The 288,358-nt window shown below is 36.5% G+C and overlaps 14 protein-coding genes and 1 long non-coding RNA gene across 40 annotated transcripts in view; 5 read left to right on the plus strand and 10 right to left on the minus strand.

The window, feature by feature from the left end:
- Window positions 1-41,350, minus strand: part of ankrd44 (ankyrin repeat domain 44) — a 52,601-nt gene extending 11,251 nt beyond the window's left edge. For 3 of the 11 annotated variants that reach the window (XR_015499640.1, XM_087268094.1, XM_087268090.1), the window contains exons 1-20: window positions 40,856-41,350; window positions 24,822-24,905; window positions 22,651-22,729; window positions 22,281-22,351; window positions 20,977-21,177; window positions 19,908-19,995; window positions 18,717-18,859; window positions 18,436-18,648; window positions 18,284-18,362; window positions 17,447-17,561; window positions 17,283-17,365; window positions 15,596-15,659; window positions 13,523-13,591; window positions 13,071-13,211; window positions 7,556-7,621; window positions 5,724-5,835; window positions 3,249-3,320; window positions 2,204-2,405; window positions 330-417; window positions 1-82 (exon numbers count right to left, since the gene is read on the minus strand). The exon at window positions 1-82 is cut by the window's left edge and continues 36 nt beyond it. Coding sequence is in view for 9 of the 11 variants with exons in the window: in XM_087268094.1 (XP_087124220.1) it covers window positions 1-82; window positions 330-417; window positions 2,204-2,405; window positions 3,249-3,320; window positions 5,724-5,835; window positions 7,556-7,621; window positions 13,071-13,211; window positions 13,523-13,591; window positions 15,596-15,659; window positions 17,283-17,365; window positions 17,447-17,561; window positions 18,284-18,362; window positions 18,436-18,648; window positions 18,717-18,859; window positions 19,908-19,995; window positions 20,977-21,177; window positions 22,281-22,351; window positions 22,651-22,729; window positions 24,822-24,905; window positions 40,856-40,882 (2,079 nt within the window). In the remaining 2 variants the exon portion in view is untranslated. Of the gene's footprint in view, window positions 83-329; window positions 418-2,203; window positions 2,406-3,248; window positions 3,321-5,723; window positions 5,836-7,418; window positions 7,622-13,070; window positions 13,212-13,522; window positions 13,592-15,595; window positions 15,714-17,282; window positions 17,366-17,446; window positions 17,562-18,283; window positions 18,363-18,435; window positions 18,649-18,716; window positions 18,860-19,907; window positions 19,996-20,976; window positions 21,178-22,280; window positions 22,352-22,650; window positions 22,730-24,821; window positions 24,906-40,855 lie in introns of those variants that run through there. The other 8 variants (XR_015499639.1, XM_087268093.1, XM_087268089.1 and 5 more) reach the window with 5 other exon arrangements.
- Window positions 41,351-44,437: 3,087 nt separating this feature from the next.
- sf3b1 (splicing factor 3b, subunit 1) lies at window positions 44,438-59,678 on the minus strand. Of its 3 annotated transcripts, XM_087268088.1 has the most exons (27): window positions 59,625-59,678; window positions 57,679-57,854; window positions 57,469-57,570; window positions 57,226-57,340; window positions 55,608-55,665; window positions 55,005-55,059; window positions 54,627-54,706; window positions 54,345-54,530; window positions 53,608-53,857; window positions 53,311-53,523; window positions 53,094-53,215; window positions 52,791-52,988; window positions 52,551-52,652; window positions 52,298-52,477; window positions 52,121-52,207; window positions 51,745-52,015; window positions 51,477-51,622; window positions 51,246-51,392; window positions 51,034-51,159; window positions 50,740-50,961; window positions 50,478-50,660; window positions 50,267-50,378; window positions 48,869-48,989; window positions 48,644-48,775; window positions 48,268-48,540; window positions 45,124-45,340; window positions 44,438-45,014 (listed from the first exon to the last, which is right to left on the minus strand). In XM_087268088.1, the coding sequence occupies exons 7-27, from the start codon at window positions 54,663-54,665 to the stop codon at window positions 44,856-44,858; spliced, it is 3,486 nt and encodes a 1,161-aa protein (XP_087124214.1). In that variant the 5' UTR covers window positions 54,666-54,706; window positions 55,005-55,059; window positions 55,608-55,665; window positions 57,226-57,340; window positions 57,469-57,570; window positions 57,679-57,854; window positions 59,625-59,678; the 3' UTR covers window positions 44,438-44,855. The 3 variants fall into 3 exon arrangements, with proteins under 3 accessions (XP_087124214.1, XP_087124213.1, XP_087124212.1); XM_087268087.1 differs by lacking the exon at window positions 55,608-55,665; XM_087268086.1 differs by lacking the exons at window positions 55,005-55,059; window positions 55,608-55,665.
- A 1,506-nt stretch (window positions 59,679-61,184) lies between these two features.
- Window positions 61,185-71,032, plus strand: coq10b (coenzyme Q10B). 3 transcript variants are annotated; one of them, XR_015498830.1, is made up of 6 exons: window positions 61,192-61,304; window positions 64,397-64,549; window positions 66,606-66,798; window positions 66,939-67,202; window positions 67,323-67,485; window positions 69,507-71,032. XR_015498830.1 is itself a non-coding variant. In NM_001017747.1 (5 exon segments), coding segments are annotated over 5 exon segments (717 nt in total). In that variant the 5' UTR covers window positions 61,185-61,203; the 3' UTR covers window positions 69,675-69,859.
- A 7,681-nt stretch (window positions 71,033-78,713) lies between these two features.
- On the minus strand, window positions 78,714-92,565 carry LOC101884351 (rho-associated protein kinase 2). 3 transcript variants are annotated; one of them, XR_015499641.1, is made up of 7 exons: window positions 92,095-92,565; window positions 87,882-88,130; window positions 86,045-86,190; window positions 85,819-85,957; window positions 83,237-83,328; window positions 82,291-82,370; window positions 78,714-80,357 (listed from the first exon to the last, which is right to left on the minus strand). XR_015499641.1 is itself a non-coding variant. In XM_087268101.1 (6 exons), the coding sequence occupies exons 3-5, from the start codon at window positions 86,124-86,126 to the stop codon at window positions 83,241-83,243; spliced, it is 309 nt and encodes a 102-aa protein (XP_087124227.1). In that variant the 5' UTR covers window positions 86,127-86,190; window positions 87,882-88,130; window positions 92,095-92,565; the 3' UTR covers window positions 78,714-80,357; window positions 83,237-83,240. The 3 variants fall into 3 exon arrangements, 2 of the variants coding, with proteins under 2 accessions (XP_087124227.1, XP_087124228.1); XM_087268101.1 differs by lacking the exon at window positions 82,291-82,370; XM_087268102.1 differs by lacking the exons at window positions 82,291-82,370; window positions 86,045-86,190.
- Window positions 92,566-94,527: 1,962 nt separating this feature from the next.
- LOC103911669 (rho-associated protein kinase 1-like) lies at window positions 94,528-104,594 on the minus strand. The gene is made up of 5 exons (XM_087268103.1): window positions 104,124-104,594; window positions 100,358-100,447; window positions 100,132-100,270; window positions 97,743-97,834; window positions 94,528-96,171 (listed from the first exon to the last, which is right to left on the minus strand). The coding sequence occupies exons 2-4, from the start codon at window positions 100,437-100,439 to the stop codon at window positions 97,747-97,749; spliced, it is 309 nt and encodes a 102-aa protein (XP_087124229.1). The 5' UTR covers window positions 100,440-100,447; window positions 104,124-104,594; the 3' UTR covers window positions 94,528-96,171; window positions 97,743-97,746.
- A 1,978-nt stretch (window positions 104,595-106,572) lies between these two features.
- wu:fj66e11 lies at window positions 106,573-114,006 on the minus strand. The gene is made up of 4 exons (XR_015499642.1): window positions 113,912-114,006; window positions 113,686-113,824; window positions 111,143-111,234; window positions 106,573-108,216 (listed from the first exon to the last, which is right to left on the minus strand). It is a non-coding gene; the product is annotated as a wu:fj66e11 (long non-coding RNA).
- Window positions 114,007-120,116: 6,110 nt separating this feature from the next.
- Window positions 120,117-133,853, minus strand: LOC101884425 (rho-associated protein kinase 2-like). 6 transcript variants are annotated; one of them, XR_015499644.1, is made up of 7 exons: window positions 133,386-133,853; window positions 129,149-129,416; window positions 127,335-127,480; window positions 127,109-127,247; window positions 124,682-124,773; window positions 123,690-123,769; window positions 120,117-121,754 (listed from the first exon to the last, which is right to left on the minus strand). XR_015499644.1 is itself a non-coding variant. In XM_087268105.1 (6 exons), exons 3-5 carry the CDS (start codon window positions 127,414-127,416, stop codon window positions 124,686-124,688), a joined length of 309 nt encoding a protein of 102 aa, XP_087124231.1. In that variant the 5' UTR covers window positions 127,417-127,480; window positions 129,149-129,416; window positions 133,386-133,853; the 3' UTR covers window positions 120,117-121,754; window positions 124,682-124,685. The 6 variants fall into 6 exon arrangements, 3 of the variants coding, with proteins under 3 accessions (XP_087124231.1, XP_087124233.1, XP_087124232.1); XR_015499643.1 differs by having other exon boundaries at window positions 123,690-123,928; XR_015499645.1 differs by lacking the exon at window positions 127,335-127,480.
- Window positions 133,854-134,682: 829 nt separating this feature from the next.
- Window positions 134,683-138,383, plus strand: LOC147844633 (uncharacterized). Its single transcript, XM_088651109.1, has 2 exons — window positions 134,683-136,167; window positions 136,289-138,383. Coding segments are annotated over exons 1-2 (1,236 nt in total). The 5' UTR covers window positions 134,683-136,166; the 3' UTR covers window positions 137,524-138,383.
- A 1,184-nt stretch (window positions 138,384-139,567) lies between these two features.
- On the minus strand, window positions 139,568-151,676 carry LOC101882911 (rho-associated protein kinase 2-like). Its single transcript, XM_087268099.1, has 5 exons — window positions 151,209-151,676; window positions 146,971-147,238; window positions 144,947-145,085; window positions 142,398-142,489; window positions 139,568-140,823 (listed from the first exon to the last, which is right to left on the minus strand). The coding sequence occupies exons 1-4, from the start codon at window positions 151,230-151,232 to the stop codon at window positions 142,402-142,404; spliced, it is 519 nt and encodes a 172-aa protein (XP_087124225.1). The 5' UTR covers window positions 151,233-151,676; the 3' UTR covers window positions 139,568-140,823; window positions 142,398-142,401.
- A 1,972-nt stretch (window positions 151,677-153,648) lies between these two features.
- Window positions 153,649-161,659, minus strand: LOC147842403 (rho-associated protein kinase 2-like). The gene is made up of 5 exons (XM_087268108.1): window positions 161,498-161,659; window positions 159,652-159,797; window positions 159,426-159,564; window positions 156,887-156,978; window positions 153,649-155,297 (listed from the first exon to the last, which is right to left on the minus strand). The coding sequence occupies exons 2-4, from the start codon at window positions 159,731-159,733 to the stop codon at window positions 156,891-156,893; spliced, it is 309 nt and encodes a 102-aa protein (XP_087124234.1). The 5' UTR covers window positions 159,734-159,797; window positions 161,498-161,659; the 3' UTR covers window positions 153,649-155,297; window positions 156,887-156,890.
- Window positions 161,660-169,180: 7,521 nt separating this feature from the next.
- Window positions 169,181-183,340, minus strand: hspd1 (heat shock 60 protein 1). Its single transcript, NM_181330.3, is given in 11 exon segments — window positions 169,181-170,290; window positions 171,535-171,713; window positions 171,797-171,971; window positions 173,299-173,544; window positions 174,051-174,150; window positions 177,051-177,219; window positions 177,301-177,394; window positions 177,487-177,582; window positions 179,860-180,195; window positions 180,309-180,484; window positions 183,293-183,340. Coding segments are annotated over 10 exon segments (1,728 nt in total). The 5' UTR covers window positions 180,483-180,484; window positions 183,293-183,340; the 3' UTR covers window positions 169,181-170,131.
- A 300-nt stretch (window positions 183,341-183,640) lies between these two features.
- hspe1 (heat shock 10 protein 1) lies at window positions 183,641-187,630 on the plus strand. 3 transcript variants are annotated; one of them, NM_131526.2, is made up of 5 exons: window positions 183,641-183,693; window positions 184,080-184,262; window positions 185,967-186,125; window positions 186,209-186,298; window positions 187,003-187,630. In NM_131526.2, the coding sequence occupies exons 2-5, from the start codon at window positions 184,260-184,262 to the stop codon at window positions 187,051-187,053; spliced, it is 303 nt and encodes a 100-aa protein (NP_571601.1). In that variant the 5' UTR covers window positions 183,641-183,693; window positions 184,080-184,259; the 3' UTR covers window positions 187,054-187,630. The 3 variants fall into 3 exon arrangements, with proteins under 3 accessions (NP_571601.1, NP_001315319.1, NP_001315320.1); NM_001328390.1 differs by lacking the exon at window positions 183,641-183,693 and adding an exon at window positions 183,749-183,877; NM_001328391.1 differs by lacking the exon at window positions 183,641-183,693 and having other exon boundaries at window positions 185,970-186,125.
- Window positions 187,631-189,493: 1,863 nt separating this feature from the next.
- On the plus strand, window positions 189,494-195,480 carry mob4 (MOB family member 4, phocein). Of its 2 annotated transcripts, none has more exons than NM_001003439.1 (8): window positions 189,494-189,582; window positions 190,292-190,354; window positions 191,081-191,181; window positions 191,704-191,746; window positions 192,442-192,528; window positions 192,801-192,880; window positions 194,249-194,360; window positions 194,959-195,480. In NM_001003439.1, the coding sequence occupies exons 1-8, from the start codon at window positions 189,523-189,525 to the stop codon at window positions 195,088-195,090; spliced, it is 678 nt and encodes a 225-aa protein (NP_001003439.1). In that variant the 5' UTR covers window positions 189,494-189,522; the 3' UTR covers window positions 195,091-195,480. The 2 variants fall into 2 exon arrangements, 1 of the variants encoding a protein (NP_001003439.1); XR_015498808.1 differs by having other exon boundaries at window positions 189,511-189,582; window positions 194,249-194,525; window positions 194,698-195,480.
- A 57-nt stretch (window positions 195,481-195,537) lies between these two features.
- rftn2 (raftlin family member 2) lies at window positions 195,538-226,369 on the minus strand. Of its 2 annotated transcripts, none has more exons than XR_015498804.1 (9): window positions 225,889-226,369; window positions 211,155-211,335; window positions 208,812-208,920; window positions 206,589-206,766; window positions 202,119-203,057; window positions 199,092-201,992; window positions 198,903-199,006; window positions 198,733-198,811; window positions 195,538-196,863 (listed from the first exon to the last, which is right to left on the minus strand). XR_015498804.1 is itself a non-coding variant. In NM_213420.1 (9 exon segments), coding segments are annotated over 9 exon segments (1,314 nt in total). In that variant the 5' UTR covers window positions 226,028-226,294; the 3' UTR covers window positions 195,543-196,665.
- A 14,304-nt stretch (window positions 226,370-240,673) lies between these two features.
- The window catches only part of plcl1 (phospholipase C like 1), a 100,379-nt gene continuing 52,694 nt past the window's right edge, over window positions 240,674-288,358 (plus strand). Inside the window, exon 1 of the mRNA XM_087268109.1 lies at window positions 240,674-241,390. Within this exon, the coding sequence (XP_087124235.1) occupies window positions 241,217-241,390 (174 nt within the window). The 5' untranslated portion in view covers window positions 240,674-241,216. The remainder of the gene's footprint in view (window positions 241,391-288,358) is intronic.

A 288,358-nucleotide genomic window follows, 5' to 3' on the forward strand; every position in this document is an offset into this window, starting at 1 on the left:
CATGTCCACACTGGCGTCACGCTCCAACAGAAGAGACACAGCGTCCACATGACCCCCCATTACTGCCAGCATTAGAGGGGTCCTGCAAACACACACACACACACAATTAATGCACTCTCAAGTGAAAGAATCTCTTTCTGAACTTTGTTTAGATGTCTGCTTTCAAAAAAAAAAATTTATATATCTTTAGTCACCATGTTTAATGCTTTTGTATTCATTGATAGTGCAGAAATTAGGGAGACGATTTGTATAGTTGTTTCTTTTTTTATTAGCATGTAATGTTAGTACTAGTAGTAACTAAGTACTTAAATTCTTAATCTATAACTCACTGTCCCTGAGAGTCGGCTGTGTCCACCAGATCTGCATTATCAGAGTCTTCCAACAGGAGGCGCACACATGATGTATGACCATTCATGACTGGAAAGAAAAAAAATGTATTTACTATTACTAAGGGAGACATGTTCATTACAAAATTATTAATGGTATTAATTAAGGCTGCTTGATCAACCAATTAATATTTTATGGCAGCACTGAGCTTTTAAAAATCGTAATATTTTATTGTAACAATCAAGTAAAATGCATATTTGCATACAAAAAAAATCTTCAAGTAGCACAAAAGGCATTCTCAGCAAACAATCAATTATTGTTATCAACAAATCCCAGATAATTCCTATTAACAGTAATATAACATTTTTGCAAATATCACTATTACGTTTCACGTATGTTTTGTGGTGTTTTGTTTTCTCTTCTGTTGTGTACTCTGTCCTGTCCTAGGTGCGCAACCATTGATCGAGAAGGCTGACAATCACCATCATGATGCATTCGGCGCACCAATCAGGAGCTAGTCCGCCACGTATAAAAGACGTTCCCTTGCGCCGTTCAGCAGGAGCGATTGGCTCGCCACCAAACTCCTCACTTGTGTCGGCCAGCCTGTTCATTTGTTTATATTATTTTTGTTGCTGTTGTTGTTTAGTTTGTCTCTCATTTAAGTGATTTATTTATTAGATTGTGCAGCACAATTTAGTATTTATTATTGGAAATTCGAATTGGATTATCAGATAAGCTCTTGTTTTGCTTATGGCAAAGTCCCTTTAAGGCAAGTCATTTTTACATGGCGGCCATCTTTGAAACGCCTCTCGGGCAGTATGCTCGGGCATTCTGTCCGACTGGGGAAACATCAAATTCTCCCAAATTGCTTGCAAAGCTTATGACTGAATTTCATATTAGGAATCACCAATAAAATTGAACGACATCTGTCCCGTTAGTTTTATTTCTAAACATTTAAATTACACAAAATCAACAGAAACTCATGTCTGGTCCAAGCCCCTCCCCCAGAGTATTGTCAGTCTATAGCAGGGATCACCAAACTTGTTCCTGGAGGACTGGTGTCCAGTAGATTTAGCTCCAACCCTAATCAAACACACCTGAACAAGCTAATCAAGGTGTTACTTGGTATACCTGAAACACCCAGGCAGGTGTGTTGAGGCAAAATGGAGCTTAACCCTGCAAGGCACCGGACCTCCAGGAACGAAATTGGTTGACCCCTGGTCTATAGCGATCTATGATTGGCTCCTGTTCAAAAAGGCAGGCTTTTTTCACCGTATGGGGATCGTTGATTGCCTCTTGTACCAGTAGGCAGGGCTTTATTCACCATATTGACAGAAACGAGTGACATGTCTTGTGAATTAGTTGTGTATACTTGTGTATAGTCTTTGCTAATAGTGTGTACTTTATGAGAACTCTAGTAATTTTGTGCAGCATAGTTTTTTTGTGCTAGTGTTATTTTATGGAGGAGTTGCCACATTCGTAATTATCTTTTGGAATAGATAAGAAGTTTAGTTAAGCATCGCATACGCGGAAGATTACGGGTTTGTTTCTGCATTTTTCTTTGGTAAGTTTAGTGGATTGGAGTTTAGTTAGATTGTTTTGTTATATATTTATTACTTTGTTTTGGCAACAGTCCTGTTTTTGATTAAATTACAAAAAAAGTACAAATCTAAATTTCTATATTCATTGTTTGATATTCTCAGTTTAATAAATTGATAATTTTTGTTTCACTTATCCATCTTCTCGCTCAACATTTTCTCATTTTCACCCAGCACCATTAGAGACTGAATGTTACATCTCATCCAACATAAATTAAACACGTAACAATCACAAACAATAATGCATTAAAAAAAGTGCAGAATAGTTTCCACCACACCTGCAAGGTGGATGGGCGTACGTCCTCTGACAGTATCTCTGCTTCTCGGGGAAGCCCCGTGGTTCAGAAGTGTGAGAGCACAGTCAGTGTGGCCCCTGAGAGCAGCAAGGGCCAGTGGAGTCCGATCAACTTCATCCCCCTGATCCACCTCACAGTGACCCTCCAAGAGCACTTCTAGAGCCTGCGCGTGCCCGTGATATGCCTAGACACACATACACACATTGAAAGGTGTACAAATTCTAAACGTGTTCTCAAATATTACTCCTATTTAAGCAAGTAATCTGTGGTGATCAAACCTATTAAGCTCTGTTTTTCTGTGAAAAATGTGGCATTAGGTAGTAGATAACAGTGCTCAGCCGTTTCTAAAGGTACTATGATTGATTTTAGCGTGTTTAAAAGAATGATATGACAGTTAAAGTGTAAAAACATTTCTTAATATACAGTTTTAATGCATTTCCATCAAATAAATGTACTCTTAGTTAGAATAAAAGACGTTTTTCAAAAATGTGCTACTACTATGTGTGTGTGTGTGTGTACATTTAAAAGGCTCACTATGTAATTTTGCCATTAGAGGGAACATATTCACAACAAACAAAGGCAAAGTTTGATGATAGTGTAAGTGTGGAATCATAGGTGTTGTCTTAATTACATCTTAAGAGAATCATGCATAAATTATGTTTATGGGTGAGCTAAAGTATTCAAGCAATGGAGTTATGTCACAGTCGACCACTTCTAGTTCTTTCTGTCATGAACATGCTCTGTGCAGTCTGATAAAATGCACAACATTTTAAAGCATCTTTGGCATTTCCCTGCTTTTATAAAACCAAACCGGGAATTGAGGGTGTATGACGTCATTAGAAAGGTCATGACCTTTGTCACTACTTAAAATTGCTTATTTTTCTGGATTTTAACATTATTTGAAATCTTTGGGGTAATGTAAACATGAGTCAGCCAAATGTATATTACTATTCTAGTGGTTTTTGGAAATTTTTTATGAAAAAAAATCATACATGTTGTGCTTTTAAAGATGTAAATTTGGACTCACAGCCAGATGTAAAGGGCTTCTGGTTTGGTTGTTCTCCATGTCATCTTGATGGTTTTCATCTCTGTCCAAAAGCTGAAATCAAATATGATCTGAATTACAGCTATTCTCGTTGGACTCCAGAAAAAACATTTTTGAGTGCGCCTCGCACAGGTAAGTGGACTTGACAAACCACCTGTAGAAGCACTTTTCCCTCTATATGCACCAGACACTTTACCTAAACTACAACTTACAAGGACTCAATAAGGAAAACAAGGTTTACTTGTTTACCACAAATCATGTTACACAAATTCTTTTCAATACCTCATTTGTACAATATGTAGAACAATACTGTTCTGTCTTGTGTAAAAATACTTGTACAGTCTGTCTTAGGTTATGTGTTGTTCACATTTATAAATTACAAACATAGCACTGTGGTCCTGCAAGACATGACAGTTAGTTCCACTGTTTGCCCACACATGTAGCAAAATGACAATAAGCTCAGCTTGACTTGTCTTGAATTAAACTGCCCTACACTTATTTATTTATTTTTTTATTTAGCTTTTATTGCAGTTTCCAAATTTACATACAGATGTATTGTATATAGGGTTTTCCACATTGGGTACACAAAACAATCAAACATCCGAATCCAGAAACTGTAAAAATAAATGAAATTATAAAATACAAAAAAAATGTCCATAAATAAGTAAATAAGGAAGTTACATTAATGCTTTAAGGATAAAAACATCATAAAAACAATCAAAACATTACACTCGTAACTGTTTTGCATATCGTCAAAAAGAAAACAGATTAAACGGATTTGTTGCTTTTCAGTTACAATTATGTACTTTTTTAACCCTTATTGTGGCACCCAGTCTAGCCTTTTCTTTATTTTTATTACGTAAACTATATACATATGAAACTGTGAGGATGGTGCTTTTGGGATGTTAAATGTAAATTTTTATTTATTAGTTTATTTTTTAAATGGGTATTGTTCTTCTCGCTGTCTTTATTTAATATTTTCTCTCATTGCAAAAAATAATAAACAAAATTAAACAAAATAACATTCACATCTTTCAGACTTCATTCTATAGTAAATCTGGTCTTAATGGAAGAATACATTCTACATGTTTTCTCAATGTCTCATTAAACTTCTCAGACTGTAAACGACAGTTCATTATTAGCCTCTCCATCTAATAGATTTAATAAATTATGTCAAAACAGTCACTAATTTGAGGTATTTAGAGCTGTAACCATTTTGTGTTTATGGCTTTTTTACAGGCTATCAGCAAAATTTTCAGCAGTTATTTTGTCAAATTCTTCTTCTAACATAGGATTTTTTAGGCCTAAGTATAGCGTTGAGAAGGAAAAAAAAATCGATCGGGATATGGAATATATTATCTAAACATTTATTAATTTCTTGCCAAAATGCCTAAATTTTTAAACATTTCCAGAATAAAAGAACACTTATTTTTGAATAATAAACATATTCACTTCACCAGCAGGTGTCGCACAATAGGTTGAAGACTTCTGTCATGAGTTACTCATCATCTACTCATGCAAACCTGTTTGAGTTTCCTTGATCTGTTGACCAAAACATGATACTTGAGATGGATAAAGAATGTCAGAAACATAGTACTTCCATAGGAATTATTTTTTTACTACGATGTTAATGGTTCAAAGTTTTTCAGTATAACTTATTTTGTGTTCAACAGGAAAAAGAAACACTTGTATGGTTTGAGCCTGAGTACATTTTCATTTTTTGGTAAACAATCGTTTTAATATATACAGATGAAGTCAGAATTATTAGCCACCTGAATTATTAGCCCCCCTGTTTATTTTATCCCCAATTTCTGTTTGACAGAGAAGATTGTTTCAACACATTTCTAAGGATAATAGTTTTAATAACTTATCTGTAATCACTGATTTCTTTTATCTTTGCCATGATGACAATAAATAATATCTTACTAGATATTTTTCAAGACATTTCTATACAGCTTAAAGTGACTTTTAAAGGCTTAACTAGGTAAATTAGGTTAACTAGACAGGTTAGGGTAATTAGGCAAGTTATTGTATAACGATAGTTTGTTCTGCAGACTATCGAAAAAAAATATAGCCTAAAGAGGCTCATAATTTTAACCTTAAAATGTTTTTTTTTAATTAAAAACTGCCAAAATAAAACAAATAAAACTTTTAAGAAAGACAAATAAGAAGACAAATAAGAAGACAAATAAGAAAAAATATTATCAGACATACTGTGAACATGTCCTTACTCTGTTAAACATCATATGGTAAATATTTAAAAAAGAAACAAATTTCTAGAGGGGGGCTAATAATTCTGACTTCAAATGTATATCATTTTAGAACCCAAGAAGGAAACCAAACATTGGACAAAACCCATTTGCATGTTAGGTCACATATTTAAATGTAATGTTGTAGTGACCGTTGATAACAGAGGAAGTGCCCTGAAGCTCACACAGGACATAATTGTATTCTCACCAGTTTTAAGCAATGTCTGTGGCCGTACGCTGCAGCATAGTGAACCGCACTGTAGCCTTGTTTATCTTTAAGCGATGGGCCAGCGCCATGCTGCAACAGGAACTCCAGACACCTGCAAACACACGCATAGAAATAAATAACATTTATATAAACACATACTTACTTAAAAAGAAAAACAAAACTGTTGCATTGAAGTATAAGACACATGTTACATTTCCATACAGAAATGTAAAAACAGATTACATTTAACTGCTTTAATCAAGAACAACATAATTAAAAATATATATTTCTAAACAAATAGAATATTTAAACAAAGTACTCAAACAGAAGTGTTTTCTTTTCATTTAACTTTTTTGTGCATGTCAATCAATCTCTTTTCAAAAGGACAATAAAATGCTTTATTTTGCATGTTAGAAAATGGGGATGTCATGTTGTAAAAGAATAAAATAAAACATATATATGAGCAATATCACACGAGTAGCAGTGCAATACGGCTATGAATTGACACTGGTGGGAGGCCTGCGCAGTGATAATATACAGCCATATCGCAGAAATTATGATACACCGGTGTTTTGGAATATGGAAAAACTGTCGTTATGCTGTTTTCATCTGTCTTTATATTATTTGTTTCTATTTTATTTATGCTTTAATTCCAGTTTATGTAAAGCACTTTAAATTACAACTGTGTATAAAATGTGCTATTTAAATAAACTTGCCTTGCCTTATACAGCATTTTGACAGCATGATCGTGTATATCAAAAAGAAAAATGAAACATTTTTTTAGACAAGAGTCTAAAAACCATTCTGTATGAGGAACTACTTTCTTCTGCCATTCATTCACATCTGCAGCTGACGTCAGAACAGCAGAAGCCATTACTAATTCACCACCGTCACTTTAGAGCTAGTGTTTGAATGATTCTCTAGCGTAATGTCTAAACTGATGACGAAACAGGTGATGACAAAACATATTTGTCAAACTGTAGTGAGTTTATTGATCTGCTGTCACTATATGTGGGCAGAGTAATACACAAGAGTGAAGAGGCTGTAAGAGTTCTGATATTGCAGAATACCGCAGGCTATCATATTCGAGAACCAGACTGTATATATAATATATACTGTAGTCCTGTGGTCAGGTATTTATTTATTGTTGGCGTTGTCAAGTACTTGCTCCCATGCTGAAAAAAAACAGCTTAAACCAGCTTAAGCTGGTTGGCTCATTTAAGCTGGTTAACAAGCCTGGTTTTAGAGGGGTTTTGGCCACTTCCAGGCTGGTTTCCAGTCATTTCTAGCCTGGTCTTAGCTGGTCAGGCTGGAAAATGACCAGCTAAAACCAGCTTAACCAGCCTGGCTTAAACTGGACACAGCTGGTTTTGGCTGGGAGCTCCCAGCCTGGCTAAGCTGATCAAGCAGGCTGTAAATGGCTGGAAACCAACCTGGAAATGGCCAAAACCCCTCTAAAACCAGCCTGGTTGACCAGCTAAAACCAGCCAACCAGCCTAGGCTGGTTTAAGCTGTTTTTTTCAGCAGGGAAATAACATAGACTGAACATGTAATATACACACGCATATATAAACATATAGATTATGTGCAATAATACATTGAAATAACAGAAAACAATGCATATAAAGAGAGGGAAGAGAAGGAAAATACATTTAGTTTGTCCCAGACATGAAAATGATGAGGTTAAAGACGCACACAGACATAAGCATCCAGTGTTTTGGCATCAGAACAGCACACACGTAAACAGTAGGAGTGAACGGTGGGACATGTGGACACAGAGGGGGGACAGAGAGATGAGGCTGAGCAGATGTGGACCGTTCCAGGGAACTCACAGAGCGGCCTCCTTCTCCCTCTCAGCTTGAACTCCGTCACTCTCCGGCTCCAGGACCACACGCCGCCTTCAGAGAGAATCACACACAGACACTTCTCACTCAATAATTAATCAAGTCACTCATTTGAAGAAAAAAAAAGGCTGTGAATAATATGAATGGCTACACACACACACTGGAAAGTTTTAAGAGTGACCATTTAAATGAGAGCAAACCCTCCTAAATTAATGTTCAGCCTTGCGTTTTGTTGATACTTGGAAGGTTGCCATGTCCACCTAATATAAGCGTGTGAATTTGTTGTTTAGGCTTGGCTCATAAATTGAATTATTAGAATGAACTTATCCAGCTAGAAATTGCTTTATTATTATTATTATTATTTGTGATAAGTGAATGTTGATTTATTATGATTTTGTTCTTGTTTGTTACGTTTTTACAAAGATGAGAACATGAATAAACTAATTATATTGTAACTGTGGTACCATGTCAGAAAGGTTATGTCATAACTGTCATGGGTCTGGCTGCACGGTGGCGCAGTGGGTAGCACGTTTGCCTCACAGCCGTTTCTGTGTGGAGTTTGCATGTTCTCCCCGTGTTTGCATGTTCTCCTCATGTTCGCATGGGTTTCCTCCAGGTGCTTTGGTTTCCCCCACAAGTCCAAAAATATGTGCTATAGGTGAATGCTATAGGTGAATTGGGTAAATTGTCTGTAGTGTATGAATGTGTATGGATGTTTCTCAGTGATGAGTTGCTGCCTAAAACATTTGCTTGTTAAGTGTTGGCGGTTTATTCCGCTGTGGCGACCCCAGATTATTAAAGGGACTAAGCCGAAAAGAAAATGAATGAATGAATGTCATGGGTCAATGCTAGATGTTGTGTCTGTGTTGTCCTTGTTCAACGTGTCTGTTTATGTTGTGTCTGAGCACATGGCTCAACCTGTGTTTGTGTTCACCATGTGCTCCTCTGTTCCTCCCTCATTGTTTCCAACTGCCACACCCCATTATTCAGCCCTCATCTAGTACTCGTAAGTCTCAATGTTTACACCTGGTCCTCATGTTCTTTCCTCCTTTTATATTGTGCTCTCTTCCCTCATGTCTTTGTCAGTTTATTGTTGCATCTTGTATTTCATGTTACTTATTGTTGCTTGTGACTTGACCGTGCGTGTTTCTCTCTATGCTGCTATTGGTTAGTTTGAGTTGTCTTTGTCTAATGTTTGTTTATGTTTGTGGTTTTTCAGTAGGCCTTCGGTGTCATCCCAGTCTAGTTCACCTTTTTAAAATTTTCTTAAGTTATTCTATTTATCTTTATTTTATTAGTAGTTTTAAGTGTTTAGTTCCTTTTTACTGGATATATTTCCCGTTTTATTTCAGTAAGTTGAATACAATTTAATTTCTCTTTGGTTTTATTTTTAACAGCTTTAGTTTTCCATTTGTTTTATTATTTTGTTTCTTAGTTTAGTTGCCCTGTCTTTGTGGCTGTTTCTAAATTCCAAGAATGCTGAGAACAGACTTGCGTTCTTGCCAAGTTACTTTGGAAGAACGAACTCAGAAGGCCACGAGAACAGAGAACACGTCCTCTGAGAAATGAGATGCTGCGTTCTTCCGTGCTTCTTCCTGTTGGTCATGTGACCTTCACACGTTTTTAATGGGAAATTTAAATACTAAAGCATTCATACAATGACTTATTGTTTTTCCCCTTTTCAAAATATATACTATGCATAAATACCTTACAAATATACTTTACACAATACAAATAAAACAGATTTAAATACAAATTTCAGCAAATAAACACCCTTAATGCGCTTATGCCTCTATTCAAATTTTCATGGTAATGTTTACTTTCATCATTTCATTTGCGGAAACTTCTGAGATAAGTTAGATCTCTGAACTTTAATACTAAATCTATATAGAATGCTGCACTTCCCACCCCCTTTATTCAGCCGCAAGGACTTCTGGGACTTTGCGAGCAAGTTTTCTGCTCAAGTCTGCATCGATGTGTCCTCGATTACAAAAACACATCTGGGAACTTTCACACGTCCTCCATACTTGTGGTCCTGAGTTTTTGGAACTAAACTTGACGTTGACATTACACGAGAACATGAGGATGCATGGTCGCTGAAGAACACATATTGCAAAACAGCCTGTGTCTGTGTTTGTCTCGTCTCTCTCTGTCTTTGTCCAGCCCTGCCCACAGTGAGACCACAACTCTCCAGAATCACTGATCAGCAGTGTCTCATCCAAGGCCTTCACCACCTCCTGCCTGGCCTGAGCATCCCGGCTCAGTCTGCTGTTCTCCTAGCATTTTGTGGCCGCTGATTACTTCAACAGGACTCTCCAACACAACTTCCTTTGTCTGTCTGCTCCATTCAGGACTCAGCAGCACTACCCTGTCCATTACACCATTGAACTGTGCTTCACTTAACCCCTTTTTCACATATTATTGTCAATAAACACTCCCTGCACTCATTCTGCATTTGGGTCCTCCTTCCTCTAACTGTGACAATAAAATTCTTCATCGGTTATTATTTTATATAAATATATATATATATATATATATATATATATATATATATATATATATATATATATATATATATATATATATATATATATATATATATATATATATATATATATATAATTAATATCACAAAATGTGTCTATTTAATAATCACACACATCATAACTAACTCACACACATAAATGAATGAATGACACTATAGTATGACACATCTCTTTACTTATTCACAAAATTCCTTGTAAATTATAGCAGCTAATTAAATTAGACAAAATTAAAGGTGTTTCCGTATGTCGTATCAACTTGACGTCAACCCCCGTCTCTGCACATAAACTACCCCAATGACAAGAGACTTAAAAATAGCCCGTGGTTGCCATGGTAACAGATATATGTGTTACTGTAGCTGCTAGCAGTCTCTGGAGAAGAGGACTGGTGCTGCACTCCATTTCACCTGATGCCTGTGTCGAACCCACTTCATTGGGTTAAAAATGCACCTAGAACTGTAAGTTACATTTAGTTTGGCCAAAGTGTGGTCTATTTGTGTGCTGTAAAATATTCAGCTAGAGGGTGTTTTACCCTTAGTCAATAAATAAATTAAAATAAAATAAAATAAAATAAAATCCTGTGAAATTTAAATTAAGATTTTAAGATTTAACAATCAGTATGTTCATTTTAAGAATGTCTATAAGCTAATGTGCTCCAAAACAATGACAAAATTTCCGTTAATGAGCTATAAACCTTCCATGAACACCCAAAGCTGGCAGTTTGTCACTTCCGCCTAAATGGATCAACAATTTTTTTTCATGTCACATCATACTTCAGTTTATTATCAAATCTTAACCAATCAAATGCTCTCTAGTATCTGACATGCCCCGCCCCCCTAAGGCTTCTCATTTGCTTTTTATTTAATGCACTTGAGCTCAACCACTCTTACTGGTAGAGCTGTGAGGAAAATACTACTGACTGTTTTTTTAAAGGGGAGGAGTTACTCCAGGTCCCGCCCTGCCTTCATGTTTCTGTTGAGATTAGGTCAAATTTTGAATGAAAACTGCACATTTCAAAGCACTTCACAGCACCTTTAACTCCACCATCCCATTGCTTCAAATACAAACTAGCATTAAAAATCAACAACACAGTGCGTGCTGCAAAATCTGTCAGCAGAAAGTGCTTAACACAAACCAACATTTTTGATAACTGATCAAAAGTGCACACAAACACACGAATGTGAATATTTTTGTAACATTAATTATGCCCATGCGATATCCAAAAAAGGTTGGAGGGCATTAAAGATGTAATCAAATTTTTTTATGAACCACTATGAAAACCTTGCTCATAGACATTAGATGAGGCTACATCTTTTTAGAGCACATATGTTGAGTTTGTACAGCATCATCAAAAACAATCCAATAACCAAACGGAAAAAAATTAAAGGCAGTGGATTGGACAGTGCACATACTCTAAAGTAAGCATATTAAAACCAAGTAGGCTTTTCTTTTTCAACCTTTAAAGTCTGCATAAACCGGAAGCTGTTTTATTGTGTCACAGTTCCTAGAGAAACAAAATATAACATGACAAAACAGTGGGCGTGGCTTGTATTTTATACTGCAAGCTAATTGCATGTAAAAAAAAAACAGGCATGTCATTCATAAAGATCGGGAAAAGGGATTCAAGAGAGTTGTTACAAGCTAAACGCCCGTTCACACCAGGACGATTTTTGCTCGCGTTTCCCGACGACGTTTAACACCTCATGACTACATAAAGAGCGCCAATGTGATCGTGCAAACCAATGCGCAAAATGGCAGGCGTAAGTGTCATTTTTTAAAGAAACGCCTCAAGCTAGTTTTTTTTTTTTTTTTTGCTTTTGTTTTGACTCGCCACATCAAAACCTTCTCCACCAATCAACTTGCCACTTTTGTTCACATGCATAGAGCTGCTGAAGTTACAATAAACAGCACTTAAAGGCGCTCAAGCGCAAAACGGTCAATGCGAGCGCACATTGAAAAACGAGGAGCTGCTTATTGCTCTAGGGAACAATAATCATTTCTTCATCGCTACAACTGGAGCTGCTACTTGAACCATCCATGCTTGCTGGAATCGCCAGTAATTTTAATAACAAGCTTGTGAACTTTCTGTATTCTTCCTCAATGTTACAAGCGGTTGTCAGAAGCTTAAAGTTGTGTAGCACCATCTAACGTCAAGGAGTGATTTTGCTTACTCTTCTGCTCGACATCAGTGAAAATTACTTGGGTTTGAAAGTGAAAAACGCCTCGAAAAACGCTGACGATAAACGCAAATGAAAAGTGTCCCAGTGTGTACAAGCCTTAACAGACAGTTGGAGTGGAGTTGGTGTGGTTAAGTATGGTAACCAAGCCAAATACCTCAGACAGACATAATCTGAAAATCTAACTAAAAACAAACAGGAAGTGCATTTTTAGATTTAATTTTTAGATTATAAAGGCAAAACATTGGCTGCGTCTGAAACCACATGTTTCTATACTATACAGTAAGCTAAAATCAGTGCGTGAGCCAAGTAGTACATTCGAATTCATAGAATTCAAAAATCAGATTGCGAGAAGTACCTGAATGACTTACTCGTTCCGGCGAGATTCTGAAGTGCGCATCCCATGCATGCTGCGCTATCCCATGATGCTCTGCGAGAGAATTTATGAATGGGAATGAAGCGACGCAACTAACGCATGGCGGATGTAGTATGCCCGAATTTCATTCATACTTCTCACAATTAAACTGTATGGAATGTACTTTTCTAACGGCCGAGTAGTACATGTAAATTCAAATGCAGTACCTACTGAGTAGTAGGCGGTTTTTGAACGCAGCCATTTTTTTCTAAAATAAAAATAAAATCAGTATGGTTAGTTTTGATTTCATGTGTACTTTAAATCCGTCATAATATTTAGTCTAAAAAGCTTAAAGCGCAATATTTTTTTTATATGTATCTTTATTTTTACCAATTATGAGAGTAATCCTTGTTTAATGATGCACGTACCTTCTGTCCAGGTCGGAAGCAGCAGCGTAGTGAACAGCAGTGCGCCCCCACTGGTCAGTGGCGTTAATGCAGGTACCGCAGGACACCAAAGTCTCCAGGCACTGAAAGTGACGACTAGCTGCCGCATAATGAAGAGGGGTCCTGTCGACATCCATAACAAAAGACAGGAAATAATATGACAAATATAAGCATGATAGAACAAACTACTACAGAAGGGATGATTTCATTTAATGTATGCAGTAATAAGTGCTGATCGGTGGTTCTATAAACAGCTGTGAAAACATCTGAAAAAAGCTGCCATTTGCATTACATTTCATAGCACTGACCAAGAATAGCACAAAACTGCACACAATTGCACAGATATGTATACTGTCTGTGATGAACTGGACAACTCAGCAATTAGTTGGATAAATGCCTTGACATAAATGTTTACCAGGAACTCAAGAACTCACCTTCCATGTTTGTCCCTGCGGTTATGATCGGCTCCACTGCTGAGCAATAGCTTCACACATTCCACATTTCTAGAGACAGAGAGAGAGAGAGAGAGAGAGAGTGAGATTAGCTTGGACTTCAGGCCTTGACCTGATATGTGGGCACACAGCAGGTCTCACAAAGGGTTAGTCATTAGTTTAATCACTTCTAAATTTTCCTACCAGTTTCGCATAATATTGCAGTATCAAAAAGTCAGATCAGAAACAGAGAGATCAAATGCACAAGACAGTGAAACTGCAAATGCAAATAGTAAAACTGCTATCCTCTACATCTCAGCTAAAGGAAAGGAAGTGCCTTTTTACAGTTAAATTGCCCAATCATTTTAATTAAAGGTTTAATCATTTTGTTGCTCTACAATGCATATGCACACTTGAAATATCCTATTCATGCACTAGTTATTTCGGCTATTTAAAAGAAATGTATTATATATGATTTCTCTGATTAGATTTGAGAATTGTTTTTGCTTTAGCAATTTTGAAAGATGTTTTTGAAACACAAACTTGGTCATCATCACCACAACCATAGATGTGTATATACAGATGTCACATTTGACAACCTGTTGACAAATCTGTCATCTTCCAATGATCAAAATATAAATTACTAGGGAGAGCCAGATCTGAGCCCATGATTGGACATCGGGTTTGTTCACATGGCTTTCAACTCGATCGAAATAGGACGTTACCTCCCAATTAAAACTCAAATATATATGTATATATGTATATGTTCTCATTATTTTTTAACACATCTTTAATTATGCGGTGACACAGAGTTTGATCTCTTTTTTGAGCTTGATGCAGAAAGTGCGAGTATGCCTGTGATCTGATGGTATTATTATAAAGTTGATGGCGGCAACATTCCCATAGCAAACTGTGAGATATGTAAACTTGCGATTGCCTGTAGGGTTTTTTAAGTTGAGGTGCTATTTGTTTTTATATTTTTTATATTAACTGTTGCACTAAAGTCCAAAAGTGAAGAAATTATTTAGTTTATTGCTTGATTATCCAAGCTACCTTACAGAAGTGCTCTGTTTATTAACAGAGTTGTTGAATGTTAAATTAAGGTGAAGTAAATAAAAAATAAGGAACACCCTGGATCTGTTTCTTTTTTCTTTATTTCTTTCAAGTGTTCACACTTAGTTGATGATTGATAATAAAAGCTTGTTTGGCATGCTGTCCCAGGAGAGAGGCCCGAGCTTATGAGATCCTCGAGCCCTGGGCTTCCCTCTCGCCCTGCAAACGGGAGGGAGTTTGAGCTCAGGTAGATCTCGATGAACTCCCCCCGGCTTATTTCTAACTAAATTACGGATATGGATGACTGAGGAGAGGTGTACTTACTAAGAGCTTGGCTACGGTATAAATTTTGTGTGTTCAATTTACTTAGGTTGAGTGTTTTTGGACTGTGGTAGGCAACCGGAAAGCCTAGGGGAAACCCATGCAAGCATGGGGAGAAAGAGCAAACTCCATACAGAAATGTCATCTGGTTTAGTAGGGACTTTAACCATAGACATTCTTGCTGTGAGGCAACAGAGCTAATCACTGGGCCGCGGTGTCGCCCAACTGGAATGAAGGGGGAGTGGGAGGGGGGTTTCTTCCAGGTGAAGATAATAAGATAAGAAAAACTCTGGTTATTTATAGTGAGCTAGGAATCATCTGATTGCACAATCAATCGCGAGCTGATGCGGGAACAGCTGAGAACAATCATGGCCATGTGATCCTCTCGAAATAAGTTTATAAATAAACCTAACTTATGTACTCTAGAAGTATCGGATCGGGTTTCGGTAGATACTCAAAATCAACTGAGTCAGACTCTAGGGCCAAAAAACAGATCTTGACATTCCTATAAATTACCCACAGCCACAATGAAAAAACAAAAAGTTTTATAACTCTAGTTATAAAAACATATATTTAAATTGAGTAATCAAGTGTTCACAGACCAGCTTTAGTTGTTCTAATATAGCACACATCTTATATACAATCCCATCTGACTCTGCAGCTCAACAAGTAAAAATCAGATCTGCAGATTGACAGACTCACCCTCCTGCGGCTGCAGCGTGCAGACATGTCCTCCCCAGGTCATCAGGCGTATCGATTTGGAAGCCTGCAGACAGGACCGAGTCATTACTGAGAGGGCACATTATGCTATACCTCCGTCCTGTAGAGGAATGGAAGGATGAGGAGGAAGGATACAGTGCACAGAAGAGGAAAGTGTCCCCACAACCAGACGCAGACAGCCACAGTGTCAGACCGCAGTAGGGGGAAAGTGTGAAATGGAGGAAAAAGAAGTCCAAGAAAGAGACGGTGTGAGAGAAAGAGAGACACAGAGAGAGAAAGGATGTTAGTGCAGGAAAAACAAAGACAGTGCACACAGGAAAGACAAGACAAACACCCATCACTTACAGAGGTGAGAACAAAAATGTGTGCAACTAAGCAGAACAACTTAAAAAGAACAGATCTACAGTCTATGATTTCATACAGCAGCAAACCCACAATCAAGAGTCAGAGTTAAAATAGCAGATAAGGGCATGCCAGACCTAAACAGGGAACGTCGAAGGCTAAATGCTCAAGCAAATATGCTGGTGAGAAAGTTTTATTTGTGTTAAGAGCAGGTTACGGTAAAACTCTTTAGAACTTGCAGTTCTTTATACACAGTTCCTCTGTGGTATAATTTAAAAAAAAAAAAAGAGTCTCCATAAAGCTGCAAGTTACATACAATGATTGTATGAAGATTCTTCTTAAAACAAATGGTGTTGTACAAGTGAGCTATTCTGTAAGGTAAGAGTTCGATCATTTTTTGCTTTGATGAGATATTTGATCTATAAGTTTATCTGTCACTTGGAGAAATCTCAGAATGCCATTTATTGTTGTTGATAAATGCTTACTGAGGAGCATTATCAGTGACCTTTGATGAAATTGTAGCATAACTGTCTTTTTTAATGTATATTGTGTGGTTTGAATTGTTTTGTCTGTCCTTTGTACTATATATATATATATATATATATATATATATATATATATATATATATATATATATATATATATATATATATATACATACATACATATATATATATATATATACATACATATACATATATATATATATATATATATATATATATATATATATATATATATATATATATATATATATATATATATACATACATACATACATACATACATACATACATACATACATACATACATACATACATACATACACACATATATATATAAACTAAACTAAAATTCAACCTTTGGGGTCAGAATTTTTTTAAATTTAATTAGAATTAAGTGCTATTGTATTTTATGTGCTTTTTATGTTTATTTGTTTATTTAATTACAACTTAACTTATTATCTGTATTATAGTTTTCATGAAAGGATCAGAATTCAAATGATATGAATGATGTACTCAATATAAATGTCTCATATTTTTTTGCATCAAAAACATTCAATAAAAATATATTTGGAAAAAAATTAAGTGCCTCATTTAGCAAGAATAACTAATTTTATTGAGTGGATTGCTTCATTATTATTGTTTTTATAAATGATTATGGAAATCGCAGAGAGAACGAACATTTGCTGATCCCATTCCTTTTCAGAGCAATATTCAAATATTTTATGTGTGGCCTCATGCGCATTTATGCCAAAAATCTAGGTTTACAGTGATAAATCAAGGTAGTCCAATGGCAGTTTCTGATTTGGTGGTGTAGTCTGTACCTGAAGAGAGGAGTTTCCGGCAGCAGTCAGCATGAGCATTCAGAGCTGCCAAATGCAAAGGGAACATGCCGTGTACGCCTCTTCTGCAAGGAGAACAGTATATCAGAGACGTGCAGTGATTATTTAACAAGATTTTAAATCAAAATCCAAAGGTAGACTCAAACCTTGTGCAGTCGGCTCCACTCGTTATTAGAGTGTTAATCAAAAGTTCATGACCATATCGAGCAGCAACGTGCAGTGGAGTGTTTCCATCCTTATCAACACAATCAATCTCTCCTCCTGCATAAAAATCATTGCAAATTAACATCAGAATCTAAATGTGAATGCAACTATCCCCATACAGAAATCTGATACTTAGAAAAGCATGCAAAATACATATGACATTTATATTCAGTTTATATTTGAATTTGACATATAAACTATATGTATTATATGTCATATGCAACATATATTTCGAAATACTGCAAAAATAGGTGCTTGCATATATGTATTTTTCCCTGCCATTGAAATGACAAATGTATGTGTGTATATATGCAGCCGTATGAATATATGTATATGAAAATGTAGCCTAAAAATATACAGTGCTCAGCATAAATGAGTACACCCTATTTGGAAATGAATATTTTTATCCATTTCTCAGAGAATATTGGTGATATATTTTGGTGCATTTGACTAAAACAGATTAAGCAAATAGATATATTTATTAAAATATTTTAATCAGCCAACATCTTTAGAAAAAGGAAAACAATACATTTACATTTATGCAAAATATTACACAAAACATTAACAAATTTTAAAAAATTTATATATTTTAGTGTTTTTCTTGATTTTTGCTGCTTTTAAAAAATATTTAATATTTTCCCTTAACAAACAAATTTGGGCAACTAATTTTTTTACCATAAGTTACATAAGCATTCCCTGGGCTCCAGTAAGAGTGAACTGTTCTTTATTTGCCCTTAGATTTCTATGTGGGTCGTAGATGCTTAAAAAAAACATTTTACCGTTTTGAATGAGCGTCTGGGACCGTGTAAACCGCCCATGAACAGCCGTCAGATGAAGAGGGCTTTTCCCATCGCGACTCTGAGAAGACAACATTAGCATAAAGCACACATGATTTGGACTGTCTGTCTATATTTAGTCCAAGTAGACATACCTGGACATTGACATCTGCTCCGCTGTTGACCAGGAACTCTAGACAGAGGGCACCATGAGTGGACGCAGCAGCAAAGTGGAGAGGAGTGAAGCCTTTGTTATTAGGCTGACTGACATTAGCACCGTAATCTATCAGCTCACTGACCACTGCGTCCTGTCCATTAAAACACGCAACATGCAGGGCCGTATTCCCAAAGGCATTGGCTTCATCTATCTGTCAAACAAACAACATAAAGGTCAGCTAAAGCTAGACTCTCCTTCCTATATGTAACGTTTGAGTACCTCTACGGCCAGGCTGAGCAGGTGTTTGACGACAGCGATCTGACCGTTAGAAGCGGCGGCATGTAGAGGTGTGTATCCTCTCTTGTCTTTGCAGCTGATCTCGGCCCCTTGGCTCACCAGTAAACACACTACATCTAAGTGACCTACAAGAGTGTAAAGCAGAGATAAAGAATAGATTAGACATTAAATGTGATATATGTCATTATTATAATAAAAAATTATTTAAAAATTAAATTAAATTAAAAAAGCAATTAATTAAATTAAATTCCAAATGCAATCTAATTAAATTAAATTAAAAAAATAATTATATTATAAATCGATTTTAATTTAAATAAAATCCAAATTCAATTCCATTCAATTAAAAATTTTACATTTTACAATTTTCAAAAATTACATTTAAATTGAATTAAGTTCCAAATACAACCCAATTAAATTAAATATTTTTTATTATATTAAAAATTTAATTAAATTATATTAACTTAAATTCCAAAACCAATTCAATTTAATTTGATTTAAATGTATATAAATTTAATTAAATTGAAAATATTTAAAAAAAAATTTAAAAAAACTTTATTTAATTAAATTCCAAAACCAATATAATTAAATTTAATTAAAATCTACATTAAATTCAAATAAAAATAAATTAAATCAAATGAGAACAAATTTAATTAAGTCTGCCTTTTTAGTTCAATCTTAATACAGGCAATTCTTTTAATATATATAATTACTAATATATTAATATTATATATTAATATAATATTACGCAATATATTGTATATCACGTAACATCTTTACATTTCACCAATATATGCAATTACAACAACGATGCACTATAGATATTTACCAATCAAATGAAATCAGCATCAACAAAATCTATTTTTGTATTGCATAAATGTAGAACTGTGAAGTCGAAATTAGATGTCATTAAATCATTCCTTTAAACAATTTATTCAAAAGCAAAACAAGTCTTTATCAAGGGTTTATTCCTTCAAAAACTAAATAAAATATATACAATATTATTGTAAAACACAGTGCATGATGTCACCCACCCTATTTGAATACAGACTGCATAAGCTGTGATTTTATTGACAGCCCCGTGGTAACTAATATTTTGCGTCTTAATTCAAAATTGAAGCGTAAACATTGCATGTGTGTGCAGAGTGTCACAAGTTTTATTGGACATCCCCTCACCCATATATGCTGCCCAGTGTAGTGCACGGCAGTCTTTTTTATCAAAAGCGTTGATGTTAGCACCCTTTGCCAGAAGGAGACTCACCATCTGAAGAAAAAGAGAGAGGAAAGTGAATAACATTAAGAAACTGAGTGTGCGTGTGTCAGTCTCAACAGGCAATAAGGCATGAGTGTGTCAGTAATTACAGGTCTCCTGAAGCCTTATTGTGTTCTATGTGTTTGTGTCATAGTTTATATAATGACTTTCAAACCCATTCTGCATTGTTGAGATTTTTCACAACATGTGGGAAATTGTGTATGTAGCAGAGCGAATGTGACTTCCTATCTAAAAATTGCCATAGTGGAGCTGCCACAATGGATTTCCAACAATTAGTGTCAAACAACAGGGACTGTGTGCTCAGGAAGTTTTCTCAGAAAGACTTTAAAATGTCGGCTGCTAGCTCACTGCTTCAACTGGTCAACATCTGGGATGGGAGACCACATTAGAAAATTAGGTTACTGCTGGAAAATATATAAGAGAGGCCAGCAGGGGAGGCTCAATCTGTGGTCTGTGTGGGACCTAATGCCCTAATATAGTGATGGGGACTCTATACTGTTCATTAAACCACTTTGAGTGTCCAGAAAAGTGAGATAAATCTTGAAAGATGGTGACTTATGGATAATTATTCAAATACATGTAAATGTTCAGTGTGCTGTTTTCAAAATAACTGAAGTAGGCATGGGGAATCAACTTCAGAAGAGTCAATTCCTGGACTCTCTAGTGTCAAGACAGGAATCAACTCCCAGTGTCAAGTCTATTTTAGGGGGAGGGGCTATTGCATCATCATCACACCAGACTACTTGATCATGGGTGTCTTCAGTGTGTCTATTCTTGTATAAAAGAGGCAGTTTTAAAGAGTTATTAAACATTATTTGTGTGGTATTTTGAGCTGAAACTTTACATACACACTCTAGGGACATCAGAGACTTATTTAACATTTCGTTAAAACAGGCATAGCAGGTCCGCTTTAAAATGAAATTAGTGCACCTTTGAAAAGGACTTCACAATTTTGTTTTCAACTAGCAGTACCTCTGTGTGCCCATTGAGGGCAGCGTGGTGCAGGGCGGTGCGTCCTCCACGATCTGATACGTTAACGCTGCTCAGTAGTGGGATGATGACCTCAGCACAGCGCAGGGCCTTGTTGGCGGCAGCGACATGCAGAGGTGTCTGCCAGTTTTTATCCCGAGCATTAACATCAGCAGAATGACGAATTAGCACACGAACAGCTTCCTGAAAATAGTTCAAGAAAATCATGTCATTATATTGGGACAGTAGGAAAATATGTGACCAATCAGAATTAAGGGTTAAAAAAATACATTTATAATAGGGTTGGGTCGACAGACGATGCCATCGTCTATCCCTGATGTGTGATAGACATCACGATGCTGAGCCGACATCTCGATCCTCCACCCCGCCCCCATCGCAGCAGCAACCCGCTCATAAACACACACTTAGATCCTGTTTACACTAATACGTCTTAGTTTTAAAATGGAATTGTAGAACAAAAACGAATCACGTCCACACGGGCATTTCAATTAGCATTTCTGAACAGCCCTCCTTCCACACTATAACGTTGAAAAGGCACATCACGTGACCACACACACACACACGCTGTCATGCTCTCTAGCATACGTGCACATCTGAGCTCCAGGCAGTCAGTGGGTGCTTTGAGCACAAAACCCCAGAGAGCAGTGCACATCTGACAGTTTATTAAAGATGTACCGCTAAATTGTGTCTCACTATAGTTGCTAAACATGATATTTAATTAATCTTGTCTCTATCTAACGGCTCTTCAGTCTTTTGAAACGATCAGGTAATGTGTCACAACATCAGTACACTGCTTCAATCTTTTGCTTTCACGCTTGTACTTACTAATTTTAGCAAAAACCTCAGATAATGTTGGTTGTGCACTTTGTTTTATCAACCAAGTTTGTGGAAGCCATTATAACGACACAGACCACTCTGCCTATTCATGCGGAAAAAGTGATTGTCAAGTGGTAATTTGTGTGTAACTTATCTTTATTTATGTATGATTTGGTTATGGGTAAAACAAAGACCAAGCTGGTCAGGTAGTTGAAACAGTAGGCTACAATTTATTATTTTGTTATGAATTAATTTATTATTCATAAGTAATTCATCCCTACGACGACGATGCCATCGTCCATCTCGATGTTTCACATTAGACATCATCTGATGCCAACTTGGTCAACATCGCCCAACCCTAATTTATAATCACACAGAAGCTGCTGCATATGATTAGCATTGTTGTAAAGGCATCCTGCTGTGTGACATTATTACACATCTGGTTCTCACTGAAACATGTTTGTCCCCACCTCGCTACGTGATGCCACTGCCCTGTGGAGTGGAGTCAACCACATATTGTCTTTGGCATTGACCCGTGCACCTAAAATGAGGTAGTAAAAGAGAAAAATAAAACTATTAATATCTAAAAAATGAGGAATGTTTAATTGAACAGTAAAGGGATAGTTCACCCAAAAGAAATAGTCTGTCATTCACCCTCATGTTGATACAATTCCAAATAGATAAACACAGAATTTAAAACAATGTGATTGTAAATAGATAATGGCATAATTTTCAGCTTGAGTAATCATAATCTTTTAAAGGACTGCATTTTTTATAAGAGTTGTCTATAAAGCTACTATAGAATTGAGGTAATGAAGAAATGGAGGGAGAGAGAAACACCTGACACAATGAGGAGCTCTGTGATCTCAGCATCTCCGAGGAAGGCTGCTGCATGCAGGGGAGCACGTTTCTCAGCATCCTGAAAAAGAGACAGGTGACAGAGATGGTGGAAAGAAGATGTTGAATCAAATCAAGGTTTTGTGGCTTTTACTCCACGTGAGTTCGCTTAGGACCCCAACTACAAGCAAAGCAAACAAGCACAGAATGAAACGCATTTTAAATGACACAAGAAAAACGCATGACTGCCATTCAAATCTTTAGGGCCTATTTGTTTTTTAAATGCTTGTGAAATAATGCATTGCTCTGCTTTTGCTCACCAAAGCTTAAAATACAGTCAATTATGTAAACATTTACTAATATTTTTACAAGGATTTTTGCTAACCCTTTACAATTGTAGTAAATTTGTAAATAGCTCTTTAAATTGTGGTATATTTTCTACCAGTAAGTTTGCACCTATAATAACTTTTGTCTGGAAAAATTGCAGACATTTTTCAATACCATCTACAACTACCTATAGCAAAAAACAACTACCACAACTAGCACATGTAAATCGGGCAGCACAATTAATCGAAAAAAGATTGCGATCATGATTCAACGCCCCCACAAGATCTCAATTCAGCATTTGTACCATTCAGCCAAATATATTTCAAGTTCGGGCGAAGCATAAAGGTGCCGCACAAATCTTTACGTTGTTTTATATATATTGCTCAGCAACACAAACACCTCCGAATGGTGTTAAAAGTGTCACACACTTTATTCATAAGGTATAATTAACCCGAAAATGTCATTTCTGTCTTAATGTTATGAGGTATTTGCAGCTGCGAAATCACAAATTTTGTTTGTTTACTACTGAGAGGACACACGCGTGCTGGTGAATGATGTCAACTTTTAGTGAACAAACATATTAACTGTAATTCACATAGGCTGTGAATAACAGGTAATATAGATGTAAGTAACGTTCAGTTAAAGTGATCTTTTGGGAGCCGCATGGGAAATATGATTTCCATGTATGCTTTATTTTTTCCAAAGTGACAGCAGCCGTGACATGAGCCGCACTGACCAGTGAAAGTGAAACCAAAACCACGCACATCATTTAAATAATCCTATCGCATTGTGCAGTTATGATTATAACAAGCATCTGATATGTTTTTTTTTTCATAGCGAATACAAAGTGTTGTGCATGAGAATAAATGTGCAACACTGTCAATATTACAACTACTTTAGCCTATATAATGTTGAATATAATGCAAGAGGGAATCTGATAATGACAAATTTTTCGTTTTACCAGTGGAATAAAAAGGTCTAATAATGTTGTCAGAGACAAATGTCTCAAACATAATAATTCAACTTCATAATTATAAATAGTTGTATTCTGGTGTCATCACTATACTGTGAATTAACAACCAGGACAAATTTAAAGTCTAGTCAAGTCCACCAATGCAAGTCTATACAAACTTTAGCATTTTAACCAACAGTAGACCTACACGTAGATTAGTTTTGTTTTACAGTGTATTTAAGAAATAAGAATAGGCTACTCATATTAACCTTTATTTTACATCTACAGAATGTTGAGAAAATCCTGAAGATCCTTATGTTTTACTCTAAAATCCTGTTTCTACTGGAAATATGCTGCATGAATTCGACAAAGAAATAGTTTGAAAAAGCATTTAATGTGAATTGTAGAGCAGATAAAAATTTGTCAAAACGTTTTAACAGAGAATTGGGCCTTTTTAAGACTTTTTAACTTCTTAATAGAATATGCTGATTGTCTGTCATTGCAAAGCGGTGCACAACAAAGGAGTCTTTACAAATCCCTGTAGCACTAATGTGCACACACACTGGCAGTGGTGACATCTCAGCGTGTCCATTGTCTGAACCTGTTTGCACATCCAGCCTGAAATCGTGACCGGCGGCTCTTCATAAAACATTCGGACAGCAAGCTAATTCTTGCTGGAGCCATTAGGGCGGACACAGACAGGCAAGCCGAATAAATAAATATCCTGGAAGAAGAATAACCCTGAAAACTATTTTGTGTCCTGTTGCTTTTACTGAAACCAACGTATATAAATCTCTGGCAGCTTTCCATGGGATTCCTCGACTGTTGTGCTGCAAGTAACAAAGGGATGAGATATAGTCATGTGAGGAGAAGAGCAGAAGAAACTGACTCATACCAGTGCATTGACGTCTTCTGATTTACATAGGAGCACACGAATCTCATCTGGGTCTCCGTTAAAGATGGCTTGGACTAGCGGTGGCTGTGAACAACAGAGGTTAGTTAGAAAGCATAAGTGTTAATATTACTCAAACTTAGAGAATTTGCTTCCTCCAACATGGGCTCTACGCTAAGAAATTTTAAGGAGTAAATGTGCTGCTAATTAGGATAATAGAAGAAAAGTTTTGTTTAAATAATTGTGTACAGCACACATAAGGAAGATATTGGCCATCAGCAATAAAGTCAGTCTAGTCACTATGAACGAACTACAAACCTTAGAAAAGGAAAATGACATTTAGGATAGTTTTAGTTTTCCCCAAAAAACATAATCAAGTAGGTATTGCTGCAGACCGGAGACCTTCAAGTGGGAGGAATTCAACAACAAGTAGGCTGGGTGACCGACATTAATACAATAATACATTAATAAAACACAACAGTATACTGTGAGGTTGGGTTTAGGGTTGAGGTAGGTGTTGACATTATTAAAACACAACAGGTTACTATGAGCTTGGGGTAAGTGTTGACGTTTACAAGACACAACAGGTTACTGTGAGGTTGGGTTTAGTGTTGGGTAGGTGAAGATGTTCATAAAACACAACAGGTTACTGTGAGGTTGAGTTTGGGTTGACGTTAAAATAATACAACAGGTTACTATGAGGTTGGGCTAGGTGTTGATGTTAATAAGACAGAACAGGTTACTCTGAGGTTTGGTTTAGGGTTGGTGTAGGCGTATTAGACATAAATAGAACAAAACAGGATACTGTGAGTTTGGGTTTAGGGTTGGTGTAGGTGTAACACAACAGGTTACTGTGAGGTTAGGTTTAGGGTTGGGGTAAGTGTAAAGGACATTATTAAAACAATGGGTTACTGTGAGGTTGCATTTAAGGTAGGTTTAGGTGTAGATGTTCAAAATACACAACAGGTTACTGTGAGATTGGGTTTAATATTTGGGATAGATGTAGACATTCATAAAAGACAACAGGATACTGCGAGGTTGGGTCTAAGGTTGGTTTAAAAGAAATACAGTAATAAAACCAAACAGGATACTGTTAGGTTGGGTTTAGGGTTGGGGTAGGTGTTGACATTAATAAAACACTACAGATTACTGTGAGGTTGGGTCTAGGGTTGGTTTAACACATTAATAAAACACAACAGGATACTGTGAAGTTGTGTTTAGGGCTGGTTTAACTGTAATATACAGTAATAAAACACAACATGACACTGTGAGGTTGGGTCTAGGGTTGGTTTAACTGTAATACGCATTCATAAAACACAACAGGATACTGTGAGGTTGAGTTTTGGGTTGGGGTACGTGTAATCGAGTTTAATAAAACACAACAGGTTACTGTGAGATTGGGATTTGGGTAGGGGTAGATGTAGATTTTCATAAAACACAATAGGTTGAACTCTGTGTCATGTTCAGGAAATTAAACAAACTAAAAATCCAGGAGATTTGTACAGCTCACTTGGAGCTCAAGTCTGACCCATTTAAAGTTGGCTCCGACATCTGTTTATACCCTTTGTAAAGTAATTGTGCACTGTATTCATTTCAAGGGTTAAACATCATTATTGGTGAAATAACATCTGTAAGCCAGACTAATAACTTACCAATCTATTAAATGTTTCGGGGGACAAAGATTACTTAAAGTTTTTAGTTTAAAAAAGTAGTGTGTGTATGAATCAAGTTACTAGAAAAAGTTCATAGTCCATAAGTCAGTATATGACCACTAGGCATTTAGATCTACTCTTTTTAAAATCATTTATATCTCTTATTTTTCTGCATTGAGAATGTAATTTACAATTACAAATATCCAGCAACTATTAAGCCTAAATCAACGTTAATGTATTGTGCATCATATTTACTATTGTTTAGCTTATTTTCTCTGACAAATTCCCGTCATCTAAAAAGGTGAAAGATTTTCCTATTTGAATAAAGCATGTAAAATTGGTCATGTAAATTTCCTAGAACAAAAGAAAATGTATTCGTCTGCTGCTCTTACATTTGTACACTACTTGTAAATCCCAAAAGCTAGCAACAACCCAACAACTCAAGCAAGAGACACTTATAGGAATACACAACAAACCACTCAAAATGTATTAGCTATCATACAGCAACTCCCTGACAATCACACTAGCACTGTGCATAAACAGACTTTATGCAGGGCACCATATTTTCTTTAGAAAATCGTTTGGAATAACTTTGTCATTCAGTTCAAATGATCAGTTCTTTGCATCTGTTTCTCAGCACAAATTTCTAACACTACCAGACAACTAGGCTACGAAACCACACAGCCTTCACCATTTCCATGAAATGGCGTCATTACAGGGAGGCCAAATCGAGCCCTGGGAGCCCCAAGGAAGCTTTTGCACCACACATTGAGTGAAAGTCATATTTCCTCTACATAATTATCATCTTCGGTCCTTCTTTATGAAACAACTAAAGACTAAAGTCATCCCAAATATATTTATAAATGTAGTTTTGCCCTCTGTTTTCTTTAAGTGCTAAGTTTCATACATTAAAATGGCAACACATTTAAAGGCCATGATAATTTGACACATGCGTGGGATAACGAAGGCACAGCAAAGTGTTTTAAGCCAAAATTGGCTGCATCTAAACCTCCATCGTCTCAGTTTGTATTAACCCCCACGTCTCACTTCCTGATTCTTTTTTTTCACATTCGCAGAAGCAACACAGAGGAAGCGTGGAAAGCATTTTCACTTCCGCTATACAGCAGAACGCATGCAGTCAAGCCAACATGCAAATGAACACACTGGGTTCTTCAGAGCTCAGCGCTAAAAAAAGATTGCCAGAACAGGGGTGTTTTAATGTTTGCAGTATATTAGTATACAAACCCTAGATTAATTCATAGCTGTATATCATGGAATTCTAGCAGTTATATCATAGCTTTTTGAGTCGAAAAGTTAAATGAACAGTTTACCCAAAAATAAAAGATTTGTGTAGTGTTATGCTATTTATACTTATATAGGCAGATAATTACCTTCTGTCATCATTTACTCATCCTCTGATTGTTTTAGACGTATTTGAGTTTAATTGAAAATCCAGTAGGGGCGAGGCATATGGCTCGCTGGTTCGAACCTCGGCTCAGTTGGCGTTTCTGTGTGGAGCTTGCATGTTCTCCCTGCCTTCGCGTGGGTTTCCTCCGGGTGCTCCGGTTTCCCCCACAGTCCAAAGACATGCGGTACAGGTGAATTGGGTAAGCTAAATTGTCCGTAGTGAATGAGTGTGTGTGTGAATATGTTTGTGGATGTTTCCCAGAGATGGATTGTGTCTGGAAGGGCATCCGCTGTGTAAAAACTTGCTGGATAAGTTGGCGGTTCATTCCTCTGTGGCAACCCTGGATTAATAGAGGGACTAAGCCGACAAGAAAATGAATGAATGAATGAAAATCCAGTAAAAAAAAACAGCTAATGGCTTCTAGTACATTTTTTAAAAATGAGTTTTAATGGTTCAAACTCTTTATTTAAAATTAGCTGAATCAACACAATTTTGGCTTGTTGTGGGGAACAACTTAATTGTTCCACGTTCAATCCACTTACAATGGTAAAAACTATTAATTAAACTTAAAGGGTACCTATTTTACTCCTTTTATAAGATTTAAGATAAGCCTTTGGCGTCTCCAGAATGTGTCTGTAAAGTTCCAGCTTAAAATTCCCATCAGTTTTTTTATTATACAATGCAGAATTTGTTCTTTTTGGTGCCTGGGGACATTGTAGCTGTTTTTGTAGCCTGTGGCTTTAAATGCAAATCTTCTACTTCTCCCCGCCCACAGTTGCCACGTGTGTGTCTGCTTCTCATGCCTAACATCAGATGAACAGCAGTCAGAAATAGGGACAGACAAGGATGAAGCCAAACTACAGCTCATTAGTCAAAAATACAGAGTAAGTTGATTTAATGTATTTGTGGTGGAGTGTATTCAAGCCTTTCTGAAATGATGAGTCACACGCACACATGCATTTGCTGACACCATGTGGTTGTGATTATAGCGGTTAAGAGTTGGATAGCGATTTTATTGTTTTTATTACTAACATGCTCTTATTTGAAAACATTTTAAACACTTTAAACTAATTCTTGAGAAGCAACTGATCACAGAGTTTAAATAGATATTTTAATCACAGTTTCTTTGCAAAGAATGTTCTATGGACATGTTTAGACATGTTATTACAGAAACATGGTGCCTGTCAATCAATTCGGTGGGCTGGGAGAACCGCATTCCTACGTCACATTGCGGTGGGCCTCAAAATCCCTGGGATTTGGATCCTATTTTATTGTCAGGAAATTGTAAAAGAGACTTCTTGTGTTTCTATCACTCCAATATGACTATGGACACACTATACATACACACACTTCTGTCCAAACAGCTTACAAAAGATGATTTTTATCATAGGTGCCCTTTTAATCCCTTTGTTTTGAGACAACATGAGGGAATTGTTTGGAACTCAGCATTTTTACAGTGTATTTTAGATCCTACTATGGATGTTGATATATTTTACCCAACATTCTTCAGAATATCTTTCTTGTTTCACGTTCAAATTGAAAATAAACATTCAGAACCACTTGAGAGTGAGTAAATGTTGAGGAACTCTGTTAATTTTAAATAAAAATAAAGAATATAAAATTTTCTAAGAATAGCTTCTTTCACGATCTGACTTTCTCTTAAATAGGCTCGTATGCAAACAACCTCTCTGTGTACAGACAACAGGAGATGTGTTGTTGAGATCGGCTCTATTTTCAGCTCCAGAAACAGGCCATCTTACACCCACTCACTTCAAACTCATTTCATCTTCCATAAGAAAAATGATCTCTGCTATGCCAATTCGCCACAAGCCATCAGTCATTTTTGTTAGTCATTTCAAGCATCTCAGGTCTATAAAAACACGAAAAATGTTGAACAATTTTATGTATTTTTATTTTCATGCATCTGATCCTACCACATCATATCATGAACTCTACTAATTGTTTCTTCTGCACAGCCTTCAAAATAAATGGAGATCAAATACCAGCTCAATTCTCCAATTCCTCCTATTTTTTTTCTTCTGATTATCATGTGCATCCTTCATAATGTCGCAAACTCCTCAAATCGGTCAGGATACATAAACATGTCTAAAGTTTTAATATTGAATTGCAGTTGACCAAGCACCACAGTTTAGAGTGTAATGATTTCTAAATTAATTAAGGTTTAACCACAAAACAGTGAATGTTTGTCACTTGCATCTGTTTTTAAAGCCTGTTACTGTGTAAACATTCCAAGCATAAAACCATGAGCTTTATCAAAGATTGCTTTGCACCTGAATACCGTTGCACTCCTCAAAAAAAAGCTATCTAATTTTCATCTTAGTCATTTTGTATTTATCTATTGCTTATAATTAGTTTATTTACATTTTATGCAGATGCACTTGCCCACAGTCACAACAGATGCTCTAAAATAATTAATAATTTCCAAACACTGCTATTCAGGCTATCTGTTTTTATTTTGCAAGATATATCAAAGAAAAACAATTGCAATGTCAGTATTTTCTAATATAGTGCAGCCCTATTTCATAATGTAATGTAGCCTATAACCATGTTTCTGAAGACACACCAGCAGTACACATTTTCAACCTCTTCCTAATCAAACACACCTGAATCAACTCAGAAGATAAGAAGAGACTCCAAAACCTGCAATGAATGGGTCAGATAAGGGACAGATCCAAAATATATACTGTTGGTGTAACTCCAGGAACAGGATTGGGAAACACTGCCCTTTAATAGAGTTCTGAAAGTCAAATAAACATAGTATAAATAGAATCAAACTCACAGACTGTAAAAAAGAATCTGACTAATTTCCATAAGTACTCTATGCATTATTCTATTACATTTTAGGAAATAAATATAAATAATGCAAGTAGAGTCAGTGTTCATATTTAAACTTTTAACAAGGAAAAGAAGTGTACTGTAAGTAGCTGAATGTACTTATTTAAACGAGGAAAAAATTAGGTTGAACATAGGGCTGGGCGGTAAAATCAGTATCGATATTTATTGACCAAACAAAAAAGTATTATCTATATTGACAAAATATCAATATTTTTGTTTTTGAGTTTTAAAACTATTTGCCTTAGTAATGTCGGTAAATTATAATAAGGAATATTAAAAAATCCTAATATTCCTAAATGTATTGTTAAAAAATGTTCAATAATTTTCGATGTCAAATAATATGAAACATGATATCATGATTATTTTTTTTTGCAATATCGCTCAGCCAAAGTTGAACACTTTATGCACTTAACTGCCCTGGGGTGCGTTTCCCAAACAACGACATAACTCGCAGTTGCACAATCATAGTAAGATGCATCGTTTGGGAAAAGAACGAAGTGTGACGAGGGTTTCCCCAAAACAATAGTTTCTCTGTTGCAGATCAATCGTTACAACTTAAAACGCCTATAATGATCCTCTAAATGGGGTAAAGTAACAACTTCTTTAGAGCAGAATTCCATAATTTCTTTGTGAAAATTATATTGTTTTACATGCACACGCATATAAAAAAAATCCAATATCAGTTTTGATTAACACATGCACTCGTTTATTATTTTTTTGTTTTTGAAAAATCACTGTAAAAATGGCCGTGATTTCAACGGTAAAAAACTGTAAAAATGCTACAGTACAAATTCGTAACCTGGTTAACGGTATGTTTTCTTTCCCAGAAATTTACTTTCCCAGAATTCCCTGCATGGCACATCACTTTTTATGCATTTCGTTGACATTAATATAAATCTTTTTAGTTGTTTATTAGTTATGTACATTAGAGATTTACGTTACATCTAATGTTGATAAATAATGTATATTTCATGACTTTATTTTTTTGCGAGTTACCACACTGGTGTTTAGTAGCTGTGTGAATGACACTGAGCACCTTCTTTATGCTGATACTCTTTTCTGCTTATGGGAAAAGTTGATTGTGATGAGCATTGGCTCATTATGTAACTTCCTCATCACCTCCTGCATGTGGATGTGCTAACGTGTCTAACTGTGTAACAAAAGATGTGTAGATGTTGGTCATTCAAAATAAAGACATATTACCTCTATAAACTAATAAAATACGTTAGTTTACCTTAAAAATGAGAAATTACTTTTACGGTTTGTACCGTGTTTTTTATGGTAAAGTACTGGCAACCACAGCTGCCGTTTTTTTACCGTAAATTTTGCGGATTTATTTTTTACAGTGTACTTTTACAATTTGACTAATGCAAACCACTGCAGAAATGTTCTAACCAACAGGTCCATGTCATATACACTCCAGATACTTAATAAACAACCTACCATAAACTAAAAGTATTGACGTATGCTGTGTTTTTTGTTTTTACAAGCTCTGGAGACTTAACATAAATTTGAAATTTGAAATAATAGGTCACCTATAGATTTCGTCATGAGCCACAGCTGTGTTCAAAATGACATCAATATTTTCAAAGTGTACTACGAAGACTACACAATTGTCAGTATGAAGATCACTAAAAATAAACTGTAAAAATACTCTGAAAGCAAATTACACCTAAGAGAGATGACTTTAATGCTTTAAAAAAAAATCATTCCAAGTTTAAATGTTAGAATGTTCTAAACGGAGGAAACAGGGGGGATAAGTGCCAATAGAACACGGCCAGCAATATAACTACAGCTCCAGAGGTGTAGTTACAAGTGTACAAGTTTGCGACGCAGTTTGCTAATGTTCGTTGGAACGACGGATTTGGGAAACGCAAAATCAACAAACTTTGTTTGTAACGACGAAACTTGAAACCTTAGTTTTAGCTAACAATGGCTTTCGGAAATGCACCCTAGCTTTATTTATGTAGTGGAGGAGGCTTACACACTTGTGTAAATTGCAGTGTAAATAGCAACTGTCTATAAGAAAACATAAAAACATCTAATTGCTGTTCACAAAAGTATTTACAGTGTTCAGCATATACATGTAGACCCTCACAAATCTATCTTTTAAATTATAATATTTTTAAATAATTTTTAAAGTCCGGCTATCCTTGTACATAAACTGCCGAGTTGATTTTAACTAACTATATTCTCGTTAAGGGCGACACAGTGGTTAACACGATCGCCTCACAGCAAGAAGGTTGCTGGTTCGAGCCTCAGCTGGGTCAGTTGGCATTTCTGTGTGGAGTTTGCATGTTCTCTCCGTGTTCGCGTGGGTTTCCTCCGGGTGCTCCGGTTTCCTCCACAAGTCCAAAGACATGCGTCATGCACTATAGGATAGCGTAAAACATGCTGGATAAGTCGGCAGTTCATTCCTTTTAACCAGCATCGGAAAATTTGACCACATCACACTAGTACTGCGCTCTCTGCACTGCTTGCCTGTGCACTATCATGTCACTTTTAAATTTTTTCTCCTGGTTTTTAAATCTCTAAATGGCTTAGCTCCTTCCTACCTGTTGACTGAACATCAGCCTGGTCGGTCTCTTCGGTCATCAAACCAGAGACTTTTATACATTCCAAAGTCGAGGCTGAAATGCAGGGGTGACCGGGCTTTCGCAGAAGCTGGTCCTACTTTGTGGAATGCTCTGCCCCTCTGTATTAGGTCTATATCATCGCTGTCTGTTTTTAAATCTAGGTTGAAAACTTACCTTTTTGATTTGGCATTTTATTAGTGAGAATTGTTTGGTTTTAGCTATAATAACTATTAGTGAGATTTGGTTGTTTTTACCTATATTAACTATTTGTGAGAATTGTTTGTTTTAGCTATAATTTTATACCTGTTCTTTGTGATTTATTGTTCAGAACATTGGTCAACCTTTGGTTGTGTTTAATAGTGCTATATAAATAAAATTGACATTGACATTCCTCTGTGGCGACCCCAGATTAATAAGGGGACTAAGCTGAAAAGAAAATGAATGAATGAATGAATGAATGAATGAATGAATATTCTTGCTTGAAAGTCTCTTAAAACTTAATTTTGCCTATATTCAATGAGAAATGGAGAAAAATATTCACTTTCAAAATGGGGTATACTAAAATATGCTGAGAACTGTATGGCTATTTTATTTAAAAAGATATATTCCCTATTAAAATATCCTGTATCTAAAGGGATAGTAGTAAGTTTTCATTTTTTGGGTGAACCATCCCTTTAACGACCCCCGTTAAATTCAGCAGAATTCACAAAAATATTTAATAAATCGAAGGAAACCACAGTTTGGAAGACATAAAAACACAAGCCCAAGATCAACAAACCTAAGATTTACAACAGAGCACTGGCCTGAAATTCTTTTTTACTGGCCCCAGGCCATCAGGCCATCCTTACTGTGCTCTTTTATGTGAGAGCACTGAATTTATGAGAACACAATGTTAAATTCTCCTCACTATGAGATGTTGCCTCTGTCTTGATGGCATACAAAACCACACAGCTCTTCTCTTTCTAGAAAGAGAACACAACAGCTGGTGACAACAGTGCTGTCTGTGTTGTGGCACCACAAAGCTTGGGGACGAGATTGTGGAGTGCTGGCACAAGCAGGGATCTGGACGGTCTCGTCACAAATGAGGACATTCCCCGACCTCCCAGCGCCGCTCCATGCCAAAGCCAAACGCTCAAACACTGAAGCCATTGTTGACATGCATTAGGCTACGCGGCCTCCCCCAACTCCCCATTCTCTCGTCTATCTCTACAGCCAATAGGAGAGAGCCAAAGTTCCATCTTAGCCAATGAGAGCGGAGGTTCAGCCACTTTTGACAACTGCAGCACTGCAGGCTCTTCTTCAAAACAACAGATTGACTCCCTGAGAATCAGGAGTCTAAAGTGAGGAACTGCTGATAGCTCACAACAAAACAAATGCAAAACTTAAATCCAGTTTCTTGTGGCAGCATTCTTCACAAATGTGCAAATGCAGCATAAAATGGAATAAAATTCACCCAAGTTATTATCTAAAAGCATGTTATTGATCTAAAACAAATATATCCATGCATAGTTTTCCCTAGCGAAACATCAGCCTTTTCTTTCTACACAAAAAATCCAGAAATTAGAAGTTTTCCATATTTTTTGATCATGTTTTTTATTTTTTTCCTCATGTATGTATGCGTTTATATTGAATTATGGAACCATGGTCTTCCTTCCAACAATGTTTAACCTTGAAAAGTTTGACTTCTTTTTTTATTATTATAGTTTAAAATGATTTATTGTCTGGGTTTGTGTTCCAAAATACAGTACAAAAACCTAATATTAAACTGCCAGTACATTTTTTGTAGTTTCTCTATTTATTATTTCTTGTACATTATATTATTTCATTATCATTATCATGACTAAATTTCAATAAAAGTCACTTTGTTAAACTGTAGAGTTGAATTTATTTAAATTTGAAGTTGAGTTGTAAATAAATGGAACAAAATTTTCTAGACTTTTCTAATAATTTATTACATCTAAACTTAAATTCTCACAAACATCTGCGAACTCGCATTCTGGGGTCCATTCTTCGTAACTCACTTTAATGATCTAATAATTTCCCAGATCCTGGATCTTTTAATCTTGATAACTGATTTCTGGCTAATTTTGGTTCTTCAAACAAGTTCGCGAATCAGATTAAAATGTCTGGAATCCTGGATGAACTGATCTGAGATCACTGCGTGTGTTGTGAAGGACAGATCTATCGATCCTCGAAATCATGATCAGCAATGCAACGATTGGCTGACGGCACAGCAGCGTAATGACATCATTTGATTAATATTGAATCATCCATGCGAGCTAAATTACATTAAATTCATAGTAAACGGTTTGTTAAATATGTTGACCATTGTTGTGGGCTGCATGCATTACACTTTTATGTGTCAAGAGCATTTAGCAATTTATTTCGTTTTTGCATTTTCATTATTATAGTAGTCTATTCAAGTTTCTTAGTACACGTTTGAATCTAAAAGTCCATATTAATAAATGTTCTCTTTTAACTCCTTAGGGAGAACCACCCTGTGACTGTTTTGTACTTTTATTTCGGAGTGCAGATTGCATAAGTTTAATTTATATCTTTTTTTAGACTTAAACTGAATAAAATATATATTTTTAACTATTTTTCCAAGTGTATATAATTATTAATGTAAGAAGATATCAGCATTCGGTACACACTTTCAGTATTACCTTTGCTTGAAAAGACCCGATCTAATCCTGTTTATATAAAATAAACCTGCTCCTGAGCAGGTTTGAGCAACAGAGCTGTTGCTACGACAACTCAATTCTTGGATCAGTTTTGAAGAACTGAATGATCCTGGATCATGTCAAATCATCATAACCAAATCCAGCTAATTGAGTAATCCACGTACGAAGAACAGACCCCAGATCCAACACCATCCAATCAATATGCCATTTATACAACTAAAAGTAGACTTTTCTTGTATTTTCAATAGCTCCTCTCTCTCAGATGTACACAAGAGGGAAGAAACTAGGGCTCTGTCATTAATTCTGTTACATCATGACTTTTAGAAGATTTGCATTCTGCAAGCCATCTAATTTGTGGTACTGTGGTACAGTTTTGCTTTGAAATTCTGTCTTCAACAAAACAACATCTAAAACACTATTTGGGATACTTTAAAACATTTTATTATTTTTATTTTATTTTATTATTTAACCAGGAACGTCCTATTGAGATACAACATCTCTTCTACTAGGAAGTCCTCATCAAGACAGGCAGCATAGGACAAAGTAACAAAAAATACATATCACAACAAATAGACACACACAAAAATAGTATGAACCATAATCAATTATTAAAACATGTGCACTGTAATAACTGACAAAAATTTTTAGATATAGCGATAGATGGTACATATTTCATGTAGTATATCTTGAAGCTCATTCGGTACATATGAAGCATACTCAGAGAATGCAGATCAACCTAACCTTGGGTGAAAAAAATGGCATCTTAAGTAAAAGTATATCTGCTGTTCTGGTATTATAAGTATTTGAACAGTACTCCGACAAACTAGTTATGTGCTCTAGTAATTTACCAACTAAAGCATTAAAAATAAAATCTAAGATGTGTTGTTTTCTCCTTGACTGAAATGTCATTTTAAATTACAGTGATATGCACTTGAACTAAATCGTAAGGCACTATGATGAACAATATCTAATATTTAAAAGTCATGATCTTTAAAAGCAATTTAAAAAGCTGCCACAAACACTGTCCTCTATTTCCTCCCTCTAAGGCTCTCTGAACTTGTGTCATGTAACCCTCTGAGACTACGAAAAAGCATGAGAGGGGAATGCTGAAATTCAACAACTTCCTGTTGCTTTCCTCTTTGGGGCAAAGTATGGAAATCAAACTGTACACAAGGGCCAAATGAGCGTAAACATTACTGACGCTCCGAACACTTAGTGTCACATATTAACTTTCTTAATAAATGTTCTGGCTTTAACACAAGTTGAACTGTCTGGGATATAGTGTCAACCACCACACAAAATAATTTCAACTTGTGTCCAAACAAGACATTGGTTCACATTAATGCAATTTTAATGGAAGTCTTAAAGAGCAAGGCGCGGTGCCAGAATAAACATACACTTTTTCCCGATTTAAGACTTAAACAACTTTATATGCTTGTGATTTTCTTCATTTGTATGCTGCTTTTGGTTTAAGTTTCTGCTAAATACATTAAATGAATGCATCATGCATGTAGGCATGAGCCAGTATAAGATTCTGACGATATGATAATCTTGGATAAAAATATCACAGGTTCATGGTATTGTGATTACTGCTCTAAATATATATATTTTTAAATGTCTGGGTAAAAAAACTAAAACTTTTTCCCAACTGAAAACAATATATTTAGTTTGAGAAACATTCAAATATTAATTCAAATAAATTATTGACTTGTGCTGTCTTCATTACATCCAAAAACATGAATTTCTTTACATTTTAAGATGGCATCTTTGGATTTATTTTCTGCTGGAGATACTGTTGTCCTACAAAAGTACATAAAAAAACGTACACATACTCTAGGAACGATATAGCACGAAATTTGGGCGGTTTTAAAACCTTGACTTTTCCAAACTGCAGTATATTTTCACAACGGTTATCGTCCCATGCCTACGTGCATGTATATGCAAGTATAATCCAATCTGAGAAAAAAATAATTATTAACTAAACATTTATTTTGACCAAGGGTTCATATATTTTTAGATAAAGATCCCAAGATAAAATAATCTCCTTGTGAAAGACCCTAATGATTATCAATTAATTTATAAATGAAAATTGATTTGCCACTGAGGAAAATAATAAAGGTTATAATAATAGGACAATATTAATAATATAAATATGTTTAATAACTGACCTTTACATCGTCATTATACTAAAACTTATAGTAAACTACATAATCTTGGCATATGGTAATATTTATGGCACAAAATAAGGCATGGCTTGGAGAACAAAATCCAGTATTATTAAATGTAAAGAAATAAATGGACGAATACTATCTGAATTGTATTTAGCAATAATGGTTTATTTTGATTAAGAGTTTTATATTTTTTATACTAAGAATTTAAGGAAAAATTATGAATAATAATCAGTTTACAAGTGAATAAAATATTAAGGTTATGTTATTAAAATAACAAAAATTATATTTGCTTATAAATATAATACCTGATCTTTACATAGTCATTATAGTAAAACTGATACTAAACTACTTTACATAATCTTGCATATAATAATAATTATAGCATAAATTCCATGAATTAGAGAATAAAATAAAATATTTTTAAATGTAAAGAAATAAATGAATGCACAAATAATATCTTAAATTTATTTAGCATTAATGGTTTATTTTGGTCGAGGGTTTTATATTTTTGATACTAAGGATCACAAAATAACAACTTGCCTTGTGAAGAACCTTGTTTATAAATAATAGTCAACAATATAAATTATTAATAATCATCAGTTTACAAGTGAGCAAAATATGAAAGATTATACGATTATTCATTCATTTTCTTTTCAGCTTAGCTCTTTTAATAATCAGGGGCCACCACAGGGGAGTGAGCGCCAACTTATTCAGCAAATGTTTTTACGCAGCAGATGCCCTTCCAGCCAAAACCCAACACTGGGAAACACCCACACACACACTCCTTTACATGCATACACTACAGCCAATTTAGTTTATTCAATTCACCTATAGTGCATGTCTTTGGACTGTGGATGAAACCGGAGCACCGAGAGGACACCCACACGAACATGGGAAGAACATGCAAACTCCACACAGAAATGCCAACTGACCCAGCCGGGGCTCGAACCAGCGACCTACTTGCCAAGAGGCGATCATGCTACCCACGGCACCACTGACGCCCAGATTACATTACTAAAATAACAAAAATAGTATTTGTTTCTAAATGCAATGCATTAACATTGGCATTATACTAAAACTGATACTAAACTACTTTACACAATCTAAGCATATGATAATATTATAGCATTAATAACACCATGGATTAGAGAACAAAATCAAATATTATTAAAATGCACAAACAAACAAATAATTGCAATAAATAATATATTAAGCGCATTTAGCAAAGCATACATTTGCTCATTTTTAGGGGGGAAAAAATTGCAAGCTTTTGTACAGACCCCCGCTGCCCCCTGGGGGTTCCAGTGACCCCATTTAAAGACCCATGATTAGATGACATTTGCAACTCAAAGAACACAATTAGTTTATACAAATTAACAAAAGATAACCAATCGAAATAGAAGCAGCACATTTCTAAATTTTAACCCCTCTGGAATCTCACACACAATTTTTCATTTGTTTGTTATTACAAAACAAGGAATGACTTGCCCTATTTTCTGTAGCAACTAACAACATTAAACAGGTTTTAGCTGAACTCATTTATTCTCAAATATTTCTCCAACTACCTAGTTAGCAAAATACAAGCACAGGCTAGGATCTTGCAGAACAAAAATCCTCTCAACCTTGAAAAGTTGTCCATGGGGCCCTTGACAGACATTGAGTTACTTTTTGCAAGGACAGCTTCCTAGAACCTTTGCAATAGTGTCTAGATATGAGAGAATCACATGACCATTAGGGAAATAGATCTACTCTGCACACACACACACAAAACAAAAGCACTCTCACTTTTTACTCATTTGAAAAGCCAACATTTAGCAGCATTAACTAGTCTCAAAAGACATATCACATTATTTCAGATTTGTATATATAAAATATACATTAAAAACAAATTTGCTGCTATTGTCATAAAATTCACTGAACACTCAAGATGAGGAACTTGACTTAAACAGGGTGGAGCTCAACCACATGTTGGTATGCAACTATACTAGTTTAAAACCTAAATCTGATTGCTGATAATTAAATGATTAGTTCATCTTAAAACTTGGATGAGGAGCAGATAAGTTTAATGAGTCATATCAACATCAGCATCACAGCACACTACAGCGCACAGCAGGAAGTTTCTCTAGATGAAATCAGATGAATACACAAGTTATGTAAAAAGTCAACAACATTCACTTTCTTGCTAAGTGTACATTTATCTTACCCTAAACACAACAGTGTGGGTAAATCACATTATTAATCATAGACTTACTATCATTAATGGTACACTATCACACATAACTATTTGACTTGTAAATTCAAGCACATTTAAGTATTTGATTCACTACTCTGTACATCAGTAATAGCAGTTTGCTGCTCTTTGGTTTTCAGGAAGACCAATGTCTCCCAACAAGGACTATTATGTCGTTGCTAAAAAATTATTATTTTTTTTTATGTCGTTGCTAAATGCAAGACACCAGAAACAGACTTATGCAAATTAAACTTGTATGTGGTCTCATGCATTTTTAACATGTAACGCATATGCTGCAAATATAGCTAGTTTCTGCAGTTGCATACTGCATATGGAGCATCACAATAATCATTAGCATATTAACAGAAAATTACATTTAATTTCACGTAACTCCTCAGTTTCATCTTCACACAAGTCAACTTCATTTTTATAAACATTTTAAAAAATCTTAGTAAATTACCTGGTCGACTAGTTTGAGAACAGCCATATCATGTGAAACTGGACATCCAAACTCCTGAAAAGACCTGAAGGTGTAGATTAATCAAATCCAGAAGGAGCCGTGCGCTTTTTTTACGGAAGGATGATGCTGCACAATGATGTGGCGTCAAAAGCTTGCTTCCTGCTTTGCTGTGGTTCGCCCTCTCCAAGGGCCCGGGGTGATGTGACGGCCGTGGCCGGTTCTGCAGGCGCTATCTTCGGTCAGCGGGAGCAGCTGCAGCCGCTGCCTCACCACCAGCGCTCCGGCGCTCCGGGAAAGAGGAAAAGGGGAGGGAGGAAAGGATGCGAGGGGTGCTGTAAACAATCCGCATTTACAGCAGTGGCATCCAAAACGATAACGATTTTTAGATTTGAAACCCCACTGCTTTACGCTCTGCGTAATGTATTCATTCGTTATAATAAAATACAGGAAGTCAGCGTTTTTGTACGCTTCCCCCCTCGCTAATTTCGGAATCCTACTACGGCGAAGGCCTGGTTCATAAATATTAACGACGTACACAGTTTTCCCAACTGGTTGGCTGAAAGCTCGACGCGGTCAAAGTGGGCGCTGTTGGTGTGACCAATCAACGAATCCTTCTGCGAATTTAGGAACTAACTATTGTTTGTTATTATTAACAATGGCCCCTGACTGGATGTTCACAGGAGGATATGCAGTGACGAAAACAAGTCCTAATTAATATTCATGAGCTATTCCGTTACCATAGTAGGACAAGTAATTTGGTATCCGATGCACAGGATTGTCAGTTCTTCCGAGTAGCCATCATCACCGCCTCACTGATGCCCTCGCTAGACTGATGCACGAATCAATCATTGTAATGAATCTGCTCTATTTAAAGAAATAGTTCCACACATAAATTAGTATTTTGTATTTATATTCACACTCTGACCATCTAATATCTTCATCTGCAGAACATTATAGAAGCAGTCGGTTAAACTATACAAATCATAAGTCTAATTTTTCTGTTTTTTTAGGCTACATGCATATATAAACACATATTTTACAAGAAGCGTGTTTTGTGAATACTTACGATCTCTATCGGTACTGCCAGTTTCAGTTGAAGTTTATTTTTCCTGGCATTGATTAGCACGATTATGCATTATCAATCGTACGAACTATTATTGGGGGAGGGGGGGGGGGGGGGGGGTCAAAAGTATATTTCTATTATACATTTTTAATTATTGATATTTAAGATATAAATAATACAATACAATAAGATTTAAAATGTAATCCTTACTCCATTCAATTAAACAGTTGAAAATTATAAACTGATAAAACGTGGTGGGAAAGTAGTGGCCAACTTTCAAGATAATTGTACATTGCCTAATTGTCTTGTCTGGTCAAAGTTCTTCAATTACAATTCGATGAAATATTAAATAATAATATTGTATTCATTGTACATCCATCTCTCCCCCTCTGTTTATTTGCTGCTGTTCTATATTAGTCACATTGTGCAGTTAATAAATGACAGCTCTACATTCCTTTAGGAATGAAAAACAGGAACTTGCCTACAATGTCCCTGGAAGCAAATATCAGTTTGTTTGTGCTTTGCAGCATGACATCACCTAACAATTCCTGTGTATCAGACTGATAGAGATGCTATATTTAAAGAGGCATGAGAGTTTGGGCTAACATTCAAATAGGGCCCACGAGAAGAAGCTTTGTGTGTGTGTGTGTGTGTGTGTGTGTGTGTGTGTGTGTGTGTGTATGTATATATATATATATATATATATATATATATATATATATATATATATATATATATATATATTGCGCATATACACCAAAACAAACATTTATAAAAAAAGATTTAAAGACGTGTAATAGACGTTTAAACATAGACGGCTTCATTAAAACAAGGCTACATTTGAGCTGTCAGTGAACATCAAATGGACATATAAGAAAAGCCCAAAACTAGACTAGTCACCAAATAAAAGAATGAATGACTATAGATGTGAAGTCTGTCTAATCTGTATTTGATGACTAGTCCAGTTTTGGTCTTTTCTTAGATGTCTAGATTTTCACTGACCACCCAAATTTAGCCTTGCTTTAGCCAAGCCATCAACATTTAGACATCCAAACACAAAATTGCTCTGTGGGCAGGAAATAAAATATTGAACAAAATAAATAAATCTCAGTCTTTATCTAATGTTTTTATATTTTAGGTTCAAGCACATTTCAATACTACATTCGGAATGAAAATGCAGCCTTACCGTACGTTCACACCGAAAGCGGCGAGAGCGTCCAAGGTCGCTCTGGCCGCCCTGGCGACAACGCTCACTGCCTTCAGCTCCTGCGGCGAGAGCGTCAAAACTCGCTACATTGATCTCTCATATTTAAAGGAGCCGTTGCAGCATATCAGTTACATTCCTGCATAAAACATGTTTCTAGCGTGAAAATGTTGCGCACTTCTTATCAAATTCATACAACAATGGAAGATCAAGTTGCGTGTGGCTTTGCTCTATTTATCCAATATGTGTCCATATGTCTGAAATATCCTGAAGCAGCAGTACTGTTTTGTACTGTCACATCGCGTGAGATTCCCGCTTTTTTAAGATAAATATATAACATTAATGAACATCAGTAAGTCGCCAGTAACTTATTTAATGTATGTTCCTGTAGAAAAAAAATTGTAAATAATTGGAAATCCGGCGACCGCAATAATCAAACCCTTGGGAACAACTGTGGTCGGAACCAAAGTTCACAGGTCTGTGTTCTCTGAACTGCTATCAATCGATGGACGTCTTCATTCTGATTGCTTGCCGCCGAACCGCGTCATAGCTCATTACCATAAAGTTGACTTCATTTCAACTCTCCTCGACGCTCACGCCGGCGAAGACGCGCCGCGCTGCTCCTCGCCGCTTAACGCTGCGTATCGCCGCCGGCTCTCATTGAAAATGAATGACTTCCGGCTACTTTGACGCTCTCGCCGCTTTCGGTGTGAACGTACGGTTACAACAAAACAAGGGCTCTTTATAATTAAATGTAATGACCACGGGCCACCGATCAAGGATGTTTCACAGAATATTTTCAGTCAGAAACATAGTGAATTCCTTGATAAAACATGCTATTGTTGACGGTTTCATAGAAAAGATGTAATCACTACACGTAGATGTAAAGATTATAAACTGTCTGAAATTTTCTGCTGAAGTATGGTTTCACATAGTTTGAGACCGAGAGAATCCAGGACCCTCATGTTTGTGCAAAATCCTAAATGAGAATCATACCTCCACATCTGCGCTGTTATGTCTAAACAGAATGCAGGAAACAAGCTAACAAAAGCTCATAATAGGAGTCTTCAAGTCAGATAATGAACACAAATATAAAACAAAATAGGACCGGCTTTAATAGTACATGAAACTAAAATAACTTCCAATAAAGCACAAAATACACAGGAAATGATTTTCAAAATTAATGTTAGGACAATCCTTACACTGTCCGTTTGTTGGTGATAAAACTTGGATTGTTCAAACTAAATTTTCAAAGTTTTTTTTTTTTTTTAAATTCAGACTTTAGTAGTGCACGAATCATCAAACAAAAGATCAATGACTTTTAATACACAAACGTTTATTCAGCCGAACTAAGCAACATTATAGTAAGAACAGATGTGTGACTGAGCAAAAGAGCGAACTTGACAGACCAGGACACGTCGAGTTAAAAGATGTACTGAAGATAAATCACACTCCTCAGAGTCTCTGCTACTACCTTTACCGTCACTGTGCATAGAGCCACACCGTAAAAACAGAAAACTCTAATCCAAAGATCTAAAAGCGTCATGTTTGACATACTCCTTTTTTTCTGTATTTTCCTGTTCTTTAATTAGAAATGAATTTTAACCCACAAAATCTGTGGTGCTGGTTACAATCTACCAGTAAACATAAAAAAATGGACCGAGTCCTATAAACCATGAAATACACACAGATATAGGAGGGAAGAGAGAGTGCACATGTAAGGATAGATATATTCACAGAAAGTACTCCAGCTCATAACGAACATACGAGTTCTTCTCATCGTTGAAGATTAGAGGATAATGTGCGATTAGAGCATCCTGGGAACCAATATAAATGGAGTTGTAGATCTTCCAGTAAACATCACGCACTTTCCGAGCAGGATGAAACAAACCCTTTTGAGTAAGAAAAAGGGGATGTAAGATAAGCATCCAAGTGAAAGAATTATTACATGAAAACAAAGAAACATTATAGCCCAGATACTATGTTTGAAATGTAACGCACCTGTAAGCAATACTGCAGCATTCGGCAGGGTCCAATTGCCACTCGCAGACCCTCAAGAGCCCCCATTACAGCTTGGATGACATGAGGAGACGTTTCAAAGACATTTGGCCAAACATAGTTGAGTAAATGATTAAGAGAATCTTCACAGCCGAAGCCATAAACCCCTAAAGACATGTGCTGCACCACAGCACTAGCAGTCTGTCTGTGTACCAGATCTCTGCAATGGAGACAAAGTACAGAAGTTAGAGATGGCTACAGAGTAAAACAATTAAGATCTAAATCAGACAGTCAGATAAAAATAATAGTAATCTGTTAAAAGACATGTTGTGCGCTCCCAGGTCATTTAAGTGGGCCTATTATGGCTCTTTTTAAAAGATGTGAAATAAGTCTCTGATGTCCCTAGAGTATATGTGAAGTTTCAGATCAAAATACTGCACAAACTATGTTTCATAACTCTTTGCAACTGCCCCTTTCAGGCTATGATCCTAATTGTGCCATTTGGGTGACTGTCGCTTTAAATTCAAATGAGATTGAGCTCCCAGCCCTCTTTACAGAATGCCTGTGTCAGTATAATGGCAGATACAAAAACAAGACTAAGGTCCTATTCTAATGAGGGAGAGTGTCCCTAATGGGCGGGGCTTCCCTCTCTGATGACATATACAAAGGGAGAACGCAGTTTAAAGTATTTATGAAGTGTGATTATAAACATTAAAATTAATAAAGTCTTACCATTAGAAGCTGATTATATGGTTATACAAGTAATGTTTGCACAATAGGTTCCCTTTAACAGATTATTTACACATTGCAGAACATATCTGTTGACAATTACTTATCTTTTAAACAATTGTGCTTAATAATTTAACTTGTTTTGGAAAAACTACATCAATCTATAATAGTGAATAAAAAATTGCACCAATCTTAAGTCTCATGCAAAGCTCCCCAACTCTTATGAACCACAGTGTTGACCAATGAGCAGGTCATCCAACACTCTCAAAACAACTATAATACTTCTTCAATATGGATATTCTGCAATAAACTTGACATTGCTTCTATAGATACTAACAATAGCTTCAAATGAACAGTCTTATATTGCTTAAAGGTGCAGTAGGTGATTGTCTTCAGGAACATTTTTTGTTGTGCTGGTTAAAAGTCACATTCCAACAGTTTTGATTAAAGTAAAGATCTTAATTTGTTTTTATGTATTTTTATACTCTGGGTAAAGCATAAGACAAAAAAATTTTCATCCTAGGGTTGGGCCAATAAACAATGCCATCGTCGACGGCCAATAGACAACACAATGCTGAGCCAGCACTGCTGATACTTCGCCCCGCCCTTGTCGCAAACCCGCTCGCGAAAAATACACACTTAGGCCCCGTTTACACCAATACGTCTTACTACTAAAATGCCATTTTAGAACGAAAATGATCCATATCCACACCATGTTTTACCTAGCATTTCTGAACAGCCCTCCACCTTTATCAAGGATGTACAGCTGGATCGTGTCTCACTTTAGTTGTTTAACATGATATTTATTTAATCTTGTCGCTATCTAATGACTCTTTGGTCTTTTGAATCTATCAGGTAACGTGTCACAGAGTCAGTACACTGCTTCAATCTTTCACTTTCACAGTTGTACTTGGTAATTTTAGTGAAAACCTCAGATAATGTTGGTTGTTTTTTAACCAACCAACCTCCTGCATAAAGTTCATCCAATTAAATATTGTCAGGTGGACAGTTCCCATAATGCTGATAAGTAGCCCAAGCTGTCTGTCAATGAATGTAGATTTAAACAACTGCACAGCCATTCAAGTAGATCCGCTGATGCGCATTCATGCAGGCCAGGGTGGAAACGAGAGACAGCACTAAAAACAAATGCTTAATTAAAACTTTTTAAAATCCTGAATCAATATTGGAGTTACTTTTGCACGCTAGAGTAAGGACTACACCATGGCTGAAGTATTTCTTTTAGACGGGTAATGTTCCGTTTTAAAACTTTTAGTCACACAGAGCTGATGTAGATTGTGTTGTTTTCCAAATGTTATATGGACATTCATCAACACCTGTCTCAGAAAGATTCTGCACATTCGCTGGCCTGACACGATCAGTAACACGACCTATGGAGAAGGACCTGTCAACCTCTGATAGAAACAGAAATCTGGAAGCGAAGATGGGGTTGGATAGGGCACACCCTACGCAAACCACCAACTAGCATCACCAGACAGGCTCTCAGATGAAACCCCCAAGGGAAGCGGGAGAGAGGCCGTCCAAGAAACACCTGGCGACGCAACCTCGACATCACAAGGATGGGTTACAGCTGGGGACAAGTAGAAAGAATGGCCCAGGACAGGAACCTCTGGAGATCTCCCTTTGGCGGCCCATACCCCGGAAGGGGTGGAGGGCATAAGTAAGTATAGGGACAGAAGTGTTGTTCAGCAACTGAAATCTTCCGGCGAAGTATTGATGTGACTATTTTCAGTTTCGTACGGTCTTTTTACAGCATCAATAATGTAGATTTTTATTTAGTTTAACAACAAAACACCAGCAAATAAGCACTTTTGCGCCTAGCCTGCTTTACTGAGGTTAAGTTGGTTTTATATTTACATTGGTTCATTTTTTAACAATGACAACCTGTGACGCGCTTCCTATAGTGTTTACTATGCTACTCTGAATATTCAGTCTTAAACAGCATGCAAGTATGGCTTAGTAATAAGTGTAATTCCTGCACGACACTGGCCAACCACTAAGCTTACAGTAGCTGCTTTAGGACAAAGCCTGTAAGAGAGTGATGACAAGTTTTGCCTGCTAACTACATTACTGAAACCATGCTGGATATAATGCTGTTTTTAGTTCAGAATTGTAGTATTATAAAGTACTATAAAGTTTTCTAACTGGCGAATGACAAAATCTAGTGGGTCACTGTCATCTGCGTGTTCATGATATAAGGCAGGGCTTTGGACGACGGGAGGGATTGTATTTGAATGATATTATGCTGACTGGTTAGCCAGCCATTTAGGCAGATCACCTACTGCAACTTTAAACATTTAATATAGACAGTCATTCAACCAAAATCTTTTTTTATCCTGATGGGATGCACCATTGCAAATAATCTGCAAATCTAAACTTGCAATTTATTTCCCAACTCACCTGTCCATCAGAGCATCTTCCAACAAAGGCGTGACAGCATATATATAATCTTTGCCCATTTCACCAATATATTCAAACAGGAAGGATAGAGACTTTAGGACACCATTCTGCACATTAAGCTCAGGAACACGATACTCGTTCATCAGCGCTGGAAGCACGGTGAATGGCGAACAGGTCTCAGCCACAATAGCAATGGCTACTGTTGTGCACACACGGTTCTGACGCTCCTGCACCTTAAGATTATTGAGCAGTGTGGCCAGCACATCATGCGGACTAGGAAAAAACAAAACAAAAAAAATTTTTTAAACTCATTTCCAACCTGCTAATGACAGATTATGCGTTAACAGTAAGATTCTTTTTCTTCTTTTTTTTTTACCCAATGGCCTTGGCGATATAGCCGAAAGTGTTGACAGTAGCTCTGCGGATGGCCTTCTTGTGGGCTTTCAACAACTCCAACAATTCAAAACAGATGCGCATCCATTCCCTGGCAGACACGTACTCCGCACCCCTGAAAAGGGACACATTGATACGTTTAGAAGGCATTATCAAAATATTTTCAAGACTAAATAGCTAGGATTCTGCACAGAGACGTGACACTGACCTGTCAGCAATTCTGCCCACAAGATCAATGCAGTTCTCCTGCACCTTCTCATGTCTGTTCTTCAAGATGGGAGTCAAACGTGGAAGCAAGTCTTTGATAGGAGGCGTCATCTTGTGCATACCTGCAAACAGGACATTTAAACATTTAAACCCTGGTTTCCCTTAAACACAGCCTATTAAGGTGATATATACTTCTACATCAAGTGATCACCGTGACCCACGATGCCTGCATTGCCCATAACTGAGCATTTAGACTTCTGCATGCTTTTTGTGTTGCTCTGCAATTACACTTCAGAAACGCTAGCTGCCATTGGGATTTTATGTTCCGCTGTGTCTAGTTTCTTAACGGGTGTTTTGTTTTTCTTAAAGCTACCTTAATGTAAAAGTAGCTCAAACTCACTCATTCAGAAGCAGCAACCTGCAGACATGCAACAACTTTAATCATAAGGTAATCACAAACAAAAGTTTCCAACTGGAGCTTCTCCATGGGACTCCACACTTGAATACACTCGCTCCAATGGGCTCACTGCTCTTTTAGCCCCGCCTACACTACAAAGTCTACCAATCACAGATGTAGTTACATTTTTGAGAGGTGCGTGTCAATGTCAGCCAATGCCAGAGGTCGGCAACCACATAAAAGCCGACCAAGACTTTAATCTTACGCTTAACGCAGAAGTATAAATCGGCCTTAATCATGCGTTTAGTTAGATTTTTTGTAGTTGTTCAAACACATTCAACATGAAACTTTACACCACAAAAAGCAATCCAATCAAATGTGCGTTTGACTAACCCAGAAAAAAGTTCAAAGCAGATAAGCACAAAACCTTTGGATGGATAAACATGCATATTTAACTTAGTGGTGAATGAATCCTAGTCAAAACAGAGTAAAGTGGTAAAAGAATATTATAATTTGTCAAGTATTTATTAAAACAATATTTGATGCTCCAAAAACAAAACAAACCAAAATAAATAAATAAATATTCAAAATCAAAATTCATTCATAAGCTTGATAGATTTACCAACTTTTTTTGGCAGTATATTTTTCTTTTGGCAGTATATTTTTCACAAACAAATGTGTGAACAAAAAATACAATACAAGAGAACATTTAATATTACATCTATATAGACCATTTCAATGTGGTCATGTCATTGGGCCATGAACATTTTCTTCTTGTTACCAAATTATTTCATAACTGTAACAAGAGGCAATTCAATCATAAATTATTAATAAAACAGCTATCATAACAATATCAATATGTGGCTCTTTTTGGATTCTGGAAAGCTATAGAAAATTAAAAATGTAAAACAGGAAATATGTTAGGACCATTGTTTTTGTTTATATCCCTTATAATGGTTTATATTAGCAAGCTCCACTTTTAGTAAATTAGCAAACACCCACCAATGACATTGACGATGGCTTTCAGGGCTCCAAGAATGCTACCCAGCACTTCAGGATATTCTTCTCCCAGGTACTCATACAACACCACACCCAAATGGCCCATAAGCTTTTCCTAGAGTGAAATATAAGAGCAAGAAATTTATCAGTAAGCAACTTACTATTTAACCCATAAAATTTTCCAGTTCACAAAATCTCAAATGGTCATCCCTACCTCTTGGCATGTCTTCATAACCACCGCTGTGCGAGAGATCAGGTCAGCAGCCTGTTGACGGACTTTGGCAGATTTGTTGTTGAGACGCCACAGAACTGTACCGCAGATCTGAGGCAAGTACGGTTTAACTCTCTTACCCAGAGCATTTACCACCGTACCAAAACCATTCAGCATCACAGAGTCCTGGAGATTGAGAAGAGATTATGGCATTAAGGAAAAAGAGAAAAGCAATCATTTAAATTCAGGCAAGTCTGTTACTCACCTCAGTGGTTTGTTCCTGGAAGGCGTACAGGATACCATCAATAAGCTGCTCCTCCAGTTTGTGATCAATGTCAGCGGCACCAAGGTTACCCATGATTTTCTCAATGGTCTCCATCACCATTTTTCTGTACTGCTCAGCTTCATCCTTCAAGTCATCCACGATACGGGAGATAATCTCAGCTGCCCCTACTTTATTGGCCAGCTCCACTGTAGTGTCTACCAACTGTTAAGGCAGTAAAACATCAAGTTAAATGTGCATTAGTCACAGTTACTCAAACCTGCGTGATAAACTTACCTGTCTGTAGTTGCGCCTATCCAATGCCATTCTGTGCTGCCAGAAATGTTTAAAGAAGGGGGGCAGGATCTCTGTTTTAATGTAATTGGCTTCCACACCATCTGTGGCACAGCACTGCTTCACCACCTAAAAAAGAATAGGAATAAAATGCATAAGACCAAAATATTCTGAAAGACCACATCTTAATGCTTTGATTTTCCCCCTCAAAGCACCTTAAGGACAATCTTCTTCATTTCTTCATCAGGTGACTGGAACTCTCGAATGAGGATAAGCATCACTTCTCTGGTGTAGTAGTTGGCGTATTCAGCATCCATAAGAGGAATCAAGTATCCAATAGCTTTCAAGAAGGCAGCAAGACCCTGAGCAGACATGAATAATGCTGTTAAACTGACGCTTCTTAGGTTGCAACCCACATCTGAAAGCACTGATCAAACCACTCTTACCTTGCCTCTGTGTTGCCTGATACCCTTCCAAAGAGGTTTCAGGACAGAATCAAAGGACTCGATACCGTATGGTGTAGCAGCTTCAGCCAAGGCAGCAATAGCCAAAGCACTGATGGTTCGTACTTTCTGCTGCTCATCAACGAGACCTAAAGGGGGAAAAAATAAATCAATCAATAGCTTTAGACTGGTCTGCACAACATATGAGACAATTGTGATACAATCAAATACACAGATGAAAAGGAATAGATCCCCACAATGCAATACTAACCATGCTCGATAATCTCCACCAAGCTGCGAAGATGTGGCAGGATAGCACAGCCCATGAGAATAGCGATTTGCTGGACGATCTTAATACCCGTGTGGCGAGCCTGCCAGGATTTCTTGCTTTTGCAAACAGCCTTGAGGAAAGGCAGGAGAGATGGAATGCCCAGGGCAGACGCCACAACTGCAAAAGCACGAGCTGTTGTGTTTCTCACATACTCGTCCATGTTGTCAATGTCAGGCCTCATGGTGGAGATCATAGTGGCCAGACCAGCAGCCTGGGAAAGAATGCAGATTTGATTAAGCGTAAATAATTATAAAACTAGACAGTTAGCATACTGTTAACATTCAAGATATTTGTTGTTTTCAACTAATAATCTTACCTTTGCCAAATTAGAGATGATTTCTCTTCCCTCTACTCTAGCATAGTAATCTTCATCGATCAGCAAGGGCTCAATCACCACAAGAATCTGCAAGAATGAAGCGCATTAGAAACCCCCCTAAAATAGAAATCAATTAATTTTTTGATAAAACTGATGGTTATAGGCACTGCAACTTACCTTGTGCACATATGGCCGAACCAAATCATCAAGTTTGTAGAGGATACGATCGATGACTTTCACCAAGAGATGGCGCTCCTGGTCCTCCAGTGTAGGAGACATTAGCAGTGGCAAGATCTGGTTGAAGAGGGGTCCTGCACCAAACTCCCTGGCCTTATCTGTGATTTGACGAAGAGCAGCCTGAAAGGAGACAGATTGGTTAGAGATACTTTAAGCAAAATTTTTACACTCGAGTGTTAGGGATGATGCTAACCTTTCTCATGGGAGGTGTTCCATTTTTTATCTTCAGGAGCAGCTTCATGATCTTGCGCTCCTTCTGTTCTTCTGGACTAAGCGTGGACTCATCAACTTCGACCTGCAAACAGAGATATTATAAAATTATATACCTTCCAATTACAAAACTATTACTATTAATAATACATTTGAAAAATAAAAATTTCAATGAATATATTTTTTCCATAACCCTGAGATCCCGTATGAACATGGCACTCACCAGCAGTTTGTCAAAGTACTGAATGTCATCTGGCTTGAGGAAGGGCAGGTTTCCGGATGGCTGGTCGTTAACTTGTTTCATCGATCGGTCTTCTGTTTGCATATGGAAGCCAGTCATGCCTCCAATAGGGGTTGGAGTAGCAGCTAATTTACGTGCAGGGGTACGGATGGGCACATAGCCTGCTGGAGGGGGCAGAACCTAGCGGAGCACACAAAATAAATCCAGTCAGACACACAATTTCAGTACATCCAGTTCAAATGTGCTCTGTAGATTTTCATAATATGATACTTTTATAACACATACTTTGTATCCCTCTGGAAACATTGCATCAAGTTCCTCATCAGTCAATGGACGGTTCCTTTCATCAATCTCCCGCTCCCACCGCCAAGCCTGCAGCTGTTCTGGAGTCATGCTCATCAGGTGACCTGCAAACATTTAAACCTTTAAAGCAACTTCCACAAAACAACAATTATTTAAATTACAAACTAAACTAAGCTAAACAACAGCACTGGTCATGTACCTGGAGTGGGCGTGGCCATATTCATAGCAGGTGTACCCAGAGGGGTTTTTCCAGGGGTGAGCAGGGGAGTTGAAGAGCCCATTTGGCTGGCTGGTGTTTCATCCCATCTTGACTTCCTCTTGCTTGCACCTGGAGTGGGCGTCTCACCCACCGACTCGTCTCCTCTGTCTGTACGTGGGGTTTCAGCCCAGCCACTGCCATGACCAGGTGTTTCTGAAACGGACAAAACAAAGGGTTTAAAAACCACTCTATTTGCAGATTACACATCAAACTAGACAAAAAAAAACTATTAAAGACCTCTCTCTGTCTTTGGTGTCTCATCCCAGCGGTTCTTGCGCACACTGGAAGTGGCCCCTCCATGGCCTGGCGTAGCATGTCCAGGTGTGTCTCGGCCTGGTGTGGCAGCTCCTGCTGGGGTGTGGCTAGGTGTGGGTTCCCACATACGAGTGCTAGGAGTGGCTCCTGGGGTTTCACTACCTTTGGGACGGCCAGGGGTCTCATCCCAACGACTGTTGGAGGGTGTGTGCCCTGGTGTGTGTCCTGGTGTCTAAGTAACAAAATAAAAATCTCACAGCATTATAAAAATTCTTAAGTGGCATTGTAATGCTTTATTTCTAATCCATGGCTCTTAATCAGGAGGACACAGACAAATTAGGGGGATTCTACAAACATCCAAAGGGGCCTGATCATTACTTTACTAGAGAAATTCACCCCTAAACAATAGTTTTCCTCACTGGAGAACATGGGTCCCGTAGGGTCCTCAAGACTTTTCCTAAACAACTTTTTGAATTATACTATAATTTCGAATTATACTACACAAATAAAAAGCAATAGTTTTTTTTTTGTATTATAGGATATTTACACATTTACTTTTTTGTATATCAGCATCTACTTAAATATTGACTTTTTCATAGTCTTCCAAGCAGATCAGATACATAAAATCTGTCTTTGTATGAATTTGTAATTATTTTTCATGAAAATCTGAACAATCAAAATATCCATTTGCTGCAGACCAAATGTTGTTATCGACTCACTTCAGAACCTCCGTCTGCTTGGTCCCAACTGGACACTTTTTTGGGTGTTGAGTTGCTGGGGGTTTGATCAGCAGTCTGGTCCCAGCGACGTTTACGTTTGGCCGCGGCCTGAGATGCAGCGGAGCCATTCACTGCTTTCAGCTCTCCAGCTTTTGCTTTCTCTACCATCTGTAGTCTGATCTCTCTCTGTAAACCAAGAGAAACAGTGACAGTTTAAGACACTTGTGACTTTTTTTTTTCAGTAGCATCTTACAGACATTTCACCAAAGTGCTAGAACTTACCTCTTCTTTGGAAAGTTGCTGCTCCTTCATAACATCCATGTACGTCCTGACCTGCACCTTGGGATCCGGTGTTTTACCCCCTAGGCGAAAGAGCACCAACAAGATGCGAAACGGTCAGCCAAGTGCATCTCAAAACCAGCATTTTCACACACAAAGCACTACAGTCAAGTGTCCCTGAATAGATGGCCTTTAATGTTTAAATTACTGTCCTCTCATAACACAAAAGAACCCTATGCAATAAAAGCTAAGCACTCATTACAGTCAAACATTAAGAACAGGCAGGTACAAAGAGGTTTCTGTTGCTTTTAAGAGGAGATAAGGAGAGGATATAGCCATCACTGATGCAGGGTCCTGGGCTGTGCTCTCCAGAATACGTACACTTTCAGTGCCAAGGGTCCCTCTGCAGTCAGACTTCAACCGGCAGAAAAGAAGCCTAGAAAATTTCTCTTTACCATTAGTAACACTTTGGAAAAGGGTTTGTACTCACACACAAAATAGCATACCACCTATTCTGCTCGTCACTCATTTACAAACAAGAAAAGGGGAAAACCATGTAGTATTCAAAAACCGACTTAAAAATCATATACATTTAATAAACTATAGGTGTTACAGTCAAAGACACTGAACACATTGGGGAGTTCTAATCAAATCAGAAAAGAAACAAAATATCAGAAACTAATCAATGACTTAAAGCACACTTGTGTGCATCTGGTTAGATTAAATAAAATTTAAACTAAGATGAATTTGTCTAAAAGTAAGTTGAAATGAAAAAAGTGAATATGGAATTTAAAAAAAGTCCCCGATGAGGCTTTAAAAATAATGTGAAACATAACAAAAGTAAAACTAAATCAATAAAATAGCTTGATGAAATCATGGTGCATTCCCCCGAAAGGCTCTCTGGCCTCACATCAGAGCAAAAACTACTAACTATGGTCTTGATTTATCTGATAAACACGCTTCTTTTTGTTGACCATAACCTACACAGGACGAGTTGCTGCACCCTTAAGAGAGTGCAGACAGGACTGGCATAGCAGTACTGCTGTAGGAGAGAAATTAAGGACAGTTAGTATGGGCCTGTGGAATCTTGGTACACAGATTCTTCAATAGATATATCTCTATTTTATCATTATAAAATAGAAATATATTTACACAACAGTTTTTGTAAAGCTTCCTCTGTCTGGGACTACATGCAAGATGATTTGCCTGATCCAGAATTATTGCCCTCCCATAATTTGGTCCCAAGTGAGTCAGTTTTGTGAGTGTGCAGCCTGTTTAAACATGATCTAAACTTCTTGTAAAATTGTACTGGTATGAGCACCCACAGGCCATCGGTTTTAAGATACTAAATTATCTGGACAACATAAATGGAGTTAAATTTGGCTTCACAGGGCTTTAAAGCTCCACTCTTATTGGGAATCATTACTGACATTGACACATCAGGGGTGTCTAACCATTGAAAAATATGCAGGCAATAGTATGGGGGGAAAAATAAATCTGACAGTATGCTGTCTCTGGCAATTAGAAACTTTTCATATACTACACAGTGTCTGTGTTTAAGTTGCCTGACTACTGTATCATCTGTTTCACACATTAAAAACATTAACCCTTCGAACAACACACCTACCTGCAACCTATGCCATGATGGGACCAATGACACCACCCAACCGTCTCCCAAAATCTTTGCTGCCCAACTTAAACAAGTACACATATAAATCCATCATCAATATTTTTCAGTACATTTCATTTATCCACTTATGCCTTACTGAGACAGTCTTAAAAGGGATATTTCACCCAAAAATTATGTTTTGAATGACTTGTTTCAAACCTTTATTTTGAAAAACATTAGAAACCTGCAACCCTTGACTTACATAGTGTTTGTTTTTCCAACTATGGAAGTCAATGGTTACAGATTCTCAGCTTTCTTCAAAATATCATCTTGTGTGTTCTAGAGAAAAAAAATCTTTGAAACCTCTTGAGGGTGAGTAAATAGTAAGAAAGTTTTCATTTTGGCGTGAACTATCCCTTTAAGGCCCTGATATTGCTTAAATGAAATTGAAGAACAAAGAACTCAAAACTACTTTCGAATAAAATCTTAAGTTCGTTTGAAGTTGCAACACTGGCACTGTTGTTTGTCACGTTTAATACTGTAAAGCCGCTTCCTTTAAAATGATTTAATGTATAAACAGATATACAGTAAATCTTTTGATTGAACTGTAAATCCCATATAAATATCCTCATTATTAGATGCTGTATTCTTAATTCTATAATTTATATTTATTTTGTTAAACGTGCAGTACACCATATATTATTATAAAGAGTGGCCTGAGTGGTTTAGAATTTACTAACAGAACAGAACTGTTCAAGTATTTTACACTTATTTTATCCTTAAATGAAAGTTTTAAGAAAAATTCAAAGACTTCGCTGAGCACATATCAGGGCCTTTACAGATCAGTCCAGGGAGCAAGCAGTTGGGTGGTGTTCGAAGGGTTAAGCAGCAAAAAAGGCCGGTCTGCACCGGATCGTCATGGGCAGAGAACATAAATACTGATTGGCATGGGCAAATAAAATAAGCAGAGGAGAATGGTAGTGTGAAATTTACCATCAGCAAACGGGTCATGACGCTCTGGGGAGATGATCATCTTTTGTCTGCGCTTCTTGTATTCATCCTCCCTGTCTGAAATTTTCTGCGGTCTGTGTTCGGCAAAGGGATCATACTGCAAAATGGGTACAAACAATTGTATGATCAATTCGAAATTGACATTTCAAAAACACATACAAAAACTTCACAAGAAAACACACACACACACACTGCAACTTGAAGGTGGAAAGTCTGTTAAATTACCTGCTCATCTGACTGAGGAATTGAGTTGAGTATTGCAACCGGAGCATGATATCCTGGTTTCTTCTGTACAAGGAGACTTGTAGATGAATCCTCGTCATCATCCTAAAATAAAAATAGTTGGGGTTAGGTTCAAGAAACTAAACAGAATTCTTATACACAATGGAGTTGTATTTTTTGTTTTACTTTTAAGAGCGTTATGCTATAACTTACATCCTCCTGCTCATTGGCAGCAATTGAAGTCAAATACCCATCAAAGCGGCTGTCACTGCCCCCGTAGATCTCCTGGTCATAATACCCAGTGGAATCAAGGCCAACTCCTTGGTCACCGCCCTCCACCACCAGAGCGGCTTTCTTCCCCTGGATTTCCAGGATCTGAGCCTCAATGTCTACAACAAAAACAAAAAACAACAACCAGAGATTAGTCCTCTAAAAATAACAAAAAACATTTTAACTAATATTATAATAGGTGAGGTGACCTGGAAGTCATTTTCCACCATCACTAACGTCACTTTTATACATGTTAGGCATGGGACAATAACCTTTTTCAAGGTATACCGTGGTTTGGAAATGTCAAGGTTTAAAAAAAAACACCAAATTTTTCTGTAACGTAGGATTTTTTTTACGTTTCGTTTTTTTAGGACAACAGTATCTCTAGCAGAAAAAAAATCTCCAAAGATGCCAAATTTAAATTTTAAAGAAATCTGTTTTTTTTTTTAACTAATGAAGTCTGTACCTATATATATATATATATATATATATATATATATATATATATATATATATATATATATATATATATATATATATATATATATTGTGTTCAAAGTGAAATGTTTTTGTTTTTTAACAGATATTTAAAAAGAACTTATTTTAGAGCAGTAATTGCAAACTTTTATCCAAGGTTATCATACAGTCGGAACCTTTAATACACACTGACATTAAACTGCATATTCTATTAATAGAACAAACTAAGGTAAATCTGGTTTTATATTTTTATATTTATATTATGGCCTGTATATTGTTTACTGTGCTATGAATATTCAGTCTAAACTAACACAAGAGATTTAATCTAACCCTAAAGAATAATAAAAAAAACAGTAGCACTATTTAATTGACAGTCATATGCCTTCCCTACTAAGAATTTGCAAAAATTCTTTTTCTGAAACTATATTATTAAAATCAACAATCGATGAGTTTTATATGCAAAAAATCTCTACATGCCGCTTGATATTCTTCTTCAATTAGCATTTTTCTCTAACTCCTGTGTGTAGGCTCAGTAATGTTACTGTTATAGTAATGAATAAGTTATTTTCATTGACTTTAAAGTGAAATAACAAGGAGGCTGAAACAAAATTCTCATTTTAGGAGACAAGTTGGCATTTAGAGATTTTTGAATCCTAACTCTTCAATTTAAGACAATGATTTGTAAACCATACATGCACAATATTAAGACAAAAAGAAGTCCCTACATACATATAAAATCCTTACAAATATTTATAACTAATACGTGAAGGGAGATGTAACTTATATTTTATTATTACTTAGGTATTGTCATAAAAACATTGCATAATGTATTAATATAACAAAAGTGCGTAAGCCCGCTTAACATAATGACTGTTGCAGGACAATCACCCACGGCCATGTGTTATACATAAACATGGAAAATGCCAAACGTTAAACAATGAATACAAGTTACATCTCTACAAAAATAAAATAAATAACCACACTATCACAAGTAAACGTCTATGAACATACCTACATAATGGAAAAGCTCTGTTTGTGTTTGCAACGCCATTTTGGTTTCAATACATCACTGATTAACCAGTACATCTTCACATTACGTAGTCTACATAGACAAAACAGACACATGCTAATGCTATTTTCTAGCACTGTATATTACAATTAGCTCTGCTATAATCCACAAAAAAACTCTTAATGCGGAAAAAGCGCTGATATTTTATATGTGCGCCACGGCCAGGTTTTATTCAACGACCAGACGCCATATTCTATTCACGGGCTTAGCCAGTTCTAATCCTGCTCATTTCTCGCTTAATGCACTTCTTTTAAATAAAAAGTGGCATTAAGCACAAAATGCAATATATAAAAAACTACAAAACGAGACATGCTTCTTGCAAATATTTGAAACCTAAACTCACCATCATGTGTTTTGGCGATCTGCGCCATTTTCGTGCTGTTGTGTAAGCCTCACTACCGGAAGGCCTTTCACGACAGCGTCTCGTTTACAAGAACGCGCATGCGCATTCTCTGCGGCAGAAAATAACGCACATGCGCAGAGCACAAGCACTAGGCGTCAACACAGCTGGCAAGTGACAGCATTCTCTTGTTAAGTTTACCCCCCGCTCTGCTTGAGGAAAGAGCCACAACGGAGTGGAGGATTTTCCAAATGTTTGCTTGTTGTTTTTAGTTAGAGACTCTAAGGTATAGATTAACAAGATAAAATGGAATAAGGCTATTTATGAACCAAACAACTTAATTAATAGCATATTTATGTGGCAAAGACCAAACTTTTTTCAGGAGGAATGAGAACAGGACAAGTTTACTTGTGTCTCTTTCGAAACATTAATTCATTTTCTTTTTTGGGGGGGGTTAGTCCCTTTATTAATCAGGGGTCTCCACAGAGGAATGAACCGCCAACTTATCCATCATATATTTTATGCAGCGGATGCCCTTCCAGCAACACAACACTAGGAAGCCCTCTTGCATTCAAACACATGCACTACGGTCATTTTAGCTTAAATATTTTAAATAGTATTACATAAAAACCGTGCTCTCTGTTGTTTTGAATGCTTATGTTACAGGCGCATGTAAGACAGATTTGACTGCAGTTTTAAAAAGCAGTATGGTTACATAATCAGGGGGTTTTAAATTTGAGTTAAGGAAGTTTTAGCTAGGGGTTCTATGGAAATGTTTGGGGGAAGGAATGGAGAAACTAGTACATATAGTAGTAATAATTAATAATTTAAATAATAAAAAATAAGTAAATATTTAATAATGTAACATAATAGAAACATAAGCATATTCCAAATACTATTTTAGATCTATTTATAGTATGTTCAACATGTTCAATGTATAAATTTGGTATTTATTCCAGAAACTATGTGGTCTGGGTGTCTTACATTTTAGGATGGGGTCTTTTGCACAAAAATGATTATATTTTGTCTTTATTATCATGAAGTTTAAAATGTATACATGTGTAATTACTTTACATTGTGAAAAACTGCTCCATATTATATTTAATTGACTTAGGACTAACTTATATTACTATCAAATTCTGTGACGATAACAGTAATGGCAACAGTAGTTTAGTAGCAATTTCATTGTAACTTAACTGGACAGATATGCATAAATATTATTTAATTTACATATTTGTTAATTATAATACTTTATAGTAAGCAAAACTTATTAATTCGTTTACACTGACTGTGTCCTCAAACAAATTTAGCAGTAACCTTTACTAACTATGCACTGTAGGTCGCGCAGTCTGGGCAACCCTATCCTGCATCCCGTGACAATTCTGCGCACGCAAACCCTCTGCACAATTAAAACACTTACGTCAGTGAGTGTCATCGATGACGGACGGACGACTCAACGAATCAGAGGCCGTGAAAAACAGCCTCGGCCAATGACATTGTAGGACGGGTCTTCGAGAGGGCTGGTCTTCGAGACGGGAAAAGAGTTCTCGACGGGAGGAGGCGAAAGAGAGGTGAAGTGAAGATGGCGAGAGGCTCCCGGTGTTTGAGGAGAGCGGTAGCGGAGTGTATCAGAAACTTACCGTCCACAGCCGGTCGAGAAACACCAGGGAAGAGTGGAGTGAGGTAATTAAAGACGGTTTAATGTTTCGCACTGTCTCTGTGCGGTTATCTGAAGACTAAACTGAGTAACGCAGTGAAGTAAGTCGCGAGCTTCTGACGATATTTGGACGGTTAGTTTCGCTCTTACAAGTGGATCCTGTTTAAGGCCAACTTGACAAGTTTATGTAAATGAAGACCTTATTAATAGTTCAACAATGGTTTAAACATTCTGACGTGCTCTAATAAGTGTTTAAAAAACTTTAGAGGGAGGGTTGGGTGGGTGGGAGTCACATATCTGGTTGCCAGATAAAGTGTCAGTAGCAAGGTTAAGATATTATGTAATTGTCCAGGTGTATCTAGCAAGCGCTTTTCTCATTTTTGCAATGACCGTTAATGAGCTGTATACAGCTAGTGTTTATTTAATACAGCTCTGAAATCACATACAACTAAAGGGAAATTGCAGAAAAGTGGGAGTTTGTAATTTTTGAAAAAGCTGCTCCCAAACAGTATTTAGCTGCTTTTTTTGTAAACTAGCTACATATCAGACACAGTCAGTAGTTTTTATTAGGGAAACAGTAAACTTTTAGAAGTGGCACCCTTCATGTGCATATAATCCAAAGGTGAGTCCTTTATTAAATTTTCTCCTGACACCTTTGCAGGTATGAGTTCAAAGAAGACTGCTGCATATCTGACGTCACTAGCTAAGCTGTGACGTTTATTACCTGTGGTCAGGGACGTAGTGTACCCATACCGAGTGCTTGGCTCTGCCAAGTGCTTAAACCAGTTGCATAAGGCAGGCCGTCTCAAGTGTCTGATGGTGACTGTTCCATCACCATTGGCTGACACCGTTACGCCATGCTTAACAGCTCTTGGCAACAGTTGTGCTAACATGAATGAATTTGGCTGCCTCTCTTTCCATTGAGTAGATATTGTGCCATTTATAGAGCAAAGCCCCATCCCATTGCATTTCAGTGATTGATCTGAAACACGTTGGACACATTTTATGGGATGGGGTGTTACTACTGCCCTTGACTTGATTGGACTGGTCAGCGAATCAGCAATCATGCTCTCCTTGTGATTTGTGTCTTGACAAATGGAGGGCAGGTGAACATGTCATGAAGTGCTATATTTTCTCCGCATGAAAGAACACTCAGCAACATATGATTTTGTAGTTAATGATGAACTATGTGAACCAAGAACTACACTAATACACAACCGCTTACGTCTGGACTGCTTTTGTGGTCTGATTTGCATGGCCGGTTGCTTCACAGTTGGCTTTTTTTTAGCTCCCCATTTGCATTTCAAAAGCTGGTTAGTCAGAGCCTTTCTAAATTTAATTAGCCAGAGCATGACAATTAGGACAATACAGAAGACCCTAAATGCTACATTTTCTCTACACCATTTCACACCTGCAAACATGTTTGAAAATTTTTTATATAGCATTGTATATTATTTCAGCTGTTCTTAAATGCAATCATTTGCTACCGTTGACTAATGTTTACAAAATAATAACTGTCTAATAATAGTTGTAATATCCTCTATTAACAATTATTCAGTTGCATGTTAGGGCACATGTAAGTTAATAGTGCATGTGCCAGTGTTTCTTACACTTTTCAGTTTATATACATTTTGATTGAGTTTTAAAAGTCTCTAAAATATAATTCATCACATATGAACAACCATTCTTTTCCCATTTAAGTACAGAAAGTTTGCTACATATTGATTTGATTGTGTTCAACTCTTTGAAGCAAAATTGTGTTGTAAAAAATGTTCCATAAAAATAAACTATGTACATACGTTGCATTTACATTAGGACTGCACAATATATCGTTTCAGCATCGATATTGCAATGTGATCATTCAAAATGGTCACAAGTATATGCAATGTTAAATCTGGATTATAATTGATCATTTCGCAAGTGTTTTTAAGGCCTGTGACTGTGTGAGGGTTTCAAAAGCATTTAGGCCTAAGAAATTGTATCGTTTGTAATTTTAACAAATAAACAGCGATTAAATTGTTAATAAAACGAAGACTATGCAGTATTATTTTACATTTGATTATTCAATTACTGTACTCCTGAATACAGTTTCACTCATTGAAAAAAACATCGTGTTTATTTAATAAGTATCTTTTTTTATTGAATTTATCTATGCTTGTAAATAGTTTCATATGTTTGATGCATACAGTATGTATCTCCTACAGAATCATCACAATCTATTTAAAATGAATTCTTTTTACATAGTTTTTCAACTAATTTAGTGAAATTGTATGTATATCACAATACATATCGCAGAATAAAAAATATATAGCAGTGTTAGATTTTTCCAATATCATGCAGTCCTAATCTACAAACATGCATGCATATTGAGACAAGGGACACTGAAGGTCAGTAAAAAAAAATTGTGATTCACCAAAGAATATTTCAGACCTAAACCCAATATATACTTTGCTTTTATATGTACCTATTGATCTGTTTTTAGTAAATAAGAGTCAATTTTTTTCTCAAGAGAAGGATACGCAAAGCCCTATTCTAATCTATAGATTACAGTTTTTGAAGGCAGAAAGTGCACAGATGCCGTAAACAACATCATATGGAGTGTACTTTCAAATGCTGTGCCTTTGATTAAAAACATATGCTATTGTGCTGTGAAAATGACGTATGGGAATGTTATTGCTCTAGTAACTTCTAAATTGGTGAGACTTTGTGAGTTAATATTGTGTGTTTAGCCTGAAAAGACGACAGTATAAACATGTCAATTTTCCAGTCATCTAGTCTAGATTTATGTTTGTTTTTTCAGGTCAGAAAACATTTTTTTGGGATTTAGATTAAGGTCAGAAAGTAATTGTTTTCACTAATTCTCAGGAGAAAGGGCTCTGTATTGATTAAGAGTTGTAATCTTGTTAATTGCACACAGCCATCTTTGTGGTTGATAGGTTTTCTCAACTCTTATCTGACTCAGGAGACGTCTGCTATGTTAAGGCATTCAACAAGCAAACAGGGCCTAAATCATCATACTTATCATTGCATGTACACAAAGTCTTGTACAATGCCGCTACGTGTCTTTATTGAGTATGCTGTGTCTGAATGACAGACTTTCACCCTGTTTTGTCAACAGATATCTGTCTTCATGTGGGATCTTGATGACCAGGGCGCCGCCCCTCTTCAGGGCTGTATCAAGTCGTGCAGTGGTGGCTCCAGCCAGGAGCTTCTTCAACTTTGCAGAGTCATTCAACAAGAGGAAGGAGTACTCTGAAAGACGCATTATTGGGTATGTTCCCAACCATGTTGGACGTGATGCATGATCTAATGCTAATTTTAGTTTTTATTGAGGTCTGTCATTACTCTGACCCTTATGTAACAGGGCATGGGAATATTTATGGTGTCAGCTTTTTAGGTATCTGCCTGGAACATTTATCTCCAGCAATAATGCAGAAAATGTACGGCTAAAGCAGTGGTCACCAAACTTGTTCCTGGAGGGCCGGTGTCCTGCAGATTTTAGCTCCAACCCTAATCAAACACACCTAACCAAGCTAATCAAGGTGTTACTAGGTATACTTGAAACATCCAGGCAGGTGTGTTAAGGCAAGTTGGAGCTAAACCCTGCAGGGACACCGGCCCTCCAGGGCCGAGATTGGCCTAAAGAATATGAGAAAGATCTTGTCTGCGGTCTATGAATTTATGTTCTATAGCTATGCAGATGTATAAAAACATTCCAGAACACGGCCCATCCGATATGTTGTTGAGATTCTTCATTCTTCATGTATGCTCTTTAATGCATTACATAATGACAACAGAATTGCACTTGGCCACCTAACTCCACACTTTTTAAATTCAGTAAACTAAAATTAATTTAAAAAGTATTTAGATTATTTTATTTGTTTGTCACTTGAAATAAATACATTTTTTATTCACATTAACATGTTTGCAGAGCAAATGTTGTCAGTGCTAATAGCGGCATTTCCACTGTCGGGCCAGTGCAAGCCAGGGCTTTTATCGGGCCGGGCCAGGCCAATCGCCCAGGATGTTTAGCAGTGAGGTCGAAATCATATTGCGTTTCCACTGTCAGGCTAGTAGTCATGCAAATGCCGCCCCCAGAACGTCCCCCGAATCAAACGTCACAAAACCCTTCCAGTTCAGTGGGAATCAGGCAGGCAGATAAAGCACACAATCGCATCATCACAATGTGATTAAAATGAAAACAAATGATACAAACAAATTACATCTTACTGTACAGCATTACATTATGTCTATACGCACAGGCCTATGTATTTTCTTTCATTATATTTGTTTAGGCTAATCGCCAACTGACTGTTAGCATCGGTCATCAAATGGTCTTGCTACTAACGAAGGGACCCAGTGCATAATTCATAATATAAAACCACAAAGTCTCCGGTAATAACTCTGGATAAAATGTATTTTATAACATCCTCGTTTTGATAGACATCATCAAACATTCAGCCCAAATGCTCTGGAGGGACCTAAAACATAAGTTTTTCCCTAGGCTATACGACACTTAATGGGTAATTCCCTTTTATTTTAGAGAATAATTTAAGGATGTTGCATATTATTCGGTTATCTTTAGTAAAGTGTTTCAGGACATAAGAGAAAGTCATAAAATATAGCCTGTATATTTTGTTGCGCTCGGCAGCTATCCACTTATAAAGCTCTACACCTAAAAATTCTTTTTTTAAATTTACCACGTCATATAAAAACAAACACTTGTTTAAGGTCACATTTTGAGTCACATTTTACTTGCAGTTTTTAAAGCAGAACTGCATAGGACTGGATGACAGAAAAGAAAGTAGTTTCTGGTTTTGCTTTATTTGCACAATTTGATTAATATAGTCATATATAAATACTTTGTAAATAATATTTCAAAACTCTTCCATCGTTTATTGTTTTTAAGAAAATATCTAAAATCTTTGTGAAATGAAAGTTTAAAATGGCTTAAGGGTTTAATTTATGTATTGTATTTACCTACATTGTTATAGCATTTGTTTGTTTTATATTGGTTTATTAATTTAATGTAATTTTATTATAACGGATATTTGTAATTCTTTAAATGATTTCAACTTGGGCGATTTTTATCTTGATTTGACACTATTGTGTTGAGCCTACAAAAGTAAAACACATAATTTGTAAAGTTTTATGTCTTTCTGCTGTATTCATATTTTGTATTATCTCCAAAATAAAGAAAGAAAGAAACCCTGCTGCTCGCAGCATCAACAGAGCTGTCAAGCAAGCGCTCTTTTGCCCTGTCTCTCACACACATACAGGCATCTATTCTTTCATCAATTCATCAATCTATTCTTTGTGACACGCAGGTACTCAATGCAGGAAATGTATGAGGTTGTGGCCAAAGTTGAAGACTACCTGCTATTCGTGCCCTGGTGTAAGAAATCAGATGTTATTTTCCGCCGCTCAGGCTTTTGCAAAGCTAAACTGACTGTAGGCTTCCCTCCTGTGGTAGAAAACTACACCTCTCTCGTTTCTACAGTTCGCCCTCATTTGGTCAAGGTATGTGCAGCGTTTCATTGCATAATAAAGATCTGATATGTTTAATACATGGCAGTGGTTAAGTGGCAAACACAATATTAAACAATATGTTGTTAATCCAGTGTATGTGCTACAGTTCATTTGTAACTTCTGTTCTTAAGGCGTCTTGCTCTGATGGAAAACTCTTCAATCACCTGGAGACAGTGTGGCGCTTCAGTCCTGGCCTTCCTGGCTACCCACGTACATGCACACTCGACTTCGCTGTGAGTTTTACAAACACAATCCAGTTTCTAACCTACTGAGACTGCTTTTGATTATTAAATACACTCACTGACCACTTTAAAAGGTACACCATACTAGTACCGGGTTGGACACCCTTTTGCCTTCAGAACTGCCTTAATCCTTTGTGGCATAGATTCAACAAGGTACTGGAAATATTTCTCAGAGATTTTGGTTCATATTGGCATGATAGCATCACACAGTTGCTGCAAATTTGCCGGCTGCACATCCATGATGTGAATCTTCCGTTCCACCACATCCCAAAGGTGCTCTATTGGATTGAGATCCTGTGACTGTGGAGGCCATTTGAGTACAGTGAACTCATTGTCATGTTCAAGAAACCAGTCTGAGATGATTTGCGCTTTATGACATGGAAGATGGGTACACTGTGGTCATAAAGGGATGGATATGTTCAGCAACAATACTCAGGTAGGCTTTGGTATTGACACGATGCTCAAATTGATAGTAATGGGCCTAAAGTGTGCCAAGAAATTATCCCCCACACCATTACACCACCAACACCAGCCTGAACTGTTGCTAAAAGGCAGGATGGATCCATACTATCATGTTGTTGACGCCAAATTCTGACCCTACCATCCGAATGTCGCAGCAGAAATAGAGACTCATCAGAGCAGGCACAGTTTTTCCAATCTTCTATTGTCCAATTTTGGGGAGCCTGTGCGAATTGTAGCCTCAGTTTCCTATTCGTAGCTGACAGGAGTGGCACCCAGTGTGGTCTTCTGCTGCTGTGGCCTATCAGCCTCAAAGTTGGATGTGATGTGCATTCAGAGATTCTCTTTTGCATACCTTGGTTGTAATGAGTGGATATTTGAGTTATGGTTGCCTTTCTATCAGCTCGAACCAGTCTGGCCATTCTCCTCAGACCTCTGGCATCAACATGCTATTTGCGCCCACAGAACTGCCGCTCACTGGATATTCTAATCAGCTATGGCTGATTAGAAATTTGTGTTAACAAGCAGCTGGAAAAGTGTACCTAATAAAGTGACTGGTGAAGGCTGATTTATACCTCTGCATGAAGCACACGCGTATGCTACGGTGCAGCCTATGCGTGACGCATAGCCCTACGCCGTGGCTGTCGGCGTCGCTGACGAGCACCTCTCAAAAAATGTAACTACAAGTCGCAAGCTCTGTGATTGCTTGGCTTGGTAGCAGTGACGAGTCAGGGTAGGACCGAGAGCTGTGCAAGCCCGAAGGAGCGATTGTTTACAAGTTTGGAGTCTCGTGAAGGAGCTCCGGATGGAAAGTTTTGTTTTTTTGTTTACCTTATGGTTAAAGTTGTTGCACGTCCGCTGGTTCCTGCCTCAAAGTGAGTGAGTTTGAGCCACTTGTACATTAAGGAAGCGTTCAGAAAAAACAAAACACCAGCGAAGAAACTTGACACAGAGGAACATAAACACCTCACTGCCAACTAGCGTTTCGGAAGTGTTATTGCAGAGCAACAGAAACAGCATGCAGAAGTATAAATGCACAGCTACGTGCATTGTATGCGCTGTAGGTCACGCTGATCACTTGACGCAGAAGTAAAAACCAGGCCTTAGTGTACCAATAGAAGGGAAATAATAGTGGAGCAGAATTATTTTAGAAGTTCTGTGAATATTTCGTTTTACTGGATGATATGGTCACAAAAAATAAACAATACAAACATAATAAATAATAATTGTTTGTATTGATGTCGATATTTAGATCAATACATGTAAAAAAATTCTTTAATTTTAAAGGTGAAATGAGTGAAAGGTATAGAAACCATACAGTTAATAATAGTTCAATAATATTTTAGATTCTCATGAAGTTAAGATGGACTAACAATGAAAAACTGTTTTTAATAACCAACATTAACAAAAATGCATTAATACTGTAATAAATGTGTTGCTCATTGTTTGTTTATGTTTGTAAATACATGAACAACATGCCCATATTGTAAAGTATTACCGAACATTCTTATAGTCAAAATTTAAACCACAGATCTCAGATGAGTAAAATCGTTCATGAATTTTAACATCTGATTGTCAAGTTTATTTTTTATAGTGCTTTATAGAATATTGTTTCAGAACAGCTTGGCTTCCCAGTATTCAAAACAGGACAGTAACTGAATCGATTATTCAAAGTTTCTAAAAAAAAAAAAAATCCTGCCTTACAAAACATACTGCTTTGGAGATTTTTATAGTAACTGCATTGGTCCTGTTCTGAAACACAACCCAACAAATTATTTCAATGCTTCCGGAGTTTGAAACTGAAATATTTTTGTGGTCATGTTGTTTATAAGATGCGCTGACTTTTACACAAGCTTGTACTTTCACTTAACAACCTTAGAGCTCACATTAGGCATGTCTTGAAAGGTTTATAGGTTTTACTGTACTTGTGAGCTCTTGTTAATGTTAGTTACATAAACGTCTGCCAAATGCTGATGGCTTGCTTCTGTCTGTTCCCAGATTTCCTTTGAGTTCCGCTCACTCCTGCATTCTCAGTTGGCCACCGTTTTCTTCGATGAGGTCGTGAAGCAAATGGTATCTGCCTTCGAGCGACGGGCATCCAAGCTGTACGGCCCAGAGACGCAGATCCCACGTGAACTGATGTTCCATGAGATCCACCACACGTAGTTCATTCCACAGCTTCAGATGGAAGAGAAGAGGGGGTGTTTAGGGAACGGGAGGGTTATTGAAAACATACATATAGAGTATTATAAGGACAATCAGGAGAGCGGGAGCTGTGTGCCTGAATATCGTCAGTGCCTGGTCCAAATAAAACCGTTTCACTTTTTTTATGCTAAAAAAAAAAAAAAAAACATGTGGCTGGATCTATTCACGTGGGCCTTGCCCTGCTGAGCCCTGCCCCACTACCTCCATGTTAACTTTTTTTAAAACTTGCTGCCCGTATGGCACCTGGAGTCGTATTTTATAATTGAGGACCTTGAGATAGTTTTAAAAAAAGCTGCCAAAAACCATAATGACTTCATCAACGGCACAAAAGGCAAAGGTCATGGCTTTCTTCGAAAGGACATTACTGTGAGATTTGTTTTTTATAAAGTGCATTATTGGAAGGTTGTTGTTTGACGCAGATTGTGACAGGTGAGTGATGTATTTATTAAGAAAGCTTTTAGGTGATCCTTTAAGATTTCAAGAAAGGGACGAGAAGCTTGAGTGCAGAAGACTGACTGTTACTGCAGCCAAATGCACATCAAGTGCTATCAGGGTATCAAGGATAAACTTCAGACTCGGGTCTGATATATTCTTGCATACCAGCACAAATAAGGGCTTAAAAAACAAAAACTACGAGGCTGTAAAACAACATGTCCCTTTCACCAAATTGCCTTGCGCAAGTTATGTAAATTTGCGCAGTGTAGTTCTAGCTGTGGCGCTTCAGTTCACTCCTCAAATAAGAGTGAGATCTGAATATTATTTTAAGAGTCCAGATTAAAGACTGCTTTTCTGTTTTATAGGTGTGCAATATATGTCTATGTTGTTTTTAACAGTGCTTACACATCTCGATATCCACTGCTTTTAAAAGGGCCCAAACTCTGGGAACGGAGGTCGTATTGAGCCTTTTCCCAGAGCTCTCATTAGATCGTAGTGAGGTGTCCGTCGCCACAGACCTTTAAAGATTCCAATCCACACCCTTCCTTTTTGTGCTTACTGCCTTTTTACAGAGAGTTACATTATTTATCCTTATCTTAAAAACATGTATGCGTGCATCCTGTATTTATTTTGGTTATGGGTTAACCACGTGTACATATCTGATGTAAGACCACAGACTAAACGTTAGTGCATCGATGAGCTGCAAACAAATTAATAATCCTTTTTTTTTCTTGCATATATATTTTTTTTTTGGGGGGGGGGGGAGATCTCTTTTTCTTGTTGTTTGTTTGGTTTAATTGAGGTGTTTAATGAGTGTGTTGTGGGTGAATATATATAAATCCTGCCTGCATGGTTTATAAACTATTTTTGTATATAACGCCTAATCTTGTGTCTGGTGTATTTTGTTTACCAACATCTGGCTCTGAATATTTTTCCACACTTAAAATAGGTTGATCATGTGAGGGATAATATTAGACGGCTTCCAAGTAACCCATTATGGGACCTCTAGTGGCCAGTGTTAGAGATGGCTCTGAGATCTATTTACATCTTTGTGATGCAATGGAAAAGCATTATGAAAAATGTGCAGGATAAGCATGTCCTCTACTGTTGTGGTTTTCAAGTGATATGTAAAGTAGATATATGCAATTTCTAAACTTGAATGTAATATATTGGTTGCAAAATAGTCTTGGTGAATATTACTTTGCATTGCTACTTACTTTACACTCAAAAAATAATTTTGTTGATGACCTGATTTGTGTTGCGACAATATGAAAGAATTGAGTGGAACCCAGCTTTTATTTGCAGCGTGACCACATAGAAATGCTACTGTTAATAGTATTAGTATTGGTGTGATGTTTTTCCAAGGAAGACACTAAATCACTGAAGCAGGTATAATAAGCAGGTATAATAAGGATACAGGCTTTTGAAAAGAAGTTAATATAAATTATTTTTAGGATTGATCCGTATTTTTTGTTATTCATTGGTACCTTTCACAGCAGCTTGCACATCAAATATAACCTATCTGGTGAAGGCTCATTACTATTAAAAAACTGCCTAGAGTGGTCTTAAGAGCTAGTTTTTGATTTTCAGAATTTTTAAAAGCTCTTGGTTACTGAACTTATGCAATTACTCAATTTAAATCTAAAAACAAAGACTGATTAAACTTTTGGCAAACTACTAGTTGATAAAACTAGTTCTTCTAACAGTCCTAATACAGTGACAGTGTGAATGCAAGATGTCCCAAGTGTCTCTTGAATGGAAGGCCATTGGGGTCAAATTATCCAGCGTCATAATTTCCATAACCTTGTCGGTCTGCAGCTCAGGACCGGAATTTAATCCTTATAAGTGGCCATTTACTTCTTATTTACCTGCACAGCACTTCACTAGCTGGACTCCGTTACACTCACTCCCATCCGGGTCATGGCACCAACCCTGCCTGCCTGTTCATTTAATTTATTATATAGCTGTTATATTTGCATTGATTTGTCATTATTTAGTATTAGTGTTGCGATAAGTTCTGGTTAGTTATAATGTATGGATGCCCATCATCATTTTAATCTGAATGTCAACCTGTATGTCCTGGCGAGTGACGCTAGGGGGCGATTAGTGAGCAATACATGAGCCGCAGGAGGTTTCACGCATTCTTAAGAAGTCACACAGCCAGTACTGATACACTAATAATATATAACTAAAATATAACTCATGTAAGTAAATGAAATAAGTGATCTGTAACAAGTCTATGGATTAAGGAGTTCAGTGTGCAGTGGGGAGGAGCTGAACACGCAGCGTCAACTGTACAGTAGGTGGCGATATGCACAAAGAATCCAATTCGCCAAAGCTAAGTACTTCTCACAGCATCTCTCTCTCTCTGCGTGTGTTTGGTAATATAACAGGTAAGATGTATGATGTGGCATGAAAGGTTATGTTTAAGTATGTGTTTAACAGTGTAAATAATGTGTTTGAGGATCGTGTATGTATGTTTATATGTATAAAATAACCGCATTAGCGTAATCGCGGCACAAATGCGGCCGAGTCGGCCACGCGCGCACGCACTTAAGGCCGCCGACGTCTCTAAATGGAGATCGCGGTGAGAGAGGCCGCGTGTTATTATATAAATATAATATACATATAAACATGATATACATATAGATTAACAAAGTTTAATTAGTGGAAGTTTACCTTTTGAAACAGTATGGGTTAATACAGTTTTATAATATTTTTAAATGTTAGAGAGTATAAAAAAATAGATATGATAAAGTAATTTAAAATAGTTACTGTGTTTATTGTTTATGTAGTAAGAGTTTAATAACTGCTATTGATCTGATATTGGTAATGTATATAATTTTGTGGAGAAATGCAGTGAGTGTGTTTATTTATTGTCTTTTTATAGTGGTAAATTGTATAATTGAGTGTTTATTTGAGTATTCCTCTGTTCATTGTTCACGCATTCATGAAGAAGTCACACTGCCAGCACTGAAACACTTGTCACATCATCTTATTGTGTGTGTGTTTTGTTATATTTCAGATTTTGCAATGTGACAAACAATAAATACAATATTATGATGCTACCAGAAATCTCTGCCTCTTCTGTGTGTGCAACACATTCGCCGATGGGAAATCTCCATGAAGCATTGTGAACAGAAGAACCCCAAGAGAATAGACTGTCGCTGGTATAGCTCGGTAACATCCTCTTTCATAAAACTCTGGCGGGATGTATGCTTCTGTGCCTGGAGGAGAGACGTTTAGTTTAATCTCTGTGACAGCACCATGTTGGTTATATATACCAGATGGGTTTCAGGTGTGCTTATTAACCAGCTTTCAAATTGTATATTATGTACATTCATAACTAGTGTTGTCAAAAGTATCGACTTTGGTACCAATTGATACTGACACTCATCACAGTCATATTTGCTGAGCATGTGAACACCAATGGCCAATCAGTGGTGTTTAACAGCGCTCAAATGGACCTTTTTTAAGGTCACAACACTACTTAAAACACCTACAAGTAAAGTGACTGTATGCTGATTCCATCGTGAAATCTCCACACCCGAAGTCGATCAGCTTGACCTCCAGCGTGTCTGGGTTCACAAGCAGGTTTTGCAGCTTTATGTCCCGGTGGAATACCCCACGGTAACAGCAAACATTGGCAGCATAAACGGCTTGCCACAGGATGGTTTGTGCCGTTTTCTCGCTGAGGACGCCTCTGCCGAGTTGAAGGAGTGCCTCCAGATCCATGCTTGGCGTAGGCCGCTCCATGACCATGACGTAATGGTTTGTAAAGACCTGCCAATCGAGGAGCTGAATGATATTCGGACACCTGGACCCACTGCTGGCCATATTTGCCAAGGTTATTTCAAGAGGAAGTGGCTGGTCAAAAGACTAAAAACAAAATAATGTTGGTTTTCAAACAAGGGGTTTAGACCACAGCATGTCGATAATAAATATAAGACATTATAAATTGAACACAGCGACTGAGAAGGGAAAGAACAGAAAGTGTACTTTACTTACAGAGCGGAGACCTTGACTATTTGGTGTCTTCTGGACAAATTTAACAGCCACCTGTTTAAAGGAATAAGCGAACAATTAACATGTGCTTGGAGATCATTTCATTCCAGTCATAAATCCTGAACAGAGGTTTCGTCAATTTGAAGTTGTCAGCAGAAATGTCTAAACAATAAAAGCTCTGATGATGCTCTGTACATAGTGAACTTCATCAAAGGTTTTGAGTCTACAAAAATGAATACCTGCGCCTCCATCGCCGTGTGCGCGTTTTAAAGGCTATTTACGGGTGCACCAGACCTGACGCGGGGACCGGATCTCTGGACTAGGACTAGCTTTAATCTCACCAATTTTCATAATTCAATTGCTATGTCAAATATTTTAAAATATTTAGATGTGTGTTCTGACGGTTGGAACGACGGGAGTGTTAATAGTTAATGACAGAAAGAATTTTCAGTTTGAGTAAACAATCCCTTATGAAAATTGGGATTGTTGGCACATTGGGGCACAAACTCTTTCTGAGGGGGCAATGCCTCCCTTTGCCCCCCCCCGTAGCGCCGGGCCTGACTTCCTGCCTCTCCAGCTACAGTCCTGATCACATCACCACCAGGGGCGATTTTCATACTACTGTTGTAAAGAAACACTTGGACATGTGATTATGACATTTCAGGAACGTCTGGGACTGGGAAGTAAAAAACATAAATTTTTTTCCTGTGTTTGTAATTTTCCCTCTCTGTTATTTTAATGATGTATTTTTAGTTTGTTAATCAGATTTGTCACATCACACTATTTTTTGTTTATTTTATTCGTTTTGTGGCTTTGCCATTCAATTTTAAATACAAATCTGTAAACTACAGTTCAAACATTGATATGATCCTGGAGTCAGTTTTTATTATAAAAAGTTTATTTCATATTCATTTAATGTTGAAGATATGCACAGCTTTTTAAATAAACTTGAAATATTGCATCCTAATTTCCTCTATACACAGTATATATGTGTATAAATGAGCCTTACCACAGTCAATAAGACGAGCTCTGTACAACAATATCTTTTGGTCTAGATTATAGACTTTTATGTTTTCAAATACATTTTTTACTATTTAGTTTCTGTTTCCCTTTCTGTTTATTTGTTGGAGAGCACATTGGTCAATGAAAGTGGTTAATATTTTGTGATAGCCTAAAAGTAAACCATTAAATAAAATGTAAATAAATAAAATTGCCATAGTCAAATAAACCAATATGTTTTAGGGCACGCATATTTACATATTTTTTATTTGGCATGGTTGTTTTAAGTTTCTTAAAGCTATTTTAATAATAATAAATAAAAACCTTCACTCAGAATGAATGATTAGCACTTCCCTGACCTAATAAGCTAATAGCTAATCAAAATAAACTGTTGTATATTTAGCTTTTTTAATCTTATTAATGCTGGTTGTCGTTGTATCTGATACTGGTTTATATTTTTGATTTTTATTTTTTTTTGGAATGTATTTTGGTTTATTGTATTGCTTATAGCATTATTATGATTAATAATTTTAATAATACTATAAAAATATTAAATCACCCAGTCAGTGCAGGAAAATTGTGAAAATTTAAGTATACAAAGCATCAAAAGAACAATGTCATTGCTAAAGTCCCGGTTGGTCTGATATAGGCCTAGTTAATTATGAAGTAAATATAGAAACGAGAACATTAGTTCAGTGTTTTTTTTTTAATGAAACGCAAACCATCCCAAAAGCAAACAAAAATCAATGGTAATATTCACTAACATGACCAGATTTCTGAAACCTGTGACGATTTTCAGTGGTCAACATTCGTCCTATAAAAAATGCCCATTTATGCTTATTTTTTATTTTTTATTAATATAAGACCAGCATTTTATTGAATAATCATAGTTTAGATATTTAGCTTCTGCATTTAATAAAAACTCAATTATAAAAGCACAGAGTTCGTGCTGATTTCATTAATTCACTGCTGATATTAAATATTGTTTACATTTAAATGAGGCTCGTCATTCTGTCACTACAGCAACTTGAGTTGATCTTTAATATACACAGCTGGTTCTGACCCGATCGTCTCGCAACAAACTCTCGACAACTTTTGAAAAGTTTGATCAGTTTCTCTACTTTGGAAAGTTGTTCTTGGGTCATCTTGATGGAGCAGCGTCGCTCAAGAAGAACCAGGGCTCTCCCCGCACACACGAGTCACTTCTGGCTACAGGGCGTCTCTACCGTTGAGCAGCTCGCAGCGGCGGTCAGGTCAGATCACACCTACAGCTGCATCTCTGACCCAGCGCTGAAGAAGCGACACCTGATGAACGCGGCGGCCCTCCCTGTCCTCCGTCCCGCAGCAGCAGCAGCAGCAGCATCAGTGTCTTCCTCAGTGAACGAGTGTCAGCAGGAGCAGCAGCTCTCCATCCACGGCAGAAGCGTGCAGGACTATCAGCACATCTTTCGCTCCGTCGTGGAGACCGGCTGCAGCCGCTACCGCTTCAAGCGAGGCCTGGGGATCAAGCAACGGTTGTGGGAGAAGCTCCACCGGCCTACGCTGCTGGAGACCGAGCTGCCTGATGGACGAGTCTTGATCACGGAGAGCAGGTCCAGCGGAAGCAGCAGCGCTCCTCAAATCCACGTGGACATCAGTGGAGAGCCACTACCCGAGGAGGAACCCTGAAGAAAGAAGCCCAGACACTGAGCCATCATAGTGTCCCATGAAAGATCAAGGGCACGTATGTACATACTGTATATAGTTATAGAGTAAGTCTTTACATTAAGTTTTCTTTTCATTCAAAGTTTTTATCACTCTGCTGAATGTTTTGATGGTTGCTGATGTGGCTCTTGGGTTCTGGCTGTCAGGTTGTTTTGGAAAGTTTTCTGTGTTTTTGACATGCGCTTTGCAGGGTTTTCTGAGCGGTCTCTTAGTGTTGCTGGTCAGTTGCTGGACTCCTCTGAGTGTTGGTCGGTCAGTGATAGGTTAGTATAGGGTAGGTTAGGTTAGGGTCCCTCACATGGTTTGCAGCTTGACGTGCTGTGAGGGCTTCTGTGCATCAGTGATACTGAGAGCTTCACCACTGGTACTTCACAAGTACTGGCAGGGTCACCCATAGTGGACAGGTCTCAGCTGAGATGCCAGACCAAGACAAACCACCTGATTGTGGACACCTGATTGTGGCCTGATGTTGCAGGGAATAGATCACAGTCTTAGCACAATTGCCTGCATGGGAGAACTTCAAAAAGGTTTTGTATGTGTAAGGAACAAATGCACCAGTGGGACCATGTTAATAACTTAGAGGAATAAATTACCTAAAAGATTTTCTCGGTCCGGCTTATTTTAATAATAATAATAATAATTCCTTACATTTATATAGCGCTATTCTGGGCACTCAAAGCGCTTTACACAATGGGGGGGATGTCCTCATCCACCACCAGTGTGCAGCATCCACCTGGATGACGCGACGGCAGCCATTTTGCACCAGACCGCACACCAGCTGATTGGTGGAGAGGAGACAGTGATGAAGCCAATTGAATATGGAGATGGTTAGGAGGCCATGATTGACAGAGGCCAGTGGGCAGATTTGGCCAGGATGCCGGGCTTGAACCCCTACTCTTTTCGAAGGACATCCTGGAATTTTTAACGACCACAGAGAGTCGGGACCTCGGTTTAACGTCTCATCCGAAAGATGAAATTTTAGCTCCTATCCTACGTTAACACACTTAAACCGACTAATTAAAGCGTTATTAGGCTTACCAGAGCGTTATTAGGGTTTAAGGTGTCCACTCTAGACAGGTGTAGGCTTACATAGGTGGTCCTCTTGGACTGGGTTTGTTTGGACACCTCATGCCCTAAAGGGTTGTTGTTGCTAGATTGGATATGGCTGAAAGTTAACAAGAATTATTTGTATTATTTATTAAATTTCCCATTTATTGTATTTTATTAACATCTACACCCACCTCAACCCTAAACCCAACCGTCACAGCACTGTAGTTGTACCGAGTATTATTTATGCTATCTATTAAATTACCCAATACATTGCATTTTGTAATGCCTACCCCCACCCCAATCCTAACCATCACAGTAGTTAAAATATTAATTGTTGTTAAATTTGGAAGAAATCGGCACTAGGGGGCGCTTTAATACCTCATATGATGTTCAATGTATAAATAAAATAATTAATACATAATTTTTATTATATATTAGATGTCCTCTTTCAAACAACACTACATCCGAACTGCTTTAATTATTTGTCATTAAAAAAAATTCTGTGCTGTACAAATCTCTAACAATCACAGATATTGCTTATTATTAATTAAAGATTGCTAAATATTAATTGACATTTATTTTTGTTTAAATGTCTGAAAGTGTTTTAAACATGAACCCCAATGTGAAGTAAACCCTGTGAATTGCTGTTTGCAACTTGCATTTAGTTTGGTGTGGTTATGGCTTGTGTTTTCAGAGGTAAATATTACTTCACGCGGGTGGAGGTGAACAATGCTGTTGTCTCATAAATGACAGTAGTCTGTGGTTTAGATCTAGGCTATTGAAAAAGTCACAGAAACCAAAGCCACGTTTCATTCATAGCAGAACAGCACAGCTTTATTTAAAATTGACAGAGGTGTTAACGAGATCAGATCTTATTCCACAAAAAAGGTGGACCTGAAGACACATGACAAATGACTTCTAGCTGTGTGACACCTTATCATGATACCTAATTCATTCCCTAAATGACCATATAAATGTATTGGTAACCCATTAAATTACTGACTAAAATCAATCTGAAATAAAATTCTTTTTAATACACATCAACAAACAGCATTCATAAAACAAAACTGAAACGACTCCTCTGTTTACTAGCACGCTCCGCAAGTTATTCTCACAGCTTATTGCCCGTATACCTCGGGATCGTCTCAAAACCGCTACTTTTAAGATGGTCAGCCGACCTCAATCAAGCCCAAAACAAAGAACACGGAAAAAACGGAGTAGGCACTTCTGTTTTTTTCCACTTTTTCAGGGGCTTTGTGGGCAAAAATCTGCATTCCCACAATATTTGCCATCCCAGTGCTCAATCATTCACTTTGTTGATTAGTGGGTGCTTGAATATTTTTTGTTGCTTTTTAATAACACATATTGAGACTGGTGTTGTGTGACTTCCGCATCCAGACAACTAAATGTGTAATGATATTTTGCAATTAATCGTGAAGCAAAATGATTTTGGATCAGTCTGATTGGTGCAAATATATGTAATAATTTGTTGACTCTCAAACAGTAGTTTACACAAAGCTAAAAGAAGATTAAGAAGGCATCGTAGAGCTCGCTGTTGTTTTGTGAACATCAACACTGAACTTTGAGGTCAATGCTGTGGGGAGAAGTAAATGGGATAGGGAAGACAACATTGACTTTCTTCAATACTTTTTGGGTCATAGATGAATGACGAGCTGCGCAAAGGGAGACCAGTTCAAACAAAGGTAATAAATAAAGCTGAAATAAAACATATGAAGTTCTGCTTCGGTGTTCCTTTGTGTTAGAAATTTAGTAGATGTGGCTCATAGATGAATAACTGAAGGGTTAGTTTAAGTTTAAGGTGCTGACTTTCTTCCAGTGTTAGAGTTGAGATTAAATGGGAGAGCCCAGACCATATGGATACTCAGTGTAGATTTCGCTTGAAGACTTCTGAATGTTAAAAGGGGCATTACGGACCCTTCCAGGGGCTGAGAATGGGAAGGTTTGTTGGTTAATAATAACTCTTCAGTCCATTCTGTGTTCCTTTATCTCTTTTCCAATCCTTTATCTCTACATGGTGCTTGCATAATGAGGATGAACTGAGGTGGAAATTCTTGTTGACTTGAAAGTAATACAGAATCCATATTTACTGCCAGACATGACAGAATCCATCGTCCGTTCGCTTTCAGCCCCGTCCACCAGAAGTCTTCCTTGAAAAATCTCTTTGTGGCATGAGTGAGGCGTTTTCCTCGAGCTCTTCCTGGTATTCCTTTCTCTTTCTTTCTCTTTCCTTATCCGTCTTGGGAGGTGAAAGGGTGAAGGGTGGGATTTTAGGGAGGAGAAGGTGTCGTGGTCTCCCATGATGGAGTGTTGACAGGCCTTTAGTTCCCACAGCAGCTTCGAGTGGACTGTGCGTCTGGGTCCTGCAGGTTCACGCCCCTGTGTCGCGCAGCATGCGTAGGGTTTTGGGTGTCTGTTTTTGGCATTTTTTTGCTATTGAGAAATAAACAAGAGTTGAAAAGTCAAGAGGCTGAGTTACATTCATTTATGCCATGAAAATGAAAGTCATCTCTCTGGCTGTCTTTAATAATTCAGTTTATTTTATCTAAAATGGACTGGAAATTTGCTTTCAAGCTTTGCCGCCACTAAGTAACAACCGAAAGGAATAAAAAAGCACCTGTCCTACATTTGTTTGTTACTTTCTGATAGTTTTACTTTTAATTCAGAAGAAACATTTAACACTACTTTCATTTCATTGCAGTTATAAAGGGTTATGTTACAAGCATAATAAAAATATTAGCTGCCCCAAAATGTGTGTGTCATTTCAGCTTAAAACACCCCACTCATCATTTAATTATTTGTGCTGGGGATGTCCAGGAAGCAAACAAAAACCTTTGCAAATGAGAATCTTTCCAGATCAGAAAAGTAAATATTACAGCTTGTGCCCAAACAACGGCAACCTCCCGCTCTCCGTCATGAAGCAAATACAGAAGTAACTGAAAATGCAGTTCAATGAAATTCTGGCAGTCCTGGCTCCATATGGAGCAAATTTCTATTGAGCCCACTGTTAAAATGGCCAACTTTACAGCAGAAAAGAAGGTGTTTACAGCCTGGTACAAAGAACGATTTTGGTTCATAAAGGTGGTCCCGCTCCCCATCTCCACCAGAGACGCGCGGCGACCAGAAGAGACCACGTCGCTGAGAGATCTTCATCCAAGAGACCTGGAGCCAACGTGTAAATATTGTACATAGTTTCTTAGTAAAAGATAATAAAGATTATAGCTGCATGAACTGTGTGGACTGGTTAACCTTCACTCCAGCAGTGCAACACACACTAATTAATTCATTAACACAATATTATGAAGTTTTGATTTAATTTAGGAAAAGAAAACCTCTTCTGTGCTAAAATCGGATGTTTTTTCAGCGTTCTTACTTCAGTCTTTAATGTCAGGTGATCCTTCAAATGTCAGTGTAAAGTGTTGAGTATACTATAAGTGCTCAGTCGTGTTTTTCATAGTTACCAGTGCTGATGGAGTTTTTTTTTAAAGCATCATATTCTGCTGGAAACGTTTCATTTTAATGGTAATGTCCCATAAGCTGAGGTCTTGTGAGTGACTTCCCAAGTTGGTCAAAGTCTACACCGGTGACATGCTCATCTACTCCCAGAACCTGCTACTCTCTACCTACACGTTGTCAGGTGATGTTTCAAAACCTCAACACTCGCATACAGAACAGCCTCAGCGTCTGCACCTCTTACCGGCACTAGCTGCAAGTCTACACCCCCTCTGTCCAGAAGTGAGCACAGCCTCGTGGTACCATCCCAGCAAGCATTTTTTTTGGGGCGTTTAAAGGTACCAACTGACGATCAAAAGTAAAAATGACTAGTTTTATCTCATCCCAGCAGGGAAACCACCAACAATAAAGAATGAGTTACTATCTGGTGTCATGGCTTTGCAATTAAAACAAGTTTAGCTATAATGGAGGTCGTTGGGGGCAAAAACAGCCACTTGAACAATACATAAGGGTTAAAAGTCTAACAGACGGCTTGGTTAAAACGAGGCTAAAATCTAGGCTGTCAGTGAGTGTGCACCCCTAACCCCGCCTCTCACAGAGACCTCACTAGCTCCATTGAGTGCATTGTGTCTCAGGTTGCATGCAAGTCTGCAGCCAGATACTACTGGAAGCTAGTCATCAAATACACAAGAACGAATGACTACACGTGTCAATCTGTCTATTGATCCATCTAATCTGTCTAGTCAGTCTTTTATTATCTTTTATATGCGAAAATATTCATTCATAAAAATATGTATATATGAACACTGGGTCAAATAGGGTCCACGTGTTTTAAATCTAATAACAAAAATAACCCAATGTTGGTTTTGTCCATATTTAAATGAATGTGTGTAAATGCACGCTTTGATCAAACCTTTTATTCCCCTTGATGATATGGTGCTTTTTTTCCTAGACGTCCTCCAAAGTTTCGATGTTTGGCCGTGTCTGCCATATCTGTTTTGTTTAAAGAAATAAAAAGAAAAAAAAGAATGCATCGGTTCCTGCATGTAGAATTCAGAAATCTCATGGCATTGAAAGAAAACTAGCAGCAGTTTAGTGCCGAGGTCAAAGGTCAGATGAGCAGGCATCACACCTGATCCAAACCTGGGAAACCTCTAATTTGGGAGAAAAAAAAACTCTTCCGTGTTAAAATTTGATGTTCCTCCAGCGTTCTTACTTCAGTCTTTAACGTCAGGTGATCCTTCGAATGTCAGTGTAAAGTGTTGAGTATACTATTAGTGTTCAGTCGTGTTTTTCATAGTTACCAGTGCTGATGGAGTTTTTTTAGAGCGTCATATTCTGCTGGAAACGTTTCATTTGAATGGTAATATGCCATAAGCTGAGGTGTATGAGTAACTTCACAAGTTGACCATAGTCTAGACCGATGACATGCTCATCTTCTCCCAGAACCTGGGAGAACGAAATGTTGCAGCTCGTCCGGTCTTCAATGATGAGCCCAAAAGAGGCCACTTCACAGAGCCGGCCCAAGGCTTAAGAGAACTGAGAGGCAGGACAAGATGGCGGGCTGGACTTGGTTAACTTTAGATTTTACACAAATCTCATTATTTTGCTTTTCACCTAAAATAGTAATTAAAACATCCAAGATGTGTTTTGCCTCATCAAAATGTGGAATTTGATCAGCAAACTACTCGTTCTAAGACAACTATGCCTTCGGCTAAATGACTTGGCTTCAAGTACGATGCCAGACGATTCAGAAATAAAAGGTACTGACTGCACAAACAGATAAACGACATGATGCATCTCATTTCACCACAACTAAAGGCAGCGACAAAAAAAAAGTCAAGCTCTCACTGACTTACTGTCTCATATGGTGTCGAAGGTCCACTGATCGTTCTTGAAGAAGGGGTGACATTTTATTTCATCCACTCCAGTCCGGCCAAGCCTCACCTCCCTGAACATAGCACAACACTGGTCAGCAAAACAAACAGAGAAGCGCTAATCCGTTAAATGACCATAAACCAAGAACATCCAACAGCACAGCATGGAGGAGTGGAGCAGTCAGAGAGACATCCAAAAATAAGGACCGTTCACTCCCCCTTCCTTTTACTTCATCTGCATTGAGGCGGTGCAGCAGTTTGGACTACCACGTGTGGGACATTCCAACAGCCTGAATGCAAAGGGAGGAGTGTGTGTGTGTGTGTGTGTGTTTACATGAAAACATTGAGAGAAATCATTAAGCCCCTCTCTGTATGTTTGATCAGAAATGCTTGTATGTGGGCATGTGAGAGAGGAGAAAGAGGGAAGGAGAAAAGAGGAATTCAGATGGAAGTTGTCAGGCTGGAGGGTGAACGTCCATGAAGCTGATATAGTAAAAGCAGTAGGAGATGAAATGTATGTTTTATTAGGGACTTTATTTATAAAGAGCTTTTAAAGGCATAACATAAATAAAGATCATCTTGTATGTTGTCTTTACATTTTATCTAATTTAATTCAATTAAAATGTTGATATGTCTTAGTAAGTTTTTTGGCGATTTGGTGCTTAAGAAATATTTCTTGTGATTATTATTATTATTTTTACTATTCAGAATTATATGTATATTTTTAGAATTTTTCTAAAACCATTAATGAAAAAAAAAATCTTATTGACCCTAAACCTTTAAAAAAAATAGGGAACATTTCATAAACACTGATAAAACTTTTTTTTTTCACTGATAAAACTATTTATTTATATTTTAGGTATGTGTAGTAATCAGGCTTAGATTATATTAACATTGTTGTATTTTGTCAAATATACACATAATTTACTAATTCAATCAATCAGAACACTACAAAGTGTCAACAACAACACTGGGTTGTGCAAAACTGTGTGTCAATTATACAGGGCTGCAAAATTATGAGAAAAAAAAATCTTTGAATATCTTGAACGGTTTAATAAAGATTATTCATTTTTTTATAGCCAACATTTGTGTTTGGGGAAATGGATCATCATATTCTGGCTACAGAGACAAAATATGTTTTTCCATCACATTAGCTGAGAATAAACTAAGCAAAAACTGCTACTTTTTCTCACTGAAGCTGCTAAATTAATCTCCTTTTTTTCTGTGCCTGGTAATTTATGGCAAGAAAACTTTACTGTTTTCAGTAATAACAAATCTTAGGTACTCTGTGTTTACATTATATATGTTATAAACTACAGAAGAAATCTGATCAAAATGTGTAAAAAATTGTCAAGAAAATTTACTTTTTTTTTTTTTACAGTGAAGCTAATTTCAAATAGAAAAAATAATAAATTAATTTCACTACCAGCCGACCTCTAAAAACAAACAAGTAAGGTTTTATTAAGCTAGTGTGTCTAGTAAAAGCAGTAGGACATTAAAGTTTTATGAAAGACTTATTGTATGAAGAGCTTTTAAAAGCATCAAATTAATATAGACTTGTATGTTCTCCTTTAATTAAATTAAAAAATATATGATTTGGTGTTTATGAAATATTCCCTGAGATTGTCATTTTGGAAAAAAGTACATCGATAGGGAAAAATAGGGAAAATTTCATATGATAACAACGATAACAAATCTAAGCTACCCTGTGATTATATTAAATACGTTATAAACAGGGCTTGACATTAACACATTAACAAATGCGGGTAGATTTCAGCTGTGGCGGGTTAGACAGCCACTCCCACTAGCCACTTTGAGAATACATGAGAATATTGTTTTTAAGTGTCAACTGTGTATAAAAAGTGTATGTATAGCTATATTTTGTTTGCTTTACACATTATTTAAAATTAATAATTAGTAATATTAATTACTAATAACTAGTAATTAGTAATAATTAAAAAAGTAATAATTAGTTCGGTGCAGCCAGAGAAAAACTTTGCAAATCCTTAGTGTCGAGCCCTGGAAACTCATGTGAAATAAACTATTTATAAAAAAAAAACTAAATTAATTGCATAGTGACACTATAAAAATCACATCCCCTGTACTCATGCTCATTGAGCAAGGTCATAAACAACACACAAAAATATTAAATGAACAAGGAGGCATGTGGACACAAAGTATAAATTAAGTAAAGTTAGCATGTCAAATTCAAATTTATCAATATAAAATATATTTTTCCAACATTAAAATTGTGGCTAGTGAAAATGGCGAGTGGCTAGTAATGTTGGAAAACTCCTAGCCACTGTGGCTGGTGATCAAAAAAGGTAATGTCAAACCCAGGTTATAAACTCCAAACTACAAAAGAAATCTCATCATGTGTGTAATAAATTGTCCTGAAAATTAGCTCTTTTTTACAGTAAAGTTAAATTCAAATTAATAAAAAAATTAATGTTACCAGCCAACCTCTAAAAACAAACAAGTAAGGGGATATTAAGCGAGTAAGAGTCTGAATTTTACAAGAAAAAAAAAAAACTCAAATCAAACTTTCATTTTCTCAGTCTCACTTGCTACTCAGAAAGGCACAGATGAGGTCTTTGCCATCCTTTGACATTTCAATATCATCTGGGAAAGTTAAGATGTTTTTGTGATCCATGATCTTTCCATATGTGCCCACCAGAGACTCGGAATGAAATGGAGTGTCGCCTGCCCAGATCGACAGAAGAAAACATTTGATTATGAGAACACTGAAATAAAATTTCAAGAGATGCATATGAAGCTGACACTTCTCACCCACTAGAAGCTCATAAATGAAAACACCAACAGGCCACCAGTCACACTCACGACCGTAATAACCAGTCCCTCCTTGAGACATTAAAACCTCTGGAGAAATGTAATCAGGTGTCCCAACAGCAGTGTTCACAGCGTACCATACCAGTCTAAACACACATGTAGACACATGGATATAAACATTACTGGCTGAGTTAATGTAGCTGAAATACAAGTATGTTTAAAATTTAAATTATTTACACAATTTATATTCATTCAATTTAAGGACTGCATTGTATAATCTAGCCACAAGATGGCAGCACTAACATCTGTCATAACCGAATGGAGGCTTTCTGTAACGTACGTTAATGATGCTGCAATGTGTGAGGTGATAATTGTAAATCTCTACACTACAAAATCTTAAAGAAACTCTCTCATTCTCGGTCATGTATAGTACATCTAAACACACCAACTACTAGTGTATGATATTTATCGTTTTCAATAAAATTGTAATTGTATTGTGGGCTGGCATTACAGAGAGCTTCATTCAATTGAGAAAAACAAACAAAATCACGTCCAAAAGCATTTAAAACTATTGGAAAGCAGTCCCAATGACAAATAGGTGGGTTAAAATATCCCTTTATGGGGTTTTGTTTATAAAATGTGTAAGGTTTTGTGAAATAATACAAGCAAGTTAACACAAGCAGGCTTTCCTGAACATCCATTAAAACACAATAATGCGAGTTCTGTTCAACAGATCAACAGAAAATACCAAACAAAGCTGAAGCAGAAAATGTGCATCTTAGGAGAAGAGTTTGTGTGTGTGTGTGTGTGTGTGTGTGTGTGTGTGTGTGTGTGTGTGTGTGTGTGTGTGTGTGTGTGTGTGTTTTGAACTTCAATCTGTTTTAAATAAATCATCAACAAAGACAGTCACTAATTGCTTCGTTTCTAAATGAATCAGCCATTTTGAATAAATTGTTTGAATAAATGTTCATTGAATCACTTATAAAAACAGAATAAATTCTAAACTCCACACTTCTCTAATATTAAGTTTGTGAAAAACAGCATGTGACCTTTTACATCCGAATTAGTAGTAGAAATTAGGATGCAGGGGCAACACTGTGGCTCAGTGGTTAGCACTGTCGCCAGGAACAAGGTAGCTGGTTCGAGCCCCGGCTGGGCCAGTTGGAATTTCTCTGTGGAGTTTGCTTGTTCCCCCCATGTCCAAAGACATGCATTACAGGTGAATTGAATAAACCAAATTGGCCATAGTGTATGTTTGAAGGAGTGTGTATAGGTGTTTCCCAGTACTGGGTTGCAGCTGGAAGGGCATCCGCTGTGTAAAACATATGCTGGCTAAGTTGGCAGTTCATTCCGCTGTGGCGACCCCTGATGAATAAAGGGACTAAGCTAAAGGAAAATGATTGAATGAATCAGGAGGCAAAAAGTACCAGAATTATCAATTACTGAAGTGTGGAATTAATTCATTTACTATCCTATGAGGCGTGATGACGAAAGGTTAACATGACAGTGACAACAACGTCAATGCAGTAGCCTGAATTTCATTCTCACTTCCACTATTCCATTTTATTACTGTCAAGACACAACTTAGAATTCAAACGAAGTACCGATTTAGATAGTAGCCTAGTATTTTTGAAAAGGAGAAAGAGACTTGCTGTCACCTGCAGTAGTGGTGTCACCTAGTGGTCATATCTATTAATCCATGTCAGGCCTAAACTAGCCAAGGTATCAGCACAAAAGCACACTAAGCAAAATATTGTTCAATGAGATTATCAAAAAAAGGAGAGAAACATTTTTGTTAGTATCACACCCCCTTAAAAGACACTTCAAATGCACTTACCACACACCGAGTCCATCTTCATGCATGTGCCAAAGTCTGCAAGTTTGAGGTGTCCATTGCGGTCCAGCAGCATGTTGTCTGGTTTGATGTCTCTGTGGATGAAGCCCAGAGAATGGATGGCGTCAAGTGTCAGCACCACTTCTGCCGTATAGAATTGAGCCCATTCCTGGTCAGATTCACCAGATCTCCACCTGGCATGAACTCCATCCCCAAATAAAGGTACTTTTCATGTTGGAAAGCACAGCACAGCTATGTGGACAGAGAGATAGAGTGGTGAACAGAGAAGTCACAATATATTTCAGTAATCAATAGCAGTGAAATTTAACAATACTTCATTTCAATTGCAGCAACCCAGCTAAATTAAATAATAAGTAATGTGATATTAAACACAGACTTTATTTAATCGTTTAAATATTTATTTCATAATTTAAATACTGTTATTAAAGAACTTTTAATGCGATCAATTACAGAATGTAAATAATAAAGTTAAAATATTAAAAAATTATAAATGGAATATTAAATGACATTTTAAGTATGAACATATACATACACAAAAACAGTTGTGTCAAGCAATTAATCATAATTAATCAAACCCAAAATTAAAATTTGCATCTTCATAACATGTACATCATTTTTATATTTATTTATTTATAATTTGATGTAGATATAAATATTTCATATGAAGAAATAAATGAATAGTTTCTCAAATATATACACTCCACGAAAATATATTATTTAAATACAAACTTAATTTTCATGTGATTAAGCATTTGACAGCACTAATAAAAATACAGCTAGCAACAAGTTATTTAAATGATGTTATACTTAAAATCAAGTTTAACTTTCTTTATTTTGGTTAGTTAACATCAACATTACAGCAGCAGAAATATTAGGCTTCAAGGTCTAATGAACAGGTCTGTAGTTTTTGTCGTCCTTATTTACATGAGTACATAACTAACTGACTACAATATGGGCTGGTGCATCCTGTGAAATTCAAGTGTTCAAAAACAGCCAGTCAAGACTATTTTCTCAGTCAGGTTTACATTTGACTATTTATACTATTTTATGCTATTTAAGTGAATTACTAGTAGTTTTAGTAATTTAACATTATTATTTTTAATCTTTTACCGGCCCATGCCTAATCCCAAACCAGGGTTTTTTTAAAAGTACAAATTATTGTATCAAGGCTGCGTTTAATGGGTAATACTGAATATATTATGCCAAATTAAATGTCAAAGTAGAATTTCACATTAAGCTCTATTTTAGGATCACAGTGGAACCCCAAAAATAAATTAATTTTGTTCAAAAATAGGTCATGGGTTTCAAATAATTAAATTTTTCAACAGGGTGTGTCTTAACAGTAAATGACATTGACCAGAGTTTAGTGCCCTCTGCTGACCAAAATCAGACATTCTTTAAATTAATTTTCATTTACAACGTTAATACTTTGTCACCATCCTCCAAACTTGATTTGATCACTTATTTCACATTTAATTACTTAAACTAGCATTTTATAATACTATAGCTTATACAATACCCATAATGAGTACAACCTGAATATTTCTCAGAAAATATCTTGCTTTTAAATGATTTAGTTTCCTATAGAATGCAATATTTGTGGAAATCTGGCTTACTCCAATGATGCAGCGGTCAGTACAACATGCTAATTGAAACTATTCTAACAAAATGATTTTGCTGAATTTGTTGTAAACATACACAATAGATAGCAGTACAGCCTAAATTACATATTTTCAAAAGATTATCATTCTGCCTACCTGCAGCGCACGAGGTTTCTCGGTTGATCCGCGGTAAATCCACTTAAGCACTATACCTATTCCATTTATAACACTGCAAACTTGACTTCGCAGGCCGATCATCTTTAAACCCAAAAGGCATTTATTATGTGTTATACCTTGACTGCTGCTGCATAATGGAACGTTTCTCTACACAACTGTAAAAGTGCGCTTTTTAGCTAAATGAAAGCAAACTTTCAAAGGGTTCTGCGTTTTGTCAATTTTAGCTTAATCGCAATAATATTAATAATAATATTAATAAATACATTTAAAATATTATTTATAGTGTAGCCTACTGTGGGACTGTGCAGTAAACTATTTATTTTTATTAAAACATTTTTATTAGGCTACATCTTCCCGAATAACTAATAAATGACTGGCAGTTGCGTCTCTGCTAAAATTAATTTAACAGCAAATTTCTTATGTGTTTTTTTCCCTTTTAGAGCTCAAGAGAGTTGTGTTTAAATAATTAGTTAACCAAAACATGTAATGAATTAAGCTGCTCCTATCATGTCACCCATTTTCTCCCTTGTGAGTTGAGTGCGCCTCCATCGCCGTGTGCGCGTTTTAAAGGCTATTTACGGGCGCACCAGACCTGACGCGGGGACCGGATCTCTGGACTATAGGACTAGCTTTAATCTCACCAATTTTCATAATTCAATTGCTATGTCATATATTTTAAAATATTTAGATGTGTGTTCTGACGGTTGGAACGACGGGAGTGTTAATAGTTAATGACAGAAAGAATTTTCAGTTTGAGTAAACAATCCCTTATGAAAATTGGGATTGTTGGCACATTGGGGCTCAAACTCTTTCTGAGGGGGCAATGCCTCCCTTTGCCCCCCCGTAGCGCCGGGCCTGACTTCCTGCCTCTCCAGCTACAGTCCTGATCACATCACCACCAGGGGCGATTTTCATACTACTGTTGTAAAGAAACACTTGGACATGTGATTATGACATTTCAGGAACGTCTGGGACTGGGAAGTAAAAAACATAAATTTTTTTTCCTGTGTTTGTAATTTTCCCTCTCTGTTATTTTAATGATATATTTTTAGTTTGTTAATCAGATTTGTCACATCACACTATTTTTTGTTTATTTTATTCGTTTTGTGGCTTTGCCATTCAATTTTAAATACAAATCTGTAAACTACAGTTCAAACATTGATATGATCCTGGAGTCAGTTTTTATTATAAAAAGTTTATTTCATATTCATTTAATGTTGAAGATATGCACAGCTTTTTAAATAAACTTGAAATATTGCATCCTATTTTCCTCTATACACAGTATATATGTGTATAAATGAGCCTTACCACAGTCAATAAGACGAGCTCTGTACAACAATATCTTTTGGTCTAGATTAAAGACTTTTATGTTTTCAAATACTTTTTTTACTATTTAGTTTCTGTTTCCCTTTCTGTTTATTTGTTGGAGAGCACATTGGTCAATGAAAGTGGTTAATATTTTGTGATAGCCTAAAAGTAAACCATTAAATAAAATGTAAATAAATAAAATTGCCATAGTCAAATAAACCAATATGTTTTAGGGCACGCATATTTACATTTTTTTATTTGGCATGGTTGTTTTAAGTTTCTTAAAGCTATTTTAATAATAATAAATAAAAACCTTCACTCAGAATGAATGATTAGCACTTCCCTGACCTAATAAGCTAATAGCTAATCAAAATAAACTGTTGTATATTTAGCTTTTTTAATCTTATTAATGCTAGTTGTCGTTGTATCTGATACTGGTTTATATTTTTGATTTAGATTTTTTTGGAATGTATTTTGGTTTATTGTATTGCTTATAGCATTATTATGATTAATAATTTTAATAATACTATAAAAATATTAAATCACCCAGTCAGTGCAGGAAAATTGTGAAAATTTAAGTATACAAAGCATCAAAAGAACAATGTCATTGCTAAAGTCCCGGTTGGTCTGATATAGGCCTAGTTAATTATGAAATATAGAAACGAGAATATTAGTTCAGTGTTTTTTTTTTTTTAATGAAACGCAAACCATCCCAAAAGCAAACAAAAATCAATGGTAATATTCACTAACATGAACAGATTTCTGAAACCTGTGACGATTTTCAGTGGTCAACATTTGTCCTATAAAAAACGCCCATTTATGCTTATTTTTTAATTTTTTTATTAATATAAGACCAGCATTTTATTGAATAATCATAATTTAGATATTTAGCTACTGCATTTAATAAAAACTCAATTATAAAAGCACAGAGTTCGTGCTGATTTCATTAATTCACTGCTGATATTAAATATTGTTTACATTTAAATGAGGCTCGTCATTCTGTCACTACAGCAACTTGAGTTGATCTTTAATATACACAGCTGGTTCTGACCCGATCGTCTCGCAACAAACTCTCGACAACTTTTGAAAAGTTTGATCAGTTTCTCTACTTTGGAAAGTTGTTCTTGGGTCATCTTGATGGAGCAGCGTCGCTCAAGAAGAACCAGGGCTCTCCCCGCACACACGAGTCACTTCTGGCTACAGGGCGTCTCTACCGTTGAGCAGCTCGCAGCGGCGGTCAGGTCAGATCACACCTACAGCTGCATCTCTGACCCAGCGCTGAAGAAGCGACACCTGATGAACGCGGCGGCCCTCCCTGTCCTCCGTCCCGCAGCAGCAGCAGCAGCAGCATCAGTGTCTTCCTCAGTGAACGAGTGTCAGCAGGAGCAGCAGCTCTCCATCCACGGCAGAAGCGTGCAGGACTATCAGCACATCTTTCGCTCCGTCGTGGAGACCGGCTGCAGCCGCTACCGCTTCAAGCGAGGCCTGGGGATCAAGCAACGGCTGTGGGAGAAGCTCCACCGGCCTACGCTGCTGGAGACCGAGCTGCCTGATGGACGAGTCTTGATCACGGAGAGCAGGTCCAGCGGAAGCAGCAGCGCTCCTCAAATCCACGTGGACATCAGTGGAGAGCCACTACCCGAGGAGGAACCCCGAAGAAAGAAGCCCAGACACTGAGCCATCATAGTGTCCCATGAAAGATCAAGGGCACGTATGTACATACTGTATATAGTTATAGAGTAAGTCTTTACATTAAGTTTTCTTTTCATTCAAAGTTTTTATCACTCTGCTGAATGTTTTGATGGTTGCTGATGTGGCTCTTGGGTTCTGGTTGTCAGGTTGTTTTGGAAAGTTTTCTGTGTTTTTGACATGCGCTTTGCAGGGTTTTCTGAGCGGTCTCTTAGTGTTGCTGGTCAGTTGCTGGACTCCTCTGAGTGTTGGTCGGTCAGTGATAGGTTAGTATAGGGTAGGTTAGGTTAGGGTCCCTCACATGGTTTGCAGCTTGACGTGCTGTGAGGGCTTCTGTGCATCAGTGATACTGAGAGCTTCACCACTGGTACTTCACAAGTACTGGCAGGGTCACCCATAGTGGACAGGTCTCAGCTGAGATGCCAGACCAAGACAAACCACCTGATTGTGGACACCTGATTGTGGCCTGATGTTGCAGGGAATAGATCACAGTCTTAGCACAATTGCCTGCATGGGAGAACTTCAAAAAGGTTTTGTATGTGTAAGGAACAAATGCACCAGTGGGACCATGTTAATAACTTAGAGGAATAAATTACCTAAAAGATTTTCTCGGTCCGGCTTATTTTAATAATAATAATAATATATCCTTACATTTATATAGCGCTATTCTGGGCACTCAAAGCGCTTTACACAATGGCGGGGATGTCCTCATCCACCACCAGTGTGCAGCATCCACCTGGATGACGCGACGGCAGCCATTTTGCACCAGACCGCACACCAGCTGATTGGTGGAGAGGAGACAGTGATGAAGCCAATTGAATATGGAGATGGTTAGGAGGCCATGATTGACAGAGGCCAGTGGGCAGATTTGGCCAGGATGCCGGGCTTGAACCCCTACTCTTTTCGAAGGACATCCTGGAATTTTTAAAGACCACAGAGAGTCGGGACCTCGGTTTAACGTCTCATCCGAAAGATGGAATTTTAGCTCCTATCCTACGTTAACACACTTAAACCGACTAATTAAAGCGTTATTAGGCTTACCAGAGCGTTATTAGGGTTTAAGGTGTCCACTCTAGACAGGTGTAGGCTTACATAGGTGGTCCTCTTGGACTGGGTTTGTTTGGACACCTCATGCCCTAAAGGGTTGTTGTTGCTAGATTGGATATGGCTGAAAGTTTACAAGAATTATTTGTATTATTTATTAAATTTCCCATTTATTGTATTTTATTAACATCTACACCCACCTCAACCCTAAACCCAACCGTCACAGCACTGTAGTTGTACCGAGTATTATTTATGCTATCTATTAAATTACCCAATACATTGCATTTTGTAATGCCTACCCCCACCCCAATCCTAACCATCACAGTAGTTAAAATATTAATTGTTGTTAAATTTGGAAGAAATCGGCACTAGGGGGCGCTTTAATACCTCATATGATGTTCTATAAATAAAATAATTAATACATCATTTTTATTATATATTAGATGTCCTCTTTCAAACAACACTACATCCGAACTGCTTTATTTATTTGTCATTAAAAATTCTGTGCTGTACAAATCTCTAACAATCACAGATATTGCTTATTATTAATTAAAGATTGCTAAATATTAATTGACATTTATTTTTGTTTAAATGTCTGAAAGTGTTTTAAACATGAACCCCAATGTGAAGTAAACCCTGTGAATTGCTGTTTGCAACTTGCATTTAGTTTGGTGTGGTTATGGCTTGTGTTTTCAGAGGTAAATATTACTTCACGCGGGTGGAGGTGAACAATGCTGTTGTCTCATAAATGACAGTAGTCTGTGGTTTAGATCTAGGCTATTGAAAAAGTCACAGAAACCAAAGCCACGTTTCATTCATAGCAGAACAGCACAGCTTTATTTAAAATTGACAGAGGTGTTAACGAGATCAGATCTTATTCCACAAAAAAGGTGGACCTGAAGACACATGACAAATGACTTCTAGCTGTGTGACACCTTATCATGATACCTAATTCATTCCCTAAATGACCATATAAATGTATTGGTAACCCATTAAATTACTGACTAAAATCAATCTGAAATAAAATTCTTTTTAATACACATCAACAAACAGCATTCATAAAACAAAACTGAAACGACTCCTCTGTTTACTAGCACGCTCCGCAAGTTATTCTCACAGCTTATTGCCCGTATACCTCGGGATCGTCTCAAAACCGCTACTTTTAAGATGGTCAGCCGACCTCAATCAAGCCCAAAACAAAGAACACGGAAAAAACGGAGTAGGCACTTCTGTTTTTTTCCACTTTTTCAGGGGCTTTGTGGGCAAAAATCTGCATTCCCACAATATTTGCCATCCCAGTGCTCAATCATTCACTTTGTTGATTAGTGGGTGCTTGAATATTTTTTGTTGCTTTTTAATAACACATATTGAGACTGGTGTTGTGTGACTTCCGCATCCAGACAACTAAATGTGTAATGATATTTTGCAATTAATCGTGAAGCAAAATGATTTTGGATCAGTCTGATTGGTGCAAATATATGTAATAATTTGTTGACTCTCAAACAGTAGTTTACACAAAGCTAAAAGAAGATTAAGAAGGCATCGTAGAGCTCGCTGTTGTTTTGTGAACATCAACACTGAACTTTGAGGTCAATGCTGTGGGGAGAAGTAAATGGGATAGGGAAGACAACATTGACTTTCTTCAATACTTTTTAGGTCAGAGATGAATGAAGAGCTGCGCAAAGGGAGACCAGTTCAAACAAAGGTAATAAATAAAGCTGAAATAAAACATATGAAGTTCTGCTTCGGTGTTCCTTTGTGTTAGAAATTTAGTAGATGTGGCTCATAGATGAATAACTGAAGGGTTAGTTTAAGTTTAAGGTGCTGACTTTCTTCCAGTGTTAGAGTTGAGATTAAATGGGAGAGCCCAGACCATATGGATACTCAGTGTAGATTTTGCTTGAAGACTTCTGAATGTTAAAAGGGGCATTACGGACCCTTCCAGGGCCTGAGAATGGGAAGGTTTGTTGGTTAATTATAACTCTTCAGTCCATTCTGTGTTCCTTTATCTCTTTTCCAATCCTTTATCTCTACATGGTGCTTGCATAATGAGGATGAACTGAGGTGGAAATTCTTGTTGACTTGAAAGTAATACAGAATCCATATTTACTGCCAGACATGACAGAATCCATCGTCCGTTCGCTTTCAGCCCCGTCCACCAGAAGTCTTCCTTGAAAAATCTCTTTGTGGCATGAGTGAGGCGTTTTCCTCGAGCTCTTCCTGGTATTCCTTTCTCTTTCTTTCTCTTTCCTTATCCGTCTTGGGAGGTGAAAGGGTGAAGGGTGGGATTTTAGGGAGGAGAAGGTGTCGTGGTCTCCCATGATGGAGTGTTGACAGGCCTTTAGTTCCCACAGCAGCTTCGAGTGGACTGTGCGTCTGGGTCCTGCAGGTTCACGCCCCTGTGTCGCGCAGCATGCGTAGGGTTTTGGGTGTCTGTTTTTGGCATTTTTTTGCTATTGAGAAATAAACAAGAGTTGAAAAGTCAAGAGGCTGAGTTACATTCATTTATGCCATGAAAATGAAAGTCATCTCTCTGGCTGTCTTTAATAATTCAGTTTATTTTATCTAAAATAGACTGGAAATTTGCTTTCAAGCTTTGCCGCCATCCAGTAACAACTGAAAGGAATAAAAAAGTACCTGTCCTACATTTGTTTGTTACTTTCTGATAGTTTTACTTTTAATTCAGAAGAAAAATTTAACACTACTTTCATTTCATTGCAGTTATAAAGGGTTATGTTACAAGCATAATAAAAATATTAGCTGCCCCAAAATGTGTGTGTCATTTCAGCTTAAAACACCCCACTCATCATTTAATTATTTGTGCTGGGGATGTCCAGGAAGCAAACAAAAACCTTTGCAAATGAGAATCTTTCCAGATCAGAAAAGTAAATATTACAGCTTGTGCCCAAACAACGGCAACCTCCCGCTCTCCGTCATGAAGCAAATACAGAAGTAACTGAAAATGCAGTTCAATGAAATTCTGGCAGTCCTGGCTCCATATGGAGCAAATTTCTATTGAGCCCACTGTTAAAATGGCCAACTTTACAGCAGAAAAGAAGGTGTTTACAGCCTGGTACAAAGAACGATTTTGGTTCATAAAGGTGGTCCCGCTCCCCAGCTCCACCAGAGATGCGTGGCGACCAGAAGAGACCACGTCGCTGAGAGATCTTCATCCAAGAGACCTGGAGCCAACGTGTAAATATTGTACATAGTTTCTTAGTAAAAGATAATAAAGATTATAGCTGCATGAACTGTGTGGACTGGTTAACCTTCACTCCAGCAGTGCAACACACACTAATTAATTCATTAACACAATATTATGAAGTTTTGATTTAATTTAGGAAAAGAAAACCTCTTCTGTGCTAAAATCGGATGTTTTTTCAGCGTTCTTACTTCAGTCTTTAATGTCAGTGTAAAGTGTTGAGTATACTATTAGTGCTCAGTCGTGTTTTTCATAGTTACCAGTGCTGATGGAGTTTTTTTTTTTAAAGCATCATATTCTGCTGGAAACGTTTCATTTTAATGGTAATGTCCCATAAGCTGAGGTCTTGTGAGTGACTTCCCAAGTTGGTCAAAGTCTACACCGGTGACATGCTCATCTACTCCCAGAACCTGGGAGAACGAAATGTTGCAGCTCGTCCGGTCTTCAATGATGAGCCCAAAAGAGGCCACTTCACAGAGCCGGCCCAAGGCTTAAGAGAACTGAGAGGCAGGACAAGATGGCGGGCTGGACTTGGTTAACTTTAGATTTTACACAAATCTCATTATTTTGTTTTTCACCTAAAATAGTAATTAAAACATCCAAGATGTGTTTTGCCTCATCAAAATGTGGAATTTGATCAGCAAACTACTCGTTCTAGGACAACTATGCCTTCGGCTAAATGACTTGGCTTCAAGTACGATGCCAGACGATTCAGAAATAAAAGGTACTGACTGCACAAACAGATAAACGACATGATGCATCTCATTTCACCACAACTAAAGGCAGCGACAAAAAAAAAAAGTCAAGCTCTCACTGACTTACTGTCTCATATGGTTTCGAAGGTCCACTGATCGTTCTTGAAGAAGGGGTGACATTTTATTTCATCCACTCCAGTCCGGTCAAGCCTCACCTCCCTGAACATAGCACAACACTGGTCAGCAAAACAAACAGAGAAGCGCTAATCCGTTAAATGACCATAAACCAAGAACATCCAACAGCACAGCATGGAGGAGTGGAGCAGTCAGAGAGACATCCAAAAATAAGGACCGTTCACTCCCCCTTCCTTTTACTTCATCTGCATTGAGGCGGTGCAGCAGTTTGGACTACCACATGTGGGACATTCCAACAGCCTGAATGCAAAGGGAGGAGTGTGTGTGTGTGTGTGTTTACATGAAAACATTGAGAGAAAACATTAAGCCCCTCTCTGTATGTTTGATCAGAAATGCTTGTATGTGGGCATGTGAGAGAGGAGAAAGAGGGAAGGAGAAAAGAGGAATTCAGATGGAAGTTGTCAGGCTGGAGGGTGAACGTCCATGAAGCTGATATAGTAAAAGCAGTAGGAGATGAAATGTATGTTTTATTAGGGACTTTATTTATAAAGAGCTTTTAAAGGCATAACATAAATAAAGATCATCTTGTATGTTGTCTTTACATTTTATCTAATTTAATTCAATTAAAATGTTGATATGGCTTAGTAAGTTTTTTGGCGATTTGGTGCTTAAGATATATTAAATATTAATAAAACTATTTATTTATATTTTAGGTATGTGTAGTAATCAGGCTTAGATTATATTAACATTGTTGTATTTTGTCAAATATACACAGAATTTACTAATTCAATCAATCAGAACACTACAAAGTGTCAACAACAACACTGGGTTGTGCCAACAAAACTGTGTGTCAATTATACAGGGCTGCAAAATTATGAGAAAAAAAAATCATTGAATATCTTGAACGGTTTAATAAAGATTATTCATTTTTTTATAGCCAACATTTGTGTTTGGGGAAATGGATCATCATATTCTGGCTACAGAGACAAAATATGTTTTTCCATCACATTAGCTGAGAATAAACTAAGCAAAAACTGCTAATTTTTCTCACTGAAGCTGCTAAATTAATCTCCTTTTTTTCTGTGCCTGGTAATTTATGGCAAGAAAACTTGACTGTTTTCAGTAATAACAAATCTTAGGTACTCTGTGTTTACATTATATATGTTATAAACTACAGAAGAAATCTGATCAAAATGTGTAAAAAATTGTCAAGAAAATTTACTTTTTTTTTTTTTACAGTGAAGCTAATTTCAAATAGAAAAAATAATAAATTAATTTCACTACCAGCCGACCTCTAAAAACAAACAAGTAAGGTTTTATTAAGCTAGTGTGTCTAGTAAAAGCTGTAGGACATTAAAGTTTTATGAAAGACTTATTGTATGAAGAGCTTTTAAAAGCATCAAATTAATATAGACTTGTATGTTCTCCTTTAATTAAATTAAAAAATATATGATTTGGTGTTTATGAAATATTCCCTGAGATTGTCATTTTGGAAAAAAGTACATCGATAGGGAAAAATAGGGAAAATGTCATATGATAACAACGATAACAAATCTAAGCTACCCTGTGATTATATTAAATACGTTATAAACAGGGCTTGACATTAACACATTAACAAATGCGGGTAGATTTCAGCTGTGGCGGGTTAGACAGCCACTCCCACTAGCCACTTTGAGAATACATGAGAGTATTGTTTTTAAGTGTCAACTGTGTATAAAAAGTGTATGTATAGCTATATTTTGTTTGCTTTACACATTATTTAAAATGTGTTTCTAAGTAATAATTAGTTCGGTGCAGCCAGAGAAAAACTTTGCAAATCCTTAGTGTCGAGCCCTGGAAACAGATGTGAAATAAACTATTTATAAAAAAAAAACTAAATTAATTGCATAGTGACACTATAAAAATCACATCCCCTGTACTCATGCTCATTGAGCAAGGTCATAAACAACACACAAAAATATTAAATGAACAAGGAGGCATGTGGACACAAAGTATAAATTAAGTAAAGTTAGCATGTCAAATTCAAATTTATCAATATAAAATATATTTTTCCAACATTAAAATTGTGGCTAGTGAAAATGGCGAGTGGCTAGTAATGTTGGAAAACTCCTAGCCACTGTGGCTGGTGATCAAAAAAGGTAATGTCAAACCCAGGTTATAAACTCCAAACTACAAAAGAAATCTCATCATGTGTGTAATAAATTGTCCTGAAAATTAGCTCTTTTTTACAGTAAAGTTAAATTTAAATTAATAAAAAAATTAATGTTACCAGCCAACCTCTAAAAACAAACAAGTAAGGGGATATTAAGCGAGTAAGAGTCTGAATTTTACAAGAAAAAAAAAAAAAAACTCAAATCAAACTTTCATTTTCTCAGTCTCACTTGCTACTCAGAAAGGCACAGATGAGGTCTTTGCCATCCTTTGACATTTCAATATCATCTGGGAAAGTTAAGATGTTCTTGTGATCCATGATCTTTCCATATGTGCCCACCAGAGACTCGGAATGAAATGGAGTGTCGCCTGCCCAGATCGACAGAAGAAAACATTTGATTATGAGAACACTGAAATAAAATTTCAAGAGATGCATATGAAGCTGACACTTCTCACCCACTAGAAGCTCATAAATGAAAACACCAACAGACCACCAGTCACACTCACGACCGTAATAACCAGTCCCTCCTTGAGACATTAAAACCTCTGGAGAAATGAAAACAGTTGTGTCAAGCAATTAATCATAATTAATCAAACCCAAAATTAAATTTGCATCTTCATAACATGTACATCATTTTTATATTTATTTATTTATTTATAATTTGATGTAGATATAAATATTTCATATGAAGAAATAAATGAATAGTTTCTCAAATATATACACTCCACGAAAATATATTATGTAAATACAAACTTAATTTTCATGTGATTAAGCATTTGACAGCACTAATAAAAATACAGCTAGCAACAAGTTATTTAAATGATGTTATACTTAAAATCAAGTTTAACTTTCTTTATTTTGGTTAGTTAACATCAACATTACAGCAGCAGAAATATTAGGCTTCAAGGTCTAATGAACAGGTCTGTAGTTTTTGTCGTCCTTATTTACATGAGTACATAACTAACTGACTACAATATGGGCTGGTGCATCCTGTGAAATTCAAGTGTTCAAAAACAGCCAGTCAAGACTATTTTCTCAGTCAGGTTTACATTTGACTATTTATACTATTTTATGCTATTTAAGTGAATTACTAGTAGTTTTAGTAATTTAACATTATTATTTTTAATCTTTTACCGGCCCATGCCTAATCCCAAACCAGGGTTTTTTTTAAAAGTACAAATTATTGTACCAAGGCTGCGTTTAATGGGTAATACTGAATATATTATGCCAAATTAAATGTCAAAGTAGAATTTCACATTAAGCTCTATTTTAGGATCACAGTGGAACCCCAAAAATAAATTAATTTTGTTCAAAAATAGGTCATGGGTTTCAAATAATTAAATTTTTCAACAGGGTGTGTCTTAACAGTAAATGACATTGACCAGAGTTTAGTGCCCTCTGCTGACCAAAATCAGACATTCTTTAAATTAATTTTCATTTACAACGTTAATACTTTGTCACCATCCTCCAAACTTGATTTGATCACTTATTTCACATTTAATTACTTAAACTAGCATTTTATAATACTATAGCTTATACAATACCCATAATGAGTACAACCTGAATATTTCTCAGAAAATATCTTGCTTTTAAATGATTTAGTTTCCTATAGAATGCAATATTTGTGGAAATCTGGCTTACTCCAATGATGCAGCGGTCAGTACAACATGCTAATTGAAACTATTCTAACAAAATGATTTTGCTGAATTTGTTGTAAATATACACAATAGATAGCAGTACAGCCTAAATTACATATTTTCAAAAGATTATCATTCTGCCTACCTGCAGCGCACGAGGTTTCTCGGTTGATCCGCGGTAAATCCACTTAAGCACTATACCTATTCCATTTATAACACTGCAAACTTGACTTCGCAGGCCGATCATCTTTAAACCCAAAAGGCATTTATTATGTGTTATACCTTGACTGCTGCTGCATAATGGAACGTTTCTCTACACAACTGTAAAAGTGCACTTTTCAGCAAAATGAAAGCAAACTTTGAAAGGGTTCTGCATTTTGTCAATTTTAGCTTAATCGCAATAATGTTAATAATAATATTAATAAATACATTTAAAATATTATTTATAGTGTAGCCTACTGTGGGACTGTGCAGTAAACTATTTATTTTTATTAAAACATTTTTATTAGGCTACATCTTCCCGAATAACTAATAAATGACTGGCAGTTGCGTCTCTGCTAAAATTAATTTAACAGCAAATTTCTTATGTGTTTTTTTCCCTTTTAGAGCTCAAGAGAGTTGTGTTTAAATAATTAGTTAACCAAAACATGTAATGAATTAAGCTGCTCCTATCATGTCACCAATTTTCTCCCTTGTGAGTTGAGTGCGCCTCCATCGCCGTGTGCGCGTTTTAAAGGCTATTTACGGGCGCACCAGACCTGACGCGGGGACCGGATCTCTGGACTATAGGACTAGCTTTAATCTCACCAATTTTCATAATTCAATTGCTATGTCATATATTTTAAAATATTTAGATGTGTGTTCTGACGGTTGGAACGACGGGAGTGTTAATAGTTAATGACAGAAAGAATTTTCAGTTTGAGTAAACAATCCCTTATGAAAATTGGGATTGTTGGCACATTGGGGCACAAACTCTTTCTGAGGGGGCAATGCCTCCCTTTGCCCCCCCGTAGCGCCGGGCCTGACTTCCTGCCTCTCCAGCTACAGTCCTGATCACATCACCACCAGGGGCGATTTTCATACTACTGTTGTAAAGAAACACTTGGACATGTGATTATGACATTTCAGGAACGTCTGGGACTGGGAAGTAAAAAACATAAATTTTTTTTCCTGTGTTTGTAATTTTCCCTCTCTGTTATTTTAATGATATATTTTTAGTTTGTTAATCAGATTTGTCACATCACACTATTTTTTGTTTATTTTATTCGTTTTGTGGCTTTGCCATTCAATTTTAAATACAAATCTGTAAACTACAGTTCAAACATTGATATGATCCTGGAGTCAGTTTTTATTATAAAAAGTTTATTTCATATTCATTTAATGTTGAAGATATGCACAGCTTTTTAAATAAACTTGAAATATTGCATCCTATTTTCCTCTATACACAGTATATATGTGTATAAATGAGCCTTACCACAGTCAATCAGACGAGCTCTGTACAACAATATCTTTTGGTCTAGATTAAAGACTTTTATGTTTTAAATACATTTTTTACTATTTAGTTTCTGTTTCCCTTTCTGTTTATTTGTTGGAGAGCACATTGGTCAATGAAAGTGGTTAATATTTTGTGATAGCCTAAAAGTAAACCATTAAATAAAATGTAAATAAATAAAATTGCCATAGTCAAATAAACCAATATGTTTTAGGGCACGCATATTTACATATTTTTTATTTGGCATGGTTGTTTTAAGTTTCTTAAAGCTATTTTAATAATAATAAATAAAAACCTTCACTCAGAATGAATGATTAGCACTTCCCTGACCTAATAAGCTAATAGCTAATCAAAATAAACTGTTGTATATTTAGCTTTTTTAATCTTATTAATGCTGGTTGTCGTTGTATCTGATACTGGTTTATATTTTTGATTTTTATTTTTTTTTTGGAATGTATTTTGGTTTATTGTATTGCTTATAGCATTATTATGATTAATAATTTTAATAATACTATAAAAATATTAAATCACCCAGTCAGTGCAGGAAAATTGTGAAAATTTAAGTATACAAAGCATCAAAAGAACAATGTCATTGCTAAAGTCCCGGTTGGTCTGATATAGGCCTAGTTAATTATGAAGTAAATATAGAAACGAGAATATTAGTTCAGTGTTTTTTTTTAATGAAACGCAAACCATCCCAAAAGCAAACAAAAATCAATGGTAATATTCACTAACATGACCAGATTTCTGAAACCTGTGACGATTTTCAGTGGTCAACATTCGTCCTATAAAAAACGCCCATTTATGCTTATTTTTTATTTTTTATTAATATAAGACCAGCATTTTATTGTATAATCATAATTTAGATATTTAGCTACTGCATTTAATAAAAACTCAATTATAAAAGCACAGAGTTCGTGCTGATTTCATTAATTCACTGCTGATATTAAATATTGTTTACATTTAAATGAGGCTCGTCATTCTGTCACTACAGCAACTTGAGTTGATCTTTAATATACACAGCTGGTTCTGACCCGATCGTCTCGCAACAAACTCTCGACAACTTTTGAAAAGTTTGATCAGTTTCTCTACTTTGGAAAGTTGTTCTTGGGTCATCTTGATGGAGCAGCGTCGCTCAAGAAGAACCAGGGCTCTCCCCGCACACACGAGTCACTTCTGGCTACAGGGCGTCTCTACCGTTGAGCAGCTCGCAGCGGCGGTCAGGTCAGATCACACCTACAGCTGCATCTCTGACCCAGCGCTGAAGAAGCGACACCTGATGAACGCGGCGGCCCTCCCTGTCCTCCGTCCCGCAGCAGCAGCAGCAGCAGCATCAGTGTCTTCCTCAGTGAACGAGTGTCAGCAGGAGCAGCAGCTCTCCATCCACGGCAGAAGCGTGCAGGACTATCAGCACATCTTTCGCTCCGTCGTGGAGACCGGCTGCAGCCGCTACCGCTTCAAGCGAGGCCTGGGGATCAAGCAACGGCTGTGGGAGAAGCTCCACCGGCCTACGCTGCTGGAGACCGAGCTGCCTGATGGACGAGTCTTGATCACGGAGAGCAGGTCCAGCGAAAGCAGCAGCGCTCCTCAAATCCACGTGGACATCAGTGGAGAGCCACTACCCGAGGAGGAACCCCGAAGAAAGAAGCCCAGACACTGAGCCATCATAGTGTCCCATGAAAGATCAAGGGCACGTATGTACATACTGTATATAGTTATAGAGTAAGTCTTTACATTAAGTTTTCTTTTCATTCAAAGTTTTTATCACTCTGCTGAATGTTTTGATGGTTGCTGATGTGGCTCTTGGGTTCTGGCTGTCAGGTTGTTTTGGAAAGTTTTCTGTGTTTTTGACATGCGCTTTGCAGGGTTTTCTGAGCGGTCTCTTAGTGTTGCTGGTCAGTTGCTGGACTCCTCTGAGTGTTGGTCGGTCAGTGATAGGTTAGTATAGGGTAGGTTAGGTTAGGGTCCCTCACATGGTTTGCAGCTTGACGTGCTGTGAGGGCTTCTGTGCATCAGTGATACTGAGAGCTTCACCACTGGTACTTCACAAGTACTGGCAGGGTCACCCATAGTGGACAGGTCTCAGCTGAGATGCCAGACCAAGACAAACCACCTGATTGTGGACACCTGATTGTGGCCTGATGTTGCAGGGAATAGATCACAGTCTTAGCACAATTGCCTGCATGGGAGAACTTCAAAAAGGTTTTGTATGTGTAAGGAACACATGCACCAGTGGGACCATGTTAATAACTTAGAGGAATAAATTACCTAAAAGATTTTCTCGGTCCGGCTTATTTTAATAATAATAATAATAATAATAATAATTCCTTACATTTATATAGCGCTATTCTGGGCACTCAAAGCGCTTTACACAATGGGGGGGACGTCCTCATCCACCACCAGTGTGCAGCATCCACCTGGATGACGCGACGGCAGCCATTTTGCACCAGACCGCACACCAGCTGATTGGTGGAGAGGAGACAGTGATGAAGCCAATTGAATATGGAGATGGTTAGGAGGCCATGATTGACAGAGGCCAGTGGGCAGATTTGGCCAGGATGCTGGGCTTGAACCCCTACTCTTTTCGAAGGACATCCTGGAATTTTTAACGACCACAGAGAGTCGGGACCTCGGTTTAACGTCTCATCCGAAAGATGGAATTTTAGCTCCTATCCTACGTTAACACACTTAAACCGACTAATTAAAGCGTTATTAGGCTTACCAGAGCGTTATTAGGGTTTAAGGTGTCCACTCTAGACAGGTGTAGGCTTACATAGGTGGTCCTCTTGGACTGGGTTTGTTTGGACACCTCATGCCCTAAAGGGTTGTTGTTGCTAGATTGGATATGGCTGAAAGTTAACAAGAATTATTTGTATTATTTATTAAATTTCCCATTTATTGTATTTTATTAACATCTACACCCACCTCAACCCTAAACCCAACCGTCACAGCACTGTAGTTGTACCGAGTATTATTTATGCTATCTATTAAATTACCCAATACATTGCATTTTGTAATGCCTACCCCCACCCCAATCCTAACCATCACAGTAGTTAAAATATTAATTGTTGTTAAATTTGGAAGAAATCGGCACTAGGGGGCGCTTTAATACCTCATATGATGTTCAATTTATAAATAAAATAATTAATACATCCTTTTTATTATATATTAGATGTCCTCTTTCAAACAACACTACATCCGAACTGCTTTAATTATTTGTCATTAAAAAAAATTCTGTGCTGTACAAATCTCTAACAATCACAGATATTGCTTATTATTAATTAAAGATTGCTAAATATTAATTGACATTTATTTTTGTTTAAATGTCTGAAAGTGTTTTAAACATGAACCCCAATGTGAAGTAAACCCTGTGAATTGCTGTTTGCAACTTGCATTTAGTTTGGTGTGGTTATGGCTTGTGTTTTCAGAGGTAAATATTACTTCACGCGGGTGGAGGTGAACAATGCTGTTGTCTCATAAATGACAGTAGTCTGTGGTTTAGATCTAGGCTATTGAAAAAGTCACAGAAACCAAAGCCACGTTTCATTCATAGCAGAACAGCACAGCTTTATTTAAAATTGACAGAGGTGTTAACGAGATCAGATCTTATTCCACAAAAAAGGTGGACCTGAAGACACATGACAAATGACTTCTAGCTGTGTGACACCTTATCATGATACCTAATTCATTCCCTAAATGACCATATAAATGTATTGGTAACCCATTAAATTACTGACTAAAATCAATCTGAAATAAAATTCTTTTTAATACACATCAACAAACAGCATTCATAAAACAAAACTGAAACGACTCCTCTGTTTACTAGCACGCTCCGCAAGTTATTCTCACAGCTTATTGCCCGTATACCTCGGGATCGTCTCAAAACCGCTACTTTTAAGATGGTCAGCCGACCTCAATCAAGCCCAAAACAAAGAACACGGAAAAAACGGAGTAGGCACTTCTGTTTTTTTCCACTTTTTCAGGGGCTTTGTGGGCAAAAATCTGCATTCCCACAATATTTGCCATCCCAGTGCTCAATCATTCACTTTGTTGATTAGTGGGTGCTTGAATATTTTTTGTTGCTTTTTAATAACACATATTGAGACTGGTGTTGTGTGACTTCCGCATCCAGACAACTAAATGTGTAATGATATTTTGCAATTAATCATGAAGCAAAATGATTTTGGATCAGTCTGATTGGTGCAAATATATGTAATAATTTGTTGACTCTCAAACAGTAGTTTACACAAAGCTAAAACAAGATTAAGAAGGCATCGTAGAGCTCGCTGTTGTTTTGTGAACATCAACACTGAACTTTGAGGTCAATGCTGTGGGGAGAAGTAAATGGGATAGGGAAGACAACATTGACTTTCTTCAATACTTTTTAGGTCAGAGATGAATGACGAGCTGCGCAAAGGGAGACCAGTTCAAACAAAGGTAATAAATAAAGCTGAAATAAAACATATGAAGTTCTGCTTCGGTGTTCCTTTGTGTTAGAAATTTAGTAGATGTGGCTCATAGATGAATAACTGAAGGGTTAGTTTAAGTTTAAGGTGCTGACTTTCTTCCAGTGTTAGAGTTGAGATTAAATGGGAGAGCCCAGACCATATGGATACTCAGTGTAGATTTCGCTTGAAGACTTCTGAATGTTAAAAGGGGCATTACGGGCCCTTCCAGGGGCTGAGAATGGGAAGGTTTGTTGGTTAATAATAACTCTTCAGTCCATTCTGTGTTCCTTTATCTCTTTTCCAATCCTTTATCTCTACATGGTGCTTGCATAATGAGGATGAACTGAGGTGGAAATTCTTGTTGACTTGAAAGTAATACAGAATCCATATTTACTGCCAGACATGACAGAGTCCATCGTCCGTTCGCTTTCAGCCCCGTCCACCAGAAGTCTTCCTTGAAAAATCTCTTTGTGGCACGAGTAAGGCGTTTTCCTCGAGCTCTTCCTGGTATTCCTTTCTCTTTCTTTCTCTTTCCTTATCCGTCTTGGGAGGTGAAAGGGTGAAGGGTGGGATTTTAGGGAGGAGAAGGTGTCGTGGTCTCCCATGATGGAGTGTTGACAGGCCTTTAGTTCCCACAGCAGCTTCGAGTGGACTGTGCGTCTGGGTCCTGCAGGTTCACGCCCCTGTGTCGCGCAGCATGCGTAGGGTTTTGGGTGTCTGTTTTTGGCATTTTTTTGCTATTGAGAAATAAACAAGAGTTGAAAAGTCAAGAGGCTGAGTTACATTCATTTATGCCATGAAAATGAAAGTCATCTCTCTGGCTGTCTTTAATAATTCAGTTTATTTTATCTAAAATGGACTGGAAATTTGCTTTCAAGCTTTGCCGCCACTAAGTAACAACCGAAAGGAATAAAAAAGTACCTGTCCTACATTTGTTTGTTACTTTCTGATAGTTTTACTTTTAATTCAGAAGAAAAATTTAACACTACTTTCATTTCATTGCAGTTATAAAGGGTTATGTTACAAGCATAATAAAAATATTAGCTGCCCCAAAATGTGTGTGTCATTTCAGCTTAAAACACCCCACTCATCATTTAATTATTTGTGCTGGGGATGTCCAGGAAGCAAACAAAAACCTTTGCAAATGAGAATCTTTCCAGATCAGAAAAGTAAATATTACAGCTTGTGCCCAAACAACGGCAACCTCCCGCTCTCCGTCATGAAGCAAATACAGAAGTAACTGAAAATGCAGTTCAATGAAATTCTGGCAGTCCTGGCTCCATATGGAGCAAATTTCTATTGAGCCCACTGTTAAAATGGCCAACTTTACAGCAGAAAAGAAGGTGTTTACAGCCTGGTACAAAGAACGATTTTGGTTCATAAAGGTGGTCCCGCTCCCCATCTCCACCAGAGACGCGCGGCGACCAGAAGAGACCACGTCGCTGAGAGATCTTCATCCAAGAGACCTGGAGCCAACGTGTAAATATTGTACATAGTTTCTTAGTAAAAGATAATAAAGATTATAGCTGCATGAACTGTGTGGACTGGTTAACCTTCACTCCAGCAGTGCAACACACACTAATTAATTCATTAACACAATATTATGAAGTTTTGCTTTAATTTAGGAAAAGAAAACCTCTTCTGTGCTAAAATCGGATGTTTTTTCAGCGTTCTTACTTCAGTCTTTAATGTCAGGTGATCCTTCAAATGTCAGTGTAAAGTGTTGAGTATACTATAAGTGCTCAGTCGTGTTTTTCATAGTTACCAGTGCTGATGGAGTTTTTTTTTTTAAAGCATCATATTCTGCTGGAAACGTTTCATTTTAATGGTAATGTCCCATAAGCTGAGGTCTTGTGAGTGACTTCCCAAGTTGGTCAAAGTCTACACCGGTGACATGCTCATCTACTCCCAGAACCTGCTACTCTCTACCTACACGTTGTCAGGTGATGTTTCAAAACCTCAACACTCGCATACAGAACAGCCTCAGCGTCTGCACCTCTTACCGGCACTAGCTGCAAGTCTACACCCCCTCTGTCCAGAAGTGAGCACAGCCTCGTGGTACCATCCCAGCAAGCATTTTTTTTGGGGCGTTTAAAGGTACCAACTGACGATCAAAAGTAAAAATGACTAGTTTTATCTCATCCCAGCAGGGAAACCACCAACAATAAAGAATGAGTTACTATCTGGTGTCATGGCTTTGCAATTAAAACAAGTTTAGCTATAATGGAGGTCATTGGGGGCAAAAACAGCCACTTGAACAATACATAAGGGTTAAAAGTCTAACAGACGGCTTGGTTAAAACGAGGCTAAAATCTAGGCTGTCAGTGAGTGTGCACCCCTAACCCCGCCTCTCACAGAGACCTCACTAGCTCCATTGAGTGCATTGTGTCTCAGGTTGCATGCAAGTCTGCAGCCAGATACTACTGGAAGCTAGTCATCAAATACACAAGAACGAATGACTACACGTGTCAATCTGTCTATTGATCCATCTAATCTGTCTAGTCAGTCTTTTATTATCTTTTATATGCGAAAATATTCATTCATAAAAATATGTATATATGAACACTGGGTCAAATAGGGTCCACGTGTTTTAAATCTAATAACAAAAATAACCCAATGTTGGTTTTGTCCATATTTAAATGAATGTGTGTAAATGCACGCTTTGATCAAACCTTTTATTCCCCTTGATGATATGGCGCTTTTTTTCCTAGACGTCCTCCAAAGTTTCGATGTTTGGCCGTGTCTGCCATATCTGTTTTGTTTAAAGAAATAAAAATAAAAAAAAGAATGCATCGGTTCCTGCATGTAGAATTCAGAAATCTCATGGCATTGAAAGAAAACTGGCAGCAGTTGAGTGCCGAGGTCAAAGGTCAGATGAGCAGGCATCACACCTGATCCAAACCTGGGGCAACTGTACAGTAAAAAAAAAAAAAAAAAACAAGATTAAAAAATATTGCTTTAATTTGGGAGAAAAAAAAACTCTTCCGTGTTAAAATTTGATGTTCCTCCAGCGTTCTTACTTCAGTCTTTAACGTCAGGTGATCCTTCGAATGTCAGTGTAAAGTGTTGAGTATACCATTAGTGTTCAGTCGTGTTTTTCATAGTTACCAGTGCTGATGGAGTTTTTTTAGAGCTTCATATTCTGCTGGAAACGTTTCATTTGAATGGTAATATGCCATAAGCTGAGGTGTATGAGTAACTTCACAAGTTGACCATAGTCTAGACCGATGACATGCTCATCTACTCCCAGAACCTGGGAGAACGAAATGTTGCAGCTCGTCCAGTCTTCAATGATGAGCCCAAAAGAGGCCACTTCACAGAGCCGGCCCAAGGCTTAAGAGAACTGAGAGGCAGGACAAGATGGCGGGCTGGACTTGGTTAACTTTAGATTTTACACAAATCTCATTATTTTGTTTTTCACCTAAAATAGTAATTAAAACATCCAAGATGTGTTTTGCCTCATCAAAATGTGGAATTTGATCAGCAAACTACTCGTTCTAAGACAACTATGCCTTAGGCTAAATGACTTGGCTTCAAGTACGATGCCAGACGATTCAGAAATAAAAGGTACTGACTGCACAAACAGATAAACGACATGATGCATCTCATTTCACCACAACTAAAGGCAGCGACAAAAAAAAAGTCAAGCTCTCACTGACTTACTGTCTCATATGGTGTCGAAGGTCCACTGATCGTTCTTGAAGAAGGGGTGACATTTTATTTCATCCACTCCAGTCCGGCCAAGCCTCACCTCCCTGAACATAGCACAACACTGGTCAGCAAAACAAACAGAGAAGCGCTAATCCGTTAAATGACCATAAACCAAGAACATCCAACAGCACAGCATGGAGGAGTGGAGCAGTCAGAGAGACATCCAAAAATAAGGACCGTTCACTCCCCCTTCCTTTTACTTCATCTGCATTGAGGCGGTGCAGCAGTTTGGACTACCACGTGTGGGACATTCCAACAGCCTGAATGCAAAGGGAGGAGTGTGTGTGTGTGTGTGTGTGTGTGTTTACATGAAAACATTGAGAGAAAACATTAAGCCCCTCTCTGTATGTTTAATCAGAAATGCTTGTATGTGGGCATGTGAGAGAGGAGAAAGAGGGAAGGAGAAAAGAGGAATTCAGATGGAAGTTGTCAGGCTGGAGGGTGAACGTCCATGAAGCTGATATAGTAAAAGCAGTAGGAGATGAAATGTATGTTTTATTAGGGACTTTATTTATAAAGAGCTTTTAAAGGCATAACATAAATAAAGATCATCTTGTATGTTGTCTTTAAATTTTTATCTAATTTAATTCAATTAAAATGTTGATATGGCTTAGTAAGTTTTTTGGCGATTTGGTGCTTAAGAAATATTTCTTGTGATTATTATTATTATTATTACTATTCAGAATTATATGTATATTTTTAGAATTTTTCTAAAACCATTAAAGAAAAAAAAAATCTTATTGACCCTAAACCTTTAAAAAAATAGGGAACATTTCATAAACACTGATAAAACTTTTTTTTTTCACTGATAAAACTATTTATTTATATTTTAGGTATGTGTAGTAATCAGGCTTAGATTATATTAACATTGTTGTATTTTGTCAAATATACACATAATTTACTAATTCAATCAATCAGAACACTACAAAGTGTCAACAACAACACTGGGTTGTGCAAAACTGTGTGTCAATTATACAGGGCTGCAAAATTATAAGAAAAAAATCTTTGAATATCTTGAACGGTTTAATAAAGATTATTCATTTTTTTATAGCCAACATTTGTGTTTGGGGAAATGGATCATCATATTCTGGCTACAGAGACAAAATATGTTTTTCCATCACATTAGCTGAGAATAAACTAAGCAAAAACTGCTAATTTTTCTCACTGAAGCTGCTAAATTAATCTCCTTTTTTTCTGTGCCTGGTAATTTATGGCAAGAAAACTTGACTGTTTTCAGTAATAACAAATCTTAGGTACTCTGTGTTTACATTATATATGTTATAAACTACAGAAGAAATCTGATCAAAATGTGTAAAAAATTGTCAAGAAAATTTACTTTTTTTTTTTTTACAGTGAAGCTAATTTCAAATAGAAAAAATAATAAATTAATTTCACTACCAGCCGACCTCTAAAAACAAACAAGTAAGGTTTTATTAAGCTAGTGTGTCTAGTAAAAGCTGTAGGACATTAAAGTTTTATGAAAGACTTATTGTATGAAGAGCTTTTAAAAGCATCAAATTAATATAGACTTGTATGTTCTCCTTTAATTAAATTAAAAAATATATGATTTGGTGTTTATGAAATATTCCCTGAGATTGTCATTTTGGAAAAAAGTACATCGATAGGGAAAAATAGGGAAAATTTCATATGATAACAACGATAACAAATCTAAGCTACCCTGTGATTATATTAAATACGTTATAAACAGGGCTTGACATTAACACATTAACAAATGCGGGTAGATTTCAGCTGTGGCGGGTTAGACAGCCACTCCCACTAGCCACTTTGAGAATACATGAGAGTATTGTTTTTAAGTGTCAACTGTGTATAAAAAGTGTATGTATAGCTATATTTTGTTTGCTTTACACATTATTTAAAATGTGTTTCTAAGTAATAATTAGTTCGGTGCAGCCAGAGAAAAACTTTGCAAATCCTTAGTGTCGAGCCCTGGAAACAGATGTGAAATAAACTATTTATAAAAAAAAAACTAAATTAATTGCATAGTGACACTATAAAAATCACATCCCCTGTACTCATGCTCATTGAGCAAGGTCATAAACAACACACAAAAATATTAAATGAACAAGGAGGCATGTGGACACAAAGTACAAATTAAGTAAAGTTAGCATGTCAAATTCAAATTTATCAATATAAAATATATTTTTCCAACATTAAAATTGTGGCTAGTGAAAATGGCGAGTGGCTAGTAATGTTGGAAAACTCCTAGCCACTGTGGCTGGTGATCAAAAAAGGTAATGTCAAACCCAGGTTATAAACTCCAAACTACAAAAGAAATCTCATCATGTGTGTAATAAATTGTCCTGAAAATTAGCTCTTTTTTACAGTAAAGTTAAATTTAAATTAATAAAAAAATTAATGTTACCAGCCAACCTCTAAAAACAAACAAGTAAGGGGATATTAAGCGAGTAAGAGTCTGAATTTTACAAGAAAAAAAAAAAAAAACTCAAATCAAACTTTCATTTTCTCAGTCTCACTTGCTACTCAGAAAGGCACAGATGAGGTCTTTGCCATCCTTTGACATTTCAATATCATCTGGGAAAGTTAAGATGTTCTTGTGATCCATGATCTTTCCATATGTGCCCACCAGAGACTCGGAATGAAATGGAGTGTCGCCTGCCCAGATCGACAGAAGAAAACATTTGATTATGAGAACACTGAAATAAAATTTCAAGAGATGCATATGAAGCTGACACTTCTCACCCACTAGAAGCTCATAAATGAAAACACCAACAGACCACCAGTCACACTCACGACCGTAATAACCAGTCCCTCCTTGAGACATTAAAACCTCTGGAGAAATGAAAACAGTTGTGTCAAGCAATTAATCATAATTAATCAAACCCAAAATTAAATTTGCATCTTCATAACATGTACATCATTTTTATATTTATTTATTTATTTATAATTTGATGTAGATATAAATATTTCATATGAAGAAATAAATGAATAGTTTCTCAAATATATACACTCCACGAAAATATATTATGTAAATACAAACTTAATTTTCATGTGATTAAGCATTTGACAGCACTAATAAAAATACAGCTAGCAACAAGTTATTTAAATGATGTTATACTTAAAATCAAGTTTAACTTTCTTTATTTTGGTTAGTTAACATCAACATTACAGCAGCAGAAATATTAGGCTTCAAGGTCTAATGAACAGGTCTGTAGTTTTTGTCGTCCTTATTTACATGAGTACATAACTAACTGACTACAATATGGGCTGGTGCATCCTGTGAAATTCAAGTGTTCAAAAACAGCCAGTCAAGACTATTTTCTCAGTCAGGTTTACATTTGACTATTTATACTATTTTATGCTATTTAAGTGAATTACTAGTAGTTTTAGTAATTTAACATTATTATTTTTAATCTTTTACCGGCCCATGCCTAATCCCAAACCAGGGTTTTTTTTAAAAGTACAAATTATTGTACCAAGGCTGCGTTTAATGGGTAATACTGAATATATTATGCCAAATTAAATGTCAAAGTAGAATTTCACATTAAGCTCTATTTTAGGATCACAGTGGAACCCCAAAAATAAATTAATTTTGTTCAAAAATAGGTCATGGGTTTCAAATAATTAAATTTTTCAACAGGGTGTGTCTTAACAGTAAATGACATTGACCAGAGTTTAGTGCCCTCTGCTGACCAAAATCAGACATTCTTTAAATTAATTTTCATTTACAACGTTAATACTTTGTCACCATCCTCCAAACTTGATTTGATCACTTATTTCACATTTAATTACTTAAACTAGCATTTTATAATACTATAGCTTATACAATACCCATAATGAGTACAACCTGAATATTTCTCAGAAAATATCTTGCTTTTAAATGATTTAGTTTCCTATAGAATGCAATATTTGTGGAAATCTGGCTTACTCCAATGATGCAGCGGTCAGTACAACATGCTAATTGAAACTATTCTAACAAAATGATTTTGCTGAATTTGTTGTAAATATACACAATAGATAGCAGTACAGCCTAAATTACATATTTTCAAAAGATTATCATTCTGCCTACCTGCAGCGCACGAGGTTTCTCGGTTGATCCGCGGTAAATCCACTTAAGCACTATACCTATTCCATTTATAACACTGCAAACTTGACTTCGCAGGCCGATCATCTTTAAACCCAAAAGGCATTTATTATGTGTTATACCTTGACTGCTGCTGCATAATGGAACGTTTCTCTACACAACTGTAAAAGTGCACTTTTCAGCAAAATGAAAGCAAACTTTGAAAGGGTTCTGCATTTTGTCAATTTTAGCTTAATCGCAATAATGTTAATAATAATATTAATAAATACATTTAAAATATTATTTATAGTGTAGCCTACTGTGGGACTGTGCAGTAAACTATTTATTTTTATTAAAACATTTTTATTAGGCTACATCTTCCCGAATAACTAATAAATGACTGGCAGTTGCGTCTCTGCTAAAATTAATTTAACAGCAAATTTCTTATGTGTTTTTTTCCCTTTTAGAGCTCAAGAGAGTTGTGTTTAAATAATTAGTTAACCAAAACATGTAATGAATTAAGCTGCTCCTATCATGTCACCAATTTTCTCCCTTGTGAGTTGAGTGCGCCTCCATCGCCGTGTGCGCGTTTTAAAGGCTATTTACGGGCGCACCAGACCTGACGCGGGGACCGGATCTCTGGACTATAGGACTAGCTTTAATCTCACCAATTTTCATAATTCAATTGCTATGTCATATATTTTAAAATATTTAGATGTGTGTTCTGACGGTTGGAACGACGGGAGTGTTAATAGTTAATGACAGAAAGAATTTTCAGTTTGAGTAAACAATCCCTTATGAAAATTGGGATTGTTGGCACATTGGGGCACAAACTCTTTCTGAGGGGGCAATGCCTCCCTTTGCCCCCCCGTAGCGCCGGGCCTGACTTCCTGCCTCTCCAGCTACAGTCCTGATCACATCACCACCAGGGGCGATTTTCATACTACTGTTGTAAAGAAACACTTGGACATGTGATTATGACATTTCAGGAACGTCTGGGACTGGGAAGTAAAAAACATAAATTTTTTTTCCTGTGTTTGTAATTTTCCCTCTCTGTTATTTTAATGATATATTTTTAGTTTGTTAATCAGATTTGTCACATCACACTATTTTTTGTTTATTTTATTCGTTTTGTGGCTTTGCCATTCAATTTTAAATACAAATCTGTAAACTACAGTTCAAACATTGATATGATCCTGGAGTCAGTTTTTATTATAAAAAGTTTATTTCATATTCATTTAATGTTGAAGATATGCACAGCTTTTTAAATAAACTTGAAATATTGCATCCTATTTTCCTCTATACACAGTATATATGTGTATAAATGAGCCTTACCACAGTCAATCAGACGAGCTCTGTACAACAATATCTTTTGGTCTAGATTAAAGACTTTTATGTTTTAAATACATTTTTTACTATTTAGTTTCTGTTTCCCTTTCTGTTTATTTGTTGGAGAGCACATTGGTCAATGAAAGTGGTTAATATTTTGTGATAGCCTAAAAGTAAACCATTAAATAAAATGTAAATAAATAAAATTGCCATAGTCAAATAAACCAATATGTTTTAGGGCACGCATATTTACATATTTTTTATTTGGCATGGTTGTTTTAAGTTTCTTAAAGCTATTTTAATAATAATAAATAAAAACCTTCACTCAGAATGAATGATTAGCACTTCCCTGACCTAATAAGCTAATAGCTAATCAAAATAAACTGTTGTATATTTAGCTTTTTTAATCTTATTAATGCTGGTTGTCGTTGTATCTGATACTGGTTTATATTTTTGATTTTTATTTTTTTTTGGAATGTATTTTGGTTTATTGTATTGCTTATAGCATTATTATGATTAATAATTTTAATAATACTATAAAAATATTAAATCACCCAGTCAGTGCAGGAAAATTGTGAAAATTTAAGTATACAAAGCATCAAAAGAACAATGTCATTGCTAAAGTCCCGGTTGGTCTGATATAGGCCTAGTTAATTATGAAGTAAATATAGAAACGAGAATATTAGTTCAGTGTTTTTTTTTAATGAAACGCAAACCATCCCAAAAGCAAACAAAAATCAATGGTAATATTCACTAACATGACCAGATTTCTGAAACCTGTGACGATTTTCAGTGGTCAACATTCGTCCTATAAAAAACGCCCATTTATGCTTATTTTTTATTTTTTATTAATATAAGACCAGCATTTTATTGTATAATCATAATTTAGATATTTAGCTACTGCATTTAATAAAAACTCAATTATAAAAGCACAGAGTTCGTGCTGATTTCATTAATTCACTGCTGATATTAAATATTGTTTACATTTAAATGAGGCTCGTCATTCTGTCACTACAGCAACTTGAGTTGATCTTTAATATACACAGCTGGTTCTGACCCGATCGTCTCGCAACAAACTCTCGACAACTTTTGAAAAGTTTGATCAGTTTCTCTACTTTGGAAAGTTGTTCTTGGGTCATCTTGATGGAGCAGCGTCGCTCAAGAAGAACCAGGGCTCTCCCCGCACACACGAGTCACTTCTGGCTACAGGGCGTCTCTACCGTTGAGCAGCTCGCAGCGGCGGTCAGGTCAGATCACACCTACAGCTGCATCTCTGACCCAGCGCTGAAGAAGCGACACCTGATGAACGCGGCGGCCCTCCCTGTCCTCCGTCCCGCAGCAGCAGCAGCAGCAGCATCAGTGTCTTCCTCAGTGAACGAGTGTCAGCAGGAGCAGCAGCTCTCCATCCACGGCAGAAGCGTGCAGGACTATCAGCACATCTTTCGCTCCGTCGTGGAGACCGGCTGCAGCCGCTACCGCTTCAAGCGAGGCCTGGGGATCAAGCAACGGCTGTGGGAGAAGCTCCACCGGCCTACGCTGCTGGAGACCGAGCTGCCTGATAGACGAGTCTTGATCACGGAGAGCAGGTCCAGCGAAAGCAGCAGCGCTCCTCAAATCCACGTGGACATCAGTGGAGAGCCACTACCCGAGGAGGAACCCCGAAGAAAGAAGCCCAGACACTGAGCCATCATAGTGTCCCATGAAAGATCAAGGGCACGTATGTACATACTGTATATAGTTATAGAGTAAGTCTTTACATTAAGTTTTCTTTTCATTCAAAGTTTTTATCACTCTGCTGAATGTTTTGATGGTTGCTGATGTGGCTCTTGGGTTCTGGCTGTCAGGTTGTTTTGGAAAGTTTTCTGTGTTTTTGACATGCGCTTTGCAGGGTTTTCTGAGCGGTCTCTTAGTGTTGCTGGTCAGTTGCTGGACTCCTCTGAGTGTTGGTCGGTCAGTGATAGGTTAGTATAGGGTAGGTTAGGTTAGGGTCCCTCACATGGTTTGCAGCTTGACGTGCTGTGAGGGCTTCTGTGCATCAGTGATACTGAGAGCTTCACCACTGGTACTTCACAAGTACTGGCAGGGTCACCCATAGTGGACAGGTCTCAGCTGAGATGCCAGACCAAGACAAACCACCTGATTGTGGACACCTGATTGTGGCCTGATGTTGCAGGGAATAGATCACAGTCTTAGCACAATTGCCTGCATGGGAGAACTTCAAAAAGGTTTTGTATGTGTAAGGAACACATGCACCAGTGGGACCATGTTAATAACTTAGAGGAATAAATTACCTAAAAGATTTTCTCGGTCCGGCTTATTTTAATATTAATAATAATAATTCCTTACATTTATATAGCGCTATTCTGGGCACTCAAAGCGCTTTACACAATGGGGGGGATGTCCTCATCCACCACCAGTGTTCAGCATCCACCTGGATGACGCGACGGCAGCCATTTTGCACCAGACCGCACACCAGCTGATTGGTGGAGAGGAGACAGTGATGAAGCCAATTGAATATGGAGATGGTTAGGAGGCCATGATTGACAGAGGCCAGTGGGCAGATTTGGCCAGGATGCCGGGCTTGAACCCCTACTCTTTTCGAAGGACATCCTGGAATTTTTAACGACCACAGAGAGTCGGGACCTCGGTTTAACGTCTCATCCGAAAGATGGAATTTTAGCTCCTATCCTACGTTAACACACTTAAACCGACTAATTAAAGCGTTATTAGGCTTACCAGAGCGTTATTAGGGTTTAAGGTGTCCACTCTAGACAGGTGTAGGCTTACATAGGTGGTCCTCTTGGACTGGGTTTGTTTGGACACCTCATGCCCTAAAGGGTTGTTGTTGCTAGATTGGATATGGCTGAAAGTTAACAAGAATTATTTGTATTATTTATTAAATTTCCCATTTATTGTATTTTATTAACATCTACACCCACCTCAACCCTAAACCCAACCGTCACAGCACTGTAGTTGTACCGAGTATTATTTATGCTATCTATTAAATTACCCAATACATTGCATTTTGTAATGCCTACCCCCACCCCAATCCTAACCATCACAGTAGTTAAAATATTATTTGTTGTTAAATTTGGAAGAAATCGGCACTAGGGGGCGCTTTAATACCTCATATGATGTTCAATGTATAAATAAAATAATTAATACATCATTTTTATTATATATTAGATGTCCTCTTTCAAACAACACTACATCCGAACTGCTTTAATTATTTGTCATTAAAAAAAATTCTGTGCTGTACAAATCTCTAACAATCACAGATATTGCTTATTATTAATTAAAGATTGCTAAATATTAATTGACATTTATTTTTGTTTAAATGTCTGAAAGTGTTTTAAACATGAACCCCAATGTGAAGTAAACCCTGTGAATTGCTGTTTGCAACTTGCATTTAGTTTGGTGTGGTTATGGCTTGTGTTTTCAGAGGTAAATATTACTTCACGCGGGTGGAGGTGAACAATGCTGTTGTCTAATAAATGACAGTCGTCTGTGGTTTAGATCTAGGCTATTGAAAAAGTCACAGAAACCAAAGCCACGTTTCATTCATAGCAGAACAGCACAGCTTTATTTAAAATTGACAGAGGTGTTAACGAGATCAGATCTTATTCCACAAAAAAGGTGGACCTGAAGACACATGACAAATGACTTCTAGCTGTGTGACACCTTATCATGATACCTAATTCATTCCCTAAATGACCATATAAATGTATTGGTAACCCATTAAATTACTGACTAAAATCAATCTGAAATAAAATTCTTTTTAATACACATCAACAAACAGCATTCATAAAACAAAACTGAAACGACTCCTCTGTTTACTAGCACGCTCCGCAAGTTATTCTCACAGCTTATTGCCCGTATACCTCGGGATCGTCTCAAAACCGCTACTTTTAAGATGGTCAGCCGACCTCAATCAAGCCCAAAACAAAGAACACGGAAAAAACGGAGTAGGCACTTCTGTTTTTTTCCACTTTTTCAGGGGCTTTGTGGGCAAAAATCTGCATTCCCACAATATTTGCCATCCCAGTGCTCAATCATTCACTTTGTTGATTAGTGGGTGCTTGAATATTTTTTGTTGCTTTTTAATAACACATATTGAGACTGGTGTTGTGTGACTTCCGCATCCAGACAACTAAATGTGTAATGATATTTTGCAATTAATCATGAAGCAAAATGATTTTGGATCAGTCTGATTGGTGCAAATATATGTAATAATTTGTTGACTCTCAAACAGTAGTTTACACAAAGCTAAAAGAAGATTAAGAAGGCATCGTAGAGCTCGCTGTTGTTTTGTGAACATCAACACTGAACTTTGAGGTCAATGCTGTGGGGAGAAGTAAATGGGATAGGGAAGACAACATTGACTTTCTTCAATACTTTTTGGGTCATAGATGAATGAAGAGCTGCGCAAAGGGAGATGAGTTCAAACAAAGGCAATAAATAAAGCTGAAATAAAACATATGAAGTTCTGCTTCGGTGTTCCTTTGTGTTATAAATTTAGTAGATGTGGCTCATAGATGAATAACTGAAGGGTTAGTTTAAGTTTAAGGTGCTGACTTTCTTCCAGTGTTAGAGTTGAGATTAAATGGGAGAGCCCAGACCATATGGATACTCAGTGTAGATTTCGCTTGAAGACTTCTGAATGTTAAAAGGGGCTTTACGGACCCTTCCAGGGGCTGAGAATGGGAAGGTTTGTTGGTTAATAATAACTCTTCAGTCCATTCTGTGTTCCTTTATCTCTTTTCCAATCCTTTATCTCTACATGGTGCTTGCATAATGAGGATGAACTGAGGTGGAAATTCTTGTTGACTTGAAAGTAATACAGAATCCATATTTACTGCCAGACATGACAGAGTCCATCGTCCGTTCGCTTTCAGCCCCGTCCACCAGAAGTCTTCCTTGAAAAATCTCTTTGTGGCACGAGTGAGGCGTTTTCCTCGAGCTCTTCCTGGTATTCCTTTCTTTCTCTTTCCTTATCCGTCTTGGGAGGTGAAAGGGTGAAGGGTGGGATTTTAGGGAGGAGAAGGTGTCGTGGTCTCCCATGATGGAGTGTTGACAGGCCTTTAGTTCCCACAGCAGCTTCGAGTGGACTGTGCGTCTGGGTCCTGCAGGTTCACGCCCCTGTGTCGCGCAGCATGCGTAGGGTTTTGGGTGTCTGTTTTTGGCATTTTTTTGCTATTGAGAAATAAACAAGAGTTGAAAAGTCAAGAGGCTGAGTTACATTCATTTATGCCATGAAAATGAAAGTCATCTCTCTGGCTGTCTTTAATAATTCAGGTTATTTTATCTAAAATGGACTGGAAATTTGCTTTCAAGCTTTGCCGCCATCCAGTAACAACTGAAAGGAATAAAAAAGTACCTGTCCTACATTTGTTTGTTACTTTCTGATAGTTTTACTTTTAATTCAGAAGAAAAATTTACACTACTTTCATTTCATTGCAGTTATAAAGGGTTATGTTACAAGCATAATAAAAAATATTAGCTGCCCCAAAATGTGTGTGTCATTTCAGCTTAAAACACCCCACTCATCATTTAATTATTTGTGCTGGGGATGTCCAGGAAGCAAACAAAAACCTTTGCAAATGAGAATCTTTCCAGATCAGAAAAGTAAATATTACAGCTTGTGCCCAAACAACGGCAACCTCCCGCTCTCCGTCATGAAGCAAATACAGAAGTAACTGAAAATGCAGTTCAATGAAATTCTGGCAGTCCTGGCTCCATATGGAGCAAATTTCTATTGAGCCCACTGTTAAAATGGCCAACTTTACAGCAGAAAAGAAGGTGTTTACAGCCTGGTACAAAGAACGATTTTGGTTCATAAAGGTGGTCCCGCTCCCCATCTCCACCAGAGACGCGCGGCGACCAGAAGAGACCACGTCGCTGAGAGATCTTCATCCAAGAGACCTGGAGCCAACGTGTAAATATTGTACATAGTTTCTTAGTAAAAGATAATAAAGATTATAGCTGCATGAACTGTGTGGACTGGTTAACCTTCACTCCAGCAGTGCAACACACACTAATTTATTCATTAACACAATATTATGAAGTTTTGCTTTAATTTAGGAAAAGAAAACCTCTTCTGTGCTAAAATCGGATGTTTTTTCAGCGTTCTTACTTCAGTCTTTAATGTCAGGTGATCCTTCAAATGTCAGTGTAAAGTGTTGAGTATACTATTAGTGCTCAGTCGTGTTTTTCATAGTTACCAGTGCTGATGGAGTTTTTTTTTTTAAAGCGTCATATTCTGCTGGAAACGTTTCATTTTAATGGTAATGTCCCATAAGCTGAGGTCTTGTGAGTGACTTCCCAAGTTGGTCAAAGTCTACACCGGTGACATGCTCATCTACTCCCAGAACCTGCTACTCTCTACCTACACGTTGTCAGGTGATGTTTCAAAACCTCAACACTCGCATACAGAACAGCCTCAGCGTCTGCACCTCTTACCGGCACTAGCTGCAAGTCTACACCCCCTCTGTCCAGAAGTGAGCACAGCCTCGTGGTCCCATCCCAGCAAGCATTTTTTTGGGGGCGTTTAAAGATACCAACTGACGATCAAAAGTAAAAATGACTAGTTTTATCTCATCCCAGCAGGGAAACCACCAACAATAAAGAATGAGTTACTATCTGGTGTCATGGCTTTGCAATTAAAACAAGTTTAGCTATAATGGAGGTCATTGGGGGCAAAAACAGCCACTTGAACAATACATAAGGGTTAAAAGTCTAACTGACGGCTTGGTTAAAACGAGGCTAAAATCTAGACTGTCAGTGAGTGTGCACCCCTAACCCCGCCTCTCACAGTGACCTCACTAGCTCCATTGAGTGCATTGTGTCTCAGGTTGCATGCAAGTCTGCAGCCAGATACTACTGGAAGCTAGTCATCAAATACACAAGAACGAATGACTACACGTGTCAATCTGTCTATTGATCCATCTAATCTGTCTAGTCAGTCTTTTATTATCTTTTATATGCGAAAATATTAATTCATAAAAATATGTATTTATGAACACTGGGTCAAATAGGGTCCACGTGTTTTAAATCTAATAACAAAAATAACCCAATGTTGGTTTTGTCCATATTTAAATGAATGTGTGTAAATGCACGCTTTGATCAAACCTTTTATTCCCCTTGATGATATGGCGCTTTTTTTCCTAGACGTCCTCCAAAGTTTCGATGTTTGGCCGTGTCTGCCATATCTGTTTTGTTTAAAGAAATAAAAATAAAAAAAAGAATGCATCGGTTCCTGCATGTAGAATTTAGAAATCTCATGGCATTGAAAGAAAACTGGCAGCAGTTGAGTGTCGAGGTCAAAGGTCAGATGAGCAGGCATCACACCTGATCCAAACCTGGGGCAACTGTACAGTAAAAAAAAAAAAAAACAACAAGATTAAGAAATATTGCTTTAATTTGGGTGAAAAAAAAACTCTTCCGTGTTAAAATTTGATGTTCCTCCAGCGTTCTTACTTCAGTCTTTAACGTCAGGTGATCCTTCAAATGTCAGTGTAAAGTGTTGAGTATACCATTAGTGTTCAGTCGTGTTTTTCATAGTTACCAGTGCTGATGGAGTTTTTTTAGAGCGTCATATTCTGCTGGAAACGTTTCATTTGAATGATATTATGCCATAAGCTGAGGTGTATGAGTAACTTCACAAGTTGACCATAGTCTAGACCGATGACATGCTCATCTACTCCCAGAACCTAGGAGAACGAAATGTTGCAGCTCGTCCGGTCTTCAATGATGAGCCCAAAAGAGGCCACTTCACAGAGCCGGCCCAAGGCTTAAGAGAACTGAGAGGCAGGACAAGATGGCGGGCTGGACTTGGTTAACTTTAGATTTTACACAAATCTCATTATTTTGTTTTTCACCTAAAATAGTAATTAAAACATCCAAGATGTGTTTTGCCTCATCAAAATGTGGAATTTGATCAGCAAACTACTCGTTCTAAGACAACTATGCCTTCGGCTAAATGACTTGGCTTCAAGTACGATGCCAGACGATTCAGAAATAAAAGGTACTGACTGCACAAACAGATAAACGACATGATGCATCTCATTTCACCACAACTAAAGGCAGCGACAAAAAAAAAAGTCAAGCTCTCACTGACTTACTGTCTCATATGGTGTCGAAGGTCCACTGATTGTTCTTGAAGAAGGGGTGACATTTTATTTCATCCACTCCAGTCCGGCCAAGCCTCACCTCCCTGAACATAGCACAACACTGGTCAGCAAAACAAACAGAGAAGCGCTAATCCGTTAAATGACCATAAACCAAGAACATCCAACAGCACAGCATGGAGGAGTGGAGCAGTCAGAGAGACATCCAAAAATAAGGACCGTTCACTCCCCCTTCCTTTTACTTCATCTGCATTGAGGCGGTGCAGCAGTTTGGACTACCACGTGTGGGACATTCCAACAGCCTGAATGCAAAGGGAGGAGTGTGTGTGTGTGTGTGTGTGTGTGTGTGTGTGTGTGTGTGTGTGTGTGTGTGTGTGTGTGTTTACATGAAAACATTGAGAGAAAACATTAAGCCCCTCTCTGTATGTTTGATCAGGAATGCTTGTATGTGGGCATGTGAGAGAGGAGAAAGAGGGAAGGAGAAAAGAGGAATTCAGATGGAAGTTGTCAGGCTGGAGGGTGAACGTCCATGAAGCTGATATATTAAAAGCAGTAGGAGATGAAATGTATGTTTTATTAGGGACTTTATTTATAAAGAGCTTTTAAAGGCATAACATAAATAAAGATCATCTTGTATGTTGTCTTTACATTTTATCTAATTTAATTCAATTAAAATGTTGATATGGCTTAGTAAGTTTTTTGGCGATTTGGTGCTTAAGATATATTAAATACTAATAAAACTATTTATTTATATTTTAGGTATGTGTAGTAATCAGGCTTAGATTATTTTAACATTGTTGTATTTTGTCAAATATACACATAATTTACTAATTCAATCAATCAGAACACTACAAAGTGTCAACAACAACACTGGGTTGTGCCAACAAAACTGTGTGTCAATTATGCAGGGCTGCAAAATTATGAGAAAAAAAATCATTGAATACCTTGAACGGTTTAATAAAGATTATTCATTTTTTTATAGCCAACATTTGTGTTTGGGGAAATGGATCATCATATTCTGGCTACAGAGACAAAATATGTTTTTCCTTCACATTAGCTGAGAATAAACTAAGCAAAAACTGCTAATTTTTCTCACTGAAGCTGCTAAATTAATCTCCTTTTTTTCTGTGCCTGGTAATTTATGGCAAGAAAACTTTACTGTTTTCAGTAATAACAAATCTTAGGTACTCTGTGTTTACATTATATATGTTATAAACTACAGAAGAAATCTGATCAAAATGTGTAAAAAAATTGTCAAGAAAGTGTACTTTTTTTTACAGTGAAGCTAATTTCAAATAGAAAAAATAATAAATTAATTTCACTACCAGCCGACCTCTAACAACAAACAAGTAAGGTTTTATTAAGCTAGTGTGTCTAGTAAAAGCAGTACGACATTAAAGTTTTATGAAAGACTTATTGTATGAAGAGCTTTTAAAAGCATCAAATTAATATAGACTTGTATGTTCTCCTTTAATTAAATTAAAAAATATATGATTTGGAGTTTATGAAATATTCCCTGAGATTGTCATTTTGGAAAAAAGTACATCGATAGGGAAAAATAGGGAAAATTTCATATGATAACAATGATAACAAATCTAAGCTACCCTGTGATTATATTAAATACGTTATAAACAGGGCTTGACATTAACACATTAACAAATGCGGGTAGATTTCAGCTGTGGCGGGTTAGACAGCCACTCCCACTAGCCACTTTGAGAATACATGAGAGTATTGTTTTTAAGTGTCAACTGTGTATAAAAAGTGTATGTATAGTTATATTTTGTTTGCTTTACACATTATTTAAAATGTGTTTCTAAGTAATAATTAGTTCGGTGCAGCAAGAGAAAAACTTTGCAAATCCTTAGTGTCGAGCCCTGGAAACAGATGTGAAATAAACTATTTATAAAAATAAAACTAAATTAATTGCATAGTGACACTATAAAAATCACATCCCCTGTACTCATGCTCATTGAGCAAGGTCATAAACAACACACAAAAATATTAAATGAACAAGGAGGCATGTGGACACAAAGTATAAATTAAGTAAAGTTAGCATGTCAAATTCAAATTTATCAATATAAAATATATTTTTCCAACATTAAAATTGTGGCTAGTGAAAATGGCGAGTGGCTAGTAATGTTGGAAAACTCCTAGCCACTGTGGCTGGTGATCAAAAAAGGTAATGTCAAACCCAGGTTATAAACTCCAAACTACAAAAGAAATCTCATCATGTGTGTAATAAATTGTCCTGAATATTAGCTCTTTTTTACAGTAAAGTTAAATTCAAATTAATAAAAAAATAAATGTTACCAGCCAACCTCTAAAAACAAACAAGTAAGGGGATATTAAGCGAGTAAGAGTCTGAATTTTACAAGAAAAAAAAAAAAAACTCAAATCAAACTTTCATTTTCTCAGTCTCACTTGCTACTCAGAAAGGCACAGATGAGGTCTTTGCCATCCTTTGACATTTCAATATCATCTGGGAAAGTTAAGATGTTCTTGTGATCCATGATCTTTCCATATGTGCCCACCAGAGACTCGGAATGAACTGGAGTGTCGCCTGCCCAGATCGACAGAAGAAAACATTTGATTATGAGAACACTGAAATAAAACTTCAAGAGATGCATATGAAGCTGACACTTCTCACCCACTAGAAGCTCATAAATGAAAACACCAACAGACCACCAGTCACACTCACGACCGTAATAACCAGTCCCTCCTTGAGACATTAAAACCTCTGGAGAAATGTAATCAGGTGTCCCAACAGCAGTGTTCACAGCGTACCATACCAGTCTAAACACACATGTAGACACATGGATATAAACATTACTGGCTGAGTTAATGTAGCTGAAATACAAGTATGTTTAAAATTTTAATTATTTACACAATTTATATTCATTCAATTCAAGGACTGCATTGTATAATCTAGCCACAAGATGGCAGCACTAACATCTGTCATAACCGAATGGAGGCTTTCTGTAACGTACGTTAATGATGCTGCAATGTGTGAGGTGATAATTGTAAATCTCTACACTACAAAATCTTAAAGAAACTCTCTCATTCTCGGTCATGTATAGTACATCTAAACACACCAACTACTAGTGTATGATATTTATCGTTTTCAATAAAATTGTAATTGTATTGTGGGCTGGCATTACAGAGAGCTTCATTCAATTGAGAAAAACAAACAAAATCACGTCCTGAGAGTCCAAAAGCATTTAAAACTATTGGAAAGCAGTCCCAATGACAAATAGGTGGGTTAAAATATCCCTTTATGGGGTTTTGTTTATAAAATGTGTAAGGTTTTGTGAAATAATACAAGCAAGTTAACACAAGCAGGCTTTCCTGAACATCCATTAAAACACAATAATGCGAGTTCTGTTCAACAGATCAACAGAAAATACCAAACAAAGCTGAAGCAAAAAATGTGCATCTTAGGAGAAGAGTTTGTGTGTGTGTGTGTGTGTGTGTGTGTGTGTGTGTGTGTTTTGAACTTCAATCTGTTTTAAATAAATCATCAACAAAGACAGTCACTAATTGCTTCGTTTCTAAATGAATCAGCCATTTTGAATAAATTGTTTGAATAAATTTTCATTGAATCACTTATAAAAACAGAATAAATTCTAAACTCCACACTTCCCTAATATTAAGTTTGTGAAAAACAGCATGTGACCTTTTACATCCGAATTAGTAGTAGAAATTAAGATGCAGGGGCAACACTGTGGCTCAGTGGTTAGCACTGTCGCCAGTAACAAGGTCGCTGGTTCGAGCCCCGGCTGGGACAGTTGGAATTTCTCTGTGGAGTTTGCTTGTTCTCCCCATGTCCAAAGACATGCATTACAGGTGAATTGAATAAACCAAATTGGCCATAGTGTATGTTTGAAGGAGTGTGTATAGGTGTTTCCCAGTACTGGGTTGCAGCTGGAAGGGCATCCGCTGTGTAAAACATATGCTGGATAAGTTGGCAGTTCATTCCGCTGTGGCGACCCCTGATGAATAAAGGGACTAAGCTAAAGGAAAATGATTGAATGAATCAGGAGGCAAAAAGTACCAGAATTATCAATTAATAAAGTGTGGAATTAATTCATTTACTATCCTATGAGGCGTGATGACGAAAGGTTAACATGACAGTGACAACAACGTCAATGCAGTAGCCTGAATTTCATTCTCACTTCCACTATTCTATTTTATTACTGTCAAGACACAACTTAGAACTCAAACGAAGTACCGATTTAGATAGTAGCCTAGTATTTTTGAAAAGGAGAAAGAGACTTGCTGTCACCTGCAGTAGTGGTGTCACCTAGTGGTCATATCTATTAATCCATGTCAGGCCTAAACTAGCCAAGGTATCAGCACAAAAGCACACTAAGCAAAATATTGTTCAATGAGATTATCAAAAAAAGGAGAGAAACATTTTTGTTAGTATCACACCCCCTTAAAAGACACTTCAAATGCACTTACCACACACCGAGTCCATCTTCATGCATGTGCCAAAATCTGCAAGTTTGAGGTGTCCATTGCGGTCCAGCAGCATGTTGTCTGGTTTGATGTCTCTGTGGATGAAGCCCAGAGAATGGATGGCGTCAAGTGTCAGCACCACTTCTACCGTATAGAATTGAGCCTATTCCTCTGGGATGTCATAGTTGCTGGTCAGATTCACCAGATCTCCACCTGGCATGAACTCCATCCCCAAATAAAGGTACTTTTCATGTTGGAAAGCACAGCACAGCTATGTGGACAGAGAGATAGAGTGGTGAACAGAGAAGTCACAATATATTTCAGTAATCAATAGCAGTGAAATTTAACAATACTTCATTTCAATTGCAGCAACCCAGCTAAATTAAATAATAAGTAATGTGATATTAAACACAGACTTTATTTAATCGTTTAAATATTTATTTCATAATTTAAATACTGTTATTAAAGAACTTTTAATGCAATCAATTACATAATGTAAATAATAAAGTTAAAATATAAAAAAAATTATAAATGGAATATTAAATGACATTTTAAGTATGAACATATACATACACAAAAACAGTTGTGTCAAGCAATTAATCATAATTAATCAAACCCAAAATTAAAATTTGCATCTTCATAACATGTACATCATTTTTATATTTATTTATTTATTTATAATTTGATGTAGATATAAATATTTCATATGAAGATATAGAGTTTCTCAAATATATACACTCCACGAAAATATATTATGTAAATACAAACTTAATTTTCATGTGATTAAGCATTTGACAGCACTAATAAAAATACAGCTAGCAACAAGTTATTTAAATGATGTTATACTTAAAATCAAGTTTAACTTTCTTTATTTTGGTTAGTTAACATCAACATTACAGCAGCAGAAATATTAGGCTTCAAGGTCTAATGAACAGGTCTGTAGTTTTTGTCGTCCTTATTTACATGAGTACATAACTAACTGACTACAATATGGGCTGGTGCATCCTGTGAAATTCAAGTGTTCAAAAACAGCCAGTCAAGACTATTTTCTCAGTCAGGTTTACATTTGACTATTTATACTATTTTATGCTATTTAAGTGAATTACTAGTAGTTTTAGTAATTTAACATTATTATTTTTAATCTTTTACCGGCCCATGCCTAATCCCAAACCAGGGTTTTTTTAAAAGTACAAATTATTGTACCAAGGCTGCGTTTAATGGGTAATACTGAATATATTATGCCAAATTACATGTCAAAGTAGAATTTCACATTAAGCTCTATTTTAGGATCACAGTGGAACCCCAAAAATAAATTAATTTTGTTCAAAAATAGGTCATGGGTTTCAAATAATTACATTTTTCAACAGGGTGTGTCTTAACAGTAAATGACATTGACCACAGTTTAGTGCCCTCTGCTGACCAAAATCAGACATTCTTTAAATTAATTTTCATTTACAACGTTAATACTTTGTCACCATCCTCCAAACTTGATTTGATCACTTATTTCACATTTAATTACTTAAACTAGCATTTTATAATACTATAGCTTATACAATACCCATAATGAGTACAACCTGAAATATTTCTCAGAAAATATCTTGCTTTTAAATGATTTAGTTTCCTATAGAATGCAATATTTGTGGAAATCTGGCTTACTCCAATGATGCAGCGGTCAGTACAACATGCTAATTGAAACTATTCTAACAAAATGATTTTGCTGAATTTGTTGTAATTACACACAATAGATAGCAGTACAGCCTAAATTACATATTTTCAAAAGATTATCATTCTGCCTACCTGCAGCGCACGAGGTTTCTCGGTTGATCCGCGGTAAATCCACTTAAGCACTATACCTATTCCATTTATAACACTGCAAACTTGACTTCGCAGGCCGATCATCTTTAAACCCAAAAGGCATTTATTATGTGTTATACCTTGACTGCTGCTGCATAATGGAACGTTTCTCTACACAACTGTAAAAGTGCGCTTTTTAGCTAAATGAAAGCAAACTTTCAAAGGGTTCTGCGTTTTGTCAATTTTAGCTTAATCGCAATAATATTAATAATAATATTAATAAATACATTTAAAATATTATTTATAGTGTAGCCTACTGTGGGACTGTGCAGTAAACTATTTATTTTTATTAAAACATTTTTATTAGGCTACATCTTCCCGAATAACTAATAAATGACTGGCAGTTGCGTCTCTGCTAAAATTAATTTAACAGCAAATTTCTTATGTGTTTTTTTCCCTTTTAGAGCTCAAGAGAGTTGTGTTTAAATAATTAGTTAACCAAAACATGTAATGAATTAAGCTGCTCCTATCATGTCACCCATTTTCTCCCTTGTGAGTTGAGTGCGCCTCCATCGCCGTGTGCGCGTTTTAAAGGCTATTTACGGGCGCACCAGACCTGACGCGGGGACCGGATCTCTGGACTATAGGACTAGCTTTAATCTCACCAATTTTCATAATTCAATTGCTATGTCATATATTTTAAAATATTTAGATGTGTGTTCTGACGGTTGGAACGACGGGAGTGTTAATAGTTAATGACAGAAAGAATTTTGAGTAAACAATCCCTTATGAAAATTGGGATTGTTGGCACATTGGGGCACAAACTCTTTCTGAGGGGGCAATGCCTCCCTTTGCCCCCCCCCGTAGCGCCGGGCCTGACTTCCTGCCTCTCCAGCTACAGTCCTGATCACATCACCACCAGGGGCGATTTTCATACTACTGTTGTAAAGAAACACTTGGACATGTGATTATGACATTTCAGGAACGTCTGGGACTGGGAAGTAAAAAACATAAATTTTTTTCCTGTGTTTGTAATTTTCCCTCTCTGTTATTTTAATGATATATTTTTAGTTTGTTAATCAGATTTGTCACATCACACTTTTTGTTTATTTTATTCGTTTTGTGGCTTTGCCATTCAATTTTAAATACAAATCTGTAAACTACAGTTCAAACATTGATATGATCCTGGAGTCAGTTTTTATTATAAAAAGTTTATTTCATATTCATTTAATGTTGAAGATATGCACAGCTTTTTAAATAAACTTGAAATATTGCATCCTAATTTCCTCTATACACAGTATATATGTGTATAAATGAGCCTTACCACAGTCAATAAGACGAGCTCTGTACAACAATATCTTTTGGTCTAGATTATAGACTTTTATGTTTTCAAATACATTTTTTACTATTTAGTTTCTGTTTCCCTTTCTGTTTATTTGTTGGAGAGCACATTGGTCAATGAAAGTGGTTAATATTTTGTGATAGCCTAAAAGTAAACCATTAAATAAAATGTAAATAAATAAAATTGCCATAGTCAAATAAACCAATATGTTTTAGGGCACGCATATTTACATATTTTTTATTTGGCATGGTTGTTTTAAGTTTCTTAAAGCTATTTTAATAATAATAAATAAAAACCTTCACTCAGAATGAATGATTAGCACTTCCCTGACCTAATAAGCTAATAGCTAATCAAAATAAACTGTTGTATATTTAGCTTTTTTAATCTTATTAATGCTGGTTGTCGTTGTATCTGATACTGGTTTATATTTTTGATTTTTGATTTTTATTTTTTTTTGGAATGTATTTTGGTTTATTGTATTGCTTATAGCATTATTATGATTAATAATTTTAATAATACTATAAAAATATTAAATCACCCAGTCAGTGCAGGAAAATTATGAAAATTTAAGTATACAAAACATCAAAAGAACAATGTCATTGCTAAAGTCCCGGTTGGTCTGATATAGGCCTAGTTAATTATGAAGTAAATATAGAATCGAGAATATTAGTTCAGTGTTTTTTTTTTTTTTAATGAAACGCAAACCATCCCAAAAGCAAACAAAAATCAATAGTAATATTCACTAACATGACCAGATTTCTGAAACCTGTGACGATTTTCAGTGGTCAACATTCGTCCTATAAAAAACGCCCATTTATGCTTAATTTTTATTTTTTATTAATATAAGACCAGCATTTTATTGAATAATAATAATTTAGATATTTAGCTACTGCATTTAATAAAAACTCAATTATAAAAGCACAGAGTTCGTGCTGATTTCATTAATTCACTGCTGATATTAAATATTGTTTACATTTAAATGAGGCTCGTCATTCTGTCACTACAGCAACTTGAGTTGATCTTTAATATACACAGCTGGTTCTGACCCGATCGTCTCGCAACAAACTCTCGACAACTTTTGAAAAGTTTGATCAGTTTCTCTACTTTGGAAAGTTGTTCTTGGGTCATCTTGATGGAGCAGCGTCGCTCAAGAAGAACCAGGGCTCTCCCCGCACACACGAGTCACTTCTGGCTACAGGGCGTCTCTACCGTTGAGCAGCTCGCAGCGGCGGTCAGGTCAGATCACACCTACAGCTGCATCTCTGACCCAGCGCTGAAGAAGCGACACCTGATGAACGCGGCGGCCCTCCCTGTCCTCCGTCCCGCAGCAGCAGCAGCAGCATCAGTGTCTTCCTCAGTGAACGAGTGTCAGCCGGAGCAGCAGCTCTCCATCCACGGCAGAAGCGTGCAGGACTATCAGCACATCTTTCGCTCCGTCGTGGAGACCGGCTGCAGCCGCTACCGCTTCAAGCGAGGCCTGGGGATCAAGCAACGGCTGTGGGAGAAGCTCCACCGGCCTACGCTGCTGGAGACCGAGCTGCCTGATGGACGAGTCTTGATCACGGAGAGCAGGTCCAGCGGAAGCAGCAGCGCTCCTCAAATCCACGTGGACATCAGTGGAGAGCCACTACCCGAGGAGGAACCCCGAAGAAAGAAGCCCAGACACTGAGCCATCAGTGTCCCATGAAAGATCAAGGGCACGTATGTACATACTGTATATAGTTATAGAGTAAGTCTTTACATTAAGTTTTCTTTTCATTCAAAGTTTTTATCACTCTGCTGAATGTTTTGATGGTTGCTGATGTGGCTCTTGGGTTCTGGTTGTCAGGTTGTTTTGGAAAGTTTTCTGTGTTTTTGACATGCGCTTTGCAGGGTTTTCTGAGCGGTCTCTTAGTGTTGCTGGTCAGTTGCTGGACTCCTCTGAGTGTTGGTCGGTCAGTGATAGGTTAGTATAGGGTAGGTTAGGTTAGGGTCCCTCACATGGTTTGCAGCTTGACGTGCTGTGAGGGCTTCTGTGCATCAGTGATGCTGAGAGCTTCACCACTGGTACTTCACAAGTACTGGCAGGGTCACCCATAGTGGACAGGTCTCAGCTGAGATGCCAGACCAAGACAAACCACCTGATTGTGGACACCTGATTGTGGCCTGATGTTGCAGGGAATAGATCACAGTCTTAGCACAATTGCCTGCATGGGAGAACTTCAAAAAGGTTTTGTATGTGTAAGGAACAAATGCACCAGTGGGACCATGTTAATAACTTAGAGGAATAAATTACCTAAAAGATTTTCTCGGTCCGGCTTATTTTAATAATAATAATAATAATAATTCCTTACATTTATATAGCGCTATTCTGGGCACTCAAAGCGCTTTACACAATGGGGGGGATGTCCTCATCCACCACCTGTCAGGGTTCTGCCACTCTGGTCTTTGTAAATTCTTGTTTTGGTGGCAGAGCTCTGACACTACCCATGTCCGGTCCTGTTTCTGTCTCTGTGTGCGCGCGCGCCTTCGTGGGTGTACGCAGAGTGTGCGCGCTTCTGCTTGACGCGGGCGCGCGCGCGCTCTGCGTCCCTCAGACGCGTGCGCTCTTGTACTCGTGTTTGTGTTTTCGTCTGTCAGCAGCATGGTGTTTCATTCCCAGCGTCTCAGTCTTGTTGGTTTCGGTTTTGGTCGGCGCTGGGATGAAGCATGCATGCTGCATATGTGAGCGCATGGTGAGTGTTTTCATTCATCGTGTGCTCGTGTCTTGTGTCTTTTGTCAAAGCACATGGCTCGGTGTTTACATTGGTCACGTGCTTTTGTCGTGTGCTTCAGTGTTGTGTTATGTGAGCGCATGGCTTGTATTGTCTCTCTGTGTCATGCGCTCTCCCGTCTATTGTCTAGTCCCACCCTCCTTGTTAACCCATATTTAGTTAATTGTGTTCACCTGTGTTTCAATTTACTTTTTTGCTTTATAATCCCCCTCATGTTTTCAGTCCTTTGTCAGTTCGTCGTTGCTGGTTTCCTGTCTTGTTGTGTCCAGCCCTGTCTTGTCCTGCCAGTCCTGCCAGCCCTGTCAAGTTTGTTTTTGCCTTTGTATTCATGTTTTCCCCTTCGGGGTGGTTTTGTTTTGCCTTTTGTTTTTATTTTATTATTAATAAATACCCATTGTTTCTTTGCACTTGAGTCCTCGCTCCTTTTCCCCACCACGACCGTGACAGTACGAACTGACCAAAGAAGAGGACTCAGCAGAAAAATGGGTAGCTTCCTCTTTCCATCTCCTTTTCTTGGGGGCTCTGTCAAACACCAGCTGCTTCAGGTTGTCCAGGAAATCTCCCTGCAGCAGGGAGAGGTGGACATCAGAAATTTCGCCCACGACTTCCTTGCTGTAGTGGATGGCCTTGAGTATGAGGATAACCTGGACCTCAAGGAGGCATTTAACATCTGCCTAACGGAGCCCCTCAGCCCTGTGGAGATGGAGAGGCTGGAGTACCTGCCATTTTGGCGCTTTGTGTTTAAGCTCCACCAACTCCGCACAAAGCGCCAGCCCACTGACTGCTTCACATATCCATCTGCAATCAGTGGGGGCCCCAGTCCTCCAATGACCCAGAAACGGCGAAGGAGGAGGAAGACCGGGTCTGCCTTACCTGTCGCCCACCCAGAGGTGACCGAACCTGCTGCAGCCCTTTCAGTTACCATCCTGGCTGCAGCATCACTTACTGAGGCACCCGCAACAGACACTGCACCAGTCCTGCAGGCAGTGGAGTATACTGCAGTGTCTGAAGAGGTGGCCAGCTTCCCGCCACCCAGACCAAGGAAGCGTCGGAGGAGAAAGGGCTCCTCCACCACAACGGCTCCAGCCCCAGAGCGCCCTCCAGTGTCGGCTCCAGCCCCAGAGCGCCCTCCAGTGTCGGCTCCAGCCCCAGAGCGCCCTCCAGTGTCGGCTCCAGCCCCAGAGCGCCCTCCAGTGTCGGCTCCAGCCCCAGAGCGCCCTCCAGTGTCGGCTCCAGCCCCAGAGCACCCTCCAGTGTCGGCTCCAGCCCCAGAGCGCCCTCCAGTGTCGGCTCCAGCCCCAGAGCGCCCTCCAGTGTCGGCTCCAGCCCCAGAGCGCCCTCCAGTGTCGGCTCCAGCCCCAGAGCGCCCTCCAGTGTCGGCTCCAGCCCCAGAGCGCCCTCCAGTGTCGGCTCCAGCCCCAGAGCGCCGCTCAGTGCCGGTCCCAGTCCGGCTCCTTGCCCTGCCGGCGCCACCCAGACGTCTTGCCCTGCCGGCTTCAGCCCGGCTCCTTGCCCTGCCGGCGCCACCCAGACGTCTTGCCCTGCCGGCTTCAGCCCGGCTCCTTGCCCTGCCGACGCCACCCAGACGTCTTTCCCTGCCGGCACCACCCAGATGTCAAGCCCTGCTGGCCCCAGCCCGGCTACTTGCCCTGCCGGCACCACCCAGACGTCTTGCCCAGCCGGCTCCAGCCCGGCACCTTGCTCTGCCGGCACCTACCAGACGTCTTGCCCTGCCGGCACCTACCAGACGTCTTGCCCTGCCGGCCCCAGCCCGGCTCCTTGCCCGGCCGACGCCACCCAGACGTCTTGCCCAGCCGGCTCCAGCCCGGCACCTTGCCCTGCCGGCAACTACCAGACGTCTTTCCCTGCCGGCACCTACCAGACGTCTAGCCCTGCCGGCCCCAGCCCGGCTCCTTGCCCTGCCGGCACCTACCAGACGTCTAGCCCTGCCGGCCCCAGCCCCGCTCCTTGCCCTGCCGGCCCCAGCCCGGCTCTTTTCCCTGCCGGCCCCAACCAGACGTCTTGCCCTGCCGGCCCCAGCCCAGCTCCTTGCCCTGCCAGCGCACCCCAGACGTCTTGCCCAGCCGGCCCCAGCCCGGCTCCTTGCCCCGCTGGCTCCCCTCTGGTCTTCAGCCCCGCCGGCTTTAGTTAAGTCGCCTCTAGACCAGCCGGCTCCCCACAGGCCTTCATCCCAGCCAGCTCCCTACAGGCCTCCTGCCTTGGTATCCCAGGCCGATCCTCCTTGGGTTGTCCCTCCTGCTCCACCTTGGAGCATGCCTCTGCCACCCTGGACTGATCCTCCGGCTCCACCCTGGTTCCCTGCCGGGGTCCCTGACCCATTGCACCTGTCCTGGACTGTCCCTCCTGATCCTCCCTGGTCTTGCCCTCCCATCCCTCCCTTGTTTGTCTTGTTGAGTCCGGCTTGGCTTCCCTCCCTCCCCCCCTTCATGTTGTCTTGCCTGTTCACCCCCCTGTCTTGTGTCTGTTGATGTTGCCTGTTTTGTTGTCTTGTAGTGTTTCTTGTCTGTCTTGTACCTTGTTGGATGTTCCCTTTAGGGACGCCAGGTGGCGTCCCTTTTGGGGGGGGCTAGTGTCAGGGTTCTGCCACTCTGGTCTTTGTAAATTCTTGTTTTGGTGGCAGAGCTCTGACACTACCCATGTCCGGTCCTGTTTCTGTCTCTGTGTGCGCGCGCGCCTTCGTGGGTGTACGCAGAGTGTGCGCGCTTCTGCTTGACGCGGGCGCGCGCGCGCTCTGCGTCCCTCAGACGCGTGCGCTCTTGTACTCGTGTTTGTGTTTTCGTCTGTCAGCAGCATGGTGTTTCATTCCCAGCGTCTCAGTCTTGTTGGTTTCGGTTTTGGTCGGCGCTGGGATGAAGCATGCATGCTGCATATGTGAGCGCATGGTGAGTGTTTTCATTCATCGTGTGCTCGTGTCTTGTGTCTTTTGTCAAAGCACATGGCTCGGTGTTTACATTGGTCACGTGCTTTTGTCGTGTGCTTCAGTGTTGTGTTATGTGAGCGCATGGCTTGTATTGTCTCTCTGTGTCATGCGCTCTCCCGTCTATTGTCTAGTCCCACCCTCCTTGTTAACCCATATTTAGTTAATTGTGTTCACCTGTGTTTCAATTTACTTTTTTGCTTTATAATCCCCCTCATGTTTTCAGTCCTTTGTCAGTTCGTCGTTGCTGGTTTCCTGTCTTGTTGTGTCCAGCCCTGTCTTGTCCTGCCAGTCCTGCCAGCCCTGTCAAGTTTGTTTTTGCCTTTGTATTCATGTTTTCCCCTTCGGGGTGGTTTTGTTTTGCCTTTTGTTTTTATTTTATTATTAATAAATACCCATTGTTTCTTTGCACTTGAGTCCTCGCTCCTTTTCCCCACCACGACCGTGACACCACCAGTGTGCAGCATCCACCTGGATGACGCGACGGCAGCCATTTTGCACCAGACCGCACACCAGCTGATTGGTGGAGAGGAGACAGTGATGAAGCCAATTGAATATGGAGATGGTTAGGAGGCCATGATTGACAGAGGCCAGTGGGCAGATTTGGCCAGGATGCCGGGCTTGAACCCCTACTCTTTTCGAAGGACATCCTGGAATTTTTAACGACCACAGAGAGTCGGGACCTCGGTTTAACGTCTCATCCGAAAGATGGAATTTTAGCTCCTATCCTACGTTAACACACTTAAACCGACTAATTAAAGCATTATTAGGCTTACCAGAGCGTTATTAGGGTTTAAGGTGTCCACTCTAGACAGGTGTAGGCTTACATAGGTGGTCCTCTTGGACTGGGTTTGTTTGGACACCTCATGCCCTAAAGGGTTGTTGTTGCTAGATTGGATATGGCTGAAAGTTAGCAAGAATTATTTGTATTATTTATTAAATTTCCCATTTATTGTATTTTATTAACATCTACACCCACCTCAACCCTAAACCCAACCGTCACAGCACTGTAGTTGTACCGAGTATTATTTATGCTATCTATTAAATTACCCAATACATTGCATTTTGTAATGCCTACCCCCACCCCAATCCTAACCATCACAGTAGTTAAAATATTAATTGTTGTTAAATTTGGAAGAAATCGGCACTAGGGGGCGCTTTAATACCTCATATGATGTTCAATGTATAAATAAAATAATTAATACATCATTTTTATTATATATTAGATGCCCTCTTTCAAACAACACTACATCCGAACTGCTTTAATTATTTGTCATTAAAAAAAATTCTGTGCTGTACAAATCTCTAACAATCACAGATATTGCTTATTATTAATTAAAGATTGCTAAATATTAATTGATATTTATTTTTGTTTAAATGTCTGAAAGTGTTTTAAACACGAACCCCAATGTGAAGTAAACCCTGTGAATTGCTGTTTGCAACTTGCATTTAGTTTGGTGTGGTTATGGCTTGTGTTTTCAGAGGTAAATATTACTTCACGCGGGTGGAGGTGAACAATGCTGTTGTCTCATAAATGACAGTAGTCTGTGGTTTAGATCTAGGCTATTGAAAAAGTCACAGAAACCAAAGCCACGTTTCATTCATAGCAGAACAGCACAGCTTTATTTAAAATTGACAGAGGTGTTAACGAGATCAGATCTTATTCCACAAAAAAGGTGGACCTGAAGACACATGACAAATGACTTCTAGCTGTGTGACACCTTATCATGATACCTAATTCATTCCCTAAATGACCATATAAATGTATTGGTAACCCATTAAATTACTGACTAAAATCAATCTGAAATAAAATTCTTTTTAATACACATCAACAAACAGCATTCATAAAACAAAACTGAAACGACTCCTCTGTTTACTAGCACGCTCCGCAAGTTATTCTCACAGCTTATTGCCCGTATACCTCGGGATCGTCTCAAAACCGCTACTTTTAAGATGGTCAGCCGACCTCAATCAAGCCCAAAACAAAGAACACGGAAAAAACGGAGTAGGCACTTCTGTTTTTTTCCACTTTTTCAGGGCCTTTGTGGGCAAAAATCTGCATTCCCACAATATTTGCGCAAAGGGAGACCAGTTCAAACAAAGGTAATAAATAAAGCTGAAATAAAACATATGAAGTTCTGCTTCCGTGTTCCTTTGTGTTATAAATTTAGTAGATGCGGCTCATAGATGAATAACTGAAGAGTTAGTTTAAGTTTAAGGTGCTGACTTTCTTCCAGTGTTAGAGTTGAGATTAAATGGGAGAGCCCAGACCATATGGATACTCAGTGTAGATTTCGCTTGAAGACTTCTGAATGTTAAAAGGGGCATTACGGACCCTTCCAGGGGCTGAGAATGGGAAGGTTTGTTGGTTAATAATAACTCTTCAGTCCATTCTGTGTTCCTTTATCTCTTTTCCAATCCTTTATCTCTACATGGTGCTTGCATAATGAGGATGAACTGAGGTGGAAATTCTTGTTGACTTGAAAGTAATACAGAATCCATATTTACTGCTAGACATGACAGAGTCCATCGTCCGTTCGCTTTCAGCCCCGTCCACCAGAAGTCTTCCTTGAAAAATCTCTTTGTGGCACGAGTGAGGCGTTTTCCTTGAGCTCTTCCTGGTATTCCTTTCTCTTTCTTTCTCTTTCCTTATCCGTCTTGGGAGGTGAAAGGGTGAAGGGTGGGATTTTAGGGAGGAGAAGGTGTCGTGGTCTCTCATGATGGAGTGTTGACAGGCCTTTAGTTCCCACAGCAGCTTCGAGTGGACTGTGCGTCTGGGTCCTGCAGGTTCACGCCCCTGTGTCGCGCAGCATGCGTAGGGTTTTGGGTGTCTGTTTTTGGCATTTTTTTGCTATTGAGAAATAAACAAGAGTTGAAAAGTCAAGAGGCTGAGTTACATTCATTTATGCCATGAAAATGAAAGTCATCTCTCTGGCTGTCTTTAATAATTCAGGTTATTTTATCTAAAATGGACTGGAAATTTGCTTTCAAGCTTTCCCGCCATCCAGTAACAACTGAAAGGAATAAAAAAGTACCTGTCCTACATTTGTTTGTTACTTTCTGATAGTTTTACTTTTAATTCAGAAGAAAAATTTACACTACTTTCATTTCATTGCAGTTATAAAGGGTTATGTTACAAGCATGATAAAAAATATTAGCTGCCCCAAAATGTGTGTGTCATTTCAGCTTAAAACACCCCACTCATCATTTAATTATTTGTGCTGGGGATGTCCAGGAAGCAAACAAAAACCTTTGCAAATGAGAATCTTTCCAGATCAGAAAAGTAAATATTACAGCTTGTGCCCAAACAACGGCAACCTCCCGCTCTCCGTCATGAAGCAAATACAGAAGTAACTGAAAATGCAGTTCAATGAAATTCTGTCAGTCCTGGCTCCATATGGAGCAAATTTCTATTGAGCCCACTGTTAAAATGGCCAACTTTACAGCAGAAAAGAAGGTGTTTACAGCCTGGTACAAAGAACGATTTTGGTTCATAAAGGTGGTCCCGCTCCCCATCTCCACCAGAGACGCGCGGCGACCAGAAGAGACCACATCGCTGAGAGATCTTCATCCAAGAGACCTGGAGCCAACGTGTAAATATTGTACATAGTTTCTTAGTAAAAGATAATAAAGATTATAGCTGCATGAACTGTGTGGACTGGTTAACCTTCACTCCAGCAGTGCAACACACACTAATTAATTCATTAACACAATATTATGAAGTTTTGATTTAATTTAGGAAAAGAAAACCTCTTCTGTGCTAAAATCGGATGTTTTTTCAGCGTTCTTACTTCAGTCTTTAATGTCAGTGTAAAGTGTTGAGTATACTATTAGTGCTCAGTCGTGTTTTTCATAGTTACCAGTGCTGATGGAGTTTTTTTTTTTAAAGCGTCATATTCTGCTGGAAACGTTTCATTTTAATGGTAATGTCCCATAAGCTGAGGTCTTGTGAGTGACTTCCCAAGTTGGTCAAAGTCTACACCGGTGACATGCTCATCTACTCCCAGAACCTGGGAGAACGAAATGTTGCAGCTCGTCCGGTCTTCAATGATGAGCCCAAAAGAGGCCACTTCACAGAGCCAGCCCAATTAAGGCTTAAGAGAACTGAGAGGCAGGACAAGATGGCGGGCTGGACTTGCTTAACTTTAGATTTTACACAAATCTCATTATTTTGTTTTTCACCTAAAATAGTAATTAAAACATCCAAGATGTGTTTTGCCTCATCAAAATGTGGAATTTGATCAGCAAACTACTCGTTCTAGGACAACTATGCCTTCGTCTAAATGACTTGGCTTCAAGTACGATGCCAGACGATTCAGAAATAAAAGGTACTGACTGCACAAACAGATAAACAACATGATGCATCTCATTTCACCACAACTAAAGGCAGCGACAAAAAAAAAAGTCAAGCTCTCACTGACTTACTGTCTCATATGGTGTCGAAGGTCCACTGATCGTTCTTGAAGAAGGGGTGACATTTTATTTCATCCACTCCAGTCCGGCCAAGCCTCACCTCCCTGAACATAGCACAACACTGGTCAGCAAAACAAACAGAGAAGCGCTAATCCGTTAAATGACCATAAACCAAGAACATCCAACAGCACAGCATGGAGGAGTGGAGCAGTCAGAGAGACATCCAAAAATAAGGACCGTTCACTCCCCCTTCCTTTTACTTCATCTGCATTGAGGCGGTGCAGCAGTTTGGACTACCACGTGTGGGACATTCCAACAGCCTGAATGCAAAGGGAGGAGTGTGTTTGTGTGTGTGTGTGTGTGTGTGTTTACATGAAAACATTGAGAGAAAACATTAAGCCCCTCTCTGTATGTTTGATCAGGAATGCTTGTATGTGGGCATGTGAGAGAGGAGAAAGAGGGAAGGAGAAAAGAGGAATTCAGATGGAAGTTGTCAGGCTGGAGGGTGAACGTCCATGAAGCTGATATAGTAAAAGCAGTAGGAGATGAAATGTATGTTTTATTAGGGACTTTATTTATATAGAGCTTTTAAAGGCATAACATAAATAAAGATCATCTTGTATGTTGTCTTTACATTTTATCTAATTTAATTCAATTAAAATGTTGATATGGCTTAGTAAGTTTTTTGGCGATTTGGTGCTTAAGAAATATTTCTTGTGATTATTATTATTATTATTACTATTCAGAATTATATGTATATTTTTAGAATTTTTCTAAAACCATTAAAGAAAAAAAAATCTTATTGACCCTAAACCTTTAAAAAAAATAGGGAACATTTCATAAACACTGATAAAACTTTTTTTTTTCACTGATAAAACTATTTATTTATATTTTAGGTATGTGTAGTAATCAGGCTTAGATTATATTAACATTGTTGTATTTTGTCAAATATACACATAATTTACTAATTCAATCAATCAGAACACTACAAAGTGTCAACAACAACACTGGGTTGTGCCAACAAAACTGTGTGTCAATTATGCAGGGCTGCAAAATTATGAGAAAAAAAAATCATTGAATACCTTGAACGGTTTAATAAAGATTATTCATTTTTTTATAGCCAACATTTGTGTTTGGGGAAATGGATCATCATATTCTGGCTACAGAGACAAAATATGTTTTTCCATCACATTAGCTGAGAATAAACTAAGCAAAAACTGCTAATTTTTCTCACTGAAGCTGCTAAATTAATCTCCTTTTTTTCTGTGCCTGGTAATTTATGGCAAGAAAACTTGACTGTTTTCAGTAATAACAAATCTTAGGTACTCTGTGTTTACATTATATATGTTATAAACTACAGAAGAAATCTGATCAAAATGTGTAAAAAATTGTCAAGAAAATTTACTTTTTTTTTTTTACAGTGAAGCTAATTTCAAATTGAAAAAATAATAAATTAATTTCACTACCAGCCGACCTCTAAAAACAAACAAGTAAGGTTTTATTAAGCTAGTGTGTCTAGTAAAAGCAGTAGGACATTAAAGTTTTATGAAAGACTTATTGTATGAAGAGCTTTTAAAAGCATCAAATTAATATAGACTTGTATGTTCTCCTTTAATTAAATTAAAAAATATATGATTTGGTGTTTATGAAATATTCCCTGAGATTGTCATTTTGGAAAAAAGTACATCGATAGGGAAAAATAGGGAAAATGTCATATGATAACAACGATAACAAATCTAAGCTACCCTGTGATTATATTAAATACGTTATAAACAGGGCTTGACATTAACACATTAACAAATGCGGGTAGATTTCAGCTGTGGCGGGTTAGACAGCCACTCCCACTAGCCACTTTGAGAATACATGAGAGTATTGTTTTTAAGTGTCAACTGTGTATAAAAAGTGTATGTATAGCTATATTTTGTTTGCTTTACACATTATTTAAAATGTGTTTCTAAGTAATAATTAGTTCGGTGCAGTCAGAGAAAAACTTTGCAAATCCTTAGTGTCGAGCCCTGGAAACTCATGTGAAATAAACTATTTATAAAAATAAAACTAAATTAATTGCATAGTGACACTATAAAAATCACATCCCATGTACTCATGCTCATTGAGCAAGGTCATAAACAACACACAAAAATATTAAATGAACAAGGAGGCATGTGGACACAAAGTATAAATTAAGTAAAGTTAGCATGTCAAATTCAAATTTATGAATATAAAATATATTTTTCCAACATTATAATTGTGGCTAGTGAAAATGGCGAGTGGCTAGTAATGTTGGAAAACTCCTAGCCACTGTGGCTGGTGATCAAAAAAGGTAATGTCAAACCCAGGTTATAAACTCCAAACTACAAAAGAAATCTCATCATGTGTGTAATAAATTGTCCTGAAAATTAGCTCTTTTTTACAGTAAAGTTAAATTCAAATTAATAAAAAAATTAATGTTACCAGCCAACCTCTAAAAACAAACAAGTAAGGGGATATTAAGCGAGTAAGAGTCTGAATTTTACAAGAAAAAAAAAAAAACTCAAATCAAACTTTCATTTTCTCAGTCTCACTTGCTACTCAGAAAGGCACAGATGAGGTCTTTGCCATCCTTTGACATTTCAATATCATCTGGGAAAGTTAAGATGTTCTTGTGATCCATGATCTTTCCATATGTGCCCACCAGAGACTCGGAATGAACTGGAGTGTCGCCTGCCCAGATCGACAGAAGAAAACATTTGATTATGAGAACACTGAAATAAAACTTCAAGAGATGCATATGAAGCTGACACTTCTCACCCACTAGAAGCTCATAAATGAAAACACCAACAGACCACCAGTCACACTCACGACCGTAATAACCAGTCCCTCCTTGAGACATTAAAACCTCTGGAGAAATGTAATCAGGTGTCCCAACAGCAGTGTTCACAGCGTACCATACCAGTCTAAACACACATGTAGACACATGGATATAAACATTACTGGCTGAGTTAATGTAGCTGAAATACAAGTATGTTTAAAATTTTAATTATTTACACAATTTATATTCATTCAATTCAAGGACTGCATTGTATAATCTAGCCACAAGATGGCAGCACTAACATCTGTCATAACCGAATGGAGGCTTTCTGTAACGTACGTTAATGATGCTGCAATGTGTGAGGTGATAATTGTAAATCTCTACACTACAAAATCTTAAAGAAACTCTCTCATTCTCGGTCATGTATAGTACATCTAAACACACCAACTACTAGTGTATGATATTTATCGTTTTCAATAAAATTGTAATTGTATTGTGGGCTGGCATTACAGAGAGCTTCATTCAATTGAGAAAAACAAACAAAATCACGTCCTGAGAGTCCAAAAGCATTTAAAACTATTGGAAAGCAGTCCCAATGACAAATAGGTGGGTTAAAATATCCCTTTATGGGGTTTTGTTTATAAAATGTGTAAGGTTTTGTGAAATAATACAAGCAAGTTAACACAAGCAGGCTTTCCTGAACATCCATTAAAACACAATAATGCGAGTTCTGTTCAACAGATCAACAGAAAATACCAAACAAAGCTGAAGCAAAAAATGTGCATCTTAGGAGAAGAGTTTGTGTGTGTGTGTGTGTGTGTGTTTTGCACTTCAATCTGTTTTAAATAAATCATCAACAAAGACAGTCACTAATTGCTTCGTTTCTAAATGAATCAGCCATTTTGAATAAATTGTTTGAATAAATGTTCATTGAATCACTTATAAAAACTGAATAAATTCTAAACTCCACACTTCCCTAATATTAAGTTTGTGAAAAACAGCATGTGACCTTTTACATCCGAATTAGTAGTAGAAATTAAGATGCAGGGGCAACACTGTGGCTCAGTGGTTAGCACTGTCGCCAGTAACAAGGTCGCTGGTTCGAGCCCCGGCTGGGCCAGTTGGAATTTCTCTGTGGAGTTTGCTTGTTCTCCCCATGTCCAAAGACATGCATTACAGGTGAATTGAATAAACCAAATTGGCCATAGTGTATGTTTGAAGGAGTGTGTATAGGTGTTTCCCAGTACTGGGTTGCAGCTGGAAGGGCATCCGCTGTGTAAAACATATGCTGGCTAAGTTGGCAGTTCATTCCGCTGTGGCGACCCCTGATGAATAAAGGGACTAAGCCAAAGGAAAATGATTGAATGAATCAGGAGGCAAAAAGTACCAGAATTATCAATTAATAAAGTGTGGAATTAATTCATTTACTATCCTATGAGACGTGATGACGAAAGGTTAACATGACAGTGACAACAACGTCAATGCAGTAGCCTGAATTTCATTCTCACTTCCACTATTCTATTTTATTACTGTCAAGACACAACTTAGAACTCAAACGAAGTACCGATTTAGATAGTAGCCTAGTATTTTTGAAAAGGAGAAAGAGACTTGCTGTCACCTGCAGTAGTGGTGTCACCTAGTGGTCATATCTATTAATCCATGTCAGGCCTAAACTAGCCAAGGTATCAGCACAAAAGCACACTAAGCAAAATATTGTTCAATGAGATTATCAAAAAAAGGAGAGAAACATTTTTGTTAGTATCACACCCCCTTAAAAGACACTTCAAATGCACTTACCACACACCGAGTCCATCTTCATGCATGTGCCAAAGTCTGCAAGTTTGAGGTGTCCATTGCGGTCCAGCAGCATGTTGTCTGGTTTGATGTCTCTGTGGATGAAGCCCAGAGAATGGATGGCGTCAAGTGTCAGCACCACTTCTGCCGTATAGAATTGAGCCCATTCCTCTGGGATGTCATAGTTGCTGGTCAGATTCACCAGATCTCCACCTGGCATGAACTCCATCCCCAAATAAAGGTACTTTTCATGTTGGAAAGCACAGCACAGCTATGTGGACAGAGAGATAGAGTGGTGAACAGAGAAGTCACAATATATTTCAGTAATCAATAGCAGTGAAATTTAACAATACTTCATTTCAATTGCAGCAACCCAGCTAAATTAAATAATAAGTAATGTGATATTAAACACAGACTTTATTTAATCGTTTAAATATTTATTTCATAATTTAAATACTGTTATTAAAGAACTTTTAATGCGATCAATTACATAATGTAAATAATAAAGTTAAAATATAAAAAAAATTATAAATGGAATATTAAATGACATTTTAAGTATGAACATATACATACACAAAAACAGTTGTGTCAAGCAATTAATCATAATTAATCAAACCCAAAATTAAAATTTGCATCTTCATAACATGTACATCATTTTTATATTTATTTATTTATTTATAATTTGATGTAGATATAAATATTTCATATGAAGATATAGAGTTTCTCAAATATATACACTCCACGAAAATGTATTATGTAAATACAAACTTAATTTTCATGTGATTAAGCATTTGACAGCACTAATAAAAATACAGCTAGCAACAAGTTATTTAAATGATGTTATACTTAAAATCAAGTTTAACTTTCTTTATTTTGGTTAGTTAACATCAACATTACAGCAGCAGAAATATTAGGCTTCAAGGTCTAATGAACAGGTCTGTAGTTTTTGTCGTCCTTATTTACATGAGTACATAACTAACTGACTACAATATGGGCTGGTGCATCCTGTGAAATTCAAGTGTTCAAAAACAGCCAGTCAAGACTATTTTCTCAGTCAGGTTTACATTTGACTATTTATACTATTTTATGCTATTTAAGTGAATTACTAGTAGTTTTAGTAATTTAACATTATTATTTTTAATCTTTTACCGGCCCATGCCTAATCCCAAACCAGGGTTTTTTTAAAAGTACAAATTATTGTACCAAGGCTGCGTTTAATGGGTAATACTGAATATATTATGCCAAATTAAATGTCAAAGTAGAATTTCACATTAAGCTCTATTTTAGGATCACAGTGGAACCCCAAAAATAAATTAATTTTGTTCAAAAATAGGTCATGGGTTTCAAATAATTAAATTTTTCAACAGGGTGTGTCTTAACAGTAAATGACATTGACCAGAGTTTAGTGCCCTCTGCTGACCAAAATCAGACATTTTTTAAATTAATTTTCATTTACAACGTTAATACTTTGTCACCATCCTCCAAGCTTGATTTGATCACTTATTTCACATTTAATTACTTAAACTAGCATTTTATAATACTATAGCTTATACAATACCCATAATGAGTACAACCTGAAATATTTCTCAGAAAATATCTTGCTTTTAAATTATTTAATTTCCTATAAAATGCAATAGCCTATTTGTGGAAATCTGGCTTACTCCAATGATACAGCGGTCAGTACAACATGCTAATTGAAACTATTCTAACAAAATGATTTTGCTGAATTTGTTGTAAATATACACAATAGATAGCAGTACAGCCTAAATTACATATTTTCAAAAGATTATCATTCTGCCTACCTGCAGCGCACGAGGTTTCTCGGTTTATCCGCGGTAAATCCACTTAAGCACTATACCTATTCCATTTATAACACTGCAAACTTGACTTCGCAGGCCGATTATCTTTAAACCCAAAAGGCATTTATTATGTGTTATACCTTGACTGCTGCTGCATAATGGAACGTTTCTCTACACAACTGTAAAAGTGCGCTTTTTAGCTAAATGAAAGCAAACTTTCAAAGGGTTCTGCGTTTTGTCAATTTTAGCTTAATCGCAATAATATTAATAATAATATTAATAAATACATTTAAAATATTATTTATATTGTAACCTACTGTGGGACTGTGCAGTAAACTATTTATTTTTATTAAAACATTTTTATTAGGCTACATCTTCCCGAATAACTAATAAATGACTGGCAGTTGCGTCTCTGCTAAAATTAATTTAACAGCAAATTTCTTATGTGTTTTTTTCCCTTTTAGAGCTCAAGAGAGTTGTGTTTAAATAATTAGTTAACCAAAACATGTAATGAATTAAGCTGCTCCTATCATGTCACCCATTTTCTCCCTTGTGAGTTGAGTGCGCCTCCATCGCCGTGTGCGCGTTTTAAAGGCTATTTACGGGCGCACCAGACCTGACGCGGGGACCGGATCTCTGGACTATAGGACTAGCTTTAATCTCACCAATTTTCATAATTCAATTGCTATGTCATATATTTTAAAATATTTAGATGTGTGTTCTGACGGTTGGAACGACGGGAGTGTTAATAGTTAATGACAGAAAGAATTTTGAGTAAACAATCCCTTATGAAAATTGGGATTGTTGGCACATTGGGGCACAAACTCTTTCTGAGGGGGCAATGCCTCCCTTTGCCCCCCCCGTAGCGCCGGGCCTGACTTCCTGCCTCTCCAGCTACAGTCCTGATCACATCACCACCAGGGGCGATTTTCATACTGTTGTAAAGAAACACTTGGACATGTGATTATGACATTTCAGGAACGTCTGGGACTGGGAAGTAAAAAACATAAATTTTTTTCCTGTGTTTGTAATTTTCCCTCTCTGTTATTTTAATGATATATTTTTAGTTTGTTAATCAGATTTGTCACATCACACTTTTTGTTTATTTTATTCGTTTTGTGGCTTTGCCATTCAATTTTAAATACAAATCTGTAAACTACAGTTCAAACATTGATATGATCCTGGAGTCAGTTTTTATTATAAAAAGTTTATTTCATATTCATTTAATGTTGAAGATATGCACAGCTTTTTAAATAAACTTGAAATATTGCATCCTAATTTCCTCTATACACAGTATATATGTGTATAAATGAGCCTTACCACAGTCAATAAGACGAGCTCTGTACAACAATATCTTTTGGTCTAGATTATAGACTTTTATGTTTTCAAATACATTTTTTACTATTTAGTTTCTGTTTCCCTTTCTGTTTATTTGTTGGAGAGCACATTGGTCAATGAAAGTGGTTAATATTTTGTGATAGCTTAAAAGTAAACCATTAAATAAAATGTAAATAAATAAAATTGCCATAGTCAAATAAACCAATATGTTTTAGGTCACGCATATTTACATATTTTTTATTTGGCATGGTTGTTTTAAGTTTCTTAAAGCTATTTTAATAATAATAAATAAAAACCTTCACTCAGAATGAATGATTAGCACTTCCCTGACCTAATAAGCTAATAGCTAATCAAAATAAACTGTTGTATATTTAGCTTTTTTAATCTTATTAATGCTGGTTGTCGTTGTATCTGATACTGGTTTATATTTTTGATTTTTGATTTTTATTTTTTTTTGGAATGTATTTTGGTTTATTGTATTGCTTATAGCATTATTATGATTAATAATTTTAATAATACTATAAAAATATTAAATCACCCAGTCAGTGCAGGAAAATTATGAAAATTTAAGTATACAAAGCATCAAAAGAACAATGTCATTGCTAAAGTCCCGGTTGGTCTGATATAGGCCTAGTTAATTATGAAGTAAATATAGAATCGAGAATATTAGTTCAGTGTTTTTTTTTTTTTTAATGAAACGCAAACCATCCCAAAAGCAAACAAAAATCAATGGTAATATTCACTAACATGACCAGATTTCTGAAACCTGTGACGATTTTCAGTGGTCAACATTCGTCCTATAAAAAACGCCCATTTATGCTTATTTTTGATTTTTTATTAATATAAGACCAGCATTTTATTGAATAATCATAATTTAGAAATTTAGCTACTGCATTTAATAAAAACTCAATTATAAAAGCACAGAGTTCGTGCTGATTTCATTAATTCACTGCTGATATTAAATATTGTTTACATTTAAATGAGGCTCGTCATTCTGTCACTACAGCAACTTGAGGTGATCTTTAATATACACAGCTGGTTCTGACCCGATCGTCTCGCAACAAACTCTCGACAACTTTTGAAAAGTTTGATCAGTTTCTCTACTTTGGAAAGTTGTTCTTGGGTCATCTTGATGGAGCAGCGTCGCTCAAGAAGAACCAGGGCTCTCCCCGCACACACGAGTCACTTCTGGCTACAGGGCGTCTCTACCGTTGAGCAGCTCGCAGCGGCGGTAAGGTCAGATCACACCTACAGCTGCATCTCTGACCCAGCGCTGAAGAAGCGACACCTGATGAACGCGGCGGCCCTCCCTGTCCTCCGTCCCGCAGCAGCAGCAGCAGCATCAGTGTCTTCCTCAGTGAACGAGTGTCAGCCGGAGCAGCAGCTCTCCATCCACGGCAGAAGCGTGCAGGACTATCAGCACATCTTTCGCTCCGTCGTGGAGACCGGCTGCAGCCGCTACCGCTTCAAGCGAGGCCTGGGGATCAAGCAACGGCTGTGGGAGAAGCTCCACCGGCCTACGCTGCTGGAGACCGAGCTGCCTGATGGACGAGTCTTGATCACGGAGAGCAGGTCCAGCGGAAGCAGCAGCGCTCCTCAAATCCACGTGGACATCAGTGGAGAGCCACTACCCGAGGAGGAACCCCGAAGAAAGAAGCCCAGACACTGAGCCATCATAGTGTCCCATGAAAGATCAAGGGCACGTATGTACATACTGTATATAGTTATAGAGTAAGTCTTTACATTAAGTTTTCTTTTCATTCAAAGTTTTTATCACTCTGCTGAATGTTTTGATGGTTGCTGATGTGGCTCTTGGGTTCTGGTTGTCAGGTTGTTTTGGAAAGTTTTCTGTGTTTTTGACATGCGCTTTGCAGGGTTTTCTGAGCGGTCTCTTAGTGTTGCTGGTCAGTTGCTGGACTCCTCTGAGTGTTGGTCGGTCAGTGATAGGTTAGTATAGGGTAGGTTAGGTTAGGGTCCCTCACATGGTTTGCAGCTTGACGTGCTGTGAGGGCTTCTGTGCATCAGTGATGCTGAGAGCTTCACCACTGGTACTTCACAAGTACTGGCAGGGTCACCCATAGTGGACAGGTCTCAGCTGAGATGCCAGACCAAGACAAACCACCTGATTGTGGACACCTGATTGTGGCCTGATGTTGCAGGGAATAGATCACAGTCTTAGCACAATTGCCTGCATGGGAGAACTTCAAAAAGGTTTTGTATGTGTAAGGAACAAATGCACCAGTGGGACCATGTTAATAACTTAGAGGAATAAATTACCTAAAAGATTTTCTCGGTCCGGCTTATTTTAATAATAATAATAATAATAATTCCTTACATTTATATAGCGCTATTCTGGGCACTCAAAGCGCTTTACACAATGGGGGGGATGTCCTCATCCACCACCAGTGTGCAGCATCCCCCTGGATGATGCGACGGCAGCCATTTTGCACCAGACCGCACACCAGCTGATTGGTGGAGAGGAGACAGTGATGAAGCCAATTGAATATGGAGATGGTTAGGAGGCCATGATTGACAGAGGCCAGTGGGCAGATTTGGCCAGGATGCCGGGCTTGAACCCCTACTCTTTTCGAAGGACATCCTGGAATTTTTAACGACCACAGAGAGTCGGGACCTCGGTTTAACGTCTCATCCGAAAGATGGAATTTTAGCTCCTATCCTACGTTAACACACTTAAACCGACTAATTAAAGCGTTATTAGGCTTACCAGAGCGTTATTAGGGTTTAAGGTGTCCACTCTAGACAGGTGTAGGCTTACATAGGTGGTCCTCTTGGACTGGGTTTGTTTGGACACCTCATGCCCTAAAGGGTTGTTGTTGCTAGATTGGATATGGCTGAAAGTTAACAAGAATTATTTGTATTATTTATTAAATTTCCCATTTATTGTATTTTATTAACATCTACACCCACCTCAACCCTAAACCCAACCGTCACAGCACTGTAGTTGTACCGAGTATTATTTATGCTATCTATTAAATTACCCAATACATTGCATTTTGTAATGCCTACCCCCACCCCAATCCTAACCATCACAGTAGTTAAAATATTAATTGTTGTTAAATTTGGAAGAAATCGGCACTAGGGGGCGCTTTAATACCTCATATGATGTTCAATGTATAAATAAAATAATTAATACATCATTTTTCTTATATATTAGATGTCCTCTTTCAAACAACACTACATCCGAACTGCTTTAATTATTTGTCATTAAAAAAAATTCTGTGCTGTACAAATCTCTAACAATCACAGATATTGCTTATTATTAATTGAAGATTGCTAAATATTAATTGACATTTATTTTTGTTTAAATGTCTGAAAGTGTTTTAAACACGAACCCCAATGTGAAGTAAACCCTGTGAATTGCTGTTTGCAACTTGCATTTAGTTTGGTGTGGTTATGGCTTGTGTTTTCAGAGGTAAATATTACTTCACGCGGGTGGAGGTGAACAATGCTGTTGTCTCATAAATGACAGTAGTCTGTGGTTTAGATCTAGGCTATTGAAAAAGTCACAGAAACCAAAGCCACGTTTCATTCATAGCAGAACAGCACAGCTTTATTTAAAATTGACAGAGGTGTTAACGAGATCAGATCTTATTCCACAAAAAAGGTGGACCTGAAGACACATGACAAATGACTTCTAGCTGTGTGACACCTTATCATGATACCTAATTCATTCCCTAAATGACCATATAAATGTATTGGTAACCCATTAAATTACTGACTAAAATCAATCTGAAATAAAATTCTTTTTAATACACATCAACAAACAGCATTCATAAAACAAGACTGAAACGACTCCTCTGTTTACTAGCACGCTCCGCAAGTTATTCTCACAGCTTATTGCCCGTATACCTCGGGATCGTCTCAAAACCGCTACTTTTAAGATGGTCAGCCGACCTCAATCAAGCCCAAAACAAAGAACACGGAAAAAACGGAGTAGGCACTTCTGTTTTTTTCCACTTTTTCAGGGGCTTTGTGGGCAAAAATCTGCATTCCCACAATATTTGCCATCCCAGTGCTCAATCATTCACTTTGTTGATTAGTGGGTGCTTGAATATTTTTTGTTGCTTTTTAATAACACATATTGAGACTGGTGTTGTGTGACTTCCGCATCCAGACAACTAAATGTGTAATGATATTTTGCAATTAATCATGAAGCAAAATGATTTTGGATCAGTCTGATTGGTGCAAATATATGTAATAATTTGTTGACTCTCAAACAGTAGTTTACACAAAGCTAAAAGAAGATTAAGAAGGCATCGTAGAGCTCGCTCTTGTTTTGTGAACATCAACACTGAACTTTGAGGTCAATGCTGTGGGGAGAAGGAAATGGGATAGGGAAGACAACATTGACTTTCTATAATACTTTATGGGTCATAGATGAATGACGAGCTGCGCAAAGGGAGACCAGTTCAAACAAAGGTTTAAAAATAAATAAAGCTGAAATAAAACATATGAAGTTCTGCTTCGGTGTTCCTTTGTGTTATAAATTTAGTAGATGTGGCTCAAAGATGAATAACTGAAGGGTTAGTTTAAGTTTAAGGTGCTGACTTTCTTCCAGTGTTAGAGTTGAGATTAAATGGGAGAGCCCAGACCATATGGATACTCAGTGTAGATTTCGCTTAAAGACTTCTGAATGTTAAAAGGGGCATTACGGACCCTTCCAGGGGCTGAGAATGGGAAGGTTTGTTGGTTAATAATAACTCTTTAGTCCATTCTGTGTTCCTTTATCTCTTTTCCAATCCTTTATCTCTACATGGTGCTTGCATAATGAGGATGAACTGAGGTAGAAATTCTTGTTGACTTGAAAGTAATACAGAATCCATATTTACTGCCAGACATGACAGAGTCCATCGTCCGTTCGCTTTCAGCCCCGTCCACCAGAAGTCTTCCTTGAAAAATCTCTTTGTGGCACGAGTGAGGCGTTTTCCTCGAGCTCTTCCTGGTATTCCTTTCTCTTTCTTTCTCTTTCCTTATCCGTCTTGGGAGGTGAAAGGGTGAAGGGTGGGATTTTAGGGAGGAGAAGGTGTCGTGGTCTCCCATGATGGAGTGTTGACAGGCCTTTAGTTCCCACAGCAGCTTCGAGTGGACTGTGCGTCTGGGTCCTGCAGGTTCACGCCCCTGTGTCGCGCAGCATGCGTAGGGTTTTGGGTGTCTGTTTTTGGCATTTTTTTGCTATTGAGAAATAAACAAGAGTTGAAAAGTCAAGAGGCTGAGTTACATTCATTTATGCCATGAAAATGAAAGTCATCTCTCTGGCTGTCTTTAATAATTCAGGTTATTTTATCTAAAATGGACTGGAAATTTGCTTTCAAGCTTTCCCGCCATCCAGTAACAACTGAAAGGAATAAAAAAGTACCTGTCCTACATTTGTTTGTTACTTTCTGATAGTTTTACTTTTAATTCAGAAGAAAAATTTACACTACTTTCATTTCATTGCAGTTATAAAGGGTTATGTTACAAGCATGATAAAAAATATTAGCTGCCCCAAAATGTGTGTGTCATTTCAGCTTAAAACACCCCACTCATCATTTAATTATTTGTGCTGGGGATGTCCAGGAAGCAAACAAAAACCTTTGCAAATGAGAATCTTTCCAGATCAGAAAAGTAAATATTACAGCTTGTGCCCAAACAACGGCAACCTCCCGCTCTCCGTCATGAAGCAAATACAGAAGTAACTGAAAATGCAGTTCAATGAAATTCTGGCAGTCCTGGCTCCATATGGAGCAAATTTCTATTGAGCCCACTGTTAAAATGGCCAACTTTACAGCAGAAAAGAAGGTGTTTACAGCCTGGTACAAAGAACGATTTTGGTTCATAAAGGTGGTCCCGCTCCCCATCTCCACCAGAAACGCGTGGCGACCAGAAGAGACCACGTCGCTGAGAGATCTTCATCCAAGAGACCTGGAGCCAACGTGTAAATATTGTACATAGTTTCTTAGTAAAAGATAATAAAGATTATAGCTGCATGAACTGTGTGGACTGGTTAACCTTCACTCCAGCAGTGCAACACACACTAATTAATTCATTAACACAATATTATGAAGTTTTGCTTTAATTTAGGAAAAGAAAACCTCTTCTGTGCTAAAATCAGATGTTTTTTCTGCGTTCTTACTTCAGTCTTTAATGTCAGGTGATCCTTCAAATGTCAGTGTAAAGTGTTGAGTATACTATAAGTGCTCAGTCGTGTTTTTCATAGTTACCAGTGCTGATGGAGTTTTTTTTTTCAAAGCATCATATTCTGCTGGAAACGTTTCATTTTAATGGTAATGTCCCATAAGCTGAGGTCTTGTGAGTGACTTCCCAAGTTGGTCAAAGTCTACACATGTGACATGCTCATCTACTCCCAGAACCTGGGAGAACGAAATGTTGCAGCTCGTCCGGTCTTTAATGATGAGCCCAAAAGAGGCCACTTCACAGAGCCGGCCCAAGGCTTAAGAGAACTGAGAGGCAGGACAAGATGGCGGGCTGGACTTGGTTAACTTTAGATTTTACACAAATCTCATTATTTTGTTTTTCACCTAAAATAGTAATTAAAACATCCAAGATGTGTTTTGCCTCATCAAAATGTGGAATTTGATCAGCAAACTACTCGTTCTAGGACAACTATGCCTTCGGCTAAATGACTTGGCTTCAAGTACGATGCCAGACGATTCAGAAATAAAAGGTACTGACTGCACAAACAGATAAACAACATGATGCATCTCATTTCACCACAACTAAAGGCAGCGACAAAAAAAAAAGTCAAGCTCTCACTGACTTACTGTCTCATATGGTGTCGAAGGTCCACTGATTGTTCTTGAAGAAGGGGTGACATTTTATTTCATCCACTCCAGTCCGGCCAAGCCTCACCTCCCTGAACATAGCACAACACTGGTCAGCAAAACAAACAGAGAAGCGCTAATCTGTTAAATGACCATAAACCAAGAACATCCAACAGCACAGCATGGAGGAGTGGAGCAGTCAGAGAGACATCCAAAAATAAGGACCGTTCACTCCCCCTTCCTTTTACTTCATCTGCATTGAGGCGGTGCAGCAGTTTGGACTACCACGTGTGGGACATTCCAACAGCCTGAATGCAAAGGGAGGAGTGTGTGTGTGTGTGTGTGTGTGTGTGTGTTTACATGAAAACATTGAGAGAAAACATTAAGCCCCTCTCTGTATGTTTGATCAGGAATGCTTGTATGTGGGCATGTGAGAGAGGAGAAAGAGGGAAGGAGAAAAGAGGAATTCAGATGGAAGTTGTCAGGCTGGAGGGTGAACGTCCATGAAGCTGATATAGTAAAAGCAGTAGGAGATGAAATGTATGTTTTATTAGGGACTTTATTTATATAGAGCTTTTAAAGGCATAACATAAATAAAGATCATCTTGTATGTTGTCTTTACATTTTATCTAATTTAATTCAATTAAAATGTTGATATGGCTTAGTAAGTTTTTTGGCGATTTGGTACTTAAGAAATATTTCTTGTGATTATTATTATTATTATTACTATTCAGAATTATATGTTTATTTTTAGAATTTTTCTAAAACCATTAAAGAAAAAAAATCTTATTGACCCTAAACCTTTAAAAAAAATAGGGAACATTTCATAAACACTGATAAAACTTTTTTTTTTTCACTGATAAAACTATTTATTTGTATTTTAGGTATGTGTAGTAATCAGGCTTAGATTATATTAACATTGTTGTATTTTGTCAAATATACACAGAATTTACTAATTCAATCAATCAGAACACTACAAAGTGTCAACAACAACACTGGGTTGTGCAAAACTGTGTGTCAATTATACAGGGCTGCAAAATTATGAGAAAAAAAATCATTGATTCAACGGTTTAATAAAGATTATTCATTTTTTTATAGCCAACATTTGTGTTTGGGGAAATGGATCATCATATTCTGGCTACAGAGACAAAATATGTTTTTCCATCACATTAGCTGAGAATAAACTAAGCAAAAACTGCTACTTTTTCTCACTGAAGCTGCTAAATTAATCTCCTTTTTTTCTGTGCCTGGTAATTTATGGCAAGAAAACTTTACTGTTTTCAGTAATAACAAATCTTAGGTACTCTGTGTTTACATTATATATGTTATAAACTACAGAAGAAATCTGATCAAAATGTGTAAAAAATTGTCAAGAAAGTGTACTTTTTTTTTTACAGTGAAGCTAATTTCAAATAGAAAAAATAATAAATTAATTTCACTACCAGCCGACCTCTAAAAACAAACAAGTAAGGTTTTATTAAGCTAGTGTGTCTAGTAAAAGCAGTAGGACATTAAAGTTTTATGAAAGACTTATTGTATGAAGAGCTTTTAAAAGCATCAAATTAATATAGACTTGTATGTTCTCCTTTAATTAAATTAAAAAAATATATGATTTGGTGTTTATGAAATATTCCCTGAGATTGTCATTTTGGAAAAAAGTACATCGATAGGGAAAAATAGGGAAAATGTCATATGATAACAACGATAACAAATCTAAGCTACCCTGTGATTATATTAAATACGTTATAAACAGGGCTTGACATTAACACATTAACAAATGCGGGTAGATTTCAGCTGTGGCGGGTTAGACAGCCACTCCCACTAGCCACTTTGAGAATACATGAGAGTATTGTTTTTAAGTGTCAACTGTGTATAAAAAGTGTATGTATAGCTATATTTTGTTTGCTTTACACATTATTTAAAATGTGTTTCTAAGTAATAATTAGTTCGGTGCAGTCAGAGAAAAACTTTGCAAATCCTTAGTGTCGAGCCCTGGAAACTCATGTGAAATAAACTATTTATAAAAATAAAACTAAATTAATTGCATAGTGACACTATAAAAATCACATCCCATGTACTCATGCTCATTGAGCAAGGTCATAAACAACACACAAAAATATTAAATGAACAAGGAGGCATGTGGACACAAAGTATAAATTAAGTAAAGTTAGCATGTCAAATTCAAATTTATGAATATAAAATATATTTTTCCAACATTATAATTGTGGCTAGTGAAAATGGCGAGTGGCTAGTAATGTTGGAAAACTCCTAGCCACTGTGGCTGGTGATCAAAAAAGGTAATGTCAAACCCAGGTTATAAACTCCAAACTACAAAAGAAATCTCATCATGTGTGTAATAAATTGTCCTGAATATTAGCTCTTTTTTACAGTAAAGTTAAATTCAAATTAATAAAAAAATTAATGTTACCAGCCAACCTCTAAAAACAAACAAGTAAGGGGATATTAAGCGAGTAAGAGTCTGAATTTTACAAGAAAAAAAAAAAAAACTCAAATCAAACTTTCATTTTCTCAGTCTCACTTGCTACTCAGAAAGGCACAGATGAGGTCTTTGCCATCCTTTGACATTTCAATATCATCTGGGAAAGTTAAGATGTTCTTGTGATCCATGATCTTTCCATATGTGCCCACCAGAGACTCGGAATGAACTGGAGTGTCGCCTGCCCAGATCGACAGAAGAAAACATTTGATTATGAGAACACTGAAATAAAATTTCAAGAGATGCATATGAAGCTGACACTTCTCACCCACTAGAAGCTCATAAATGAAAACACCAACAGACCACCAGTCACACTCACGACCGTAATAACCAGTCCCTCCTTGAGACATTAAAACCTCTGGAGAAATGTAATCAGGTGTCCCAACAGCAGTGTTCACAGCGTACCATACCAGTCTAAACACACATGTAGACACATGGATATAAACATTACTGGCTGAGTTAATGTAGCTGAAATACAAGTATGTTTAAAATTTAAATTATTTACACAATTCATATTCATTCAATTCAAGGACTGCATTGTATAATCTAGCCACAAGATGGCAGCACTAACATCTGTCATAACCGAATGGAGGCTTTCTGTAACGTACGTTAATGATGCTGCAATGTGTGAGGTGATAATTGTAAATCTCTACACTACAAAATCTTAAAGAAACTCTCTCATTCTCGGCCATGTATAGTACATCTAAACACACCAACTACTAGTGTATGATATTTATCGTTTTCAATAAAATTGTAATTGTATTGTGGGCTGGCATTACAGAGAGCTTCATTCAATTGAGAAAAACAAACAAAATCACGTCCTGAGAGTCCAAAAGCAATTAAAACTATTGGAAAGCAGTCCCAATGACAAATAGGTGGGTTAAAATATCCCTTTATGGGGTTTTGTTTATAAAATGTGTAAGGTTTTGTGAAATAATACAAGCAAGTTAACACAAGCAGGCTTTCCTGAACATCCATTAAAACACAATAATGCGAGTTCTGTTCAACAGATCAACAGAAAATACCAAACAAAGCTGAAGCAGAAAATGTGCATCTTAGGAGAAGAGTTTGTGTGTGTGTGTGTGTGTGTGTGTGTGTGTGTGTGTGTGTGTGTGTGTGTGTGTGTGTGTGTGTGTGTGTTTTGCACTTCAATCTGTTTTAAATAAATCATCAACAAAGACAGTCACTAATTGCTTCGTTTCTAAATGAATCAGCCATTTTGAATAAATTGTTTGAATAAATGTTCATTGAATCACTTATAAAAACAGAATAAATTCTAAACTCCACACTTCTCTAATATTAAGTTTGTGAAAAACAGCATGTGACCTTTTACATCCGAATTAGTAGAAGAAATTAGGATGCAGGGGCAACACTGTGGCTCAGTGGTTAGCACTGTCGCCAGTAACAAGGTCGCTGGTTCGAGCCCCGGCTGGGCCAGTTGGAATTTCTCTGTGGAGTTTGCTTGTTCTCCCCATGTCCAAAGACATGCATTACAGGTGAATTGAATAAACCAAATTGGCCATAGTGTATGTTTGAAGGAGTGTGTATAGGTGTTTCCCAGTACTGGGTTGCAGCTGGAAGGGCATCCGCTGTGTAAAACATATGCTGGCTAAGTTGGCAGTTCATTCCGCTGTGGCAACCCCTGATGAATAAAGGGACTAAGCTAAAGGAAAATGATTGAATGAATCAGGAGGCAAAAAGTACCAGAATTATCAATTAATAAAGTGTGGAATTAATTCATTTACTATCCTATGAGGCGTGATGACGAAAGGTTAACATGACAGTGACAACAACGTCAATGCAGTAGCCTGAATTTCATTCTCACTTCCACTATTCTATTTTATTACTGTCAAGACACAACTTAGAACTCAAACGAAGTACCGATTTAGATAGTAGCCTAGTATTTTTGAAAAGGAGAAAGAGACTTGCTGTCACCTGCAGTAGTGGTGTCACCTAGTGGTCATATCTATTAATCCATGTCAGGCCTAAACTAGCCAAGGTATCAGCACAAAAGCACACTAAGCAAAATATTGTTCAATGAGATTATCAAAAAAAGGAGAGAAACATTTTTGTTAGTATCACACCCCCTTAAAAGACACTTCAAATGCACTTACCACACACCGAGTCCATCTTCATGCATGTGCCAAAGTCTGCAAGTTTGAGGTGTCCATTGCGGTCCAGCAGCATGTTGTCTGGTTTGATGTCTCTGTGGATGAAGCCCAGAGAATGGATGGCGTCAAGTGTCAGCACCACTTCTGCCGTATAGAATTGAGCCCATTCCTCTGGGATGTCATAGTTGCTGGTCAGATTCCCCAGATCTCCACCTGGCATGAACTCCATCCCCAAATAAAGGTACTTTTCATGTTGGAAAGCACAGCACAGCTATGTGGACAGAGAGATAGAGTGGTGAACAGAGAAGTCACAATATATTTCAGTAATCAATAGCAGTGAAATTTAACAATACTTCATTTCAATTGCAGCAACCCAGCTAAATTAAATAATAAGTAATGTGATATTAAACACAGACTTTATTTAATCGTTTAAATATTTATTTCATAATTTAAATACTGTTATTAAAGAACTTTTAATGCGATCAATTACAGAATGTAAATAATAAAGTTAAAATATTAAAAAATTATAAATGGAATATTAAATGACATTTTAAGTATGAACATATACATACACAAAAACAGTTGTGTCAAGCAATTAATCATAATTAATCAAACCCAAAATTAAAATTTGCATCTTCATAACATGTACATCATTTTTATATTTATTTATTTATTTATTTATAATTTGATGTAGATATAAATATTTCATATGAAGATATAGAGTTTCTCAAATATATACACTCCACGAAAATATATTATGTAAATACAAACTTAATTTTCATGTGATTAAGCATTTGACAGCACTAATAAAAATACAGCTAGCAACAAGTTATTTAAATGATGTTATACTTAAAATCAAGTTTAACTTTCTTTATTTTGGTTAGTTAACATCAACATTACAGCAGCAGAAATATTAGGCTTCAAGGTCTAATGAACAGGTCTGTAGTTTTTGTCGTCCTTATTTACATGAGTACATAACTAACTGACTACAATATGGGCTGGTGCATCCTGTGAAATTCAAGTGTTCAAAAACAGCCAGTCAAGACTATTTTCTCAGTCAGGTTTACATTTGACTATTTATACTATTTCATGCTATTTAAGTGAATTACTAGTAGTTTTAGTAATTTAACATTATTATTTTTAATCTTTTACCGGCCCATGCCTAATCCCAAACCAGGGTTTTTTTAAAAGTACAAATTATTGTACCAAGGCTGCGTTTAATGGGTAATTCTGAATATATTATGCCAAATTACATGTCAAAGTAGAATTTCACATTAAGCTCTATTTTAGGATCACAGTGGAACCCCAAAAATAAATTAATTTTGTTCAAAAATAGGTCATGGGTTTCAAATAATTACATTTTTCAACAGGGTGTGTCTTAACAGTAAATGACATTGACCACAGTTTAGTGCCCTCTGCTGACCAAAATCAGACATTCTTTAAATTAATTTTCATTTACAACGTTAATACTTTGTCACCATCCTCCAAACTTGATTTGATCACTTATTTCACATTTAATTACTTAAACTAGCATTTTATAATACTATAGCTTATACAATACCCATAATGAGTACAACCTGAAATATTTCTCAGAAAATATCTTGCTTTTAAATGATTTAGTTTCCTAGAATGCAATATTTGTGGAAATCTGGCTTACTCCAATGATGCAGCGGTCAGTACAACATGCTAATTGAAACTATTCTAACAAAATGATTTTGCTGAATTTGCTGTAAATATACACAATAGATAGCAGTACAGCCTAAATTACAAATTTTCAAAAGATTATCATTCTGCCTACCTGCAGCGCACGAGGTTTCTCGGTTGATCCGCGGTAAATCCACTTAAGCACTATACCTATTCCATTTATAACACTGCAAACTTGACTTCGCAGGCCGATCATCTTTAAACCCAAAAGGTATTTATTATGTGTTATACCTTGACTGCTGCTGCATAATGGAACGTTTCTCTACACAACTGTAAAAGTGCGCTTTTTAGCTAAATGAAAGCAAACTTTCAAAGGGTTCTGCGTTTTGTCAATTTTAGCTTAATCGCAATAATATTAATAATAATATTAATAAATACATTTAAAATATTATTTATAGTGTAGCCTACTGTGGGACTGTGCAGTAAACTATTTATTTTTATTAAAACATTTTTATTAGGCTACATCTTCCCGAATAACTAATAAATGACTGGCAGTTGCGTCTCTGCTAAAATTAATTTAACAGCAAATTTCTTATGTGTTTTTTTCCCTTTTAGAGCTCAAGAGAGTTGTGTTTAAATAATTAGTTAACCAAAACATGTAATGAATTAAGCTGCTCCCATCATGTCACCCATTTTCTCCCTTGTGAGTTGAGTGCGCCTCCATCGCCGTGTGCGCGTTTTAAAGGCTATTTACGGGCGCACCAGACCTGACGCGGGGACCGGATCTCTGGACTATAGGACTAGCTTTAATCTCACCAATTTTCATAATTCAATTGCTATGTCATATATTTTAAAATATTTAGATGTGTGTTCTGACGGTTGGAACGACGGGAGTGTTAATAGTTAATGACAGAAAGAATTTTCAGTTTGAGTAAACAATCCCTTATGAAAATTGGGATTGTTGGCACATTGGGGCACAAACTCTTTCTGAGGGGGCAATGCCATATACATGTTTTTATGAATTTATTATGTATCATATTGATTCATCCAGCCTTTTGGTAACTTCTTAGCTCAACACTATTTTAATTTTAGCTACAAACAAAGTTATAACGTTTCAATTAAATAGAACATTTGTTTGTTTCTGTTTTTTTTTTTTTTTTTTGTTACACTAAACATTTGACAGTCTTTTTTATTTAACTTTTAGCAGTTTCAGTCAATTGTTCTTGCAAAGACAGACCTTACACTTCTCACAGTATGCATGTGAGAAGTAATTGCAATGTTCTTTTGCCCTTTAGGACTCCCATGTCTATCATTTTGTTTTGACAAATGTAGTACAAAAAGTCCAAAAGCAAGGCTAGTCAAGGTGATATAATCATTTAGTGAGGGAAAATTAAATTGAGAAGAAATTTGGGGTGGTAAGAGATGCATTTCTTTGCGACTTAACTTGCTTAATGTAATTATACCTTTTACTACTTCATACTATTTCAGTTGTGTTCAGAACTGCGAAACTGTATTTTTGTAAGCATATTGATATCTTTATGAAAAATTATCTTTAATTTATTGATGGAAATATTTTCCACATTTTATCACTTGCCTGTTATAAAATATAGTTGGATTGAAGGGGGGCGCGTAAAAGTTGAAGCCGTATACCCATCAGTAAATGTGCAGTTGCGCCCCTGCCTGCAGACCATCCTGTTTGCGAATCCCTTCATACACGGAGCCAAACCACCTTCACCGAGCTGCTTTCCAAGTTTGTAGTGGCACCTGATGTCATGTTAAAAAATGAAGAAAATGAGACTGACTGGACATAAAATGTCATTAAATTATAAACTAAATAAAAACACAAACAGTTGAAGTCAGAATTATGATCAGATTTCTAAACATAATATTTTTAATAACTCATTTCTAATGACTGATTCTTTTTTCTTGGAAGTGGTGATAATACATCATATTTACTGGATATTTTCAAGATACTAGTGTTTAGCCTAAAGTTCTGAATACTTAAACGTCCTTGCTCTGCTTCATTTAGGAAATATTTGAAAAAATAAAAAAAATCACAGGAGGGCAGATAATTTTGACTTCAACTGTACAATGTTACAAAGTTTGATAAGCCTAAACAAATGTTCAGAATTTCAGCTATTAACTTACTATTGTCCAAGCACGACTCACTGCAGTGCAGTGTTAATGGCACCTGCAGATTTCACTGCAGAGTCCTCTTGTGAGACCTTCTAAATCAGTGGTCCAGGGTTCGAGTCTTCATCCAGTGCAGAGTCAAAGATGCCATCTGTTAAGAGCTGCTGACTCACTGGAGCTTCAGTAGTGTCCTTATCTGATGATAAACTTGTAGGACTAGCAAGTGCTTGCTTCAGGTAGTCCTCAGGGAGGATTCAGCAGATCCAGTGTCTGCCGTGAAGTGAAACTCTGCAGAGATGTTCTGAATAACTACTGCAGAGTCAAAGCTGTGTTTACTTCAGGTTTCAACGTCTTTGTCTGCTGGAGCATCAAGATCTCCAGCACAGAGAGCTGATCTAAAGAGAGGAAGGAACATCATTAATATGACTCTATAACTCTTTTTGACAAGATATTTGACCAGTTCATTTGCAGAAACATTACTCAATGTGTTTTTATTGATGATCTTCAGTAAAAGTTTTTTTTTTTTTGCTTGTTCAAATGAGCTGAAGTGAGTTTTTTTAAATGAGCTGAAACAACACAGTTCCTAAGATTTCATTGGGACAATAGTTTTTTATGTTCAATCCACATAAATTTGTTAAAAGTGTTAAGTTAACTTAATTTGTGTTGTCACAACATGAATGAATTGTGTGGAACCCTACATTTTTTACAGTGTACTGAGGAAGTCAATGGCTGATTCAGTATATCTTCTTTTGTGTTCAACACAAGAAAATACCTCAAACAGGTTTAAGGAGTAAATAGTGAAGGAGACAGAAAATTCATGTTTATATGAACTGTGGCTTTAAGAAACTATCTTTCTAAACTGTCTTCCAGTTAATGTTATTTCTGATTTTTAAACACTTACTGTGATATGTTTGGTGTGTTTAACAGTATGTTTTAGTAATTAAAAGTGCTTATAAATCTATTTTACCATCATCAGTAGCTCTTCTGGAGAAACGGGCGAGGAAGAGGGGAGAAAATGTGATTTTCCTCTTTTTCTTTTTCTGGCTCTTTGGCTGTTTTCCTGCGACGGCACACTTAACACTAAAAGCTTTCTTCAAAAGGGTAGTTTTTTAAATTTAAAGTTTTAAAAAGCCCATTGTAGTACCGTTCTGTGGAATCGCAGACAGTAGTAAACTACTAGACATCCAAAGAAGCTGAAAACAAAATAAACATCTAATGCAGGGCCGCGTTAAAATGACTGGCTAATGTGCACACACATCAACCTGCATGATTTTTTTCCATTTATTAATTAATTTATTTTTGCAGTTAGGTCTATGAATATTTGCACAAATATGCACAACTTTTATATACATTAATTTCTAAAAAGAAAATACATTTTCAATGCACTCAAACTCATGCACAATAAGAAATCCTCAGGCCCTGATGGTTTCCGTCCTAAGTTCTACAAACACTTTTGGTGTATTTTATCACCACTTTTAATTCGTTTACTGAACAACAAACAAAAATCAAAACTACTAGATCCCATGAACACAGCCACAATTGTACTCTTTAAACCCAATAAAGACCCAACATTACCATCAAGCTATTGTACAATTTTACTAATCAACGTGGACACTAAAATAATTGCTAAAGCTCTTTCTCATAGAATAGTAAATCATGCCATCTATAATCTATCAAGATCAAACAGGTTTTATTAAAGGTAGACAAGCATCAAACAGTACAATCAGACTCATAAATCGAATACAGGATTCATCTATATATCTGCATGTCACCCATGATGCAGAAAAAGCTTTTTGAGATTCCACATTAGAGAAGTTTGGTTTTGGGGAGTCATTTATTAACTGGATTTAAACTCTCTACACATCACCATCGGCTACCGTCATTATTAACGGACTAACATCATGCAGCTTCACTCTACACCGGGGAACTAGACAAGGAGGCTCTCTCTCTCTCTCTCTCTCTCTCTCTCTCTCTCTCTCTCTCTTTCTCTCTATTCACCATATTTATCGAACCACTTGTAGCAGCTATCCGTCAAAACAACTACATCAAACGAATTTAAACCTTAAACATACACAACAAAATAAGTCTTTACGCTGATGATGTATAACTATACTTACAAAATCCCCAAACATCATTATAAGAAACAATAACACTTAGGAATAAATCTGCTATACTTCCATTACACTCCGCCAGTGTGGATGTGGCATCCCAAACCCCAAAAATTCCTCTGTGCACCAACTACATCACATATTTGGGTATCAATGTTTCCGCCAGGCTGCCAGAGTTGTTTGCCCTCAACTATACTCTATTACTTAAAAAAATAGACAACGAACTACTAACGTTGGATGAACTTACCACCATCCATCATGAGCAGAATATCAGTAACTAAAATGTCCATACTCCCAAAAATAAACTATTTATTTTCAATGATTCCAACAGAGCCCACTCGTTCCTGGTTCAATTCTCCAGATTCATTTATCACAAAATTTTACTGGAAAAATAAGACCCCAAGAATTAAATTGACAACTCTACAGAAACCAAAATCACAAGGAGGATTAGAATCACCACATTTTTACAACTATTTTCTGGCAAATCAGCTTCAAAACATAAATGGGTTAAACCTAACTCATCAGAACATACATGGCAAGATATTGAACAATCAATCTGCAAAGACATTAACATTTCAGAATTACCTTTTCACAGTCAAACAATCAAAAAACATCACTGTTTTAAATTACCGACAATAGAATCAACTCTGACAGCCTGGTGGAAATTCCATCAGATCACAAATTCCCCACTTACACCATCTAAATACACCACATTCTGGAATTACCCTGATTTCCTAGCTAACAAGAAGCCACTCAACTTTCGCACATGGACAGATAAGAGAACCACACAACTTCAGCATATCTTTAATAATAACAACCTGGCACCATTTTCCCATATAACTATTACTCCTGATGCTGCATTCTGGACTCAAATTTGCAAAAAAAAAATAATAATTTCCTTGACTAAAAATGCCACCTTACAACTTATACAGTACAAAATATTTCACAGATCTCATTTAACTGGGCAGAAATTATTTAAAATGGGTTTCACATCAGAAATATGTTCACATTGCACACAAACCACTCCAGACGTTTCTTCACGCCTTATGGCATTGCACTTCAATTAAATCATTTTGGGAAAAGGTTAAAGACTCACTCTCCAACTTAATGGGATGTCACATCCCACTGTCTACCTCCCTTTGCATAGTAGGTGACACATCCACAATCAATATAAATAATACAAATGGTCAGTTACTGCTGGTGGCTCTAACTATCGCCAAGAAAACTATCCTCATGAACTGGAAATCAACAAATACCATTCACATCTCATCCTGGAAAAACTTAACAGAATACATCTCCATTGAAGATGTCTCCCTTGCCTGAAACCACTACCCAAAAACACCTTCATCAGAACGTAAACATGAGGGGAGAGGGGGTCAGGGAGAGCTAAAAAACTGTCTCTGATATTTAATCTAATTAAAAATAAATAAAAACTATTTAGTAGAAATTTTATTAATACTTTCCCACATTATAATTCGGTCTTTACATCTCTTTTTGTACTATTCTTTCTCTTTTTCTGTCTCTCAAATTTATTTGTTCATTTTATTATTATTATTATTTTTTCTCTCCCTCAAGAGATGGGAGAGAAAAGGATCGGGAGGTGGGTGGAAGAGTGTGGTGTACTTGTGCTGATAATAATTCCCTGGCCGGTCCAACAACAACAACAATAAACAACTCCTATGCTTACATATACTACATTCACAGGGTAAGTGTGATGTGTGGCATGACAGCCTGGGCTTTGTATTAAACTGATCCATTCTGCACGTAATATTTTTTAATGCATCACAAAGACAATAACTAATTTCTCTTTGAATGTTAAATTTTATTAAATAAAAAATACAGAATTAATGACTACATTGTACAAAAGGAAAAAAAAAAAAAGTCAATGATCATCGTTGTAGCTTAAAAAAAAAAATCAAATCAAATCAAACAAGTAATTCTCATGACAAACAGCAATTTTTGTAACACTATTCTGTTGCACTACTTAAGAGTTATTCATACTTCACACCAGTTGTTTTCATGTACTCAGTATATTGTTTAAATCTGCTGTGCAACAAGATCACCCTTCCCTCCACTCAACCAATCTCTAATCTTGACTGAAAGATGCGACTGAAGATGAAGACTGAAAGAACGGCCCCTTAAACCAGATATCAAATGATTCCCATTTCATGTAGAAAACTAAAAGTAACATTTGAAAGGCAAAACAAGCACATGCTTTGTCAAAGTTGTGTAATCCTCAAACGAGGGTTTTATTTTTATATGAAACAGACAGACAGTTTACAAAACAAGAACTGATCAAGTGGAATTTGCTTTTTTTTTCTTTTTTATATAGATACAACTGGTCAATGTTCCTACCACATTTTAACATGAACGTCTGGCTTTTAAAGCCCCTTCAGATGGACTTATTCAGAACCAGTCATATGCACAATGACATTCATACAACAGCAAAATGTTAAATGCACTTTTCCCATTAGACGCTGATGATGCAAACTGAAGGCGTTCAGACCCTCTCTGGTCACGTGATCAGGAGCTTTATCTTTAAAGCAGTAGGTTGACATCGTCTTCAGCCACGAGTAGAGATAGAAAATTGGACATAGTGGTGGGTGGAAGGATGAAAGACCGTAAGGTCCATTTCTTTTGCTCCATTTTCAGACCACCAGCACGGCAGGTTTTTTTTTCCCAAGCTGAAGGGAAGGGGCAAATCATGTCCCCTGCCCACAACCCTTCTACTAAAGTCAGTGCAGATTTCAGTTTAGAAGCCCATGCCGCCCATTCCTCCCATTCCACCCATGCCTCCCATTCCTCCAGCTGGCATTTCCTTCTCCTCCTTGGGGATCTCGGTGACGACAGCTTCAGCGGTGGACAAGAGAGATGCAACACCTGCAGCATCTAGCAGTGCCGTCCTCACCACCTGCAGAGGGAGACAAACACCATAAACCCACATTCTGTACAGGCTGATGAAAGAGCAATTGCTGTTTGCTATTTTTGACAGTTTTTAACATTTTTCCCTAAAATAAATTTGAGTGTACTAGTTTTTGGACCGTTATCATAGGTGATTTTGTTAGATTGGCTCCAGATTTGGCTTCAGTACTGACTAATCTAATGTATATGCACAAAGATAATATTGTAAAGCATCCTATAGAAAAGATTACATTTAAATGAGAGATTTGTGGGGGGTGTATGTATGGATGCATACATACAAACACAAATTTTATGTAAAATCATAACCTAAAACGTGTCCAAAAATACACAATTTGGCTTCACCACATAAATTAGATCAATATTTAGATCACATATCACAAAAAAACAATCACAAATGCATTCAATAACATCAGATTAAAAATGCAATTAAGCATATTCAAACGTAAAATCCAGTATTTAAAATTGTAATGGCACAAATGACATTCAATATAGGTTTTTCTTTATTTGAGGTTGCCTTAACGTCTTTTTGATAGCAAATCCAATTGCATTTAATTAGCAAAGACAACATTAGTTAAACTAAATATAAATTATTAAAATGTTATTCTTTTTAACGGTTTTACTAAAGATTACATTTTTTTTTTTACAAAAGAATATCAAACTAAATATCAAAATATAAGCAGAACTAACAAATTTAACTCTAATTATTCCATTAAAATTCAGATGTCATCATATGAATAGGTTTTAAAAAGGATTAAAGCATTTAAATGTTAATATTTTCAATTTATATACTTTTATATTAATATTTTAATTGTTATAAATGTTCAAAATACTGCAGTCTTTATTTCTGTAGTTTTATTGTTTTGGTATTTAATTATTTTGAATAAAAAGCAGACTTAGTGAGAAAAAGGTTTCAAAAATATGTAAAAAATAATAAAATTGTTGAACAAAAAACAAAAAAGTTCATAAAATATTGAAGTCCGTGGATTTCTTTTATATGTTAATATTTTAAATTTATTATAATTAAAATAAAATAAATAAATAAATACTGCCATTCTTTTTATTTATAGTTTTAAGTAAGCATGTTTATTTATTTATTAGTCTTAGTGAGCATAAGACTTAGTTTCAAAAACATTCTAAATGTTAAACAATCAGTATAGGCATAAAATATTGTACTCTGTAATTATCAATGTCTTATGAATTTCATTACAGATTAAGTTTATCACGCATACGCACCTTTGTGGGATCAATGATGCCTCTTTCAACCATATTGACATATTCTCCGTTCATAGCATCATATCCAATCTCTGTGGAGCTCTGCAGGATCTTCTCCACCACCAGCGAGCCTTCAACTCCAGCATTCTTAGCAATGGTCATTGCAGGAATACGAAGAGATCTGCGAATGATGTCGATACCTTCAAGAGATCGAAGAAAACAAAGGTCAGTTTTGGGAAAATCAACAGGACGCATCTGGAGGACGGAGGAGTCCAATTCTTACCGATCTTCTGGTCAGCATTGGCTGGCTTGATGTTGTCGAGGGCAGGGATGCAGCGCAGTAGAGCACATCCTCCTCCGGGCACAATTCCTTCCTCCACAGCGGCACGAGTGGCGTTCAGGGCATCAGTGACACGATCTTTCTTCTCATTCACCTCAACGTCACTTGTTCCTCCGACCTGAGAATGACATCAATGATTTTGATCAGCACAATGGCAAATAAACTAGGGGTCTTCAATTCTATTTCTATTGCGCTTTTACAATGTAGATTGCGTCAAAGCAGCTTAACATGGAAGATTATAGTAAATTGAAACTGTGCCAGTTCAGTTGAAGTTCAGTTCAGTGTGGTTTAATTTTCACTGCTGAAAGTACAAACACTGTACAAGTACAAGGGCAAATTCATTGATGCGCAGCTCCCATATACCAACCAAGAAAGTGGCGAGGAGCAAACACCAAATGACGAAAGTGAAGGAAAAGAAACCAGGCTCAGTTGGGCACAACCATTTCTCCTCTGTCCAAACTTCAATAATGGGTCTGGGTCTTTAATGAGCCTGTTGTTTTGATGATGTGAGAGCTGATATTGAGTATCTAATTGTGCAATATTGTCATTTGTTGTTTTAAATATCTGCGAGCTGACAGATGCCATTAACTTTTAGAAAAAAAGTCAATAAATAATATTTTCTAATGAAAGCTGCTCGCTGTGTGATGGAGATTATTTTTAATTGGGGTTCCCACTCTAAAAAAAAATGTCTAATTCCCAAACTTTCACTGACTAAAAAGCTGAATTTACACGACTTATGAACAGAAAAAAACAAACAAACAAAACAGGCTGTTGTGTTGAGCTTTGAGCTTACACAAAATAACAATACAGCCCGGTGACTGCCTTTGACGTGATTGTGATTGCCAAATGACAAGCTGGAGAGGAATTAAATGGAGCTGAAAACTAACCAATCCATAGGCAAAACGTGAAACAATGCTATAGACAGTACAGAAAATTGCAGTTTTGGTACATTTTAAAATGACTTTTTATAAAAACTCCTGATATTATAAATTTATTATTAATCTTTTCACTATTGGAGATCTACTTTATATGTCGGAAGTATTATTATTATTATTATTATTATTATTAAATGCTAGTTTGCTAATATCACACACTTCTAAGATATTCCCAATGTTAAACTGCCAAATGTGATGCTTGAGCACGGGTGTATTTGTAGCAATAGCCAAAACACATTGTGTGAGTTGAAATTATAACTTAAAATCTGATACTAAAAATCATCAGATATCATCGTCCATGATGACATCTTATAAATTCTCTTCTGCAAATAAACCAAAACCTAATCTTTAATAAAATATTGCCAAGAAGGACAATTTTATTAATATTTACATTTTTTTCAACCTTCAGACAATAAAAACTCTCCTCAGCCAAATATCATCCAATTCTATCATGCCATACATCAATGGAAAGTGTATTTATTCAGATACCTTAGTGTCCTGCTATCTTACCTTAATGACGGCCACTCCATCTGAGAGCTTGGCCAGTCGTTCGTTGAGTTTCTCCTTCTCATAATCACTGTTTGTGGACTCCAGCTGCTCTGCAATCTCATTGACGCGCTTCTCAATGGCAGATGCATCACCGCGGCCTTTCAGGAGCATGGTGTCGTCTTTAGTAACAATGACCTCGCCGACCTTGCCAAAGTCATGAGCTTGAATATCCTCAAGAGCAAGACCCATAGCCTCGTCACCAAACACCTGAAAACACACAATTCATGCATCTGATGAGATTAGAGCTCAACTTATGGTGTGATTTATCACAATTCATTGTTGGAGTATGTGTATTACATATAGCACAGGTGTCAAAGCCAGTTTCTGGTGCTATGCAGTTTAGTCCAATTCTAATTAAACACACCTGATCAAACTATTTAAGTCCTTCAGGCTTGTTTGAAACCTACAGGTAAGCAGGGTTGGAACTAAACTGTGCAGGGCTGTGGCCCTCCAGGAACTGGCTTTGACAACTGTGACTTAAAGGGATAATTAAACCAAAAAACAAAATTGTCACAAATTTACTCATCCTCCACTCGTCCCAAACCTATTAGTTTTTCCTGTTGAACACAAAAGTAGATTTTTCCTACCATGTATGTCAACATATTTTTCTTTTTTTTTTCATTATTTTCTTGTGTGTTCAGCAGTTTGGATTTTCTGTGAACTACGCCTTTAAATGAGATGTTTTATTGGAGTTATTTTTAATTAACACATACGGTTCCTCCAGTGGAAACTGCCATGTCCTGCAGTTGGTTTTTCCTGTTGTCCCCAAATCCTGGAGCCTTCACCGCCACGACCTGCAGGCCAACCTTCAACCTGTTAGGAAGATATAGCATTGACCTTTAACCCAGAACCTTTAAACAAAACAAACTATTCTTAAACCTCAACGTTTAAGAGTATCTATAAAAATATAAATAATAAAGGCTTCTAACAAAACACTCCACTTACTACAAATGTTCATTTTATATATACCAGTTCATTGTAGTATTAGCTAGTGTAACAAAATAATTATATACACACACAATATGATAGGGCTGTGCAATTAATCGAAAATCCGGTTTTGATTTCGGCTTCGCACGATTATGAAAAACCATTAATCGAGATAAACGATTATTGCATCATGTACCGCCCCCTTTCCAGCTGTACACATTTGTCGCTCTGCAAAGCTCAGTTTCACGTGAAAATGACAAAGCATGTACTGTAATGTAACGTTTGCAGCACTAGATGCGTTTCATTCACTGATGTACATTCGGATCAATCATATTTTTAATAGCGCGAAAGAGCACGTGCTGTTGTGTGTGTGCGCCGCCACGCTAAGCCTCAGACAGGCTCGTAGACTAGCAGAGCACACACATCTAACGCCATCTTAATGCGAGCGCTTTAATGGTCAAATACATGCACATTTGTGTCAGAGCGCGGTGTTTAGTGATTATTCATATTAACCCTCATTGGTGTAACTAACAAACAAGTTGATAATCAAAAGACGTGAAAGAGAAACCATATCAGAGCTGCACTATTCTCAAAGTGACAGCGCGCATAATGCTTGCTGCCGTCTGTTTTTTCGTTATTAATGAAACAAAAGGAAAAAAACCTCACTGGTCGACTAAAGGACTTTTTTTGTAGCTAAAGTTTTTTTCTTACAGTGAAGATGCTTAAGTGCTTAAGTTTAAACATAACAGATTCAATAACTCATTTCTAATAATCGATTAGTTTTAACTTTGCTATGATGACAGTACATAATTTTTTAATAGATATTTTTCAAGATACTAGTATTCAGCTTAAAGTGACATTCAAATGATTAATTAGTGTAATCAGGTCATTGTATAACAGTAGTTTTTTCTGCAAACAATCAAAAACATATATTGCTTAAAGGGGTTAATAATATTGAGCTATTAAAATAGGTTTCAAAATATTTAAATATAAAAAAAATTGTAGGAAATACTGTAAAAAAATTCCTTTGTTAAACATAATTTGGGAAATATATATATATATAAAAAAATTCACAGAAGGGCGAATAATTTTAACTTCAACTGATGATCGTTTTGAATAATCGTGATTACAATTATGACCAAAATAACCATGATTATGATTTTTCCCATGATCGAGCAGCCCTACAATACGATAACAACTAAAACAAATTATTATATAATGTAATATATAATATTATTTCTTTATTTAAAAAAGACTCCAAAACCTTTTAAAAACATTTAAATAAGTTTAAAGTTTAACAACTTTATTAAACCCACCAGGGGAAATTAAATTAGGGCAGTAGCATCATTATAACACAGAGACAAATACCCTACAAACAATATTAAAAAACACAATCCAGCAAACTTCATAAATATAATACTTAATAAAAAATAATAATAATAAAAACAGCAATAAGACCCAGATATTACAAATGTACAACTTGCTAAAATGTTGGTTATAAAGCCCTATAACACTGTGGTATTTTAATAAACTGGCATAACTGTGTGTAAAGGATAGTTCATTTCTAATAATTACAAAAAATGACAGATTTGGAAAACTTTTCATATTCACAAATTACCAATTAGCCTTCTTTTGTGAAAAATGCCTATCAAAATTAATCCTACTCAAAGCTGATGTCTTAAAGTATTTTTTACAGTTTTATAAAGTATTCATAATTACAAAACGTGGTTAAAAAAAGAAGATAATTTTGAAGGAGATTCCTTATACATTTAATAAACAACAAACCCTTGAGAATTAAAATCCTTTATGGATTTTGTTAGGACCCAATATCAAAATAAAAAACTTTAAATATATTGTAAAAATGTACATTTTAAAATATTTATATTATTTTCATATTACTTTAAAGATAGTCCATTTGAACAATTTAAATAATGACAACTTGTATATAAAAGCTTTAATTAGCATGGTCATTTTTATGAGAAATGCCAAAATCTAAATTAATCAGTAATGTGCTTTTTATTTTTGGGGGAGTAATGTCCCATTCAGGGCTTGACATTAACTTTTTTGATCACCAGCCACTGTCGCTAGTGGTTTTCCAACATTACTAGCCACTTGCCATTTTCACTAGCCACAATTGTGTTGTTGGGAAAATATATTTGCATACATTTAACATTGGCATGGTAAAATTACTTGATTTAAATTGTGTTATGTCTACATGCCTCATTAACTTTTTATATTTATTTTAGGACAATTTTTTTTTTCCATCTGGGCACACCAAACAAATTATTTTATTGCCACAAATTTAAAAAAATGTGTAAAAGCAAGCTAAATATAGCTGTGTACATGCACTTTTTATTCAACAAAATGTTCTTTAAAAAAAATAAATAAATAAATTTCATAAAAAAAAAAAATTATATATATATATATATATATATATATATATATATATATATATATATATATATATATATATATATATATATATATATATATATATATATATATATATATATATATATATTCTTCATCTAAAAATATACAAAGGAGTTTGTCCAGACTAAAAGTCCCTGACCATCAGGTAACTATAGATAAATGGACCGTTAATCTCCATCTCTCTGACAGAGACATGTTTGAGTATTTTTAAAATACTGTAAAATACTTGCTTACAAAAAAAAAAAAAACTTAGAAAGCATTTTACTATTTTGATAAACTTAATTTTTTTAATGGAAAGGTTGACATTTGCATGGAATTGGTGTTGTAGACTTGAAGATGATAGTTTAACATACCTGTTGAGGACCAGAGTGCTGAGCGCCTCTCCATCCACATCTTCCGCCACGATGACCAGAGGTTTGCGATGCTGGTTAGCAATTTCCAGAGCAGGAACAATACTCTGAACACTGGAGATCTTCTTCTCGCTCAGAAGCACATATGCATCCTGAAACTCACACTTCTGGCCTGCAGACAGAATCAACACGTTAGTCAGTCCAACATTAATAACATTGATAACAAATGACCTCCAAAAAAGTAATACGATACCTTTAGCGGTGTTGATGAAGTAAGGAGAAATGTAACCACGGTCAAACTTCATGCCCTCAATGATCTCAAGCTCATCATGAAGGGTTTTGCCATCCTTAAAAATAATAATTACATCCCGTGTGTGAGGTATTTTAAGGATAAAAACATAATTTGATCTGGATTAAACACTACTTTTTAGTAGCCTACCTTCACTGTAATGACACCCTTACGACCGACTTTCTTCATAGCATTGGAGATGATGTTACCAACTTCAGTGTCTCCATTGGCAGAAATAGTAGCCACCTACAAAGGATGATTCAAGGAAGCATACATAAATTGCACATTTACTTGTATCATTTTAAAGATATGTAAAAGATTAACATAGACAACAAAAAGACAAAAATAATAATTGTATTGATGTTTCCTATACAAACTTTGAAATACCTTAAAGGGGACTTATGCCTCTTTGTACAAGATAGAAAGTCTCTGATATCCCTAGAGTGTTTATGTGAAGTTTCAGCTCAAAACTCTACAAATAATGTTTTATAACATTTTAGGTTTTGATCCTAATCTAGTCATTTTGTGGACTGTCGCTTAAAATTCAAATGAGAATGGGTGAAGCTACAAATGCCTGTGTGTTAGCATAGTGGCAGATTCAAAAACAAGACTAAGGGCACACTCTCACTAGGCACAGTTGCCTTGAAAAATGTCGAAGTGCGGTTGTCCCCCTTCCCCCGACAGTTTGCACTCATGATACATCTTTCTTTACCTACTGATCCAGAGAACGCTTAAGTCATTGATGATGCGACTGTTCAGTTTAACATGTAAAAAGTGCTCTCGCTCAGCACAGTGGAGATTGCTTTAGTTATATCGTTTTAGCCATTTAGGATGCAGTGACATGCAGTCAATTATTTTGCCAAAAAGATCCACCACTTTTTACGCTTATAAAGTCCTCGTGCTGCACGTATTTGGAGGTTTGCTGAAGGAGCAGCGAGAGGTTTGAGTCTTTATTAAACTACAACATTTTGCAGAATGATTAACAAATCCATATGAAACAGTCTTCTAAAAGTGACACATCTTTAATTTCTTTAATTTCGAGCTCAGGCGCACCATTGTGCATACAGGGTTCTTGCACAGTTTTAAAAGTAAAATTTTATGCTTTTTAAGACCTTTTTAAGACCTCAACAAATATAATTTAAGACCCAAAAATTTTAGAATTTCTTCAGAGTAGGCTACTCATTTTAATGTTCTCGTTAGATTTAAATAAATTGTGCCTCGTCACAGTATGGATAACCCACACTACCTGCTTTTTGGGTGTCAGGTGGTGAAATTAAACTGTTATAGCTGACTGTGAGGGGGCGTCTGAACTAGAGCTGTAATCAGGATATAAAAGCTAGGCCCGATAGAGCCCGAACCCGACAAGTACATTTTGATTGACAGCTTTTAAAAGCCCGTACCCGTTTATAGCCCGACATTATCCAAATGTGCAAAGGCACACAGCTCTTTTGTCTTTTTTTATGAATGAGTTGTTTAAAAGGGTTAACATTACTTATTCATAACATAGGCTATAGGCCTAACATTAGTAACTAGTAACATTGTTAGGTCGAGCTGCAAACAATGCAGGGATTAACCTGGACCTGCTATGACAAGCTGCTGCAACGTCCCGCTGCTGCTTTCCTCCTTTCATGTGCGACTTGACAACTTTGAGCCCCATGGTCCCTAACGAAAAGGTCTTTTTGCAGAATTCACACATTGCCTTTTTGCCACGTCGTTAAATGTACAATTTTCCATCTTTGCATTTTGACACATCAACAACCGCATAATAACAGCACGCAGGTACAGACCGACGCAAGCGTCTGTACTCTGTAGCTGACCCACCGTAATAAGCTAATAAATCACGGAGACTGTCATTTCTCTCCTGTTTTACAAGTGCTAAATTAATCAACTATTAGATGTTTTACGGTGGACCACTGTGCTTCCCTATCGTCATTAAGCACACTGGCTGAAAATTTTATACCTACAGCCACTTTACGGTAAAATTAAAGACAATTTAAGACCTTAATTACCCGGATTTTAATTTAATACATACACTACAAGCGTAATGTGCCAAAGCCCAACCAAACAACACTCTGGCACACCTCTTAACCGCACTTTGGCCCGATTCGCAGCACTCACACTTGTCAAATGAACTGGGAAATGTGCCTGGGCATGGGCATGGTTCGGATAGCAGAGTGTGAGTAATCCCCAACGTCCAACGCTAATGAAGAAGAGATTGTCACTAATGGGTGAAACTCAAACTTTTATTATAACCTAACTTTTAATCTGATGTATTAAGAAACTGCATCAATGTAATGTAGTGTATTTTTTATTTAATGCCATGTCAGCAACCAAGGCTATTTTCATGGCAAAAAAATTCAATAATAAATATATTTAAAAACAAAAACGAACACACCAATTAAATGTGAATTTTAGTGTTAATACATGATCAAAATTTAAAAAATTTTCCTGGTGTCACTTTAAATGGATCAATATGAGGCTGATATTATATTACAGAACTTTCCATTTAATGCCACTTTTTACCTGAGCGATTTCCTCTGGAGTCGTGACGGGCTTTGAGTTTTTCTTGAGTTCACTGATGACCTCTTCTACGGCCATCATGACTCCTCTACGGATCTCAACTGGGTTTGCCCCCTTGCTGATGGTGTCGAAGCCCTCTTTGGCGACAGCCCGGGCCAGAACTGTAGCGGTGGTGGTGCCGTCTCCAGCCTCCTCATTAGTGTTGTTGGCCACATCCTGAACCAGCTTGGCTCCGATATTTTTATACCTGTCCTTCAGATCAATACTTTTAGCAACTGTGACCCCATCTTTGGTAACTTTAGGGCTTCCCCAGCTCTGCTCAATGATGACGGTGCGACCCTGAAAGACAGAGAGAGGGAAATCTAGTAGCTTTTCTTCCATCAATGATTAAAAACGTGATTTAGAAAGGATGGTGGTTTTGTTTGACTGGCGACTTATTAATCCCAGCACACCTTTGGCCCCATGGTGACGGCCACTGCATCAGCCAGCAGGTCAACACCCTGGAGCATGAGGGCCCGGGCATCTGCTCCAAACTTCACATCCTTTGCATATGCACGGGTCAGGTGAGGGGCCAGAGCCCTGCACACAGGCCTCATCTGTCTCATGACACTGGGTAAACGCAGCATTTCTATCAGAGAGTGAGAGAGAGAGAGAAAGATTATTATTGTTGTTGTTGTTGTTGTTTTTATTACTGTTTTATCCTAAAATGTTGATTGTTAAAATGTACAGTTTATTCTGATCAATTATGTTTATAATTGAATTGTATAAATAATATGATATATTGAATAACATGATATATTAAATATATTGTATTTTATTTGAATATTATATGTTTTTTTTTGCTTTACTACTATATATTGTGTGTACTGTTTTTTTATTATACATGTATGTTACTTTATGTAAACTTTTTATTCAATACATTTGTAACATTTGTCATGCCAATAAAGCAATTATTGAAATTAATTTAGAGAAAGGCATAAAATTACAAAATGAATTCAATTAATTTAAAACAAAGTGTTTCAGAATCATTCAGAGGCCCTTGTTTATTTGTAATTTACAGGATAAACAGCATTTAATTTATAAAATAAATAACAAAAAAATGGAATATAATAAAAATTTGCTCATATCTGGTCATTTCTCAGTAAATATGCACAAAATATCCAATGATTTTACACTATTTACAGCCAGCCACACTTGGCTTTAGGGCTGTGCGATTTGGGGAAAATAGCTAATTGCGATTTTTCTGACAGATATTGCTATTGGATTTACGAATAATTTTGTAGTCGAGCTCAATATTCTAAGTTGTGGCAACAATTCTGCAACAGCTCTTAAAAATGACCTGTTTTTGACTTTGAAAACAAAATATTCCCAGTGCTGTTTTTCTTTGGTATTAATTTGTCGATTAATGCTTCTGAAGCAGCCGACACCATCATCCCACTTATCAGCGCTTTCCGGTTTGGTTTCTCTTTTTTATTGTGGCTGTAGTTCGGTTGCAAAATTCTGATTGAGCAGAACAAAAGTGTGCTCACTCAATTGGCTGGTAAGACTGTCACACACAGCCATCAGTCGCTCATGTGCTCTGGGTGGGGGAAATTAAACAATATATACATTTCATATTGCAGCCTCTTGCGAATAACTAATCACAACGTTTTAAATTGGGATACGAGTTTGATTAATCTCACAGCTCTACTTGGCTTCATCAACACTATAGGCGATTTTGAATGATAAAAATATTATAATACACATACTCATAAAAACTTTTTGGTCCATTTAAAAAAAGAAAAAAAAAACGCACATTATAATATATACACATTTATTTTCTATTTAGTATTAGGCTACAATATTATTTTGTTCCTCCTACTAATAATATACTATTACAATTACTATAATAATTTAATTATGATATTTACACATTCAAATGTTATTAGTTAGAACTTGCAATTATCTAAATGTTATTTATTATATTTGTTTTTTAAATTACTTATTTGAATCTCACAAATGTTCATCTTCATTTAATAATTAGATGGTATACATTTTCTTTTAAAAAATGCTTATAGTAATAATTTGTAATTTATTAATTAAATTTTTATTATTATTATTATTATTAGTTAATTTATTATTTTGTTTGGCTAATATTTTACAATAAAATCTGCATGAATGACCCCTTTCCCCAGTTTGAGAACCTCTGATTTAATCAATGACGTGGCCCCGCCCAAAACTGACAAACATTGGTTGAAGCAGGCAGAAATCCTTTACTGATTGGCTGATAGTAGCCAACAAATCGAAGAATCAGTTTCTTAAAAGATCCTAGTGTGATTTTTCATTACAATTTCGGTGTTCGGTTAGGCATAGAGTACATTTAATGCATGGCAGTCACACACAGAAAAAAATATCTGAACAAGGATAATATCTGAACAATCCCTAACCAGCAAGGGAAAAAAAGCCTTGTGTCGAGGTCACATGATACGGATGCCAAAAATTTGTCTTTGCACTCGCCGCCCCCTCCAATGCTTTACACTGGCCATTCATTCATTTTTTAAGCTAATTCTCCTCTTATTTGGTGTCCAAAATGTCAGCACCTCCCCTTAAAACATGTTCTGGAATATACGATATCATCACTTCATGGATCACATGGACACTTACAACAATGTTTCGTAAAATCAGAGTACCATGCATTTAAAAAAATGTTTAATATAACATTAGACTAACATTTTCAGTGTAATGTTATTTTGTATTTAATGTAAATACTAATGTTTAAACAATCGTGTCTTGTAAAGCCTGTAGTGAGTCCCTCTACTACCCCACGTGTGTTCAGGGCGTCACAAGGTCAAAATCACTCCGCGTCACGACACAGACGGAAATGATGCCTTTCATCTCCATGAGTTCACGTTATAAAGTTCCCTGGATATTCCTTTTGTTTAATCAAAATCAACCATAGTAGATTTTACACCGCTTAAATATTCCAAACATAAAAATATTTAATATTCGTAGGCCTCAATATAGCATAACTTGCAATAGTCAACTGAACACCTATAACCACTATTATACTGTCTTAAATTGCTTATAAAGCAACAGCTAAATTAAACACATGCATTACAGTTGTCAGCATAAGTGCATAACGTTATAATATGCAAAACACCCTGCTTACTATAAAGCCGGCTATTCTAATGGCTGCATCTGTCATCAAGGATAAATGTTAAAAAAAAATTAACTAATTGACAAGTCGTTCGACAAGAAACATGCACGATGCTACTTTATAACTCTGAGAAACAACGTGACAGTGTGTTACATGATTAACTTACATGCTACGATACGTCCCTGCCTGTTTGAGCTCACTGATTTCAATTATCTTTATATCAGCTTGGCATTAAAGAGCATTAAGCAATATATTGTGTTTATAGGCTTTTATGGATGAGGATAATGCTGAGTGACTTACTGCAGAGTGATCTGGAGGTGAATGAAGGGATGCGCGTGTCCGTCAGCGGAGCAGGCTGAATGATATAAGAGGAGCCGCTTTAGAGCCGCTGCAGTTCCACTCGACGCACATGTGTTCTTCATCCGGGTAACCTCCCCCGCAGCCCTGACATCTGCATAACTCAATACTCTCACATTCTATGTATGCGTTATGCTTTTTTTAAAACATACGCTTTCAGCAACTTTTGTCTCAATAATAATTGACGTATTTTGACGACAGTGGGAGAAAATGTGAACAAAATGTATCATTAATATCTATTAAATCGGTGTTATGCTCGTTCCGGGGCTTTAAGTTCGAGAAATTTCGCAGATTCTATTGGAGAAAAATAGACGTCAGAGGTCAAGATTGTGCAACCAGAAATGGTATTGCGTTTTGCAAATTTCGTTGTTTTTTTTGTTAAAGGTCTAATATTATAACCTTTTCTTATAGATTATCTACATATTAAGTCAATATATGTGTATTTATATTATATAATTACAATACTTTATTATTAATAATATTAGTATTATGTAGAAAGCTCAAGATAGCTTTTAAAAATGCATTTGAGTTGAGTTATTTGTCAATTTTATCTTTTAAAAATAAAAATCATCTATATTAAATGTGTTTGAATAACGTGAAATTTTGTACTGAAGCAGCACATGTATTATTCATTTAAATATTGTGCAAGTTATAAATGCTGTAACAATCAGATAAAAATTTCTCCTTTGTTACGAAACAACAAAAAAAGAGTCAAATGTCTTTATGTAAGGTTTGGGAGATCGAGGAATATTCTAGATTGCAGGTCTGGGGTCGGTAGGGATTGTCTTGTGGCGCATGCGCAGTGCCCTTCCAGACATTTCTTCTTCACGTGGATCGCAGGAGTGAAGTGGTCCAGTGTGACGGTCTCTTGCTGCTCTGTCGGACGCGGTTTTCTTAAAGATCAGCTAAAATGGTAAGACGCGTAAGATAATTAATCCAACTACTCCGTCTGAATGAGATGTTACTATGTTGTGTTGAATTGTTTCGCGTGATGTTTTATAACTCCCCATCAACTGCGACTGCAAGGTCACGGTTAGTAATGCAGTCGTGCCCAGATTCAATGTGTAAAAATGATTTGATGCTGAAGTTGTTAGTTAATATGGGCACGTGAAGTGTGGGTGAAAGGTTGGTTTATGTCAATAAGGTTCAGAGCTAACCCGATGTATTTAATGAATAATTTTGCTAACAGCTGGTTTATACACCAGCGTAACATTTTGGTATAACGTTAACGTTAGATGTGTAAATGGGGTTTTAATAGTGTTAATGTTACACGATAAAAAAAATGCACCTGACATTTTGTGTTATAAATACTTAACGTGTTAAGAGTGTTTTTCTTGTATATCCGTCACACATTGTGTAAAATTGACTTAATTTTCGTTATAATAACTTAATAATTCACGTTGTGGAAACACTCAGGCTCAAAGATCAGTACAGCCAATAGTGTTTCAGCTAGACATGAACTTCCGGGTCATTTTGAATAGAGGCGAACGCATGTGCATTATGATGGACACTGCTGTAACTACTTTGTATTTTATTGAGACAGATATATATTTTTAAATGCAGGGTAATGCTTTTATTTGTGCATATTTAAGAGAAAGTTTACCCAAAAATGAAATGTACTTTTACTCAGTCCTGAAGAGGTTCTATATCTTTGAGCGTTTTTTTCTGTTAAAAAGATAAGATATTTAGAAAAATGTTGGAAACCGGTAGCCGTTAACATCCATTAAAAATATATATATAAAAGTAAGTCAATAACTACCGGTTTCCAATAGCATGCTAAGTGATGTGCGTATTTTATTTTCTACTAGATAGTAATCGAGTCATTTGTGCCACGACTTGTGAGTTATAAATTTGCCTTGTAGTTTGCGGCCAGGTGAAACTGATTTACTCTAGAATCTTCTACACGCTTGTCTGTTCTGCCTTCAGGGTTCAGGGTTTATCATGTTGCCTGTCCTTTTGTCCTTCAGCAGTATGGTAAACATTTACAAAACCTCCAAAACTTTTTCCTCCCCCACACTAACCCTCAACATCTCCTGTCCCATCAACCCTCCCTCACACACGACCTTCTCCCAAGGTCACACACATCTGTTCTCAGAAAAGCAGCAGCTGTTGTCTTTGTAACGGTATGATACAGAGTGTTTGATGGTCAGCACTTTTCTGGAGTCAGCCTAAAACTTATCTTTGAAAGAATGCAAACCAAAGATTTAGTTACAACTGAAATCAAAAATCAGTTGTTCTTTATTATGGGACTCCAGTTTATTTTAAAATCATGAATGAACACTTTTGGTCATGGAATAATCATTTAGCAAAAGCCGCAGACGAAAATGAAGACAAATCTAAAGGGATAGTTCACGAAAAAACTCTAGAAAATTCTGTTATATTTACCTTTAACTCTCAGTTTGTCTTTTGTTGAACAGAAAATAAGTTATTTAGAAAAATGCTGAAAACCTGTAACCTTTGGTTATTTCTACCATGAAAGTCAATGGTTACTGATAAAAACTGTTGGGGTTTTTTGTGTGACGCCCCCTTGTGTGTGTTTTTTTCCCTTTTCAAGTGTTGCGAAACTGTATCGACTATTTCTCCACTGCACTAAGCATGATTTTTTTTTCCTTTCTAGCAGGCTTTCCGGAAGTTTCTCCCCATGTTTGACCGTGTGTTGGTAGAGCGGCTCGCTGCAGAGACCGTGTCAAGAGGAGGCATCATGATTCCAGAAAAGTCTCAAGCCAAAGTGCTGCAGGCTACCGTGGTAGCAGTGGGTCCAGGATCCACAAACAAGGTAATTTTTATTTATTTAAAATTTTATTTACATTTTTCATTACAGTGTGTGAAATCAGAGTTTTAATTATTTCTGTTTTTCAGGATGGGAAAGTAATACCTGTCTGTGTCAAAGTTGGGGATAAAGTTTTGTTGCCGGAGTACGGAGGAACTAAAGTTATGCTTGAAGATAAGGTTTGAACATTTGCCGTTTATTGACTCTTACTTTTTATCCATTTAGAACAGAGATGCCCAAACTAGGGGCCCATGGGCCAAAGTTGGCCCATACTAACCTTTGTTTTGGCCCCTCATCCCATCTGAGAAAAGAGGGAGAATGATGGGGATGATTTAGAGATTGTCAATTAAAATTTAATTTAACCCTTTGTTTGTTTTATTGTTAAAAGCTAACTGAAATTAAATGATGCAAATTAATCAGATTTTAATTAAATACTGGCACTCGACAATGCAGAGACTTTGATGAGCAAATTAACCTGTGTATTCAGCATTGTACTCCACTGTGTTATAAATGTAATTGTTTGTTTTTATTGCTATATGTTATCATTTTAAAAGTTATACTGCATTAGTTAATACAATTAAGTAATATTTTCTATTTATTTTGAAATATTATGAAATAAATTAGAAAATGACCCATGGCAACTTGAATGTAAAATAGTTTGGTTTGTTTACCTTTGGCCCATGGCTATCAAGAATATTTGCTTTTTGGTCCTTCATGTGAAACCTTTTTAAGCACCCCTGATTTCTGAGGTTTGAGTTTTTTTTTTTTTTTCTTACAGAAACCAAATGTATTTGCATCCAAAATAACGAAATTGAAATGTAATCTATTTTATAATGATTGTTTGATTTATAAACTGCTATTCTTCTTTTATTTTCTTTTGTAGGACTATTTCCTTTTCCGGGATGCAGATATTCTTGGCAAATACGTAGATTGAAGTCAGCTTGTCCAGCCATCTGTGTCATTCTAAAGTGCATAGAATGAAAGATTGTTCCATGTTTGTTTTCATTTTTCTATGTCATTTGATTGTAAATAAGTATGATCATGTTTTGTTAAAATAAAGTGATCTTGATGTTTCATCTCACTTTTTGAGGTTAACAGTTTTGAAATTGAACATGTGACCGCTGAAACGTATACCAACTGTATAAACTGGGAAGTGATATACATCTTAACAATTGAAGCATTGCCAAGACTTTATAGTTCATATACATGAAAATTGTTTTTAATTTTGGTAGATTATGAATCACTCTTCTTTAACTTTTTAAAATGGAATGAGATGGATTTTTTTAAGTAACAAAAGAACTGCTTGTTCTAGTGGTAAAAAAGGTTATTTTTTTAATTTATTAGTTTTCTTTAAATTATATGATTTTGAATTCTATGTTGGATGTGATCAGAAGTTAACTAAAATAATTAGATAGTGCCTCCTGAAAGTAATCCAATTCCTATAACTCCTCGCATTGATGTTTTTCAGCTGACTACATTTTTATTCATTAAATTTTTGGAAATATTCTGAAGACGGCTTCTTCTTATTTGGACAGATTTAGAATCAGTGGTCAGATTGTCACTGACTGGCATCTTTTCTGTAGCTGAATACAGGAACATGCATAACAGTACACAAAATACAATATCAATCAAAAAATGACAGTGACAAAAAGTACAGTACTACAGGAAGCAATGGAAATAACAATAGCATCATAAAATTAAAGAAAAATAAGTTTTTTTTGCATTTACAAGGGTTACTAAAAATTGCTTACACAAAGATCTTAAGAGCAGAGCAGATTTTGACAGTTTTTAAAGCTTTATTATTAGCTGATCCTGAAATCAGTTCTATGTTATTTTAATTTTAAGAAGATCACAAAGGCAGGTTTACAATTTGAGAGTCTTAAATGTGAAGTGCATGACAACATTTACTGCTTGCTTTTACAAGTCCCAAATTTTGTTCACAAAGTCATCACCAGATGGTGCCATTGGCCATTTAACGATAACATTCGATTATTTTTCTAACTGCAGAATTTCAAGACACCGATCTCCTACATGTTTATCGATTAAAAAAAAAAAGAAAAACTATTCAATATAGTAGATTACAAATCACAATCAAGCTTAGATTTGCATACAGAAAACAACACCATCTGATTATTCTTACTATTGCCTTATATGTAATCACCTGTTTCTAAATCCTGTAATACTTGTGGTAATCTGCTTAAAACTTAGCAGGATACCACCACAGTGCTCAAAATAAATGGTAAAGAACCCAAATAAGACTTGATTTACATTGACAACTGCTCATTACCCTTCCTTTTTTTTGCTTTAACCTGCACTGTAAACAATACATTTTAATTAGAGAGTTCACCCCCAAAAATGTAAAAGTCCGTTACAATCCACTTTCATTTCTCTGTTTTCCAAATGTTTAAGTTAATGTTTTTGTTCTTATGAGAGTGAACAATGACTTATAACTTGGATTTTGTTAGTTTTAAAAAGTTTTTTTTTAATATCAGCTAGCATTGAATGACTATTTATTGTCAAACTAGTGTAGTTTTAGTGCTTGAGTCCCTTATTTCTTGATTATTCTGAAATACAATATTCTTGCTTATGCGTATATTTAACTATATTTATTATATTGGTTATTACTTAAGAACCTATATAAGATATAAAGAGTAAAATATACCCATAAAAGTCATATATTTAAAAAAAATCTGAATAATAAAAAGAATAAGGGACTGTCAAGAACCAAAAAAACACAAGTATCCCCAATATTTGAATAGAATATATGAATAGAATAAAAAAACTGGCCTACTATAATTGCTGAGCTGTGTTATTTTTATTAAAGAAAAGGAAACCAAAATCAGAAATATGAATTGACACAAGTGATTGTATTTGTACAAGAAGAACTTCAAGTCATTTAAAAAGAAAAACAATGGTTTGTAATCCCAGCAGAACTCCATTAGCCATGATGGCTTAAAATTGGCAACATGGAATAAGTGAAGGCTGAATGAGATGCCAACTGGGGTTTCCCCATAGGGGCCAGTTTCATAAGTCCATATGGGCTTATGTTAAGTTAGTCACCTATTTTTATATATTTTTCTATTATGTCAGACATAAAATGTTATTAAATTAGCTGCATAAAAAAAGAATGAAAACACGGATTATCTCATGCAAACTAGCTAGGCAAACTGCTCTGTCAGATGCTTATATTTATGCATCTGACTGCATAATGGACTTCTTATTAACTAGAATCTAGAGGAAAAAGGATCTGGAAAATAGATAACACTCGATGTAAGATGGAATAAAATCATAAATGCATCTTCACCGTTTAATATTTTGAGTTTCACTGTATCCGAGCTGCTCCTGTAGTAGCCGGGCTCGTCCATTGGGGGCGCGCTGTCAATCAAACTCTAAATCTGTCGAGATGGTCATGGCGGAGGGCACAGCTGTTCTGAGGAGGAATAGACCAGGCACCAAGGCGAAGGTAAAATGAACAGCTTATAACAAGTTGACGCTCTCTTTCAAACTCAGACCTGTTCGTGGAGCACATCCTAATGTACTATTAGCGTAAAAAACAATTTGTTCTTCTGCCAGCGGAAGCCGCAGATATGCTAAAGAGCTAAGCTAACAGTTAGCCTAGAAAACTAATGATCCTTAAAGAAGGGGTTTTAACTGTGTATTTTGTTAAATATTTGTCCGTAATATGATTTGCTTGCTTTTCCAAAAGTACTTGTATATAGAGTGAAATAAGAGACAAGAGGGGCCTGATATTAGAGGTTTTATGATCTAGTTATTTGGCGAACAGCAGTCAGCTAGCAGCCGTCTACAAATACCCGGATGAACATTGCTGAATATGTATTTACATTAAATTATTATGTTTAAAACACAACAAAGTTCATTGACAGTGTCCTGCAGCATTAAGTAGGTACTCCTAGGTAACCCCCTAGGTACTTTTTCTCAATTATTTGTCAAGAAATTGTCATTACGTTTGGGACGATTTACTATAGTTTTACTGTGCATTAAAACTATGATTGCAACATAAGGAATGTGTTAATGTAATCTAACTGCGGGCAAAATTTAAGTCAAGTGAAGGATATTTTGATCATGTATGTATTGTTGACATCAGTTTTTTTAGAATTATTCTAGTGTTGATTTTACTGACTTGTTTACAATCTTGTTTTTGGGTGTTGTAGGACTTCTATAACTGGTCTGATGAGTCTTTTGAAGAAATGGACAGCACCTTGGCTGTGCAACAAGTGAGAGCTTTTACTTCTTTGAAGGTTTTGAGAAGGGTTTAATCACTTTCAATGACCCTGATATTCTTTGTACTGATGACAAAGTCTTAACTCTGATGCTTAGATAGTTTGCTTAACTGAAAGCGACATTCAGCTAGCTTGTTTTCCTTTACATGGTTGTTTACACTGTTTTGTTTGAATAAATCATCATGGATTTTGACTATATCTCTTTGCTGATTAAAAGTATTTTGTCTTTTTGTTGTTTTAATACTAATACATTAAAATAATCAATTAGGATAAACAGGATTTTTAGAAAGCTTTTGAGCTTTAAACCTTTCATGATAGTGTGTTATTATTATTGAGAATATAATAATCAAGAAACTAGGTGGCATGAAATTAGTTGTGTTCAAGAGTTGACATTCTTTTGTGTCTATTTAATAGAAAAAAAATATTTTTTGAAGTTTATCATGAAGTCATTTTAATTATGAGACAATTTAAAAGTTTTTTTTGTTCTATGCAGCATGACAAACGTTTCAGTTGATTATTAACTGAATAGTCAACAGACTTTTAAGCTTTATTAAATGTGGTCAACTAAAAATGACACTTGTCAGAAAAAAAACTTTAAAAAACCCTAAAAAAATTAGAAACATCACTTATATGTACGACGAAAGATCGTTATATGGTTCAGTTGGTTTGTTATTTAAAATTGTGTTTAACTGATAGTCATGTTTTCAATTTTCTTGTCAGTACATTCAGCAGAACATTCGCTCAGATTGTTCCAACATAGAGAAGATTATGGAGCCTCCAGAGGGACAGGATGAGGGGGTGTGGAAATATGAACATCTCAGGTATATTATTAGTCTGAATGTCAACAAGGGTCCTTCATTTGATCCTTCAGTGTAATGATGCATCTCAGTATACTTTTGTGATTCTCTATGTTTTGGAATAATAATAGAACCCACTTTATATCAGGTGTCTTCAGCTACTATGAACCTTGTTATTTGGTACAGTGGTTATGTTCTTCTTCCAATAAAACAAGAAATGGTAGATAACATATTAAATGACTCGAAATACTTTAGTTGCAATATTAAATCTTTATAGTTTGACATTATCTTTAAGACCCACTAGATTTTACTCTTTATTCAGTAAGTAATTCCTAATGCATATTTTGATGATTTATTATTTGAAACAAGCTTTAGCTCTAGCTACATTTAATGAGCTTTTTGTGAATGCAGCCCAGTCACTTTTGAATATATATTTGATGCAGACACCAATATTAGATGTTGTCTTTGATCTAATCTGTCTAAAGTAGTATGTGCATTTTTAATTACTTAAATACATTTTAATATTGTGTTTTTTTGTCTATATAGACAGTTCTGTTTGGAGCTCAATGGCTTGGCAGTTAAACTGCAGGTAATTATCATTCTTGCGTTATGTACCACTGGTATTTCACAAACAAATCAAATCATGATAGAGAGAGCAATTCCATGCAAATGTGAATTTTGCCTTAAAAAATAAAGTTTTCACTTAAATAGCGAAACATTTTCTAAGTTGTTTATGTAGGTATTGTGTTCTACAATTCTACTGAAATATTCAAAAATGTCTGTCAGTGTTTTCAAACTATTAAATTTGATTTACCAAAGTCACACAAGTGGCAATTTTACATGTGTGTAGCATTCATAACAGAGATGTCAAATCATAATGAAGCTTTTGCCTTATAAATGCGAAAAAATTGTTTAATGAAATAAGATCCATCATTTTTGTTTTATAGTGAGCGGACTCGAATCTGTTTAGCATTGTTTATTGTGAGTAGTGCAGTTAAATTCACAGAATTTCTACAAAGTATTTTGTGCACTGCAAACGCAGACTTTTTGGACACATCCATAACGCATGTTTATTTTCTCTCATTTAAAATATAAAAAAAAAGTTTAGAGGTTGATATTTTTCTGATTAAAATCTGCAAATGTCACATCTATAATGCTGGAATTGCTCGATAACAGATTTAGTTGTTTTAATGTTCAAATGTTTTTAACATTTTTATTTAGACAGTGATGTTTGATTATATGATCCTAAATGAATGTAATAAATGTGATACTTTTGCCCCATAGAATGAGTGTCATCCAGACACATGTACCCAGATGACGGCCACTGAGCAGTGGATCTTTCTGTGTGCTGCCCACAAGACTCCCAAAGAGGTCAGTGTCATTTGACTCAAAAGTTTGATTGAAAGTAAAAGCACATTTGTAATGACTTTGTTGTGCTTGGTCAATTTTATTATCTCTATGTAAGTAATGAGATGTAGATAGTCATTTTCAGTACGTTTTTTTATGCACAGAATGAAATTACCAAACAATTGAGTTGTTGTAAAAAGCCGTTGTTGATTATTATTGACCAATTGCTGCACCTTGGAATTTCTTTAAATACTGAACCATAGAAATCTAATGTTGATTTGTTTGTTGGATCACAGTGCCCTGCCATTGATTACACAAGGCACACCCTGGATGGAGCTGCATGTCTTCTCAACAGCAACAAGTATTTTCCCAGCCGGTAAGTTATTGAACATCTAATCTTGTAAAGCAGGGGTGCTCGGTGTTCCTCCTGGAGATTTGTCTACCTGCAGAGTTCAGTGTCAAACCGCTCGAACACTCCCAAAAGTCCCTAATGAATTTTAAAACTTGGTTTAATTTTTTGCTTAAGGATGAGCAACATATAACTAAAATATCTGTGTGCGCGTGTCATTCAACCTCAGCAGTGATGCCCATCATCATATACAGATTAGGCATCAAAAGTTTTTATAATCAGAGCTCATTCTTTTAAACCTTACATTTTTATAAAGGCTTTTATACACAAGTTAAATACACAAGTTTTCAAAGGGCAACTGTTGTTTTAAAATGAAGTACACTTACCTTTTACTGTGGTAAAGTGTTGAACTTGTCACGTGACATCACATCACAATTAGATTGTGAAATACCAGAACATCCGGTTCTTGTGTAATTAGAAGTATGTGGTTTAAACTGATTTTTAACGTTAGCTGATTTTTAAAGTTAATTTACACAGAGCAGAGATTTAGAGCTGTTGATTATGTAACATGTAAATTCATGTATTTAAAATAGAGTTGGCACCACATTTATTGACTTTACTTTCCCCGCCCAATTCTTGTGCATTTAAATGTCTGAAGCCTAAAATAAATAATAAACAAAAATAATGATAATAATAATAAATTATTACATTTATTAAATTATTGCAAAGTGGGAAACACATTTGAATTTAGCAGTTGAACATGCGTTGTACTGAATTATAAAGCACCAAAGATTCTGTAATTGCAACGTTCATCTGCTACTAAAACATCCAGATTTATCTGTATACATGCTTAATTGTTGCTTTTGTAAACTTGTAAAAAAAAATTGTAAACTTGTTGCTCCACCAATTTGTTATAAATTGAACAAAAACGTGCAAAATAAGCTCTACATTGTAGTGTTGTGCTCGCAATATCGATACATCCTCCTGAAATCAATCCATCTTTTATTTCTATAGCGCTTTTACAATGTAGATTGTACATTGTAGATGTGTCAAAGCAGCTTAACATAAAAGTTCTTGTAGATTTAAATTAAAACTGTCAGTCCAGTTTTCAGAGTTAAAGTTCAGTTCTGTTCAGTTCAGGGTGGTTAGTTTTCACTGCTGACACTGAACACTGAAGAGCAAATCTATCATTGCACAGCTCCACAATTTTCAAAATCCTCTTGACAATGTACATATAAATAAACCTGACCTGACTAACTCCAGGAAATGCTTGCATTTAAGCGATGCAGGAAGACGATCTTCATGAGTTATGCTAATATGTAAATCCTTAGCTGTTAGCAGTCTGTAGGGGTTTTTATTGTATAGCTTCTGACCCTCTCATTGCTTTCTGTATAGCGTCAGCATTAAGGAATCATCTGTGGCCAAACTGGGCTCTGTTTGCCGTCGCATCTATAGGATCTTCTCCCATGCGTACTTTCACCATCGCCAGATTTTTGACAAGTATGAGGTAAGGAAGCTGTGTGTGTGTATATGTAAATCATAAGTACATACATTTCAGAGTATTGAATATACTGAGAGTTGGCACTTGAACTTGAGTCTCCCAAAAGTACATGTTGGCAATGACGTTATTGGAGCCAACAGTTTAGACTCATGTTTCCCAGTATGTTATAGAGCAGGGCTGCTCAATCCTGTTCCTGGAGGTCTACCTTCCTGCAAAACACAGCTCTCACCCTGATCAAACACACCTGAACCAATTAATTAGGACCTGAACAGCACTTGGTAATTACAGGCAGGTGTGTTTGAAATGGGTAGCAACTGAAATCTACAGGAAGGTGGATCTCCAGGAACAGGACTGAGCACCCCTGTTATAGAGCAACTATGAGGTTGTGAACTACCTCAGGCAAATTCCTGTGAAGTGTTCGTCTTTAGCCATTATTTTAAAGTTAAGGATGATCTTTCTTCATTGTTCTTATGACAAAGCTGTTGGTGTTTATTGAAACGGGATTTCCGGCAGTGGTCAGTAGGAGGCATCTTGGAGACCATTTTCTAAGGACGACAGTCAAATCCGCATCAGATTTCTGAAGATTATTATCTCTTTCCCACAGAATGAGACCTTTTTGTGTCATCGCTTCACCCGTTTCGTGATGAAGTACAACCTCATGTCTAAGGACAACCTCATTGTGCCCATCCTGGAGGAGGAAGTCCAGAGTGCCACCGCTGGCGAAAGCGATGCCTGAGCTGCGTCTTGTGCATTTGAAGCCTCAAGCATCCAGACAGCAGAGGCCAATAACGTCAGTCGTTACTTTTCCACTCACAAATGTTTTGTTTGATTCGAATTCCATCGTTCAGCTGTAACAATCAATTCCAACATAACATCAACAGCTACTTGTACATATCTCAGCTCATCTCCATTGTAAATCCTGCTTAACCAATAAGAACTTCCTTTCTTTTTCCCCCCTCTCTCGACTATAAGCGAGTCTGGTGATATTCACCCTGTCTTTTCCCTCGTTTTTAAGTTATTACATGGGTGGAGGGCTCTCATCCGGCCCACTTTGTCCTTTTTTTAAAATAAACTAAAATGTATGGTATTTTCATTATGTCAATTGTTAATAAAAGACTTGTACCTAGCCAATGCTTTTGCATTAACATTTTATGACATAGTGACAACACAAAAGGCCATTCGATTTAATATGAGGTCAATACCCGTTTAATAAAATAGTACAAAACACTGTCTGAACATGTACGAATACTAAAGCTGGTAAATAACACTGATCAGATCTGGCAAATTAGAATATAATGATAAATGTGAAGAACTTTATCGCTTAATGACTTTAAACATTTACAGCAGCTTCGTAAGCTAAAAATGTGCTTATGCTAATCTGCCATTCCTCAAGGAGGGATAAACATTGTCAAGGCAACATCAGCCGTATAACACTTACCTCAGGTTAAAATTCTACAGCTTACAAACAAATAAATTGTAAAAATCCAACCGCATTATTCAACCTTACCACTTAATTTGGGGAGAACTATAGTCATTTAAAGAAAGAAAGTACCCTGCTCATTGTCCCCTTGTGAAGTGTCTCTCAATATGCAAACCTTTCCCTTTAAGATAGTGTGTGTGAAGAAATTCCCAGGAGGTTAACAAACAAATTTAGCACCAACTGAGCCAACGGCACAGATCAGATAAACCAAACTACTGTCAAATTCAGTGTTTGCAGGCTAGTTGATGAGGTCCAGCTTGTAGGTTTACAGTACATGCATTTCCCTCAAACACATACAAAGCAGAAAGAATTCCCCTTCGCTTCCCAAGATGACGTTTTGGCACCCAAGGCTTGGAAAGTTCTGCATAAAAGGTAAATATTTTCCAAAACTGCGCACCAAACAAATGTGCGTCCCACAAGGAGTCTGTTTGGACACTCAGTTCCTGAGTTGGTCACGCTGAACCATCGCAGGTGTTTAAACAAACAACTGATTTGTCAGCTGGTTTGAAGTAAAAAAAAGGAACAGGAAAAAGAACAGCAAAAACTGTGAGGAAGGATACTCGCCGTGATAAGGAGGGGGGTAAAGGATTTGCTCATAACAGTGACTTTCAGTGATAATTTTGATTGAAAACAGGAACGATTGCACACGCATTGTGCTTTTCGGTAAAAATAGGGGTTCTCTAGGATACATTATGGCTTGTTAAAAAATAATTTACAAAAAGTTAAAAGTGCTAAGTCTGTCTGTAATATAAGAACGCAAAATCTCTGTTCTGGTGAAAATCGGAGGGCAATGCTCATTGCTTCAGAACTTTAAACGGCAAGTTTTTGAGTTCACATACAGGTGACCTCTGCTGCCCCATCGTCCGGCTCATATCCTCCCTCATCCAGATGGGAGAGAGAGCTGGGAAAGCCTCCTCCAAACACAGGGAAGCCACCGATCCCGCCTGAGCATGGAGATGAGAGCTCAGCGTGCCCCTCGTCCACTCCTCCGCTCACAGAGCGACTGGACACCTCTCTCCGTGTCGAACCCTTCAGCAAAAAAACAAAACAACATGAATGTTAAAAATGACAAAAAAGTCTGACAATAGTGCATGTTACAAGAAGTCACATTCTCCGTTCAAGGGGTAGTTAGAAATGACCTCATCCTTTGTTCTTCCTTATGTAGTTTTAAAACAAACAAAAAAGATATTGCATCCATTAACTTTCATAGTAGGAAAAAAGATTACTATGGAAGTCAATGGGTGCCAGCCACCAGAATCTTTCAGAATATCTTATTTAGGTTCTAAACATGAGAAGGGTGAATAAACAATGGCAAAATGCTCTTAAAGAGATAGCTCACCCCAAAAGTTTTATTCTGCATAAAAAATTCCAACTTTGCTTGTTTGAGGCTAGGGCAGGGAGGGACAAAGTTGATCCTGGAGGACCAGTGTCCTGCATAGTTTTGCTCCAACCCTAATCAAACAAACCTGCTTGTAGTCTTTTTAGTGATCTTGAAGACATTGATTAGCATTTTCAGGTGTGTTTGATTAGTGTTGGAACAAAAGTCTGCAGAGACACCGGCCCTGGAGAATCAAGTTTTCCCATCCCTGGGCTTGGGTAACAAAATCTATTAAATCCTTTGTTACTTGAAATTAACCATTTACAGCAAAATATAAAGGTTTGCTTTACAATTATAATTAGAAATGATGCCTTGACAACCAGTTTTATTTTAATACAATTGATATATTATTACAGATATACTTGGAATAGTTTTTTTTTTACTCAACAGGAAAAGTAAATTCAAACGATTATCCTATTATTTTTCTTCTAGTGTCTCTCAACCACATTCCTGGAGGACCACCTACACTTCAGGTTTTGGATGTCTGCTTTGTCTCTCACACACGTTACAGCTCTTTCGGTCTCAAATAATGAGCTCATGATCTGAATCAGGTGTGTTTGGTTAAGGAGACATTGAAATTGTGGAGAGCTGGTGGTCCTCTAGGAACGTGGTTGAGAAACACTAATCTAAAAGTCTTTTATTTGGCAAGAACCAAAGCATTCATTCATTCATTTTCTTTTTGGCTTAGTCCCTTTATTAACCTGGCGTCGCCACAGTGGAATGAACTGCCAACTTATCTAGCATGTTTTACACAGCGGATGCCCTTCCAGCTGCAACCCATCACTGGGAAACATCACTACACACTCATTCACACACTATGGACAATTTAGCTTACCCAATTCACCTATTCCAAATGTCTTTGGACCGAAACAGGAGCACCCAGGGGAAACCCACGCCACCAAAGAGAGAACATCCACACAGAACTGACCCAGCCGAGGCTTGAACCAGCGACATTCTTGCTGTGAGGCGAATGTGCTACCAACTGCGCCACCATGCAGCCCAGAACAAAAGCAGTTTTTAAATAATAAAAAAATAATAAATTTGAAGGTCAATATTACTAGCTCAACTTGCCTAGTTAACCCAGTTAAATTGCACTTTAAGCTGAATACTAGCATTTTGAAAAATAATGAGTAAAATACACATTGGCTGCGTCCAAAATCACATACTTCCATATTATATAGTACGCCACAATCAGTATGTGAGCCAAGTAGTATGTCCAAATTCATAGAATTTGAAAAACAAGTACCTAGATGACCTACTACTTCCGGCGCATGATGAGGCCTTGTGACAGAATTAATGAATTAAAATGAAGCAACGCAACTGACGTGGGTAGGTCACAAGATCATGACAAACTGGTGGATGTCGTACATTCGTGGGCTAATAATTTTGCCTTCAACCATACATGTAGGAGGCAATATTTTGAAAAGGATTTTAGGTTTTATATATTGTTTTTGCCATTAGTTCAAATTGTAGTAATGTTCCTAATACAACTGATTTAACTAACACTGGGGAACTGATACCTGGCTGTGCTGTGGTACCGGATGACCCTTGACTGGTCTTTGCAGGAAAACCACTTGCTTAGTGGCCAAATTCCCTTCACTGCAGAAACAGAATAAAAAAAAAACACTCAGCTAGCCATATAATAACAGATTGTAAAATAAACTTGATTAAACAGCTGTGAGGATCGCACCTGTCATGGCGAATAATCGGGGTGGGCAAAACACAGGTGAGCAGCCAGCCAAACTCTGCTAACGTGTGCAGCAGAGGCCCATAGTCTGTCTTCACATTTGAATCCTAAAACACAAACCCATTAGCGACATCATCAAAATGAGTTTAACACCATGCTAGATAATGACAGCTTCCACACATTCAATCACACCTCAATAACAGTCCACTGTTCCACTACAATAGTGTCATTGGCAGGTGGCGCTGTGCTTTTCTCTTCATAGACAAACAGACCCTCTAGAGACCTGGGCACTGGCTCTCCTGCCAAAACAACAATATAACATCTAGATTAGGTGATAAGAACTCATAAAGCCACAGCTCATTGCTGGATTTTTGCATAATAGGTGCATGTGTATGACCTAGATATTCATTTAAAGAGACAGTACCCACACACACAGACAAAAAAAAGACAATTACGTTCGTTAATGGGATTCTTTTCTTTGTTGAACATGAATGAGGATATTTTGAAGAATGTTCAAACAGGAGCCATTACTAGTAATGAAGTCAGTAGTTAATCTGTGTCTTTTTGTGTTTAACAGAAGAAAGAAACTCAAAGAGGTTGTTAAAATGGAGAGAGGAAGTAAATATTGGTTGATTGTAATTTTTTTTGGGAGATTATTACTTTAATAAAGGTCTAATCTTTAAAACAAATAGTAGAGTTATTCGTTTGGCATAGTTACTTGGATCTAAAGTGGCTGCTTTTAATCCGCAGGTGATTTTATTCTGAACCTCAGAGCAATGATTTTGTAGGTCTCATTTACTCAGCGCTGGAAGTGTGTCAATGACCTACAAAAGATAATGAAACTGAACTACTTTTATGACAGCAAGACAAATCCATGAGCGCCAACATGTGTGAGCGGACAATGGAAGGTAAAAAACAGATTATAGAGCGAGTCCTGATTTAACAGAATATTTTTGGATCTCAGTACTTAGTGTTTTTGCTATTGAATTGTAATTAATACATCTTTATGTACATGTATGCACTCTAACATGCATGTTGTGTCAAAAACAAAGTGCTTTTTGTATGGAGCTAATAATATGCCAAAACAATCTGAATTTGAATTGTATTCACCTGAATTGTCAATAATTGTATTTTAATACATCTGAATTTTTATATGCTGTAAAAAGGGTTTGAATTTCTTAATTTGAATTTCATAACTTCACACTGAAAACTCAAAAAAAATTATAAGTGTACTTTAATTACCCGGATGATGCACTTATTTAGCTGGTAAAATGAAGTGTGTAATAATGGACACTTCACGCACTCAACGACCACAGGTTTGCTTACGTAGTGGAAGGGGCGAAGCTATCGGACACACATGTTGGATAACTTTATTTATTTTGGATGGTGAAAGCAAAATTCTCCTACGAGAGAGACTACAGCGCCTCCCAATGGTGAATGCGGCAATACTCACGGCAGGTATTATTTGATAATTCGGTCGGTTATTTCACTGATTTTGCATTCGTCAAACGTCATTAAGGAAACGGTTTGAATTTCCTCTTAGTAAAAACCATTAGTGTGCCATTTGGGACGACACTACAAACATATACTATCCTGTTGAGTGTGTAAGTGCATAAGTACATAGTGCATGAGTGCATAGTGTATAGTGTGCCATTTGGGAAGCAGCTATAGACTGCAGATATTGGGTTTGTAAAAATACAGTTTAAAATTTTCAAGATGAAGAAATTCAAAACATCAAATTCAATATTTAAAAATTCAAAACCAGACATTTAGATTGTGAAATTCAGATTCAGCAGAAAAAAGGTCAGGGGTGATCAACAGGGAAGGGTAGACGATTTTGACAGCATATAAAAAAGCAGATGTATTAAATTACAATTGTTAATAATTCTAATTAACACAATTCAAGTTCAGATCGTTTTGGCATATTATAAGCTCCATATTATTGAGCATCAAAACAAGTTTGAGCTTTTTACATGTTTTTCTGTTAAATGGAGGCTGATTCTATGAGAAAAAAGTAAGCACTAATACATTTGTGATTGAATCCATCATGATTTACAGAGGACACTCACTAAAATGACTAACTATAATTTGAAATATCTATTTTTGAATAATTGAAATGTATATAAATATTTATACAACAGTTCTGTCTGGTTCCTGAATCTGATTGGCTGATAGCAGTGTAATATTCTGCAATAACAGCTCTGGTCCAGCCTCTTAACCCTTTACCCTTGTGCATTACTCCGCCCACATACAACAACAAGCAGAGGACACTCTACAGTTCAACAAATATTGCTGTTGTTGGACAACAATGCACTTTTGAAGATTTTTTTGTGGTTGAGAATGTGGTTGTTTAGATTGCAACCATGCAGTTTATTTAGTGCCTATTTTAAAATATTTATATTTTCTGAGAGACAGCAAGTCGGCGGTCATTAGCCTGCCATACTGAGCTGACCAAAGACAGTTGACGTTGTCTATCCACAAGATAGTGACAGGACAGCATAAAAAGCCCTTAGAGGATTAAAACAGCATAATTTCTAACTACAGCTGATCAAATCCTTATTATACTGGTAAGTGATATTCTACATCAATCTCTCTTTTGTAGGTTGTAGTGCTGTATTTATACCATATAATTGTAATATTTTGAGTGCGAGATGGGACTCTTATATCAGGAATGTGTATTGTGTTGGCAGAAAGAAAGAAGAAATGCCCGCATGTGTTTAATATTTTCCTTATCGCAAACACAACAGCAATCTGGTTACACTGCTTTTTCGGGGTTACTTAATGTGATATCCCAAAAGCAACAGAGAAATAATGTAGATTGTAATACTGTAAGGAGATATCTCTGTAGACTGATGGGAATTCATGTCACGTTCAGCCCAATAATTTTAAAATAGAGAATCGTTCAAATATTAGCTCTAAAGTGAGGTTGGTGAATTAGTAACGGCTTGTGCTGTTTTGACATCAGCTACAGATGTAAATGAGTGGCGGAAGAAAGTATTTCCTTATACAAAAGGGGTTTTAGACTCAGTGTTTCATTTTCATTTTTATATACACGATTGTGCCGTCGAACTGTTATATGTAAGGAATATCACACTCGTAGCAGTGAAATATAGCTGTATATGATCACTGGTGGGACACTAAGGCACGAGGCCACCAACCAGTGCTGATTTACAGCCATATTGCACTGCTACGAGTGTGATATTACTTATTTATCATCACTAATTTTTTTATTATTGTTATATTCTTAAGTACAATACAGGTCAGAATAAGCATATAAATTGTTTTGGAAACAATTTAGTATGCAATTACCCTTGTAAATTTAAATAAGATGCAGACGCCAAAATGAGACTTAACATATTTGACTCATACACATACACACAAGAGATTTACGCATGTACATAAATGATATACATATGACACAAAGAGAAAGGGGGAGCGAGAGCTACTTTGTAAGCCGTTTCTCAAGTTCAATATTCACTAGCTCCAGATGTCTTTAGCGCGCACACACGCACACTTGATTTAGATCCTATTAGTCTGGTGCGAAACAGGAAGCACGGTCGTGAGGTTAGGGACGTGAGCTCTAAATTTAGTTCTAGTGGGAGACAGGAGAAAGAAAACATGGCTTTGGTTAAAGATAGAGAGATGCTGGGGCTTTAAAAGGAAGAAGATGAAAAGTGCAACTTCTGAGAATGGAAATGACTTATCCTCTTGAGCAATCATTTTAATCTCTTGGGAAGAGCTAAAGAAAATACACAAAAACGACAAACAACCATGCTCAAATGACAAACAAATAAAGAAATCAAAATTATATACGGTAGTCAACATTCAAAATGAATTAAAAATGTTTTTCTAAATTGCCCTATGGGTGCTGTTCAACAACTTTGATGAATGGTGATGATCCACTTCAAATGGTGACTACTGTATGTGTGCATGAAGTACCTTTAGGGGTATCCCAGTATACAAAGGAATCAACCAATGACCAGCCCTTGCGGTAATAAGCTGCGGTCAGTTCCAGCCAATCTGCTTCCAGAGCACTTACAACTTGACCTTTCCTGGAAACGCGCATGGACAGGGCACCCTGGTGGTAACAGCAGGCCAACGAGTCCAGCGGGGCACAACCCGGAGCCCAAGAGTGGAACAGCACCAACAATCTCAGATCTGAAAACAATCGTCATATATTTATCTATCACCAATGTAGAGCTGAATAATAATAAAACATGTAATAACATTAAGTCAGGCAATAGAAAATGAGAAGCTTGCAGTGTTATATAGAGTAGCTCCTCCCCTTTTCTTAAAGTAGCCAATAGCTTTTTTGTTTATCTCTCAGCTACACAAAGCAGCATATGGCAGCCAGAGTCTAATAGTAATGCTGACTCTTTCTAGGCGTTGTTAAATATAGCAATCTATGTTGATTTCAAATGGGTAGGATACATTTTAAACCCGACAATGACTACAAAAATGTCCACAAGAGGGAGCTATGGAGATCAAATAAGAATTGATGGCAGGTTTAATTTTTCTTCATTAACAAATAAAGAGATAGTTCACAAAAAAAAAAGAAAATTAACCCATAATTTAATCAAGCCTCAACACATCACCTGAGAATCAGACTTTTTTTTTTGTCTCACTCAGAGTAGTTTTAAATATATGTCATATACAACAGTTACACATAATGTGCCTTCAGAAAAACATCTTGAAAATGCTGATGATAAGCATCTATTCATAGTGTAGGGACGGGATGCTTTCAGATGCTACAAACAAAGCAGCTGATTGGAAAGAAAATGTGATGAGATGCTGAAGTACAGTATGTCATCAAAATTGTTGAAAGTGTAAGGCTGCGTCCGAAGTTGCCCACTACTTGTGTAGGTAATACATTTGAATTTACTATACAACCGCTAGAAAAGTATGTTCTATATAGTATCAATGTGACTATTATGAATGGAATTGACCCTTCGCTAAGCCACAACCGAAAACTGCCACACACCAATCGTGGCTTAGCAACCGCAGCTACGCGCAGAAGGCCTGTCAAGCTTTCGAGCGAGGAAAACAATCCAAAGCGTTGTGCATATGGATTGTGCAAATCTGATACCCGGTATCCTAAAAGTTTGGACAGGATGGTGAAATTTTTTCTCTTTTTAAAATCTAAATCCCAAGGGGAGAAATCCCAGCATGGAACAAGCTGTGTGAGGGGCGCTAAAGGAGCGTAGTTAAGTTGGTTTTGTTTTTGATATTCCTGACAAAGTCATAGATGGCAAGAACTCACACACCTCTTACCCTAAAAAGATCTAAACTATTTTTTCTACAAAAAATACAAAGCAGGTAATGTTTACAGCTGTCTTTTTTTCTTTTTTTTCTATTATGAGCACTGCTCCGTTGAAGCCCTCGCCATAGTAGTCATACTAATAGCAATCATATTTCCACCATCTGTTTCAAGCTAAGAATATTTGAAATTGCGACATTTGATCACAATTTGAGCACTGAGCACAATCTGAGCACTTGAGATCAATATATTTCACCCACAGCTGTTTTTCAGTCATTTATAGCCCTCATGTCCATGTTAGAGCTACAACTCACTGATGTTTAGAGATTCAGTCATTATACTAGGTTTGTGTCTGCTTTTATATTTGGTGTTGGATTAATGTCTGCTTGTAGGGAAAATCTATTTGTTTACTTCTGCTATTTATACTTTAATTTGCATTTAATTTTATTTTATTTTTTTCACTTGACTGCATATTCGGAATGAAACAGTATTAGAAGCACACACACATACTGACAGTTATAGGTACTGTACATTGTTAAGGGTCAATGATGCTAATATTTGGCACAAATCCATCAATTTCCCCTTTCTGGCTGTTCTTTCTGTGAATGAATAATGTAGAAGCACTGTCCATGTGTGTTTCCTTGTCGGCTAGTAATGCTATAATTCATTGCACAACAATAGTCTATCAGGCTTTTTGGCTAAAAAAAAGAGAAATCAGTTTAATTAGTTATTATTAGATTATTTTTAAATTTCACCACCAAGCTGTTGAATGGTCAGCGTATGAGGCGGCTAGGCTAACCTAGCTTCAATTTTGATTAAGTTATTCTCTAATTGGTTGCGTATTATGTTGTGAATGTCACTTGAAGTAGCAGGTCATCTTTTCGCATATGGTTTTTCGAGTACTATGACTTCGGACTACTACTCGGATTACATTCATTCATTCATTCATTTTCTTGTTGAAACAAAACTTTCTGATGGCAAAAACATCAATTTACTTCAGATATCTTTCAAAACTGCATATTCTGTGCCGAATAGCTCCTGTTTGAAAGTGAAAATGAAAGTCAAGACCTTTAAGTGTTTTAGTATCTTAACTACATATTTATAGGCTGTATTACCAAAAAAATATTATATTTTTAGGGTAATGGTGTCATTAAATATGATGCCAGACATTCAAAGCTTAATTTTAATATCTCAATAATAGCTTTGAATGTAAATATGTTGTGACAATATGGCGTTTTATATGAGAACGGTCAGAATGAGCAGTATGGTAATTCTAATAGTTACAGAATTCTAGTTCCACTGTTATTATAGCCTACTCTCATGTCTGTGCTAACGCAGAATGAAGCGAGTGCATCGATGCCCATTCTGACCAATCACAGATGTTTCTGCTGAGCTCCTGAACACACAGGCATTCAGCTCATGCTGATATGCTCTCTCATTGGCTGCAGCTCGTCACTACATCTGACCACACGTGGGGTTGAGTCGGCCGACTGCTCCGGAATATTTAGCATGCTGAATGTTGGATTTCCGTCTGTGAGGTGTCGGCGACGCATCAGCGAGCCTCGTTGATGCGTTGTTCAGTAGTTCACACATAAAGAGCGGCGAGCGCCGAGCACCCGCAGATTTCTTCCTGATCACAGCCCGATCTGTCGGCGAGCTCGTTAACTTCCAAATCGGGCTCAAATCAGGCTTAAAATCCTCTAGTGTGAACTAGGCATTATCCAGCAAGTTTTTACGCAGCGGATGCCCTTCCAGTCGCAACCCATCTCTGGGAAACTACTCGGCTTACATTATGTTTTAAACGTTCTATATAGTATGCAAGTATGCGATTTCGGACGCACACAAAAACTGTACATTTTAAATGCATGGATCTTCTAAATATGAATTTTGTCGTTTAAGATATAGAGCTAACTAGCTAATAGATATCCTTAAGGCTATAGATTTATTATATAAAGGCAACAAAGTTGTTTTTATTTGATGGGGATTGGATTTCATGTGGACTTTTTATCAGGTCAACCCATCAGTCGAATGTAAAAGGGCACAGAAGTGACATCCAGAACCAACGTTAAGAAGTTAACAGCCTCTGACTGATCTTAATCTCACATGTAGCCCTGAAATTGTTACCATGGAGAACCAAGAGGTTGGTATGATGCCCAGAGGGCAAGTAGGCACCACGGTTCCATAGAGATATTACAGGGTTAAACCAAATTAAACTGACAGAGTTTTTGTTACTCTGAATAGGATTATATCGAAGTTATTGTAACAAAAAATACATATTTTTACAGAAATTCTTTTCTGATTTTGATTGGGGGATAAAATAAGACAAACTCATTGTGAGATGTGGTTGTAGCCAATCAGGTAAACAGAGCTGACCCACAAATTATCACACAAATTGCTTAACATTGGAGACTGCAGACAGTCTACAATCTGACCTGGGCTGTAACTGCGGCCCTCCAGATCTGTGTCTCCGGGTGGTGTGCGAGGAGGGGTGCGGGGCAGGGAGCGGCAGTCCCTTCTGGGACTGGGCACTCTACCATTACATCCCCCTCCTCCAGCCTGCTGGAGCACTGAACCCACAAACCTCACGCCACCCCTGGCATAACTGTTCACCTGAGAACACAGACAGTGACAGCAGTCAGTACATCCAAACACTCCATTTTAAGGTGCTCTCCAGGAAAGAAGTCCCATTTTTAAATTATCTGTGATTTATATTATGATTAACGAATATATAAAAATACACACACATGCATGCATATATATGGTAAAAAGGTTTATTTATATTCAGAGATTAAATATAAATGTAACAATTTATATATAGATTTAAATAACTATGTAAACAAACAGTTTTTCATAATTATGTGCACCTGTATTACACACATACACACACAAACATATACATATATATATATATATATATATATATATATATATATATATATATATATATATATATATATATATATATATTTATGTGTGTGTGTGTGTGTGTATATATATTAGAGCTGCACGATTCTGGCTAAAATGAGAATCGCGATTTTTTTGCTTAAAATAAAGATCACGATTCTCTCACGATTCTGTGGATGTAAAATAAAGGTATGGTAAAAACAAACATATGGCACAACCTCGATAATATTTTGTGTAGGTCTACTGGTTTCTATAAATAATTCTATTCTACTTATAATAATTCTGATGTTGAATTATTATGTTTGAGATATATGCTTGCAATCTGTCATATTAGAAAATTTTATTCACTGGTAAAATCAGACATTTGCCATTATCAGATTATATTCAACAATATATATCCTAGAATACTTATACTAACATTGTAAACATTTATTTTCATGCAAAACTGTGGGTTCGCTGTGAAAGAAAAAAACATCAAATGCTTGTCGTGATCATAACTCTAAAATGTGATACGATCATTTAAATGAAGTGCACACTTTCGGTTTCATTCTGACTGCTAAGTGCTTGTTCATACTTCGCGCGCGGCTCCAAAACGATCACTCTGTGCCACAAACTGAATATTATTTACAAATGTATTACCTGTTACTCACAACATATACAGGTTCTGTTTACTAAAGTAGACGCGCGCGGGTCTATCATTAAGTAGAGCGCGCGCACGCACTTCTCTGTGATGATAACTCACGGTCAGCAGCTTACGTCACGTGTGATTTCCCGATCGCAAAAACATCATTTTATTAAGACAAAAATGACTTTTTTTGTGTGAATTTTACCTTATAAATACAGTATGTGACTCATTCAACATCATTTGGAGGTGTCTGAGCAACGTGTGTGAAACAATGAAAAGACTCGTGCAGCCGCCTTTTCTTCTCCCCTGAACTTGAAAATATGATTGAATCATAGAAAATCGTAGAATCGTAGAAATGCTGGATTAAGATCGTCAAGGGGGTTGAATAGAGATCGCGATCTTTAAACGATTAATTGTGCAGCTCTAATATATATATATATATATATATATATATATAAATACACACACACACAAACACTCATATATCAATTTTATTTATTTATTTTTATTTTAATATTAATCACAATTGATCTTTGCCCAGTACTAATTATTATAAGGGACTTCTATACCACAAGCAAAACAAATACTTTGTATTGGTCACAGAGAAATGCCAGTATTTGTGTAGTTTCAGTTTTGCTTTAAATGAATGCAATTAGGTTTGATATTTATAGTAATATGCGTAATATTTTTAATCCCTTTTTCTGTTCGGAATACTACTTAATACTATTCATGTTTACTGAAAATTAATTTTACTTATGAAGAGTTTCCACTCTAAGCCAGTTGTCAAATTGCCTGACTTAAAGCTGGATTTAGATGAACTATTCACCTTAATTTTCCACATAAGAGTTGCACGGCCTTATAACATAAATGTCAAGACTTCCGGTCTTATTTATTATTAAAAAGCAACTCAAAAAAACTTACATAATTACATTCAATATAAAATTGTATGTCTATTAAAGTAAGTTTTTATACATGTATTTTCTGGTATGACCAGTGAAACACGTGGCACAGCCTGAAGAAATTAATATTAATAACTGGTTAGACAAAAGCAAACAAACAAGGAATAATGAATAAATCCAATATCAAGCAAGTAGAGAGTAAAAGCATTTCAGAGTAAGAGACAGACCCGGTCAATGAGGAGTCTCACTGTATCGCTGGTCAGAGATTCTCCTGGCAGGGGCCACTCTTCCACTCGCAACACTGGCAAACTGTCAATCATCGGCACTGTGTGACTACTGCAACCACACAACACAAACATCCATAAAGACAAATACATTTTAAACTCTCTCCATGAAAACATTAGCAACTGTCAGCGATAATAAAATATGCATAATCTTAACATGTCCTCCATTAGTAAAAATGCTGAGAGGCTTAACTCTTCTGACCCTGACAGAATGTCTGGGCCCAAAAGTCAATGATTTAACAAACAGTGCTGATGTATAACCAACACCAAAAGAAACTTGTTTCAGACCGGTTTTCTTCACCATAATAACATCAGAATCAGAATGAGCACAAACACACATGAACTATTTTTTGTGGTTTGCAGAAGCTCAGGGTACACACATGCATACATACATACATGCATAAATATCTACACAAGAAGACAAAAAAACATTTAAATAAATGTTAGATAAAAGTAAACAATAAAAATTATATAAATGCTTTCTAAATGTGAAATTAGATCTAACTTTTAATTTTGAGAATGCTTTTGAGAAAGCACAAATTATATATATATATATATATATATATATATATATATATATATATATATATATATATATATATATATATATATATATATATATATATATATATATATATAAAATATATACACACACACACACACACACACACAAATATATATACATACATACATACATACATACATACATACATACATACATACATACATACATACATACATACATACATACATACACACACAGATATACACACACACACACACACTCAAAAATTATTTTTGCTGCATGTTCCAACTACTCATTTAAGATGAGCTGAAATCAACCCAATTCTTCAGTTTTTTGTTAAATTTGTTGTTTAACACACCTCGGGAAACACACATGAACATTTTGTTGTTTTCAGAGGCTCTTGTTTTTGAGTGTTCACACAGACATGACAGCGAGGGAGTTTTCAAAAACTTGCCACTTATGCAGAGTTCAGACTGCATGATTTTAACCCAGATTTTGACTTATTTTGCGGACCAAGACAAACTTGTCAATGATTCTTCCTATCTGCTTGTTAAGTGTGACGTCATGCGAAGGGGCTTCCGGGTCCAATCGCTCTATGAAACTGATTGGGGAGACTCATCAAATGGTAATAATAAACGTTTACAAAGTTACTTTCAAAAATCACAATCACAGTATATATGTCCATGCCTAATATGCGATGGCCAGAAAGTGATTATAAATATAAATTATAAATTGTTAAAATGTTGGTATTTGTGATGCAGCAAGTCCAGAGACCAATGTGTACACTATGATTTTATATAAAATACACTTTAATGTGTGATAAGACTGAAAAGTGTTCATAAACGAATAGTGGCTTCGACCCGGAAACAGTATTCTATACGTCACCAATACCGATACGTCACGACTTAACAAGCAGATTTCAAAGTCATGCAGTGTTAAACCCCCTGTCACCAATTCATTTTGCAGTGTAAACACAGCAGCGACGGTATGCTACCACAGATAGTCATGCAGTGTGAAAACATCTGTGACTTAAATACTTAAAAAATCCTGCAGTCTGAACTTGGCATTAGACACCCATTTTCAGATTTAAGCAAATTTAGTCATTAAAACACTTGTCATATAAACAAACAGGTAAAATGCATGAAAAGTTTCCTGTTTTTGAAAATGAAAATGTCATGTAAACAGCTCCTGAATCACATGTCCCAGAATACAATGGGCAATTTCTTTCCAGAATTGAACAAATGGAGACTTCTTAGCATATAGGAACTTTAGTAACTAATGTGGGCATGCCTGAATGTCACCGCTTGCTTTTTGCAGGCTTCACTACCACAGTCTCCGCTTGAAATCATATTCAAGCTTATACTCACTGGATAAAGACATCACTCATAAAGTATTCACAGGAGCTGACATTACACAGCTCAGTGTTTTCCAAGCCACAATACTATTAACACATGACAACTGTCCTAGACTTTACTTTTCAATATTTTATTCAGCTGAAACTAGCCTGTCTTGTTCCTCCACTCGTGCTGTGCAGTTTCTCATTGGTTGTTAAAAGACCACACTGTTGTCAGGGCTTCGTTACAACTAAACGCAAACCACATCTGCACCCAAACCTGACTTCGGACCCCTCCCACTCCAGCTAGACTGTCTGACCTTTGCCATTAAATATTCATGCCGACTCATTAAATGTTAATTATTTACTTGGAAGGGGGCGGTCTGGCTTTTTAGGGTGCAAAATACAGGGTGCAAGGGTGATGTACCTGGATCGTGGCCGAACCAGTATGGCCCGGTACAGCAGGCTGCAGGGCAGAAAGCGTGTCCGTCCCACAGATAGGATGATGGGATGCAAGGCGGCCAGTACGTAGCCCTGGGTGTAGTAGGACTGGAGGGCATGAGGCAGCTCACATAGAGAGGACAGATACTGCACAGTAGGTCGACTGCCTGTGGAATACAGCACAATACACACCTTGAAAACCGCCATATAGTTCTAAAGCTCCGTCAATACAAGCAAAATAAATGACAACATTAAGAACCTGCACGTTCTCCGACAAACCCAGACATAGACTTGCATAAACAGCTCATTTTGGCCAGGAGCAGCCCTTTTAGAAAGGAAGGGGTTATCTGATGTATATACACAGCTAAATCCTCAGAGTAAAATGTACTCAGTTTAGATAGTATTTGGTCCCTTTCTAAATTGAGTTAATGTTACGCAAGTTAATGAGAAAATTAAAGGATTAATTGGTTGATGATTAAGCACTGATGATGAACATCTGCTGTTAATAAGCAGAAACTCAGAAGAGAAACACAAAACTATAAATGACTTCAGTCACAAGCTGTTTCCATCCAATAATGGGAATGAACTTTAAGCGCAAAACTGGATAATCGCATAAAGATGTGAGAATAAAGCTTCCATTCAACGAATCAAAACGAACTAAATCGTCACTTTCTGATCAACTGGTGCCAAATATCAACAGTAAAAACGAAATTTCCTGCTGTAGGAGAAGCTGCATCCATCTTATCTTCATCTAATAAATGACTTGCGCCTCAGAAGGCAATCCTGCACGCAGTGAACGCGCGGTGGCGTGTAAAGGTGTCAGACGATTCTGGAGGTCATTAATGATATAATAACACTAATACTTAAACAGTAAGACATTTTAGAAATGACCAAAACAAGTCTGATCTCTTATAACAAAATCACATGACCTTTTTTAATGCGCATACTAGGGTTGTAACAATATACCGGTATGACGGTTTACCACGATTTGAACGTGCACGATTATCATACCATGAACAATTGCATATCAACGGTTTTAACCCTTAAAGACCGAGACAGCCACCCGCGGCTAAAAATAAGTATTGCTCTTAAATGTTTAATAACTTTTGATCCGCTGATCCGATTCATACAATTCAAAGATTGGCATAAAGAAGAGAATCTCAGCTTTCCAGTGCTGTATCACATAACATTCGCGGACTTTCAGAGGCTCCGGAATCAGTGCGGTTACGTCATCAACATTTGACAACGCTGATTTGACAAAGAAACGCTCGTCACTGTGTCTCCGGACAAATCAGACATGATACATTGATGCATTGTCCCTCCTCCATGCTCAGATTGGTTCAAACTCGCTATATCACAACCAATAAGCATAGGTTTCGCTTTTGCTTGTGGACCAAGCTTTTTGAACAACACGGAATGAGAGATAGGCATACATTTATGCGCGGCTAAATAAAACGCAAAAAAAAAGTTTTGCATGAAATAATTCTCATACTAAGTACTTTTGCATGCACAGCAGCACAGAAACATGACAAAACAGTTACACAGCAAAGACGAACTGCTGCTCTTGCTGTTTTCAAAAGACGCAAATGAAGATGCAGCTGTTTGTCTGCATTGCAGACAACCATATCCATATCCATAGACAACCATATCCATGCTGGCACATAAAATCTAGGGATGTTCCATATTGAATCTAGTTTCGTTATGTAACTATTTATAGTATAGTAAATATTTATATCTATTTTTTACTGAGGATTTGCACCATGTTTATTTGGACTTTATTTGGACTTTGACACATTATTTATTATTTTCTTATTTTTATTTGTTCATTGTAAGTGGTGTTGTTTATAGTAACTAAAAATATATTATTTGGAAAAAGTCAAATTTGCTTCACTGTTCTATTATTTTGTAACATACCGTATACCGCGAAACCGTCAAACCGTGGTATTGTTTTAGACGATTATCATACCGTGAAAAATTCATACCGTTACAACCCTAGCGCATACTGAAATTTATGTGGTAAAAGTGTTACCACCGTAGTTTATGCGCATCTTTTCCTATTGGATAAAAAGTTTATCCCACTCAGTTATGTGCATAAGTTTTTTATGCTAGAGTAGCATATAAAAATAGTTAGATGGAAACATAGTTACAGTCTTAGATGAAATAAGGTGAAATAAAATCTGAAATTGAATCTCTCAAAATCTCAGCAGAGGATTAAGCAACTCCACAAACAGCAGCTTTACTTATTACCAACCTGTTTGCCCTTGTTTAAAGAGGGACCAAATACTCTGTGCAGTAAACTTTGCTGTGTTTACACACAAATTATTAAGGGTGTCACGATCCTCCAAATCCTTGATTCGATTACATTTTGATTCTAAAGTCACGATTCGATTTTCGATTATGAATAATTAATTAATTAATAACGAATTAATTATTAGTAGCCTACCGTTTAAACTACCTGACTTGCATGGTCTTTGTTTACCCATAAACAAATCAAACAGTAAATAAATAAAGGTAAGTTACACACATAATTACCACCTGTCAATCACTTTTTTTCTGCAGGACTCGTGAATAGGCAGTGATCTGTGTCGTTATAATGGCGTCGGTAAAAAAGGTGCACAACCAACAGAAACCAGCCAACAGTATCTGAGGTGTTTGCTAAAATGACTAAGTACTTGTGTGAAAGTAAAAGATGGAAGCAGTCTACTGACTCGCTGACTGCCTTAACCCGCTGTCTCGAGCGCATTACAATGTGTGTGCGTCTGTATCTGTGTGTAAATGAGTGTGTGTGGTCACGTGATGTGCGTTTTCAGCGGTAGTGAGGAAGGAGGGCTGCTCAGAAATGCTATACGCCAGTGTGGATGTGGATCGTTGTTGTTCTAAAATGCCATTTAAAAACAAAGACATATTAGTGTAAACAGGGCCTGAGTGTGTATTTTTCGCGAGCGGATTTGCAACGGGTGCGGGGCGGAGGATCGCGATGCGCCCATCGTCTATCATCCCAACCGTAATACGTACATAGCAGAGCTTGCAAACTGTGTTTTTTTTTGTCGACAACACGAAAGTTGTTAACCTAACAAACTGGAAATCCAAAATACTTCCACACCGACGACTTCATTGAAAGAGGAAAGGATTTAAGCTCTGTCGACGGGTCTCCTGTGTCTGCAGTTTAACAAGCACTTCAACACGCATGTTTTTTTCCCGCTTGGCAAGCCAAGCTAACGTGACAAGGGGGCGTGGCAGCATCGACGATTCTATTTTTTGATTCGATAATCGAAGTTGAGCATAAATTTTAATCGATTTTTAATCGAACACCCCTACCAATTATTAATTAATTTTTAATAAACATTCAATTTGGAAGACATAGTTGAGAAAGCAATTATTTTTCAATATGCAACAGTTCCACCACAGAAGATAGTATATTGCTCAAAAACTTTGAAATACATCACTAAAAAAAATCTGTCTGTGGCAATTTGTACACGAAGACCTTTTCAATGTGAACATTATAACATTCAATTCTTGCTATGATTGCAAATATTAATTTTTAGCATCAGTTCCAGTTTTCATTGTTACGTCCTCCAGAAATCATTGTAATAGGCTAAGCTGGTAGTCATTTTTATTTGTATTATTTGAAATGGTTGGTATTCTGTGGATTATGAAATATCTATATTCCCCCCCCCCTTGTAATAGAAAGTCCAGACAGCATTTACTTAAAATAATAAGTACATAAAATATATGTGAGCAATTCCATGTAGACATCAACCTTGTCATGAAAAAATTAAGTTTTCACCAAAACAGCGAAACCCTTTTTTAGGTATTTTGTGTGGGCGTGTATTGTAAAGTACACATCCATAATAAAGCTTTTGCCTCATAAATGCAAAAAAATAAAATAAAATGAATCATTTTTATTTTAGAGTGAGACACCTCTTATCCTTCTGATTAGCATTATTTATTTTGGGTTGTGCAGTTTGATTCACAGAATTTCTACAAAGTATGTTTTGTACTGTAAAATCGCCGACTTTTTTGGTCACATCCATAACGCATGTTTATTTTCCTCGTTTAAACTATAAAACATGTTTACAGATTGATATTTTCTGATCCCATAACTCTGTGGTTAGTTGTTTTGGAAAATATAAACAGATGTTTCAATATAATGTTAACATATACTTTCTATGTGAATTTATGTGTCGAGTTTTTACTGCAAATGTCACATCAATAATGCTGGAATTGCTCAAGTAATATAATTCAATGGTGTTCTGCAATGGTTAGAAACCGCTTCATTTATTTTGTGAAAAAATATCAGTTTACCTGAATACCTAAATACCTAAAAGTATTGATGGAATATAATTAAAAGTGCTTGAAAAAGTGTGTATATTTGTGCAAACCTACTGTAAAAGCGATTCAAATTTAAATCACTTTGATTTGAATATGCAACTTTTTCTTATTTTAGTTAGCTAAAACTGTTTTTTTATCTCTCCAAAATGAAAAAAAAGACTGACTGAAAATAAATGAACCGTTATTGTTTTGGCTGATTTTTATTTTGATGTTGTTATCAAATATTGCATGATTTGACAGAGACAGAATGTTTTAATTGCAGTTACAATTTAGCAGCAGAACACAAGGACAATTTTACTTGTACACATTACAGCAACTGTTTTTTTTTAAAGAGTCTGTAAAGATGATGAACTTTCGGAAAATAGTCAAAAGTCAAAGACTAGAGAATACAGAAGATGTATTCATATAGCTTTGAATAGGGAAAAGTGTAATGGTCAATATGGTGAATAAAGCCACACCTTCTAGTACAGAAGCCAATCAGCAATCACTATAGAATGGCGATTCTCTGTAAGAGGGACTCAAACCAGGTGTAAATTCTTGCAGATTTTGTAATTCAAATGTTTAGAAATTAATCTAAAGAGACAGTTGTTGTTGTTTAATGTTATTGTTGATTCCTAATTTGAAATGTAATGGTAAGCTTGGCAAGTAATTTTGAAGATTTTGATGTTTCCTCATTCAAACAGAAGAGGCATTTCAAAGATAGCCACCGAGTGAAATGACTTGCCTTAAAATACTTTGACAGAGTTTTTATTTGTTTGTTTGTTGGTTTCAAACAAAAAATGCCCTTTTCAAAGTATGCAGATCAGTGTACACATCCTAGGTAGCCAACATCAAGGCCGCCCACTAGCTGTTGGAACAGAGCCCATGTTAAGGTTTCTGTGAGCAGCTACCGTTCAGTTTTCTTCTCTTCCTCCAGTCTGGAGCCTCTGACAGGAGATCACCCTGACGTCTCTCTCTCCTCTCCCCATCCCCCAAACACACTTCCTGTGTCCACAAAGAGCTGCTGTTCACAGGGAACACTGGCCCCATGCCACACACTCAGACTCACAAACACAACATTCCACCACACACAACACAAACACACGCAAACATTCAGACTTTCGGTTCCCACACTGACGAAGCAAACTTTGCATCTCTGAGACCAAATGCATTCTCACTGAAAACTGGTAAACAGGTCACGAACGTTGGCTCATCTGAGTCACATTTGACAGCCAACTGCAGCGTCTGTGGCAAATAAAGGGGCTTTGATAGGCAAGTATGCATGTCTGTCCTTCACACCTGAGCTTTAAAGATACATCATATTACACAACGGCTCCCAAAGGCCAAACAAAGTGGCTTCTTTATAGAGATATAGACCCTGAAAAGGACTGCAATTTGTCCAAAACCATTGAACCCCCTCCTCCTGTCAGCTCTCACACACACAGAGGCCTCTGTTCTCCTTAGAGACTTTGAGACGGACTGTGTGTGTGTGTGTGTGTGTGTGTGTGTGTGTCTTGTTTACGAAAAAAGAATCAGCAGAATTGGTGAATAAAAGGAAAACGTGACAAAGTAAAAAAACTGAAAAGTGTCTGAAGGTGTAAAGGTTACTGAAGGATTGTGAAAAACGGATAGACTACACCAGAAAGAGGAGGCAGAGTGAAGGAATTTATGGGATGTTTTATTAGCCAGAAAACGTTTAGGGAAAAAAAAGATGTCTTTTGTATGAAAGTAGACTAACTAGTTGAGAGTGTAAAGGAAACTAAATTGTCAATTAGGGTTGCAGGGTTTACCTGTACTGTGGTAGTATCGCGATACAATGGCTCCAAAACACTGTCGGTGTCACTGTAGTTTGTAGATGGTAGTATCAACATTAACAGTCTATCTACAATAGATGATGTAATAGTGTTACAATAATAGTGTAAAGTTAAACGCGTGCTGTGTATAACATTAACAACATTGTGTGTGACGCATCGTTGCTGAAAGGCTTGAATTAACTCCACAACAAATACATCAAATAATCATTGGGAAAGTTCTTACTGTAGTATTTCTCACAAACGTTACTTGAGATCTGCTTTCTTTATGTCTGGCTGTTATCTGACGCAGCCGAGACAGAGATTCAGGCCCTCTCTGACAGGCACATGGAAACAGTGGGCGGGGAGAACTAGCATTAAAGGGCCATGAAACCCCCTCGTTTCAGCAGGGTGTTTTCACACCTCTTCTTTGGAAAAAGTCAGAAAAGTGGGGGTGTCCAGCTCTGTTTAGGGGGGAGTGTCGGAGAAACTAAAGTGGGAGGGTGTGGGAGTGTCTATTTGGGCACGCGCGAGTTTCAGTCAAAATACACAGGAGAAAGGGATGGTGTTTAACCTACATGCACATCTGTAGTCGAATTATTTGCCAAATTATTAAATGTTGGACTTTAACTGCAGTTTGGCTCTTTCATTCAGGGAATTCATTCATGCCCCTCGCGACAAATGAGATATTTGATTCGAAGATCTGCTCTATGCGTGTATTTTTCATGCAATGTTTGATACCGCACGGCGAATGAGAGAGAAAAAAACTCCGCATTTCCCGGAAACTTAGATGCACACGGCAGGTAGCGTCCGAAAGCCGCGTGTGTTATTCCGGTCACTAAATGCGGTGCTAACATGTTTGCACTCAATGCAATAGTTAACTTATTTGATACGAACAAACTGAATATACAAAGAGCACTGGTCGCTCACTTACCAAATCTGTAGAGACAGGACAATCATCAGCAACTAGAGCCGCGTCTTTATGAAGAGAAGACTACATCCGGAATCCGGATTTCAGCGTTTGCAGATGAGAACAGCTCTCAGGTAAACAATAATCCTCCTTAGACACGTAAATTATTGTTGTCGAGCGTCGCGTACACCGTTAATCCACACGTGATCCAGATGAGCTCTCACAGAGAGAAAATGAAAACGAAACTTAATGGCAGCAAACTGTAAAAGCAACACTTCACGCTTGTTTTGCCAACACAACGTGGCGTCTCTGTGGTGTAAAGACGGTGACACTAATGAATATTAATGAAGTTGCACAATAGAGCGCGCTGATTGGTTTGAACCAACCCTTACTCATGCATTAATGCAGCACACTGTAAGACGTAATAAGGCACACTCTGGCACAGACGCCCAGTCTGCACGCTGGAATACAACGCTATTATGTCATGACCGTGACGCAGCTTCAAAAATTCGTTTCAAACAGGAAGTACGAATTTGCTTGAAATAACGCAAAAACAACCAATTTACACTTTTTAGTGAAATATAGGTGTCCTAATAGTGTTTTTAGCAGTGTGGGACACATATATGACTGTCAACAGCTCAAAAAATGTGTTTTGGTGTTTCGTGACCCTTTAAAGGCACAGGCAACAAAAAACCGCTATATTGTTTTCAGTGCAGAAAATCCCAATATTCTGAAAGCTACAATAAATAATCTGATGGATGTTTTGAGCTGAAACTTTACAGACACATTCTGAAGACACAAAATGCTTGTTTTATACATAGCTAAAACTGTGTTTCCTGGTAATAAAAAAAAATTAAGTCACTTGCTACCATCATTTTGACAGCCAACATTACATTTACACATTTAAATTTAGCAGATGCTTTTGTCCAAAGCAATCAAGACAATCAGCAATTCAACAAGAGGCAATACACAGTGGAAGTGCTAATTATTCAAAGGAACTGTTAGTGCTCAGAGAATTAGGTGTTAGTTAAGTGGAATGTTTTTTTTATTATTTGGGAGAAAAGTGTTTTTACTGGTGGTCTGTCAGGCCCACTCGCCTGTGTGAAGCACAGTAAGTGCAGATAAAAAATAATTATTTAAAAATGTAAAAAATAAAACCCCCTAGGGACCATAGTTTCAGCTAAAATGTACTAAAATGTAATCTCGAATAGCCTCAATAGGTATAAATGAACCACAACTTTGGATTGAACAATTTTTTAATTATACTGTAAATAAAACACTTTATTTTATTACATTTCTACATCAAAACAAGCTGTCGTGTCATTTCTTGTCAGAAAATCATTTTAATATTCACAAATCCACCACCATGCCAGCATGAGATTAATGCAATAAGAGATTACATCAACATACCCCCCAGATGGAGAAAGTAGGTTTGTTCGATACTATTAGATTGAATCAAATCTTTCCAATTCAATCCTCTGACTATACAGTTGATTGAGTATTTTCATTTAAAAGAATAGTTCATCCAAAAATAAAAATGGTCACGATACATTCAGTTTCACTCAGGCACAACTAATTCTCACTGAAAATAAGAAACCGAATGAAGGTCTGTCTAATAGAGATACAGATGGTCAGGTGCTGGTCCAACTGAAAAGCTGAACTGAAGCTAATCCCCATTTTTCCACACAACAGCAGTGAATCTGATCCAAGGTAAAGATTAAGGCCGCACACTGTAATTGGGTCTCCTGCATCTCCAACAAGAACATCTGGCTTTCAACAACCAAAGGCCCACATCATAGAGCTAGTTCACCCAAAAATGAATAATCTGTCATTTTTTACATGCCCTTCACCAGCTCAAAGCCTATTTGAGATTCTTACTTCTGTTGAACACAAAAGAAGATATATTTGAAGAATGCTCGTAGCAGCACCTATTGACTTCCACAGCAATTTGTTTTTGATGTGTGCCAGCACACCTGCGTTCTTCAAAATATGTAGTTTTTTTGATTAACATAAGAATTACACGAAGGTTAAAAATCACACGAGAATGAGTAAATAATGAGGTCATTTCAATTTTAAGGTGAATAACTTTAGGATCAAATAAATTCATACTATTTGATCATGTTATTTTAATTTCTTAATGCTTTGGGGTTTCATTTCAATAAATGGCATTTTGGGAATTAAAATTTTTTTTTTGCATTTTATTTATAAAAAATAAAATAAAAAATCAACAATGTAAATTCTCTGATTCAAATCTATGATGACTATTTAAAACATTATAAAAGACTTGCTTTCTCTCATCCAGATGATACCAAGTATCAACGTGAGCAACAAATACAGTTGCAAACAGAATTATTAACCCCCCTGAATTATTAGCCCCCATATATTTTTTCCCCAATTTCTGTTTAACGGAAATATTTTTTCAGCACATTTCTAAACATAATAGATTTAAAAACTCATCTCTAATAACTGATTTATTTTATCTTTGCCATGATGACAGTTCATATTATTTTACTAGATATTTTTCAAGACACTTCTATACAGCTTAAAGTGGCATTTAAAGGCTTAACTAGGTTAATTAAGTTAACTAGGCAGGTTAGGGTAATTAGGCGGCAAGTTATTGTATAACGATAGTTTGCTCTGTAGATTATCGAGAAAAAAAATATAGCTTAAAGGGGCTAATAATTTTGACCTTAAAATGTTTTTAAAAAAAATTAAAAACGGCTTTTATTCTAGCTGAAATAAAACAAATAAGACTTTCTCCAGAAAAAAACATATATAATCAGACATACTGTGAAAATTTCCTTGCTCTGTTAAACATCATTTGGGAAATATTTTTAAAAGAAAAGAAATTCAAAGAGGGGCTAATAATTCTGAATTTAACTGTATTTCATATCAAACCCTCAGACCTTCCATATTCCCAAGTTGGAAGTCTTGAGTATTGATTAGGGCTGTTTGATATTTCGTTTTAGCATCAATATCAAAATGTGTGCTTTCGCGATCTGCAATGTTAAATTGGGATTATAGCAGAAAAGGAGCCGGAGTTCAGAACATGACATTTGTGGAGTCATTTAAGATTTTTAACCACAAATAAGTGCACAAACGTTTATCACTTGCATGTGTTTTAAGTCCTGTGACTGCATGAGCACATCAAGAGAGTTTAAGGCATTTTTATTAAAAGTTTATTAAAGAATATTTTATTGAAAAAGATTGCATTTTTTTTTTACATTTGCTTATTTAATTTCTGTACCTGAATTCTAATTAAATCACAATTTAATCTGGTGTAATTGTATTTATGTAATAATGGCAAAGAAAAACAAAACATCGCAGTAACAGCCCTAGTACTGTTGAACATGCTTTACAAATATTCTTATACAACACACACACAAACATAATCTTCATTGTTACTATGATATTCTTAAAGGTTTAAATAACCTAAAAGATATGCTACGAAATTTCTGTGAAAACCTCCTTTTGGAGCCTTTATTTTTCTAGAAAGTATTGTGCCTGTTCTGACATGAGAAGCAGAACAAGACAGGCCTGAGAGAAGCAAGTATGCAAGCTAACAACTAAGGCATTTTACAGGCGATACCCTTCATATATCATCATATCATACATGTCAAGCTGTGGTTCTTGCATATGGCTGAAAAGAACCAAGCTTAGTGCTACAGCAGCCACGTAACCAACAGTATTGATCACTTAAAACTTTCAGACATAAACTCAGTCGAGGTCTTTCCACAGATTATACTCGACACGCAGGTAAAGCAAAAATCTGCAGATCTGTCTAAATAATCTGAGCGCTCTGATGATCAGTGTCAGACACCGTCGCTTCAGGCATCTGTAAACCAGGTGTTCTCAAGAATGAAAGCCTGGATGGAACAAAGGAAGAATTAACATTCCCCTTCACTTTTCTCTTAAATCTTACACTCCGAAACCCACGGACATGTTTATGTTCTTATGAAAAGGTGCGATATCTGACTGAAGATGTGTTGCATTAAAAGTATTTATTTTTCTGTTATTATTGAGGCACTTGATGCATATTGGCATAATAGTTTACCCCAAATAAAAATGTACTCATAACTCATCTTATCTTTTATGATTACCTTTAGGATATTTTAAAGTGTGGAGGAATACTGCAGCCATTGACTGTCAGAGTAGGAAAATCATATACTATGGATGTTGATGACTGTTCGTTTTTACATTCTTCAAAATATCTTATTTCGTGTTCAACAGAAAAAGCAGCACAATATATATTTATAGGTCTGACAAGTGAAGAGTGAATGAATGATGAGAGAAATTACATTTTGAGTGACCCATCACTTTAAGACTGCAATATCGATATAGACATTTAGCTTTTACTTAGCAAGCCGTTTTTCTCTTCCATCTTCTAAATGGCTAGATCTGACATCTAGGCAGGTTAAGACACGTGACCCTGCAGAAATACTCAACATTCCAAACACTAATAATCATGAAATAAAGATTTTCAATGCGTTTGGGACCAACTAGATTTCCTTCTTTTGACATGGATTCTCTAAACTTCAGTATCCTGTTGAAGTATAAATCAAGAAGCCGTCTAGATGTTTTTTTTTATAGCTTTACCAGATCAAAAACCTGCTCTAAAACAAGTGGCAGTCAGAATGGAATGAGAAGCACTCTGTAATCATCAATAACGTTACAGTACAATACAGTAGGGCACTCACAACTTATACAAATATATACACAAAAACATGTACTTCATGACATAGCACATCATCAGTAAAATATTTTTTTGAAGTGTGACTAGAGTGTGTCTAATGCTCTGAGAATTTCTGAGAACATCTCAAAAAAAGTCCTAAGTCAAGTAACTAGTCCAAAACAAGTTATTTAAGATAATGCATCTTAAAATATCTTTAGTTTTTAGTAGGGTCATGAAAATAACCAAAAATGCTGAAATGGCCTTCAAAAAAAAAAAGAATGGAAATGTACGAATTATTTTCTGACAGGACACCATAAAACAAAGCACTGCAGAGCAAAATTCTGAATATAGGTAAAACATTATTATAAATATTATTATAATTCTATGACCAATTCCTTCATCTGCTACAAATCTTATGAAGACAAAACAGGTAATTTGCTAGATGTAGATGTCCTGATGATGTTTAAATTATTTTATTTTGGGATAAATTATACCTTTGTTTATGAATGTAATAGATATTTTGCATTAAAAACTAAATTTGCTATTTTTTTTCCAACACCCTAGCTGACTGAAATGTGGTCTGGACTCTGGAGCATATATGAGAGGAGTGTCTGAGAAGGCAGCATTTCAGTAACCATTCCAGATTTTACTTTTTCCCGCTCCCCATCTGGCTTGTTGAGACACAAACCCGCACCAAATTTCAGACAATCCGTTTCCTCTTCAGGCAAACTAACACAATACGACAACTTTCCATTCCATAAACTATTAATGGAGGGCAACATTAAGCACATAGTTTATTAAAAGCAGGAATAACAACACTGTAGCCAGCCTGGTGAATGGTGTGGTTCTGGATGTTTTGCAGTTATTTAACTAATTTTCCTAATTATGAGGTTTAAATACTGTGTTTTAGCAACATTTTAAGCACTATTATTATTATTTTTTTTTTTTTTGCTAGATTAGTTTGGCAGATAGTCAAACGTTTTGACGTATTAAAAACATTTTCTAAAGATTTAAATTAAAGAAATATGAAAAATAGTCTACTATTATACTACAAATTCATTACATCATACATCACGAGGGGTTAAAAATAGGAATCTGTTAGTTTTAAAACAAAAACTCTGGCCTGTTGTCATTTATAAGGCAGATAACAAACTGGCCAAAAAACTTTTGCCCAGTCCGAATTCGGAGATTTGATTAACAATACTGAGAAGGTCATGATTCGCACTCGCACAATAATTACTTTGTATAGTTTTTATTTGATATTCTTCAGGTGATACAAAACACAGACATTGTGCCGAAACGTCTGTTTTGTATCACTTGAAGAATGTAAAATAAAAACTTTAAAAATCAATTATACAATGAGTGTGAATTATGACCTTCTGAATATTATTATTGACATGATTAACGCACCAAAAAGGTTTTTTAAAAAAACGTGAGTGTGCAGGGCAAACTTCATTACTCATTTGAATAGCAAAAAATGTATGATAATGTAGAGCAGTGGTAGGGAACCTATGGCTTGCGAGATACATGTGGCTCTTTAACCAAAAATACAAGGCTCCAGCTGTTTCCCTTTAAGAATATTTTACAGTTTCCTATTGAAAATACAATTAAATTTCCTTCTTTTAATGTAATTTTTACAACAAAATGAATAAATCAGTTTACAATAAAAAGACGTTTCAACCAATAAACTTGAATTGCAACATCAATATATAGCAAACCATTTGCGTTTCTATGATATCCTCGCACACGTATATTCAAACAACATTCATGAGTTAGTGATGGTAAAAGAAAACAACTGTCCTTCATTCATGGACTTGCTCAAAACGTGATGCTTCATATTTGTTTGTTTTTGAGTTGTGAATGGACATAAATTAAGGTTTCTCTTAAGCCTGTATTATTCATAGTAGTAAAACGTGTGTAAATATATATTGGGGTATACAGCACATACACCCCAATGGCTCTTTTAAAAAATGCCTATTAAACATTCTCTTTGCTGAAAAAAGGTTCCTGACTCCTGATGTAGTTTCATGATTTGTCCAACCTCTCTTGTAAAAAGTACATTTGATAATTTATGGATAACAATAATAGCCAAATATGCATCATAAGTAACTTTAATATTGGCTGCATTTAGTGATTTACGTTTTATTGGTCATTTTATTTTTTCTTTCAAGGTCCAATGTTTGGAATAAAAGTTACTTTCTAAAATGTTTTCTCTATTTAACAATAATACAATGAAAGTTGACTTTACTTGCAAGTCTTACTTTAGGTCTTAAAGCTTTTTCGATGGGTTATTTTGATAATTTATGATGGCATGGCAGTCAAAATAGGACAAATGAGCTAATGTGTGGGACAAATACTGGACATTTGTCAGTAGGGGGCTGGGTCTTTCGAACCACCCGAACCGCCCCTGGCTACGGTCCTAAATAATAAGGATTTAAGGAAATTCAAATAGTGGAAACTGTTGCTCAGAGTCGGGTGCTGCTGCTGCTGACTGTGACTCCCAGACGCCGTTTATATGGAGGTAACGTAAAAAAACCTGACCTATTTCCACAGGAGATCAGGCTGTTGCTGGGTAAAACCGTATAAAGCCCTAACACACTCCAGGACACACATGCCAGGATTCATCATGGCACAAGTTTAAAAAAAAGTGAAAATATGGTGCTGGCTCAAATCCTAGTGAGCTACCTACCTAGGGAGTATTCTGGGCACCACCGGCACGTGTTACAGCTAACCAGCCAAGCAACTTACCGAGTTTTGAGACACAGCCAAATTAACAAATAACATTAGAGCTCCTTTTCCATTCATTACACCGTTGCAAGATTAAAATATAACATGGTTGGTATAAGTTTAGGCAAAACATCGACTTAAAATTACGGTTTATGTTAGTAAGCTTTTAATATGTTAGATTTCCTTGAAAACTAGTGGTGATTAACTTTAATATTATTCTTTATTGTGGTAAGAACTGAGAACATAACTGGTCTTTTTTTTTTATAACTTATCTTTTTTCTTAACTTTACTTGCAGTGATGATGAGTTACCTTCCAGACTGAAGTCTAGCAGCACATACTCGTACGCGGAGTCTGTTTTGGTCTCAACTTGTGGTCTCTTCAACGTGGAGTAGATTTTCCCCGGGCTGCTGTCCTCCGGGTCCTCCAGTTTCCGTAGTCCACATCCCATTATAGCGGGATCCCCAGCACACTCGGACTCCTGCTCCTGTGTTTAGTGGCTTTGCTCCATATTCCAACAATTTAATCCTTTGGGAGTGGCGCTGAACCGAGGATGACGTTCCCGATCCCCTTAAAGAAAACGGCTCAAGTCTAACTAAGTGATCAAGCAAAGATCACCAATCCTGCTGCGAGAGGGTACACTTTCTGAAACTCTTTGTGAAGTTGATGTGAGGTAAAGGAATTCAGATCCACAATAGAAACCCAAATCACATTCACTCTCCCTAAATGGCCGCGAAATAATAAAGCAAAGTTGTTGCGGGCTGAAAGCGTGCTGAAATTAATGAGGGGGCGCGGCGAGATAGACGGAGAACGGGGTTAATGCTGAATTATTAACCAGGGCGGGACTGCATATTAATGAGGAGGAGGGGCGTGAGTGAACGAATCATACATATTATAAAAGAAGAAATCATAAATACGCTGCAAACAATTAACATTGGCATACTGTACAATATATGCGTTAATTCAGGTTCCGTATAACGTGATTCATGCACTGTAAAATAGAATAAGACCAATTAGTCCTGACAGCACATGTTTTTAGGTCATTGTAACTTATTAAACTCAGCAAATAATGCTCTAACTTAACTTGACAAGTTACGCAATCTGTTTTAAGTCAGTTTAACACAATATAGGTTCAATGGATTCATAAGGTGAATTTGATTCAGCTTAAAAATTTAAGGGATCCAAGGTTTTTGTTTTTACAATGTGCGTTTGTTCAATTTATTTATGGTTATGATTCATTATAAAATGGACTTCTGTCGACTTTGGTTGAAAATTCAACCATGTAGTTTAACAATTTCTGTTTTCTAGCCATTTTAATAGTTTGAAACAATATTTTGTACATGAAATAAATGAATTAAGGTGGTTCATTCCACTGGGACAATCCCAGATTAATAACAGAAAAATTGTTGGCAGGTTAATATTTGCAGGCAACATTGCTTCAAACTATCAAAAAATATATAAAATTAACTTTTTTAAACTTTTCAACTCCAAACTTTGTTGGAGAAAAGAACCAATAGTGCAATTCAAAACCATTCCTAATTTTGGCAACCATCTCAATATCTTTCATTTATCATGAATGAACATTTTACACATGGAGATAATGATTAAATGAAAAAAGACTCATGGAGATTCAATTCAGTTTAATTCATCTTCATTTCTATAGCACTTTTACCATGTAGGTTGTGTAAAAGCAGCTTAGCATAGAAGTTCTAGTAAATAGAAACTGTGTCAGTCCAGTTTTCAGGGTTGAAGTTTAGTTAAGTGGTTTAAATTTCACTGCTGAAGTGCAAACACTGAAGAGCAAATTTATCGATGTGCAGCTTCATAAATTCTGAACCATGCAAGCAAGTGGCGACAGCGACGAAGAACAAACTTCCCCAATTGATGAAAGTGAAGGAAAAAACCTTAAGAGAAACCAGGCTCAGTTGGTAACGATCATTTCTTCTCTGGTGCAGAGCTGCTATAGGCTCCGGAGACTAAAGAACACTGTATGTCGATCATGCGGAAGCTGCATGTGTGAGTATGTCATCAAGGGTGTACAGGCTGCCCACCAGATCAATGCGGAGACTCGTCTGTCACTGGGGTTTGCTCTCCACTCATCCATGAGCACCACAGCATCTGCTCAAGATACGGCCTGGTCCAAGATTATGGAAACCTCTCTTGAAGACCTCTGTTGTGAGCATCATCTCTTAGTGTTGTCCTTGATGTCCTCAATGCTAGGCATTATCTCTTCACAGATCACATTAATGGCCCTGCACAATCTCTACAGGCCTCGGGATGAGTAGGTGGAAATAGAAAACAAAGAAAATAAATAGTGTTGCTGCTGTTCATAGTGTATTTAAACAAAGAATAATAGATAAACAAAGAATGAAAAAAGACAAAACTTCGGTTTTATAATTTTTATAAAACACATTTTATTACAATTGCTTTATTAATGAATGCGATATTATAATATTTTTTTCTCCCCGACCATATTATTAGTAATTTTAAAATAATTTTGTAAAGAATCTTGGAGCAGATGGCTTTTTGGTCACTTTCTGCCACTTTGGCTTTGTAAAGCGGGAACGGAAATACTATAAAGTGATTTGAAACCACTTTAAGTGAAGACTGTGACATCTGTTCAAACCAAGGGGTAAGCTAAATTTGTGCTTGAGGAGCTGAGTGGAAAATTACATATGTGTACAAGAGCAGGAATGTATTTTTAAAGATTAACATCTAAAAAATCTCAATTAACTTAGTTCACTCATTTAATCGATTTCAAAAGTGTTATACCTTCTTTAAACCAGCAACACAACCAGTGATCAGATTTTTTGGGTTTCTTTTAAGTGTCTTTGTATTTTATGTTCATGGCTTTTCAATTACTTTGAAGTCTACAGTCTTGTGGGAGTGAGATATTTTGTCGTATGTGGGCTTTAATGTTTACAGGGCATCTGGATCTTGTTTGTACGTTTTAGTAGCACACAACTAAAGAAAAATCCAGATAGTAGCTATTCTCTTGAATAAGCAATTACAACATTTTGTTCATAAATCAAAACAAAAGAGAGAGAAGGAAGGAAGGAGGCCTCGGAATAGGGGGAGCAGAGGAAAACCGAGAGACACAAGTCAAATCCATCAATGTGTGTTATGTGGCTCTATTTTTACACATTTGTGTGTGAGTCAGTCTTTACTCAGGCTAAAGCGGAACAGAACAAAGCAAAACAAAAATCTACCAAAGTAGCTCACTGCTGTACCACCTGTCAACCCTACAGCTGCAAACAATGCCCACCTGCTGGCTGTGGGCATTACACTGAACAACAGTCGCATTAACCAGCGGCATATTTTTGGAAGCACCTCATTCTAGTGGCTTTGTTTCACTTTATTGTTTTGGCTCATAATACAATAGTTATGATTAGGGATTAGTTTCCATAGTATTCAAAAATCGATTCTTCGAAAACAGCTTTGTGTCAGATTTCCTGTAATTCTTTTTAGATTATGTGGCCTTGGGTCGCTCTGCAAGCCAGCAGACATCTGATGCAAATAAACAGGGAAAACACACAGGTTCATTGGACATGCATGAATTTTTCGCAAAATTTGAAATATATTTCTTCGGGTACATTTCATCACATATTTCAGATTACAAATCCACTAGAGGGCACTGTCTACACTTTGCGACTCAGAAATTTCATTTTCATTTCATTTTCTTGTTGGCTTAGTCCCTTTATTAATCCGGGGATGCCACAGCGGAATGAAACACCAACTTATCCAGCACGTTTTTACGCAGCGGATGCCCTTCCAGCCACAACCCATCTCTGAGAAACATTCATACACACTCATTCACACACACACTATGGACAATTTAGCCTGCCCAATTCACCTGTGGGAAACCGGAGCACCTGGAGGAAACCAAAGCGAATGCAGGGAGAACATGCAAACTCCACACAGAAACTCCAGCTGAGCCGAGACTCGAACCAGCGACCCAGCGACCTTCTTGCTGTGGGGCGACAGCACTACCTACTGTACCACTGCATCGCCCACGAGTCAGAAATATGAGACTGAAATATACTTTGTTGTATGTTTCAGATACACATGCACATGAGATGAGAAGGTAGAGCTTGTTATAGATCACCAGTGACTAAACCTTCATTGAACCCAGCAAATAGTGACAACCCAGGCTCGTTCTGAAAATGTACCGCTATATGCATTTCTAAAGAGCGCCAAATATGTCCCAGGAGCTCGTTTTTATTTTTATTTTTTGCAGTTTTTTTTTTCGCAGATCCACCAGAGGCCACTGTGTACGCTTTTTCAGATCACAAATTTCTCTCACAAGTGCCATTCGCACCTGCTGTTTTCACGTAAATCCACCAGAGGTCGACTGAGTGACTGACTGACTGATCAATTGACCCACCCTCCTCCTTCCCTAAGCACAACCAATAGAGTTTTCAAAACCACCCATTGACCCTTCTCTAACCCAACCGACAGTTTTAAAAAACAATCCAGAAAAAAGAAAAGCCCATGCCTGATTTTTACCACGTTTTCAGATTTTACCACATTCTCACCCTGTTATTTACTTTTTTATATTATATATCGTTGTCGTAGTCAACTCCCCTCTGCGTCTTAAGTCCGCCGACATACATGGCAAGCTACTGGAAAAACTGGTAACAATGGGAAAGCCCTCCATACAGAGGGAAACGGTCAGCTGGTAAGCGTGAAAAGGAACAACATCATAGCACCCTGTAGCATTCGTTTTAAAGACGAAATGCAGCCATACATATTTCTGGCTACATAATTCATGATCTCCAGAAATGTAAATAGGGCTACATTTTCAGAATATGCTGTTGTATGTTGCATAGTGTTTTCAACAGAAAAGTATTGTACACTGCGACCATGTTGTTTTACCTTGATTTTATATTGCTTTTATCTGAAATGTTTTATGTATGTTTCAGATACACATCCTTCTGTCCACGAGATGAGAAGGCAGAGCTTGTTATATACTCACCAGTGACTAAACCCTTTATTTAACTTAACAAATAGTGTTTTCAAAAGAAAAGTGAGTAAAGTGCACTGTGATGTTGTTTTACCTTGATTTAACATTGCTTTTATCTAGTTTGCGGATCCATGATTTATTGGACTTGAGTCAAGTACAAAACCATTACTAGACCAAAACAGGGATTACAAACCTATTCCACTTATAGACACTTAAGGTGTTTTGTTGATCTTATTTTGTGCAAAGGACTGTACGAAAATAATCATTAAGTCATCAGTAATATGGCCCTGTGAATATCACAATTGTTAAAGGAACAAAAGTTGTTGGTGTCATACGGCATTCATTTTACCAGTGCAGTCAAATTTAATGTGTTTAACAAAAATGTAGACTGAAGCACATATTTCCAATAAGTTGCAAAATTTGGATAGTTTTTGGCAATCACAACATCCACTTTTTATGTATCATGCCAGCCTCAGAATCACCAGCCTGACCGCATGTGCCTGTAAGTCAGTGCTCTGAAATAAACCAAGTCTGGGTCTTAGACCGGAAACCACTGTCATTCTGAGACCACACCCAGAGGACACTGGAAAGGAAACCCATGCCTTCTTTAAACACAGCGGAGGAAGGAAACAAACATACAGTCTGCTGTTAAACCACTGCAAACTCTTAATGCAATGAAGCCCCTGCAAACATAAAACACACATTGGTTATTTAATTAATCTGGTGATAATGTTTAGTTTCATTTCTCATCTGTCTTCATATTTTGATGGCAAAATGAATAATTAAATCTTTATCTGTAATCCTGTTCATCTAATCCTGAGTTTAAATCTCATGTGCATCAAGGGTAACTTGCAATAATCATTTCAACATTAGGCTGGCACTAACAAGTTCGTACTGAATGAATGTAATGTTTTTTTTTTTTTAATTATTATTTTAATTAGCTGCTTATTTGATTTTAATGATGGCTTAGCAAAAACTTATAGAGGTATCTCAGCCTAAAATGACAATTTACTCACATTATGAATAATGTGAATACAAACAAGATATTCTGAAGAATGCTAGAGGAAAAAGCAGCCATCGACATTCCAATTCTAGAAGACAATAGCAGTTTTTTTCCCCAGCATTTTATATCTTGTTTTATGTTCAGAGAAAGAGTTTTGAAAAAAGAGGAGGTTTTGTAAATAAATATGGCAGAATTTGTATTTGGTGAACTATGTCTTTAAGTACAACCTAAAGTGAAAGACTGGCTTTGTATAAACCTGCTATTAGGATGTAATTTTATCAGTCCAATCACAAGTGGACAATGGCAAATCCAGGTGCAAAAAGGGTCTAAAATGTTTTGAGTTTGTCCACTTTTAAATAAAAAATGAACAAGACATGATTGCTTTGTTTAATGCAAATGCACCCGAAATCCTAAAATAAGTGTTCACTACAAACATCTGAAATAATGAAAACAGTGATCTGTCTTGTGTGTCTTCTTGTGACTTGATTACTTATAATACATGTTAATGCAAAGTGGAAACAGGGCCACAATGCTGTAAGTTTACTTTTCAAAAATTATTTGTGGGGCAGCACGGTGGTGCAGTGGGTAGCACAATCGCCTCACAGCTAGAAGGTCGCTGGTTTGAGCCCCGGCTAGGTCATTTGGCATTTGTTTGGAGTTTGCATGTTCTTCTCATGTTCTGGTTTCCCCCACAAATCTAAACATGTGGTATAGGTGAATTGGGTAAGCTAAATACATAGTGTGTGTGTGTGTGTGTATGAGTGTGTATGGATGTTTCACAGTGATGGGTTGCAGCTGGAAGTGCATCCGCTGCATAAAACATATGCTGGATGAGTTGGCGGTTCATTTCGCTGTGGTGACCCCAGATTAATAAATGGGACTAATCAAACAAGAAAATTAATGAATGAAAAATAATTTAACATGTAAAAATGTGAATATTTCAAGTTTCCATATTCTGTAGTATTTGCAAATTGCCTTATGAAAAGAAAGACATAAATAGTATACTATGACTTAAATTTGGTCTAAATACTTATAAATAATAAATACTAAACACAAAGCCAGTTAACTTTCGGCTTTATGACGAACCGAATCCAGCTTGGCAAAAAAAAAAAAAAAAAAAAAAAAAAAAAGTCTACGCGATTCTCCTGTGAAACAGCGTCATCTAGCGCTCAACTCATCTATTATTGTTTTAAAAATTGCATAAAATGCAATTATGCAAAACGTATGACTTAAAAGGGCAATATTTATTATATAAAATGTTGAAATTATTGCTTAGTCCAAACTATGACTTTAAAAGTTATTGAGATTAATGAGATTAAAATTTGACATTTTTACATTTGAAAAATTCCTGTAAGTTTGAAATGATGACATATTTAAGTTGAATGATTAAACACATACGTAAAATTGTTTGAAATATAAAATGATCTTTAAAAGTCTGGATTTTGACAAAATTGTTAATAAGTCATGATTTTGAGTCATAAGTTATTATATTACTTTTCTAATTTTTAGATCATGACTTAAAGGAGTAGTTTGCTTCAAAAATGACAATTTTGTTGCATTTACTGATCAAAACCTGTATGAGTTTCTTTTTTCTGGACACATAAGTTATTTTGAAAAATAATTATATGCTGACGGTCACAATTGACTTTTTACAAATTGAAAAATACCATGGAAGTCAGTGGTAAATGGAAGCCAATGGTGACAAATCATCCTAGAAGCAAAGTACTAAGCTAAGTACTTCAAAATTTTTATTTTCATTAATTCTTTATAATAATTTTCTTGTATGGGGGAAATGGGCTTCCATAATTTGCAGATTATGTAGCATTTCAAATGCTTTATAGTTATCTAAAACATTTAGAGTAAGATTACTTTTTTTTTAAACACACTTAATTTTGACTGTTTATATGAAATATGACATGATCTTTAAAAGTCTGAATTGAGATAATTGTTGTTAATTGTTATTAAGTCATGATTTTGAGTCAGGATTTTGACTATTTATTTTATAATTGATTTTTAAAGTTATGATTTAAATTTATAAAGTAATAATTTCAAGTTATTATGTCAGTTTTTCAATGTTTAAGTCATGGCTTAAAGAAGCAATTTGCTTCAAGAATGAATATTTTGTTGTCATTCACTGTTCCAAACCTGTAAGAGTTTCTTTCTTCTGGACACATAAGTTATTTTGAAACATGATTATATGTTGATGGTCACTATTGACTCCATATATTTAAAAATGCTATAGAAGTCAAGAGTAAACTGGATTTGGAAGTTTTAAAAATTGCCATTATTACCCTCATTAAAAATAATAAAATGTGGTAGTCATATCTACTCGATTTTTTTATATGAGAATTTATTAGAATATATTTTTAAATATCTTGTTTCTCTATTCTATCCCACTGCACATATAGGCTATACATTTCTTTAATACTGCTGATCTACGAGAGCTACCAAATGTAAAAATCAATTCATTCGTTCATTCGTTATCTTTTCGGCTTAGTTCCATTTATTACTCAGGGGTTGCCACAGCGGAATGAACCACCAACTTATCCAGCATATGTTTTACGCTGCAGTTGCCCTTCCAGCTGCAACCCATCACTGGGGAAAACCCATACACTCACATTCACTACAGTCTACCCAATTAATTTATAGTGCATGTCTTTGAACTTGTGGGGGAAACCGTGGAACCCGAGGAAACCCATGCAATCACGGGGAGAACATGCAAACTCCACACAGAAATGGCAACTGACTTAGCGACCTTCTTGCTGTAAGGCGACAGCACTACACACTGCACCACCGAGCTGCCCCAAAATCAATTCATGAAATTAAAATAAATGATTAATAAACTGTAAAAGATTACAAAATTGAACTAAGAAAAATAATAAGTTGAATAAATACATTAAAAAATAATACTTACAAAATTGAATAAATACATTAAAAAATAATACTTACAAAATTGAATTAAATCATTCAGATGTTCTGATTCAGATATGCATTAACAAATTGCTGGCCCTCAGCAGTTGTATCGAATATTGTTAACATAGAATTTAATTTGAAAGAAATAAAGAAAGAAACAGAAATGAATGAAGCACCAAAAAATCCAGCACTGACATGACACATAAGGAGAACTAAAATATGCTGTATAGCCTTTTTAAATTCTACAGATTCTTTACAGTTTTTAGCATCTGGCCAAAAGTGAAAGTTCCTGACCAACAGCTCCAAGATTTTTCATCACTTCCCACCCTTGAGAGTGTTTTCAACACTGAGAAAAGCAATTCAGTTTTGACTGATGTGAGGAAAAGCAGAGTACAGATGGGAAAGTAGGACTTGAAATAGGATTGTGATAAGAGGACAGAAATAAACAGAGCTGAAAGAAAATAAGATTCTGAATAGTAACATTTTAAAAGATAGCAATAGCCTAATAAACCATATATTATTGAAGTCCATTTCCACTAGAACAGGGGTGCCCAAACTTTTTCGTGTGAAGGGCCAGAGAGATACCTATGTAACTATTTTACATTAAAGTTGCCAAGGGTATTTTCTAATTCATCTAATAATATAGAAAAAAAATAAATAAATAGAAAACATTACTTTGAATAGTCTTATATAATGCAGCTTTTAAATTATAACATACTGCAATAAAAACATAGGCAATCACATTTATAGGGGGTCAGCGCTGAATACACCAGTCAAGCAGAATCTGCCTTTGCCTTTCCTTTCACTCAGCAGTCTCTGCACTGTCCTCGATGCATCGTATGTTAATGTTCAACTAAATCTCAATCATTTGCACCATTTAAATAGATTTAAAAAAATTTTCAGATAGCTTTTTTGTACCTGAACAATAAAACAAACAAATAAAAGGTTACATCAAATTTGAAATGACAATCTCTAAACCATTCTCAGATGCGATGACTGGCCAAATCAAAGGTTAACATAGGCAAACTTTGGACCGCAGGCCCAAGTTTGGGCATCTCTGTGCGAGACGAAAAAAGTCAGGCATGAAAAGTCTAAATTAAGATTTATGCAATCATATTTATTTGATTAAAATGAGAAAATATGATTTACCAGATTAAAATTGTGAGATAAAATGCAATTATGCAAAACGTATGACTTAAAAGGGCAATATTTATTATATAAAATGTTGAAATTATTGCTTAGTCCAAACTATGACTTTAAAAGTTATTGAGATTAATGAGATAAAAATTTGACATTTTGACATTTGAAAAATTCCTGTAAGTTTGAAATGATGACATATTTAAGTTGAATGATTAAACACATACGTAAAATTGTTTGAAATATAAAATGATCTTTAAAAGTCTGGATTTTGACAAAATTGTTAATAAGTCATGATTTTGAGTCATAAGTTATTATATTACTTTTCTAATTTTTAGATCATGACTTAAAGGAGTAGTTTGCTTCAAAAATGACAATTTTGTTGCATTTACTGATCAAAACCTGTACGAGTTTCTTTTTTCTGGACACATAAGTCATTTTGAAAAATAATTATATGCTGAAGGTCACAATTGACTTTTTACAAATTGAAAAATACCATGGAAGTCAGTGGTAAATGGAAGCCAATGGTGACAAATCATCCTAGAAGCAAAGTACTAAGCTAAGTACTTCAAAATTTTTATTTTCATTAATTCTTAATAATTTTCTTGTATGGGGGAAATGGGCTTCCATAATTTGCAGATTATGTAGCATTTCAAATGCTTTATAGTTATCTAAAACATTTAGAGTAAGATTACTTTTTTTTAAACACACTTAATTTTGACTGTTTATATGAAATATGACATGATCTTTAAAAGTCTGAATTGAGATAATTGTTGTTAATTGTTATTAAGTCATGATTTTTAGTCAGGATTTTGACTATTTATTTTATAATTGATTTTTAAAGTTATAATTTCAATTTATAAAGTAATAATTTCAAGTTATTATGTCAATTTTTTAATGTTTAAGTCATGACTTAAAGAAGTAATTTGCTTCAAGAATGAATATTTTGTTGTCATTCACTGTTCCAAACCTGTAAGAGTTTCTTTCTTCTGGACACATAAGTTATTTTGAAACATGATTATATGTTGATGGTCACTATTGACTCCATATATTTAAAAATGCTATAGAAGTCAAGAGTAAACTGGATTTGGAAGCCAATGGCAACCAATCATTCTTAAAGTAAAGTACTAAGCTACTTTATATGTCATGAAAATATTTTTTAAATTATTTCTCTTTTTTTTTGTAAGGTGGAAATGAGCTTTCATAATTTGCTGATTATGTGATTATGTAGCATTTCAAATGTTTTTTTTAATCTTCTAAAACATTTAGAGAAAGATTACTTTTTCTAAACACACTTTAATTTTGACTTAGTTTTAAAGTGCAATTAAGGCAATGAAGGAGTATCTCCGACACCCCCACTTAGGGCCCCAAGAGACCTAAGAATCCCCTCTGAGTAAAGCCACAAATACTCCCTGCACCTGCTGTTTTTTTTTCTTCATCAAACAGAGAGAAAAGATGCAGAACTGAGGAGTGAAGGACACAAAGATAAGAACAGCGCCTCGACACACATCTGTCACATCTCACACTCGACAGTAACAAGCTCTTGTTTTAAGCTAAACACACACGCACGCACGCACGCACGCACGCACACTTTTATTTAGTGATCATGAATCACAAACTTGCATCACATTCAAAGTAAGCTTTACATTTTAAAAGTGTCAAATATTTGACGTATGTTCGTTGTACTATTTCACGCCATACACTTGAGGGCGCCGTACAATTTGAAGATAGTTGTGTGTTTTAAAAGATTTCACGGTATAAAACTTACACATTTAAATGATCATAGTGACATAATTGATATAATTCTTATGCTTTAATGTAAAGTTTGCTGAATAATTGAGGGAAAACATATGCTTAAAAATTTGGATAAAATATAGCTTGTAAATGCAAAAAAAAAGAAAAAAAAAGAAAGAAAAGTCATCAGTATTAAATATTTTTAATTTCAACATTCATATAGGCTAGTCTACCGAAATATATTTCAAAATGTTTTTAAATTCCAAGCAAATACATTTTCTACCTTAATAGAATGTAAATAATAATAATAATATTAATAATAATAAAAAAAATTTATTCTTTAGAATATTTGCTCTCTAAAATGTAAGTTTAGAGGAGCATCATATATCTTATGTAAAGCTACACATCATGTGCAACTACACAAATATATAGCTGTGATATCTGTCTGTTATAGTGTCAAGAAGAGGTCTCTCAATGTGTCCAGACAAAGCCAGACAAGTCTTATTTAAAGTGTGTTCCTTGGTTTATATTTGTAATGTCTTTTCTTAAAAACACTTAGGCAAAATATATTTTAATGCATTTCAATACAGTTTAAAATGTGTTTTTATTTTCCAAAGTGGCCAGAATTTCTTTGTAGAAAAGTTATAAATGTATATATGCTTTAAAAACATATATTTGAAAACTGTATGGGATATTTTTTTTTCCCACAGGTATACTCAAAAAATATTCTTGCTGCTTGTTCAAACTACTTATTTAAAATAAGCTAAATCAACACAATTGTATGTTCAATCCACTTACATTTGTAAAAACAATTAGTAGTGTAAAAGTAGTAGCGACACAGTGACGCAGTGGGCACGTTCGCCTCACAGCAAGAAGGTCGCTGGGTTGCTCGATCCTCGGCTCAGTTGATGTTTCTTTGTGGAGTTTGCATGTTCTCCCTGCGTTCGCGTGGGTTTCCTCCGGGTGCTCCAGTTTCCCCCACAGTCCAAAGACATGCGGTACAGGTGAATCGGGTATAGGCTAAAATTGTCCGTAGTGTATGAGTGTGTGTGTGGATGTTTCCCAGAGATGGGTTGCGGCTGGAAGGGCATCCGCTGCATTCCACCTGCATTCAAGGACACAATTCCCAAATAAAACCTGAGGATTAAAATATTCATCATGCCCAACAATTTTCCATCCTGTCTTTTAGAGATGCATCAACTTATATTTACACTGTACATATAGGTTGCCAAACCACACTGTGATATCATACACTGTAAAAAGTGATTAGTTACTTAAAGCGAGTAAACCAATCGCCTTAAAAGCAACACGTTGACTTTACAAACCCATTGCAACTTGCAATGGTTACCCCCCCCCCCCTAGCTTTTCTGTATCTAGTAAATTGACATACAATAAATCTGCTCTTCCAGACTCCAGTAAATTCAATACAGGCTAATTGTAGATTTTATAGACTTAATGAACCACCAAATATGTAATATTGTGATAATTACAGTAATTGTTTAAAAACCAGACTAAAATAGCCTGACACAGTAAAAAAGGATTAGTTGACTTAAAAAAGTAAGTACAATTAGCATAATTATAAAAATGAAGTCAACTTAATAGTATCACATTACAATTGGTTTACTACATTATTTTTTACAGTGTATCTAACAACTCAACTCAACTCTAACAAGTCAACTTGTTGCTTTTAAGGCAATTGGTTTACTCATCACTTTTTACAGTGTATCTAACAATTAAGTTAACTTAATTGATTTGTGTTTGGACAACATAAAAAAATTGTGTGGAACCCTGGATTTTTTTTTTTTTTTACAGTGGAATTAAGTAAACACTTCCACATTTTATGTGAGGTAATTAACAATAAAAATCATGAATATTGTGGAGTTGGATGAAGACTTGCTTTGGTTTTTCAAACTATTTTGCCCTATAAACTGTTAACTTGAACAGGCATGTTCAAAATCTTACACCAACTGTCTACTTTTGACTGAACGGGTGGACTAAAACTGGCCTCCTCTTTTACAGTGTTGTCACAAGTTTCCATTTAATAACCCTTTGTGCTCAACATTTAAGGTGTGGCAAAGCAAAGTATTACTTTAAAACACTAATCAGTCTTAAAGTGTATATTTAAGTTCTTCTTAATGACTGTTCTCATAGACGGGGTTTAGTTTAACCGTGGCAACATAACGCCAGGGGAAAATCTGCATGATAGTGTCAGAGGTTTTACCTTTATGCTAATGACCCTCGGGTTTACTCGACTTTTCACAGAAGGCTTGCATCTCAAGCGAGCCTTCATTCTCCTGGGACATTATTTGGCTCGTCACAAGCTTTCCTCAATGTTCTTTGACTCTGCATTTCTGTGTGACTTTTACACTCATGCAGAAGACACATCGAGGTATCATTTAGGATCACATTCATCATGTAAGTGTTAGAGGCCTCGTCTCACTGTGATCCTGCTCTCTGTCTTCTGTAAACAGGCCATATCTAATAAAGGAGACTTATACTTGCTGGAACCATTTTGTCAGGGACTAGCAATGACTAAAACAAATTCTCACTTTAACTTTAGACTTTGGATACTTCTAGTATTTTATACATTTTTATATTACGTACACTTTAAAAATGCTGAGTTACACACAACTCCTTCATGTTGTCCCAGCACAAATCGATAAAGTTAACTTAATAGTTTTTACAAATGTAAGTGGATTGAACATAAGACAATTAAGTTGTCCCACCCTAAAAACACTAAATAATTGTGTTGTTTTAACTCATATAAAAATGAGTAGTTTAACAATAACAAGCAACAAAAGTCATTTTTGGAGTGAACTGCTTATTCATACTGGAGAAATTGTTATTGTGGATATGTATTTTTAAGGAAATGTTTGTTTTGTTTCTCTGTATTCATGAATAATAGAGAATTTTTAAAAACTTTGATCCTATTTTATATTTTATGTTTGCATATGTTATGTTATTAGTCATGTATCTGCTCAGTTGTGATATTTTAGTACCATTGACACGTTATTATGATTGAATATTAAAGCATTGTTATTAATTTTCTAGGTTTATGTTTACAATTTCAGCGTTATCTAACTATCCCTTTTAATAGTCCCCAAACAGGCTACTTCGGAAAAGTGATACCCCAAACTTCCCTGCTCCCAAACATCTGGTAAACCCAAAAGAGTTGCATTCCTGAGGCTCGTACGCAAAGCTCCTCCTCTTTGAAAGATGAGCGATTGGGTTTTATGGAAATTCGAGAGCGTCCGATTGGTCGCGGCGCCTGTCAGTCACGAGCTTACGGACGCGAGGGGCGGGGTTAGCGGACCTATGAGGTTGTGCCAGTGTCAGTAGCGTTCCTCATTCTTCACTAACCAAACAAATACACGGTGAAGGTGAGGCGAACAACATCCACAACCAAATACTCCGGCGTTTCTTTTCCATCATGCTGACACAGAACGCGCACGTCTGGGGTTGTTTTGATGCCCGATAATATTTTGTGACCCGCAATCCCTCCGTTCTCCCGCTCATCATTGAACAAATGTGCATTTTTGCACGTGTTACGTTCAGTTTGTTTGGATCAGTGAGTGAAGTTAAGAAGCGGCGGTGCTTTTTAACTTGTTGCGCGGTGATGCAAGTGTCCTCTTGCGCAAGAGAATGATTCATGAGCCAGTTATTATACGTACGATTTCTTCTTCGAGCTGTTTGACTGGCAAAAGTTGCTTTAGGATGGGCTCAAGGAACGAGGTCCATTCTCAACCTGCCATACAGTCTGCGCATTTAAGTTAGAATTTGGACTACCGGAGCTTCCCAAAGACGCAAGAGTTGGATGTGGATGTTCTTGGGTTGAAATAAGTGCATATAAGAGTAAGTTATATTGATTTCCTAACCAACTGATCCTGAAGATGTCGGAGTCTTACGAGGACGGGGTGTGCGGGGATGGAGCTCCGGACTTCATCCCACCGAGAGCGCTTCGATCAGGCCGGCGGAGTGGAGTCGCCGTGCCGCTGGTGGAGCGCGACGAGGCGGCGCTTCTGGAGTCGGTGAAAGCGGCACCGAGGAGGAGCAGCATCATTAAGGTAGTAGCAGAAACACGCCAAGAGTTGTCAAGAGTTTGGGGGTGTGAATGATACTCGGTCAGTTTAAATGAAACTAAATCACGAATGTCTGTTGTGGAAGAGAGTGAGAATCTTGTAAACAACAGCCTGTGTCCTTGGAGTTCATACAGGTTATGACAGGTTCAGGAGTTGCCTGGGGCTCTGTGACTTGATCAAGGATGTAATAGTAAACCTGTGACAACCTTTTACTTACCAGCCTAAATTACTGATGCATCAGGGTGGTGTAGCCCAGTGGTTCACAGCTGGTTTTGTTTAAGGAGCCATTTATTGCATTAAGTGGCAACATAACGCTGCACAAAAACTGCCTTTCGTACAAATAAACAGTCATTTAATAAATGTTGAGAATGAGAGAATGCAATTCAATCTGTCCACAGTCACTGACATCTGGCCAGATGTAAGTAAATACAAAGTAATTTGTGGCAAAGTAGAGATTGAGTAAATATACAGTATATGATGTCCTTTTAGATTATTAAAATTATGCTATTTATTTTGCAGTGCTAACTATAGTTAATTGTATTATTAGCTTTTTAAGCTTAGTTAACGAAAAGTGAAACATCAGGCCATCAAAGCAGTATAGGTGACCTTTTTTAATCTTCAGTAGAGCATTAAAACAGATTTTTAACAATAGTCTTTGGTAATTACATGAAGTACAATTAAGAGTTAAAAGTATATAAACTGGCAAAGCAAAATAAATTCCCGTGGCTCCTGATGATACATTAAGCCTCGATGAAAATAAATTGATAGGTCTGTATAAGAAACTGAGCATTACTTCATTATTATATTTAACCGACAACCTCAGCAGAAGGTCTTCCTGAGCATGTTTATGACAGTCTGGAGCACCAGTTTCCTGACATACAGCATAATTACAACTGCATGGTCGCAGGCTCAAGCATAAGCTGATGCTGTTTTACAACTATTACATTCAACATCAAGGATAAACAGAAGTACCATTTTGTCAAACAATTCAACACTTCTTTCTTTTCCAGCTCAAGTGCCTTTGGCTTATGCATATGTAATCATGTGATGAGAGGCTTAATCTCCAGACTGCCTTGAATTAGATCAAGACTGTTTGCAGAGATGAAGGTATTAATATAATGATCAGATTCTTGCACAGACCAATCATTTTGCTTCATGAGAGAACAGATCTTCAGGAGTCACTAATTTTGTTTAGACTGTTTATGATTTTTCAGCTCAAACCTGCATGGAAACAACTATTTTACAGTATGTTCTGTCAAAAAAAGCACCGATTCATTCATATTCAGGGATGGGCAAGTCAAAATAAGACGGGGCAATAAGAAAAACAACATAAAACCTTCAGTGGTAATACCTACAAAACTTCATTGGCAGTTTCAAATGCCAGTAGCTGATGTGCAGGTGCTCTTTATATTTCTTAATTACAAACTTTGACATAGTTAATCACAATGAGACAAAAATATTTAATTATACTCCAGTCTGGTCAAAAAATAATGTGTTTTATAAAACATGATTAATGGAAATTAAAACTGGAAATTTCAGTACATTTTAGAAATCATGATTTAACATTTTTACAGATTTCATTTGCACCCCCCCCCCCCCCCCCAGAAAAAAAAACCTAATTTAGATAGAGATATAGTACTATATTCCAACTCATTATCTGCATTAGATGTTTTTTTACAGTGATTAAAGAAATCCTCTTCAAGACAGGACTTTCTGATTGAAATTAGTTCAAAAGCTATACTAAAATCAAAAAGAATCATAAGTTACATTTTATGAATACCTCCTCATGTACAGTAGAGTTTTATTTTGCTGTAAAATGCTGTATTTTGTATTTTATTTTGATGCAATAAAATGGAGGTATTTTATTTTAAAATACATTTCAAGGTATTTTTGCCCGTCCCTATTCATATTAATTCAAACAAAAATATACGACTTTTAGTATATTTAGTATATTATTAGTATATTTAGTATGTTTTAGTATATTTTTAGCATGACCCCATCGCAATGGGGTCATGCAAAAAGGAGGTCATACAAAGTCAAACAAATCAACCACTAAATTAGAAAGTTATGAATTACAGTGAGATTGCATTGGACTTTTTGACTTTCAAAGTATGAAGTTTATAAATCACTTAGGATTATTGTTGTTGCTAAAATCTTCCTTAATGTTCTAGTGAAGAAAATAAAATAAGAAAAAACTATTATCAGCAAATTTTCATCTCTTGAAGTATGGATTTGTCCCCCTGCTCTCTGCAACCTAAAACAGACATGTGAGCCATTTTGATCAACTTTTCATCAAGGCAAACTTTTCAACCTACTTCAGAAGCATTGATGTGGACATAATCACCCTAACATTCTCATGTTAGCATTTTTAAAATGTATGATGGACCAAACAGTTCATTATTAAAAAAACGGACAACTTTGAGCCACCAATAACATAGCTTCCAGAAGGTACAAAGGAAAAATGAACCTTAAAGGTTCAAAAACTTGAAGTTAATATTTGAGAGAAATGGATAAACCTGCTGAATTGACATATTTTCACTGGTGAAAAAAAAAGGATTTTAACCCGAAGAAAATTTTATATTGCCATATTTGTTTGATGACCTTCAAAGATTTTAATAGTGTGTCATCCATGTTGGGTTTAAAGTGATGGGTTTTCATTTACACTTTTGACATAACACTAGTCATTAAGTGACACCATGGACTTTTAGTTTGCTTTTCCTAGAAATAAGCATTTTTTTTTGTCACCTTTATCACCAAATACAATGATACAAAAAGGTCCAAAGGCTGGAATGGGTGTTACAGTATAAACCACAAGGCCATCATGACCTGAAAAATTCATTTTGCATGAATGAAGCATAGACAATTATTACAAAGAGCTAAATAAAATGGGATGCCTACACTCATATTTTCCATGTAATGACTTTCTTTAAAGAATTCCTGAAGAAAAGGACATACCAAGATTTCAGGTTGATACCCAGATGTGTTTAAAATACAAAATGACTGTAGGCTCTTGGGTTTACGAATGCTTTGGATAATCATTTATCAAGCTTTACAGAGTAATGACTCTACATCAGTGCTTTGCGATGAAGGTCAGCCAATTATCTTCAGCTTTAGTAGGTAGAAGGATTACAGTGCAAGCCGATGGGGTCAGTGACTGTGAGGGGTCTCCTGCTTATGTAATATTAATATAGAAAAAAACACACCTGTTGGTGCTGTGACAAAATATTACACATTAGATTGTCATGAATGCAACTTTTGAGACCATTTTCATATGCGTATTTTTGTAGTTCAGGTATTAGATTTCAGATTTGTTACAATAGGGGCCTCCACAGAAGCTGGTTCTGCATTTCTTCACAAGATTGTAATCTGTATTTGGGTGCAGCTCATAACCAAGTTCAACACTAACAGTGCTGTCTAGTTCAGTGAGCAGAAAGTAGCACAGGCTAATTGACAGATTGCAAAGAAGTTGATGATGTCAGTGACGGGCACTGTCGACAGAGCGAAGAGAGGGGGCAGCGTTCATGTGACTCATCCCAGCCCTGGTTCTTGGTTCTGTTTGTTTCAGATCCAGAGTGTGAGTAATGTTCCCTGTCCTCAGCCAAGTGCACAACCCTCCAAGACAATGTCCAGAGCAATCATTGTTTTTAAATGGATGCAGAACTTGTTGCTTACATCTATTTCATACACACTTGAGACCTTGTGGCTTGCCTGATATCTAGAGATCTTCCTCTGTGCAGCAGCACATGCACAAATGCGCACATTAGTGTAATCACAAATTGGGTTGAACCTACAGCTACCCATGTGCAACCCTGTCTTATTTTTGCCAGAGACAGTAGAAACTAATTGATTTGTATTCTGACTGTCCTTGCTGAGGGGATGATCTGAGTTTCCCAGATTGATTTGATGTATATGTTTTTGGAGTGCTGCATGGTCAAGGGTTTGCGATTGTTTGACAGTATGTTATTGTGGTGCTCAGGAAGCAGATAATAGATAATTGCCACTTGTTGACTTGGTATTTTTGAAGGTAATTGCATTCTTATTGTTGAATAAAATCATCTTGAATCCTGTGTAAAATTTATCATGTGTGGAAAATGGAAGTGAGATGAAAATATCTAATCAAAAACATACATAAACGGCTGAAATTTTATTTCCTTTTTTGTGCAAAACTAAATATTATCTCTAAAAATTAATCAATACATTTTCCATGTTTCCTTCTAGAGTGTAGCTTTTCTAGATGCACAATTTATATATTTTATAAAGTAACCTGTTATGTATTAGATTGGATTATCTCATTACAATAAAAAATAAAAAATTTAGGTCTTCTAAAATAATTTGTATCCTAAAGGTCTAAATGATATTGTCAGTAAGATTATTTTCATGAAAAGTAAAGAGTACACGTTTAGATTATGTAGTAGTATACTGTAGATTTTATTACAAGTAAAAGAACTGTTAAAAAAAATGGACATTAACTGATTTACTTTGAACCTGTGTGTTTTAATGTCATTTTCATGAGGAGAAATAACACCATTGTACAAATTTGACAGTGGGTCTTTACTGAGATTTGACTGAGCAGAAAAACAAACTTGGGGAAGCCAGAGTACAGAGCCCTGGGGAGCACCTTGCTTGTTTTCTCAGCTTTATGAGCACTTTCCATTTAATCAGTGCTGTCTGACCACAGCTTAGTACTGTGTATCCATTACAGTCTTCCACAAAATCTCTACCTCACATTTCACCTTATTTGTTGTAATTCAAGATTCCCCCTTGTTCCCTTTTCTTCCTGCTTTGCCATTTTCTGGCAATCTCTGCCTCACTTTTTACTCCTATATAAACACAATGAGTTCATTCAAAAATCAACATTTTGTCATCACTTTACCTCATGCTATTACAAGTTCATATGACCAGTTTCTTTTGTGAAACACAAAAGGAGATGTTTTGAAGAATATATTAGTCATTCTTTCTGTGTAATTTAAAGGGTCACGAAACACTAGTTTAAACACTTGTTTAGTGCAAATTTGTTCTTCCAATTCAAAAAGATATTTTAAAGCAACTTCAAGGCGATGAGATCATTGTGTAATTTCCAGCATAGAGATTGGCTGTCTCTTCTGGCCTGTACAAAGTGGCGGCATTGACTTCAGCACATCTGTTTAATAATTCTTGAGAAAGACTTTGGCTGCGTCTGAAACCGCCTACTACACTGTAGGTACTGCATTTGAATTTAAATGAACTACTCGGCCGTTAAAAAAGTACGTTCTAAACAGTATGAATGTAAAAAGTATGAATGGAATTCGGACGTACTACATCCGCCATTTTATCATGGTCACGTGACCTACCTTCGTCAGTTGTGTCGCCTCCCTTCCATTCATGAATTCTTTCACGGGGCATTATGGGATAGCGCAGCGTGCATGGGCTGCGCACTTCAGAATCTCGCCGGAAGTAGTAAGTCATCCGGGTACTTCTCGCCTACTGATTTTCGAATTCTATGAATTTGGACATACTACTCGTCTCGCATACTGATTTTAGCGTACTGTATAGTATGGAAGTATGCGGTTTCGGACGCAGTGTTTGTTTTAACCAATCATCGCACTCTATTGTGAATGAGATGCAACTTATGCATGATATAGCTTCGAAGACCTCTTTTACCTGTTACAGTGTTCAGAGAGACGCCATGTTGTGTTACCAACCGTAATTCAAACAAGTCGAAGAATTGTTTGGGTTGTCTGTGTTGCGTTTATAAATGTGCCACAACAAAGGTTTTGTTTCCTCTTTCCCATGATAAGAGCACAGCTCGAGTGTGAACCCACATGTATGGATTACAGTGGTCTGCTAACAAGCAACAAAAAATATGTTTGTAAGGAACCTTTTTTAACCCGAAAGCTTTTTGAATCTAGAAATGGTAAAATCCTGATTTGCCACTCATCTTCTTTTAAAAAAAGATGCAGTTCCAGTTGGTGTAGATATGGTAAATGTGTGATCAGTGTTGTTTATGTTAATTCAGATGCCAAAGTTAATTTGTATCGTCAGTGGTACTCTTTCAGTTTTTAAAGACATACCTTAGTCAAAATGATTTGATTATTAAATTTGTTGTAATATCATGGCCCTTTTATTGAATAGGGACTTAGCTTTCAGAGCCGTTTCAGTGATCCATTGTTCATTTGTATTTATTATTTTGGAAATATGACATGCTTTTTGCCTCTCTCCTTTAAATATATAAATATTTTAATATAAATGTCTTTCAAATAAGCAACTGTGATACTGAAATCTCTTAACAGCATGTAGAGAAGTTTTTGTTGTACATTCTAAAAAGCAAAAACAGAAATAAAAGATTATAAACAGAGATAAGACAGTCAAAGGTTAGTCATGAAGCATCCTTATGAAAGTTCCGGAAAGTAGATAATATGCACCCAGACAGATCTCTGATGCAAATCAAAAGTCAGTTTTTCCAGTGGTAAAAGAGTTGTTGCCTGGCTCAACACATTTTAACTGATGGTACCACAATAGTTAACTATAATAAAAGTATACATTTTCTGGCCAAAAAAATTCAGTACCTGTTCTTTATCACAATCAAGAAACAGGCCCACAATTTAGGAGGTATATCATTGGGGACATGACATGCTTCTTGATCTTTTTGATCACACTAAACTTTGTTCTGCAGTGTGGTACGCACTTTTCTAGACAACAGTTGTTTAGAAACCAAAGCATAACTGGCTGCTGGTCAAGAGCAATGACAATGTAGCTGCTATGACACTGGCTAACTGACTTTGTGGTTAAGTGGGTCTGTGTGTTTGTGTTTGTTGGTGTCCTGAAGGCAAACTGTGCCCTCTGTCCTCTAGTGTCACTCAGCTACTGGTGCCACAATCCTCTGAATGCCGTTATCCGTCCTGTCTGACACAAGTGCACATCTAAGCCTCTGGGGGCCTCAGTTGTGGTCATGAGGCCTAGTGTGTTTGTATATATGTGTCTATATAATAGACGGTGGTTTATGGTCCAAATCTCTGTGGAAAATTAGATGAGTTCAGCACCCACTAAAGGCGTTTTATGAATGTATGTGTCAATGGGGTAGTATAAACATGCGTTTGTGAGAGGATGCAAATTTTGACATTTTTACAGCCCATTATCTTGGTTTATTTAGACGAATTTGACTCCGTTTCCTAGATGTAACTCTTGCGCATGCATCATGAAGATTTTCTCATTAACATTTTAAAAATCCTTTGTGAACAAGCTACGCCAAATATTATGGACGATTTAATATGCAAAATCCTGAAATTGAAAGGAATGATTTAACGTAGTAATGTTTAAAGTAAGTGATCTAAATGTATGTATATGTATTTTTATATTCTGGGTAAGGCATAAAACAAAAAAATGTTCATCCAATTTAATATCGTTGGGCTGATAATTCCCAAATTTTAATAAGTAGCCCAAACTTTCTGTCAACAAATGTAGATTTTTACAACTGCTCAGCCGTTCACGCAGATCTGCATGTTTACGTGCACATAAGGGAGAATCAACAGTAAAAAAGAAGCTGAATCAACTTTTAAAAATCCTGAGAAGTCTAAAATCCTAAAAGTTTGAAAACCCCCGATCCAGTGGGTGTTTGTCATCTTTAATATGCGCGTTCACGATTTTAGGAGGCATGGCTTTGGGTGGCAAGGGAGGGGTTGTTTCAAAGATATTATGCTAACAAATAGCATTTAGGCAGATCACCTGCTGCACTTTAGGTAAATTATTCAGAGACAATTCTGTAACTATGTTTATCAGCCACATTAAGTCAATAAAATCAGTTATTTCCTCTGCTCTGTTTGATTTTCCGTATCTCATTTCCTTAGTAATCAGCCATGCTTTCCTTACAAAAATGTGGATGAGAATTGCAGCTTTTGTTAAATTGGGATTAATTTTGATTTAACCAGCAGTCCTAATGTGCAATATTATTTAAAACCCACAAACGCGGGCAATTTCTAAACATTGTTTTTGCACATTTTAAGTGCTCATTTAGTATTGGGATGCCATTTGAATATCTTCATGAAGGACCTTTTAATAAATTTGTTAGTGAAAGATTCATGTGCTGTCACTTAAGGAAGCAAGTTTTTCATCAATGGTCACGTAATCCAGCCCTCATGATTTTTTTTATAGTTATTTATGCTGTGTGCTTGATATAACAAGATTAATTTGTAATGTTCATGTATATTACACAATTCCATTTTGCATTTTAAATAAAGTTTAAATGTTTTTTGAAGGTTAGAAAATATGCTGCTCATATGCTATTTATTATCATGCATGAGTACATATACATATCAATGGTAAGACACAGCTATAATAAAATATTCCTGTTGTTACTGCCATGCGTTATCATGGTTAGGTTCCAGTAACACAGCAAGTGCATTCCAAACAGCTTCATCATGTCATGCAAGTGCGTTTTGCACAGTTCCCACTTTTAGGTCTATACCCTGTGGAGGAAATAGGACATAAAGATGCTTACTTATGTCCAGAATATGCCACATGTTTTCCTATTTGCACCTTTTTGATGTTGTACATTAACCACACCAAATGATCACCAGCTTTTGCCTGTATGCAACCCCAATTTATTTGAATAGACTTTGTTGGTATTTTTATTTTGTTGGACAGCTGGCTCCCTTCAGGAGCAGGATTGGACACAGTGCCAAAAGCTGAAGACTTTTGAAAACATTGCCCAAACTTAGCTGCCCTTGATTTTTGTGTTGGCATTTGATAATTTCATGGTTATCATCCCCCATGTGTGTGGAGACAGCTGGAATGCGAAAATGTCAGGAGGAGATACAGAAGTAGAGAGAGAGAGAGAGAGAGAGAGAGGTTGTGAGGTGAAGGAGTGTGATCACTGAAGCAACTGTCTGCTTGTAGCTTCCTGTTTAGTAACACCCAACCCACCCCCCAGATGATACTGGGTTTGTCTGGTACACGCCTTTTCTTATTATCACCTACATCAGAAGTACATCTGCTATCCGGATTATATTTTATTTGTATATTTATATGTATTATGCATACTACGTTTTCTTAAATTGATGACAATATTCAAAAAAAGGATGGAAAAGCTGAGGAAAGCCTAAAAAGCCATGCATACATAGGCGTAGACAGGAAGTATAGTACAACAGATCGTATGATAGCATGAAAATATGAACGCGCTGAATGAGAGGGAGGGGTGTGGAAGTGGGTGGTTGGTTAAATTTGTCACTAAAGCTCTTTTTACTTCAGGGTTGTGCTCGGCATGTGGCCACTGAACTGAAAGCAGCCGAATTAGAGCTGTTTTCCTGGTAGACCGCAGCCCAGAGAGAAATGATCTTTGGTTGTAAGGGGGATATTTGGTCTAGTGTTAGATGTTTGGGGTTAATGGAGCAACACATGCTCACAAACACCCTGTCTTCCATGATGCATGGTAAACAAATGAGGGATGAGATGACTCAAAAAGGATAAGTATCTGTTCAGGTTTCTTAGATTGTTGTGCACGCACATCTTGGATGGCGTTCTCACTCTGTCAGGGCAAAATTTACTCTGTTATTCCATCCTGCAGCTTGTCATTGAGGTTTGCCAGTCCTCCTCAGGCCTGGCACACTCAGGGCACAAGCAAGAGTCTGAGAAGACTGAATGAGACCCTGGAGACGAATGTTCTCGGAATGCTGGACGACATGCTCATCAAATGTTCAGTGTTTGTGGTCACTGAAGCATAAGAGTTTTGACGAAGTAGGATGTTTTTTTTTTTGTTGTTTTTTTTCAATTTTTGTGTGCACGCGCCTCCACCTTGTTGTTATCTGTTACACTCACTTGTTACAGTGAGTGTCAAAAAAGGTGCCGCTATTACCTGCTTTTAGAGGGCATTCTCCTTCTGTATACAAAATTGAATGAATAAAAAATAGCACTGTACATCTAATCAGTAATGTTCATTATGTACTAGTGTGTTTGAATTTTAAATGACAAGAGACTAAAATATGTAGTCCGCATGTTCTGCTTGTCTGTGTAAATAAATAGTGGGTCACACTTTATTTTAATGATCCGATTGTTGAGTTTAAGTTACATTGCAACTAATTCTCATTAGACTGTTACATTGGAATTAGAGTTAGTGTAAATGTACTTGCAAAGTTTCTTATAGTCCGTCAAATGTCTGTTAAAGGAGCAGTATCAACAGAATTTAAGCAGACAGTCTACTAATACTCAAATGAACTATCAAATTAAAGTTTTACCGATTAGTATGGTTTCTTATACTTCACTCAATGATGTTTGTGGTCTTACTACATGACTATAAACTACCTAAAAAAGTACAAAAGTGTACCTGAAGGATACAAAAGTTACCAATGTGGAATTTTTAGATACAAAAACCACAGTGACAGTTTTTGTATCTTTATTTGAAGAGTGCAGATGCAATAACCTCTAAGTGATTTCTTCTAAAATGAGCAATTTTTCCTCTGGCTCCTGTGTTTGTTCAGTTATTTTACTTTAAAGGCAATGACAAATGTCTGTTCTTTGCCATAAATGTAAACTGACTAAACCTACACACAGGAGCTTGAAAAAAATGCTAATTTTAGAAGACCATTTCAGATGGCTCTTTGAAGTTTTTGCATCTGAACTCTTCATTTCTTAGAGTGCATGAGTAGATGCTCTAAAAGTCAGAACTTTAGCAGATTTGTGTTTGTTGAGAATCAGTTAAGACAATGTTAGCACCTGTCAGCTTTAATTGTGGGAAAACGGGATAATTTTGAGCTTTTGTCAGCTAATGTCATCTTCCGGGTTTAATGTAATTTTTGGGACGGAATATAAATCAGTAAAGTAGCGCAAATGTGCTAGTGGAGTGATGATGTGATGCATTGGTTTCTCTCATTATTATTCAAAGCTGAGTTTTCTTATCCTATGAGAAGACCCTGCTTCTTAATTATTCATGAGAGCATGTGCTTTCCGAAGGCAAGGCAGACCTGCCAAGCTGTGAGACCCAATGACTGGGTGAGACGGTGTCCGTAAAAGGCAAGGGTCGTATGTGTTTCTTTCCATGATCCACGGTGATTTGTGGCATGTTTTTCCCTATGATTCTCTAAGAGCCGATACAGCAAAGCGGTTGGTTTGCAGCAAGCATTTCTGTAGGGAGAGTTGTACGAGAATTGGAGAATGTCAGATTTTATCTTTGTCCTGTCTTGTTGAGTTTGTTACCTTTCAGACACATCGCCTTTATCCTCGCTGCTGTGTTCACCTATGCTTCAAATCCTTCAGATTACCGGCAGGGCTAATGGTTAAAATAGACAGGGCAAGTGACCTGCTGCACTTCTATGCTCTATGTCTGCATTCAGACCCGGGGATGGTGTTAATATAAACAAGATTATGTTTATGATAATATAACAAATTGTGGTTATGTCTATATAAAATTACGGATAGCATAGCAAAATGTCGCAGGACATCAAATTAATGTTTATTTCTTTGCATTTTAACTTTGTAAATTATAAAGTCATGGTTAGTGTCTCATTTTGTGCACCAACTGACAACAACTGTTCGCTCCCCTCTTTTCCCCCCTGCTCTGCCGGCCACGCCCAGTCCTCCTTCTGCTAGCAAAGCTCCATGCCCATCTCTGAGCATTTAAAAAAAAAAAAAGTTATAAAAAGAAATAAAATAAAAAATAAAAATGACTGTTAATGAAAACTATATCTTAAAGTAGTTCCTTTTATTATTTTTAACAAATCACTTAGGATTTTAAATTACTAAAACTGATTTAACTATTACATTGGAATTCAAGCAATCAAAAAAAAAAGGATAACCCAGACTCCCATTTCTTTCCCAAGGCATATATGCCATTATCAAGACAAATACAGTAAGTTGTGTGCTGTTGCTTCATTTACGATTGCAGTGCATTTGAACAGTCTCTCAGCAAGTTTAGCTGTGGGAATGTGTGTCCAAGAATATAAGGGCAGACCAGCAAGAATGCGATCTTGGATTCTGCATTGAGATGATTTCACTCCAACTCGCCATGGAAATCACTGGCATCCAGTCGGGCTTCCATGGCAACCGTTGGGCCTGACACAATCCACCTCAGTGTTCATTGCCATGCAGAAAGTGCCTTCATAGTCTCGGGTGTGGTTACAACTGTGTCAGCTTAGGTCTACCCGGCATGCGCCCATGTTCTTGTTCCTCTCTTTTAAGCACGGCCTGGCGTGCGTCTCTTGTTAATGTCTGTGGGAATGTGATATTTCACTTTGGAAGAGTTACAAGGAACACTTAAGGGTTCCGCAGAGTTTCACCCATCTGCACTCCATCACAAGATCAGTCCTCTTCCTGCGAATAAGAACAGACAGGGAGAATGTCCATGCACAAGCACAGATTTCCTACTTTAAATTCTCGTTCTTCATTCTTCCGTCTGCAGATAATAGCAGCTTTTGGTCATTTGACAGTTGTTTAGGTGTGTGTGAAAGAGGCATGCTATGAGAGGTGATTCCTGAACACATTCTGTAACAGGATTAGATTTATGATCATCTCCTCATCCACTCAAAGGGGATGGAGAGGATATAAAAAGGAATAGGTTAAATGGATTTTGAGCCCTATTGACAGCATTTTTGTCATACTGTGTGAATCGCCACAGACTCGTCCCTCAGTTCGAAAAAAAAAAACAAACAAACATATATTTTGTGTATAGGGAATGCATGTAAAATGTACAGGGCAGGACATGCTGCAGAAAAAGATAGCATAGAACAGCCGGTCATTTGAATGCTTATTAATTTGATGCTAACATTTATTTTGTTTTAAATAGTCATGCTTGTTTTTACCCACATAAAAGATTTTATTGTATTTTTCAGTATTAGCTGCACATTTCTATTTTAAATCCTGCCTTGTTTATTTTTCATAAGTGCATTACTGTAAACACATTTTCTGCTTATATACAGTATACCTGTACACTCACTGGTCACTGAATTAGGTACGCCTGAACAACTGCTTGTTAATGCAAATTTATAATCAGCCAATCACATAGCAGCAACTGACATGGTCAAGATGATCTGCTGCAGTTCAAACCGACCGAGCATCAGAATGGGGAAGTAAGGGGATTTAAGTGACTTTTAATGTGGCATGGCTGGGATTTTTACGCACAACCATATCTAGAGTTCACAGAGAATGGTTAGAAAAAGAGTAAATATCCAGTGAGTGGCAGTTCTGTCGGTATAAATGCGTTGTTGATGCCAGAGTTCAGAGGAGAATGGTCAGACTGGTTCGAGCTGATAGAAAAAAAAACAGTAATTCAAATGACCCCTCATTACAACCAAGGTACGCATGCAATTTGACGAATTGAAGAATTTGATGTTAACAACATGAAAGCATGGATCTATTCTGCCTTGTATCAATGGATAAGGCTGCTGGTCTAATGGTGTGGGGGATATTTTCTTGTCACGCTTTGGGCCTATTAGTACCAATTGAGCATTGTGTCAACGCCACAGTCTACCTGAGTATTGTTGCTGACCATGTCCATTCCTTTATGACCACAGTGTACCCATCTTCTGATGGGTAGTTCCAGCTGGATAACGCACCATGTCATGAAGCGCGAATCAGCTCAGACTGGTTTCTTCAACATGACAACGAGTTCAGTTTACTCAAATGGCCTCCACAGTCACCAGATATAAACCCAATAAAGCACCTTTGAGATGTGGTGGAACAGGAGATTCGCATCAAGGATGCACAACCGACAAATCTGCAGAAACTGCGTGATGCTATCATGTCAACATTGACCAAATTCTTTGAGGAATATTTCCCATATCTTGTTGAATTTATGCCAGGAAGGATTCAGGCCATTGTGAAGGCGAAAGGGGGTCCAAGGCAGTACTAGTTAGGTGTACCTAATAAAGTGGCCGGTGAGAGAGAGAGAGAGAGAGAGAGAGAGAGAGAGAGAGAGAGAGAGAGAGAGAGAGAGAGAGAGAGAGAGAGAGCGCGAGTTTGTTTGTTTGTGTGTGTGTGTGATTTTTTTTTTAAACACATTTCTAAACATAATAGTTTTAATTACTCATTTCTAATAACGGTTTCATTTTATCTTTGCCATAATGACAGTAAATAATATTTGACTAGATATTCTTCAAGACACTTCTATACAGCTTAAAGTGACATTTAAAGGCTTAGCTGGCTTAATTAGGTTAATCAGGCAGGTTAGGGTTATTAGGCAAGTTATTGTATAATAATGGTTTGTTCTGTAGACTATCGAAAAAAATGTGCTTAAAGGGGCTTATAGTTTTGTCCCTAAAATGGTTTTTAAAAAATTAAAAACTGAATTTATTCTGGCTCAAATAAAAAAAAATAATTCTCCAGAAGGAAAAAAATTATTAGACATACTGTAAAAATTTTCTTGCTCCGTTAAACGTCATTTGGGAAATATTTAAAAAAAGAAAAAAAAAACATTCCAAGGGGGGCTAATAATTCTGACTTCAACTGTATATATACATGCATATATATACATATACATACATATACATATATATATATATATATGCATGAAGGATGAGTTAAAATCATTTTTGTGGTAAGGCTACATAGCAGTTGCTCTTATGCTAAAATTTTGCAATTATGTGAGCAGATAGAGGAAACAAGTTGTTGATTTAAATAAGTTGAATGTTATTCTTTTTGGTTTGTTTGTTTGCATTCAAAGCTAGCCGTTGTCTGAGATAGGAGAACGGATAAAAAAATAAAATGAAAGCGATAAAATATGGGTTGACATAAAAAAAAAAAAAGCTTGTGTTGGAAAGTGTATTGTAATCAGGCTCATTAAATTGATCTTTTTGGTCCCTCATTTTTTCCAGACCCGTCCAGTTCAAAACCTCAAACCGAACCCTGTTCTTGTATCCAAAACAAAACTTTGTTTGCTATTACATATGATTATCCATAATGCCACAATCCTCGCACATGTCTGATTCTGAATCAGCATGAATCTTTGAATTGCCAGTTTTCAGTCTCCAGGCAGTTTTTCTCTTCTGATTTCTGATTTTCTCTTCTGACTTTTGGCCAAGATTCATTCTGTCATTAATACTTTCACATTTTCACTTTCTCCATCACATCTCATAGTGGCCGCATGAGGATTTAAAGTGGCAGTGACCCTGTGATCTCTTGATTCTTAAAAGAGCCAGGTTGGGCAGTTTCCATAGTAATAAATGGGGAATATCGGCTTTTTCAGCTTTATCCGTCTCTCCCTTCGTTTCTTCCCGTCTCGCTTGCCTTATCTCTATTTCTGCTTACTCCCTGCCATCCAAGAACTCTCCTATGAGAACTACGATTCAACACGTTACAAATCGCAGATGCCAAGAACACAGGCTTATCTCTTTTTATCTCTCTCTTTCGGCCTCCGTTTCTCCATCCCTCGCTCTGATTTTCTGTCTGTCTTTTTTTATCTGATCCCTATAGTTTTTTTTTTTCAGGGGGGACGTAGACAAACAGACAAACAGGATGAAAACAAAACAGACATGGCACAGAGGATCAGGCCTGCAGACAGAGAGAGATTTATCAGATAAACTGTAGAGAGATGCAGAAAAACAGATGATGGAGGCAGACAGTTTTGCCAGTAAGGATCGTTAAAGAAGCAAACATTTAACAAAAACTCCAGCCTGCTTGAAATAGAGACGTTTCTTCTGGTGTCAGATATCCGTCTACCTCTTTGTGTAGCCCACTTCATTCTGAGCCATTGTTGATATTATTATTTTGTTATTGTTTTAAAAGGATATTGCAGGACACTGTGCCGTAAATCCATTGAGCCTCTGATGATAAGGAACAAAATATTTGATTTGCAGATACATAAATGAGTTCTGTCTAGGGCCAGAGAGAATCATTTTCTTGCAATTTTGCGGAGAGTTTTGTAAAAAAATCTGTGGATTTATGCGGAATGATTTTAGGAATATAATGAGTAAAAACTTAATATATGAAATAAAAATTATATTTTTTTATGTTTATTTAATGTTTATAATTTATTGTTTAGGTCCACTTATTTGCTAAACAAAGCAAGTCTCTCATACAATATATATCTAATGGACAGAAAATATTACTTTACACACTATTGTAAATAAATCATATGAACATTTTAATATTACCTTTATTATATCACAATAATATTAGTGAAATTAATTTAAAAACTAAATAAATATAAATTTACACACATTTACATATTTAGTTATTATTTGCTAAATACATAGACTCAATGATGGGCTAAAATCTGCGGATTTCTGTAGGTGCAGATTCTGTGTGGGCCAAGTTATAAACACAAAATATCTTCCACTGCTACATGTGTGTTGTCTGTATCAGTATATTTTTGCTTACAATAAATAGCCATGTCTTTATTTTAGACAGTGATAGAATCTTAATACTACAAATGAATCTGTGACCAGCCTAATCTGTTTGTTTTGAGCATGTCTGTTCACTCTGGGCTCTTTAAATCCTGAACATTTCATTTGAACTTAAGAAAATGTGGCTTTTTGTGCTCAAACCCACTACCTTTGTTTAATGTTGATTCATGCTGTGTTTCACACTTTAATTTTGTTTAAACATCATCTTTTAAGGTTTGTTGATAAAACCCATTGTTAATATATAGAAAGAACAGTGTCAGATATTTTGATTTTTTGGCATAATAGTTTTATTTCCCTAAAGATTCCTTTTTTGAACAACATGAAAAACACACCATGTCCATTTAAAAGTTGTCTGTTAATTATTGCATTTACTCATTCATTTATTTTCCTTCAGCTTAGTCCCTTTATTAATCAGGGGTCACCACAGCGGAAAGAACCGCCAACTTATCCAGCATATGTTTTACGCAGTGGATGCCCTTTCAACCGCAATACATCACTGGGAAATATACATTTATGAAAAAAAATTGTATATTAATACTTTAATTAATTACATTTAAAAGTATTTTAAACCTTCATTAAAAAATATCTGAGATTTATTTTTTTTATCTATATTTGAATATTTATAATCGTATAATAATCTCATAATCAAGAAGAGGCATCAGGACCATATAACATTAATTAATGATGTTAATTATTAGCAATGGGCTAAATGCACAGCTCGTGTTTTTCAGACAATTATGAACTTCCAGTGAAAGGTTTATGTGACTAATTTCAATATTTTATAAGGTTTCTTTTACAGCATCGATGTTGCAGTGTTATTCAAATATAACCAGTTAAATAGGCTTAAGCATCTATTTGGATGTTAAAGCGTAAAAAGAGATGAAAGACTGTTTAAATGCAGGCACCATGATTAGCAGGTTAGCGCAAAAACTCTATTGAAAATACTGGGGTATAATTAATTTCCATCTTTTAAAGACATGGCCCAGTAAGAAATAGTTTAATGCAATGATTTTGTTTGGTCTGACACCCGCTTTATATCGCATCTCAGCCAGGCAATGCAGATTGTCTTTTTTTAAAGAAATCAGACCTAAAACGGGATGATTTTAAATAAAATAACAATTCATTGGAAGCCCTGGGGCTGGCTGACTGAAATTAAAAGGCTGTGTGCATATACCTCATTAGTGCAGTGAGAATGTGAATTATTTTGGATAAACCAGTATCATCATTAATGCAACTGTTTACAAGTTTCTAAATGTAATCTTCACCCAAAAATGAACATTAGCTGTTGATTTACTCCCCGCCTCAGTCCATTTAAGATGACCATTAAATAAAATCTTTAGCTGAAACCAGGGTTTTTGGATTTTTACTGTACAAGTTGGGAGCTAGTGGGATTCTGAGAGTTCGAGTTTTGTCTAGTTTTTATAAACTTCTTCACTTTAACTCAAACATTGTAATGCTGGAGCCACTGCATAGCTAGTTGGTTTGGTTTGGGGTTTAACCTTTATGTTTTAATGCAGTGGGGAAAATTGGATAGACACTTGCACACTGTATTGAAAACAAACCTACAACCTGCCCTTAAGTTTTCTGTATGGTGTGCATGGATGTATAGACACCTATCTGTAACAGACTTTGAGCTTCAGGCCAAAACACACACACGCATATAAACACATGCCTATTGACCACAAACATGCAGCAAAGCAAAAACAACCCTGGGCCTGCATTCAGACGCAAACAGGGACTAATTAAGCTAATTAGTGTTTTAGTAGTGTAAAGAAATCTCTGAAGAGAAGTCAAATTGGTGCTGAGGTTTTGCTGCTTTGGCTTTTTTCCCTTTGCCTTCCAGACTTCCAGAATGCTGTGAACTACTTCAGCTTCGCAGCTCATATGGATAGAAAGTCCACTTCTGGCCCAACTCTTGTACATTTTTCATATATTGTAGAGAGATTTCAGTGTGTTTTGTGCAGTCTCTAATTTTCTTGCTGTAGTCTGTGTGCAACTACAGTGGTTTACCAAAACACATGCAAATATATAGGCTATTTATGGTGCAGTGGTATACTTCCCACAGCTCAACATTTGAGCATTATGCTAGCTGCAGTGAAGTGAGTAGTTTACCTCAAAACATGCAAAATGATGAAATGAGCTGTCATTTGTTCTTGTACATCCCAAAATGGTCTATAATGGTATCTTTTAAAACTACAAAGTAAGTACTCAAGAAGTACTTATTTGAATGTGAAAAGTACAGAAGCTTATGTTTTGGAAAGATACATCAGCCCAGTGACAGATCTCACATCTTTATTTCTGAGAGTGTACCTTCAATATATTGTGTCGGTGCACTGTATAGGTATACTGTATAGGGGTTTATGGCTATGATTATAATAAAAGCCAATGTGGGATTGCTAAATGGTCACCTGTACTGGTCTGTTGATGTATTGGAGGTGGAGTAATTGCTTGTGGAAGATGGAAGCAACACTGTTGGCTGTACAATGTATTGGTGGAAATCACAACAACTAACAAAAGCTTTCAGAGTTTTAAAGCACTGTTTTGAACATACAGAGTGAGTATAGACCATTTCAGTGTGGTGATATCACGGACCCATGAACACTTCCTGCTTGTTATCAAACTATTTCATAACAGAGGCAATTTAATCATAACTTAATGTTAAAACAGTTATCATAACATTATTTATCAATGTGTGGCTTTTTTTGCATTCTCGGAAGCTATAGAAATTAAACATGTAAAACAGGAAATAGGTTGGGACCATTTTGATGTATGTAAACAAGAACAATAGTCCCAAAGTATTTCCTGATTTACATTTTTATTTTTTAAGCTTCCGAGAATCCAAAAAGAGCCACATATTGGTAAATTATATTATGATAGCTGTTTTAACATTAAGTTATATGATTGAATTGCCTCTTATTAGAGTTAGAAAATAGTTTGATAGCAAACAGGAAATGTTCATGGGCCAATGACATGACCACATTGAAATGGTCAAGCAAGGAAATGTAAACATTGCTTGTCAATGAATAGGTGTGCCATGTGATTTTTTTTACATGCATATTTGAGATTTTAGGGAAAGAAAATATATGAAAATTCCCCTTCTGTGTGTGTTGCAAGCAGCTTTCAAAATCGGTTAATATTAAAAAAACTCGCCTGAGCCTGGCTTATGTTGCTTTGGACAAAGTGTCTACCAGATGATTAGGTATAAATGCATATGTTTAACACAAAAATAAATATTTATTGTGAATTGGTCCTTTAGTACAGATTGTGGCTGCTGTGTGTATTTTACCTCCATCGGTGGAATGTAAATGTGTGGCTTTTTTATTGGAAACGAATCATGATTTACGTGAATTCTGTGGTTTTACTAAACAAAGCATTTTGAATTAAATAATCTAGTGGACACTTTCATCCAGAGTGACTAAGGAATGCACAAGTAATTTTAATGCAGAAACAAAAGTAGCTAGGACAGAGAACACCCCATTAATGTAGCATATAGTGCTGTAGATTAATCCTGAGCTAATGACAGAATTCTAATCTCATTATTTATAATCCATGGCTGAGACTCGTTATCATTTGAATATTTCTGTACACAAGTATGCAATTAATCAACTGTGTAAAATAAAATATACACACAACTATTTAAGCAATAAATAAGTAAGTTTACTTATTTTTAATGTTCGCATCATCTTTAAAATACAATCAGTTGGTTTCAGTCAGTCAATTAGTAGTGTTTTTTCCCCAATTTATTTATGTTTATACACTTAATAAATATGTGTTTGACAGTATTTTATTTTTTATTTATTTTATTTTATTTTATTTTAATTTAATTTAATTTAATTTAATTTAATTTAATTTAATTTAATTTAATTTAATTTAATTTAATTTAATTTAATTTAATTTAAACACTTGCCTGGTTTACTTTCTGTAGTTTTGTTGTTTAAAAGTTTTATTAATTAACAGTTTATTTATACCTGTAATAAATATTCTTGCTTTGTTTGCACACTTCAAATGTCTTCCCACACTTTACTACATTCATCATCTTAAATGTCTACTTTTATTTAGAAACCTACATAGTTTAAATCCCAGTTTACACTCTTAAGTAAAGTACATCCTTTAAACACTTAAATTAAGTAAGCAAGACAGATATTTGTAACCATTAGGATCACATATTCAGAAGTGGCTTTGAGTCAATACCAATCAGCTGACCTGTAAATAAACACAGTTCCTTCACCTTTCACTTGCCCTCCACTGATCTCAAATCAGATTAGTGTTACCATTGATGACTTCCTTACACTAGTCCTGTAATCTTTCAACCTCTTTCAGCTTCTAAGTTGTACAAATGAGAAGACCTCCCAGGGAGAAGAAAAAACCCCCAGCATTTTTAGAGAGCAGATTACCTAGCTATTGCACGTTATGTTTGAGTTATTGCCAGGGCATTACTGTGAAGATATTAGTTACTGAAACCTGTGCAAAATATCTGTATGACCAGAATGAAACAGACCAAATAAAAATGCAGATTCAGAGACCCATTTTGGAGCCAATTAAATGCCGGAGTTATTGATTGAACCAGGGTATCAGAATTAGAAAAGTGCTTCCTTTTACACTGAAATCAATACATTTTAACGTAGATACACATAATATGTAATTTGTAATAATTATTAGACTTTCAAAATGTGTGCACGGCACACATCCCAATGTTTCTATCAATGCATATCATTTATTCATTTATTTTCATTTTTGCTTAATCCCATTATTAATCAGGGGTCGCCACAGCGGACTGAACTGCCAACGTATCCAGCATATGTTTTACACTGCGGATGCTGTTCCAGCCGCAACCCAGTACTGGAAAACACCTATACACTCTTACATTCACACACATACACGACAGCCAATTTAGCTTATTCAATTCACCTATACTGCATGCATATTGCATGTCTTTGGACTGTGGGGGGAAATAGGAGCACCCGCAGGAAACCCACGTGAACACAGGGAGAACATGCAGACTCCACACAGAAATGCCAACTAACCCAGCCTGGGCTCAAACCAGTGACATTCTTGCTGTGAGGCGAAAGCACTACCCACTGCGCCACCGTGATTCCCGATGCTTATAATCTTTGTCCAAATTTTTAAATAGATTTTTGCACTGCTTGGAATGTTTACAGTTTTTTCACCACTGAACCAGGCAGTAGTGTATGTGTGTGAATGAGAGTGTACGGTTGTTTCCCAGTGATGGGTTGCTGCTGGAAGGGCATCCACTGCATAAAACATATGCTGGATTAGTTGGTGGTTCATTCCTCGGTGGCGACCCCTGATTATTAAAGAGACTAAGCCAAAAAGAAGATGAATGAATGAATGAGCTAACATAAACTAGCATTATTTAACCTAAATAATGTTAACTTTTGCTAACAAAGATGTAATAAACGTATTACTAAGTGTTTGTTCATGTTAGTAAATACATACAATAACAATAACTAATGGACCAATATATAATTCTGACCATTCTTTATCCTTGCTTTGGATGAAAGTGTCTGCTAAATGGGTAAATATAAATGTAAACTTCTGTTTTTAAAATACAAATGCTCCAAACTTTTTTAAAATAAAGTCAAATTTAAAGATTGTAGCCTGTTTGTATTGATTAGGCATTGGTACGATTTTAAAAGTATTGGTGTTGTAAAAAAAGCCTAAACAATTATTTATTGCTTGGTAATTACTACAGTTCTGTGAGTCATCTTTTACGTGTTCAAATCCAATAAACCATTCATAATGTTTCCATGAAATTCACGTCTCAAGATATGTCTCTGGGTCCGTTCTTCAATATAAGTGTGCATGTATTTGCATAGGACCCCTACCCACACACCTCCGTGTTTCTATAGTTACCAAATAAATATAATATAAATGCGTTCATTCATTCAGGTATGCCCGTCAAAGTCAGCTCCGCTGTGTCTGAAAGAGTATCCTCATTGTATCTGTGGTTGCTTCAGCTGTCAGTCACTCTCTCAGTGTGAGTCTCCATGCAGGGCTAGAATTGCCGGAAGAGCTCAGGGTAAAAAGTAGGGCAGGTGGTGATATTGGCTCTTCCTAATGGATCTGGTGTGGAGTTTCAGGTTCAGACAAGAACCTTCTGGAAAGCGTAATCAACCATATGTTCCTCCTGCTGTGGTGAAGAATAATTATGAAGTACCTGCGGCCTGTTCTTTTATTTGTGTCTGCTATAATTAAAACTGCATTTGTTGGATTGTTATAAAAATAGCTGTCATGTTATGCCTTAATTGCAGTAATTCAATTATAATTATAATGATGATGATGATGTTGCGGTAGCACATTTGACACTGAAACCGCTACAGAAAAAATATGTATTGTTTGTTGGTGTATGTGTAGTTGGTATAACACAAGTTTATTTATAACACTTTTTACAATAATTATCATCCAAAGCAGCTTTATAACAGGTGCATGTTATTACATTGCAGGTGTTGTATATGCACTCAAAAGTACAGGGTTTCACACAATTCCTTTATGTTTTCCCACCACAAATCAATTAAATTATCCTAACAAATGTAAGTGGATTGAACATAAAACAATTAAATTGTCCCCAAAAACCCCTCAGAAATTGTGTTGATTCAGCTCATTTTAAATAAGTAGTTTGAACAAGCAGCAAAATCATTTTTTTGTGAGTAGAGTGGAGAGCACTGTAAAGAATTCAGGGTTCCGCATAATTCCTTCATGTTGTCCCAACACAAATTAATCAAGTTAACCTAATTGATTTTTATCAATTTAAGTAAATTGAACATAAAACAATTAAGTTCTCCCCCCAAAAAACCATCAGGAATTGTGTTTATTCAGTTTATTTTAAAGTAGTTTAAGCAAGCAGCAAAATCATTTTTTGAATATATGTGGACCGTTTATATAGATTGCTAACCTGCAGTTATACAGTAAAATGTCATTTTCAGTAAGGTGATGTATGTGCATTAATACATACTGTATATTTAAATGAAAAGATTTAATTGCTGGTATCCAAAAAGGGTTTTGGATACATGGGAACCTTATTATTTGGTTAGTAACTAATAATCAGGCCTTCATTTGTGCACTCAAAAAAATAACTCGTTGGATAATCTCAATTTTACTGAGGCCAGGATTTTCATCCAATAAATTTGTGTAGCACTAAGTAAAAAAAAAATTACACAGTTAAATGCAATTGAATTGGTCCAACATGTTTTTATCGAATAAAAGTTTAAATACAGGGCGTTACTGTGGCACAGTGGGCAGCATGATCGCCTCACAGCAAGAAGGTCGCTGGTTCAAGCCCCGACTGGGTCATTTGGCATTTCTGTGTGGAGTTCTCCCCATGTTCGCGTGGGTTTCCTCCGGGTGCTCTCGTTTCCCCCACAGTCCAAAGACATGTGCTATACGTGAATTGAATAAGCTAAATTGGGCGTAGTGTATGTGTGTGAATGCAAGAGTGGTGTGTATGGGTGTTTCCCAGTGTTGGATTGTGGCTGGAAGCCTGGAACGGCGTCCACTGCATAAAACATATGCTAAATAAGTTGGCGGTTTATTGCGCTGTGGCAACCCCCGATTAATAAAGGGACTAAGCTGAAAAGAAAATGAATGAATGAGTGAAGTTTAAACACGTTTGTATTTTTGTTTAACTGAAAGGTCTGATAATATCATGTATGTCTGTTATGTGTCGTACATTTTGAAAATCTCTTAGTTTTATTTGATGTTATTCAAAATGAAGTAAAAGAGCCATGTTTAAGCATATTTCAAGGGTTACATATACAGTTTAGTTCAATTCATCTTTATTTGTATAGCGCTTTTAGATTTTCAAAGCAGCTTCACAGAGAAGATTATAGTGAATTGAAACCGTGTCAATTCAGTTTTCAGAGTTCAGTTCACTGCAGTGTGATTTAATATTCACGGCTGAGAGTTCAAACACTAAAGAGTAATCCATCGATGCGCAGCTCTACAAGTCCCGAACTATGTAAGCCAGTGGCGACAGCAACGAGGAAAAAAACTTCACCAAATGGCGGAAGTGAAGGATAAAAAATCTTGAGAAAAACCAGGCTCACTTGGGCATCACCATTTTTCCATATACAGTTGATTGAGACCTCAAAACTCAATTAGTTCAGAACTGATCTCAGAACTAATTTTAGGACAGTTATTGCTCACTTAGCAAAGCATGGGTGCTTTTGCATGGTTGTAATTTCAAAACTCAAAGCATTACATGAAAATCTTCTAAATCTTCAAACTAAAGTGAAGATTAAACTCCCAAGTCTTTCTGTTAACTTTAAACACCTAAGATTACTTTTATTGTCAACATTTTACTCTCTTAATGCACCAACACAATTCTTTCATGTTGTCCCAAGACTAAACGCTTAAGTTATTTTCAATGGTTAAAAAATTTAAGTGGACTGAACATAAAACAAATAAATTGGCCAAAGAAAATACAAGAATTGTGTTGTTTTAGCTTATTTTAAACGGGTAGTTAAATATTTTTTTAGTGTGTCATTTCATAGTTTTTATTATGTTTCATTTGTTTAAAGTTTTCTATTTTGAGCTATCACTACTTATCAGACCGTAGTTATTGTTTGCATATAACATATTGTGCTTGTATTTCACACTCTAGTTCCCTAATTCCTATTAAGTGTGAATCCTGAATTGTGACACAAATTGCACGAAATTGCATAAGTACGTTTTCACCCTTTCTGCCATAGTTAGACATCTCTATCATCACTCTCGCTTGCTTTTCTCAGTCTCCCATGATGTTGACGTACCATAAACATTTCAGTCATACTTAGTCACAGTGCAGGCTGATTTATTGCACATTTCGGTGCGTCCGCCTGCTTTCTAATCGCCCCGCTCCATCTTAGTCTCTGCCTGTCACTATCTTATTTAATGTGTCTGCATGCTCCTTCATCTTACGGCTTCTCTCCTTTCTCCGACCAACGCACTGCCCGGCTGCCCTGTTTACCGTTCTTGATTCATCATCTTTGTGCCTGTGTCCACGCGTCCAATCCTTCTCCCACATCTCCTTCAACATCCGGCCCTCGCTTCCGTTCAAAGCGGTTTGTCACAGTTAACTTGTGTGTCTTGGATCTTTGAGTGAGTCTGTGTGTTCCTGTCATCCATCTCTCTCTTTCTATTACACTTTCACTTGTCACCACATCCCCATCTGTGTCCTCTTTGATGTGTCCTTCCTCCTCCTCATCGTCTTCATTTCATTGAGCCGTCTCCCACCTGTCCATCCGTCCCTCTCTCTCTCTCTCGCTCTCGTTTTCTCTCACTTTCTCTCTCTTTCTCACTCACTCCCACCATTCCTTCCCTCCTTGGCCTCATTTCTTTTCACGGTTTCATCAGTCAGTCATTAATCCTGCTGGCTCCTCCATTAGTGAAGTCAGAAATTCTCATCACCGACTTATCTTCTAGTTACACAATCTAATATAAGGTGAGTTGAAGGGGGGTGTTAAAGGTATAGTTCGGCCCAAAATGTTAATTCTGCCATCAGTTACTGACCTTCATTTAATTGCGATTTATATTATCATCGATAGGGGTGTTTGTCTGATTAAACCATGTATAATAAGCAGCAGCTAGAAAACGGAGATTCACATTTGACGTCAAGACAAAAAGACTGTAAACTGTACGGGGAGGGAAAAGCTAATAAAAACAACAAATCTAAAGCGACATCAGCATGCCAGGGAATCATCCCAAAATTCATGGTAAACTCAGTCTTTTTTGTTTACTTGTGTGTGTTTGTGTGTGTGCTTTTGCTTAAATGTAATGGTGTAGTCTTTCGCTGACCTTTAAAGAAATTGACTCGGTTAGATAGTACATTAAAAACTATTAGATCGGTAACGTGATCATGGCATTTATTTTCGTGAAAAGGTTGTTTCTTCATGTGTTTAATTTTAGCTGCGGCTACAGTTTAGCTAGCCCTGATCTAACTTGCGCTAGCTTCATGTGCGCTGTCTGCATTTACAGCAATTTTTGGTCTTCAATGGAAAAGCTATATTGCTATATTTTAATGAGACGGTTTTATTTAATTTTAAGTTAGAATTTTTTGTATAAATAAATGTATGTAATATTTTAAATAAGTTACCCTTAAATTAAACAGAATATATTTTAGTCAACTAAATCAGGAGTAGATTTAGTAGATAAAAATCTAAATGAATTCAGTCGACTAAAACTAGACTAAAAGTAAAATGGAATTCACTGTCAAAATTAACACTGCTTTCTGTGCTAGTTTTTCACTCACAGTTTTAGCTGGCATTAGTAGCACTGTAATATGGCTGCTTTAACAACATTAATTATGCCTAATGAATGTAGTATATGTAAAGGACAAATTGTTGTTGATGTACGGATGCTCAAGCCTGGTGGGACTGCTGATGGCACTGTGAGGGTTTTGGAAGTAATGAAAAATAAATCTAGCCTCTCTCTCCTCCCATCTTTCTCCCAGCTCTGTCCTTGCCCCCGTCTCCTTTCCACTGACTTTGTCTAGACTCCTTATTAATGTCAATTGGACTGTGCAGCCCACTGTACTAAAATGAGCCTGGAGCATCGGCTAAGAGTAGGTCATCATTTGTTCTTGAAGGTTTTGTATAAAGACATTGCTTTTGTCTTGGATATTATGTATACACATGCTGGCCAAGCCTGAGTTTGCATTCATATATGTTCAGGCTACTGTAGCTTGTCATGAATGCACTGTATGTCTGTGTGTGCATGTGTAAATAAATGGCTATATTTACTTTCCCTATATATATATTTTTAAAGCCTAAAGCATACTTAGAGTTTTACGAGTGTTTTGTGTGAGGTTAACTTAGCTGCGCCCAAAACGGGATATGACTCTTTGAACTGCATGACCGATATAGAAGTATGTTTTATATAGTATGAATGTAACTGGAATTTGGGTGTACTACATCCATAGTTTTTCATTATCACACAACCTACTCGCACCAGTTTTTTTCAATGTACTTTCATTCAGAAATATTCTGTGGCCTTAAGTAGACAGATCATATATCTTTTTCTTGTACAGGTCCTATTTTGGGTACAAAAAATGCTTGGGATTTGGCTTTTGCTTTGTACGTTTGTCATTAATTATATGTATTTGTTTGCATTTGTACCTTTCTCTTTACTCTTTAAAGACTACACTTTATTGCACGTTACAATTGGCACCAATCAAATAGCCAAGAGAGAGAGAGAGCAACATCTTTTACCTGTCAGCATTTGGCAAATTGTTACTGAAAGTACCATTAAAAAAATAAAAAAATAAAATTATATATATATATATATATATATATATATATATATATATATATATATATATATATATATATATATATATATATATATATATATATATATATATATATATATTTATTTATTTATTTATTTATTTATTTATTTATTTATTTATTAATTATTATTTTTTTTCATTTTAAAATATTTTTTTGCCCCACTTTATATAAACTTATCTTACTATGTACCTGCATCAAAATAAAAATATAATGACTTAAGCCCTGGTCAGATCACATTATTTTTATTCACAGTTTCAGAGAAGCCTATATTAAACTGTTTTTACTATTAATGGCAAATTTTAATAAGCAGGAAATGCTTTTGTGATGTATCCGCAGCACTGAACATGTTCCCAGATTACCACAGAAAAACAAACTCTGTTGAAAGGCTGAGAGCACTCAGAAATTTAACTTAAATTAATTCAGTTAAGGTAGTTCAGGTATTTTATTTAGCCTGACATGTTTACTGTATATACAAAATAATGTTATGTTTCTTAAAATAAAATAAACTGTGACATTAACAGAAAACTTATTTTAGAGCAGTGATCACATTACCATGATACTGTGAAAACATGGTATTTTTATCCAAAGTTATCATGCCATCAAAAATGTATATCTGCCCATTCCTATTATGAATGCATTTATTAAGTATATACAACCTTTGAATCAGGATATTTTTTACACTTGAAGAAGACAGGGCAAACACAACAGCAACATCAAAAAAGGATTAAACATGGCAAAAACAATATATGCTCACACTGGGACTGCGCATTCAGCGTTTGGACTTTCAGCTGTGAAAATTAAACCACACTGAAATGAGCTAAAATGAAATTCAACTCTGCAAAATTTACTAGATCTTCTATGTTAAGCTGCTTTGACACAATCTACATTGTAAAGCACTATAGAAATAAAGATGAATTGAACTGAAATGCAAGGTTTCACACAATTAATTCATGTTGTCCCAACACAAATCAATTAAGTTAACTTAACAAATCCAAGTAGATTACACATAAAACAATTAAATTGTGCCAAAAAATTGCAATCATTTAGTTTCAGTTCATTTTAAATAAATTATTTGAACAAGCAGCAAAATCTTTTTTTTAGTGCATGTTGGATTATTAAAAATATACTCTACTACAGACATATACTCTTTAAATATGCTATTCTTGGAATGGCTGTGCGTTTGACAGTACATGTATTTAAAAAAGTAATACTTTGTCCCTGAGAGGCAGAGCTTTCCACTGGAGCATGACGATGCAAATAACACCGTGACTTTACATGCAGATGTGCTCATTTGTTTATTTCATCGTATGAATCCATAATCAGACTTAGGGTAACACATTACATGCAGCAGAGAGCATGAAATCAGGCAGATTGAACTTAATTTGATTTCACCATTGTTGCAAAACATCCAAACCCCCACATAATCCTCAATTGTGACAAAAAGCATGTCGAAAAGGTCTTTCCTATTCGATAACCATCTAGAAAGAAGTTTAGTGTCACAGTTAAAATGTGACACTTGTTTATGTCTCTTAGAAGGCTATTTTATAGGCTGCAGCTTCCAGTTCACTTATTGCAGGGTCAGTGTTACCTTCAGTTAAGTGCTTTTTCCATTAACCCAATGCTGAGAGAGGATATCTGTAGTTAATAGATCATCCTACTTGTAAAGTTCAGTTTTCAGCCACGTTACGTGACCCATGAAATAAGGAGCTGGGTTGACTTCAGCCATTGTACCTGAACGATCCCTATGGTGTTAAAAAGACCTTGTCACTTTTCTTTTTTTTATTTCCCTCTAGATCATCAGCTTTTCCATTCCGCATGTCATTCCTATTTCTCGAACAACGTCCTATCATGTCAGCATGCCCTAAAGCAATAATTTCTTTGCTTTCATTTTTCAGGCCGTCTTGTTCTCTTCCATCCTCTCTCAATCCACTCTTTTAAGAGATGGAAGTGCCTTGTTGGCTTTCATCCGAACCCTAGGGTGCTTACCTGCCTAGACAGCAAGAAGCAAGCTATTCCAAACACTAGGCAGCAAAATGATGCCCCTCATTTTTGGCAAAAATGATCAGTGTCACATGTATGCTTCAAAGATACTGCAGTGCCAGAATGGATTGTGACGAGCTGAGGGAAAGGTGGTAAGAAGTACAGTATTTAAATTAGACTGAACTATTTTTATATGTAGAGTTCACTTATGGTTATTTGTGAGTATTATTTGTTTTTATGAGTTGAGTTGTTGGTTTAATGATAGATTTGTGCCTGGCAGTCAAAGGGTCAGAAAGGTCTATATTTTTTTCAAATGCATAATTGTTCATATGATATTATCAGCCCAAGTATTGCCCACTAATGCTATGTGTCCACCAAAGTGCGTTTAGTCCACTGAATATGCCAGCAATCTTAAAAAATGTTGTGTGTGCTTGAAAAAGATATTTTTTCAGTGCAGTTTAGAAAAAAATCTTTTTTCCAGAGATGTTCTGGTTGTTTTGAATTTGATATATGCGTTACCGTTGCTAGAAACTGATTTTTACTGAAAACTGGTTTCTCTGAAAACAATTGTCCACAAAATGTAGAGCAACATTAGTTTTTCTATTTCTACATAGCTGTGCTGCTTTGATGTTCAAAATTATTTTGACCATTGTTCAGTGTGTTTCAAAAATGTTTTTTATATAGACATAATAATTTCTTATAAATATCAGTGTTAAAATACAATACTTTTAATAATATTTAATAATTAAAAAAATAATTTTTTGCAAGTTTTATTGGATGCTTGAAATTCATAAAAACGACTTATTGTGACATTAAATCAGGTTTTATTGTAATTTTTGATCTACTTATTTCTCAACGAATACAGTTCATTATTCAAAAATTAAATAAACCTATTAAGACATAAAAAAAAAATGATTTTGAGGATTGACCCTATTCACCCAAAAGCATTCTTGTGTAAACATTTAGCTTTTTTCTTAATTCCTTTACCCACACTCTCAGAAAAAATGTTACAATGTTGTACCAAAGAAGGTACAAACCCTTGTCACTGGTGAAGTACCTTTTAAATTATACCTTAAGACAAAGAAACACATTTGTACCATTGCAGTTTGTACCATGGAAAACCAAAATGTACCTTTGACATGTTTTTTAAAACCTGCAGATACAATATTGTACTTTTTATAAAAGGTACAAATCTGATCCATAAAGGTACCACCACAGTGACAAAGGTTCAACTTTTATAAAGGTACAAAACTGTTCCTTAAGGAACATTTGTACCACCGTGTACCTTTTATTCTGAGAGTGTACACTCAAAAAACGTTGGCTTAATAGTTTTACCCAATAGAAGGGTTAAAAATATTGGGTCACTATGTTGGGTTAATCTGAATATTTATTGGATCATATCCCTAACAACTCACCGACTGTAGTTGGCAAATGATTTAAATTTGTTGGGTTAACCTTAATGACCCAGTGGACTGGGTTAAATAACCCAACAGCAGGTCAGTGCCAAAACAACCCACTGTTGGTTTATCTGTTGGCTTATTATTAACCCAACTGTTATAAGTGCAAATGTATTAGTTTGGTAGCTTTGACTAGTGTAGTGTAGACCCTGTTATATTGTGCTAAGACTGCATGCATTTTGTCCATTCAATGCTGGCTGTAAATAGACGGTAAAACATTTTAGGGTTATTTGATTTCATCTACTTCGAAAGACAGTCAAAAAGCAATCCAATTGGACTGCTTTTTCATCTAAATAATTAAATTGTCAAAAGGATTCGTACAACCACGAAAAACATACTCTCCACCTAATTGTTTAGGGGATGTGTTGTAAGAAAGCAAATCAGTGTAAACGTACTTTATAGTTGCATCAAAACATGGAGATTCCAATCAAAATCATGGTTTCTCTTTAATTCACTTGCTTTCCTGCTTTTGTTCCTCATAAGTTGGGTTTTTCATTCAGTATGCTTGTGCTAAACACCGAGCGCTACTGCCGAATTGCCGTAGAGTGATCACAATCTGCCTTTGAACATGTTATGACCAAACATACGCTATAATGCTTTTTAGCTGAGCACTTGTAATCAGATGTATGTCAATACCAGTAAGGCCTTGCTTGCTCCTGCAGTTTTTCATTGCGTTACCACAACTTGGATTAAATCAAAAGAAGATTTCCTGTTTAAACATGCACTACCTGACAAAAGTTGTGCCCAGTTGTAAAAGCAACAAATAATAACTTGACTTCTTGTTGATCAAATGGAAAAGTAACAGAAGGTAGATTTTTCTGATGAATAACTGCTTTCCAATCATCACAAATACTCCTTCTCATACTTCAGCCTCCACATCAAAGTTCCAGAAAGCAAAGAAGGTCAAAGTGCTCCAGGATTGGCCAGACCAGTCACCAGATATGAACATTACTGAGCATGTCTGGAGTAAGATGATGGAGGAGGCATTAAAGATGAATCCAAAGAATCTTGATGAACTCTGGGAGGCCAAGAAGACTTTCTTTGCCATTCAGGATGACTTTGTTAATAAGTTATTTGAGTCATTGTAGAAATGTATGGATGCAGTCCTTCAAGCTCATGGGAGTCATGCACGATATTAATTCTTTTCCCAATGCACCATGACTTTATATTCTATACTGTACATTATTTCTGTTAGGTGACGAGACTTTTGTCTAAGCATAGTCAGACTTTACTGTAATAATTAAATAATTATCAAATCAAGACATATCTTTTCAAGACATCATATTTTATTTTGGTAATATAAGCTCAATCTAGAGGATTTTGCCTTTCATATAAGCTAGTTCTGATACCAAATGATCAACTTGAAGTCAAGTTATTATTTGTCATTCCTAAATCTTGGATAAGCAACAAGACTTTTGTCAGGTAGTGAAGCTGTCTATGTGGATGGTCAAGTCACCTCTCCTGGAATTTGGAAAAAGTCCTTTGTTTTCTTTCGTCCTGTTAAGCTTGTTTCCTGAGATGATCTAGCACTTTCTCACCAATTTCACACTCTGAGTGAAAACCTTATTTTCTCTGCATGTCAGACCGTCAGCTGACCTTCACACCTGAGCAGCGGCTCATAGCTGGCTGCTTGCAGAGTTATAGAGAAACCGGCATTAGGGGACTTTTTAAAGAGCTTTGCTGTTACACCACTTTCACCATCTCCTTTTGCCATCATTCAAACATTATCATCGACAGCAGGTGTCTGCAATATTTGGCCGGGCGCAGGAATTGCATCAACTGCATATTGATTTTCGTACAACGCATGCCATCCGCGTAGGCCAGGACAGGTCATCTGTTCGCTGAGAGGGTCTTTATTATAAGTTGATAAGTATTTGAAATGGAATAAATTTGCTCTTTGTGTTTCATTTAGGCCGACCGGAGCATCTGCGCGCCCATGTGCCGTGGCCCCCATTGCCATGGTAACCATTACCCAGCAGCACTGATGAAAGCATGTCTCCTGCAGACGCCTCTGTAGGTCCTCATTACCTCACCATGTGTGTCTGCCACCGACAGGGAGAGTGCGAGTGAGCGTGTCTGTGTGCGTAAGAGAGAGAACGAGGTGCGAAAAAGAAGATTAGGAATATTTATTGTGTTTAGAAGAGCAGAAGGGAGAAAGAGAGGTTTGATTATGGAGCGTTATGGCTTCTTAAAGGGATAGTTCACCCAAAAATTATAATTCGGTCATCACTTAGGACATACACACCTGTACATCGGTATTTTGTAAACTGAGATGTGTCTAATTTTAATAAAAAAAGAAATCTCGTCCATGCATACACGGTTTAAAACGAATTGTAATGCTGTCAAGAGCATGCTAAAGCAACAGGCGGAGATGTACTCCTAATCATGAAGTTATGTTGACCAATCAGAAGCCTCAAAAATGGTTAATATTGGTTCCATTTGCTGTCAACATGATGCACTGGCCATTTCACTAGCGTGCACATTGTAAACAACAGAGATTCTAATGACGCAAAAATGAAATGATGGCATGGACAAGCCAACTGTTTTGCAAGCTACAAGACCACATACACCCCGGCATTTTGTGAAAATCTTTACCCTTAAAGAAGTTTTCAACTAAATTGGTTTTAGTGACCTGATATGCTTTTACCTGAGAACAAAAAAACATTCCGTGTATCTAAACTAAAGTTTTGAAAAGACCCATTTTTGTGTGGACATTTAAAAGACATTTAAACTCATGTGTAGTATACTTTAAAAGAAACTTCGAACTGAAATTACATCAATTAATTTATTTTAGTTTGTTTGGTCAGTTCGAAACAGCTCAGCAAAGCTAACTTTTGGAGGAGTTTGTTTGGGCTCCTTACACCTTTGAGCTGCCGTTTGTCCATGACTATCTGTGGGTGTGTTCTGGAACTTCACCTTCTTTGACCTGCAATTTCTTCCACTAGTTTTGTTGTTACATTGTTCATGTTCCCCTTTATTGTTGTATTAGGGCATATGCGAGCAGCGTGACACATTTACACCCCTACCTAATGGGAGTTAGAGTTACCAAAGACAGTATAACATCACAAAGCCTTTAAATGTTGTTTTTTTCTCTCAAACGAGGAACGAAAAATAACTTTATTTGACGTTTATTTGAACCTACTGAACCTACTCTTGTTCATTTTTCCCGCTTTATCAAGCTCAAAAGATGTTTTGAAGAATGGTGGAAACCCATAGTATATGTATAGTATTTTTTTTTTTTACTACTATAGGTTTTAAATGGTCATGAAACACTAAATGGTCACAACATACACATGTTATTCGTTGTTTCACATAACCACAATTTGTTCTATTGTCATAAAGATAATCATGTTTATTTAAACACTATAAATGAAGAGGACTTCTCTCCTCCTCAATCCCCATGTCTGAATGCAGACACAGAGGATAGCAGTGCATCAGGTCTCTTGCCCTTTCGATGCCTAGGCGATGTGTCTGAATGGTAACAAACTCAACTGATAAAAGACAAAATCTGACATTCTCTAATTGTCGAACAGCTCTGCTGATTAAAAATGCTTGCTGCACACAAACATGTTTATGAATGTTTCATGAATCATGGAAACAAACACATACGACCCTTCATGAACGGCTAAATACAGCATGTCATAATATTCAAAGCACGTGCTCTCATGAATAATTAAAAAGCAGGGTCTTCTTATAGGATAAGAAAACTCAGCTATGAATCATAATGAGAAACCTAAGCATCTTCACTAGACAGGCAGATTGATGCTATGTCACCGATTTAGATCCCGCCCCAAATATAATTCTAAACCCGGAAGATGAAATTAGCTGACAATTGCTCAAAATTATCAATTTTTCCCCACAATTAAAGCTGACAGGTTCTAACGTTCTTAACTGATGCCTAACACACACAAATCTGTTAAAATCACCAAAAAAGTATTTCAGGGTTTCTTGAACCTTTGATGGCTACCCATTTCCAACGTTCTTCAGAATTTATTTTGAATTTGAATAAAGATAATCATAAAGGATTGGAAGTACAGTAATTGATACTTTTGAGTTAATTATCTCTTTAACTTGAGATCAGTGCATTTGTTTTAGTTTCTATTTGGTATATTATCTCTTTTTAAAGTCCACATGAACTCGAAGCTGCTATAGTTTTTTTTTTTTTTTTTGTATAGTGATGCAGTTTTTAGAGAAACAGAATATTAAATGAGAGAACAGTGGGTGTGGCTTGTTTTTTCCTACTGCAAGCTGATTGAATGTAGTAAAGTAGGCATTTAATTCGGAAAAATGTGGAAAAGGGTTTGGGGAGAGTTATTACAACCTAACAGACACATCTTTCTCACCATTTCTTTATTGATGTGCATATCACACTTTCGGGCAGCCGCGTATCTGATCTAGACCGATTACAAGGACAAACTTTTTTTTTATTAACTGTATGCACAGATGAATTATTCACCACAAAACTAGCAAGATGAGCTAACAAAACCATATGGTTAGTTTTGATTTCACGCGTACTTTAAACTGTATCATTTATAGTCACATAATTACTCTGCTGTCAATCATTCTGTCTTATTAGGTCAGCTGATAGCAGTCGTATGATCTGTATTAAATTGTTCTTGTCAGGAAAGTATGTTTGAACCTAAGCAAAAATGGACAGGAACAAAGCATCGCTGTTCTCTCTCCCGGTTTATCTTTAATAATTTCCCTCAAATTACCACTTTAATTACCGCAGATGTCACACTGACAGACCGCCCATAGGCAGCTCACGTAGTGTCTGATGCATATTGCGCTTTACGACAGGAAAAGCTTATTTAAAATGGCAAGCTCCAGTCTGATTGAATGACTAAATGCAATTTCTGCGAGTCAGGGTGCACAGGTTTTCATCAGTGTGATGGAAAGCAAAGATATGTTTACAGGTTGGTGTGCAGGGTTCACGGCATCGGGTTTGACAGTTTGACAGTTTTGTTTGAGATACTTTAACAAGTAAACACAATATCCTTGACTATATGTGTTTTGTTCAGTTTGTTCTCAGCTCAGTCAAATATAATCTGGAATAAGCCTGCAGTATATTGGGTGTTATGTAAAATTAGCTGAAATAATATATTTTGCAACTGTCAGATTGACTTTTTTTGCATGCATACAATACTGTCATGCATTTTTACAATGGTTTACTAGATACACACATTAAATAGTCATTCACTGTAAATGTAGTAGATTATATAGGTTGTTCACTATAAAAAAATTGTCCCAAAAACTCTAAAATGGCCTGAAAACATGTTTTGTTTTGACCAAGTAGCTTAGTGAAAATTAAATTTGACGCTTTCTTTTATTACTTTTGATGAAGTTTTCAAATATCAATAAATAAGACTTCAAATAAAGCTCTGAACATCAATTCAGAAAGAAAATATGCTGTTTAAATTGTTAAAGATTTGATGTATTAATTTGGAATTAATATATACTCTAAGACAGAGATGCCCAAACTAGGGCCTGCGGGCCAAAGTTGGCCAATGGTAATTTTTGATTTAGCCCTCCATCCCATCTGAGAAGAGAGGGAAAATGATGGGGAATTATTGGGGTGGGGGAATGCCTTTAACAGAGATTGTGATTACTAATTTAACATAACTTTTTTTGTTTTTTAACTGTTGAGCTACAACAAAGCAAACTGGAATTAAATGTTTCAATTAAATGTTGTAAACGAATCAAATAAATAAATAAATAAATGAATGAATGAATTAATGAATGAATAAATAAATAAATAAAGTAATTGGATGGATAGTGGACATTGCAAAAGATATCAGCAAGCGAATCAAGGCAAAGTGTATTTTTAGTGTTATAAAAAATAATTGTTTGTTTTTTATTGTAAGATGTTCATTATTAAATGTACAAAAATGTATAATTATTATTACAATTAAAGTATTTTAAAAGTAATAAAATATAGTTTTACTTAAATCATATAATAAATTATATAATGAATTATAATAATAAATTAGGAAATAACTTTGACAATGTAACAGTTTGGTATATTTACCTCTGGCCCACCACCCTCAATCATGTTCAGTTTTTGGCCCTTCATAGGCGTTTTACATTTTACATTTTAGTTTATTTTTTGTAATTTTTTTAGGTGTGTGTGTGTGTATATATATATATATATATATATATATATATATATATATATATATATATATATATATATATATATATATATATATATATATATATATATATACATATATATATATATATATATATATATACCTAATAAATTACAAAAAATAAACTAAAATGTAAAATGAAGCGTCATTGTGGCGCAGTGTGTAGCACGATCGCCTCACAGTAAGAAGGTCGCTGGTTCGAGCCCGGGCTGGGTCAGTTGTCATTTCTTTGTGGAGTTTGCATGTTCTCATAGTGTTCGCATGGGTTTCTTCTGGGTGCTCCGGTTTCTCCCACAGTCCAAAGACATGCGGAATAGGTGAATTGAATAAGCTAAATTGGCCGTATAGTGTATGTGTTTGAATGCAAGAGTGTATGGGAGTTTCCCAGTCTTGGGTAAAACATATGCTGGATGAGTTGGCGGTTCATTTCATTGTGGTGACCCCTCATTAACAAATGGACTAAACCAAAAAGAAAATAAATGAATTAAACTAAAATGAACGTTTTAAAATAAAAAGCCAATCTGTAATAGATGCTGTAATACTTATAGGAGTAACATGGAACTGCTTGCACTATCATGTCCTTTTACAAACATCCATGAAATTAATATTTTATCATCTGACATTTTGTGCTACATGCATATTCTTAATAAGTTAAGTTAGCAACCAATATTGCAAATGGATCCGACTTTGACTAACTGTAAACACTGCAGTTTTTATGCAAGAAAAGGAAGTAGAATTTACATGAGAAGGCTTTTATGTGGGATTATTGTGAGATATTTATGACTGCTCGGGCCTCATGTGGTTTTATGTGCTTCAGTTTGAGGCGCGAGGCAGACTTTATCAAGAGACGAGAGTAAATAACGCCTGTCAGATTAACTGTCTCGATATGTGTGCTTCGTGTTCTAGCCTAACACCTCCTTGTATTGCTGTGAAAAAGTCAGGAAAGGAAATTGTTGCATATCAAAAGCTTTAGGAAATTATTGGTATTACTTTAAGATGAGAAAATGCAGGCAAAAACACTGTTTTCTCCACGCGTCTCTCAATTTGACATTTTGGGCATTTTCATAAACTGATTTTTTGCAGTCTTATGGAAGCATCCAAAATATTTTAGCACTTAATCAATTTGTGACTGTAAATTTAAATTACAATACTTATTTTTAGAGGTCATTTTCTTAAAATGATTTTTTTTTTCTCATTACATACACTTACATACACCAACTTTCACAGTTCTGTTCGTATTTGTATTCTAAACATTTTTAGGAAGGATATCTTCATGCATGCTGTACTTGATTATAAACAGTTTATTGTACACATTTTATTTTCAGTGCAAGAAACAATCATTGAATATTTCAATTCCAGTGTACTTTCATTTAATTGTATTTTTAAATTTTTAAAATGAAATGAAATACCTTTTTTTAATTAAATTAATAAAATGTATTTAATTTAAATTATTTTTTTATTTTGATTTTTTTAAATTTGTTATATAATTTATTTCTTAATTTAATTTAATTTAATTTTTATTAAATTTTAATTAATTCTATTTTTTATTAATTTAATTTAATATTTAATTTAATTTAATTTAATTTAATTTAATTTTATTTTATTTTATTTTATTTTATTTTATTTTATTTTATTTTATTTTATTTTATTTTATTTTATTTTATTTTATTTTATTTTATTTTAGTATATCTGCCTGCTTTGTCTTGATTTAAATTGTCACCATTTAAAATAATTAAATCTGTCACCATTTATTTAACTTTCACTTGTTTAAAACATTTAAAAAAAACTGCTTGACTGATGGTACCTATGAACTTAGGAAAAAATACCATGGAAGACTAAGTACCATCAACCAGGATTTTTCAAAATATCTTCTTTTGTGTCAACTAAAGAGTGAAGCTCACAAAGGATTGGTTTAAAAACACTTAAGGGAGAGTAAATGCTGAGGTAATTTTCATTTTTGAGTGATCGATCCCTTTAATATTCACTCCAGTGGGAATTGTTCTCTTCTAAACGCTAATAACCACAACAAACCCAACAAAATAAAGTGGATTGAAGCTCTTCTCAGCGCACCCATTGGCGTCTGTGCTCATTACATTGTTTTGATACTCTCAGAGACGATGGTACTCGTTAGCCAATCAAACATCCCGCAGCGACAGTTGTCATCTCAGGTCGATATGGTTACCGTGATGACCTCACGCTGTGACCGTAATCAACAGGACAAGCAAGAGACCATCGGCTGTTATTATTATAAACTCGCTGAACACAAAGCCCATAAGACTGTGTGGTTATTATGGATCTTTCTGTTTTGGTGTGATTGGACTGGTCTTTGAGGAGGAAAGCAAGTGTGTGTGTGTGTGTGTGTGTGTGTCTGTGTGTGTTGTGACTGGTCCTGAGGGTGTGTTAGCAGGAGACGGAGCAGTGAAAGCTCCATGTCAGTTATGTGAACTGGGTTTGTTCAGATTACGCTTGGCTGGATCAGCCAGATCATGTGAAAGAACATACGAAAGGGAATTGCAAACACACACTGAGGTATTTGTGCTCAATATGGGGCTTAGAGTGCTGTGGGTGTAAGTGGGAGACTGGAGAAAGCCGAAATCTTGTGGTGATTATGGGTTTTACCTCAAAACAATAAAACCAGTTGAAACCTGTTTGTCGAAGTACCTGTTGGTAAAATTGACAATTGCTAGAAAATATAATAGTTAAAGGGCATCTGGAAAAATCCATTTCTGAAAGCTCTTTGAGCAGAAATGTGTGTAGTAAAGTGTTTACACAGTTACACAGAGTGATATAAACCCATGAATTAAAAAAAATTCTGGATCCAAAACTGAAAGATTTTGAGGCCAACCTGGCCATCCAAGTGCACCCACCCACTGATATTGATTGAAAAGCTTATATATTGTCATTGTCCTCAGATTTTAAAAAACTGAGCCAAGACAAGACAGGATTTGCAAAAGAAATTGTGATTCCAACTATTTGTAGAGTGGTACACTGTATTTTTATATGCTTTCAAGTAAATCAATGCTCCAGTTTCTTAGTAAAGCTGACTGAAGCTAGCATTGTCTTACAGAAAAATTAGTTTGGTAACACTTTATTTTGATGGTCCATTTGAGTTTTAGTAGACTGTCTGCTTAATGTCTATTGATACTGCTGCTAAACATTTTAACGATTTGACTGATTATAAAGAAATTTGCAAGTACATGTCATCTTGCACTAACCCTAACTCTAATGTAACACTCTACTTATAATCTAATGAGAATTATTAGCATGTAGATGCAATGTAACTTAAATTCAACAAAAGGACCATCAAAATAAAGTGTGACCATTTGTGGTCTTGGTTTATTGTGCACTGCCAAAAAAATAATAGCAGATACAAATTACAATGTTTTTAAAACTGTAACTATAAATGAGAATGCTTCAAACACAAGTCATGGTTTGTGGATGCTAACTCATGTTTATTTTGAACAGTAGCTACGATGGATCTTCATATTTACCTGTTACCTGTCACTTTTGACATGAAGAGTGCAACAGGTTAAACGTGTGTGCGTGTGATTTATTCATGTTGCAGAAAGGCTGAATAGACTACAACTTCATCAAATAACCATTTGGAAACTTCCTGGTTTAGTCTAAACTTTTATATTTGCGACTGGGCCTCTGCTTCATCACTGTCTAATCTTAAACTGATGCTGGGTATCCTTGAAGCGGACACCACCCAAATGCTGCACTTTTTGAAGTACAGGGTTATGAGTGGTGACATGGTGGCTCAATGGGTAGCGCAGTCACCTCACAGCAAGAAGGTTGGTGGTTCGATCCTCGGCTGGGTCAGTTGGCATTTCTGTGTGGAGTTTGCATGTTCTCCTTGTGTTGGTGTGGGTTTCCTCCGGGTGCTCTGGTTTCCCCCGCACAGTCCAAAGACATGTGCTATAGGGGAATTGAATAAAATTAAATTGGCCATAGTGTATTGTGTGATTTAGTGTGGATGGGTGTTTCCTAGTGATGGGTTGCAGCTGGAAGGGCTTCTGCTGCTTAAAACATGTGCTGGATTAGCTAAAGGAAAATGAATGATTATGAATTTATTTTTAGGATTTCTTCATTTAACAACCAATTAACCAATACAAATATTATTTTTATTATTTTTCTGTGAATAACTTTAATTCAGAATATTTATTTTTATTAATATAGATTTCATTTTCATCTCATTTTTATTTTCATTTTGAATTAGTCTTAAAATTCTATGACTTTATTATTGATATTGAATTTTTGACAAAAAACTAAAACAAGACATGCACACAATCACACAACTATCTTTATTTTCTTCATTACACACCCTGAAATTATATTGAGTATTCAGTTTTTATGCACTGAATCTGTTTATTGTTTATTCAACAATTTTTTTCAAAACAATTTTTTTTTTCTCCGACTCCACCATCGTGCCCAACTGCCCATATTAACCCCTGGCTGTGACCCATGCTATGTGACGTTTGCAGTGGGCTTGTGCCGTCTGCCCTGAAGCTCATGCTCTGTGCGGGTTTGCAGGGCCATCCGGCATACTGGAGTTTAGTTGACACAGTGTGGGAACTCAGTGCAGTGTGTCTCCCTCTGCCCTGTTCCCACGTCGATCTCCGAGTACTGCTACTATAAACACACACACACACACACACACACACACACATAGATACACATCTGGCTTTGGCCCTTAGCTAAGCATTGCACTGTTATGTGTCTGTGAAAGAGAGTTAGAGGATTTCAGAGCATGAACATCATGTAGGCGTGAAGAGGCACATTCATATTTGTGAAGCATTACCCCTGATCTGTTAAAATAGGTCACTTAGCGCAGTTTTTATTTACTGAGCATGGACTTAATAAAGTGTTTACGAGTGTGAGTCTGGGTGAGGTTTGTTTTGTGAGTTTACCTTTGAAAATACACAACAAAAAAGTACCATAGTGGTTTAGCGAAGTGCTATTTAAATACCCTGGAGAAATAACAAAATCATATTACAGCACATGTTCAGTGAATGGAATCTAATGCTCATTTACATGCACCGGATCAAACTATTCAAGTGTATTGGGGTGTTCCGATGGTTCATGCAAATAATCTTTCGTGGCTATAAATATATTTAAAAGAATTAGACTGCCAGTGATTTTGGAACATAGTGCATAGATAAATTCATTCATTTATTGTCCTTCAGATTAGTTTCTATTTCAGAAGTCGCTACTGGGCTTGCCCTTCCGACCGCAACCCAGTACTGGGAAACATCAATACACTCTCGCACTCGTACACCTCGGCCAATTTAGCTTACCAAATTCACCTATAGCGCATGTTTTTGGACTGTGGGTGAAACCGGAGCACCTGGAGGAAACTCTCCGGGCAGTCATATTTCCTATATGCAGACATGCTATAATCTTTTTAAAATTTGAGACATAAACTCACAATTTTCTTCACAAAAAGAGGAAATGTCAGAAGCTTTTGTGTTTTCACTGGCAAAAAAAAAAGAAGTAAATCATCAAATGAAAACCCCCTTTCCCTCTTTTCTGATGAAAATAGTGAAGTAAAACCATCAAATGTGCTCATGATTCTAAGAAATATCATCAGGAAGACGATACATGACAATCAGAGCCAGTCAGCCAAACAGACTAAAAGATCCCACAGCAAAAACTACTCCTAATAATCAAAAAACACGACCTTCATGAGATGAATAGACAGACATTTATTTTTTATGTTTATATTTGAGATATTTTGAATATATACTAATATGGTAAATGTGGAAGTATGCAGAAGGACTTTTAGTTTGACAGTAACCTGGGTCAAGAACTGTATGTCATTACAAAATCGGCACGTTTAAGGTCTGATCTCTTTAAAAGTCAGCGAGCTCCACTGATAGCTGATTAAAAAGTGGGTCTCAGATTGTACAAGAAGTACTGCGTTAAACTACATTTTCCCCTGCCCTGTCTGTAAAATATGAACAGTTAATTTACTCCAGTATATTCAATTGAGCATCTGCGCTAGCCTGCTAATCCAGACAGGTGCATGCGTGATGGCTTTTAATCTCATTTTACGCTTAAGCAACTAAATGACAGCCAAAGTCTATTTAACTGATTATATTTTAATTACATTACAACATTGATAATGTAAAAAGAAGCGTATAAAACGGAAAAAGTCACATTAATCGTTCACCGGAAGTTTATCAGTATGGGAAGAAACACTAGATCCGCACATACCCTATTAGAAGTTTTTTAAATGTTTGAATGTATGTACACCGTAACAATTTTTGTACATTACACACTATTTAACTGTGGAACTGTTACGCAGTATGTTACTGTATTTTTAAGTTGCATTGTGAAAATTACTGTATATTTTAAAGACAGTATAACAATATACAATACTGAACATGCATATACAGCAAAGTAAATGGTGCAGTAAAAGTAAATACAGTATTTTTGCTGTAATTTATTTGCAGTAAGTTACTGGCAAACTGCTCCCAGTAAGTTACTGTAGATTCTACAAGAAATTGTTAACAGTTTATGTTGCACTTGACTGGATGGCACTTTTAAATTTTGTTGCACATGCAAATGATACAATGACAATATAACTTCTACATGTATAATATACTGTACAACATGATTTATACATGAGAGTTTAGGAGTGAGAGAAAAACCCAAAACAGCAACATTGTTTCTGAAAAAAATCTACTTTATTTTATGACAATACAAGCTTCCCTACTTCGGGTTCCATGGGGGTCCTAAATCGGACATTAGACATGACTGTATGTGTATGAAATCAGTGTGTACTCAGTTTTTGTTTACGTGCGACTCTGACTACATGATGTCCTACGTGTGAGAATGAAGGAGTCTGTCAGCATCTGTGTATGTTTGAGCTGCTCTGTCATTTGTTTGTGTGTGTTGTGTGAATGACGTGTTCAGAGGAGGTCATTTCTCAGAGGAGCGGGAGGCGGGGAACGATGCTGCATCTCTCCTACGTTGCATAAGCAGATTATATTATGTAAGAGCTTTTTTTTCCCCCAAAGGGGGGCAGACAAACGCTTTTGCTTTAGTTTATTTGTTGGCTCCATCCACCATCCTGACTTTCTGCCCCAGTGCCCCCACACACACCCTCCTGTTCCCAGAATACATCTGTATTCACTATTGTGTTCGGGAGTCGCTAACTAAAAGTAGCAGTGCTGGTAATTTAACTACATTTTTCAGTAGTCTGTCAGGAGCTCAGTTGCTAAAAATAGTGGAGCTTTTTTACAATAGCGAGCTGCTTGCCAACAAGTAGCATCAAGGACAAAATGCTTCATCACTGTTGAATTGTGAGCACCGCTAAGAAGAGGAGTCAGTAATCACTCACCTAAACTGGCTTCTCTTAAAGATGTAAATAAACATGTTGCGAAGTCTAGTTCATTTTATTTAACTGTTGGGCATTCATGTAATTAACAAGGTGTATTCATCTATTGTGTTTATATTAACACATGGTCATTGCCTTATTTATTTGTTTATTTGTTTGTGTGGTTGGTTAAATGGTTATTTTTGATAAAAGAGATGAATCTAGGGCGTCACTATATCTCTCACAGCAAGAAGGTCGCTGTTTCAAACCTCTGCTGGGTGTCCCTGTGTTTGCGTGGGTTTCCTCCAGGTGTTCCGGTTTCCTTCACAGTCCAAAGACATATGATATACACAGTATGTGAATGGAAGAGTGTATGGGTGTTTCCCAGTATTGGGTTGAGGCTGGAAGGGCATCCGCTGCGTAAAACTTACGCTGGATAAGTTGGCGTTTCATTCCCATGTGGTGACCTCTGATAAATAAAGTCACTAAGCCGAAAGAAAATGAATGAATGAGATGAATCTATATAGACACTAGAACTACCAGAGTTCTATAACTATTAGAATGGCCATAGTGTGCCACACCAAGTAGGACATGTTCCTGGATTAATATCAATGCTGATCCTAGAACAACATTCCAATCAGCCAATCAGAATTTAGGGATACGATTACAGTTTATGTTTGGTTTACGATTAGGTTTATGTACTTCTGCATAAATTTTTTTCAAAACTTCTGATTTTGAGATTAATTTACAGTTGGGTTAAGGGGTAGGCAAAAGGTCTGGTTTACATTTTCGAACAAAAATGATGCTCCAGGATCAACATAGATGTTATTCCAGGATCTCATCTTACTTGGCAAAATCAAGACATGTAGTGATCATTCTGATCGTTCATATTAGACTGAACTGAGTTGAATTTGTATCATATCATATTTGGGCTAATCTTCTTGTTTGCAAACAACTTGTAAATGTTATTAATATTGGTTTCAATTTAATTGGTTATTATTTACTTGTATATCAATTTGTTTGTGCTTTTGATGATAGGTTTTTGTTTACCTAGGCTTTAGACTGTGGTAAGTGTTTCAGGTGCTGCTTGTTTGTTTGTTTGTTTGTTTAGCTGTCTGTTTGTTATTGCTTGCCTTGTTGTGTTGTACTCTGTTTGATTTATGTATTTCTTAGGGACCCCCTCAAAAATGGGATGGTTCATCTCAAGGAGCTATCCCATTTAATAAATTCAATTCAACTCAATTTAACTCAACTCAATTCAAACATGAAGGAATTAACAGGGGTCATACACATTTTTACTACTAAATTTAGAAGTAACCTTAATGGTTCATGTTGTCACAAGGTAAATAATAAGAAAAGCGATGCACATTCAAATTTATTACAGCATATCATAAACACACAATTATGTATTTAGTTTACATGTATTTGTTATATCTATGTAAAATTGAATTAGATAATTCCTACACGGCACTAATAATATGTGAGCATGTTTTTGGCCAAAAACAAAAAAGAAGAAAAGACAGCTAACCCATATTCTAGTATACAGATATTTGTTAAACTAAGTCCCTGAACTAATTTTTCTGTTTAAATTTTCAAATCTTTTCCAGGCCTAGAATATGCCATGCTAAAATGGAATTTTCCAGGTTTTGACCCCCTGAATTAAGTTAACTTATTAGTTTTTACAAATTAAAGTAAATTGAACATAAAACAATTAAGTTGTCCTTAAAGAGACCTCAAGAATTGTGTCATTTAGTTTTTTTTAAATATGTCATTTGAACATACACCAAACATAATTATTTTGAGTGCTTTTTATTTCTCTGGAACGAACAGATGACTGGGCTAAAGATTTGGCATATGATATACTTAAAGAGCCCCTATTATGGGTTTTTGAAAATGACCTTCCATGCAGACACAGCTTTAAGTAAAGTGAAATATCCAGCTAAGGCTTAAATCTGAAAGTGCATCGTGTTTAAAACTATTGATTCATCTATAAAAGAGTCGACTCAGAGTGGTTTGATGAAATGGCACTGTAACGGGTCTAAATCTCGTGTCTGTGTGACGTCGACAAAGAACTAAAGCCCCGCCCATTGGTTGCGTATGCAAACTCTGGAAAATTGAAACCGCCAGCCCCGCCCACAACCACTGTATAAAGAAATGGAAGAAGACAAGCACTGTAGCAGATCTCAGTTAAATCATGTCGCGAAGACGCTGTGCTCTGAAGCGTGAGGAAAAGTTAGGGTTATTTTCCCTACCCAAAGATCAGTCTGTGAACAGTCAGTAGTTGAAGTTTATTTTCGCATAAATACCTCAGCATTATAGCCAAAGCCTTGTTCTGTGTTCCTACCATTTTTCTGACGAGTACTTCAGCAATTTATATGCTTACAATGGGGGATTCGTCAGCCGTTTGTTAAAGGAAGGATCAGAAAAGACTATATAGTCTGTTGTCATAGCTTG

This window comes from Danio rerio, chromosome 9 (genome assembly GCF_052040795.2).
Source record: "Danio rerio strain M-AB ecotype USA chromosome 9, GRCz13ab, whole genome shotgun sequence".
NCBI classification, from domain to species: Eukaryota; Metazoa; Chordata; class Actinopteri; order Cypriniformes; family Danionidae; genus Danio; species Danio rerio.

Bases quoted from the DNA above. Each gene is read 5' to 3' on its own strand.
- sf3b1 (XM_087268086.1), bottom strand. From the start codon at position 59,652: ATGGCGCAGATCGCCAAAACACATGATG. The intron at 52,016-52,120 runs GTAAGATTATTA...ATTCTTTCCCAG, and splicing joins TCATCTCTAATTTGGCAAAG to GCTGCTGGTCTGGCCACTAT. The intron at 51,623-51,744 runs GTTAGTATTGCA...TTCCCCCTTTAG, and splicing joins GGTGGAGATTATCGAGCATG to GTCTCGTTGATGAGCAGCAG.
- LOC101884351 (XM_087268101.1), bottom strand. From the start codon at position 86,126: ATGTCTCAAGGAGGGACTGGTTATTACGGTCGTGAGTGTGACTGGTGG. The intron at 85,958-86,044 runs GTGAGAAGTGTC...CGATCTGGGCAG, and splicing joins CATTTATGAGCTTCTAGTGG to GCGACACTCCATTTCATTCC. The intron at 83,329-85,818 runs GTGAGACTGAGA...TGCTATGTTCAG, and splicing joins TGTGCCTTTCTGAGTAGCAA to GGAGGTGAGGCTTGGCCGGA.
- LOC103911669 (XM_087268103.1), bottom strand. From the start codon at position 100,439: ATGTCTCAAGGAGGGACTGGTTATTACGGTCGTGAGTGTGACTGGTGG. The intron at 100,271-100,357 runs GTGAGAAGTGTC...CGATCTGGGCAG, and splicing joins CATTTATGAGCTTCTAGTGG to GCGACACTCCATTTCATTCC. The intron at 97,835-100,131 runs GTGAGACTGAGA...TGCTATGTTCAG, and splicing joins TGTGCCTTTCTGAGTAGCAA to GGAGGTGAGGCTTGACCGGA.
- LOC101884425 (XM_087268105.1), bottom strand. From the start codon at position 127,416: ATGTCTCAAGGAGGGACTGGTTATTACGGTCGTGAGTGTGACTGGTGG. The intron at 127,248-127,334 runs GTGAGAAGTGTC...CGATCTGGGCAG, and splicing joins CATTTATGAGCTTCTAGTGG to GCGACACTCCAGTTCATTCC. The intron at 124,774-127,108 runs GTGAGACTGAGA...TGCTATGTTCAG, and splicing joins TGTGCCTTTCTGAGTAGCAA to GGAGGTGAGGCTTGGCCGGA.
- LOC101882911 (XM_087268099.1), bottom strand. From the start codon at position 151,232: ATGACCCAAGAACAACTTTCCAAA. The intron at 147,239-151,208 runs GTAGAGAAACTG...CTGTCCACATAG, and splicing joins CCCAAGAACAACTTTCCAAA to CTGTGCTGTGCTTTCCAACA. The intron at 142,490-144,946 runs GTGAGACTGAGA...TGCTATGTTCAG, and splicing joins TGTGCCTTTCTGAGTAGCAA to GGAGGTGAGGCTTGGCCGGA.
- LOC147842403 (XM_087268108.1), bottom strand. From the start codon at position 159,733: ATGTCTCAAGGAGGGACTGGTTATTACGGTCGTGAGTGTGACTGGTGG. The intron at 159,565-159,651 runs GTGAGAAGTGTC...CGATCTGGGCAG, and splicing joins CATTTATGAGCTTCTAGTGG to GCGACACTCCAGTTCATTCC. The intron at 156,979-159,425 runs GTGAGACTGAGA...TGCTATGTTCAG, and splicing joins TGTGCCTTTCTGAGTAGCAA to GGAGGTGAGGCTTGGCCGGA.
- hspe1 (NM_131526.2), top strand. The intron at 186,126-186,208 runs GTAATTTTTATT...TCTGTTTTTCAG, and splicing joins GTCCAGGATCCACAAACAAG to GATGGGAAAGTAATACCTGT. The intron at 186,299-187,002 runs GTTTGAACATTT...TTTCTTTTGTAG, and splicing joins AAGTTATGCTTGAAGATAAG to GACTATTTCCTTTTCCGGGA.
- mob4 (NM_001003439.1), top strand. From the start codon at position 189,523: ATGGTCATGGCGGAGGGCACAGCTGTTCTGAGGAGGAATAGACCAGGC. The intron at 192,529-192,800 runs GTCAGTGTCATT...GTTGGATCACAG, and splicing joins CCCACAAGACTCCCAAAGAG to TGCCCTGCCATTGATTACAC. The intron at 192,881-194,248 runs GTAAGTTATTGA...CTTTCTGTATAG, and splicing joins AACAAGTATTTTCCCAGCCG to CGTCAGCATTAAGGAATCAT.